This window comes from Ambystoma mexicanum, chromosome 6q (genome assembly GCF_040938575.1).
Source record: "Ambystoma mexicanum isolate Mex_15411 chromosome 6q, UKY_AmexF1_1, whole genome shotgun sequence".
Classification (NCBI taxonomy): Eukaryota; Metazoa; Chordata; class Amphibia; order Caudata; family Ambystomatidae; genus Ambystoma; species Ambystoma mexicanum.
Genome location: NC_090937.1, coordinates 577,530,612 through 577,818,969, shown reverse-complemented (window position 1 = coordinate 577,818,969; position 288,358 = coordinate 577,530,612). Strand labels below are relative to the sequence as shown.

Below are 288,358 nucleotides of genomic sequence, written 5' to 3'. Positions count from 1 at the left end.
TTCTGATGGAAGCCTTCGTGGCTGGATTAGCCTTAGGGGTGCCACCTCATCCACTGCTGTTTGCAGAGAGCGGGATAACACAGACAGGGCAGTTTCCGAGGCAACACAACTGTCAGCTATGACTAGAGAGACCAGACCCTGGAGATCAGCTGAACACCAACAGTGCTGCCATATTCTAGGAGGGGCAGCCTTTGGCTCAACTGAACTAATTTAAGAGAACAGGACACCAAATAGTGATCCGACCATAGTACGGGTTCAGCAGGATAAATGGTTACCAGTGCTTCCCTCGCCAGGACCAAATCAAGCGTGTTCCCCAATTTATGAGTGGGTCCTGCCACAATTTGTTGAAGGCCCAGATCGACCAGGCTGTCAATAAAAAGCCTTGTTACTCTGAGGGATATGGCAGGGGAGCTAGTGAATATTGCCAAGGCAGTGAATATGTCCAAGGGCTGGATCAGGGGAAGAGAGCGGTCTTCCCGCAGAGCATCATTTCTGATTTTCCTTGATTGAGGAGGAGGTGGTTGGCCTTCATCCAGTGATCGATGTCTGTGAGGAAAGATGCGAGGTCTGGGTGGGGGTGGAGACAGACTTGGAGATTTTAAAGATGATTTGGGTGTCATCTGCATAGTTGTAGCAGGTTAGATTATGTGAGCAAATAAGGGCTCATGCAAAGGCTGAAGATCAGAAGTGATAGGCAGACACCTTGTGGGATTCTGTTGGTAAAGATGTGAGGGGCCAAGGTGAAAGGAGGGAGGTGGGTGATTTGCTATCTGTTGGCGAGGAATGATAAAATCCACCTTAGTGCTGTGTCCCTTAATGGGAGTGAGTAGAATCTGTCAGTGAGGATGTTTTGTTGGATGGTGTTGAAGTATGTAAAGAGGTCGAGGAGCATAAGTGTGGCACAGCCTTCTGCATCTGTGGTGCTTTTGAGGTCATCCCAGATGGAGACTAGGGATGATTCGGTTCCACAGAGGGGTTTGAATCTGGATTAGGTGAAGTTGAGAAGGTGATTAGATTTAGCGAAGAGGCAAAGCTAGGAGTAGGCCCTTCCGTCAGTGTGTTTGGTTAAGAAGTGGGTGTTAGAAATGGGTTTGTAGTTGGCTGGAAGGAGGGGGTAAAGTGACGATTGTTTGAGGAGAGGTGTGATATGTGATATCTTGAATGCTGCTGGAATATGCCTGAGGTGAGAAAGGAGTTAAGGATGGATCTTCTGATGCTGCCTGCACAGGCTGTAGTAAAAATGTCTTTGAGGAGGACAGGTGGGCATGGGTCTCTGAGGGATGCGGACATATTGCTAATGGCAAGAAACTTAAGAATATTGGGTCTAGAGATGGGAGAGCAAGATGAGAAGATAGGGAGGCAGGAGGAGGGGTAGAGGGGTCATGCAGGGGTGTAGATGATCAGGGTGGGAGTGCTGCTAGTTTTGCCCAGATGGTGCGGCTTCTTTCTACCGACGTGTTGTAGAAACAGTCAGAAAGAGAATCACAGAGTGCTTTCTATATGTGAGAGGAGGGTTATGAATTCTGAGATGATCTTGTGGAGTACCTTGGTGCTGCTACATGAGTTAGAGAGTCTGTTCCCATAAAAGGTTGTTTTGGCCTTCTGGATTTCTGCCTTGCAGACATGGATCTGACAGGTGTCTTTGTTGTGGAGAGATGGGTCAGACCACCATCTTCATTCTAGGGTGGGGATGAGTGTTGTGAGGGATTTGAGAAAAGGGGTGAAACATCTAGGTGAGGGGCCTTGTCTTTGGGAGGTTTATTTGGAGGGTTGAGAGGTAGAAGTGCATTGGAGAGCCACAGGTTGAAATGGCTGATAGAGGGTAGACCTCCCTTGACTGACAGATTAGGAAGAGAGGAGAGCAAGGTTTCTGCCAAGCCCGGGGTTACTATTACCTTGTTCCACAGCAGGAAATGGGTGAATGGTCCAATGTTAGTCATGAGTGGAGGAGGCATAGGTGTCAGAAGCGAGAATGCAGTGGTTGATTGGTCCATCAATATGAGTGGTCATGGGGGAGCATGGAGATAAGGTTAGTGGAGCTGGAAATTGCATTAAGGCCATGTCCTGTCTTGTGTGTGACACCTGTTACCTGCTAAATCATGTTGAGGGCTTCTAGTGTGTCCAGGAGTGTTTGTGTCATGGGGTTGTGCGGGGCGTCAAACCATATGGTGAGCTCTCCTAGCATGGTGAGGAAAGGGTGGGAGACCAGGATGACCACTATGCAGTTGCTTAGAGTTTTAGCAAAGTGCCTGTCATACCCGGGAGGTCTGTAGATGAGTAAGAAGCCCTTCTTGGCCTGACATGTGTATTAAAGATGGGGCATAGATGCAGATTGTGGTCTATATTCACCCCAATAGCCATCCATAGATGGTGTGCACTGCACACACAGCATGCCATCTATGGTTACCACAAAGGTCCCCCAACTGCAATCGACAGTTAAACTGATGCATGTCTTCCATGCAATGTGCATTATGCTGTTGTTTGTTATCATCACACAGTCCCCCGAAATGCAACACGAATGCAGGAGTAAGTGCCAGGGCTCAGACATTTTCTAGGAAGTTACTGTTGGTGCATGGTGTTAGAGGTGTGATGGATTGCTGCTGCAGTCCACAATGCCAGCATATTGAGTGCTGTGGTCGCTACTCTAGCCAACAGGTGTGAGGTAGGTATTAAGAGGTCTGTTGGATGAAAGGGGCAATTTGCTTTACACTTAAAAGAAACCAGAGAGTCAATTTAATTCAGGTAGGGTGGTTTAGTAAGGCGTACAACCCGCGTGTAAAGTCATTTATGCTTTTCTGTACTGCTCTGGAAGATTTTACAAAGGTTTTGCAGGCAGAACAGCACATTTTATACAAAATGTGTAATGTGACAGCAGATACTCGTTACATTTACACTGTAAGATAAGCGGTTCCCCGCTGCCAAATATTCGTCATTTGCAATGTTGGGTGGAAATGTAAAAGGCAAAAAGCAGCACACAAGCATGTACGCCACCTTTTGCCCTACAATTTTGCACTCCACAGTACAAAGTGAGTAAACACTTACTGGCATGCTGGCATGCCAAGCAACATTTGCTTTTAATTGTGAGCGCCACTTGCCATGCCCGCATGACAAGCAGAGCTCAGAATTAAAATGAAACCCTCCCCAACATGCTTGCATTTCAGGGATGGTTACATTTCAATTGTGAACACTACTTACCATGCGTGCATGGTATGCATTGTTCAGAAATACAGGGAGGGTTTAATTGTAATTGTACATGATCTCTACTATTCTAGCATGGCAGGGAGCCTGTATAATGGATCCCTATGGGGTCCACCTGCTTTGAAAACATGGATTTACATGCCAGTGCACATGCTGGAGATCCCTGTGGTGTCCAACAGCTTTATGCACTAGCATAAAGCAGGCAGACCCCTTAGGGTACATTATAAAGGACGTTTGCCATGCCTGTATGTCAGAGAGTGTTTATTTTTCATTGTGAACCCTGCTTACCATGCGCGCATGGTAAGCAGTGTTCACAAATTAATATTATCCACTGTTCAACATCCAAGCGTGTCAGAGAGTGCTTAGTTTTAATTGTGAGGGTCGTTTTCCATGCGGGTATGGCATGTTTACTCCCTTTTAACCGTGGGGTGCAAATCTGAAGGGCAAAAGGTGGCGTATGCACCCTGTTTAGCAAATTACCCAAAATTTGGCAGCAGGCGCCTACTTACATTACAGTATAAACATAATGGGTCCCAGCCACCAAATTACACATTTCAGGAGTATGAGATCCCGTGTGCCAGTTGTTGCCATTTTATGGTCAGGTAGTACCCATCATTTTACTTGCATTACCATGTGTGGTCTCTAAGCAAGTGGGCAGATGGAGGCACCACTGTATCCCAAATGAGGCTTGTAACAATACTTGAAAAATTATGTTCTACCTGGTTAACATAAGTAAGGTTTAGCTCCACATGTGCAGCAAATCCTTTCATATGCCAAGGGCCACCTCAAATGTTCTAATAATATTATATGATTCCTTGTCTGGTGACCATATGTTGAGGTGTAACCCCCACATGTGCAGGTGCTGCCATCATATGTTAATAACAGTTTCAAAAGCCCTAATAATAGCATGCCATCAGTATTATAGTCAGCACATTTCAGCTTTAGCCAGGTCCTACCATCCTATGCCTCGGACTGATTTATTTTAAACATGAACCTTCTCGGACCCATTAGACAAAGTAACTTTTCTTTGTCTAATGGGCGCAGACAGATCTTTAAATAATAAACAAAAATTCCTAAAGCTGCTGGGGTAATGTCCTACCTAATGAGAGCTTAATTCAGCAGTTCTCCACACTCCCACATTACCAAATTGTAATTGCAATTGTAATTGTTTATTTGTAAAGCACCTATACACAATTGAAGTGCATCAAAGCGCTTCAAGGCAGGAAGGGAACAAGGGATTACAGTCATCATTCTTAGGCCTTGAAGATTCCGAATGACTAAACAACAATAACTAGCCTACTAGGGCAGAGGCATATCTACTAGTGTGGCAAGGAGGGAGGAGAGAAGGGGAGGAGAGGGAAAGGAAATATACAGTACAATAGAGACAGAAGGAGGATCTGACAGACAGACTTGTTAGGCCAAGTACATTCAAGGTTGTGCAAGTGTGCAGAGACAGGAAGTACGCTGGAGGGGGACAAGTGTGCCCAGTCCAACAGGGGCCAGGGTTTAGTGCAGAGTGGTTACCCCCCTCATGGGGCATGATGCAGTAGTGCTGAGCAAAGTGCAGAGGTACGGAGGCAAGTGCAGGACTGGTGGTGAAGCCTGGGACCTTTAAGGGTCTGATGGTGCACCAGGCGACCAGTCAGCGAACTGAACAGTTTGGGGAAAAGAAAGGAGGCAAAACAAGCGAGGAGAGAGGAGGTTAGCAGGGGAGAGCGAGAGAGAAAGAGGAAGAGAAAAGGAAGACCATGAGGAGTTTCCGGAACTTAAGGAGGTCTGGTTCAAGATGGAGAGAGGCAGAGATGCTGTTCCAGAGGGAGGTACCTACAGAGGATAAGGATCTACCCCTAAATCTTTGTTTGGAAAAACAGCTCACCTGCAGAGAGATGGAGGATGCCGAGCAGAGGGTTCTAGAAGGAGAGTATTTGGGAAGAGACCATTGTAGATAGTAAGGGCCCCAGCACCAGAAAGCCTTGTGAACTATGCAGAGGGACTTGAACTTGATCCTTGCCGCCACAGGGAGCCAGTTGAGTTAATGCAGCACTGGAGAGATGTGGCCCCTGGGCTTGAGGCCAAGGATAAGTCTTGCTGTCCTGTTCTGGATAAATTGAAGAGGTCGGAGAGAAGAAGTAGGAAGATTGAGAAAGAGACTGTTGCAGTAGTCCAGTCTGGAGAGGACCAGGGCTCTGGAGACAGTGAGCCTCTGGGGGAAGTGAGTAAAGGTAGATTACCTCTGAGGAGGAGCGGCTGGAAGTGAGATTTTTTGGGCATGTCAGAGATGTGAGAAGAGAAGGCTAGAGGTGATGGTGGTGGGTTCTGCTTTATTTGCCTCTCAGTTGACTTTTGGCCTTCCTCTATTGGCCCTTTTCCTGTACCTGGGTCACCTGTTAAAAACATAGATGTTAAACTTTCTGCTTCCCTTTCCATGTCTGCTCAGATTGGCACAGTCTGCCAGACGGGCCACTTCCAGTTGAAGATCCAAAGAAAGATTTTGCAATACATTCCTCAACATCTTCGTGCACCGGTCGTTGTGGCCTTAGTCTTGATATGCATTGACTACTGCATTTCTCTGTACCTGGCACAGCCTGCCTTTCTGATTCAACGCCTGCAGATTCTTCAGAATTCTGCGGTATGCCTGGCCATTGGTACCCCTTCCAGGGATCATATCTCCCCGATTCTTTCTGCTCTTCAATGGCTTCCAGTGGCCAAGCGTGTGCAATTTAAATCTTTGTGCTTGGTACACAGAGCTTTCCATGCTGTGGGGATGGAATATCTACAGCTCAAGTTCCGCCCCTATGCACCAGGCCATCTTCTTCGCTCTAGAGACCGATTCTGTATCTTTTTCCCTATATCGTTATGTCGGAATCGGTGGCCGGTCCTTTTCAGTGGTGACGGCCAAACTATGGAATGCCCTGTCTATTGCTCTGCAGTCATCTGGGGCTCACCTGCAGTTTTGCCGCTCCCTAAAAACCCTGCTTTTTTGATAGCTCCTGTCGGGCTGCGGCGGTTTGCTCTGTAAGCCCTTTTAGCATGAAGCTGCCTTCTGTTGAAAGTTGTACTGTATTCTTATGTACAAATGTAAAAAATGGATAACATAACATAACACAAGGCCGTTTTGTTTTTTATTCTCCCTGCCCACCCTCCCACCCCCTTGCCTTGTTTGCCTTGAAACACATTTTGCTGTAGAGGCACATTATAAATACCCAATACATAAATAAAATAAACATCCCTCCTGTGCCCTACACACCACTATTGCCACATCAGCCACCGCCCTATTGTTGTGGGTATGGCGCAGAGGAGGAGGTGCACACCCCCTACCCAAACCCGTAGTTCAGCCTGGCCACTTTGCACAGCCCCCCTCCACCACCCATGCCCAACATATGGGACATGGATGTGTGCCTCTGTGCTATGGAGGACCAGCATGGGGTGATGACAGAGCTGGCCCTGCAGCAGCTCAATGTGCTGCATCTTGTGCGGGAGTGTATACAGGCCAGCAGCTGTAGGAGCCCATGGGCACAGGGACGTACCTCCCCCATCCTGATCATGCTGCCCCAAAGGATCCACTAGGCATTCTCGGACATGGCTGAGCCTCTCTCACACAGCCTGCAGATCAACTTGGAACACTAGAGGGCCTGCCCTAAAATATAATCACCCCACAGAGCTTGCAGAAGGGCAGCCCAAGACACCATTCCCACTGTATTTCCACAACACCTGGGACATCTAAGGGTCCCATGACTCAGAGGCAGAAAAAATTACTCTTGTGGCGCTCTCATGTCTGACATTGTGATGTATTGGTGTTTGGGGTGTGTGGGGAGGCAGTGGGGGTGAGTGAGGAGGAGAAGAAGGTTTGTGGGGAGGCAGAGAGGGTGTTGTATTTAGGATATGATTTCAATACATAACCGTTTACACTTGAAGCACATTTCTTTGTTTTGGTGCAATTATGTATTATGTGTGCGTCATATACAGTAAGGTGCAAGAAAAGTGCAGAGTGAAAGGGGTACTCAAAAAAAGTTGTCTATGAGTTCTTGACGGGCCATGCGCCCATCCCTGGCCTCCATGCACACATGCATTGGCCCGACTGGTGCTGCATCATCACCATCATCTTCTGGTGGAGGAATGTCCAGATCTGGGGGCAGGAACATGTTGCATCTGATGCAGATATTATGCAACATTGCACCGGCCAGGATTACTTGCCTCACCTACTCTGGTGTACACGTGAGCACATCCCCAGACAGCAGTAGGCCTCTGAAACGTGACTTCAAGAGCCTGAAAGGGCTCTTCGATGGTCGCCCTGGTCCTCACATGAACCATGTTATATGCCATTCCCTCCTGCATCTGGGAATCCCTCAGAGTCGTCATCAGCCACCGAAGCAGCGGGTATCCTGAGTTACCTGCAAGGGGTAAGGACACAAGGTGAGCTTTATCCTGCATGTAGCTGAACTGTGTAAATTGGCCATATTTTACACTTAGCCTTTATGTGTAGGTTTGCCACATCATGCATCTGGTCAAATAGTATAGCTGAGCCTTATGCTCCCTGCTGCGCCCTGAGACAGGCACTGTGAACGGTTTCTCCAAAATGAAGCTGCCGACAGCACATCAAACATCTCTTGCTCTTCTCCCTCTCAATCCCACTAAAAATCCACCCGAACACTACTTCCATTGCAAACCCTCCAGAGCACCAAGAAACGACACAAGTGGCAATAGTGCACGGTACAAGACCCATTGACATTCACATGTGTGAGTAATGATGCTCAGCAGTGGTGTTGCCTGTGAAAGCGGAATCCCAATGGTCTGGTTGTGCATGCATGTCCCATATCTCACCAGGACATACATCTCATGGCCCTAGGAGGTGTAAGGATATTTGGCATGTTACAGCACAGAGTACAGCACTACTGCACAAGTAGCATTACAGCACTACTGCACAAGTAGCATTTTTTTTTTTGCAGCACCACCACAAGGGTGCGGTGCATTGCTATATGGGTTAGCAGATTAACAAGGAAAGACAGACTATTCAGTCAAAAAACGATTTTAACATATAAGATGCAAAGCTATTTTTACAGTTAAAAGCACACGTGTTCATTTAAAAATGCACACTATTTTTCACCTGAAATGCCTATATTGCTAGAGACACATTTGAAAATTAACAGCTAACATATTAACCATTAACCTGACTAATAAAACCTTATTTTAATATAACTCACTAATAAAATGTGTTCTCTACTGCAGAATTAGGCATACTTTGAAAACCAGTTAAATGAGTGTGCAGATTTTTTTTTCTTCTCTTCTCTGCCTGATTATCCGTGTTGTTGTGCACAGTAACGGCAGGAAGGAGGAAGTCAGATTTGCAACAATTGCAAATGTATAAGCGAAGCTATTGTTGAAGAATAGGAGGATGAGAGATGATGGATTTCATTGGAACACGTCATAAAGAGGGCTGAGAGGAAAGTTTTAGTGGGCAGTATCAGGGAAAAAGACAGGCAGACATCTTTCTGCACTACTGGGGAGAAGACCTGGCTGTGGGGGTGTCCTGCTGCAGTCGAGACTGGGGAAAGCTGAAAGAATTACCTTTCCACTGGCAGAGGCAGTCCTATCTGAAAAAGCTGAGAATTCCAGGCAATGACTCCGGCTTGAGAAGGCAAGCGTTCCTTTTTGTTGGAGTTAAGCCAAGAGAGCCACATTCACAGAGAGAAGACTCTGAACAGATAAGGTAATTACCTAACTGGGGGAGCTGTGTGTGTGCACGAAAGCATGCAGTCAGTGTAGAAAAATGAAAGTCCCGTGCGTGTCTTAATCAAGTGCTAATGTTGCAATTTAAGTTCTGTTCTCCGCCACTATAATTGCAGTGTGTCATTGAAAATGCTTTGATTGTTCCATTTTATTGCTGTAAAGAATGAGATCATGTCTAAATGCAATTTTTATAATACAGAAAATATTTGAAAACAGACGGGTGGTTTATTTTCTATTTACCATTACAATGCCAATGATGTGGGGAGATTTTTAAACAGTGCAATGGTCATTTTAAGACAGATGTGTGTATGTCAGAATCAGTATGAATAATTGTGAGTGACTGTAGTATAACTTGTTGGAGGTACATGAGCCAACGGGAAGAGAGACTCTCTGAACATAGCTCCCTACCGTATATAAGGTAGTGGAAATTACCACAAGACTACCACATATAGCTCTCTGTCGTAAATAAGTCAGTGAGTTTGCCCATGGTGGCGCACCAACACTATCACTGGAAATTGTGGTATCTCTAGAATGCAGGTCTGAGGTCTCTCTAGTGATCACACGAAAAATCTAAGCGAAGATAAGGGATTCTGGACATTGGGGCCACAAACAAAACAAGGGAATTATGCTCACCAAAATACCACCAACCACATATATCAAATATGCAGGTCTGGGTGCTGAAATAATGCATGTCCATTGTATTATTGTTGCACATGGCCAAATCTGAATACAAAGAGTGATTATTGCTAAGTTATTTTTCGGCGGTAATAAAATACCGTCAGGCCCCAAATCTCCACAAAATACCCTACATATTTATGGTGCGTTGCAGGCCGGGAAAGTGATCATAGAGTACCTACTGGGCGTGGCAAGCGTGTCTCACACTGCCATTTGCACATTAAAGGGAACCCATTTTATAATAGCAGTGTGCCACTAAAAACGAATTTCAGAATGTCACAAAGGGAAACCACATTCTCAGATCTAGTGCAATATTTAGAGGCAAAGTTATTTGCACATGGGAATTGGTCTTCGAACAGTACCTTAGAATGGAGTAACCGCATTCAGGGTGAGGTGCAGAAAGAAAAACTAGACAATATTTTTGCAGAAGGCAGCATAATTCAGGTCTGCCTTACAAGATTATTGAATGCAGCCGATAAAAGTGCAGAGAAAGACTGTTTAATACGGCTATGCGGCAAAATATGGTTTATTTTAAACAAGTCACTGCGAATGCAAGAGAATGATACTCAGCTAATTAACAGGTTAAAGACTGAATTAGATGGGGCAAGTAAAAATCAGGAAATGTTGAGAGCAGAATTGGATGTATGCCAAAAAGACATGCAATTAAAATGCAGAGACTTTGATACTCAGTTATCCAAAAGCAAGAAACAATTTGAAGATAGTGAGCAAGAATTGACACACTTAAAAGCCTTAGTGGATCACATTAGGCAGGATAAAGATGAGGTTGTTTCAGAAATGCAGATTTTACAAAAAGAACATTGCGAAAAAGAAGGTGATCTCCAGAGTGTAGAACAAGAAATGATTAAAATGATCCAAGAAAGAGACAAGAGAAGTAAAGAGTTCAATGAATGCCAAATGCAAATGTGCGATATGCAGGAGGCAATTAATAAAATGAGTGATGAAAATAATTATTTGCATGATGAAGCCAACAGACTCCTTAAAAAGTGTAAGGACTTAGAACAGCAAATGTGCATTCCCAGGTCCCAGGAGAGGCGGCAGGGTACCACATTCAATGGAGTGGAGGTGAATTCTAGCTCTGCCCAAAGAGCTAGTGCCCCAGTGACAGGGCCGGTGACTGAACTTGGTTGCAGCGCCCTTGGGGGATTTGATACTCCCATTGGGGGCAGCCACCAATCTCATACACCTGAAGACAGGATTGAATCACAAAATAGTGCAATTCCATGCATTGCAACAAGTAGCCCCATAAAAATAATGAAATCCATTAAAGCCCTGATCAAACCATTTAAAAAGGGAGGTGAATGCTGCATTGAGGATCACTTAGAAGCGGTGCATGACATTTTTAAAGCGCTCCAGATACCTAAGGAACAGTACAGACAATATTTTCATTTAACTTTAGATGCCCCGACGGCCAGCATCATAAGGGGATTAAATGAACAGCAGAATATGACATGGCTGGAGTTTGAAAAAGAAATTAGGCGTCATTTTTCTCCTTTTCAGTCATTGCAGGAGGCAAAGAAAGTCGCGTACACTATTACTGCTGGACCTAATACATCACCTCGCCAATTTTTACAAGACTTAAAAAGAGCATTCTCTCGCTTTGATGTATCTTTTGACTCAAATTCCAATGAGTTTAAAACCGCATACTTCTATGGGCTACAGAAAGACATCATATCCCAATTGGTCCGTGAATTTGACCGTGACAAGTCCCTTGAATGGATTGTACATCAAAGCACCAAGCTATATGAGGTACTCTATTGTCAGGGTAGAGAAAGTGATAAAATGAAAGATACTAGGCCTAAATCTAAAGAACCCTCAGCCACAGTAATGGAAATCAGGTCAGCCAAAATGTCCCTTGAGTCTGCTCAAAGCCAAGGTAAAAATAATGTGACACCTGAACAAAGGGGTAATCAACAAAGATCGCCATTTCCTATACCAATGTTCCAATCACATGATCCTAGTAATAGAGAGAGCTACATCAGCCCTAGATATTTAGGGGATAGACCCCGGGTAAGATACCGGTCTGATATGGCAGGTATGAACAATAACCAGAGACAAAATCAAGATCAAAGAAATGATGGTCCCTACCAGTCATTGGGGACACAGAGTAGGTTTGATCCCAACACCATGATATATGGTAATCAGGATAGGCCCCGATATGTGGATCGATTTACTGATAACGAAAATCAACATAGGGGCCAGTACCCACAATCTGAGAGACAGGACATGAGGCAAAACGTGAACTACAGTCCACGCCAGTACAATGATTCCCCAACAGGGGACTATAATCAAAGGATGGGTGCAACCCGCTCCCCTCCACAAATGAATCAAGAGTTCAGAAACCATCCCAACCGGTATCAATCACCTGAGAGGTATCAGAATAGATCCAATCAGGGGGAAAACAACCAATATCGACCTAGGCCACAGAAAGAGGATCCTAGAGAGGTGGAGAGGTTCCAATGCCTTGAGGCCCAAGTGAAAATGTTAGCTGAGCAAATAGGAAAGCTCTATACAGCGCAAAAACAACCTTCCAAAGAGGGGGCTGATGGCCATAGCAATGACCGGGGGGCTTCCGAAAAGTGACTAAGTACTCATGATAACTGCAGTGCCAAAATGACAGATTGCTCTGATATAACTTTGCATAACGACTCTGAGATGACTAATGGATTAAAAATGAAAGTACCAGTAAATGAAATTGTGATGGAAAGTGTAAATACTTCTAAAAAAGAGGTACGATTTAACTTAGAGCTAAATAAAACAGTAAAGATTTGCACAAATGAAAAAGAAACATTAGGAATTCCAAAAGAACAAAGGGACAGATTTAAGAAAAATGACTCATGCATGGGGAATACCAGTGAACAGGGAGTAAGTGGGGATGCCATAGCTCCTTCCCTGGGCAAGCAAAACAATGACCAAACACAGACAGAAAAAGGAAATACTCACAAGGAGGGTACAAGTCAATCACCTGAAAAATTCTTTGAGCCACATATTTTTGAAGAGGCTGAAAGGGCTGGTATTACACTAACTGATCACAAATGCACAGAATTAAAAAATGACAAATTGCTGAATGATGTTGTGACACATGTTCAGTTGGAAGGTTGTAATGTGGTCTCTGATGTTACCCAGATGGATGGGCGAACGGTGGCCACACTCCAAAAAACCTCTGAACATGGAGAAATGAATAAAATATCTCGCACAGAAATGGGTAAAAAGGAGGGAAAAATGTCTTTTCATTTACCAATGTGCTTAGCCAAAAGTGAAAAAGACCTGAGAAAGGTGAGCCCTGAAATCAGTAAGAATTCACATTTCTTATGTGTATTAGAGGAAGTTGAGGACAGATATTATGCACCCATCACTGTAGAAGAAAAATGCCACACCTTTGCTATGATTGACACTGGCGCACAGGCCACAATTATGTCCAAGGAGCTGGTAAAGAGTATCAATGAAGGGAGGCCTCCACAGAGTCAGATCACAGTGAAGGCAAATCAAGGCCCAGTGCATAACTTTAATGGGGAGGAGGTGCCCATCATAGGTGTAACTGAGGTTGACATAAAAATAGGAAAGCACAGAATGAAACAAGAGGTATTGATCACATCTATTTGTGAAATTCCATTTCTGATGGGGACAGATTGCCTGAAAAGATTGTCTCCACTCATAGATGGGGTGAATGGAGTGCTGTGGTCCTTAACCAAAAAACCATTGAGGCCTAAGAAACTAAAATCACAAAACAGCAATATAAAAGAATGTCACACCGTTGCCAAAACAAATGATGCTGTGGAGGTATATCTCCAGAATAGCTGCATACCTAGTGTCACTGTTATATTAATGTGTCAAGACAAAGATCAGAGCGACAATGAAAAACTACCTGTACAAATATACTTGGACCCAAGGAAAGATTGGCAGACTGCCATAGATGAGTACACATTACGTTTCTACTTAAAAGAGAATACATGCAAACAGAATATGGTTCCTAAAACAGATTCAGAAAAACACATTACCACTCTGGCAGAGATACACATGGAAGATGAGCAACCATGGGTTCACGTTGGTATAAATGATTATCTTAAAACAATAAAAGCCACCTTAGCGCTTGAACATGAAAGGAGTTTCATTAATGAGAAATTGTTGCAAAAAATTATGGAGAGGGAAGAAATCCCGAAATTTAGGATTAAAAACCAATATGTTTCTGGGTTGGACAGTCCAGATTTTGAAAACCGAATTACAGGCAGATGCATGCTTAAAATTAGTATTGGGCAGAAAAAAATTTACCATAATGTATGGATAGTGAATGGAGCACAAAATGAATTTTACATGGGCAATGACATCATGCACAGAATGTGTATGGTGTTAGATTTCCTTAATCAAAAAATATGGTCACGCCTAGGTGGGCCGGCGCCTGAATTTGAAGACAAAAGAAGGGCTTATCATTGTGCACAACTAGTTCCTTATGCAGTCGAATTACAAATGAGGAAAAATACTATTGTTCCTGCATTTACAAAACAGTTTGCAATAACACTGAAATGCAAAAATGGACAGCAGATGAAAGGCTATGATGCATTTGTATGCCTGAATGAATCCATAAAACAGCAAGGCCTGGATTATGAATACATTCTATTGGTAGACATTGGTGAGGGATCTGTAAAAATCATGGTAAATAATAAAGGTTGTCAGGACATTCATTTAGAGGAAAACTCCCCATTAGGAATGGCCATACAAAAATCACATTATACGGCAGATTTAAATAACATGGTGATTGGGAATATTCCTGAAAAATATGTAGATGCCAAGGGCGAGTTGCCAGAACACCTGGACTCTCAGCCCAAAGGAATATTTAAAATTCACTCTGTGTATCCTTATGATTCAAATGAGACAGTGTGCTGCCATCAAGAGGATTGCATAATATTTAATTTAAATGAAAATGAAACAGGAAATCAGCCCATTGAAGTGGAAGCTGATATGCCAAAATATTTGAAAGTGGCAGCTCTACAAAAAGACACAGCCACACAGTTAGAGGAAAGCGCTGAGATTCCTTTACCAGAAGAGTTTCCAGAATTTTCCAGAATGGTAGAAGAGCAGATCTCCTTAGCGGATGCATGTAACAGCGATGAGGATCGACGCAATCTGAGGGAAATATTTATGGAGTTTAAGGATGTATTTGCAAAAGATGCTTATGATTGTGGTTTAACTGATTTACATGTGGCCACACTACCAGAAGGTTGTAGCAGAAATCCAGTGTTTGTACGCCAGTATAGACTACCGCTGGCATGTTTAGAATCATTGGCAGAGATTATTAAAAATTTGGAATCACGGGGAATAATTAGGCCCATTCATAGCACATCCAATACGCCTATTTTAGGTGTGTTAAAGCCAAATGGTCAATGGCGGCTGTGTGCAGACTTAAGAGAGTTAAATAAAAGAGTACCAGTATCTAGATGGCCATTACCATTCATTGATCAGGGCCTAGCTCAGATACATGGTTCAAATGTATTTACCACGTTAGATCTCACATCTGGATATTGGTGTGTGCCATTGGCAGAGGAGATACAACACCTATTTTCCTTTACATTTGACAGGACTCAATATGCCTGGCTTAGAGCTCCGTTCGGGTACATCAATAGTGGGAGTGAATTTGGCATATTTTTGAGAAAGGCCATGCCGGATGCAGCGGAAAGAGGGACAATAGTTTATGTGGATGATGTCTTGATAAAAAATGAAAACCTTAAAAGCCATTTTGATGAAATAAGACATGTGCTTGGCCAATTGCAGAAAGCAGGCGCCAAAGTATCTTTGCAAAAAGCACAATGGTGCAAGAAAAAAGTGAACTTTCTAGGGCATGAAGTGACTGAACATGGGCTAAATCCACAAAGGAAGAAAATAGAGGCCATACAAAGATTAAAAGATCCTAAAAATGAGAAAGGAGTAAAAAGTTTATTAGGGATGACAGGCTATAACAGAAAGTTCATTGAGAATTATGCAGAAATCACTCAACCATTGACTAAACTGCTTAAACTAAATACTCCCTGGAGATGGGAAAGAGAGCAGTCTGATGCAGTGGCTAGATTGAAGGAATGTCTTGTAAAGGCACCATGTTTAGCATACCCCATAAAGGACAGGGATTTCTTTATAGAAATAGGCTTTTCTGAACATTGTATGTCAGCAGTGTTATCACAAAAACACGATTTGAATCACAAAACCATTGCATATGCAAGTAAGGCATTTTCCCAAGTTGAAATGAAATTTAATGAATGCGAAAAGGCCCTATTAACCACTGTGTGGGCGCTACAACATTTCCGCCCCATTGTTCAGGGAGAAAAGGTGATTATTGAAACAAATCATCAACCTTTGCAATTTTTAGAGAGTAAAAGAATTAGATCAGGCAATCTAGCGCAATCCAGAATCACTTCATGGACGCTGGCATTACAAGGTTTTCCCATCGAAGTAAGATATGGACAAAATAAAAAGAGCCCAATTGCTCAAGGGTTAGCTGACTTACATGACTGTGCAGCTGAACAAATAACAAATGAAATGGATGTGGAAGCTAGTTTACAGGAATTTGAACAATCACCACACAAAGCTTTTGATGAAAAAACATGCAAGGATTTGCCAACTGTATATGTGGATGGTTGTGCTTTTCACATTGAAAATGACAGTAATAAACAATTAGTGGCAGGAATAGGAAATGTCTGGTTGAAATGTGAAGGCGTTCCTAGTATAGGGATGAGGATTGGAGATAGGAGCAGTCAGGTGGCGGAATTGGCAGCCATCTATAAAGCAATTGCTACTGCAGTTGATAAAAAGTTCAGTGAAATTGTCCTGGTGACTGATTCTGACTATGCACGGAATAGCTTTGTGGAGTATTTGCCTGGTTGGAAAGCAAGAGGCATGGTTACATACAACAAAAAGCCACTTAAACATGGAAAAATGATACAAGCCATAGACAAATTGGTGTCAGAAAATAATTTAACAATATACTGGAGAAAAATTCGTGGGCATTTAAAAACACCAGGAGAGGATAAGGAGGGAAATGATAAGGCAGACCATCTGGCTAAGATTGGGGCTGTGATGGGAGAATTGCTACCTATTGATTATTTAATGGGTGAAATACAAATTGATGCAGTCACACGTTCTAAAGCACCAAAGGAGGTAGATCAACCGGTGGTGCAGTGGAGTCATGACACGCCAGACCAAGATTTGATTGAGGCACAAAAGAATGATCAAATTTTGGGAATCTATTATAATCATTTGATAGATCCTGAACAAAATCCTTTAACAGAAAATGATTGCATGGGAAAAGAAGAATTGAGGGTGTTATTAAAGAACAAAACACGAATTAGATTACAGGATGGACTCATGATTAGAGAGTCCATAACAGGGCAAATACAGTGGGTAGTACCCCTTTCATTCAGAGGACTAATGCTACACCATGCACACGATGCCATAACTGCAGGCCATAGAGGTTCACAAAAGACATTAGAAATACTAAAAGATTATGCTTACTGGCCACATATGTCCCAAGATGTGGAATTATATACTAGAGGATGTCTAGTATGCGCCCAATTTAAACCTGCTTCACCAATGCATAGAGCACCATTGATGAAAAGAGGCCTAACTCTCCCATGGTCAGATTTGCAAATAGACTATGTAGGTCCTTTAAAAAGGTCGAGCAGGGGACACCGTTATATTTTGAGTGTGGTATGTTTGATGTCAAAGTGGATTGAGTGCATTCCTGCACCAGATTGTAGTGCGCAAACAGCAGCCACATTGCTGGTGAACCATGTGTTCTCAAGGTTTGGGTTGCCACAAAGAATTGAGTCTGACAGAGGAAGTCATTTCACAAGTACTCTAATGAGTAAGGTATGGCAAATACTAGGTGTGAAAAGGAAACTACATATCGCATATCGGGCGGCGTCTTCAGGTACAGTTGAAAGGAGCAATAGGTCTGTTGTGGACATTTTAAAGAAATTTGTGGCAGAAGCAGGTTCCAGCTGGGATTTGCGTTTACCATTGGTTTTGATGGCAATCAGGTCGACTCCTGCCAAAGCATCAGGTGTTAGCCCCCATGAGGTCTTAACAGGTAGGAAAATGGTGTTACCACAACACCTACTATACAGAACACATGAGCAAACTCTAGTGAGTGCATCCACAGTTCATGAATATATTGATGAACTGAGGAGGCATTTGCAACATGCATTTGCTTTTGTGCAGAGAAATCTGGAAAGAGCTGCTGACAGTGCTAAGTCATATTATGACAAAAAGACATCAGTAAAGGAATACAATGTAGGGGATCAGGTGTACAAGTTTCATTTTGGAAAAAGTAAACAGAAAAATTCTAAATTTCTGGCAGCCTGGCAGGGGCCATTCCGAATTATAGATAAAGTCTCTCCTGTAGTGTATAAAATTTTGAAAAATGAAGGTGAAACAGCAATAGAGCAGTTTGTCCATGTAAATCAAATCAAACCATGCCATCCCAGACATGAGATCAGGCAGCTTGAGCATGTGGAAACGGATAGAGTCCCTTGAGAAAATAAATGGGTGTGATCAGGAGGCAGTGACAAAGAAGTTAAAAAAAAAAAAAAAAAAAGTTGATTGTAATGATGGCACATAAACACTGTAATATATGTGAAAATATATAATATAAATAAATAAATAAATAAATAAATAAATGCACATATAACGGAAGCTCGTGGTTGGTGTGCAGAGAGAAAGTGTATTAAATATTGAATGCTGTTTTATATGTGTTTGTTTTCTTTTAACTTGTGTTTAATTTCAGAAAAAAGAAAAAAAAAAACGAAGTATTTTTACCAAGCATGTTTTATTTTTGGCAAAAGGATGAAGTTAGTATTGTGCTATGTACTTAATCTGTTTATTTTCTATTTTGATTTAGACGATTAACATTATTTGATCGGAGGTTCCGGGATCAGAGGCCACGGGAGACGATGGAGTCCTGGAGTCCCCTGGATGAAGACCAAAAGATGCCTGCCTCCAGGTGGAGGTGAAGACAAAATAACCGGAATGCCAAAAGAGATGACTACTGTGGATTCAAGATTGCCAAGATGAAAGAGTACTCGAATGAACCGAATAACATCGCTGGCCGGGACATACCAAAAGAGACAAAGCAAAAGTTCCGGCATATGAAGTTCCACGTATTTATTATTTTAATTATTTATTTTAACTTGTTATATTACTTATTTGTTTTAGTTAGTTGTTTTATTTCATTGTTTTTAATTGACTTGGAAAATTTAAACTTAAAGTAATGCCACTTCCACTGAGAAGGCAAATGTGGAACATTTTATGAACTGATGGACTCAGATGAAATGTTAATTGCAAATTTTCATTGATGCACATGAATATTCATTTTGTTGGATTGCTATATTGTAAAAAAAAAAATAGAACAAGTTGTTTTTAGGAATTGGCTTGGATTATAGCCAAGTTCTAAAAACAAAAGGAGGGTATATGTAAGGATATTTGGCATGTTACAGCACAGAGTACAGCACTACTGCACAAGTAGCATTACAGCACTACTGCACAAGTAGCATTTTTTTTTTTGCAGCACCACCACAAGGGTGCGGTGCATTGCTATATGGGTTAGCAGATTAACAAGGAAAGACAGACTATTCAGTCAAAAAACGATTTTAACATATAAGATGCAAAGCTATTTTTACAGTTAAAAGCACACGTGTTCATTTAAAAATGCACACTATTTTTCACCTGAAATGCCTATATTGCTAGAGACACATTTGAAAATTAACAGCTAACATATTAACCATTAACCTGACTAATAAAACCTTATTTTAATATAACTCACTAATAAAATGTGTTCTCTACTGCAGAATTAGGCATACTTTGAAAACCAGTTAAATGAGTGTGCAGATTTTTTTTTCTTCTCTTCTCTGCCTGATTATCCGTGTTGTTGTGCACAGTAACGGCAGGAAGGAGGAAGTCAGATTTGCAACAATTGCAAATGTATAAGCGAAGCTATTGTTGAAGAATAGGAGGATGAGAGATGATGGATTTCATTGGAACACGTCATAAAGAGGGCTGAGAGGAAAGTTTTAGTGGGCAGTATCAGGGAAAAAGACAGGCAGACATCTTTCTGCACTACTGGGGAGAAGACCTGGCTGTGGGGGTGTCCTGCTGCAGTCGAGACTGGGGAAAGCTGAAAGAATTACCTTTCCACTGGCAGAGGCAGTCCTATCTGAAAAAGCTGAGAATTCCAGGCAATGACTCCGGCTTGAGAAGGCAAGCGTTCCTTTTTGTTGGAGTTAAGCCAAGAGAGCCACATTCACAGAGAGAAGACTCTGAACAGATAAGGTAATTACCTAACTGGGGGAGCTGTGTGTGTGCACGAAAGCATGCAGTCAGTGTAGAAAAATGAAAGTCCCGTGCGTGTCTTAATCAAGTGCTAATGTTGCAATTTAAGTTCTGTTCTCCGCCACTATAATTGCAGTGTGTCATTGAAAATGCTTTGATTGTTCCATTTTATTGCTGTAAAGAATGAGATCATGTCTAAATGCAATTTTTATAATACAGAAAATATTTGAAAACAGACGGGTGGTTTATTTTCTATTTACCATTACAATGCCAATGATGTGGGGAGATTTTTAAACAGTGCAATGGTCATTTTAAGACAGATGTGTGTATGTCAGAATCAGTATGAATAATTGTGAGTGACTGTAGTATAACTTGTTGGAGGTACATGAGCCAACGGGAAGAGAGACTCTCTGAACATAGCTCCCTACCGTATATAAGGTAGTGGAAATTACCACAAGACTACCACATATAGCTCTCTGTCGTAAATAAGTCAGTGAGTTTGCCCATGGTGGCGCACCAACACTATCACTGGAAATTGTGGTATCTCTAGAATGCAGGTCTGAGGTCTCTCTAGTGATCACACGAAAAATCTAAGCGAAGATAAGGGATTCTGGACATTGGGGCCACAAACAAAACAAGGGAATTATGCTCACCAAAATACCACCAACCACATATATCAAATATGCAGGTCTGGGTGCTGAAATAATGCATGTCCATTGTATTATTGTTGCACATGGCCAAATCTGAATACAAAGAGTGATTATTGCTAAGTTATTTTTCGGCGGTAATAAAATACCGTCAGGCCCCAAATCTCCACAAAATACCCTACAGAGGCCTAGTCTACTGATTCACTTGCATTGGAGGGGTGGCAGTGTTGCATCCTTGTACCTGTAGTGCATTGCATGTGGATGTCCTTTTGGGTTTGAAATGACCTGGTCAGTGACTGCTACATCTCCAGTCATATGTTACTCCTGTGTGATGTGGCCTGTTTATTGCGCTGTGGAGGGTGCTTGCCGGACATGCATTGATTACATGTTTACCTTCACTTGTCACCCATGCTGCAATGTAGGTGTAAATGCATATGTACTCTCCCAACATCCAGGTCCTTTGTTCTCCATGATGTGCCATTTAAACTGGCAGGGTCCTTTCTACAGACCAAGAGGTCGTGGGTTGATCCTGGGAACCAGGCACAACAGTGCGTGATGGTCAGGTCGGCGTCACAGGTCACCTGGACATTGAAGGAATGGGACTGCTTCTGGTTCCTGTAGACCTCCTCTGAGGCGTCGGGGGTCACCAGCTCTACATGCACGCAAACCAATGCATCCAACACATTGGGCATGCCGGTAATTGGATTGAAGCAGGCCTTGGTGGTGTTTATCTGTGCCTGGGTGTTTGGGAGGGAAAGGAGGGCAATGTGCTGACCCACATGGTGCTGGAGAGCCTCTGGTACCTGCATCAGCACTCTGGGGAAGGCAGACTGTGAAAAGCCATGCTGCTAGCTCACAAATGCTGGAATGTGCCAGTGTCGAGGAAGTGCAGGACCGACACCAGCTTCAACAGTGGTGGTATGGGTGTGCTGATGCCGACTCTGCTCCCAATTTCAGCCTGCATTAGGGTCAGAAAGTCATGAATGGTCTCCCTGTTTAGGTGGCACAGGGTGTGCATCGGGTTGTCTGTGTGGGCCCAGGGCGTGGCCATTGTGCAAGGGATCACAGCACGCCTCCACCTCTCCACCTACATCACCTGTGTCCCCATCCTCATCATCCTCCTCCTCCTCCTCCTCATTTTGTCCATGGCCTACTGTAGCCACTGTTGTGGCGCCAGCACCATCAGCTGCACATCAGCATGCAGTGCCTCCAGATCCATGGTGGCAACAATGAGTGCCAGCATGGTTGTGTTGGGAACTGTTCTTGGGATGGGTGAGGCCCTTTAGTACTCTGTGTGCATTGTGTGCACCTGGGTGGATTGTGTGCACCTGTGGCCTTATTTCCTTCGCCTCGGTCCATTTACCGGTAGCTCTTAGGTGGTGGAGGCTCTTGTTTGGATTTGCCTGTAATTACCGACAAATATCTGCCTTTATTACTGGCAAGTCCATGCTCATAATCTGCCGGTGGGAGCATTGTGCCAGTGTTTCTGAGTATTTTCATTGCCTGTGTTACTGGCGCCAGTAATTCCGCTAGAGGTGTTTTTGGCACGGGTAATTCCGTCGACTGAGTCCTGTGAAACCCATAGTTTTCTGAACCTGCAAATGTGCAGGTAAATGGTATTACCGGCAATTTTACAGGCTACCGGCAAACTTGTAATGAGCCTCCAATTCTTGGCACCTTAATTAGGGCCTAGTGTAAGAATTTAGAGACAGAAATTGCATAGGACCTGTATATATATGATATTATGTTTGAATTTGTAAGACTTCTAAGACGTTTTAGACTCTAAATTGTAAAAATGTAAAAGTTGCTTTCTTTTGTGTAATTTGATGTATTGAAACGATGAAATGTCTGATGTAATATTTATGTTTTTTCTATTTGTTGTTGATTATCTGTGATATTGAAAGGTTGATTTATCAACCAAACAATAAAAATGTTTTTTTAAAAAATAGGGTCTGTTAACTTTCTGCTATTTCTTCCTATTTGAAAAGATGCAATCATGTTGCAAGAAATCAAAAGTAATACTGGGCAATCTGCAGGAGGTTCACATCTCTATTTTATCAGGGAACCCCATTATGAAGAGCACTCTGTGCAAGGTTGCCACTGCTTTATCCCACACAAGCCATAATTCAAATTAACAAAATTAATAAAGTAGTCCTAAAGAGTAGCACACATTTCAATAAAACAGCGTTTTAAACGTTCGTGTATTAATGTCAAAGTGACTGTGGAGCAGGAATAGTAAAATGTCATTTTTTATCAAGGAGGAATGGAAAACAAAAAAAGATACAGAGAGTCTAATAAATAAAAGAAACGCTGGTTATGAAGGGGTTCAGAATATGGCCGCTGTTATTCATGGACAAATTACCGCCAGCTCGGAAGTGATTGCACAGGTGGGGGCAGATCACATCAGCTGCTAAGCCATGAGGCTTATTGGTGTTCCAAAGGCTACACAAATATTGGTTGGCAGGAGGTTGTGTTGATGGGGGAATACAATATGATGGTTGTTTGGAATGAATAGTGGTGCACCGACTCATATTTTGGTTGTTTACAAATATTAGGCCATTTTGAATGGAGGAGAAACGTAGATTGGAACACAGTGAAGGAGGGTGTGAAAAGCCAACCTACTACTCTTGATATCAAAATCAGCTTGGACTGAATCTTGCTGGGGAATTGGGAGTTATGGGCAGTGGGTATAATGGTGGTTAAGAAGATAATACTCTGGGTGTGGAAGAGTGATGCTCCATCTTTATTGGCTGAATGGATGAAAGAAATCAAACTCTTGTGCAGCCACGAACAGGTGATTCTTGCAAGTAGAAACGTCCCACAGAAGCACTGGAAGAGTCAGTCTAGATCTTTGGACATCACCTCTGGCACATCATTGAGGTCAGCCTTTGTGGGGAAGTATCAAGTGTCTGCTTCCCATGGTTGTGCAGTGTGTTGTCCCCCTATAAGAAAGGAGGGTAATGCTGATACTTATATCCAAATTATGACTTAACTTGAACCACACCATATGTTCTTTACTAGTTTATATTATGGACTGTCTGACTTAATTCTGTTTTGACTGTGGTGGCGAAGGTTGGGAAGGTCCCCATGACGGAAATGCATTGATAATTTGGAGAAAGCTTAGGAGTGCTTGATTCTTGATTGACATGATAATGGTGATAGGAAGGTGATAGGAAGGATATTGTCCTTTTTATGTTGGGTTTAAGAGATGCAGAGATCTTGGAGAGTTCGTTGGTTGTTGTGGGCTTAACGCTAGACCATGCATATACTGACCCAGGTGGATGTGTTGGGTTAGAGGTGGTAGCGTCCTCAATACCTGTTCTGATTTTTTAGATTTTATTAATGAAAATGTGTTCTTCGAGTCACAGTTTTCTCCTGATTGAGGAAGTGGGAGTTGTGCGAGGGGATTATATCAGTGTTTCTTGGCCTGAAGAGTACTATGCTTTTGTCAGCAGCCTCTGCTTTTGTTGTTGGGTATAATGAGGCTTTTGCTGTTTTAATGATGCTATGGTGGGTACTATAGTTCTTTGAGCAGAGCAATATTGGAATGAGATTTGCTTTTACAGTAGACCCTTTCTGCTTGATTTTGTGCATGTTTACTGTCAGAGAGTTCCCAGGAATGTCAAAGGCTAGCCGGTATGATCTTGAAATCATGTCTTTTTAATGGCACATGGAGTACTGCCAGGCTAGCCATGTTGTAATGAGAGTGGAAAACAGTTTAAATCTGTTTTTGGACATATCATAGCTGCGAAGAAGTAGAGGTTGGTCACAATTGTGTCTGTGGTGAAGTCATTGAAAGAGCAACGTGAAACTGTGGTGAGAGTGTGTTGACAGTGATTATTAGGAATTGAGTATGTGAGAATTATTGGGAGCGTGGCATGGTTCGACCAATCCATTTCAAAGAGGACATGGCCCTTGATGAGTAGGCATGGCTAAATCAAATGCGCTTGTCTTGAGCTGGGCCACATCTGTTTCATTTAATATTTAGTGTATTTTGATGTAGTGCATGAAGGTAGTAGCACTTGTGTGTGGTTAAATAAGGTGAGAAACTGGGGTGGAGCAGGGGTGAGTAGGACGTAGCAAGTGAGGGGCTACACAAATGAGAGTTTGGTGGTTTCACACAGAGAGCAATGCCGTGTCATCTTATGGGTGACTGTGAAACCACCCTATCCACTTGCTGCAGGCAATATCCTGATGCCATGCAGATATCAAGACCATGTGCCGGTGTATGGGTTAAATCAGGATTCTATAATAAAAATGGCACGAAGGCTGTAGGAGCTGTTAAGATCTGAGAAACCTTTGGCATACCAAACCACCCAATGGTTGCTTATGAATGTGAGATTGCAGGACTAGCAGTAAAATGGTGTGTGGGTGGCGGTCAGAGGGATATATGTGTAGTTGCGCAAGCAGGAGGCAAATTGACCTTATTGGTGGCTACACAATCTACCACTGCTGGCAAACATTGGAACTGAAAAGACTAGTACAAGAATGAGACACATGGTTGAATTGTGCATGTACACTGAACCTCAGGAGGTCAGACATCCATGACTTCAACTTTCCCAAAGGATTTGACCTAGTTTCCCTTGACCCTTAACTGAGGATGCACAGGCAAGTGATGCCCTGTGAATCTTGAAGAAACTGGGGAGTCACTGTGTCACCGGCTGTCGATGGATCTTGGTTTACAATTGATGGTAGGGAGTGGGTGGCGCATGTGGAAATAGTGAAGATCTGAAGGGGGTTGGGGGATAAACGCTGAGACAGCGAATGCCGGTGAGGAGATCAGGTGGGTGTGGGAATTGAAAAAGAGAATACGGAGCTCTGAACAAGTAGGCAGGCATCTCAAGACGTTTTTCCTTCCTGGTCACATGATGTCTGTGGGTGCCATGCTAGAAGTAGGGGCATAACGTAGGTGCTGCATGTGAGATTATGTGATACAACTGATGCTGGTAAGGAGGACAAGGGCTTGGGGGACAAGAAAATAAGAATCAGGAGGACTCCAGAGGTGGGCTGCCTTCAGTAAGAGGTTTTCCATACAGGTCATGCGTTGTCTGTGTATGCCATGTTAGAGGCTGGATAGGTCTTCCAGTGTCAAAGGTGAGTTTCAGCAGGGGGGAGGAAAGAATGTGAGACAACGTTTGCTTGTTGCGAGGTAAAGGTACAGGGAACTGAAAAACAGAAGGAGGAGAACTGGTGGGTGTAAGTTGGTCTCTTTAGTGGTTTTCCTTCCTTTCCATGTGATATTTGTAGATTTCACACTAGAGTCGGGGTTAGATTAAGGGAGCACCAATGAGATTCTGCATGGAGGGGCGAAGGTGAGACAGCTGATACCTGTATGGATGGCAAAGCGTTTGGTGCTGGATAATAGGAGAAAGCCGTTCAAGTTTTTAAGGTCCTCCTAGTGATGGATTACACTGTCCCCACCTTTCTTAGTAGCTTGTCAGTCCAGCAATGATGAATGTGTAGGCCTAATCGGCAACCATCAGTGTTTCATAAAACGCTCATCAACATCCCACCATGACCAGCAGATATAAGGACAATTTCACTCATCCCTGTGTTCAAGGATGAAGGAGGCTGATCCAAAGTTGGGAACAGGTTTGCCCATAAGCTTTCCCTGGCTCACGTAATGGAGGTCATGGCTGCACAGCCAAAGACAGCACTTAGAATGACAATGGGTTGGTTAGGATTCAGAATGACATATACCTTTCATTAAGAGATTGTCAACATGGGATGAGCGTTAACCTTCTGAGAAGGTAAGTATTATATTTGCAGGTTGTAAGGGCATACTTCAATTTTTGGGGGTTCTACTGTCTTATTTTCATATTTTCTCCTTTGGTTTTGGGGTTTTCTAATTTATTTTGGTTATCAGGGGTACTTCTGCTATAGCTTCCCAAATTCACACTGTAAGAGTATATGGTCCGGGGTTTCCCAGAAGGCTCTCAGGCCCAAGGTTGTGTCTAAAGCACCCCGTTTGCGCCCATGGGTTATTACATCACTCTACATTGGTTTTAGGGGGTAGGCAGGAGGCAACTCATATTTCGCTTTGGCATCACTGGATACCTATATGATAGCCGTTGGTGAACTAATGTTTTTTTCCATTCCTATTCTCAGCCATTTTGTTTTAGGTGCTTCCTTTGTTCAGGGAAACCATGGGGCAGGCCTAGGATGGCCATTGCAGACGTGTGGACTCTTTGTGAACCCAAGGTGGCACCCTCTATAGTGGTTTGAAATGGTTAATAGCACTTCATGGCCAAGTGTGGTGGGTTTTGTGTGGCCAATCTTTTTGGCTGGATGCCAAAAACCTTTTTTTTAAATCCCTTGAGGTGGATTGGTGAACTGACATAAGCCAGCCCCTCCAAGTGAAAGTGGATGTGGGGAAAACCCTGTTCCCACACTCAGTTCTGCTTGATTTTTGGAAGGTAAATAGGTTGGCTTACCTGCTGGACATATTTGCTGTCGTAAATGATTGTGGTGATTTTGAGACCAGGTATGGCCATACTGGTGGAACTGGTGTCTCTTGCCTGTTCTCCAATTTGTATTTTCAGGTGCTCGAAAGTCCTTCCAGGGTCTTCTGCAACCGAATTCTGGTTATCTTCATCTGCTTAGGCCAGGCTGTCCACCCTGGAACTGATATCTGGCCTGTTCTACCACAGTTTATTGCCATTTAGTGCCAGGGTCACCTGCTTTGGCCCCGGAAGCTGGCACCCTCTCGAAGGGTCTTGAGGCCCAACACCCAAACAGAACTGCTTCTCTGTGCTACCGTGGGTGGTGGATACCAACTTGTCCTGCTGCAGAGGCTGTTTGTGTTGGTATGGAATCCACATGTATCTGTTTAGCTGCCAATGTCTGTCCTGTGCAGGTGTTTCCATCCAATTGGAACCATCTCTGCCACTAATTCCACTTCTGGATGGTGGGCCCCACTACTGTGAAAGATGATTGTTCTTCTTTTAGGCCATCTTGGTTTTTTGCAGACTAACAGTTTTAGTCAACTGCAAAAGAAGATCCATACTTATTTGGTTTTTCTATCTTTTTGGATCTGACTTTCTAGAAGCAAACAATGTGAGTTCCTATTTCTGAGCCTTGGGTAAGTGGTTTATTCAAGATATTCACCCTCAGGGGTCCCCATAGTCCATGGAGGTCAGGTTCTACCAGTCCCCTCCAACTGCATTTCGCCAATGCTATATTCTGCTTGAACCCAGCATTACATTTCTACTTTAGAGTCTCCACTAGGTTCCCCTGGGGTTGGATGCATTCTACTTTGTATCTGTGGGGAGGAACTGGGACTTGATTGGCTTTTCAAAATAATCGCAGGTCAGTCTTTGTTTTGTTATTTCCAGAGGAACTTCTTATATATCACTGTCACTTTGAAGTACTTACCTGCACTGTTACCTTTTGCTTGGTTCTCCTTAGGGTCACTGGAGTTTATTACCGAGCACTAGATTTTAGAGTCTCCCCCTGATTTACAAGGGATTTTTAAATCAATGTAATTCATTCCAGCCTCATGATTTACAGTTTATCACTGTGTGTTTTTACTGTTTCCCTCATTGTAGTGTAATATGCCCTTATTAGCCTAGGAACTGTGCATCTACAATATATCCTGGACTTTGGTAGTCCTCCTGGCACGGTTGGACATTGTGTACCCCTACTATAGTACCTCTATGTGTTTTACCACTGTGCTGTGTGTCGATCCTTCCTCTCTGGCAAACTACCACCTGATCTCTATCACTTGTTTCCTGGGCAAACTCCTGAAAAGCTGGCCATCTCCCAGGCTACTCTCCACACTGAATCTGTTGGTTGTCTCCATGACCATCAGTCTGGCTTTAGAGCAGCCAGAAGCACAGAAACTGCTCTGCTGAACATCCTTGAAGACCTGCTCTCAAATCTCGACTCTAGCCTTCCTTCTGTCCTCATCCTCCTTGATCTATCCTCTACTTTTGACAGGTGAACCACTCCATCCTGATCAATCATCTCTGTGACAACCTGGCATCACAGATCAGGCCCCAGCCTGGTTGGCCTCCTTCTCTCCAATCAACCCTCCCCAGGTCCAAATGTGTCCTTTCTTTCCACCACCTCTCTCTCCACATGGGGTGTTCCCCAGGGCTCTAACCTCTCATCCTGGCTCTTCAATCTTTACTTGGCTCCTCTGGCCCATCTCATCTCTACCTTCTCTCTAACATTCAGTGTTATGCAGATGGCACTCCGTTTCTCCTTCAGGCTCCCCTCAGCCTCCTCTCCTCTCTCGCTCATTCCTGATTGTCTATCCGCAATTCAGGAATGGTGTGCCTCTAACAATCTCTTCCTGAATGTGAGTAAGACTGAGATCCTTCTCATTAGAACCCTGCTTCTGCTTTCCCTCTTTCACTCTAGCTACCCTCCTTGGGCCCGCTACATGTGCCTTCCAGTGAGGCAAAAAACCTTGGTCTCATCTTCAACGCAACCCTCTCCTTCTCTCCTCACATCACAGACGTTTCTAAGAAGTCCCCATTACCAGCTCGACCTCCTCACAAGTATTCTTCCTTTTCTCACTTTCCCCCAGAAAACTTATTGTCTCCAGAGCCCTGGTTCTCTCTGGGCTGGACTACTGCAACAGCCATTTTCTAAATCTGCGCCCGCAACTAATCAGAACAGGACTGCGATACGTGTCCTTGGCCTCAAACACGGGGATCGTATCTCTCCAGCCCTGAAACATCTCCACTGGCTCCCAGTGGCTGCAAGGATCAAGTTGAAGACCCTCCACATTGTCCAGAACGCTTCCTGGGGCCGAGGATCACACTACGTCCAACTCTCTCCTCCTAAGCACTTTCCTTCGCGAGCCCTCCGGTCATCCACCTCCAACTCTCTGAGGGCCAAACACTTCTCCAGGCTGAGAGTGGGGGTAAATCTCTCTCCCTCGGCTGGTGCCTCCCTCAGAACAGCCTCACACCACCTCAGGTTCCGAATACACTCAAGACCTTCCTTTTCGCCCTTTGTTTTTTGTTCTCTCTCTCTCTCTCTCTCTCTTCTCTCTCTCCCTCTCTCTCTCTCTCTCTCTCTCTCTCTCTCTCTCTCTCTCTCTCTCTCTCTCTCTCTCTCTCTCTCTCTCTCTCTCTCTCTCTCTCTCTCTCTCTTTCTCTCTCTCTCTCTCTCTCTCTCTCTCTCTCTCTCTCTCTCTCTCCTCTCCTCTCTCTCTCTCTCTCTCTCTCTCTCTCTCTCTCTCTCTCTCTCTCTCTCTCTCTCTCTCTCTCCTCTCTCTCTCTCTCTCTTTTTCCCCTCGATCTCCTCTCTCCCCGGCTAATGTTCCTGTCTGCTGCACTAACCTGTTACCTGTAGTAAAAGTGAATTTGTTTCAATATACACTGTGGTGTATAATTTTCCAGTGACTATTGGGAAAAATTGTACCATACTGCTAAACGTCTCCCTCCTGAGTACAGCCTAACTGCTCTGCTACGCTTATCATCTGGTCTTTCCTTTTTAGTGACACACCTACCATTATGTTAGATGGTTACACAGTCCTTACCAGAGGATTGTGTACAAAATATCTTCAGCACAAGTACAGGTAAGTACAATTTACTCAAATTATCTTTTTTATTTTTTCTAAGTCATGACCTGCCAGTTTGGGTCACGATTTTTGTCAGTGCGTATGAAGCGGCTCTGGTATGTAGGTTTGTATTCACAATAGTCAAACACCAGCTGCTGAACTTTGAAGTTGAAGAGTGAGGGTTCTGGCATCGAGTGGTATAGCAATTAGGACAACAATTGGCCCACTGTAAAAGCACAACACCAGAAGAAGGATACACTCTTTTAGCTGGGAGAGTGTGCAGATGTGCTTGTCATGGCGGTCGTTGTTAGGTAACAATGAGACTTGTAATCGTAAAATAGTTCTTTGTTGTGTAAAGACAGGCCTTAGCCACCATCTTTTATCATCATTCGGACTTTCTCGTGCTCTCTGCCCTTTCTGGCAGATCTGGAAAGGGATGAGCTAATAGACATTTTGGGGATCAAATGTCCTTTAGGGGCTTTCAACTGAGCTGCTCCAGCAGGTTAGCAAAGCGAGTGCTTATCCGTCAGATCCCTCTTGTCTATCAAGAGTTCCGAATCTACAGAAACCAAAGGAGCTTTACTGTTGGATAGAACTTGGCAAGTTCCCACAGCAAGGCTTCCTCACCATCTTGCTTGGATGGACATTTTTCTTGTATGTAGATGGTCCTCCCAAGTTCAGAGTAAATAATCGGGCAGCCTCCTACCTTCTATAAGAGTATTGGAAGTTCCATTAAAACTCATTTCCAGTCAGGAGGTGCATCCATACAAACATTTTGGTGATGACCCCTCACTGGTGATCAGCACAGTAATACTTTCACGATGTTCATGCTTTGCAAAATAAAGATATGGGTTCCACTCAGAAATCAGTGTCACTGTTCCATCATTTGCGCAGATCTGGTGTTCACGTCTCCGTCAGATGCCATGATCCCATATCTGTTTCCCTTCACCCCAAATATTACCTCTAACTTTCACGTGGAGTTCTAAAACAGGAGTACCCCCATATAGTTGTTTTAAAGATAATGCCTGAATGCCTGTCTACCAACAACCAATTATGAGTTACAACTAACTGTGAGAAGACTCACACAATGACAGGATGTCTTTCGGAATCCCCAACCCTGAAAGGACAAAATGTCACTCAGGTTCAAATCACACGTCATTTCCAGGGTGGGGCCATGGATTCACACTAAGTGTCAGTAAATCAGTCTAGCAAAAGCTTGTTGGCATGCAGGTGCAACGCCCTGAACATGAAGGGAAGTACAAGCTACAGAAAATCTATTTCTATGAGGTTTGGTCATTTTTAGTGTCAGTGTTTCGTCAATTGTCGCAGCATTTCAGGCCTCTTTCGCATTGTATTTAGTTTTGCCACATTTTGGAGAGCAGTAGGCTACTGATTATGTGTGTGGAACGATGGGCAGCAGAAGATATTGCTACTGGTTTCCATTGGCATAAGGGCCTCTTTCCACATTAGCCAGAGTCTTACCATATTGAACCGGGCCCGTCAGAGTTTGGAGAGTTTTGTCATTTAGGGCACTTGAAGATAGATAAGTACAATAGCTGTGAAGGATTTATTTTGATGTGAATAAAGCCTTCAGTGGAGACATTTCCAAAGCGTAAAACTAGATCATGGTTATACTGCCCCCTAGGACGTGTTGGGACAATTGGGTCTGCGAAAGAATGACTTGGTAGTACGAATAACAGGGTAATTCATAGAAATTAGCACAAAAGTGGCGCACACGACTGGCGCACAGCGTGCCCGTGCGAATGTCTGCGCCAGCCGCGTGCGCTAAAATCGATTTCCGCGCACAGCATATTCATGGATTTTCGCATCCAAAACCAGCCGTGGCGCAGCGTGGCGCAGCGACCCTGCAGCAGCGCCAGTTACGCCCCCAAGAACGCCCTCGTGCAAGGAAAAGCCTTCAAAAGCCCCAAATAATCGCAAAGGGCTGCGCTAACCCTGGATCAGTTCATAGGGCTGGCAAACAGCAAACGCCAAGCGGGGAACGTGTATTTCAGTGGTTCGCGGGAAGTTCCACACGCGATTGTCCTGTGTACGTGTGCATCAGGGGTGCGCGGGAAGTATCACACGCAAAACAGCAGGGTACGTGTATTTCAGGGGTGCGCGGGAAGTATCACACGCGATTTCAGCAGGGTACGTGTATTTCAGGGGTGCGCGGGAAGTATCACACGCGATTCCAGCAGGGTACGTGTATTACAGGGGTGCGCGTGAAGTTCCACACGCGATTTCAGCAGGGTACGTGTATTTCAGGGGTGCGCGGGAAGTATCACATGCGATTCCAGCAGGGTACGTGTATTACAGGGGTGCGCGTGAAGTTCCAGACACGATTTCAGCAGGGTACGTGTATTTCAGGGGTGCGCGGGAATTTCCACACGCGATTGGCTCCGTGCGAGCAGGGTACGTGTATTTCAGGGGTGCGCGGAAAGTTCCACACGCGATTGGCCCCGTGCGAGCAGGGTATGTGTATTCCGGGGGTGGGCGGGAAGTACCACACGCGATTTCAGCAGGGTACGCGTATTTCAGGGGTGCGCGGGAAGTATCACACGCAAAATCAGCAGGGTATGTGTATTTCAGGGGTGCGCGGGAAGTTCCACATGCGATTTCAGCAGGGTACGTGTATTTCAGGGGTGCGCGGGAAGTTCCACACGCGATTCCATCAGGGTATGTGTATTTCAGGGGTGCGCGGGAAGTTCCACACGCGATTGGCCCCGTACGAGCAGGGTACGTGTATTCCAGGGGTGCGCGGGAAGTTCCACACGTGATTTCAGCAGGGTATGTGTATTTCAGGGGTGCGCGGGAAGTTCCACACGTGATTTCAGCAGGGTACGTGTATTTCAGGGGTGCGCAGGAAGTTCCACACGCGATTGGCCCCGTGCGAGCAGGGTACGTGTATTCCAGGGGTGCGCGGGAAGTTCCACACACGATTTCAGCAGGGTAGGTGTATTTCAGGGGTGCGCGGGAAGTTCCACACGCGATTTCAGCAGGGTACGTGTATTTCAGGGGTGCGCGGGAAGTTCCACACGCGATTGGCCCCATGCGAGCAGGGTACGTGTATTTCAGGGTTGCGCGGGAAGTTCCACACGCAATTCAGCAGGGTACGTGTATTTCAGGGGTGAGTTCCACACGCGATTTCATCAGGGTACGTGTATTTCAGGGGTGCGCGGGAAGTTCCACACACGATTGGCCCCGTGCGAGCAGGGTACGTGTATTCCAGGGGTGCGCGGGAAGTTCCACACGCGATTTCAGCAGGGTACGTGTATTGCAGGGGTGCGCGGGAAGTTCCACACGCGATTCCATCAGGGTACGTGTATTTCAGGGGTGCGCGGGAAGTTTCACACGCGATTGGCGCTGTGCGAGCAGGGTACGTGTATTCCAGGGGTGCGCGGGAAGTTCCACACGCGATTTCAGCAGGGTACGTGTATTGCAGGGGTGCGCGGGAAGTTCCACACGCGATTTCAGCAGGGTACGTGTATTTCAGGGGTGCGCAGGAAGTTCCACACGCGATTTCAGCAGGGTACGTGTATTTCAGGGGTTCTGGGGAGTACTACACGTGAATTGGCCGTCTGGGTCCTCCCAGTTGTTCGCTCTACAACCTCCACGGCCCCTGCAGGCAGCCCACACCACAGGGGACTACCCTGCACCCCTGCTCATGTCCCACAGGCAGCCCATCCACCATGGGCATGCCCCCCAGCCAACCCACATGTCACCTTGCACTACTGATCAACAATGCATGTCTCCCAGCACCCCCAGCAGTCAGGGGCACCCTCCACCAGGCCCCCACTCATGTCCCCTATTACCCCCACCCCCCAGCAGTGCAGGGGCAGCCTCCACCAGGCCCCCACTCATATCTCCCACCACCCCACCCCCCAGAAGTACAGGGGCAGCCTCCCCCAGGCCCCCACTCATGTCCCCTATTACCTCCACCCCCCAGCAGTGCAGGGGCAGCCTCCACCAGGCCCCACTCATGTCTCCCACCACCCCCACCCCCCAGCAGTGCAGGAGCAGCCTCCACCAGACCCCCACCCATGTCTACCACCACCCCCACCCCCCAGCCACCAGGGGCAGCCTCCACCAGGCCCCCACTCATGTCCCCTATTACCACCACCCCCCAGCAGTGCAGGGGCAGCCTCCACCAGGCCCCCACTCATGTTTCCCACCACCCCCACCCCCCAGCAGTGCAGGGGCAGCCTCCACCAGGCCCCCACTCATGTCTACCACCACCCCCCAGCCACCAGGGGCAGCCTCCACCAGGCCCCCACTCATGTCTCCCACCACTCCCACCCCCCAGCAGTGCAGGGGCAGCCTCCACCAGGCCCCCACTCATGTCTACCACCACCCCCACCCCCAGCCACCAGGGGCAGCCTCCACCAGGCCCCCACTCATGTCCCCCTGCACCCCCACCCCCCAGCAGTGCAGGGGCAGCCTCCACCAGGCCCCCACCCATGTCTACCACCACCCCCACCCCCCAGCCACCAGGGGCAGCCTCCACCAGGCCCCCACTCATGTCTCCCACCACCCCCACCCCCCAGCAGTCAGGGGCACCCTCCACCAGGCCCCCACTCATGTCCAACTCATGTCTCCCACCACCCTCACCCCCAGCCACCAGGAGCAGCCTCCACCAGGCCCCCACTCATGTCTCCCACCACCCCCACCCCCCAGCCACCAGGGGCAGCCTCCACCAGGCCCCCACTCAGGGCTACCACCACCCCCTAGCCCCCAGCAGTCAGGGGCACCCTCCACCAGGCCCCCACTCATGTCCAACTCATGTCTCCCACCACCCTCACCCCCCAGCCACCAAGGGCAGACTCCACCAGGCCCCCATTCAGGGCTACCACCACCCCCTGCCCCCCAGCAGTCAGGGGCACCCTCCACCGGGACCCCACTCATGTCCAACTCATGTCTCCCACCACCCTCACCCCCCAGCCACCAGGGGCAGCCTCCACCAGGCCCCCACTCATGTCTCCCACCACCCCCACCCCCCAGCAGTGCAGGGGCAGCCTCCACCAGGCCCCCACTCATGTCTCGCACCACCCCCACCCCCCAGCAGTCAGGGGCACCCTCCACCAGGCCCCCACTCATGTCTCCCACCACCCCCTACCCCCCAGCAGTCAGGGGCACCCTCCACCAGGCCCCCACTCCTGTCTCCCTGCACCCCCTACCCCCCAGCAGTCAGGGGCACCCTCCACCAGGCTCCCACTCATGTCTCCCAGCACCCCCACCCCCCAGCCACCAGGGGCAGCCTCCACCAGGCCCCCACTCATGTCTCCCACCACCCCCACCCCCCAGCAGTCAGGGGCACCCTCCACCAGGCCCCCACTCCTGTCTCCCTGCACCCCCTACCCCCCAGCAGTCAGGGGCACCCTCCACCAGGCTCCCACTCCTGTCTCCCAGCACCCCCACCCCCCAGCCACCAGGGGCAGCCTCCACCAGGCCCCCACTCATGTCTCCCACCTCCCCCACCCCCCAGCAGTCAGGGGCACCCTCCACCAGGCCCCCACTCCTGTCTCCCTGCACCCCCTACCCCCCAGCAGTCAGGGGTACCCTCCACCAGGCTCCCACTCCTGTCTCCCAGCACCCCCACCCCCCAGCCACCAGGGGCAGCCTCCACCAGGCCCCCACTCATGTCCCCCTGCACCCCCACCCCACTGCAGTGCAGGGGCAGCCTCCACCAGGCCCCCACTCATGTCTACCACCACCCCCACCCCCCAGCCAGCAGGGGTAGCCTCCACAAGGCCCCCACTCATGTTCCCCTGCACCCCCACCCCCCAGCACTGTGGGGCACCTGCCAGCAGGCCCCCACTCATGTCCAACTCATGTTCCCCTGCACCCTCACCCCCCATCACTGTGGGGCACCTGCCAGCAGGCCCCCACTCATGTCCAACTCATGTTCCCCAGCAAACATGTCATCACAATCTAGATCACTGGTCCCTATGGTCAGCCTCCAAATGCAAAACACCCACCCGAGTATTGCATCCACCCACTCAGAAATGGCAATAACATGATAGAACTGCAATTGCAAGTTTGGAAACGAACACATGTCCCTCACATACACCCAATGGGTGTCAGTGAATCTCAAAACCCATATCATGATATGCATGAAACCAATGAGATGAAACTACACATTGAAGTTTGATCAGAAAATATGTATTAAAGAAAACATGAATTGAATCAAAAATAAACTAACAGAAATGGGAATGTAAAAAAAGTAAAAAGAAGCATGTCCATGAAAAAATGCAAAACCAAAAATCAGAATCCAAAGGAATGGTGTCCAAAGTCACAGTCCAGAAAAGAAAATCCAATGGGAAATTATAATTGAAAGCCATTGCTCCATGGGTAAATTGTAAAAAGAAAAGAAAATCCAACAGTGAACTATGTACAGGTGAACAAGCCAGGGTCCATGATCCCAACAAAAGAAATGAAACCTATCTAACAACACTACCTAATAAAAAATAACTATATACAAAAATGTGGCCCATTGTCCAAAAGGTCCAAAGAAAATGCAAAAACAAAGGAAACCTAACACTAACTACATCACTATTTATATGGGCAGCGGGCTAGTCCAACGGCTCACTGGATGTTGTCATGGGCCAGGGCATCATCGAACTCCTGTTCAATGGCTTGGAGGCGGGCATGTTCCCTGGCCCCGAGGTCTCGCAGGGATAAAGCAGTGTTCAGCTCCAACTCCCTGCGAAGACCCTCGAGGCACTCAGCCCGCCTCAGCGCCCTCCGCATGGAGTTCTCCACCCTGACCTTTGTGAGCCGTTCCTCCTCTGCCCGCTGCCGCTCCGCACCTATCTGCTGGCCCAACCGCTCCCACACGGAAGCCACTCCCATTCCAGGGTTCTCCTGCCCTCCGGCCGATGCCTGCACCCCTGATGTTGATGGCCCCGAGCCATGATGCCTCCCACGTCGAGCCTGCCGCTGCCTCCGACGCAACTGCCTGTGCCAGCACGACGGCATCCAGGCTGATGGTATCCACCGACGCCGTCGTGCACGTGCCCTGCCCGATGATGCCGTCACATCCTCCATCTGCTGGGGTCCAGTTGCTGGTGTGCCCACCCCTGCTGGACCTCCGACTCCCGACTGTGGCAGGGATGGGATCCCCACCGAGCCGGCTGCATTGGTCGGGGCAGGTCCACAGGGGGCCCTGGTGGCATCTGGGCTGGAAGACGGCATGGAGAACGACTGGTGCATAGTCTCCACAGAGGAGGAGAGGGTCGCCAGATTGGCCGACACATGTAGGAAACCCCCGACCATGGCCGTTCCCAACTGGGCCACGTCGGCACGGTGCTCTCCGTGATGACGTGCATGCTCCTCCCGGATTGCGCACGAATTGCACCTGTGCGCAACGCGACACCAATCAGGACCTTCTCCATACGGCCAGGGGTCCCCTCGTACGCAGGTGGAGGGGAGTCAGATGACATGGACATCCCCCTACCTGCGGACCGGCCTGGGATGGGGCATCTCTGCTGGTGCATGGTGGTGCAGTCACAGTGTCAGGGACAGTGACATGCACAGGCCCCTCCACGGTGACCTGTGCTGCCTCCTGCCCCTGGACTGCAACACTTGCACCAGCAGGGATGCCCCCACCAGGCGCCATGTGTTCCTCAGTAGCGGCCTCCTCTGTGGAAACCACCAACCTGGATGGCTCCACCCCGTCTTCCGCCGTTGCAAGCTCCTGTGGGGGCTCACCCACCCCTTCCGCTGTAGCCGTGGGGGCATTCCCGCCGCTTTGCTCCACAGAGCCGTCTCCGCCCTCTTCTTCACGTGGCGCTGTGTAGAGGGAGACATAGAACACAAGCATCAGGGTACTGTACAATGGTCCCCTAGACAGGAAGCAATAGCAGATGAGTGGCACTGTCGTAGATCACTTCCATCATGTCCCTCCACAACACATGGCTCAGTGCAGGTAAAACACATGCGGTAACAGGCATGGCGCATGCTATGGACATTAGCATACATGTCCAAGTGATTCTTGAAACATACACTGTTGTTTTGGAACTCACATGCATCATGTGCCATGCCTATCACATGCACACACTTCACCCTAGTTTCATCCATCTGGCCTCGTACACCACAGACACAGTGGATACAAGGATGACTAGGCTGCATCAGTGAACCTGAAGATTGCGACAGACATGTGTCATGCATCCCTGGCATTCACAAGTCACAGACACGCAGGTCAGACATGGACAGCATACATGTACATGGCATCAGCACCCATCCCTCACCCATATCCAGGAACAGACACTGCCATGCTTTCATGTGGCCATTCCGCATAGGGCAACCCATGTTGCATTTGAACACATGCACCAACCGTGTGGTTCACACATTACTGGTCTCACATGCATGACGTCCCTGCACACACACATGCATACATGGCCTATGTCACACATACAGGCAAGTATCAGACAACCAGCACACTGCGACATGCCCTGTCTCACACAGCAATGCTTGGCCACTTACCGCTCAACTCCAGACGGGTCTGCCTCTCAAGGATCTGGGCGTGCAGCGCTGGGCCTACGCGTTCCAGGACCCTCATCTGGATGGTACTCATGCGGCCCCGGCCCCCCTCCACGAGGCGCCGGGCCTTCAAGAGGGTCCTGGACCTGCAGTCATCCCAGCGCTTCTTGACATGTTGGTAGTCGCGGACTGCCACCCCCTCCACGTTGATGGCAGTCACGATGTCCGTCCAGATCCGAGTCCGTCCTTCCTTGTTGGCGCGCTTACTTCCGAAGAGGCCATCATACTGCCCCAGGACTTGCTCCACCAGGACACCAACTTCGGTGGCAGTGAAGCTGGTGCCCCTCTGCCTCTCTGGCCGGGGGTTGCCAGTGGTGCCAGATGTAGCAGTGCCCGACATGGCAACCCCAGAGGCAGAAGTGGGTGGGCAACTGGGTCCTGGGTCTGGGCTGTGGAGCGATGGTATCCCAGTCGGGAGTCTTCTGTTCCAGCAGGGGTGGACACAGCAAATGGACCCCTGCAGATGGCTGATGTGCAGGCACCAAATGGCAGGGTACCAAATGGCAGGGCACGTGGCAGCAGGCAGGCAGGCAGGCAGCAGCAGATGGCTCGTGGGAGGCTGCTCGGGGCTCTGGGGGGCAGTAATTCGGCCTTTTGGGCAGGAGCGTGGTCTTCCGTGTGCTTACGCGTGGCCAGCTTGATACGGAGTGATTTGGCACGTGAAAATCCTGCACGTCTGCGTGTAAATCGAGGAAAGGCCCTTAGCGTGTATGCACGTCAGCACGCATATGCGATTTCATTGGACCAAAGGCCCTTTGCGCGTAAGCGCGTCTGTGACGTGAGGCGCGCGGGTGTTTCCCTCATTACACGTGATGACAGAGCACACGTGGATTTCCACCAATCGCATGTGGAACTTCCTGCGCACCCCAGAAATACACGTACCCAGGCCAGTCGCGTGTACGCTCACTTCCCTCCGATTACACGCAATGACACTCGGACGTGCAGTTTTACCACGTGTGCTCGCATATGCGATTTCATTGGCCCAAAGGCCACCATGCGCAGGTGTGACGTCACGCGCATGGCCGTAGAGAATGGCGCGTGTAAAAATGAAGAGATACACGTCCGAGTGTCAAAGCGCGTAATTGGTGGAAATGGCCTCATTGCGTATGCGCGTCTGTGACGTGTGTATAAAAGGTAAGTGTAGAACGCCATTTCCTTGTACGTGCTTTTCGTGGAAGGTGAGTGGGTGAAATCTGTACTTCTTGTCGGTTCACACGCGATTTACTTCACGGCGTTTCCAGTTCGTACTCCCTGTTAACTCTGACAGCTTTTTCTCTTTTCCTCTTTTTCCTGGGCCTGTTTCCTCAAACAGCGTTCCCTACTACTGTTGTCCTGTCTCCTCAGACAGCGTACAATTCTTCTTTTGGCGGGGGTGTTGCCAACGTGCACACACGCATATTTTTCACGCTTTTGTTCCTGGCGGACGGTGAGTCGCGCACGTATTTAACATCTGTGCTTGCCAGGTGTGTCGCGTACCCCTTCAGAGGTCATTCTAGGCTGCGTGTGACACGCATACGTTCATTCTTGTGTTCCTGGGTGCCACAGCGTAGTGCAGGTTTATTTTTCCACGCACGTGGTCTAGGAGGGGTTGCGTGCACCTTACTTCGCTTTTTTGGGGTGCCTGTACATTGCGTGACCCGTCATCTTTCCCCAGGGGTGACATACAGCCTTGCTAGAGCACTAGGGTACGATTACCATCTGGTACCCAACCCCTTTGACCCCCAATTGCCCAGGACAATAGTTCACATCGACTCCCATACGCACAATAACATCAGTGCCATGGCTGGGAGGCGAACAAGCCGTAATGGTGGCAAAGGTGGCCGAGCCCCAAGTGGTGGCCGTGGTGGATCCGGTAGGGGACGTGACCGTGATTTGCAGGTTGCCCCTAGCCCCCCATGTGTGGAGGAGCAGTCAGGGACACCCATGCCCCCCCCTGGTTGAGGTTACCGTGGCTGACACCATCCATGCTCAGCCCTTGTTGGACCAGCCCACTGTGGAACCAGACCTGGCACAGGGTGACTCCATGGCTGACTTCCAGGTCAGCAGGTCTAGGCCACGTGCGCCGGTGAACGTTGGTGTCATCAGGCCATGTGGATCAGGGGCAGCTAGGTCATCTGCTGCCCCGCGTAGGCAGGCTGGGGAGGCTGCAGGGTCAGCTGCGGCTCCATCCACCCCACCTCTCACACACCCATCCAGGACAGTGTCGGTCCAAGTCCATCATGCTGACATTCCCCCTGACACCATCACACTTGAGATAATGCCTGCACCAACTCCCATGCTGAGTGTGCAATCCCACGCTCCTGCCCCTAGTGTCCAGAGCGGCGCAGGACACTCCGGATCCCCACCACCTTCCAAGCGGAAGAGGAAGAGTGCTCGTCCAGTAGAGGCTGATGCCCCAGACACGGCTACACAGTCCGGCCCGTCAAGGAAGCCCAGCTTCAATGAGGCCGAACTGAATGCACTTGTAGAGTATGTGTCCGCACATGACCGCAAAATGGTGATTGTTGCAGGATCCAAGACCACACCTGCACAACGTCAGGCACACTGGCAGACCATTGCGGACATCATAAGTGCCCTTGGAATCGTGAGGCGCACAGCTAATGAATGCTACAAGCGCTGGAATGACCTGAAGCGCAGGGCAAAGAATAAGCTGGCCTCAAGTCATGCCGCAACTCTAGTGACTGGAGGTGGGTCTCCAGCAGACGACATAGAACTCACTCCACATGAGCAGGTTTCTGGGACCTATGTCACGGAGGAACAGATCCAAGGCGTGGGAGAAGTGGCAGATTACGAGGCATTGTCCGGTGAGTGCACATGCATGTGTGTGTCATCCATGTGCATGTTGTGTGTGGGAGGGCTTCTGTTTGGGTGCCAGGGGAGGGTGTGTGTGCCTGAGTGGTTCGGCTCACCCATGTGCCTCTTCCTATACATTCTTGGCAACAGCATTTGGGTATAGCAGCATCCCTTCGGCCAACATTAGACATCCAGCCCAACACCACGCCAGTTGCCCTTGGAGTGCCATCTTGCCACAACACTGTTGCTTATTTGCCTCTGTTTATTCAGGCAGATTGTTTGCATACCACCACTTTTACTCGGGATTTCTCAGTCCTATTGTCACATGTCTGACATGGCTATGGTACAGTGGACTGGCTCAGTTTCGTGTACATGATTAGTTTGGACATGTCCCTGTGCTATAGGACCATTTTTGACTGGCAGCTGCAGGTTAAACATTTGGACCATTACAATGAAAATAATCAATTATATGAACAAACTGGACTGAATGAACAATTGGTGACCTCCTCTCCCTCTTCACTTCATGGCTAGGGTACATGCCATCTGTGTGATGGCATGTGTATTTGACCTGCCAATCACTGGCCAATGTGTGATGCCACTGCTAGGCAGCATGCAGCAAATGTGTTCATCTTCCATCTTGGTGTCATCAATGTGTGCCGTCTGCCTCCCCATCACACGCAGTGACGGTGCATGCATGGGAGTGTTTTAGTCATGTGGGACATGTGTCAATCAAGTACTGTTTCTGTAGCCTCTCAGCCCTAATTGTGTACCATAGTGCTAATGCCTGTTTCCATTTGTTTTCTTTTATGTCTTTGCAGGGGAAGACGCACTTGATACTGCTGGGGTTGTGGAGATGGTGCAGACCCAGGAGGGGTCTGAGGGCCGACCGACCACCAGTAAGGGATGTGGTGTGGTGGTGGGTGAGAACCCACAACTGCTGCAGGTCGTGCTCTCAGGGGGTGTCTCTGGCTGCACCTCCCCCGAGCTGTACTCAGGTGTTGATTCGGATGATGAGACCTACGTGCCGTCGCAGGTGAGTGTTCCGGGGAGGGATTCTGTTCTGTCCGACCCACCTGCACCAGGGTTAGAACCCTCAATGGGGATGTCAGTGTTGGCAGGTACGCCTTTGGTGGTTACGGATGCAGGGTCACACTCCGCGACATCTGATCCTGTTCCTGGGCCAGCAGATCAGAGGGGGAATGCAGTCCTGCAGCCTCAGGCAGTGCCGGCACAGCAAGGCGCAGTTCGCCTTGCCCCAGACAGGTGTGGTGCTCGCCGACATGGTGGCCGTACGCCACCTGGCAATACCGCATGGGAGCAATCCATTTACGGTATGGCAACCCAACAGGCAGCATCATCAGAGATGATGGCTCAGGCCATGGATAGGGTGGCCACTTCCATTGTCCCCCCCGAAAGGCTGATGGAGCGACTACAGCAGGCAACCGACTCCATCTGCCAGTCACACAAGGAGGACATGTTGGCCTCCGACAGGGACAGGCGGGCGGCACTGGCGACTCTGCAGGAAGCCATCTCCATAGAGTCCCAGGGCCACAGGGAAGCCCTGAGGCTGGAACTCCTTCACCTCAGGACGACTCTTGTTGAGCTTGAGGCTTCAACAAACCAAAGGACAGAACAGCAGCTGGAGCGTCTCACCCGTACGCTCTCAGCTGAGATGCAGGCAACTAGGGCGGAGGTCCGGGCATCCCGTGAGTTGTTGCATGGGGACCTCCGCACACTTATCCTCCAGAACGAGACCTACCACACCCGCATGCTTGCAGCCATGGAGGAACAGACTAGGGCTTTGCGTGGGCTGCCTCCCATAGTGCCACCACCTCCGGATGCAGCTGCAGAGGGTGAGGATAGCGACAGCAGTGATACTCCCACAATAGGGTAGCCGTGTAGGCCATGAGCCCATGGAGGTGTTTCTTTTTCGCAAGATCCACACTGGTGGGTTTTGGTGTGCACCCTGTCCTCAGACCTCCTGGGTGGCCTCCCCAACCCCCCCCCCCCCCGGGCCCATTAATGGCCATTTTTGATTTTTTTTTTTTTTTTGGGACAGTGTGTTGCCTTGTGTGGCTCCCGTGGGCATACGCTGCATTGTGGCTGGGCACATGCAGGCTTGTCATGGATTTGGTTCAGATGCTTGGGTTTTTGTCACACACACCCCTCCTGCTTCCCGTTTCCATGGGCTTGCAAAGGGTGTGCCCAAGTGACATTGATGTACATGGTGACATTGGACTCCCATGAGCTGTGTGGGCAGTCTGTAGTCAATACTGTGTATAAATTCATAGTGCATATTGTTGTTGTATTGTACACTGCGTGGTGTATTGATATGTGCCTCTGCATCCATCTCATCCTCCATATTTGCAGGTCCATTCCTCATGTCTTCACAATGCGGTCCACCTTGGAACTGGAGTACATGTTGTAAGCAATGCACCTACACTCTTGCGTGGCGCTAACACTGTATACTTGGAAGTGTTCGGAGGGCTGTCATCATCAGGTGGTGAGGCTAGCTAATTTTTAAGTCTGTAATGTCTTGTTTAAGGTAGGTTGGAGGTTGTGTAGGTGATTGGTATTCTTGGTAAATATTTGGTAATGTGGGTTGTAGGTCCTGCATTACTGTGAGCATTTCATGTGTGGACATGTTTCCATTAGGGACACTGTAGCTGCTGACACTTGGGGCATGTTGTGGGGATTAATTTCTTTCCTCTCACATTGCATGACATGCCATGGTGTGTTGTGTGGCCGTGCCGGCGAGGGGGTGGGTGACATGGCACTGTTTTCATGTAGTATTTTGCAAGTGGGTATTCATTTCTGCAGCACGGAAGTGTCTTTTCATGACACTGCATTGGTGGTGTTTGTGTAGGTAGGGATGCACACATTGTGACACTTCCACATGAACAATCTCAGGCTGCTATGGTTCTGACAGTTGACAGTCCCTTTGTTCGTCTTAATTGTCAGGTCGAGTCATCATTGCTTATCAGATGGTATGTGCCAGGCCTGTGTGCACTCCACTGGGGTGTGATTTCTATGTGAAGTAATTAGCCACCAGCTGCGTACGGGCTGCCTCACCCCGTGCCCTCTCCCCTCCCATGCGCAGCGGGCGTGCATGTGGTTGGGGATGTGGGGGCACCACCATGTCCACGGCCAGGCCCCGGCGTGTTGCAACATTGTGCAGGACACATGCTGCCACTATGATCCTGCACACTACTGGGGGCGCATATAACAGCTGCCCGCCAGAACGGTCAAGGGAGCGAAAGCGTGACTTGAGCACTCCGAATGTGCGCTCCACTATGCCCCGGGTTGCAATATGGGCTGTGTTGTATCTTACCTCTGGAGGCGTGATGGGGTTCCAAATTGGCGTCATCATGTGGGTGCTCAGAGGGTAGGCACTGTCCCCTGGTGAGGAGGTGATGGGTATCATTAGTGGGGTAGTGACATAACTCTGCATCTGACATGCATGCATGTGCAGTGGCATTCATACTCACCAAGCAGCCATGTATCGCCATGCCCCCCAGCTTCTAGGTCCCGGCTTAGGGTAGACATTCGGTAAATGAAGCTGTCGTGGCTGGACCCTGGATAGTTGGCATATACTGAGGTGATGATTCCCTTAGCATTACATATTACCTGCACGTTGATGGAATGCCAGTGCTTGCGGTTCCTATAGATGTGCTCAGATGCCCTGGGGGGACGTAGTGCCACATGGGTGCAGTCAATGGCACCTAGCACTTTTGGGAATTGTGCCACACCGTAGAAATCGAGGGTGGCAGCCTGCCTTTCTGCAGGTGTCCTGGGCAGGTATAGTTTTACAAAGGTAGCGGGCGCCCCTTTCTGCAGGTGTCCTGGGCAGGTATATGTGCCTACGGACTGATGGGCGTGCAGTGATGATGTTCAAGACCTGGTGTAGGCAGCGTGACTGCGTGGCCTGTGACACCCCACCCACTATGGCACTTGTCCGCTGAAATGATCCTGTGGCCAAGAAGTGCAGTACATTGAGGACCTTCTCCAGGGGGCTGAGTGCTTGGGAGCACAGGGTGGGTGATGTGAGGTCATCCTCCCACTCACTGACCAGGTCCAGTATTATGTGTGGGGGAAACCTGTACCTCCCATACACCTGGTCATCAGGCATACCAAAAAGGCTGGTTCTGGGAGTGAAAATTCGGGCCCTCACTATCCTCCTCCTCCTCCTTTGGTAACCCACGGCCACTGCTGCTAGGAATGGTATATTCATCCTGGCGTATGAGCTTGTTTGTTGTTTGCGCGCACTTTTATGCTGCGCGGGTCGACGTACGCCTGCTTCATGCTGGCGTACGTGTCTCAGGATTGGACCATTTATTTTTCAGCGCGTTGTAGGCGAATGTGTGAATCTTCCCGCCCACCACAGGAATACACGTAGCACGCTCTCACAGGCACAGCCGCGGGTAAATATTCCCGCCCACCCCTGGAATACATGTACCCCACTCTCACAGGCCCAATCGCATGTGGAAGTTCACGCGCACCCCGAAGTACACGTACCCAGGCCAATCGCGTGTGGAAGTTCACGCGCACCCCGAAGTACACGTACCCAGGCCAATCGCGTGTGGGACTTCCCGCGCACCCCGAAGTACACGTACCCAGGCTAATCGCGTGTGGAAGTTCACGCGCACCCCGAAGTACACGTACCCAGGCCAATCACATGTGGAACTTCCCGCGCACCCCGTAGTACACGTACCCAGGCAAATCACGTGTGGAAGTTCACGCGCACCCCGAAGTACACATACCCAGGCTAATCGCGTGTGGAACTTCCCGCGCACCCCGAGATACACATACCCAGGCCAATCGCGTGTGGAACTTCCCGAGCACCCTGAAGTACACGTACCCAGGCAAATCGCACGGCTGGGGGGCATGAGTGGGGGCCTGGTGGAGGCTGCCCCTGCACTGCTGGGGGGTGGGGGTAATAGGGGACATGAGTGGGGGCCTGGTGGAGGCTGCCCCTGCACTGCTGGGGGGTGGGGGTGGTGGGAGACATGAGTGGGGGCCTGGTGGAGGCTTCCCCTGGTGGCTGGGGGGTGAGGGTGGTGGGAGACATGAGTTGGACATGAGTGGGGGCCTGGTGGAGGGTGCCCCTGACTGCTGGGGGGTAGGGGGTGGTGGGAGACATGAGTGGGGGCCTGGTGGAGGCTGCCCCTGCACTGCTGGGGGGTGGAGGTGGTGGGAGACATGAGTGGGGGCCTGGTAGAGGCTGCCCCTGCACTGCTGGGAGGTGGGGGTGGTGGTAGACATGAGTGGGGGCCTGGTGGAGGCTGCCCCTGGTGGCTGGGGGGTGGGGGTGGTGGGAGACATAAGTGGGGGCCTGGTGGAGGCTGCCCCTGGTGGCTGGGGGGTGGGGGTGGTGGTAGACATGAGAGGGGGCCTGGTGGAGGCTGCCCCTGCACTGCTGGGGGGAGGGGGTGGTGGGAGACATGAGTAGGGGCCTGGTGGAGGCTGCCCCTGCACTGCTGGGGGTGGGGGTGGTGGGAGACATGAGTGGGGGCCTGGTGAAGGCTGCCCCTGGTGGCTGGGGGGTGGGGTGGTGGGAGACGTGAGTGGGGGCCTGGTGGAGGCTGCCCCTGCACTGCTGGGGGGTGGGGGTAATAGGGGACATGAGTGGGGGCCTGGTGGAGGCTGCCCCTGGTGGCTGGGGGGTGGGGGTAATAGGGGACATGAGTGGGGGCCTGGTGGAGGCTGCCCCTGGTGGCTGGGGGTGGTGGGGGACATGAGTGGGGGCCTGGTGGAGGCTGCCCCTGGTGGCTGGGGGGTGGGGGTGATGGGAGACATGAGTGGGGGCCTGGTGGAGGCTGCCCCTGCACTGCTGGGGGGTGGGGGTGGTGGGAGATATGAGTGGGGGCCAGGTGGAGGCTGCCCCTGGTGGCTGGGGGGTGGGGGTAATAGGGGACATGAGTGGGGGCCTGGTGGAGGCTGCCCCTGGTGGCTGGGGGTGGGGGTGGTGGTAGACATGAGTGGGGGCCTGGTGGAGGCTGCCCCTGCAGTGCTGGGGGGTGGGGGTGGTGGGAGACATGAGTGGGGGCCTGGTGGAGGCTGCCCCTGGTGGCTGGGGGGTGGGGGTGATGGTAGACATGGGTGGGGGCCTGGTGGAGACTGCCCCTGCACTGCTGGGGGGTGGGGATGCAGGGGGACATGAGTCGGGGCCTGGTGGAGGCTGGCCCTGGTGGCTGGGGGGTGGGGGTGGTGGTAGACATGAGTGGGGGCCTGGAGGAGGCTGCCCCTGGTGGCTGGGGGGTGGGGGTGGTGGTAGACATGGGTGGGGGCCGGGTGGAGGCTGCCCCTGGTGGCTGGAGGGTGGGGGCGGTGGTAGACATGGGTGGGGGCCTGGTGGAGGCTGCCCCTGCACTGCTGGGGGGTGGGGGTGGTGGGAGACATGAGTGGGGGCCTGGTGGAGGCTGCCCCTGGTGGCTGGGGGGTGGGGGTGGTGGTAGACATGAGTGGGGGCCTGGTGGAGGCTGCCTCTAACTGCTGGGGGGTAGGGGGTGGTGGGAGACATGAGTTGGACATGAGTGGGGGCCTGGTGGAGGGTGCCCCTGACTGCTGGGGGGTAGGGGTGGTGGGAGACATGAGTGGGGGCCTGGTGGAGGCTGCCCCTGGTGGCTGGGGGGTGGGGGTGGTGGGAGACATGAGTGGGGGTCTGGTGGAGGCTGCCCCTGCACTTCTGGGGGGTGGGGGGGGTGGGAGACATGAGTGGGGGCCTGGTGGAGGCTGCCCCTGGTGGCTGGGGGGTGGGGGTGGTGGTAGACATGAGGAGTGGGGGCCTGGTGGAGGCTGCCCCTGCACTGCTGGGGGGTGGGGGTGGTGGGAGACATGAGTGGGGGCCTGGTGGAGGCTGCCCCTGGTGGCTGGGGGGTGGGGGTGGTGGTAGACATGAGTGGGGGCCTGGTGGAGGCTGCCCCTGACTGCTGGGGGGTAGGGGGTGGTGGGAGACATGAGTTGGACATGAGTGGGGGCCTGGTGGAGGGTGCCCCTGACTGCTGGGGGGTAGGGGGTGGTGGGAGACATGAGTGGGGGCCTGGTGGAGGCTGCCCCTGCACTGCTGGGGGGTGGGGGTGGTGGGAGACATGAGTGGGGGCCTGGTGGAGGCTGCCCCTGGTGGCTGGGGGGGGTGGGGGTGGTGGTAGACATGAGTGGGGGCCTGGTGGAGGCTGCCCCTGACTGCTGGGGTGTAGGGGGTGGTGGGAGACATGAGTTGGACATGAGTGGGGGCCTGGTGGAGGGTGCCCCAGACTGCTGAGGGGTAGGGGGTGGTGGGAGACATGAGTGGGGGCCTGGTGGAGGCTGCCCCTGCACTGCTGGGGGTGGGGGTGGTGGGAGAGATGGGTGGGGGCCTGGTGGAGGCTGCCCCTGGTGGCTGGGGGTGGGGGTGGTGCTAGACATGGGTGGGGGCCTGGTGGAGGCTGCCCCTGGTGGCTGGGGGGTGGGGGTGGTGGGAGACATGAGTGGGGGCCTGGTGGAGGCTGCCCCTGCACTGCTGGGGGGTGGGGGTGGTGGGAGACATGAATGGGGGCCTGGTGGAGGCTGCCCCTGGTGGCTGGGGGGTGGTGGTAGACATGAGTGGGGGCCTGGTGGAGGCTGCCCCTGCACTGCTGGGGGGTGGGGGTGGTGGGAGACATGAGTGGGGGCCTGGTGGAGGCTGCCCTGGTGGCTGGGGGGTGGGGGTGGTGGGAGACATGAGTGGGGGCCTGGTGGAGGCTGCCCCTGCACTGCTGGGGGTGGGGGTTGTGGGAGACATGAGTGGGGGCCTGGTGGAGGCTGCCCCTGCAGTGCTGGGGGGTGGGGGTGGTGGGAGACATGAGTGGGGGCCTGGTGGAGGCTGCCCCTGGTGGCTGGGGGGTGGGGGTGGTGGTAGACATGAGTGGGGGCCTGGTGGAGGCTGCCCCTGACTGCTGGGGGGTAGGGGGTGGTGGGAGACATGAGTTGGACATGAGTGGGGGCCTGGTGGAGGGTGCCCCTGACTGCTGGGGGGTAGGGGTGGTGGGAGACATGAGTGGGGGCCTGGTGGAGGCTGCCCCTGGTGGCTGGGGGGTGGGGGTAGTGGGAGACATGAGTGGGGGCCTGGTGGAGGCTGCCCCTGGTGGCTGGGGGGTGGGGGTGGTGGTAGACATGAGTGGGGGCCTGGTGGAGGCTGCCCCTGCACTGCTGGGGGGTGGGGGTGGTGGGAGACATGAGTGGGGGCCTGGTGGAGGCTGCCCCTGGTGGCTGGGGGGTGGTGGTAGACATGAGTGGGGGCCTGGTGGAGGCTGCCCCTGACTGCTGGGGGGTAGGGGGTGGTGGGAGACATGAGTTGGACATGAGTGGGGGCCTGGTGGAGGGTGCCCCTGACTGCTGGGGGGTAGGGGGTGGTGGGAGACATGAGTGGGGGCCTGGTGGAGGCTGCCCCTGCACTGCTGGGGGGTGGGGTGGTGGGAGACATGAGTGGGGGCCTGGTGGAGGCTGCCCCTGGTGGCTGGGGGGTGGGGGTGGTGGTAGACATGAGTGAGGGCCTGGTGGAGGCTGCCCCTGACTGTTGGGGGGTAGGGGGTGGTGGGAGACATGAGTTGGACATGAGTGGGGGCCTGGTGGAGGGTGCCCCTGACTGCTGGGGGGTAGGGGGTGGTGGGAGACATGAGTGGGGGCCTGGTGGAGGCTGCCCCTGCACTGCTGGGGGTGGGGGTGGTGGGAGAGATGGGTGGGGGCCTGGTGGAGGCTGCCCCTGGTGGCTCGGGGGTGGGGGTGGTGCTAGACATGGGTGGGGGCCTGGTGGAGGCTGCCCCTGGTGGCTGGGGGGTGGGGGTGGTGGGAGACATGAATGGGGGCCTGGTGGAGGCTGCCCCTGCACTGCTGGGGGGTGGGGTTGGTGGGAGACATGAATGGGGGCCTGGTGGAGGCTGCCCCTGGTGGCTGGGGGGCGGTGGTAGACATGAGTGGGGGCCTGGTGGAGGCTGCCCCTGCACTGCTGGGGGGTGGGGGTGGTGGGAGACATGTGTGGGGGCCTGGTGGAGGCTGCCCCTGGTGGCTGGGGGGTGGTGGTGGTGGGAGACATGAGTGGGGGCCTGGTGGAGGCTGCCCCTGCACTGCTGGGGGGTGGGGGTTGTGGGAGACATGAGTGGGGGCCTGGTGGAGGCTGCCCCTGCAGTGCTGGGGTGTGGGGGTGGTGGGAGACATGAGTGGGGGCCTGGTGGAGGCTGCCCCTGGTGGCTGGGGGTGAGGGTGGTGGGAGACATGAGTTGGACATGAGTGGAGGCCTGGTGGAGGGTGCCCCTGACTGCTGCTGGGTAGTGGGTGGTGGGAGACATGAGTGGGGGCCTGGTGGAGGCTGCCCCTGCACTGCTGGGGGTTGGGAGTGGTGGGAGACATGAGTGGGGGCCTGGTGGAGGCTGCCCCTGGTGGCTGGGGGGTTGGGGTGGTGGTAGACATGAGTGGGGGCCTGGTAGAGGCTGCCCCTGGTGGCTGGGGGGTGAGGGTGGTGGGAGACATGAGTTGGACATGAGTGGGGGCCTGGTGGAGGGTGCCCCTGACTGCTGGGGGGTAAGGGGTGTTGGGAGACATGAGTGGGGGCCTGGTGGAGGCTGACCCTGCACTGCTGGGGGGTGGGGGTGGTGGGAGACATGAGTGGGGGCCTGGTGGAGGCTGCCCATACACTGCTGGGGGGTGGGGGTGGTGGGAGACATGAGTGGGGGCCTGGTGGAGGCTGCCCCTAGTGGCTGGGGGGTGGGGGTGGTGGTCGACATGAGTTGGACATGAGTGGGGGCCTGGTGGAGGCTGCCCCTGGTGGCTGGGGGGTGAGGGTGGTGGGGTACATGAGTTGGACATGAGTGGGGGCCTGGTGGAGGGTGCCCCTGACTGCTGGGGGTAGGGGGTGGTGGGAGACATGAGTGGGGGCCTGGTGGAGGCTGCCCCTGCACTGCTGGGGGGTGGGGGTGGTGGGAGACATGAGTGGGGCCTGGTGGAGGCTGCCCCTGCACTGCTGGGGGGTGGGGGTGGTGGGAGACATGAGTGGGGGCCTGGTGGAGGCTGCCCCTGGTGGCTGGGGGTTGGGGGTGGTGGTAGACATGAGTGGTGGCCTGGTGGAGGCTGGCCCTGCAGTGCTGGGGGGTGGGGGTGGTGGGAGACATGAGTGGGGGCCTGGTGGAGGCTGCCCCTGGTGGCTGGGGAGTGAGGGTGGTGGGAGACATGAGTTGGACATGAGTGGGGGCCTGGTGGAGGGTGCCCCTGACTGCTGGGGGTAGGGGGTGGTGGGAGACATGAGTGGGGGCCTGGTGGAGGCTGCCCCTGCACTGCTGAGGGGTGGGGGTGCAGGGGGACATGAGTGGGGGCCTGGTGGAGGCTGCCCCTGGTGGCTGGGGGGTGGGGTGGTGGTAGACATGAGTGGGGGCCTGGTGGAGGCTGCCCCTGCACTGCTGGGGGGTGGGGGTGGTGGGAGACATGAGGGGGGCCTGGTGGAGGCTGCCCCTGGTGCCTGGGGGATGGGGGTGGTGGGAGACATGAGTAGGGGCCTGGTGGAGGCTGCCCATGGTGGCTGGGGGGTGAGGGTGGTGGGAGACATGTGCTGGATATGAGTGGGGGCATGGTGGAGGGTGCCCCTGACTGCTGGGGGGTAGGGGGTGGTGGGAGACATTAGTGGGGGCCTGGTGGAGGCTGCCCCTGCACTGCTGGGGGGTGGGGGTAATAGGGGACATGAGTGGGGGCCTGGTGGAGGCTGCCCCTGCACTGCTCCGGTGTGGGGGTGGTGGGAGACATGAGTGGGGGCCTGGTGGAGGCTGTCCCTGCACTGCTGGGTGGTGGGGGTGGTGGGAGACATGAGTGGGGGCCTGGTGGAGGCTGCCCCTGCACTGCTGGGGGGTGGGGGTGGTGGGAGACATGAGTGGGGGCCTGGTGGAGGCTGCCCCTGGTGGCTGGGGGATGGGGGTAATAGGGGACATGAGTGGGGGCCTGGTGGAGGCTGCCCCTGCACTGCTGGGGGTGGGGTGGTGGGAGACATGAGTGGGGGCCTGGTGGAGGCTGCCCCTGCACTGCTAGGGGGTGGTGGTGGTGGTGGTAGACATGGGTGGGGGCCTGGTGGAGGCTGCCCCTGGTGGCTGGGGGTGGGGGTGGTGGTAGACATGGGTGGGGGCCTGGTGGAGGCTGCCCCTGGTGGCTGGGGGGTGGGGGTTGTGGTAGACATGAGTGGGGGCCTGGTAGAGGCTGCCCCTGCACTGCTGGGGGGTGGGGGTGGTGGGAGACATGAGTGGGGGCCTGGTGGAGGCTGCCCCTGGTGGCTGGGGGGTGGGGGTGGTGGTAGACATGAGTGGGGGCCTGGTGGAGGCTGCCCCTGCAGTGCTGGGGGGTGGGGGTGGTGGGAGACATGAGTGGGGGCCTGGTGGAGGCTGCCCCTGGTGGCTGGGGGGTGGGGGTGGTGGTAGACATGAGTGGGGGCCTGGTAGAGGCTGCCCCTGCACTGCTGGGGGGTGGGGGTAATAGGGGACATGAGTGGGGGCCTGGTGGAGGCTGCCCCTGGTGGCTGGGGGGTGGGGGTGGTGGTAGACATGAGTGGGGGCCTGGTAGAGGCTGCCCCTGCACTGCTGGGGGGTGGGGGTGGTGGGAGACATGAGTGGAGACCTGGTGGAGGCTGCCCCTGGTTACTGGGGGATGGGGGTGGTGGTAGACATGAGTGGGGGCCTGGTGGAGGCTGCCCCTGCAGTGCTGGGGGGTGGGGGTGGTGGGAGACATGAGTGGGGGCCTGGTGGAGGCTGCCCCTGGTGGCTGGGGGTGAGGGTGGTCGGAGACATGAGTTGGACATGAGTGGGGGCCTGGGTGAGGGTGCCACTGACTGCTGGGGGGTAGGGGCTGGTGGGAGACATGAATGGGGGCCTGGTGGAGGCTGGCCCTGCACTGCTGGGGGGTGGGGGTGGTGGGAGACATGAGTGGGGGCCTGGCGGAGGCTGTCCCTGGTGGCTGGGGGGTGGGGGTGGTGGTAGACATGAGTGGGGGCCTGGTGGAGGCTGCCCCTGGTGGCTGGGGGGTGAGGGTGGTGGGAGACATGAGTTGGACATGAGTGGGGGCCTGGTGGAGGGTGCCCCTTACTGCTGGGGGGTAGGGGGTGGTGGGAGACATGAGTGGGGGCCTGGTGGAGGCTGCCCCTGCACTGCTGGGGGTTGGGGGTGGTGGGAGACATGAGTGGGGGCCTGGTGGAGGCTGCCCCTGCACTGCTGGGGGGTGGGGGTGGTGGGAGACATGAGTGGGGGCCTGGTGGAGGCTGCCCCTGGTGGCTGGGGGGTGGGGGTGGTGGGAGACATGAGTTGTACATGAGTGGGGGCCTGGTGGAGGGTGCCCCTGACTGCTGGGGGGTAGGGGGTGGTGGGAGACATGAGTGGGGACCTGGTGGAGGCTGCCCCTGCACTGCTGGGGGGTGGGGGTGGTGGGAGACATGAGTGGGGGCCTGGTGGAGGCTGCCCCTGGTGGCTGGGGGGTGGGGGTGGTGGTAGACATGAGTGGGGGCCTGGTGGAGGCTGCCCCTGGTGGCTGGGGGTGGGGGTGGAGGTACACATGGGTGGGGGCCTGGTGGAGGCTGCCCCTGGTGGCTGGGGGGTGGGGGTTGTGGTAGACATGAGTGGGGGCCTGGTAGAGGCTGCCCCTGCACTGCTGGGGGGTGGGGGTGGTGGGAGACATGAGTGGGGGCCTGGTGGAGGCTGCCCGTGGTGGCTGGGGGGTGGGGGTGGTGGTAGACATGAGTGGGGGCCTGGTAGAGGCTGCCCCTGCACTGCTGGGGGGTGGGGGTAATAGGGGACATGAGTGGGGGCCTGGTGGAGGCTGCCCCTGGTGGCTGGGGGGTGGGGGTGGTGGTAGACATGAGTGGGGGCCTGGTAGAGGCTGCCCCTGCACTGCTGGGGGGTGGGGGTGGTGGGAGACATGAGGGGGGCCTGGTGGAGACTGCCCCTGGTGGCTGGGGGATGGGGGTGGTAGGAGACATGAGTGGGGGCCTGGTGGAGGCTGCCCCTGCAGTGCTGGGGGGTGGGGGTGGTGGGAGACATGAGTGGGGGCCTGGTGGAGGCTGCCCCTGGTGGCTGGGGGGTGAGTGTGGTGGGAGACATGTGTTGGATATGAGTGGGGGCCTGGTGGAGGGTGCCCCTGACTGCTGGGGGGTAGGGGGTGGTGGGAGACATTAGTGGGGGCCTGGTGGAGGCTGCCCCTGCACTGCTGGGGGGTGGGGGTAATAGGGGACATGAGTGGTGGCCTGGTGGAGGCTGGCCCTGCAGTGCTGGGGGGTGGGGGTGGTGGGAGACATGAGTGGGGGCCTGGTGGAGGCTGCCCCTGGTGGCTGGGGAGTGAGGGTGGTGGGAGACATGAGTTGGTCATGAGTGGGGGCCTGGTGGAGGGTGCCCCTGACTGCTGGGGGTAGGGGGTGGTGGGAGACATGAGTGGGGGCCTGGTGGAGGCTGCCCCTGCACTGCTGAGGGGTGGGGGTGCAGGGGGACATGAGTGGGTGCCTGGTGGAGGTTCCCCCTGGTGGCTGGGGGGTGGGGGTGGTGGTAGACATGAGTGGGAGCCTGGTGGAGGCTGCCCGTGCACTGCTGGGGGGTGGGGGTGGTAGGAGACATGAGTGGGGCCCTGGTGGAGGCTGCCCTTGGTGGCTGGGGGTGGGGGTGGTAGTAGACATGAGTGGGGGCCTGGTGGAGGCTGCCCCTGCACTGCTGGGGGGTGGGGGTGGTGGGAGACATGAGGGGGGCCTGGTGGAGGCTGCCCCTGGTGGCTGGGGGATGGGGGTGGTGGGAGACATGAGTGGGGGCCTGGTGGAGGCTGCCCATGGTGGCTGGGGGGTGAGGGTGGTGGGAGACATGTGCTGGATATGAGTGGCGGCATGGTGGAGGGTGCCCCTGACTGCTGGGGGGTAGGGGGTGGTGGGAGACATTAGTGGGGGCCTGGTGGAGGCTGCCCCTGCACTGCTGGGGGGTGGGGGTAATAGGGGACATGAGTGGGGGCCTGGTGGAGGCTGCCCATGCACTGCTCCGGTGTGGGGGTGGTGGGAGACATGAGTGGGGGCCTGGTGGAGGCTGTCCCTGCACTGCTGGGGGGTGGGGGTGGTGGGAGACATGAGTGGGGGCCTGGTGGAGGCTGCCCCTGCACTGCTGGGGGGTGGGGGTGGTGGGAGACATGAGTGGGGGCCTGGTGGAGGCTGCCCCTGGTGGCTGGGGGATGGGGGTAATAGGGGACATGAGTGGGGGCCTGGTGGAGGCTGCCCCTGCACTGCTGGGGGTGGGGTGGTGGGAGACATGAGTGGAGGCCTGGTGGAGGCTGCCCCTGCACTGCTAGGGGGTGGTGGTGGTGGTGGTAGACATGGGTGGGGGCCTGGTGGAGGCTGCCCCTGGTGGCTGGGGGTGGGGGTGGTGGTAGACATGGGTGGGGGCCTGGTGGAGGCTGCCCCTGGTGGCTGGGGGGTGGGGGTTGTGGTAGACATGAGTGGGGGCCTGGTAGAGGCTGCCCCTGCACTGCTGGGGGGTGGGGGTGGTGGGAGACATGAGTGGGGGCCTGGTGGAGGCTGCCCCTGGTGGCTGGGGGGTGGGGGTGGTGGTAGACATGAGTGGGGGCCTGGTGGAGGCTGCCCCTGCAGTGCTGGGGGGTGGGGGTGGTGGGAGACATGAGTGGGGGCCTGGTGGAGGCTGCCCCTGGTGGCTGGGGGGTGGGGGTGGTGGTAGACATGAGTGGGGGCCTGGTAGAGGCTGCCCCTGCACTGCTGGGGGGTGTGGGTAATAGGGGACATGAGTGGGGGCCTGGTGGAGGCTGCCCCTGGTGGCTGGGGGATGGGGGTGGTGGTAGACATGAGTGGGGGCCTGGTGGAGGCTGCCCCTGCAGTGCTGGGGGGTGGGGGTGGTGGGAGACATGAGTGGGGGCCTGGTGGAGGCTGCCCCTGGTGGCTGGGGGTGAGGGTGGTCGGAGACATGAGTTGGACATGAGTGGGGGCCTGGGTGAGGGTGCCACTGACTGCTGGGGGGTAGGGGCTGGTGGGAGACATGAGTGGGGGCCTGGTGGAGGCTGGCCCTGCACTGCTGGGGGGTGGGGGTGGTGGGAGACATGAGTGGGGGCCTGGCGGAGGCTGTCCCTGGTGGCTGGGGGCTGGGGGGTGGGGGTGGTGGTAGACATGAGTGGGGGCCTGGTGGAGGCTGCCCCTGGTGGCTGGGGGGTGAGGGTGGTGGGAGACATGAGTTGGACATGAGTGGGGGCCTGGTGGAGGGTGCCCCTGACTGCTGGGGGGTAGGGGGTGGTGGGAGACATGAGTGGGGGCCTGGTGGAGGCTGCCCCTGCACTGCTGGGGGGTGGGGTGGTGGGAGACATGAGTGGGGGCCTGGTGGAGGCTGCCCCTGCACTGCTGGGGGGTGGGGGTGGTGGGAGACATGAGTGGGGGCCTGGTGGAGGCTGCCCCTGGTGGCTGGGGGGTGGGGGTGGTGGGAGACATGAGTTGTACATGAGTGGGGGCCTGGTGGAGGGTGCCCCTGACGGCTGGGGGGTAGGGGGTGGTGGGAGACATGAGTGGGGACCTGGTGGAGGCTGCCCCTGCACTGCTGGGGGGTGGGGGTGGTGGGAGACATGAGTGGGGGCCTGGTGGAGGCTGCCCCTGGTGGCTGGGGGGTGGGGGTGGTGGTAGACATGAGTGGGGGCCTGGTGGAGGCTGCACCTGGTGGCTGGGGGTGGGGGTGGTGGTACACATGGGTGGGGGCCTGGTGGAGGCTGCCCCTGGTGGCTGGGGGGTGGGGGTTGTGGTAGACATGAGTGGGGGCCTGGTAGAGGCTGCCCCTGCACTGCTGGGGGGTGGGGGTGGTGGGAGACATGAGTGGGGGCCTGGTGGAGGCTGCCCCTGGTGGCTGGGGGGTGGGGGTGGTGGTAGACATGAGTGGGGGCCTGGTGGAAGCTGCCCCTGCAGTGCTGGGGGGTGGGGGTGGTGGGAGACATGAGTGGGGGCTTGGTGGAGGCTGCCCGTGGTGGCTGGGGGGTGGGGGTGGTGGTAGACATGAGTGGGGGCCTGGTAGAGGCTGCCCCTGCACTGCTGGGGGGTGGGGGTAATAGGGGACATGAGTGGGGGCCTGGTGGAGGCTGCCCCTGGTGGCTGGGGGGTGGGGGTGGTGGTAGACATGAGTGGGGGCCTGGTAGAGGCTGCCCCTGCACTGCTGGGGGGTGGGGGTGGTGGGAGACATGAGTGGGGGCCTGGTGGAGGCTGCCCCTGCAGTGCTGGGGGGTGGGGGTGGTGGGAGACATGAGTGGGGGCCTGGTGGAGGCTGCCCCTGGTGGCTGGGGGGTGAGTGTGGTGGGAGACATGTGTTGGATATGAGTGGGGGCCTGGTGGAGGGTGCCCCTGACTGCTGGGGGGTAGGGGGTGGTGGGAGACATTAGTGGGGGCCTGGTGGAGGCTGCCCCTGCACTGCTGGGGGGTGGGGGTAATAGGGGACATGAGTGGGGGCCTGGTGGAGGCTGCCCCTGCACTGCTGGGGTGTGGGGGTGGTGGGAGACATGAGTGGGGGCCTGGTGGAGGCTGTCCCTGCACTGCTGGGGGGTGGGGGTGGTGGGAGACATGAGTGGGGGCCTGGTGGAGGCTGCCCCTGCACTGCTGGGGGGTGGGGGTGGTGGGAGACATGAGTGGGGGCCTGGTGGAGGCTGCCCCTGGTGGCTGGGGGGTGGGGGTAATAGGGGACATGAGTGGGGGCCTGGTGGAGGCTGCCCCTGCACTGCTGGGGGGTGGGGTGGTGGGAGACATGAGTGGGGGCCTGGTGGAGGCTGCCCCTGCACTGCTAGGGGGTGGTGGTGGTGGTAGACATGGGTGGGGGCCTGGTGGAGGCTGCCCCTGGTGGCTGGGGGTGGGGGTGGTGGTAGACATGGGTGGGGGCCTGGTGGAGGCTGCCCCTGGTGGCTGGGGGGTGGGGGTTGTGGTAGACATGAGTGGGGGCCTGGTAGAGGCTGCCCCTGCAGTGCTGGGGCGTGGGGGTGGTGGGAGACATGAGTGGGGGCCTGGTGGAGGCTGCCCCTGGTGGCTGGGGGGTGGGGGTGGTGGTAGACATGAGTGGGGGCCTGGTGGAGGCTGCCCCTGGTGGCTGGGGGGTGGGGGTGGTGGGAGACATGAGTGGGGGCCTGGTGGAGGCTGCCCCTGGTGGCTGGGGGGTGGGGGTGGTGGTAGACATGAGTGGGGGCCTGGTAGAGGCTGCCCCTGCACTGCTGGGGGGTGGGGGTGATAGGGGACATGAGTGGGGGCCTGGTGGAGGCTGCCCCTGCTGGCTGGGGGGTGGGGGTGGTGGTAGACATGAGTGGGGGACTGGTAGAGGCTTCCCCTGCACTGCTGGGGAGTGGGGGTGGTGGGAGACATGAGTGGGGGCCTGGTGGAGGCTGCCCCTGGTGGCTGGGGGATGGGGGTGGTGGTAGACATGAGTGGGGGCCTGGTGGAGGCTGCCCGTGCACTGCTGGGGGGTGGGGGTGGTAGGAGACATGAGTGGGGCCCTGGTGGAGGCTGCCCTTGGTGGCTGGGGGTGGTGGTAGACATGAGTGGGGGCCTGGTGGAGGCTGCCCCTGCACTGCTGGGGGGTGCGGGTGGTGGGAGACATGAGGGGGGCCTGGTGGAGGCTGCCCCTGGTGGCTGGGGGATGGGGTTGGTAGGAGACATGAGTGGGGGCCTGGTGGAGGCTGCCCCTGCAGTGCTGGGGGGTGGGGGTGGTGGGAGACATGAGTGGGGGCCTGGTGGAGGCTGCCCCTGGTGGCTGGGGGGTGAGGGTGGTGGGAGACATGTGTTGGATATGAGTGGGGGCCTGGTGGAGGGTGCCCCTGACTGCTGGGGGGTAGGGGGTGGTGGGAGACATTAATGGGGGCCTGATGGAGGCTGCCCCTGCACTGCTGGGAGGTGGGGGTAATAGGGGACATGAGTGGGGGCCTGGTGGAGGCTGCCCCTGCACTGCTGGGGTGTGGGGGTGGTGGGAGACATGAGTGGGGGCCTGGTGGAGGCTGTCCCTGCACTGCTGGGGGGTGGGGGTGGTGGGAGACATGAGTGGGGGCCTGGTGGAGGCTGCCCCTGCACTGCTGGGGGGTGGGGGTGGGGGTAATAGGGGACATGAGTGGGGGCCTGGTGGAGGCTGCCCCTGCACTGCTGGGGGGTGGGGGTGGTGGGAGACATGAGTGGGGCCTGGTGGAGGCTGCCCCTGCACTGCTAGGGGGTGGTGGTGGTGGTAGACATGGGTGGGGGCCTGGTGGAGGCTGCCCCTGGTGGCTGGGGGTGGGGGTGGTGTTAGACATGGGTGGGGGCCTGGTGGAGGCTGCCCCTGGTGGCTGGGGGGTGGGGGTTATGGTAGACATGAGTGGGGGCCTGGTAGAGGCTGCCCCTGCACTGCTGGGGGGTGGGGGTGGTGGGAGACATGAGTGGGGGCCTAGTGGAGGCTGCCCCTGGTGGCTGGGGGTGGGGGTGGTGGTAGACATGAGTGGGGGCCTGGTAGAGGCTGCCCCTGCACTGCTGGGGGGTGGGGGTGGTGGGAGACATGAGGGTGGCCTGGTGGAGGCTGCCCCTGGTGGCTGGGGGATGGGGGTGGTAGGAGACATGAGTGGGGGCCTGGTGGAGGCTGCCCCTGCAGTGCTGGGGGGTGGGGGTGGTGGGAGACATGAGTGGGGGCCTGGTGGAGGCTGCCCCTGGTGGCTGGGGGGTGAGGGTGGTGGGAGAGATGTGTTGGATATGAGTGGGGGCCTGGTGGAGGGTGCCCCTGACTGCTGGGGGGTAGGGGGTGGTGGGAGACATTAGTGGGGGCCTGGTGGAGGCTGCCCCTGCACTGCTGGGGGGTGGGGGTAATAGGGGACATGAGTGGGGGCCTGGTGGAGGCTGCCCCTGCACTGCTGGGGTGTGGGGGTGGTGGGAGACATGAGTGGGGGCCTGGTGGAGGCTGTCCCTGCACTGCTGGGGGGTGGGGGTGGTGGGAGACATGAGTGGGGGCCTGGTGGAGGCTGCCCCTGCACTGCTGGGGGGTGGGGGTGGTGGGAGACATGAGTGGGGGCCTGGTGGAGGCTGCCCCTGGTGGCTGGGGAGTGGGGGTAATAGGGGACATGAGTGGGGGCCTGGTGGAGGCTGCCCCTGCACTGCTGGGGGGTGGGGTGGTGGGAGACATGAGTGGGGGCCTGGTGGAGGCTGCCCCTGCACTGCTAGGGGGTGGTGGTGGTGGTAGACATGGGTGGGGGCCTGGTGGAGGCTGCCCCTGGTGGCTGGGGGTGGGGGTGGTGGTAGACATGGGTGGGGGCCTGGTGGAGGCTGCCCCTGGTGGCTGGGGGGTGGGGGTTGTGGTAGACATGAGTGGGGGCCTGGTAGAGGCTGCCCCTGCAGTGCTGGGGCGTGGGGGTGGTGGGAAACATAAGTGGGGGCCTGGTGGAGGCTGCCCCTGGTGGCTGGGGGGTGGGGGTGGTGGTAGACATGAGTGGGGGCCTGGTGGAGGCTGCCCCTGCAGTGCTGGGGGGTGGGGTGGTGGGAGACATGAGTGGGGGCCTGGTGGAGGCTGCCCCTGGTGGCTGGGGGGTGGGGGTGGTGGTAGACATGAGTGGGGGCCTTGTAGAGGCTGCCCCTGCACTGCTGGGGGGTGGGGGTAATAGGGGACATGTGTGGGGGCCTGGTGGAGGCTGCCCCTGGTGGCTGGGGGGTGTGGGTGGTGGTAGACATGAGTGGGGGCCTGGTAGAGGCTGCCCCTGCACTGCTGGGGGGTGGGGGTGGTGGGAGACATGAGTGGGGGCCTGGTGGAGGCTGCCCCTGGTGGCTGGGGGATGGGGGTGGTGGTAGACATGAGTGGGGGCCTGGTGGAGGAGGCTGCCCCTGCAGTGCTGGGGGGTGGGGGTGGTGGGAGACATGAGTGGGGGCCTGGTGGAGGCTGCCCCTGGTGGCTGGGGGTGAGGGTGGTCGGAGACATGAGTTGGACATGAGTGGGGGCCTGGGTGAGGGTGCCCCTGACTGCTGGGGGGTAGGGGGTGGTGGGAGACATGAGTGGGGGCCTGGTGGAGGCTGCCCCTGCACTGCTGGGGGGTGGGGGTGGTGGGAGACATGAGTGGGGGCCTGGCGGAGGCTGCCCCTGGTGGCTGGGGGGTGGGGGTGGTGGTAGACATGAGTGGGGGCCTGGTGGAGGCTGCCCCTGGTGGCTGGGGGGTGAGGGTGGTGGGAGACATGAGTTGGACATGAGTGGGGGCCTGGTGGAGGGTGCCCCTGACTGCTGGGGGGTAGGGGGTGGTGGGAGACATGAGTGGGGGCCTGGTCGAGGCTGCCCCTGCACTGCTGGGGTGTGGGGGTGGTGGGAGACATGAGTGGGGGCCTGGTGGAGGCTGCCCCTGCACTGCTGGTGGGTGGGGGTGGTGGGAGACATGAGTGGGGGCCTGGTGGAGGCTGCCCCTGTTGGCTGGGGGGTGGGGGTGGTGGGAGACATGAGTTGTACATGACTGGGGGCCTGGTGGAGGGTTCCCCTGACTGCTGGGGGGTAGGGGGTATTGGGAGACATGAGTGGGGACCTGGTGGAGGCTGCCCCTGCACTGCTGGGGGGTGGGGGTGGTGGGAGACATGAGTGGGGGCCTGGTGGAGGCTGCCCTGGTGGCTGGGGGGTGGGGGTGGTTGTAGACATGAGTGGGGGCCTGGTGGAGGCTGCCCCTGGTGGCTGGGGGTGGGGGTGGTGGTACACATGTGTGGGGGCCTGGTGGAGGCTGCCCCTGGTGGCTGGGGGGTGGGGGTTGTGGTAGACATGAGTGGGGGCCTGGTAGAGGCTGCCCCTGCACTGCTGGGGGGTGGGGGTGGTGGGAGACATGAGTGGGGGACTGGTGGAGGCTGCCCCTGGTGGCTGGGGGGTGGGGGTCGTGGTAGACATGAGTGGGGGCCTGGTGGAGGCTGCCCCTGCACTGCTGGGGGGTGGGGGTGGTGGGAGACATGAGTGGGGGCCTGGTGGCAGGGGGGTGGGGGTGGTGGGAGACATGAGTGGGGGCCTGGTGGAGGCTGCCCCTGGTGGCTGGGGGGTGGGGGTGGTGGTAGACATGAGTGGGGGCCTGGTAGAGGCTGCCCCTGCACTGCTGGGGGGTGGGGGTAATAGGGGACATGAGTGGGGGCCTGGTGGAGGCTGCCCCTGCTGGCTGGGGGGTGGGGGTGGTGGTAGACATGAGTGGGGGCCTGGTAGAGGCTGCCCCTGCACTGCTGGGGGGTGGGGGTGGTGGGAGACATGAGTGGGGGCCTGGTGGAGGCTGCCCCTGGTGGCTGGGGGATGGGGGTGGTGGTAGACATGAGTGGGGGCCTGGTGGAGGCTGCCCGTGCACTGCTGGGGGGTGGGGGTGGTAGGAGACATGAGTGGGGCCCTGGTGGAGGCTGCCCTTGGTGGCTGGGGGTGGTGGTAGACATGAGTGGGGGCCTGGTGGAGGCTGCCCCTGCACTGCTGGGGGGTGCGGGTGGTGGGAGACATGAGGGGGGCCTGGTGGAGGCTGCCCCTGGTGGCTGGGGGTGGGGGGGGTGGGAGACATGAGTGGGAGCCTGGTGGAGGCTGCCCCTGGTGGCTGGGGGGTGAGGGTGGTGGGAGACATGTGTTGGATATGAGTGGGGGCCTGGTGGAGGGTGCCCCTGACTGCTGGGGGGTAGGGGGTGGTGGGAGACATTAGTGGGGGCCTGATGGAGGCTGCCCCTGCACTGCTGGCGGTTGGGGGTAATAGGGGACATGAGTGGGGGCCTGGTGGAGGCTGCCCCTGCACTGCTGGGGTGTGGGGGTGGTGGGAGACATGAGTGGGGGCCTGGTGGAGGCTGTCCCTGCACTGCTGGGGGGTGGGGGTGGTGGGAGACATGAGTGGGGGCCTGGTGGAGGCTGTCCCTGCACTGCTGGGGGGTGGGGGTGGGGGTAATAGGGGACATGAGTGGGGGCCTGGTGGAGGCTGCCCCTGCACTGCTGGGGGGTGGGGGTGGTGGGAGACATGAGTGGGGGCCTGGTGGAGGCTGCCCCTGCACTGCTAGGGGGTGGTGGTGGTGGTAGACATGGGTGGGGGCCTGGTGGAGGCTGCCCCTGGTGGCTGGGGGGTGGGGGTTGTGGTAGACATGAGTGGGGGCCTGGTAGAGGCTGCCCCTGCACTGCTGGGGGGTGGGGGTGGTGGGAGACATGAGTGGGGGCCTAGTGGAGGCTGCCCCTGGTGGCTGGGGGGTGGGGGTGGTGGTAGACATGAGTGGGGGCCTGGTGGAGGCTGCCCCTGCAGTGCTGGGGGGTGGGGGTGGTGGGAGACATGAGTGGGGGCCTGGTGGAGGCTGCCCCTGGTGGCTGGGGGGTGGGGGTGGTGGTAGACATGAGTGGGGGCCTGGTAGAGGCTGCCCCTGCACTGCTGGGGGGTGGGGGTAATAGGGGACATGAGTGGGGGCCTGGTGGAGGCTGCCCCTGGTGGCTGGGGGGTGGGGGTGGTGGTAGACATGAGTGGGGGCCTGGTAGAGGCTGCCCCTGCACTGCTGGGGGGTGGGGGTGGTGGGAGACATGAGTGGGGGCCTGGTGGAGGCTGCCCCTGGTGGCTGGGGGATGGGGGTGGTGGTAGACATGAGTGGGGGCCTGGTGGAGGCTGCCCCTGCAGTGCTGGGGTGTGGGAGTGGTGGGAGACATGAGTGGGGGCCTGGTGGAGGCTGCCCCTGGTGGCTGGGGGTGAGGGTGGTCGGAGACATGAGTTGGACATGAGTGGGGGCCTGGGTGAGGGTGCCCCTGACTGCTGGGGGGTAGGGGGTGGTGGGAGACATGAGTGGGGGCCTGGTGGAGGCTGCCCCTGCACTGCTGGGGGTGGGGGTGGTGGGGGACATGAATGGGGGCCTGGCGGAGGCTGCCCCTGGTGGCTGGGGGGTGGGGGTGGTGGTAGACATGAGTGGGGGCCTGGTGGAGGCTGCCCCTGGTGGCTGGGGGTTGTGGGTGGTGGGAGTCATGAGTTGGACATGAGTGGGGGCCTGGTGGAGGGTGCCCCTGACTGCTGGGGGGTAGGGGGTGGTGGGAGACATGAGTGGGGGCCTGGTGGAGGCTGCCCCTGCACTGCTGGGGGGTGGGGGTGGTGGGAGACATGAGTGGGGGCCTGGCGGAGGCTGCCCCTGGTGGCTGGGGGGTGGGGGTGGTGGTAGACATGAGTGGGGGCCTGGTGGAGGCTGCCCCTGGTGGCTCGGGGGTGAGGGTGTTGGGAGACATGAGTTGGACATGAGTGGGGGCCTGGTGGAGGGTGCCCCTGACTGCTGGGGGGTAGGGGGTGGTGGGAGACATGAGTGGGGGCCTGGTGGAGGCTGCCCCTGCACTGCTGGGGGGTAGGGGGTGGTGGGAGACATGAGTGGGGGCCTGGTGGAGGGTGCCCCTGACTGCTGGGGGGTAGGGGGTGGTGGGAGACATGAGTGGGGGCCTGGTGGAGGCTGCCCCTGCACTGCTGGGGGGTAGGGGGTGGTGGGAGACATGAGTGGGGACCTGGTGGAGGCTGCCCCTGCACTGCTGGGGGGTGGGGGTGGTGGGAGACATGAGTGGGGGCCTGGTGGAGGCTGCCCCTGCACTGCTGGGGGGTGGGGGTGGTGGGAGACATGAGTGGGGGCCTGGTGGAGGCTGCCCCTGGTGGCTGGGGGGTGGGGGTGGTGGGAGACATGAGTTGTACATGAGTGGGGGCCTGGTGGAGGGTGCCCCTGACTGCTGGGGGGTAGGGGGTGGTGGGAGACATGAGTGGGGACCTGGTGGAGGCTGCCCCTGCACTGCTGGGGGGTGGGGGTGGTGGGAGACATGAGTGGGGGCCTGGTGGAGGCTGCCCCTGCACTGCTGGGGGGTGGGGGTGGTGGGAGACATGAGTGGGGGCCTGGTGGAGGCTGCCCCTGGTGGCTGGGGGGTGGGGGTGGTGGGAGACATGAGTTGTACATGAGTGGGGGCCTGGTGGAGGGTGCCCCTGACTGCTGGGGGGTAGGGGGTGGTGGGAGACATGAGTGGGGACCTGGTGGAGGCTGCCCCTGCACTGCTGGGGGGTGGGGGTGGTGGGAGACATGAGTGGGGGCCTGGTGGAGGCTGCCCCTGGTGGCTGGGGGGTGGTGGTGGTGGGAGACATGAGTTGTACATGAGTGGGGGCCTGGTGGAGGGTGCCCCTGACTGCTGGGGGGTAGGGGGTGGTGGGAGACATGAGTGGGGACCTGGTGGAGGCTGCCCCTGCACTGCTGGGGGGTGGGGGTGGTGGGAGATATGAGTGGGGGCCTGGTGGAGGCTGCCCCTGGTGGCTGGGGGGTGGGTGTGGTGGTAGACATGAGTGGGGGCCTGGTGGAGGCTGCCCCTGCAGTGCTGGGGGGTGGGGGTGGTGGGAGACATGAGTGGGGGCCTGGTGGAGGCTGCCCCTGGTGGCTGGGGGGTGAGGGTGTTGGGAGACATGAGTTGGACATGAGTGGGGGCCTGGTGGAGGGTGCCCCTGACTGCTGGGGGGTAGGGGGTGTTGGGAGACATGAGTGGGGGCCTGGTGGAGACTGCCCCTGCACTGCTGGGGGTGGGGGTGCAAGGGGACATGAGTGGGGGCCTGGTGGAGGCTGCCCCTGCACTGCTGGGGGGTGTGGGTGGTGCGAGACATGAGTGGGGGCCTGGTGGAGGCTGCCCCTGGTGGCTGGGGGGTGGGGGTGGTGGTAGACATGGGTGGGGGCCTGGTGGAGGCTGCCCCTGCACTGCTGGGGGGTGGGGGTAATAGGGGACATGAATGGGGGCCTGGTGGAGGCTGCCATTGGTGGCTGGGGGGTGGGGGTGGTGGGAAACATGTGTTGGTGATCAGTAGTGCAAGGTGACATGTGGGTTGGCTGGTGGGCATGGCCATGGTGGATGGGTTGCCTGTGGGACATGAGCAGGGGTGCAGGGTAGTACCCTGTGGTGTGGGCTGTCTGCAGGGGCCGTGGAGGGTGTAGAGGGAACACCTGGGGGGACCCACATGGCCAAATCACGTGTAGCATTCCCCGGCACCACCAAAATACTCGTACCCTGCAGAAATCGCGTGTGAATCTTCCGCGCACATCGGAATACACGTACCCAGGGCAATCGCGTGTGGAACTTCCCGCGCACCCTGAAGTACACGTACCCATGCCAATCGTGTGTGGAACTTCCCGCGCACCCCCACCTACCCAGGCCAATCGTGTGTGGAGCTTCCCGCGCACCCCGTAGTACACGTACCCAGGCTAATCGTGTGTGGAACTTCCCGCGCACCCCGAAGTACACGTACCCAGGCTAATCGCGTGTGGAACTTCCCGCGCACCCAGGAACACGCGCACACGCTATTTTTCACACAGCGGGTGTCCGTGTTTGTCGGTGCCCCTTTGCACCTCATTTGTCCTAGGGGGCCACTGTATGGGCCATTCATCATGGCTGTATATGGGTGCTTTTTGTTAGCGCACATTTTGGCGCACATTTTTTTCAGTCGCAGGGGCGCTACCGCCTGCTTTCTTGTGGCGTACTTTTTTGGCCCTGTGCGCGTCTTTGACCGTGCGCTGGTTTGCCCTATTCGATTCCATGAATACGGGTTGTAGGCGAGCGTGTGGGTGTTCCGCGCACTTGCCTCCTGTACTTCCCCCGTGACGCCCATATTTTCACGCGTTGTTCCCCATTCCGAGTGTTACGCCCCGTGTTCCGCCTACTTTTGTGATGTGCGCCGCGCTATGTGCGATTTCGCAGTGGCGCACGCTGTTGGATGACCTGTGCGCCGGCGTGCGCGGCGCACATTTTTAGCGCACATCCGATGTTTTTCTCGCACACGGACTTCCATGAATCGCTGTGTGCTGGTTTTCCTGCGATTTTCGCACTTGCACTGTGATTTTTGCACTTTTCCTACGATTCGCACGTTTTGGCACCTCTGCGCGGGAATTTTCGGCGCACATTAATTCCATGAATCGACCCCTAAATATGTTAAATTAATTTCCATGGAATGTAGCCTCAGTTCTGTTTTTTATGAAGCCACCTGGTTCCCAAGAGATAGTTGGAAGGATGTGTGCCAGGAATAGCAACATGTTTAAAACTGGGAGTTGCAAGAAGTGTTGCAGGGTAAACTGCTACGAGGCCTGGGAACTGTCTAGAGCACCAAATTGGCTCAGATCATGGAAGAGTATATTATTTTGTCTAATTTGGCGACTTCACACTCACTACATGATTATGTCGTTTCGGTGGGGATGCACATCGAAGTTACATGAACTTGTTTTGACCAATAAAGGTAGGCCAGTCAATCAGGATGAAGTGTTTCCTGCTGATTGCACAATTAGGTCATTCGTAAGGGGATGCACTTAGAATGGTCGTGGGTAATTTACTAACCAATAGGGAGTACTAACACAGATTGTGTTTAGATTTCTATACAGGTGGGAGCAAATAGGGAACATGGAATTAACATGTACTTGATACTTGTAAGGTAGTCAAATTTTGTGTTTTATGTCTTTAAATACTGCAACTCAATGTGGGCGGGTCAAGAGCATTTTCAGTTTTCAGTTCTAAGGAGCTGACTGACCCTCCCGGACATAATTTGCATTTATTAAAGCTGTTTTCCTTAAAAAGCATGCACTCCATTATTGCTTCCTTTGAATTATTGTTTCAATCGGTTTTTGGGCCTACAGTAATAGCTAAAAGTACAGGGCCTCTCACCAGAGGTGCAGTTTGGGAGTTTTACCCTCCCACTTTCCTTCCTCGCCCCTTCCTGTTCAAGATAAGTATTTATGCTTCATGTGTTTGAAACCTTAAAGAATTTAAGGTTAGTGCGCACAAAAGCGTAGCGTGCAAAAAAACAGCAGAAGTGTCTGTTGAACTAGGAGAAGGCTTAATGTAATGTGGGTGCTGTTGAAGTAGTAAGCATTAAAGGAGACATCTATGGTTATCCTTAACTGAGTTCTGCTATGATTATTATTCTTGGTTATTGCCTGAAAGCTCTTATTCGGATACATGCGCATGGGAAGGCTCCCCGCTCTCTCTCGGGCCACAGTGTGGTTATGGCTGCTCTGTCTGAATTCGTAGAGGTTTCTCATTAATGCTGGTCTCTTGAAAATGATGAGACAGAGCAAGACCTTTCAATCAAACGTACCCTTCTCCGATGTTGATGCCATGTCTAGCATATTCATTAATGTGCAGGCCTTCCTGGAATCTGACGCCGTGATGTATTGGGAAGGAGCCAGGCTGTGTGTACAATGGAAGCTTTTTTTTCCTCTTCCCTAAGCAGTTTTTCCTCATAAATCATTCTGTATTGCAGCAAATGGCTCCATCCCCTGCTGCAGTGAATCTATTTCACAGGAGTCCTCGGACATAAATGATGTTTTTTTGTTGCGGTCCAGGAACGAGAAACACCTTAATGAATGGCTGAGCTTCCTCTATTCAAGAACCACCACCGCCCTCCGACTAGGCCCCCACCACTGCCTCACCGCCCCCACTCCTCGGCACAAAAGGCTGCCTAATTGTTTGACTTGCTTGGATGAAATAGAACAAAACGCTGCTATTACAACAGTTTAAGCTAAGCCTTTGGGTAGGAGCATGTTTGCTTCTTCTCTGCCAAGGGGCCATCACCCAAGGCACTTAATTAACAATTTGCTACCTTAAAACAGTCCACACAATACGCAGATAGGAGAGGGATTTTGAGCAGTATCCTGCTAAATGAAAAGCAATTACAAAGATCTTTAGCTGCAGTATGGGCGGGAAATGCAGGAGTTGCCGGAGGCATCAGACAGCATGTGCAAAGACTTGTGGTGAACGCACGCACCTTATTTCCATTCTAATTAATATTCACAAGGAAATGGACGGCGGGATTCGTAGAACATTGTCCCCAGTGGATTTATTTTGACCAATTTCAAATGGTTTATCACAAATCTTTTTTTAAATGGTGAAACATAACGAATTCTCTAAATAGAAATATTTGCAGCAGGTGTCTCAAGTCGAGATGATGAAGTGAAACCTAACCAGAACTCTTGAGCCCATTCCAAGATGGTGCCATGCATTATGTGGCACGCGTGCCCATCCCAAGATGGCGGCACAACGCCGGCATCATAATGTCATGATGCTCTGCGCCCAATGCCTTCTCCTTCTTTAGGAGCCGCGGCAAGTGCTGTGGCATGTCACAATGCTACGAGGTTGGTTTTTCCTCTTCTTCTGCTGCAGCTGCTTGAATCATGCTCTTCATGGACCCAATGCTCCTTCCTTTCTTCCTTGCTCCTCCTATCATCTCTGCTCTCCTGCGGTGCTGTGCTCTTTCATTCTCTTGCTTGCCTGTACCTAACTGCAAACGGCCTCTAGCTGCCTCCTATATGTTCTACTGCCAAGCTGCCCCTAGGGTTCTTCTGCTATGGGGCTTCTCCCTGCTTCGGAGATCCTGCTTTTAATATGTCACGCTTATGATCCGTAATATCCAGTTTTTTTGTTTTTTTTCTGTTGGCTTTTCCCCATGGACTAACCGTCACTAAGGTCACCTGACCTCTGTAGCCTCAGAGGCCAAGGTGGCTTCTGGGACGGGTGCGCTTATCTGCATGGCACTCTCACCAGAGGTAAGGAAAGCGACTTACCTACCGGCCCATTCTCCAGAGGTATTACATTGAACCTTCAGTTCAGGTTACAGTGGGGACAGTATTAAGAGCGCATACTTTATTTCTTTTCACTCATATTTCTGTGTCAGTTTAGGACTATAGTTAGAGTTTTTTGGTGTACAGTACACGAGTTTGCTTCTTGTTTTTTTCTGATTGTAGCCTTGCCATTACCCCATGTCTGCATTCTCACAGAGAAAGTGCCCCAAGTGAGGGAGACCAAGGACATCAGCAGAAGATTGTTGTTGACTTATGTGGAGAGGACAATTTAGTTGAAGGAAAAGATGGCTGCCGGCAGCAATGCTGGAAAGCAAGTTCTTGCTCTGCACTCAGCTCCTGGGGGTGGGGTGTGTGGGGGAACTAAACAGGAGAGAAGGTATACCCTTTGATGTTTGTTACAGGGAGATATTTCTTCGATTGAGCTGCTGTACTTATTAGCTAATGTTCTGCTGCCCTCCTGTGAACCCTACCCTCAGAAGAGAAGCTGCTGGGCCACGCAGCCGGGGGCACCATAGTGAAAGCGTATGGAGTGAAAATGTCTCTTTCATTTGCAGGAAAATAAAAAAGACAGATTTAGAAATACCGCTCTGAGAACACTCAGAGCTGTCTTTCTAAATCTTAACTGTCACGCCCCTGCCTCACACGAGCTCGTGCAGAGGCTGACAGGCAGGAGGGATGGAGGGAAGGGCAAGATGGTCATGAGGTGTTTGTATGCCTGTGTGCATGCTGTGTGTGTTTTAGTGGGGAGGGGCTGGGAAGAAAGTGAGTGTCCGCGTGTCTTTCAGTGTATTTGTGAGTTTGTTTGCTGGCGGATCGGGGAAGAGTGTTTCATGGGTAGGATTGAGGGGGCGGGTGAGCGAGTGCACGTGTGTGTTTGTGTCTGCGTTGTGCTGATGGAAAGGAGATTTGGGGGGTGAAACAGTCTCCCTGCCCCCCTTAAACTTGAGGAGAACCATCTCCAGTACCGGAAGCATCTCAAAACCTTTCTCTTTGCTTCTGCTTTTTCTCCTCCTCTCCCCTGCTGATTTCCTGGCTGAAACTGAAACTGCACTGGTTTACATGGCCACCCTCTGATCTCGGGCCCAGGCCCCCTCCCCCACCAGTCGCAACACTGCACTGCCTTCCTGGCAACCCCAGCACTTGGGGACTGTTTTCTGTATCCCTACAGTCCCACTATCTGCACTTGACACCTGATGCCTGCACTTACCCTCTACCCTTACACTTGCCACCTGCTGGCCATACATTACTATTGTTATTTATTCTATTATCCAATGTACTGCACTGTCCCTTCCCCTCCCCCGCACTTCCCCCATCCCACCTTCCCTTCCACTTGCGTGATCTGAATGACACCTGGCCTAGTAGGATCGTTGTCTGTGTTCCCCCTTGTTCACCCTCCCTTGCCTCGTCGCGCCTTGAAACACTTGTGTATAGGCGCGTTATAAATGCCTTATCATATCGTATCATATCATGATAGTGATTACTCTGTGTTTTAAAGTGCGTAATAATCACATGGAATCAGTGAAAGTCCGAGAGACAACAGGAGTTATCAGTGGCTGACAGAAGTGTAGTGTGTTTTGCAGAGTGCCGTTGCTGGGAGCCTGCTGTTTTATCTACGTGAAGTGTGCTCTCTTGTATTGCCCATGTAAAGTGAAAACTATATAAGATGCATTCTTTGTCAAGACTGGAGGTAAGCATTATGCTTCAACTTCTTTATTAACTACTCCACAGCAGTTTGAAAAAAGGTCCTTTACTACTCCTTTTTTCTTCTTTTTCCTTTCTTAAACTACAACTCCCACTGTCTCTGTAGTCCTTGTTAGTGTTCGCCCAGTCCATGTACCACTTCCTTCCTGTGTACTCCTCCTCTTCTTTGAGTGCTCCCAACTGCACTCTTGCCAAAAATGAACTTAACGGAATGTGTCAACTTCAACTTTGGCCCCACACGTGCCTCAAACTCGTCGCGGCCGACTGCGTTCTTTTCCGCGTCTGCTGCGTCCCTTGCTGGCAGCTCATTTATTCTTCTGGTCATCTCCTACAGAGCATACAAGACATGACATTAGGGTGCTGTCCATGTACTGCTAAACACTTAACACAGATGTTCATTTAAGGTTACACAGTACATACAAGAGGGCGGAAAATGAATGCTCGCCTCATGGTCTCTAATAGAATCCAGACTCCTGCGCAGTAAGCAGGGCTAATCTTCATTCTATGTGAAGACTGGGGGCGAGCATTATGCTTGTTCAAAGTTTCCCATCACAGTCTTTGCTAATCCTTCAAATGGCTTGAAATAAGATGTTTTAAAGGTAGTATCACTGGGCCAATCTGCTGCTTGCATAATATCTTGCAAAGTCACCCCTGCTGAAAACGCTTTCGATGCCATAGCTGCTCTCACACAGTGTGCCCCATATTTCTTTAAGTCGATGCCTGCTAGCTGCATCACTTCTCGCACCCAACTGGCTATAGTAGCTGTTGCTACTGCTTGGAAAGGCTTCCTGTGCGCTATAAGCAATTGTGTGGTGCAATTTGCCCTAAATTCTGCCGTCCTGTTCTCGTATTTGTTAATATACGTTGTTACGCACCATTTCTTATTATTTGGTAGGTAGGGGTAATGAACAGTTGTGGAATTCGAGTTCATCCTCTTGACTATTGTAAATGTAACTCCTTCTGGCCCACTTTCCTGTGCCCTTGTAACGCTCTAACATCTGCCACATGCTTGCACGATACTAAGCTCAATAGCATAGCTAATTTCCCTTATAACTGTTTCAAAGTCAGAATTGTATTTGTTGGTCAACTCACCAGCAATCATAGCACTACTTCACATCCCATAGCTGCAGGTATCTCGGCTCTGGTGGCACCTTGAATCGTGCTCCTTTAATGAGCCGAATTACTGCTGGATGTTCCCCTGCTGGTGCTCCATCAGGTGGCCTGCTGATATTGCCGATCTGTACACCCCTATGGTTCTGAAACCTTTACTGCCCTGCAAGAGGAATGCCAGGAAATTCAGAATTGCTACTACAGGTGCCGAAATGGGATGAACATTTCTCCCTCTGCAATAGTTGACCACTTGTTCCAAGCCGCGTCATAGCTCCTCCATGTGGATGGAGCCCATGATTCAGTGATGAGCTCAGCAGTTTGAACCGAAATACCTAGCAGTGCCCAGCGTCTCCTGATGTCCTGCACGCTAGTAGCGGGAGAGTCCCTCTGACTCTCAGAGGATGAATCTACCCAGCTGTGTCCGTGAGCAACTGTTCCCCATCTGGAAGAACTCACGGAAGGTCCTCCACAAACTCCATCAGGGTCAGGAGCCACACTTGTGATTTTCACATAGGAGCTATTACTACTATGAAAACTCCCTGCTTTTTACACCAGCAAAAAGCAGGCAGGTTGCACATGACATCATTGTAAAAGCTGCATTCCATCCATACATGGCAGGAGGCATTTACTCGTTATTCACTGCGGAGTGCAGAAGGGAGGCGTAAATATGCATCCGCTGTCACTTTCAGAGGGGACCTTTTTGAACATAACTGCAAACGTAAGCATGCTCTGACTATTTGCACTCCATTTTAAAATTAGCTCTATTGTGAGATACTGTCTTCTGTCATATGGATGACCAGCCCTTTTTGATGTATTTTTCTGAGACTTGACATACCTCTTCCTCCCACCATTACCTGATCTGCCTTGCGAGGATGGGGTATTGGCATAGAGCGGAAGTGGTTAGCTATGAACTTGTTAGATGTGCTGAAAATAGGCATGTGCTGAAACCTTGCCTTTTTTCCCTCTTTTTAGGAAAATCAAATCTAGGTGTTTTTGCATTGCTGTTTGTGCTGAAACTAGGCGGTTTCCCCTCTTTTTAGGAAAGTCATAACTAGGTGTTTTTGCAATGCGCTATCCCTTCATCCACACTGCTCCTGCGTTCCCCTGTGGTGTGTTGCCGGCTTGTCACCTTGTGTGTGCCCCCTTTTGCGTGAACCCTCCCCTTATGGTGCTTCCTGTGGTGCTCGGCTGTGGGCTGTGTGAAATGATCCACCTGGACAAGTAATGGATTCAAGATTACTTTATTGAAGATCGCATCTACAGCCCACCGGCTCTTCTCTAGTTCCCTCTTAACTGCTGAACAGTCCTGCATCATTTCCTTTACATTCTAGGTTCCATATTCCATGAACACTTCACATTCCACAAATTGCCCCATATTCCACATATTAAAGGATGCTGCACATCTCCCTTTTCCACAATATTGAAAACTATTTACAGAACAATAGGGAAAAGGGTTGGGTTCTAGATTGCAAACACTCCTGTGCTGAGCTCTGTGAATGGTTATCTTGAATTCTAATTAGTTTTGCAGGGTCACAGGTTGGAAAAGGTAAACCCAATACCTCTTATGTAGAGATTATATAGAAAAGTCCTGGTTACCTTGCAGTTAGAGTTTGCCAATATGACCCTTCTTTGTATAAAAGGGTTTTAAGCGTTTTGTAGTGGTTTTCACAAGTGTTATTTTATTGGAACATGGTCCAGACACATTGTCTGTGGAAGGTGGTCAGCCGACACGTGTTTCAACCCAGGAGGGTCTTTATCAAGGCAAAATGGTAAGGTTCATGGAACGATTTCCCGTGGGTTCATAATGGCCAGTTGCAGATGTGTCTTCCAAAATTGGTTATGTCATAGGCTGTTGCCTGTTTGTGGTCTCTTGTCCGTCTGGTCTATATATTTACAGAACAAAACTATTTACAAACCTACATAGTGTCACTAACTTAAATACTAATGCTGTATGAGCATATAATTTAGCAATTCTTACTAGCAACCAGTACATCAGTACATTTATATAACTAACATCAAAATGTATCAATACAAATTTGCATGAGGACAATTAGCATAACTGCAGGCAGTTGTATTCAGCAGTCTTTCAGATACAAGGGTCTTCCACACCTACATATGAAGTGAGTTCTAAGAGCACCCTGTCTTAACAGATCCTTCTAATTGTGAACACAACAATCCTGCCCTAGCACAGTTTTTTCTTTGTGGACATTCTGGACACTCAGCCCTCTCCTGATTTGCACAACCACGGGACTCCCAGCACACCTGCACACCCTGCTGACATTCCACACTCGCCCATCTGTCACCTTCACAGCACCATGCAGCCTCTTTATAACTTGCACCAGCTTAGACCACACCAAACCCCCTTCTACTCTGCTGTGTGGGATTTGTATTCAAACCCAATCCCCTTCTTTGACTGCGCATTTCATTGTGGCTTTTCTAACATCAATGCAAACTTTATTGCACATCTGCTTCTTTCCAATCTTCGCGTTTACCATATCTATGTCAATGCCCTTCAGGCATGCCCTACCTAACCACACCGGGCAAACCCTAGTATTGGGTGTACACCCCCTTAACGTTGCAAAAGGGGACACTTCAGTGGTGGTTTAGGGGTAAACCTATAAGCCACCACTGTATCTTCAGTGGCACTTCTCCAATCACTACCTTCAGAAATGGCAGGCCTGATGCTGTCCTTAATCAGTCTGTTAAATCTTTCAACCACACGATTGGCTTCTGGGTGATATATTGAGCTGACTTTATGCTCTATGCCATTCATTTTAAAAAATCCCCCTATTTTCTCGTAAACTAGTTGAATACCATTGTCTGTCATAATGGTAGAGGGATAGCCTTCCCTTCTAAACCCTTCATCCAGAAATGTAATGCTATCTCTGGCACACACATTCTGCACCCAGGCAATTTCTACCCAATGGGAAAGTAAATCCACCAACAGAATTCAATATTTAAATGTCCCCTGAGTTCTGACTGGTCCCACAATATCTAGATCTACTTGACGAAATGGACATCAAAGTCATTGGTTCCACTCGTGTGACACAACCTTTGGCAACATCCTCACACACAGCACAATCTCTGATGACCCTCTCAACTTGCAAATCCATACCCGGCCACCAATAGTCCTGCCATTTCAATTGCTTTGTCTTGGTCATTCCCTGAGGACATTCATGTGCCACTTCTACAATTTCTTCTCGTGCTCCAATGGGAGGAAACAATTTGTCTCCTCTCAAAACCATCCTATCTTTTATGAGAAGTTCATCAAAGATATGTTTGACAGCATCAGGTATTACCCCTCTTCTAATCTTGGTACTCTTCACTCCCCATTCAAGTCTTTCCTTGACAACAACTAGCACTGCATACGCTAGCATAGCTTCCCACCATTCACTCTCTGTCACTACCTCTTGGCTGACATGCAGAACTTGATCTTCGTTATCCTCCTCATCCTCTTCATCTTCAATCTCATTTGTCAATCTCAAGAGACAATCTGCTGCCTTGTATTTTATACCTGGCAGATACTCTATCTCCCAAATGTAATCTTGCAACCGATTTCTGAATTCTAGATGATATTTTGTCCAACCTCTTTGTGGTAAGAATCTCTTGCACAGCGATTCACAGATCTCAAATCAATGCAGAGTCTTAGCTTACCATTGAGTTTATGAACCACCACTAAAGGAGAAACCCATTCAGAAGATTCAGTTCTCTCTATTACCCCTCGCTTTTCATTCATTTCTAATTCTTGCTTTACAGCAGCCCTGACAGCCAAAGGTACAGATCTAATTTTTTGTACAACTGGAACATAATTGACTTCCATTCGAATATTGTGCATTAATCCCATCAAATTGCCCAACTCTTCTCGAAACACTTCATGTCGCAACAAATCATTCACACCTTCTATGGCATAAACTGCCCCTTCGGCATTGGGATCAAGTTTTGTCATCAGCCTTTTCTTGTCTGTCCAACTTAAAAATGTATCATTCCCTTTCTTTGTAACATAAACCTTACCCTTGGCTGATCTATCCTAACATTTCATAACTGCCCAGGACCATCCATCTATTTCAATTCTTTTGCCTCCTTATGCCATAGGTTTGATATCTACAACATTGAGAGATATAGTTACCTGTAACTTAGCTTCAAAGATAGACTTAGGAAGTAAAGTATATTTCCCTCCAGAATCAATTACCATCCCAATATTCACCCCTTCGATATCAATGATAGGCATGGGCTTTTCAGCATCATTATCTTGAATTATATCGCAAGACCGGAGGCAAGCATTATTTATGCTTTAACTTCTTTATTTACTGCTAACCACAGCTTTTTAAATCTTATATTTCTTTTTTTATGAAATCTTGTCTAAATCAAAGAAAAAAGAAACATCATAGCCTTAAACTCGGCTAAACTACCACCCCCATGAGGCTCTGCTGCTTGGTAATCCTCAGCCTCTCTCTCACTGTCCAATCCAGGAACCCTTACTCCTATAAGTCTCTGTCTCACTGGGTCCCTTCCTCTTCTTTTTTGTTGCAGCCACAGATAAGTGTTCTCATTATTGCAAGTGTATAACTTTATTGTTGAAATACGTGTGATACCATGAGATTTGTACCAAAATACGATTATTAAGCGCAGCGTACAACGCTTAGTTAAACAAACTGATTTAATTAGCAGAGAGCAGGGAATGTGTGTGTTTTAGTCAGACGACGTAACGTGCATTCTTGGCCACATTAGTTATCAGCGCAATCTCACTCGCATGGGGGCTCGGCCAGTCCGTCGCAGTAGAAGCAACGTATTTCCCTGAGGAAATTAGCCGGTTGCACGGCTTCGCAACAAGCTCTACTCCCCTCAGAAACAGAGGACGAGTATTCGCATGCGCATCAGCGCTTTTTCTTTATGAAGCAAGTAAAGTGCCCTCCCTCACTCCCAGACACGCAAATTAAGCTATTTTATTAGCGGTTCACTTCACGAAACGGAGGCAGTGTCACAGGTCTAATTTTCATTTAGAAAAAAAAAAAGACAGATCGAACAAGAGAGGGGCTACAACATACAAACCAATACCTGACCCTCTGTGAGGCAAGTGCCTACAACAGTTATCCATGGCCTACAACATGGAAAAAGAGGCTTGGAGTGAAGGGAGTGAGAGGGACCTAGAACAAGAAGAAGAGTACTTAGGGGAAGATATTGACCTCTCCTATATCTTCAAAAAGGTGCTAGGAGACTCCCTAGTAAAAGCTGTAGCACTAGGAGTCAAGCCTCTGCAAGACGGGTTGCTAATCCTGGAGGAAATGTTGGGCAAGAAAGCTGGCACGCTCAACGAACCTGGTGAGGGAACCTCCACACAAGAGCCTCTGACACAAGATGAGAAGGGGAGAAAAGTTGCCCGGAAGAGGAAACACTCTTCTTCTCCCCCGGGCACAGATACAGGGAAGATGAACAAGCCCCAGGAGGCGGCTGACACATTCAACAGGCTAAAAAGTGCCTGTCTAACAAAAGCAGCCATGCCCAGCCTCATACCCCATACCCCAGGGGCGAAAAATAGAGGGGATGCCACATCATCCGCAGAACAGTCAGATCAGGATCAGGAACCCGAGGATGATGATCAGAGCTTAAGTAAGGAAAGCGTGGCCTCACAGAGGAAGATTCCAAGCGAGCCCAAAGCCAGCAGTGTGGAGAGCCCTCAAGACGAAGAAGACATGTCAGGCATGTTTGAAACGGACACCATTAGACACCCCAGGTCCACAGACTGGACCCCTTCTCCGAGGGTAGCTGTGTACATGTCTCAGAAGATGAGAAAGCCTGTGGAAAAATATACCAGATTCAGGCTCAGAGCAGAATGTCCGAGACTGGAGCTAACAGGGAAAGTAGCTGATACACCCGAGCTCGATGCCAAAATGTTGACCTTCGTAACAAAGGCAGGAAAGGACGCCAGGAAGGGCATAGATCGGGCATGGAAAACATGCCAAGACAAGCTTTTAGACCTGCCGGGTCCCATCACGAAAATGATGGACTTAGCCGAGAGGGCTTAAGACACCAGGGAACCAGTAGACCCAGTTATACTAGCAGGATGGTCTCAAAGAGCAGTTTGTATGTTCGGCAACGTCAATTGTGCGACATCTTCAGAGCGACACCAATCCATGTTGTTAAAAATAGATAGTAAGCTAGGAGACCTAGCTTCTTACGAAGCCGGCAAAATTGCCCAAGGACTCCTTTTCAGAGATACCTTCTTTAAGGAGATGAATACATTTGTCGGGACATATACCGCTTTAGAAAAAGCACAAGCCTCTGTTAGGAAAGTGTTTCCAGGGAGGGTTTGTGCAGGGGCCGTCCGATTTAGAGGCCGATTGACCGGCCGCTTCAATAACAGGAGATCACAAGTCCCCAGAGCCCAGTATTGGGAGACCCACCAGCAAGACACCATTTTCCCCAACAGAGGACGGAGTTCTGGAGGACATTGAGGGCGGGGATATTATCGACACCGAAACAGTAAGAAGAAGAAGGTGAGAAGACGCGCAGTGACCTGTCCTCCAGTGGGGGGAAGGACGAAGTATTGTTGGCGCAAATGGTGCGATCTGTCTTCAGACGCATGGGTCCTTCAGACTGTACAAGGTTTCGCCCTAGAGTTTCTGGGGTCTCCAAAGCAGGGACGTCCCCCTCAGAGAATTCAAATGGCACAAGCAGAGGAAGCATTATTAGACGGAGATATTCAGGAACTAGCACAAAAGAATGTAATAGAAAAAGCAACGTCAAGCGAACCATCCTTTATGAGCAGCATGTTCCTAGTCGATCGCAAAAACAAAGTTCGTCCAGTAATAAATCTGAAAGAACTGAACAGCTGGTTGGTATACAGACATGTCAAGATGGAAGGAATCCATCTGCTAGGAGACCTGCTCAGAAAGGAGATTGGCTAGTGCGTCTAGATTTGAAAGACGCATATCTGACAGTACCGATAGCAGCACAATGCTGCTCATTCCATAAGATTAATTTGGAGAGACGAAGTATGGCAGTTCAGAAGCCTACCATTCGGCCTACCGTCAGCACCATGGGCATTCACCAAGCTCATGAGGCTCGTAGCAACAGCGCTCAGAGAGCAAGGTATTCGGATGATTGTCTACTTAGACGATATCCTCTTCATGGCTGAAGACAGAAGTCGACTAATGAAGCAGGTTCAATGGGCAATAGACCTCATTTCCAGTCTGGGTTTCCTAGCAAACAAAGACAAATCGGAGCTAACGCCAACCAAGTGACTAGAATTTTTAGGTTTCACTATAGATACGAGAAAAGCTACCTTAGAGTTGCCAGCTCCAAAGATAAGGTTGATTAATAAAGATCTGAGAGCAGCTCTCATGAAGCCGCTGATCTCTCTTCGGAATCTAGCTAGGATAGTGGGACTCTTAGCAGCGTCCATTCAAGCAATTTTTCCCGCCCCATTACACTATCGAGCTCTTCAGAGACTGAAGATCAAGTACTTAAGGAAGGGTTAGAAATACCATAGACTAGTCCCACTAGACGAGGAGAGCAAGACAGAGCCTACTTAGTGGCTCCACAATATGGAAGCCTGGAATGGCCGTGCCATTTTCAGAGACGTTCCAGAACTAGCCAGAGAGTCAGATGCCAGCAGGTTAGGCTGGGGAGCCCGATACGGCGAGACAGAAACAGGAGGAAAGTGGTCACAAGAAGAGCTAGAGTTGCACATCAATTGCTTAGAGCTGCGCACAGGGTCCTTCACAGTAAAAGCTTTTACCAAAGGCAAAGTACACTGCTGCATCCTCTTGAAGATGGACAATATATCTGCAGTGAGATATATAAACAAACTAAGGGGCACCAGATCCAAGATGCTAGCAGAGCTAGAGAAAGATTTCTGGCATGACTGCCTAGAGAGGATTATATCAGTTAAAGCAGAATATCTTCCAGGGGCCCTGAATTCAGTGGCGGACTGGAATTCCTGACACTTGTTAGATTACAGCGACTGGATGCTCCACAAGACGATCTTCGAGAAACTGGTGAGGAAATGGGGTCCCTTGCACATAGACCTGTTTGCCTCAAGGTTGAACACGCAGCTGACGAGATACTAGGCATTTCATGTACGTTACATCCCTCACAAAAATTAGCCCCATAAACTGAAATTACACTTTCTAGGTGGTGTTTTATAATAGATTCCAACTAAATCTGCCCGGTCTTTAAAAGTTGCTAAACCAAGGCTTATTCTTTTGGAATTCTTTGGTATTACGCCTGCATGAACATCTTATGCAGGCGTAAAACCAAGTGCTCACTCAAATGCAAAAGGAAAGCAAAGCACAGATGCAACCTATGATGTGCGGCCCTACCACAAAAATGAGCTGCAGTACAAAATGGAAGCGTAAAGGCACTTTTACACTTTCGTTTTTCACACCACTGATTTGAAAACAACTCACACAATTGAATGTCGAGTTGTGAGTTTTTAAAAAGTAAGGCTGTTGTATTTTGTTTTTAGCACCGAAATGTATTTGACATATTCAGGAAACTTTGATTTTTTGGCAAGGTTTACTACGAACAGAAAATATGAAATGAAATAAAACTTGCTTTTTGAAGATTTTACCCATCAAGCTGCATCTAATAAATGAGTAGAGATCAATTGCCCATGGAGATTGAGGAAGGGCGTAGGTACTTCAAGTTACTGAAATGCTAGGGCCTCCACCTCCATCTGTGCTGACTGCTGGTAAATGATGGTGATTTCCATTGGCAGATTACTCAGTGCAAAAATGCCTAACCAAACCAACAAAAGAGAGGGCACTCCTCTTAATGCCAAACATGTGAATACACATGTAATGCAGTTAGCATCTATACACCTAGAAGATCAGTCTTAGTCCTAATGGATTCTGCCCCAATCTCTGGTGCATTATTAAATTCCCTGTAAAGGTCACTTTCGGCACAAGTGCCTGATCCACATGAATCAAACAATATAACGCATGTGAAACCACTGGCGGACAACTGCAGAAACAGGGGACACAGAGGCGTTGCTAGTGGTGGGGATCTGGGGGGGCTATAGCCCCGGGTCTTTTGGTTGTAGCCCCGGATAGAAGCTTAGGAGCTACAATAAAAATCCTAGCTATCCCCAAGTCCCGACTGTCCCAACATTAGAGAAGCCCCAGATTTTTTACAGACCTAACGCTCACTGAACAACTGAGCACACCGCCACATTTAAGAAATGGCCAATGCCTACTAAAGCATTATAACAATGACTTTTGCCATGTTCTTGTCTCCTTTGAAGGCCTCAGGAGGTATTTACGGTGGTTTATGAGTAAAGAGGTGCTCCATAAGCGTCTGAGCTTTTCATTAGCATCACAAGGCAACAACTGAATTCTGTACACTTAACAAAGCCACGGGCTCCTTTGTGATGAAAAACTGGGACTTCACGATAGACATGCGGGGTGCTTCTTGTTTAATAATGTCACATCAATCAAAGGAAAGCAATATTGGATTGTTTAGACTTTTCTTGGGATTATTTCTTGAAATTGAATGTCAATTATAAAATCAAGCTTGAGGTACAACTGCAGAACAAAGAACCAGAAAAGGGCTTCAGAAGTTTGAAATTTAGTTCAGCTCCTTTCTCAGAGAACGTACCAGGAGACCTCAATCTGTAATATTCTGTTATCCCACACCCACCTAACTTCTCTTGACCATTCAGGCAAGATGGTCTCTAGCACAACCGAGGAAGGCCCGTCCTAGAAAGATCTTTACAAGGACTTCAGAAAAAAGTCTCTCGAAGGGTAAACCCCTGAGGTCACGGGAGTTGGACATTGTTGACTGAAGCACTCTGAATGGAAGATTTCCCTTTTCTCAGAAACTCCCACTTAGGCCTTGATTAGAGTTTGATGGTTTGGTAAAAAGAAAATCTGTAAATTAATGACCACCACATTTACCTCATCGGCAAGTGCAGAGTTTCCAAATGAAACTCAGTAAAACTCAGTACCTCAGTACCAAGTGAACTCAGTACCTTGTTTAGAGTTTGATGGCGTAGATAAAAAGGGGCAGTAGCTGGATGACTGCCACATTTGCCGCAATACCAAATTCAGAGTTTCAAAATGAAACTTGGCAAAAACCATGTGGTTTTGTAAAGTAATGGCAAAAATGTGTTCTGTATACAGTAATAAACACATCCGGTAATTAATGAGTGCAATAACATGAAATTCCCATGGAGTTCAATGGGACTCCAAAATATTGAATTACTGAAGAGACTACATTACTCAACATCCTGCAGACAATTCACCTTGCCACTCCCTTAACACATGTGGTAATGGCATTTAGGTTTGGCAGTATTTACAAAGGCAAGGGTGGTATTTTCTAAATGAGACCCTTAGATGTTTTCAAAAGACGTGTTGACAAGGAAAAACCACCAAAATCTAAATGAGGAGCTTCGATATTTTCAAAAGAAATCTGTTGTCAGAACACAAAGAACAACACTGCAGATATGGAGCAGATATGGAATACATCTATATCAGTGATAGGTAATACCAGTTCCATGCAGACATTTTAAAAGCCTAAGCCTAAAATGCTGGCTCTTGCACTCACACGTGAGATAGTCAGTGAATTGGCTAAAGAAGAGGCTAAATGGAGTCATATTTCTTTGCTTCTTGCAGACAAACACGTGGAAGCCCACGGTATTTTTAAGACTGTATAGGGAATTAAGTGTGTACACTGAAATACCAGTATAAAGAACACCTGCAAAGGGTAGCCACCACTGTTGCCTGACTCTTGTGAGGGATGTACAGCAGAAATTCATGTCTTAATCAGAAAGGTACCAATCCCAAACTGATTCAGCTAATTTTTTAACTGACGCTTTATTTGGCTAACAGATTGTTCCAACGGTGCAATGCTTTTAGATAAGTGTGTTCCAACAAACACTCACCAAATACGCATCTGGAAGCCATAACTTGCTTTATCCAATAAAACTCCCCACCCTTCCCAACAGGAACACACTCACACAGGAATTCCAATTAAATAACAGGATGGTGGGAAGTTCACTGGCTTCAGGGAGGAGGCAGCTAATATGCAAGTGTGAGGATATTAAGGACAGACACATACCCACTTTGCGCAGCGTTCTTAACATAAAAGGACCCGAGGATGACAACAAAAGGTCTGTTCCCAAATGTGCCACTCACACTGCGAGTTCACTATGCATCTAGCAATGCTGTTTATTTAACAAAATCTCCATTACTGCTTTTCTCAGTCTTCACCGAAAAACTTTGATAGCCCTGGACTAGAACGTGTTCCAAAAGTCCATAGGTCTTCCAGAAACTTCCAGAAGTCAAGTTTCGCGAAGGTAAAGTATATCACAGTTTCTTAAATAGTATAGCCAATCAACATCGAAGGATTTATTCCTTGTTCCGGCAACATTATAAGATAGTAAATTCAAAGAATTTGCTGGTGGTCCGGGAGTACTCTGTGTAACCGCTGGAGTGTCCAACAAGGCTAGAGGTTATTTTACATACACTCATATACCCTCTCCAATCCCTGTCTCAATAAAATTCCCTTAGAATGCTGTCTGTACTGCTCAAGAGTGTAATGCAGTTCTAGTTGTTATAGATGAATAAGAGAGGACAGAAGATCAATGAAGCTCAACAAAGGTGTTGCTGTCTCTCTGGCTCCAGAGACCGCAATACCCATTCCCACAGCGAGCTAAAGAAAATCATAATATACATCATAAAGATGATACAGCTTGGATTTGATATCAAGGAATAGCTCTGTCCCTTTGTTTGCTAGGGGATCCCTCCACTGGATTAGGTAAACTTGAAAGCGAGGATTACTGCAGCCAAAGTGTATGTTACATTCATCACAATACATCCAATCGGCCAACATCCGAATAGAAGTCACATATTTAAAAGATACAGCAGAGGACCTTAAATCGCCTGAATTGATTAAATCAGCACATATTTGTAGGAGTTGCTATTCTCATGAGTTCTCCTTTTAAATTTGCAAATCAGATTCCACTCCTTTTGAGGATCATCCTTGCAAGTGTAAGTTATTTCCCTTCTTTTCCCGAGCAAGTGAGTACCCAAGCTCTCTTGTTGATAACAATTATTATTAGGGTATTTATTGACAGTGGACCGAGCTTTGGGAAGCAATGGAGTGCTTTACAATCATAGGGGGAAGAACATGGTGGGGAAAGCAGGGTAACAGGGGATGGTGTCAGTCTGGTAGCAAGGGATCTGATTGAAGACTTCTGCCCCTGGTCACCATGAGTGTATAGCATTGCAGCAACTTTAACCATAGAGGATGTACCAGAGGGGTCAGCAGGAGGGGAAGCACTGCAGGATGGATTACAGTCAGAGTCTGGACTAGTTGTGGAAGGAGAGTAAATATCTGAAGGCACCCCAGGACCAAAGATTCCTAGGTACCTGCTTGGATTGTGCCACCACCCCGGAGAGATATTGGCCACTGGTCAGGGTTGAAGATGCAAGGGGCAGTGGGTTATCAATGATCCCCAGAGCTTGAGTAGACAATGTCTGTGCACAAGGATATTGTCCTTCACAACCTGCTTTGTTTCCTTAAGATCCGGTACCACTGCATCCAGACGTACAAACCACTCTAAAAAGTTAACCTTCCCTGAGGAATCCACCAAACTGCCAGTGTTTAAAAAGGCATTTGGGTCCTTACTACTTTGAATATTTGTAACATTAGAGGGGCAGCCATCAGTGGGCAGAGAGTCAAGCCCTTGCTCTCAGAGACCCGACACATCTTGAGGAGATGCTGGCTCTAAACTCCACCACTTCACAACTGGGATTTCGCAGTGACAAATCCCAAGAATTATTTTGTCGAGAAGTTGATCATGGGTTCCCAGAAGCCCACCCACCCCCCAAACTGCTCAGTAGTATCTAAAGTAATATAGTTGGAATATGTTGGAATGCCTCCAAGAAGTGGCTGGCAAATCCTATGCACCTGGTTGTGTCCTTTGCTGTACAGAGCATAGCCCTTGTGGCCCTGCCTGCCTGCACACACCAAATCTGATGTCAGTAGCATTCTATACTCATTAAATATCAGCCCAGGGTTTCAGAGTAGTCCCATAATTGGTGTCTATCATTTGAATGTTAAACATCAGAAGAAATCACGGGGCTTCAGGAAGATTACACCTATGAACCTTGACTTCTGAAAAGAAGAACCTTAGGCTCCACTGCCAAGCTTGACCAGTCAAAAGGTTTCAAATGATTCGACAGGCATGGGCTGAACTGGTTTTCACGTTTATCAGTATGGAGACATGATAGCTACTGACAAGTCTGATACGGCAAAGAGTAAAAGTAAACCTTCATCCTCCTGGGCTAGGATCTCATCTCAGACCATTGCCTGTGCTTCTTCACTACCTTACCAGGATAAAAATCTTCTCTGGCAGAGATCCAGAAAAGAGCACTCTTTTAAATATTGCTGAGATACCCACATATACATATTCTCAAAACTATTGTGAATCCTCAGATAAAAGGCACTGTCATTGTTTAGACAAAATCCCAGATTAGAGCCAAATGCAGCAGAAAAGGGTTGATATCTGTCTATGAACTTTCTTTGTGAACTGGGATAAAATCAAAAGTGTTTGCTGTTCTCTACCAACCGTAAGGTAGCGGCTAACTCTTTTTTGCTGGGAAAAAAAACGTTCATATACAAACTATAGGCCTTCCCAAAGCTGGCACCAGCAAAACCTGTGTACTTTCAGTGCTGGTCTTCCAGGGACGATTTATCCCACACACAGGAACCCGTTCCTCAGGCCTGCCGCTTACTCCCTCTTAGAGCTGTAGTATAGGACTGAATACTCAGGCTCCTGTAACCATCTTCATGCCTAGCCTTGTCCATGCCCACTGCTATTACAAGTCCAGTCAGTTTCACCATATGTCTGGGGCTAATTTAAAGTATTACACCAAGCACAAACTACAGTAATTGCAACAATCTCGTTTTGCTTTGTCCCATGAAGATGAGTCTGATGCGACCAGACAAGTTTAAGACCTAGAAACCTGCTTCGTTTTATTCAAATATACTGTTCCCTTGGCCTGGAGGAGAGCGAAGCCTCATGGCTCTGCAAGGCCATGCTAAGCCCCTTGCGTGCCGGGTCGGCATGGGCCGCTCACCTACGGGCTTACTTACCTGTCAGCTCCCTTAATAGTATACACAAAAGGGGTGCCTGATTAAAGTCCCTGGTCCTCCAGGCGTAATATAACAATAAATCTGATATTGGACCAACAGAACTGGGAATAGCTAATAACAACATTTATTTATTTATCAATATCAATAAATGTACCATTTATTGATTTCTAAGAACCTTTATTCTCATATTAAAATTTCATAAAATATAAAATCAAACATTTTATCACACATTCATACTGATTCACTCCTACCACTCTTTCAACTTCCTACTTTTTTATCACAACACATAAGTCTTATTGTCTCATGGCCACCTTCCTGGATGGCCTCCGGTTACTTGTTTACACAGTGATCAACAAAAGTCCTTTATCAAATTCTGTGATGGTACTGCCTGTGTGTTCTTAATCACACAGACTTATGTCTACACGTGTTTCGGTTGTCTTTTCGGGACATCCCCATTCATGGCCCCTTGGATCTTGCAACCTTCTTCAGGACATAAAATCGTGAGTTGCCTTATTCCCGTAAACATCAAGTAGGGTGAGTATCACCACCTAAAATACAATACAGAATATCAACATATTTAGCTAAAATATCAATTAATCAATCATCTATTCCAATTCATTAGCAAGCTATTCCCTCTTATTTAAATCACAGTAAATGTGTAGAAAAATGATTCTAATCAGTAATCATTGTATCAATATATATGAGTGATAGGCTTGATGACACCCATTTAATTGATAATCGGATAAATCCTATTCACATCTCAGCATGATGGCCACTATACTCTGTCCACATTAAAGATACAAATAAACCCAAACATTAACATGATTTTGTTCATGTACTTACTCAGATTAGTTATGTTGCTATATTCACAAATCAGTTGTATTCATGAATTAATGTAATTTCTACGGACTCATACAAGAGGGGTTCTTCGTATTTGGATCCGGCAATCGGATAGAAAAAGGCTCATATAGGGCAGGGAAAACAGAAGTGGAAATGTGTAAGCTTAGCGGTTCCCACAGGAATCATGGAGCTATTTATTGCTAGATGGTCAGAATTCTTATAACTGTTGAAGCGTATTGTGTACAGAGAATTAACAAATGGTACGTTTATTAATATTGATAAATAAATAAATGTTGTGATTAGCTATTCCCTGTTCTGTTGATCCAATATCAGATTTATTGTTATATTACGTTGGAGGACCAGGGACTTTGATCAGGCACCCCTTTTGTGTATAATATTGTAGTACAGCCCGTGGCTGTAGGGGCAATAAGCAACTGATTGACAGCGTCAATCTAAAAATGGAAGGAGTGAACCTTTTCTCCTTCACGGATGAGCACTATAAAAAAATGCTAGGTGCTCCAGCATTACTAGGTGCTGCAACACCAGCAGCTGCAACTAGTGGCGGGGTGGATGACCAAAAAATGAAGAAATTGACGAGGACAGACTTACATGGCCAATTTATGCTTGAATACCTCAAGGCGGGAATTATTCCCGATGGCTAACAGGTTAGGAACATCCCGCGGATATTTGTTGATAACCCCAAATTTCAGAAAAATTTCAGCGGGGTGGGCAACAGATGCTCGCGGGATTGGATCCTTCTGATTGTAGAAACCACTGAAGAAGAGGCTAAAAACTAGGGAGATGAATTGGCAGAACTGGAGAAATTGTTCCTAGACAATAAAAACAACAAAGATGCAAAAAACTGTTAGAAGATTTGGAGATAGAAATAAAGAAGTTTAAACAATTGAGTTTGGATCGCAAAATTATTAAATTACAGAAAGATGTATCCAATTACAGAGAAGAAAGAACCTACCTATATCTGAGAGAGGGGTTCTTCACTGATCTGGCAAAAGCCCAATCCAACAGAAGGAACAATCGATATGTATCCTTTTCCAATACCTCTGTATCCTCCAGTGGTTCAGATCCCTCCCTTAACAACCAAACGGGTCCCAATTTAGGGGGGAGAGCAGGTCCCTCCAACCAGCAGGGTTTTCCCAGAGGCAATCAAAGGGGGCGACCAAGACAGGGACCAGGAATGGGTACCAGGCAGTGGTACATGAACCAGTGAGCCAGGAACAAATCCCGTTCTTTAATCTATCTACAGAGACCTTAAGTGGGATAGAACTCAGCTTGCTGTCCAGAGGTCTCTCGTTTGTGCCTGCCACAAGAGCAGACAGTTTTGATACGGAAGTGGAATTACATAAATTCTTCCGTAACATACGACTAAAACACTATTTTGAGATTTTTCTGCCTAGCCAAAAGAAAGATAAGCAATCCTCCAATCAGGTGGAAAGTGTGCCCAACGTGACGGGATTGAAAACTAAGTCAACTTTCAATCCCCCCATGTATGCTTGTCCTCCAGAGATTGTTACCTTTGAGAATCGGGTAACAAAAGAAGTTTTGAAAGCCATCCAAACTAAGAATTATACCCCAGATAATTTGAGTGCCAATGAGAGAGAGGCTTTGAGAGTTTTATGTGACCGAAGAGATATCACAATTAAACCCGCTGACAAGGGGGGTGGGATTGTGATTATGTCAACAGAAGATTATGAAAAAGAATGTACCCGCTTACTAAGCGACGAGAATTCTTATCAAAAACTTTTCCTAGATCCAACTCCTAGACTAGAAGAAGAAATAAAAAGTCTGACAAACCATGCAGAAAGGGAAATGTGGATTAGTAGCCAAGAAGGTTGTTTCCTGAGAAAAAGTTACCCTAGAAAGGCAGCTTTTTACACTCTCCCCAAAATTCATAAAAGGATGATCAATCCACCGGGCAGACCCATAGTGGCGGCCATAGATTCTCTCCTGGAACCACTCTCGGTATACGTGGAATTCTTTCTTAAACCTTTTGTGGCAACCTTTTGTATCTGGCCTTCGGGTCGGGCCTGATACAGATACATTGATGACGTATTCATAATATGGAGGGGAACAAGTGAAACATTAAATCAATTTCAGCAATGGTTAAACACATGTGACAATAACATCAAATTCACGATGGAATGGCATGTAACTCAGGTAAGCTTTCTAGATCTACTCATTAAAAAATCAGACCAGCGGTTGGTGACCACTCTTTTCCGGAAAAACACTGATAAGAATACGTTGCTACAATATTCTAGTTTTCATCCGGCAGGCCTCCGTCAGAACTTATCCTACGGGCAGTTTCTAAGGATACGGCGAAACTGCACCGAAAAAACTGAATATAATAAACATGCAGAAGATCTAAAAGGGAGGTTACTGAATAGAGGATATCCAAAAAATCTAGTGAAGGATAACTTGAAAAGAGCACTGAATAGCAACAGAGATGAATGTCTGGTTCCTAAAGAGAAAAAGAAACAGGAGAGACTAGTCTGTGTCACAACGTTTAATCCAGTAAGTAATGAGATTAAAAGAATTGTGAATCGGAACTGGGATATAATCAAACAACCAGGAAGTCTGTCAAAGAAACCCATCTTCGCCTTCAAAAAGAATCAAAACCTGAGACAGCGTCTGGTACACACATATAGAGACTCGAGTGTAGAACAAACTGTATTGAATAAATGGGGTCTTCCCCCTGTTAGAGGCCACCATAAATGTGGAAATTGTGTGTCTTGCCCCTTATCAGAGACAAGAGAGGAGTTCAACCATGGGGCGATTAAATGGAAGATCAACACACATACGAATTGTCGCACTAAAAATTCGATTTACATTATTAGATGTCCTTGCAATCTCCTCTATGTGGGTAAAACCACAAGAGAGATTAGACAGCGCATAGGAGAACACCGCAGCTGCATTCGAAATAAGGTAGCGGAAAAACCTCTGGTTGACCACTTCAACCTCAAACAACATAAAGATACTGATCTAAGATGGTTCGTGTTACAAACTTTAAAAATTCAAAAAAGAGGAGGAGATATATCCACCCAGCTTCACAAAATGGAGCAACGTTGGATATACCATTTAGATACGGTAAGGAATGGCCTCAATCTTTCAGTTGAATGGGGAGCTCTTATCACACATACGTGATCACACACTAATGCGTGACCGGTTGCAATTCGGGTTTTTTCTTGTAATGTTAAATAGTCCCTTTTTAGTGTTTACACTCGTCAGTAGAGAGATAGTCCTCTTTCTTGCTCGATGCATGTACGAGCATATACACGCGCACGAGACACAAGGAATTAGCACCGGAAGACAGATGCGATACGGCATTGCAGACGGGCTCGTGAAGGAGAAGAGAAAAGGTAAGTAGAATGGCCTAACAGCAGCCTGGGTTGACATAAGGGAAATAGTAAAGAGATGGAGGGTGCTCTATACTGGAGAACTTTAAGGACTGGACTTTGGCAATTTAAAACTGAAACTGCAAGCATAAAGGAGGGCTCTTTTGAAAATTAGAGTTAGGGGGTTAAACAGTGAAGTGTTGAAAGGCTGTAATTGAAAGGTCAATTTCTAGTATTTCCCGTAATTTATTTAGCAGATCCTGTTGTAGGATCGTTATCAGAGTGACATCTGGTGGCTACAGATAGAAACAATTCTCTGTACACAATACGCTCCAACAGTTGTAAGTATTCTGACCATCTAGCAATAAATAGCTCCATGATTCCTGTGGGAACCGCTAAACTTACAGATTTCCACTCCTGTTTTCCCTGCCTTATAGGAGCCTTTTTCTATCCGATTGCCAGATCCAAATACGAAGAACCCCTCTTGTATGAGTCCGTAGTGAATTGGAATAGATGATTGATTAATTGATATTTTAGCTAGATATGTTGATATTCTGTATTGTATTTTAGGTGGTGATACTCACCCTACTTGATGTTTACGGGAATAAGGCAACTCACGATTTTCTGTCCTGAAGAAGGTTGCAAGATCCAAGGGGCCATGAATGGGGATGTCCCGAAAAGACAACCAAAACACGTGTAGACATAAGTCTGTGTGATTAAGAACACGCAGGCAGTACCATCACAGAATTTGATAGAGGACTTTTGTTGATCACTGTGTAAACAAGTAACCGGAGGCCATCCAGGAAGGTGGCCATGAGACAATAAGACTTATGTGTTGTGATAACAAAGTAGGAAGTTGAAAGAGTGGTAGGAGTGAATCAGTATGAATGCGTGATGCAGATATTTGTTTTTGATAAAATGTTTGATTTTCTATTTTATGAATTTTTCATATGAGAATAAAGGTTTTTAGAAATCAACAAACGGTACATTTATTGATATTGATAAATAAATAAATGTTGTGATTAGCTATTCCCTGTTCTGTTGGTCCAATATCAGATTTATAGCTCCCTTAATAGTTCACTGCTGCTGCGTTACATTGCAATTCTCAAATTCAATTTAATACGTACCGTGCGCCTACGCGCAAAATATATATAATCTTAATAACTAACATCAATACAAATACTACTGTATTTCTATGCAGTCATGTCCCTACATAACGTTATCACTGCTATCCCCCTCCTGCTACTCTATACCATAAAAACAAGGTCAACACAGAGAGATGATAAAATGCCACTTATCTTGCTGAAGAGCAGTAAAGAAGAGGAGGAGCCCAAGGACAGGATGTGTGTTATAACTGGGCAGTGTAGGAATGGACTACAGAGACTTTGGGATCTGTAGTTCCAGAAGGAAAAGTTGCTTATGGACACCTTTTTTTCAGATTGTTGTGTTTGTTGAAACTGCTGAGGAGTAGTAATAAACAGAAGTTGAAGCATAATGCTTGCCTCCAGTCTTGTCATAGAATTATAAGTGTAATCCCTAAATTAGCAACACACTCCCTAAATGTCAACTTCACAAATTATTTACCTTGGCATTCAATATGCCTGGGGCTGCCATGTGCCACGTTTTGATCGCTCACCCTAGGCATCACTTCATCTGAAATCCACATCAAGTGGCTCCTAATCTGAGACATAGTTCTGCTTTATACTCTTTGTGCCAGTTAGGCCAGTGGGTTTTCTCAAGGTATATCCTAAATTGCACTGGAGCTGGATGTCAGCAAAGTAGGGTGCGTTCGGGATTTTTCCCATTCAGTTAATATCTGTAGCCCAATACTGGCTCATTCTCAGTCTGTGGCGTTTTCCTCATGTTACCTGGCTCCCCACCATTGCCTTCTATTCTGCTTGTTGGTCACCTATAGCCCTGTTTAAACGGCTATTCTGTGTTTTAGTTATTTATGGTATTGTTGGTTCATCCCTATGCATGCAGTTCAGAAAATGTGTACAAATTGTAAAGTTTTATTCACTGATGTTCTCTATTTTTGACACCAATTGCCCTGTGATAACTTATATGGTTTATTTTGGTTGCCTATTGATAGAGTGAATTCTCATTTCTGTGCTAATTCCCTTCAACCTTAGAAACCCCCAGCTGTTATGCTGGACTTAGGACTTTTTAATTTTAACCCTGTAGTGAGTGAGACCCTTTTCTCACTCTCTCATGTGTTTTTACCTGATTTGGATTTTGTGTTTTCACTGTTGTTGGAGTCTGACAAACTACATAGGCATCTGCTTTTTGTATGGTGACACACAGCACCTTCAGTGCAGTGTCACAGATAAATCCCTTTAGAATTCTCATACGGTTTAAATACCTTTTCTTGTGTGAACTAAAGTTCCCAAGAATAGTAAAGTGATCTCGACTTTAGCTACATTTTCTCTTTGTAGGACCAGCACACACCATTTTATGTGGAGTGCTGGGGGGTTGCATAATAGCCCCTTATCCTACTCTCTCACGTAACATGTTTATATTACCCTCACTACATTAAATGGCTGGTGGCAGTGGTTTAATTTTTCCTACCATTGTGCTTGTCTACTGCAGGCTGAACCCTGAGCTGCAGTGCAGCACCAATGGGTGACCATTTTGTCAAAATAGCCCCTGTCTTCTTTTTTGCCATTTTCCCTTCATGAGGTCTTTCTTGGGATTTGCTCTGTGCGTTGAGACAGATTCAAGCCCTTTGCTTGTCTTACCTTTGGCGGACTTCAGTTCTGAAGCCTGCCTCTGGCTCCAGTGTGTCAGGAAGGACAGGATGTGAGGGAGGGTCCCGAAACTCCCCTGACCTTTGTCTCTAGGAATGCCTGAACACAACCAGTCCTGATTGGCTGGTTGGCTGTCCTTTTAGGACAGCCACCCTGCTGTGTGATTGACAGCCTAGGCTGTGCATGAATGGGAGAAACCTGCTTAAAAGGCGAGTGTTTTGGGACTTGCTGCATCCTACTGGACATTTCAATTGCTCGGTTTAGCCCTGCTGCTGTGCTGAAATTCCTTTTTTATTCCAACAGAGAAGCTCCGGAAGGGACCACTTCTCCCCTTGGGTTAGTGGGACCAAATAACCGTGAGACGGAATCGTCCCAGACTGGCTGTACTTCTTCGTTGCTGTAAGAACCGAATGCCAGGGGTCGAGTAATCCACAGTCGAGTGAAACGTCTGATGCGGTAATGAATCTGGCTAGAAGCTCCAGGAGTCTCCTAAGGACCCTGCAGAAACAGGATGACCAGATCCCAAGTGCCCTCACCAGAGTACAGGACCCAACGAGTGAAGGAAGCCCAACCAGTATCTGTGATCCACGATGGTGCTGTTTGCTAAGTGCTGAAACCGTGAAGTGCTGCTGATCCAAAAAGAGCCCGCAGCTGCTGACGACCTCCCAAGTATCACCGCAGGAGCCCTCCAGATGCCCTCCCTCTTGTCCCCACGACTGAGGCTCAGGAACAAGGGTCGGCCCGCTGTTGCAAGACAGAATCCAGCTGGAACACTCTTCTTCAAACCAGAGGTACTGTTTAGGCTTGGGGTACTTACCTCAGTGCCTTTTTAGCTGTGCTTTTCTCAGTTGGGAATTGCATTAGCTTACTTTTAGAGTTGAGTCCAACTCTTTTTCTGACGGGGTAACAGCTTGTGAACCTATAAGGGATTTTCTACAAACTCTCTAACTTTGTGCAAGATTGTTTCTGATCTAAGTAGTGCATCAGCTCCATAGACTGTGTTCCAATTGACTTTGGCTGTCCTGGCTCCCTATACTATACTAGTCCTTTGACTTTTATATTGTTTGTCCCTAATAGGCGGTAACTTGTTGTAGACTGTTACTGCTGGGAAAGGCTTGTCTAGATTTCATTGGAAGATTTAGTTGTCCCCACATTTACTGAGACCCTGTTAAACCGTTTCCTTCCCTAAACCTTTCCTTTCTGCAACCTCAGAATCTGCAAAGTATAACTAGTGTGATATATAAATGCCATTACTGTCCTTTTGATTGAAGTCACCTCAGGGTGTAGGAATTGTCTAAGAAGCATATCCTAAGATTAGCCACTTACTTGTTTTGATTCTGAAAAATAAAGTTAAAGTATATTTACATTGTTACATAAATTCCCTTTTTACAGAAAGCTTATTTAAAAATTGATGTTAATTAAATAAATAACTATTTATAACTAAAACCTGTGAGTGTAAGTGTGTGCTGCTGATCTCTGTAAAAGCGTTTCCTTAACGCCAACGTTCTGCTGCCTAATATTGTGCTCAAGTAGCATTGCGAGCTCTCTGCTCTTGCTACACTGGTGCCTGCTTCCTGGAGGAGGCGGGGCGCTGCAGCCTCACGTGACGTATCACGTGACATCCACCGGGCCTCAAAACCAACCCTAAACCAGCCGAGGGGTGTGTGCTACTGATCTCTGTAAAAGCGTTTCCTTAACGCCAACGTTCTGCTGCCTAATATTGTGCTCAAGTAGCATTGCGAGCTCTCTGCTCTTGCTACACTGGTGCCTGCTTCCTGGAGGAGGCGGGGCGCTGCAGCCTCACGTGACGTATCACGTGACATCCACCGGGCCTCAAAACCAGCCCTAAACCAGACGAGGGGTGTGTGCTACTGATCTCTGTAAAAGCGTTTCCTTAACGCCAACGTTCTGCTGCCTAATATTGTGCTCAAGTAGCATTGCGAGCTCTCTGCTCTTGCTACACTGGTGCCTGCTTCCTGGAGGAGGCGGGGCGCTGCAGCCTCACGTGACGTATCACGTGACATCCACCGGGCCTCAAAACCAGCCCTAAACCAGCCGAGGGGTGTGTGCTGCTGATCTCTGTAAAAGCGTTTCCTTAACGCCAACGTTCTGCTGCCTAATATTGTGCTCAAGTAGCATTGCGAGCTCTCTGCTCTTGCTACACTGGTGCCTGCTTCCTGGAGGAGGCGGGGTGCTGCAGCCTCACGTGACGTATCACGTGACATCCACCGGGCCTCAAAACCAGCCCTAAACCAGCCGAGGGGTGTGTGCTGCTGATCTCTGTAAAAGCGTTTCCTTAACGCCAACGTTCTGCTGCCTAATATTGTGCTCAAGTAGCATTGCGAGCTCTCTGCTCTTGCTACACTGGTGCCTGCTTCCTGGAGGAGGCGGGGCGCTGCAGCCTCACGTGACGTATCACGTGACATCCACCGGGCCTCAAAACCAGCCCTAAACCAGCCGAGGGGTGTGTGCTGCTGATCTCTGTAAAAGCGTTTCCTTAACGCCAACGTTCTGCTGCCTAATATTGTGCTCAAGTAGCATTGCGAGCTCTCTGCTCTTGCTACACTGGTGCCTGCTTCCTGGAGGAGGCGGGGCGCTGCAGCCTCACGTGACGTATCACGTGACATCCACCGGGCCTCAAAACCAGCCCTAAACCAGCCGAGGGGTGTGTGCTGCTGATCTCTGTAAAAGCGTTTCCTTAACGCCAACGTTCTGCTGCCTAATATTGTGCTCAAGTAGCATTGCGAGCTCTCTGCTCTTGCTACACTGGTGCCTGCTTCCTGGAGGAGGCGGGGCGCTGCAGCCTCACGTGACGTATCACGTGACATCCACCGGGCCTCAAAACCAACTTTAAACCACCCTTGCGGTGTAAAGCCCTGTGGAGTTAAGCCCTCTGGCTGTTATACGGCTGTTGTGCGTGTTGTGCCGATGCTGCCGAAGGAAGATTAATTTACAGGATCCTAAGTAAGCAAACCAGTTATTTCAGTGAAATATACATTGTTATCACCTGGCTGGGGGGGAGAGTCGGACTAAGGCCGCTCCTCAAGCTGTCGGGTGTTCCCATTCCGGGTGGTACTATCGGATTGACACTTAGATACTATATTTCTTGACATTTGAACTCTACTCTTCAATCATTCATTAACTTTTATTATTATATGACTTGTGACGATAATTTTAACCAATCAAACCAATTATTTTCTTTATGAAATTGTATAACTTTGGTTTTTATTCGCTCCCATTCTAATTGATGGTATTGGCTGCTCATCTTATAGTTCTATTATTTGCTGATCCCTGATATTAGTTTAATTCATTTCTGGGGCTGCGAAGGCTTCTTCTCCCCTGTTAATTTTAAGAAAAGGAGTGTACTATAACTACTGAATTGATTAGGTCCTAGGTATATTTATTATAGACTCACTTGTGATAGGATTGATTTACATTTTGGGTGATTCGCCTTCTTAGGAATTAATAGTTATTCCTTCTTATTTATATATATCCCCCCTAACACTCTACAAACATGGCCCAAAGTCCTTGCTCACACAATTTGAGATCTAAAAAGGGGAAGAAAAGTGTACCCACATCTAATATTAAATTAGGAACCCAGAAGCCTGGTAAAGGGAAAAAACTAAAAAAAGGGAAGTAAGAATGAGCCTATTTGTGAGACTAAAGGCGTATTAGAACAACCTAAGATACTCAGCTTTCTTACTGTAAAAGAAAAAGTAATGGCATCTGACAATGTACTCCCCCTCCCTTTCTCCTCTAATAGCTCGAGGATTGACAATGTATTACCTCCCCCTCTTCCCTCTAATAGCTCTATGATTGACAATAATTTGCTGTTGACATTAGTACATAAATTCAGGCGTCAATCTATGGGAACGGGAACAAATCTGGAAATTTCTGCAGTAGAAGATACTGACATGAATAATATTATCGGTACAAATCTGTCAGCTTCTCCAGATTTGGATAAATTTGCCCAGAGAGAAGTGGAATTTAATTCGAGCGATGAGTCTTATAATTCTATGGGTAACCTCTCTGAAATTTCTGTTAACAGTGATAGAAGTAGGGTAATTGAAAACTCACTTAAATCTGGTGAGAAATTGGATGCCCTAACTACCATGATGGATGTCCTCTTGACCATTTGCACTAAATTGCTTAAAGAACAGAGTGACACAAAATCATTGGTATTGCAGAATATTGATAATACCAGATCTCTTGGGATTATGATAGAAGAATACTGTGGAAATGATTTTAAAAAGGGGGAAAGGCATACCGTGGGGTCTAATGAGGTGTTAGGAGACTTGAGTGAGTTGGTTTTGGTGGTTGAAAAAGAAAATGAGAATACCACTGTACAGACTAATACTTCCCACTCGGAACAACTTAATTCAAGGGAAAACTTGGTTGATAAGACTAGTATTAGTGTGAGAGAGGTAGAAATAAGGGTAGCTCAAGGCTCTAGGAGGCGTACTAGGCGAAATAGAAAAAATAAAAAATCCACCCGTAAGAGGATGGTGATGGACAAGACTAAAACTACTAAGACTGTTAAAAAAAATTCCCTGGCTCTAGCAAATACCGCCCCTTTAGACTCTGAATGCGTAGAAGTGGGGAACCACTATGAAATTATCGAACATCAGCGGAAGTCGGACGAAGGGAAAAAAGTGGTAATTAAAAGTAAGGGACTAGAAAACTGGCTAAAGGGTAAGGATAATACAATAGAGGAAAGTGAATGTGAGGATATGGTATCTATAGAAAACAATTTTAAATATGTTGAAATTCCATATAATAACAATATTATGCCTCTCACAAAAAGGGAGAGGGAAATATATATCAAAGAGATGGAACGATTGGCCATGCATAGTAACCAAAAAATAAGTATGGCAAATTGTGTGGGAATAAATGAAGAACCCCAACTTATAGTGGGGAAAAGTATTAAAATCATAGAAAAATCCACTCTTGATGAAAGCCCATTTTTAAATCGGGCTTGGTTACTGAATAAACTGTCACATATTCCACAGTTACAAAATATTAATTCAAGGGATATTGAATCTATTATCCTGCCGTAATATGGAAGCTGGGAAAACTGGGTCATTGTCCAATTTAGATCTGCAGTTTTTGTTGACCTCATAAGGGAATACTCTAATGGAGTATGGGGCAATAACTATGAAATTGTGATATGCCACTCCGCAATTCATAATGATCGGAATGATAAAAACATGGATTTGGTGGGAGCTTCACCTACTACTATGGAATTAAGAAATAAAAATGTAGAAGTAAATTCTTTGGAGAGAAATACTACTATCCAGAATTGAGATGAGGTATATATTAATGAATTCAATCTCCTCTCTTGGAATAGTAGAGGCTTTAATTCCCTATTACACAAGGATGGTATCCAATTGTTGTTGGAGAGTGATGTTTTTGCTTTACAAGAAACTTGGGTAACTGGGGAAATTCTACTTGATGGATATAATATCTGGAGTAAAGCTGCTTCCAAAGGTGAAAAGGGCCGGCCGTATGGAGGGCTATGTATTGGGGTAAAAAAACATCTTTCATTTAAACCTTATGAGAAGCACGGGAACCTACCTAATGTTATGTGTGCAATCATAGATAGGGGAAGGCTATCAGGGAACCTCCTTCTCATTAACATCTACTCTCAACCAGGGGGGGATAATTTTCATGAGATTGGGGAGTTTCTAAACCATACTATTGAAAGCTGGACCCTGGATTCTCCTCAGTCCGAAATTTGTATAGTGGGCGATTTTAACGCCCACTGTGACTCTGCTGTAAGGGATATGAATAGGTGCAAAGAATTGTGGGCCGAAAAAGTAATTACCGCATCATTGGAAACACAGGAGGGCAACCTGGTTGATGGGCTTAATACCCAGTTTGTGCAGGGATGCCGGTGGATGAACCTTATGTCTAGTTGGGGGTTGGAATATTTGGAACCTAATATAGGGCCAGGTACTGGGGCAACCTGGACTAATGGGAAGGTAGGCTATAGGTTAGACTATATGTTTGTAAATAAAAAACGAAGCCAATCTACGATCTATTTTGAACACATAGATACCATTTTGAGTGACCATACACCCATCAGGGGTACATTTTTTAATGGCCCGAAAAAGCAAAGTTGGGATGTGGGCAATGTGATGGATATTCAATTTTCTGCAGGTGGAAACAGGATCACTTGGTCGGATAAAAATGTAATTATCTTTAATGAGCTGTTTGATCGCCTGCTCATTGATGGCCAGGATATTGTGCGTAACGGCCTCAATTTGATAACGAATTTGTTGGGAATAATACGGAGGACAAACAGCAACCTTATTGTGAAAAATAAAAAGGGAAAAAATCATTCCCACAAATTTGATCAAGTGATTTATGACAGGAAAAAAGAAATGATGGGTGAGATTCGTAAACTAAAGCAGACATGTGACTTAGATGACGAAGAGAGAAGTAAGAGAATCAGTAATATAAAGACACAATATAAAAACTGGCTAAAGGATTATAAGTATAGTACTAATAATGCTAATTGGAGGTGTTTATATAAGATATGTAAAACCCATGACTCAAAAAAAGTTTGGTACTTATATTGACAATTCTTGATGGAGGAAGATTGTAGGGAAAATTCTAATGTGAGCCAGGAGGCTTGGAAGCAGTATATTACTGATCTCTACTTCAAGATTAGTGATATGTCTGCTATCCCTACTGGTATAAATCCATACAGCTATAATACATTTCCCTTTGGTATTCTGGACATTATTAAAGTAATCTCTAAAATGAAAGCATCACGTGCCCCCGGCCCAGACGGGTTAGCTAATGCTGTCATAAAACAAAATCCCATGAAATGGGCAGTGACTCTGCTCCAGCTATTTACTGGTATATGGGAGACAGGCCGCATACCGGATAGCTGGAGGAAAGCTATAGTAGTCCCTATTTTTAAAAAAGGGGAGAGAAAATTGCCCGATAATTATAGATTGCTGGCCATGGCAGACAGTAGCTGTAAGATCTTCTGCTCACTGTTAGCTGACAGCTTAAATAACTGGATAGAGGAAAAGGGTCTTCTGTCTGCTCTCCAAACTGGCTTCCGCAAAGGATATAGCACCCTCGATAATATAATAATGTTGAAACACATTATAGCAGGGGCTAAGGATAAGGGGGAAAAACTATATGTGTGTTTCGTTGATTATTCGAAAGCCTTTGACAGTGTTAATAGGGGACTTTTGTGGAAGAAATTAAGAGAGAAAACGATCTGCCCCAAAATTTTGCATTTTTTGGAAGAAATGTATAAGGAAACTACAGTCTCCATATGTCTGGGCAAAGGACGGATGTTATCACCTGAGATCGCTACTAATACTGGACTGAAGCAGGGATGTGTTACATCGCCTATATTGTATAACTTGTATGTTTCAGATATGTGGGAAAGCTTTACCATCATAAATAACTTCCCACCAATAGTGGCGGGGAAACCCATATGTGGCCTTATGTATGCAGATGACACCGTCCTCTTGGATAAGACCCCGATAGGGCTGCAAAGAATGTTGAATGGCCTACTAGCTTACTCTGAAGCGAATAACCTTAGTATTAATATAAATAAAACTAAGGTAATGGTATTCGGAGCTACAAAGTTAGAAAAGAAAAAACTTTCCTCAAGATGGCAGATAAACTCTATTAAATTGGAGGTTGTTGAGGCCTATCCATATTTGGGGATGCCTATTCTGAGCAATCCCTGTATACATTTTTTCCAGGAGGCGGTTAATCTAAAAGTACTAAAGAAATGGAAAGTCATAAGGAAATATATGACCAGTAAAGGCGGCCACTCTATCGAAGGTTTACTTGAGATATACAAAAGCTGCATTATACCTGGTATTCTGTATGCGCTGGAAACAGTAGAAAGTAAATATCTGAGTAAACTACACTTACTTGAAGGGAAGATCTGGAGACCAGCCCTAGGACTCCCCAATTCAGTACCAATACAGGCTATAAGGTGCGAACTGGGGCTCATATCCCTCTTGACTTTGTGGAAAATCGAATGTTGTAAACTCTATTTTAGAATAATCTCAGGGGACGGGGATGAAGGAAGTCTGCTTAACCTTATAAGACAAAATAAAAGTGAAGGCAGATTTAAGAATTCCTATATGCTAAATCTTCAAAAAATAGTATTATCTTTTCTAGAAGCCCTTGGCTATAATGAATTCATGGGAAAAGATAACAGAATGTGTATTAAGAAAAGTCTTAAAGATAAAGCTTTTATTTGGGATCTGTGTGAAAATCAATCTTATCTTTATAATAAGTCCAGATACTCTGTTTATGCTCTCCAAGGCCTCAAACCTGCCATCCCAAGACAATATCTGCTAAACACGGGAAGTAGAGCTCTGAGAAGATTTATCTTGCAGCTACGTTTGAACATTTTCCCGTGTAATGATATTATCGGGGCAAGAACAAAAACTCCCCGTGCAGAAAGATTGTGTAGGCACTGTAATATAGAGGTGGAGACAGCAAGACATATTTTAACTTCATGCACCAAATTAAGGGAATGTTATTTTAAAGGGTATGCAAATTTTGTAGAGGATATGCGAAGGATTGAATCTGACCAATTTTGGTCAGTTATTTATGATGGAGAGATTAAGGTTTTTATTGGGGCAGCCTTTTATATTTGGAAGCGAGTAATGTAATGTATGCTTTTCTTATGTGTAATATGTAATTGTGTTTGGTTGATATAATATTTTTGTAGTGTATAAGGTTTTAATTAACCAAAAAACACTTTAATTAAATAAAAAAAAATAAAAAAAATAAAAAAGTAAGTGTTATTTGGCTACTTGAATTTACAGATTTCATTTGCACCGCTCTACAACTCACATTTACTCCTCTTGAGTTCAGTCACACTACCAACTTGTGTAGTACAGACCTATACCAGAAGATGGGTTATCTAATACCATGCAGATAAGTGTTGTGTAGTCTCACACAGTTTGACTGCAACAATTCTTACCTAACACCTATGGACCTGTGATAAACTGATATTCTGTAGTTTGGCGATCTATGGCCCTGTTTAACCTGGGCCATAGATCTTATCTAGGTTGCTATCACCACGTAATTTCTGCACTCGAACTGTACCTAATGATACTTTAATCTCCACCCTTACATCCCTCCTGACCACCTCACATGCTCCTTTGCCTCACCACACTCACTTATAGTTTTCTAGACCATGGGCCTCATTACGAGTCCAGCGGTAACCGTGCCTGAAATTCCGGCAGGTTGCCGCCGGTCTCGTATTACCATTCCGCCTCCGTGATTCCCGGAATTACCGGGGCATTATGACCCCGGTGACCCGGGAATTCCGGAGGCGGAATTCGGTAAATCCCCATTCCCATTGAGTCCAGTAGGACTCAATGGGGAAGTGGAAACACCGGCACCATCTCGTGATGGTGATCGTGTTTCCACCTCCCGCCTGCAGGACTCGAGATCGGGCGGTCCGGAATTAACAGTGGCGGCGGGTTTACCACCACTGTTATTTCCAGACCGCCCGACCCGTAATGAGGCCCCATATGTCTTATTCCACAATGCAGCCATCATTCATTCATGTGTACTTTATTTTGATAGCAATTACCATAAAAGTCAATACAGCAATACAAAACAGTACAGACACAGTAAAACATCCACTCATTGATAAAATTCAGGGCTAAACGTAAAGATTACACAGTAGAAATTGTGAAATATGGTAAAAGCAAAATGGAAGTGCAAAACAAATACATATGTGCAATCACTCTCAATAAGGAATAGACAATAGGAGGAATTAAGTTCCATAATTCAGGCAGTCGAAATCCTCTGCCACTTTGCCCTCTTTGTAACTATGTCTTACATTGGGTCACCCAAAAGTCAAATGGGTAGAAGACAGGCAAAAGGGGCCTCCCTAGTTCAACCAATGAATTTGCTTCTTCTCCAAGCCCTAAAAAAAAACAGCCTGTGGCAAAAGTTGCAGCAGGGTCCTTGGTTGATAAGCATAGAAACAGAGTATCTGCCACTGTATATATAACTCTAGCAATAAGGCAAGGTTTTAAGGATCTTCTCCTTAGGTCACAGTAATATGGACACAAGAACAGGCAGTGATACATATTTTCTATTGCGACCATACACAATGGACATACTGGAGTAATTGCATGGTTCCATTTGTTCCTTAAGGCAGCCAGGGGCAAAATGCCCATGAGACCCTTCATGAACAATGTTCGCATCTGCTTTGTTTGCATCTGGTCCATAAAATCTTCGCATCCCAAGGAAAACTTCAATTACCAATATCTAAAAAAACTGGACCCATGCCACAAGTTTGGTGCTAATTTCCTCTTCCCTTGCTGTTCTAAGGGCATTTGCAGCAGGGGTTTTATTGTCTCTGTTTATAGTACCTGGCGAAGTCCAGTACTCATTTATAGCAATGGCCTGCGGTTCCTTCTTCACAAACGAGAACCATGGTAAAGACTCACCCCCTTCATGCGAGAGCACATCGCCAAGTGGCACCCTATATATCACCAGGCAATCGCTACTCCAGACCTTGCCCTAGTAAAATAATGGTCTGGTCCTGCAAACGTTTGTGATTGGCCACAGGTCTAGCTCTAGACCAACAGGGAAATTCAATGCGCAAGTCAGTAGGCCCAGCGGGTCCCTTAGGAACTGATTCTCGGTTGTAGCCAGGGTGAGCTTGTTTGACCAGCCCCACAACTCTGCACCAGAGAGATCTGTGAAGGGTTTTCACTAGCTGCGCTCCCAACCATATAGGACCAAAAGACTAATAGAGTCTAAAGGTAAGTATAGAGACCAAGAAAAGGTGAGACCATATAATAATTACAGAGTCATTGATATTGTTTTTTTAGTCTAATTTGTAGCTAGATAAAAAAGTACATAGTATATTTCTATCAACATAAATAGCACATTTTCAACAAAACACGTCAGAAGCAAAGTATTTTGAATTTTCAACAAAAAATGCCAAGACGTGTTTCAACCCTAACCGGGCCGTCCTCAGGGCGTGTAAGTCTAAGGGTTAGTGAATCTCAACCAAAAAGGGTAATTTGCTCCCAGTCAGAGATAACATTGTTTCATTTCCACAAGTAGTGCATTGTACCCATCATGCACGAAAGAAAAATCATGTCTGATATTGCATTTATACAAAGAAAAAAGGAGAGAGAAGTAAATGTGACAAGAGGAAGAGGGGAAGGGGAGTGGGGAGAGAGAGGAAGTTGATTTTGAGACAAGAAGAAAAAACAAAAACAAAAAACATTAGTAGTCAGATATGCGTGATTGTCAAGCCATTATTATAGAATAGATGACACCTGGTGAACACAGGTTATGTCCCTCTGGTGGAAGCCAGATTTAGCAAAATGATTGCTTGAGGTTACCTGTCTAATGCTGTACAGCGAGATGTGGAAATATGTGTTTTCACACTTTGTCTGAGTTCTAGTCATATGCTGCAAACAAGATCTAAAAATAGAATTTTAGTCCTGTTGATACAGTGAATACCACCAATCTCAAAAAGTTACTGTAATTGCCACATTTACGGCATAAGGTAAAGAAAACCATTAGGCAAACTCCCTGCTTACCTACACATATGCGTTCCAACAAAATAATATGTTGATGTCGGAGGGTTAAAGGAAGTCTATGTTGGTAATCATTGACAGTACGGTTATAAGTTGCTGGTTGCAGAAAGCTGCGTGGTTTCCCTAAAATAGGCTGAAATAAAGGTGGGAAAGAAAAGTATCAGTACTTGTTCAGAGTAAAATATATGTGTTTAGGATGTAATATCGATATTGGCAATATCATATGTCATTGGTAGTCTAGACTCTGTTTAGAGTAGTTATATATCAGACGTAAGACTTGGAGTTTGTATGCATGAAGAATGGGGGGGAAAACACTGTGGGCTACTTGGATCCTGGCTTACCGTATGTGCCGCCTGAATGTGCGTCTAAAAAGATACTCTGCCGTTTGGCCGGTCGCGTTGGTCTGGAACCAGGAGATGTTGGCTGGAACAGCCTATAAGGAAGCTTGAGGCTAAAGTAATCTTTGGTCACGTGATGTATTCTATGTCACGTGTATACCGTTTCCTAGGTTACACTTGGAAGCAGAAAAAGGAAAGCGGCTGCTCCATTTGTTAGTCTTTCGTACTTGTGTGAATAACATTTTTTTTTTTTTTAAAAGGGCCGCTCAAGTGAAACCGGCCATTCTTTATTGCTGTGAAAACCAGACAAACTCTTTCGAACTGTATCCACTGAAGCTCCTCCGAGGGCTGGTAGAGGGTCACGTGTAGGTCTGTACGCACTGGTGTGACCGGAAGCCCCTCCTAGGGCTCGTGGAGGGTCACGTGGTAGGTCTGTACGCACTGTTTTTTTTTTTTTAAACTTCCTTTATTGGTTTTCAACAGATTAACAGACCACAAACATTTCAAGTACTATATATATGCCACATGTCCAAAACTTCCCCAACACCACCCCCCGCCTCCCTCCCCCACCTCCAAGATCCCGGTCGACACCCGTGTCCTATTCCAAACCAGTTTAGAGGCCAGGGCTGGCCGATCCTTCTGAGGGGTCGTCCACCACTATGGGGTGGAGTAATGGCACTGTCAGTGACACCCAGCAGTGTAGTTCCGCACTGGAGTCGAGCCTCTGTTCGTGGATTGCGGTTTCCCACGCTCCGGTCTCGGCAACTATCCACTTTGTGAGGTTGTCCCACCATTGCGCTTCGGACGGGCCTCTGGGGCTCTTCCAACCCATGGCTATGCGTCTTTTCGCCGTGATATAAATTAAGTCTCTAAGTCTGTTCAGGGGCTTGTTCTTGCGGTCCCTGCTGTATCTACCCAGGATGCAGGCCGCAGGGTCGTGCACCTCTAGTACAATATCTGCTTTTGCCACCCTTTCCCGTACTTGCGTCCAAAAGGTGCGTATCACTGGGCAACCCCAGAACATATGAGTCATTCCCGCCCTCGGCTCATTGCATTTAGGGCATAGCTGGGTAGCGGCGCCCTTGAAACTCGATATAGTTTCGGGAGTAAGGTAGGCCCTGTTAGTGATGTATAGTTGGATGAGTTGTAAGCGGGCGTTTCTGGAGATTTTCTTGTGGTAGAGGGTGACTCTTTCCCATTCCTTATCGTCGAATTCCAGGCCTAGTTCGTGTTCCCACTTTCCTCTGCTTCTGAGCTCATTCCCGGTCGTGCCTAACATTAAGGCTTCGTAGAGCCGCGAGGTTTCGTGGCCCCCTTCGGCTGTGTTTAACATTGTTTCTATGATCTCGTTGTCCGTAGCAAGGGTGGTCGCCGTAGGCCATCTATCCTTCAGAGCCTGGATCACTGCTCTATGGAGCAGGAATTGTCCTGCTGGTAGCTCCGTGGTCTCACTGAGGTCGGAGAATGTTAGGATTTCCTGGTCCTGAACCAGGTCTCCAAGGGTGGCCACCCCGCGGGGCTCCCATAGTGCACGCGTTTCCAGACGGCCCCATGGGAGATGGGCCATGAGTGCAGCTATGGGAATCTGTGGGGAATATGGATCTGGGGACCCCAATGTCCTGCAAGCCCTTCGCCAGAGCCGGGTTCCGAGCTCCGCCAGGTATGGGTACTGCCTTAGGGTTCCCTCCTTGACCCAAAGCAGGTCTCTGAGTAAGAGGCCGGTCAGGGCTGGTTGGAGAAGTCTGGTATCTGTAGTGATTTCATCGGCCATCCATCGCATCACGTGTCTTAGCTGGCATGCTAGGTAGTACAGTTCGAAGTTGGGGACTTTCAATCCTCCCCTTTCGTAGGGTCTTTGGAGCGTCTCCAGCGCCACCCTGTGCCTACGCCCCTGCCAGAGGAATTGCCTACATAACTTATTAATGTCACTGAAGAAGGAGGGGGGATGTTGAAGGGAACATTGGTGAAATTGTGTAGTAGGCGGGGAAGTGCAACCATCTTGAGGAGACCCGCTCTCCCAGCCATGGAAAGTGGAAGCTTCCCCCAGAAGTCCATGGATTTTGCTAGGGTGTCTTTAGCTCTAATCGTATTGAGGATGTGTTCCGTGTGAGGATTACGGTGTATAGTGATTCCCAGGTATCTAAAGGAGGTCACCTGCCATTGGAGATCTAAGGGGGGTAGTGATCTGAAGTCTTCTCTGTATAGTGCAGCTAACGGGTAGAGGCAGGACTTGTCTTTGTTGATCCGGATTCCTGTGTGTTTGTGGAAGCATTCTAGGGTTTCGAGAATGTAGGGCAAGAGGTTTTCGGGGTTATGTAAGTATAGCAGGGTATCGTCAGCGTACATGGAGACAAGGTGGGTTATCCCGTCAATCTCAATGCCCCCATCCCCGTATTCCTGTCTAAGGTATGCGGCCACAGGTTCGTTGGCGATGATGTATAGCATCGGGGAGAGTGGGCATCCCTGGCGGGTGCCCCTGTGGAGGGACCACGAATCAGAGTATGTCTTGTTGGTCCGCACCCTGGCAGAAGGATTGGTGTAAACCAATTTGGACCATTTCAGGAAAACTGGTCCAATTCCCATTTTTACCATGGTGGCGTAAAGCCACTCCCATCGCACTGAGTCGAAGGCTTTGGTGGCGTCTAGAGACGCAACCGCGTATTTCTGGGGCCTCAGTTCCGTACTGTATATAACGTGGTGCAACCTCCGCAGGTTCTCGGTTATGGAGCGCCCGGGCACATAGCCCGTTTGATCCTGATGGATTAAGTGTGGTATTACTCTGCGTAATCTGTTCGCTAGGAGGGAGGTTAGAATCTTGCTGTCGACGTTCAACATGGAAAGGGGCCTGTAGGAGCCGCAGTCCGTACCATCCTTGCCAGGTTTGAGGAGGGGGATAATAACGGCTTCCCTCATGGTGTCAGGGAGGGTGCCGTACTGTAGGGTATTTTGTGGAGATTTGGGGCCTGACGGTATTTTATTACCGCCGAAAAATAACTTAGCAATAATCACTCTTTGTATTCAGATTTGGCCATGTGCAACAATAATACAATGGACATGCATTATTTCAGCACCCAGACCTGCTTATTTGGTATACGTGGTTGGTGGTATTTTGGTGAGCATAATTCCCTTGTTTTATTTGTGGCCCCAATGTCCAGAATCCCTTATCTTCGCTTAGATTTTTCGTGTGATCACTAGAGAGACCTCAGACCTGCATTCTAGAGATACCACATTTTCCAGTGATAGTGTTGGTGCGCCACCATGGGCAAACTCACTGACTTATTTACGACAGAGAGCTATATGTGGTAGTCTTGTGGTAATTTCCACTACCTTATATACGGTAGGGAGCTATGTTCAGAGAGTCTCTCTTCCTGTTGGCTCATGTACCTCCAACAAGTTATACTACAGTCACTCACAATTATTCATACTGATTCTGACATACACACATCTGTCTTAAAATGACCATTGCACTGTTTAAAAATCTCCCCACATCATTGGCATTGTAATGGTAAATAGAAAATAAACCACCCGTCTGTTTTCAAATATTTTCTGTATTATAAAAGTTGCACTTAGACATGATCTCATTCTTTACAGAAATAAATAAAATGGTACAGTAAAAGCATTTTCTATGTCACACTGCAAAGAGCGTGGCGGAGAACAAAACTCAAATTGCAACATTGGTATTTGATTAAGACACGCACAGGAATCCTACACTGACTGCATAATTTCGTGCACACACCCGGCTCCCACGCTTAGGTAATTACCTTATCTGAGTGTTCTTCAGTTGTTCTCTTTGTGAATGTGGCTCTCTTGGATTAACTCCAGCAAAAAGGAACGCTTGCCTTCTCAAGCCGGGGTCATTGCCTGGAATTCTCAGCTTTTTCAGATAGGAATGCCTCAGCCAGTGGAAAGGTTTTTCTTTCAGCTCTCCCCAGTCTCGACTGCAGCAGGACACCGGAATTTGCATTCAGTCAGGACCCCACAGCCAGGTCTTCTCCCCAGTAGTGCAGAAAGATGTCTGCCTGTCTTTTTCCCTAATACTGCCCACTAAAACTTTCCTCTCAGCCCTCTTTATGACGTGTCCCAATGAAATCCATCATCTCTCATCCTCCTACTCTTCAACAATAGCTTCGCTTATACATTTGCAATTGTTGCAAATCTGACTTCCTCCTTCCTGCAGTTACTGTGCACAACAACACGGAGAATCAGGCAGAGAAGAGAATAGAAAAATCTGCACACTCATTTAAATGGTTTTCAGAGTATGCCTAATTCTGCAGTAGAGAACACATTTTATTAGTGGGTTATATTAAAATAAGGTTTTATTAGTCAGGTTAATGGTTAATAGGTTAGCTGTTAATTTTCAAATGTGTCTCTAGCAATATAGGCATTTCAGGTGAAAAATAGTGTGCATTTTTAAATGAACACGTGTGCTTTTAACTGTAAAAATAGATTTGCATCTTATATGTTAAAATCGTTTTTTACTGAATAGTCTGTCTTTCCTTGTTAATCTGCTAACCCATATAGCAATGCACCGCACCCTTGTGGTGGTGGTGCTGCAAAAAAATTTGCTACTTGTGCAGTATTGCTGTACTGTGTACTGTAACACGCCAAATATCCTTACATATACCCTCCTTTTGTTTTTAGAACTTGGCTATAATCCAAGCCAATTCCTAAAAACAACTTGTTCTATTTTTTTTTTTACAATATAGCAATCCAACAAAATGAATATTCATGTGCATCAATGAAAATTTGCAATCAACATTTCATCTGAGTCCATCAGTTCATAAAATGTTCCACATTTGCCTTCTCAGTGGAAGTGGCATTACTTTAAGTTTAAATTTTCCAAGTCAATAAAAAAACAATGAAATAAAACAACTAACTAAAACAAATAAGTAATATAACAAGTTAAAATAAATAATTAAAATAATAAATACGTGGAACTTCATATGCCGGAACTTTTGCTTTGTCTCTTTTGGTATGTCCCGACCAGCGATGTTATTCGATTCATTCGAGTACTCTTTCATCTTGGCAATCTTGAATCCACAGTAGTCATCTCTTTTGGCATTCCGGTTATTTTGTCTTCACCTCCACCTGGAGGCAGGCATCTTTTGGTCTTCATCCAGGGGACTCCAGGACTCCATCGTCTCCCGTGGCCTCTGATCCCGGAACCTCCGACCAAATAATGTTAATTGTCTAAATCAAAATAGAAAATAAACAGATTAAGTACATAGCACAATACTAACTTCATCCTTTTGCCAAAAATAAAACATGCTTGGTAAAAATACTTCGTTTTTTATTTTTTTTTTTCTGAAATTAAACTCAAGTTAAAAGAAAACAAACACATATAAAACAGCATTCAATATTTAATACACTTTCTCTCTGCACACCAACCACGAGCTTCCGTTATATGTGCATTTATTTATTTATTTATTTATTTATATTATATATTTTTACATATATTACAGTGTTTATGTGCCATCATAACAATCAACTTTTTTTTAACTTCTTTGTCACTGCCTCCTGATCACACCCATTTATTTTCTCAAGGGACTCTATCCGTTTCCACATGCTCAAGCTGCCTGATCTCATGTCTGGGATGGCATGGTTTGATTTGATTTACATGGACAAACTGCTCTATTGCTGTTTCACCTTCATTTTTCAAAATTTTATACACTACAGGAGAGACTTTATCTATAATTCGAAATGGCCCCTGCCAGGCTGCCAGAAATTTAGAATTTTTCTGTTTACTTTTTCCAAAATGAAACTTGTACACCTGATCCCCTACATTGTATTCCTTTACTGATGTCTTTTTGTCATAATATGACTTAGCACTGTCAGCAGCTCTTTCCAGATTTCTCTGCACAAAAGCAAATGCATGTTGCAAATGCCTCCTCAGTTCATCAATATATTCATGAACTGTGGATGCACTCACTAGAGTTTGCTCATGTGTTCTGTATAGTAGGTGTTGTGGTAACACCATTTTCCTACCTGTTAAGACCTCATGGGGGCTAACACCTGTTGCTTTGGCAGGAGTCGACCTGATTGCCATCAAAACCAATGGTAAACGCAAATCCCAGCTGGAACCTGCTTCTGCCACAAATTTCTTTAAAATATCCACAACAGACCTATTGCTTCTTTCAACTGTACCTGAAGACGCCGCCCGATATGCGATATGTAGTTTCCTTTTCACACCTAGTATTTGCCATACCTTACTCATTAGAGTACTTGTGAAATGACTTCCTCTGTCTGACTCAATTCTTTGTGGCAACCCAAACCTTGAGAACACATGGTTCACCAGCAATGTGGCTGCTGTTTGCGCACTACAATCTGGTGCGGGAATGCACTCAATCCACTTTGACATCAAACATACCACACTCAAAATATAGCGGTGTCCCCTGCTCGACCTTTTTAAAGGACCTACATAGTCTATTTGCAAATCTGACCATGGGAGAGTTAGGCCTCTTTTCATCAATGGTGCTCTATGCATTGGTGAAGCAGGTTTAAATTGGGCGCATACTAGACATCCTCTAGTATATAATTCCACATCTTGGGACATATGTGGCCAGTAAGCATAATCTTTTAGTATTTCTAATGTCTTTTGTGAACCCCTATGGCCTGCAGTTATGGCATCATGTGCATGGTGTAGCATTAGTCCTCTGAATGAAAGGGGTACTACCCACTGTATTTGCCCTGTTATGAACTCTCTAATCATGAGCCCATCCTGTAATCTAATTCGTGTTTTGTTCTTTAATAACACCCTCAACTCTTCTTTTCCCATACAATCATTTTCTGTTAAAGGATTTTGTTCAGGATCTATCAAATGATTATAATAGATTCCCAAAATTTGATCATTCTTTTGTGCCTCAATCAAATCTTGGTCTGGCGTGTCATGACTCCACAGCACCACCGGTTGATCTACCTCCTTTGGTGCTTTAGAACGTGTGACTGCATCAATTTGTATTTCACCCATTAAATAATCAATAGGTAGCAATTCTCCCATCACAGCCCCAATCTTAGCCAGATGGTCTGCCTTATCATTTCCCTCCTTATCCTCTCCTGGTGTTTTTAAATGCCCACGAATTTTTCTCCAGTATATTGTTAAATTATTTTCTGACACCAATTTGTCTATGGCTTGTATCATTTTTCCATGTTTAAGTGGCTTTTTGTTGTATGTAACCATGCCTCTTGCTTTCCAACCAGGCAAATACTCCACAAAGCTATTCCGTGCATAGTCAGAATCAGTCACCAGGACAATTTCACTGAACTTCTTATCAACTGCAGTAGCAATTGCTTTATAGATGGCTGCCAATTCCGCCACCTGACTGCTCCTATCTCCAATCCTCATCCCTATACTAGGAACGCCTTCACATTTCAACCAGACATTTCCTATTCCTGCCACTAATTGTTTATTACTGTCATTTTCAATGTGAAAAGCACAACCATCCACATATACAGTTGGCAAATCCTTGCATGTTTTTTCATCAAAAGCTTTGTGTGGTGATTGTTCAAATCCCTGTAAACTAGCTTCCACATCCATTTCATTTGTTATTTGTTCAGCTGCACAGTCATGTAAGTCAGCTAACCCTTGAGCAATTGGGCTCTTTTTATTTTGTCCATATCTTACTTCTACGGGAAAACCTTGTAATGCCAGCGTCCATGAAGTGATTCTGGATTGCGCTAGATTGCCTGATCTAATTCTTTTACTCTCTAAAAATTGCAAAGGTTGATGATTTGTTTCAATAATCACCTTTTCTCCCTGAACAATGGGGCGGAAATGTTGTAGCGCCCACACAGTGGTTAATAGGGCCTTTTCGCATTCATTAAATTTCATTTCAACTTGGGAAAATGCCTTACTTGCATATGCAATGGTTTTGTGATTCAAATCGTGTTTTTGTGATAACACTGCTGACATACAATGTTCAGAAAAGCCTATTTCTATAAAGAAATCCCTGTCCTTTATGGGGTATGCTAAACATGGTGCCTTTACAAGACATTCCTTCAACCTAGCCACTGCATTAGACTGCTCTCTTTCCCATCTCCAGGGAGTATTTAGTTTAAGCAGTTTAGTCAATGGTTGAGTGATTTCTGCATAATTCTCAATGAACTTTCTGTTATAGCCTGTCATCCCTAATAAACTTTTTACTCCTTTCACATTTTTAGGATCTTTTAATCTTTGTATGGCCTCTATTTTCTTCCTTTGTGGATTTAGCCCATGTTCAGTCACTTCATGCCCTAGAAAGTTCACTTTTTTCTTGCACCATTGTGCTTTTTGCAAAGATACTTTGGCGCCTGCTTTCTGCAATTGGCCAAGCACATGTCTTATTTCATCAAAATGGCTTTTAAGGTTTTCATTTTTTATCAAGACATCATCCACATAAACTATTGTTCCTCTTTCCGCTGCATCTGGCATGGCCTTTCTCAAAAATATGCCAAATTCACTCCCACTATTGATGTACCCGAACGGAGCTCTAAGCCAGGCATATTGAGTCCTGTCAAATGTAAAGGAAAATAGGTGTTGTATCTCCTCTGCCAATGGCACACACCAATATCCAGATGTGAGATCTAACGTGGTAAATACATTTGAACCATGTATCTGAGCTAGGCCCTGATCAATGAATGGTAGTGGCCATCTAGATACTGGTACTCTTTTATTTAACTCTCTTAAGTCTGCACACAGCCGCCATTGACCATTTGGCTTTAACACACCTAAAATAGGCGTATTGGATGTGCTATGAATGGGCCTAATTATTCCCCGTGATTCCAAATTTTTAATAATCTCTGCCAATGATTCTAAACATGCCAGCGGTAGTCTATACTGGCGTACAAACACTGGATTTCTGCTACAACCTTCTGGTAGTGTGGCCACATGTAAATCAGTTAAACCACAATCATAAGCATCTTTTGCAAATACCTCCTTAAACTCCATAAATATTTCCCTCAGATTGCGTCGATCCTCATCGCTGTCGCATGCATCCGCTAAGGAGATCTGCTCTTCTACCATTCTGGAAAATTCTGGAAACTCTTCTGGTAAAGGAATCTCAGCGCTTTCCTCTAACTGTGTGGCTGTGTCTTTTTGTAGAGCTGCCACTTTCAAATATTTTGGCATATCAGCTTCCACTTCAATGGGCTGATTTCCTGTTTCATTTTCATTTAAATTAAATATTATGCAATTCTCTTGATGGCAGCACACTGTCTCATTTGAATCATAAGGATACACAGAATGAATTTTAAATATTCCTTTGGGCTGAGAGTCCAGGTGTTCTGGCAACTCGCCCTTGGCATCTACATATTTTTCAGGAATATTCCCAATCACCATGTTATTTAAATCTGCCGTATAATGTGATTTTTGTATGGCCATTCCTAATGGGGAGTTTTCCTCTAAATGAATATCCTGACAACCTTTATTATTTACCATGATTTTTACAGATCCCTCACCAATGTCTACCAATGGAATGTATTCATAATCCAGGCCTTGCTGTTTTATGGATTCATTCAGGCATACAAATGCATCAGAGCCTTTCATCTGCTGCCCATTTTTGCATTTCAGTGTTATTGCAAACTGTTTTGTAAATGCAGGAATAATAGTATCTTTCCTTATTTGTAATTCGATGGCATAAGGAACCAGTTGTGCACAATGATAAGCCCTTCTTTTGTCTTCAAATTCAGGTGCCGGCCCACCTAGGCGTGACCATATTTTTTGATTAAGGAAATCTAACACCATACACATTCTGTGCATGATGTCATTGCCCATGTAAAATTCATTTTGTGCTCCACTCACTATCCATACATTATGGTAAATTGTTTTCTGCCCAATGCTAATTTTAAGCATGCATCTGCCTGTAATTCGGTTTTCAAAGTCTGGACTGTCCAACCCAGAAACATATTGATTTTTAATCCTAAATTTCGGGATTTCTTCCCTCTCCATAATTTTTTGCAACAATTTCTCATTAATGAAACTCCTTTCATGTTCAAGCGCTAAAGTGGCTTTTATTGTTTTAAGATAATCATTTATACCAACGTGAACCCATGGTTGCTCATCTTCTATGTGTATCTCTGCCAGAGTGGTAATGTGTTTCTCTGAATCTGTTTTAGGAACAATATTCTGTTTGCATGTATTCTCTTTTAAGTAAAAACGTAATGTGTGCTCATCTATAGCAGTCTGCCAATCTTTCCTTGGGTCCAAGTAGATTTGTACAGGTAGTTTTTCATTGTCGCTCTGATCTTTGTCTTGACACATTAATATAACAGTGACACTAGGTATGCAGCTATTCTGGAGATATACCTCCACAGCATCATTTGTTTTGGCAACGGTGTGACATTCTTTTATATTGCTGTTTTGTGATTTTAGTTTCTTAGGCCTCAATGGTTTTTTGGTTAAGGACCACAGCACTCCATTCACCCCATCTATGAGAGGAGACAATCTTTTCAGGCAATCTGTCCCCATCAGAAATGGAATTTCACAAATAGATGTGATCAATACCTCTTGTTTCATTCTGTGCTTTCCTATTTTTATGTCAACCTCAGTTACACCTATGATGGGCACCTCCTCCCCATTAAAGTTATGCACTGGGCCTTGATTTGCCTTCACTGTGATCTGACTCTGTGGAGGCCTCCCTTCATTGATACTCTTTACCAGCTCCTTGGACATAATTGTGGCCTGTGCGCCAGTGTCAATCATAGCGAAGGTGTGGCATTTTTCTTCTACAGTGATGGGTGCATAATATCTGTCCTCAACTTCCTCTAATACACATAAGAAATGTGAATTCTTACTGATTTCAGGGCTCACCTTTCTCAGGTCTTTTTCACTTTTGGCTAAGCACATTGGTAAATGAAAAGACATTTTTCCCTCCTTTTTACCCATTTCTGTGCGAGATATTTTATTCATTTCTCCATGTTCAGAGGTTTTTTGGAGTGTGGCCACCGTTCGCCCATCCATCTGGGTAACATCAGAGACCACATTACAACCTTCCAACTGAACATGTGTAACAACATCATTCAGCAATTTGTCATTTTTTAATTCTGTGCATTTGTGATCATTTAGTGTAATACCAGCCCTTTCAGCCTCTTCAAAAATATGTGGCTCAAAGAATTTTTCAGGTGTTAGATTTGTACCCTCCTTGTGAGTATTTCCTTTTTCTGTCTGTGTTTGGTCATTGTTTTGCTTGCCCATGGAAGGAGCTATGGCATCCCCACTTACTCCCTGTTCACTGGTATTCCCCATGCATGAGTCATTTTTCTTAAATCTGTCCCTTTGTTCTTTTGGAATTCCTAATGTTTCTTTTTCATTTGTGCAAATCTTTACTGTTTTATTTAGCTCTAAGTTAAACCGTACCTCTTTTTTAGAAGTATTTACACTTTCTATCACAATTTCATTTACTGGTACTTTCATTTTTAATCCATTAGTCACCTCAGAGTTGTCATGCAAAATTATATCAGAGCAATCTGTCATTTTGGCACTGCAGTTATCATGAGTACTTAGTCACTTTTCGGAAGCCCCCCGGTCATTGCTATGGCCATCAGCCCCCTCTTTGGAAGGTTGTTTTTGCGCTGTATAGAGCTTTCCTATTTGCTCAGCTAACATTTTCACTTGGGCCTCAAGGCACTGGAACCTTTCCATCTCTCTAGGATCCTCTTTCTGTGGCCTAGGTCGATATTGGTTGTTTTCCCCCTGATTGGATCTATTCTGATACCTCTCAGGTGATTGATACCGGTTGGGATGGTTTCTGAACTCTTGATTCATTTGTGGAGGGGAGCGGGTTGCACCCATCCTTTGATTATAGTCCCCTGGTGGGGAATCATTGTACTGGCGTGGACTGTAGTTCACGTTTTGCCTCATGTCCTGTCTCTCAGATTGTGGGTACTGGCCCCTATGTTGATTTCCATTATCAGTAAATCGATCCACATATCGGGGCCTATCCTGATTACCATATATCATGGTGTTGGGATCAAACCTACTCTGTGTCCCCAATGACTGGTAGGGACCATCGTTTCTTTGATCTTGATTTTGTCTCTGGTTATTGTTCATACCTGCCATATCAGACCGGTATCTTACCCGGGGTCTATCTCCTAAATATCTAGGGCTGATGTAGCTCTCTCTATTACTAGGATCATGTGATTGGAACATTGGTACAGGAAATGGCGATCTTTGTTGATTACCCCTTTGTTCAGGTGTCACATTATTTTTACCTTGGCTTTGAGCAGACTCAAGGGACATTTTGGCTGACCTGATTTCCATTACTGTGGCTGAGGGTTCTTTAGATTTAGGCCTAGTATCTTTCATTTTATCACTTTCTCTACCCTGACAATAGAGTACCTCATATAGCTTTGTGCTTTGATGTACAATCCATTCAAGGGACTTGTCACGGTCAAATTCACGGACCAATTGGGATATGATATCTTTCTGTAGCCCATAGAAGTATGCGGTTTTAAACTCATTGGAATTTGAGTCAAAAGATACATCAAAGCGAGAGAATGCTCTTTTTAGGTCTTGTAAAAATTGGCGAGGTGATGTATTAGGTCCAGCAGTAATAGTGTACGCGACTTTCTTTGCCTCCTGCAATGACTGAAAAGGAGAAAAATGACGCCTAATTTCTTTTTCAAACTCCAGCCATGTCATATTTTGCTGTTCATTTAATCCCCTTATGATGCTGGCCGTCGGGGCATCTAAAGTTAAATGAAAATATTGTCTGTACTGTTCCTTAGGTATCTGGAGCGCTTTAAAAATGTCATGTACCGCTTCTAAGTGATCCTCAATGCAGCATTCACCTCCCTTTTTAAATGGTTTGATCAGGGCTTTAATGGATTTCATTATTTTTATGGGGCTACTTGTTGCAATGCATGGAATTGCACTATTTTGTGATTCAATCCTGTTTTCAGGTGTATGAGATTGGTGGCTGCCCCCAATGGGAGTATCAAATCCCCCAAGGGCGCTGCAACCAAGTTCAGTCACCGGCCCAGTCACTGGGGCACTAGCTCTTTGGGCAGAGCTAGAATTCACCTCCACTCCATTGAATGTGGTACCCTGCCGCCTCTCCTGGGACCTGGGGATGCACATTTGCTGTTCTAAGTCCTTACACTTTTTAAGGAGTCTGTTGGCTTCATCATGCAAGTAATTATTTTCATAACTCATTTTATTAATTGCCTCCTGCATATCGCACATTTGCATTTGGCATTCATTGAACTCTTTATTTCTCTTGTCTCTTTCTTGGATCATTTTAATCATTTCTTGTTCTGCACTCTGGAGATCACCTTCTTTTTCGCAATGTTCTTTTTGTAAAATCTGCATTTCTGAAACAACCTCATCTTTATCCTGCCTAATGTGATCCACTAAGGCTTTTAAGTGTGTCAATTCTTGCTCACTATCTTCAAATTGTTTCTTGCTTTTGGATAACTGAGTATCAAAGTCTCTGCATTTTAATTGCATGTCTTTTTGGCATACATCCAATTCTGCTCTCAACATTTCCTGATTTTTACTTGCCCCGTCTAATTCAGTCTTTAACTTGTTAATTAGCTGAGTATCATTCTCTTGCATTCGCAGGGACTTGTTTAAAATAAACCATATTTTGCCGCATAGCCGTATTAAACAGTCTTTCTCTGCACTTTTATCGGCTGCATTCAATAATCTTGTAAGGCAGACCTGAATTATGCTGCCTTCTGCAAAAATATTGTCTAGTTTTTCTTTCTGCACCTCACCCTGAATGCGGTTACTCCAGTCTAACGTGCTATTCGAAGACCAATTCCCATGTGCAAATAACTTTGCCTCTAAATATTGCACTAGATCTGAGAATGTGGTTTCCCTTTGTGACATTCTGAAATTCGTTTTTAGTGGCACACTGCTATTATAAAATGGGTTCCCTTTAATGTGCAAATGGCAGTGTGAGACACACTTGCCACGCCCAGTAGGTACTCTATGATCACTTTCCCGGCCTGCAACGCACCATAAATATGTAGGGTATTTTGTGGAGATTTGGGGCCTGACGGTATTTTATTACCGCCGAAAAATAACTTAGCAATAATCACTCTTTGTATTCAGATTTGGCCATGTGCAACAATAATACAATGGACATGCATTATTTCAGCACCCAGACCTGCTTATTTGGTATACGTGGTTGGTGGTATTTTGGTGAGCATAATTCCCTTGTTTTATTTGTGGCCCCAATGTCCAGAATCCCTTATCTTCGCTTAGATTTTTCGTGTGATCACTAGAGAGACCTCAGACCTGCATTCTAGAGATACCACATTTTCCAGTGATAGTGTTGGTGCGCCACCATGGGCAAACTCACTGACTTATTTACGACAGAGAGCTATATGTGGTAGTCTTGTGGTAATTTCCACTACCTTATATACGGTAGGGAGCTATGTTCAGAGAGTCTCTCTTCCTGTTGGCTCATGTACCTCCAACAAGTTATACTACAGTCACTCACAATTATTCATACTGATTCTGACATACACACATCTGTCTTAAAATGACCATTGCACTGTTTAAAAATCTCCCCACATCATTGGCATTGTAATGGTAAATAGAAAATAAACCACCCGTCTGTTTTCAAATATTTTCTGTATTATAAAAGTTGCACTTAGACATGATCTCATTCTTTACAGAAATAAATAAAATGGTACAGTAAAAGCATTTTCTATGTCACACTGCAAAGAGCGTGGCGGAGAACAAAACTCAAATTGCAACATTGGTATTTGATTAAGACACGCACAGGAATCCTACACTGACTGCATAATTTCGTGCACACACCCGGCTCCCACGCTTAGGTAATTACCTTATCTGAGTGTTCTTCAGTTGTTCTCTTTGTGAATGTGGCTCTCTTGGATTAACTCCAGCAAAAAGGAACGCTTGCCTTCTCAAGCCGGGGTCATTGCCTGGAATTCTCAGCTTTTTCAGATAGGAATGCCTCAGCCAGTGGAAAGGTTTTTCTTTCAGCTCTCCCCAGTCTCGACTGCAGCAGGACACCGGAATTTGCATTCAGTCAGGACCCCACAGCCAGGTCTTCTCCCCAGTAGTGCAGAAAGATGTCTGCCTGTCTTTTTCCCTAATACTGCCCACTAAAACTTTCCTCTCAGCCCTCTTTATGACGTGTCCCAATGAAATCCATCATCTCTCATCCTCCTACTCTTCAACAATAGCTTCGCTTATACATTTGCAATTGTTGCAAATCTGACTTCCTCCTTCCTGCAGTTACTGTGCACAACAACACGGAGAATCAGGCAGAGAAGAGAATAGAAAAATCTGCACACTCATTTAAATGGTTTTCAGAGTATGCCTAATTCTGCAGTAGAGAACACATTTTATTAGTGGGTTATATTAAAATAAGGTTTTATTAGTCAGGTTAATGGTTAATAGGTTAGCTGTTAATTTTCAAATGTGTCTCTAGCAATATAGGCATTTCAGGTGAAAAATAGTGTGCATTTTTAAATGAACACGTGTGCTTTTAACTGTAAAAATAGATTTGCATCTTATATGTTAAAATCGTTTTTTACTGAATAGTCTGTCTTTCCTTGTTAATCTGCTAACCCATATAGCAATGCACCGCACCCTTGTGGTGGTGGTGCTGCAAATAAATTTGCTACTTGTGCAGTATTGCTGTACTGTGTACTGTAACACGCCAAATATCCTTACAGTACTCATAAGCTTCATTAAACACCTGGGCCAGCAGAGGGGCTAGAGTCTCCACATAAGTCTTGTAAAATTCTCCGGGGAGGCCATCAGTACCTGGGACTTTTCCAGATGGGAGGGATCTAATGATTACCTTCACTTCATCAGGGGTGATGGGTTCGTCTAGCGTCTCAGCCATCAGCGAGTCCAATTTAGGCAGCTCAATGATGTCCAAGACATCTTCAATATGGGCATCTACTACAGGCGGGGTCTCGGAGTACAGGTTGTGGTAGAAATCTGAAAAAACTGAGTTGATTTCTTTTTGGGTGTGTGCCGTGGTGCCATCCGGCTTAAGAATTTGGCAGATGGGTGCGCGGGGGGTTTCTCTTTTATACAGCCAGGCTAGGAGTTTCCCGGGTTTGTCACCCAGGGCGTGGGTTCTTTCAATGTGTTTAGTGTAGCTCAATTTACCCAGGGATTCCCAGTGAGTTAAGCAGGTTTGCTTTATGTCGGTTATTTTTTGTAGGAGTTCTGGGGTAGAGTCGGCTCTGTTTTCTAATTCGCCCAGCTCCCCCTCCAAGCGTTCCAGGGAGGATATGATGGACCTGCGGGCACCAGCTATGGACGCTATCATTTCCCCTCTCATGACCACCTTGTATGCCTCCCATGCAGTGCCTATGTATCTGACGCTATGCAAATTACGTTCCCAGTAATCCTCGGTACAGTCGCTTATGTGTTCTCGGAAAGTCGCGTCATGAAGGGCTTTGGCTCTAAGCCTCCAAGTAGGGACTGGGGGTCTAGGCGGGAATACTTCCCAGGTGGCCAGCAATGGGGAATGGTCAGACAGCACCCTGGGCAGGTAAAGGGCGTCGCCGAACATAGCTTGTTGTTCATGACTTATAAACAAATAATCCAGCCTAGTGTAGACCGCATGGGGTGGGGAGTAAAAGGAAAATACTCGTTGGTCAGGGTGCAGTTCTCTCCACAAGTCGCGGAGCAACAACTGGCGAGTCAGCTTGGACAAAATTTTGGCCGGGGGGGACGGGCGGGTATGTTTATTATCCGATCTATCTTTTAGAGGGTCTAGAGTGCAATTGTGATCACCTCCCCAGATCATAGCGCTGTCCCTGTAGGGGCTGAGCCTCGGGTACAGGGAATGGAAGAAAGCCGTAGCGTCGTGGTTGGGTGCGTAGGTGCTAACTAGGCATACCTCTCTGCCCTTGATGGTCCCGCACGCTAGTGCCATCCTGCCCTCATCGTCTGTTTTGGTGCATGTTAGTCTGAAGGGGATGGATGGGTCAACCCATATCAAGACTCCCCTAGCGTACGAGGAGTAGGAGGATCCTATCAGGGTCCCACGCCAAGTTTTAGCCAATGTCTTCAGTTTATCAGCAGATAGGTGTGTTTCTTGGAGCATTGCAATCCCGGCCTTGCATCTTTTCAAATATGCATGGATGCGACCTTGTTTCACATAGCTATTCATGCCTCTGACGTTCCACGTAATGATTTTTATCGTGTCAGCCATGGGTAATTGGAGGTATAGCGTCTAGTTGGGGGACTAGTAAGTGGCAAGGAGCGTGTAGTGAATTTCGGTGGTCTTGGTGCTTCTAGAAGGAGATACTTGACTATAAAGCCACTACATCCCGTCCCCCCTCTCGGCAGCATGGGGGTCGCCGAGCCTAGGGGCCGTGTTGACTTCAAGTTGTGTATGGTGAACGTCAGTGGTCTAGGTGTTTCCCTTTCCCGGCACCTAACATTCGTGCCAACTCCCGTTTTCCCTCCCCCCCATAACTTTAAACTCCCCAAACTGAAAGAAAGTCGAGCAAGGTTTCCCCCGTTGTGACTGTCCCGTTTCCGCTCCGTTAGACCGTGCATAGGTCGCCTGGTGCCCTACGGGCGGGTATGTGTATACCCAAAAGAGGAAACTTCCGGGGTGGGAGAGTGTTCGACTCTGGTGCCCCGCTGTGTAGAATCTGTTCAGCTGTGTAAAGCTGGCATTAGCATGGAGGGGCCCTGGAGGGTCCTCGGACCCGAACGCCGCCATCGTGGCGTGGTTCAGCGCGGTCGCCTTCCCCTCACCTCTATGTCAGGGATCTGTTCCCTGTCCATCCAGTCTCGGGCCTCAGATGGGGTGTCAAATAGATGGGCTTTGTTGTTGCGTATAACTTTCAATCTGGAGGGGTAAAGGAGCATGTAGCGCAGTCCGGCGGTCTTCAATCTGGCCTTGGTATGTATGAATTGGGCCCTCTTCAATTGGACCTGGAAGGTGTAGTCGGGGTAGATGGATATTTTGGCCAAGTCTTTGAGGATCTGGCCGCCCGACCGTGAGTAGGCCAGGATGGTCTCCCGGTCTTTGTAATTAAGAACCTTCGCTATTATAGGTCTGGGAGGGGCGCCAGGGGGAGGCCTTTTAGTGAGGGGTCGGTGGGCCCTTTCAATCGTGAAGCCTTGAGACAATTTCTCAGCGCCGATCTCCTGTAGTATTAAGTTCTCCACGTAATTCGTGGGGTCGGATCCCTCAATGCCCTCGGGCAGGCCCAGGAGGCGGATGTTATTCCGGCGTGCTCGCCCTTCTGCCTCCTCAGCCCTTTCCTCCAAGTTCTTCACTCTTTGCTGCAGCTCATCAACATCTTTGAGGAGCACCACTTTGGTTTCAGTATTTTCGCGCACCTGAGCCTCAAGTGTATCAGTCCTGTTGGTCAAGGAGCGGACGTCTTGGCGTAGGAGGCCCAGGTCTATGGCCACTGCGTCAATTTTGTGTTCCATAGTGGTCTGGAGCAGTTTAATGGCTGCAAGGATATGGGTGTTGCTAGGTTCAGTAGCCGATCCCGGGGGGGCCGGCTGTGCATCTATGATTGAGCCGTTAGAGGTTTCGGAGGCCAGGGGTCCCCCAGCCGTGAAGGTGTCCAAGGTGGTTTGGCGCTGTTTGGACCACCATCGACCACGCTTTCAGGACCCATTCAGCATCATATGCTACGCACGTCCAAATGATAAAAAAATTCCTTGAATTCACCCTTAAACACAACATACTACTCTCAAATCAAAGGCATTGCCATGGGGGAAAATATGCCCCTGCCTTAGCAAATCATTTTATGGGTTATTTTGAGAACCTGTATATCTTTCACAACAATCCCTTCTGTCAACACATCACAGTATGGAAAAAATATATTGACAATGTTTTTGCAATCTGGTCTGGTAACCAAGCCCAATTCAATTCTTTCCTGTAATTTCTTAATCAGAACACTTTTGGTATTAATTTCAAAAGCCATATCGATGCTAATACAATCATGTTTTTGGACCTTAAAATGTATATAACTGACAATACTATTCAAAAATGCACTTATCGCAAAGAAACTGCGATTAATTAGATCTTGCATGCAGATAGCAGTCACAGAAAAAGTGTCATAAACAACATTCCCCGTGGTGAATTTTTAAGAGCCAGGAGAAACTGCAGTGATGATTTCAACTTTCAATCAGAATGTTAGTCGATAGGAACCAGATTCAAAGAAAGAGGATATCCGGCTAAAAGTATCAACAAAGCTTTGAATGAGGTCAAAGAAGTGGAACGACTGTCTCTCCTGCCAGAAATCAAGGATCAAAAAATTAAAACCATTAAACCATTTCCAAATCAAGTTAACGTCATTACCAAATTTTCCAGTGACTCGAAATGTATCTATCAAATGTTGAACAAACACTGGAATCTTTTACTCTTAGATCCAGATCTGGTGGCGTATATTTCAGCTAAACCAAATATTGTTTTCACGAAAGCTCCAACTGTAAGAAATCTACTCAGCCCATCTTTCTTGAAATCTGGTTCCCTGTGACAGCCAACTTGGCTATCTGACACTATCAAGCCAAATGGGTTTCACAAATGTGGTAACTGTAACTTTTGCCAGTTTGCTCTTTCACCAACCAAAGTCTTTACTTGCCACGGTAATTTACAAGTTAACATCACCGATTTCATTAACTGTTGTTCAAAATACATTATCTAAGGCATAATCTGTATATGCAAGAAAGTGTATATTGGCAGCACAATCCGGCAGTTAAGAATCAGGATCAGAGAACACCTGGCCAACCTCAACAACTAAGATGCCACACTCCCCTTTGCACTACATTGGCAAACCCAACATCAGATGGAACACCACTGTGATATCAAATTTGATGGCCTCAAACACATTAAGCCACATGAAAGGGGCGGCAACAGAGAACTGACCCTGCGCCAAGAGGAAGCACGGATGATTTGCAAACTACGCTGCCTCCAAAGAGGTCTTAACCAAGAACATGAACTGAATGTCTTCTTGTAGGCTCATAACAAACTGCATCTTGCTTCAATTTGTTTACTTGTGTTAACCCACTGTTTTTCTTTGACTTTCTGGATACTATACTCACTTACATATATTACCAATAATATTATATTCTATCATTTGCACACTCGTTGAAAACTCCAGCTTGTTCTTGTATATCCGGTTAGCATGCACTGATATATTTCACTTGAGTGACCGAGTTACTAGAATATTTGAATGGTAGTCAGATGACATCTAGTGACGACACCACAAAAATCTATATTAAGTATTGGCGGCTTCAATTCTACATGTCTCTGGTATGCAGCAATTTATTTAGGACTGTCCATATTTATGCACTGTGACCCTGACTCATAATTAGCCATATATATAGCCTTAAGCATTACAATATACACGGGTTGCATTTCTGCAATCACAAAACTTGTCAACTTCGTCGTTGAATTCATTAGCCCACTTTTACAGCTCAGGTTTTCCAATATACACGGGCTGTAACTCTGTTAGTTCTGGCATTTCCTAAAGTTCAATACTTCTATAAATGGGTCTTTGCGCATGCACTAAAAATGTATTGACTAACTACCCATTCATATACACTGTCTCCTTTACATACCTACCCAGTGACAACACACCCTGTTGATTCCACCTACCCCATTAACTACGAGCACGCCGAAGTGGTCAAACCCTGTAAATGCACTGCAATGTTGGTTGCCTAGCGACCACAAGCCAGCTAGACTGAGTAACACATCCTACCATGATTGGCCCAATGGGCCGACGCCCACTAAATGAAGTTCACGCTACACGCATTAAACTGTTACATTGCAACGGATCACACATATTTTTTAAATGCGCAAAGAATTATTGGTTTTGGCGACCCCATGAGCACATGCACGTGTTGGACCTTATGTTATTCACACAAGTATGAAAGACTAACAAATGGAGCAGCCGCTTTCCTTTTTCTGCTTCCAAGTGTAACCTAGGAAACGGTATACACGTGACATAGAATACATCACGTGACCAAAGATTACTTTAGCCTCGAGCTTCCTTATAGGCTGTTCCAGCCAACACCTCCTGTTTCCAGATCAACGCGACAGGCCAAATGGCAGAGAATCTTTTTAGACGCGCATTCAGGCCACAGATACGGTAAGCCAGGATCCAAGTAGCCCACAGTGTTTCCCCCCCATTCTTCATGCATACAGACTCCAAGTCTTACGCCTGATATGTAACTTCTCTCAACACTGCATCCAGACTACCAATGACATATTATATTGCCAATTAGATATTACATCCGAAACAAGTATATTTTACTCTGAACACGCACTGATACTTTTCTTTCCCACCTTTATTTCAGACTATTTTGGGGAAACCACGCAGCTTTCTGCAACCATCAATTTATAACCATACTGTCCACGATCACCAACATAGACTTCCTTTAATCCTCCGACATCCACATATTATTTTGTTGGAACGCATATGTGTAGGTCAGCAGGGAGTTTGCCTAATGGTTTTCCTTACCTTATGCCATAAACGTGGCAATTACAATAACGTTTTGAGATTGGTGGTATTCACTGTATCAACAGGACTAAAATGGACCGTTTCTGTTTTTAGATCTTGTTTGCAGCATATGAATAGAGCTCAGGCAAAGTGTGAAAACATATATTTCCACATCGCTGTACAGCATTAGACAGGTAACCTTCAGCAATCATTTTGCTAAATCTGGCTTCCACCAGAGGGACATAACCTGTGTTCACCAGGTGCCATCTATTCTATAATAATGGCTTGACAATCACGCATATCTGACTACTAACGTTTTTTCTTTTTGTTTTTGCTTCTTGTCCCAAAATCAACTCCCTCTCTCCCCTCTCCCCTTCCTCTCTTCCTCTTGTCACATTTACCTCTCTTTCCTTTTTCTTTGTATAAATGCAATATCAAACATTATTTTTCTTTCGTGCATGATGGTTACAATGCACTACTTGTGGAAATGAAACAATGTTACCTCTGACTGGGAGCAAATTACCCTTTTTGGTTGAGATTCACTAACCCTTAGACTTACACGCCCTGAGGACGGCCCGGTTAGGGTTGAAACACGTCTTGGCGTTTTTTGTTGAAAATTCAAAATAATTTGTTCTGGTGTTTTTTGTTGAAAATTCAAAATACTTTGCTTCTAAATACTTACTTGAACCCACAATGGGTATAGTTGATGCCCTCATTTGATGTTTTCTCATGGTTTAAACTGCTTTTGAATCACAAGTTGTGAAACTTTTGTTGATAAGAATACACTATGTGCTATTTATGTTGATAGAAATATACTATGTACTTTTTCATCTAACTAAAAATTAGACTAAAAAACCAATATCAATGACTCCGTAATTATTAGATGGTCTCACCTTTTCTTGGTCTCTATGCTTACCTTTAGACTCTATCAGTCTTTTTGACCCTATATGGTTGGGAGCGCAGCTAGTGAAAACCCTTCACAGATCTTTTTGCTATTTCAACTTAAGTTTTTTTTTGAGAAATTACCCCTGTGGTTTTCAGCTACTGTTGCATACCATTCAGAATAGCAAATCTCTTCATCCAGCAGATTATTGCCAGTAATGCGCACAACCAACTACAGGATAATTTCTGCACATTTTCCAATCTGCACCAGAGAGCACTGCCTGCCTGGCCTGAGATTTTTATGCCTCTAGCGTTACTCCCACAGCCCTCCTCCGTGCTCCTTTGTGAAATTAGCTAGGGCGTCACTATACCTGGCAAGCACAAGTACAGCTTTACCCAATTGTTCAGACCATGTCCAATCGTCTTTGATTCTAATACCCAGATAGTCTTAAGCGTGAACTTGTTCGATCGGGACATCCTCCAGGGAGAGTTTCAGTTTGGCTTGTTTCATCATCTTACTCCCCTAGAGTGCCGTGGCCATAGTGTTGATGGAGAGACCATTCAGCACCAAAAGCACAAATTGCCACATGTAGCAACTTCCCAATGGCCTAGATCAAGTTAAAATTGCACAACACAAAACTAAAAATTCATTAGTACTGGTAATAATACAAAATGTTTACAAAATGAATAGTCAAATCAGGATAAAAATGCTAAATGCCAATGGCTGCCAATAGCTGCCAGCACCAATGTAACACCTCTAAGAATCTCCTTCGAGATCACATTCAAAATTCACACCAGTCCAGGGGATGCACGCTCGACTGCTAAAGGGCAGCCAGAGTCCATCTCGCCTGCAACTGGATATGGATATGTTAAATATAGTAAGTTATGTTGAATTGGCAGATAAAAGTTGTTCAAACCAATCAGGGTCAAGCCAGTGAATGAAGTGAGTAAAGAGAAATAGGCAGAATAGACAACGAGTTTATAGCCAAGGATAAACTAGCTCCTTGCCAAATACAAGCTGCAAAATTATCAGCAATCCCTATCTCACATAGAATACAATCTCCTCTGTGGGGGATACAGTTCAAAGTTCAAGATCAGTTCTTTGGGTTCAGAAGTTAAGTTACCTGCAACACCTGACAGCAGATGCCAGTGAAACCAACCGGGAGATTCAGCAAACTCCAGAAAACAGGGTCCAGTTTCATGGGATCAGTGCCCAGCTCATGGAAACCAACAGTCAACGAAAAGGCCGAAGCGGATAACACGCATCAGTATAATCACAAAACATTTAGTGATCACTGTATTGCACAGTCTTGTGCAGTCTTTGGGCACAGAAGCCTAGGACGTTGAATGCTTAAAAATACTCATAAGATCGGTCAGAGTTAGTTTCAATAGTATTTAGCACTGCAAGCCTTGCTAGCAGTAACAATGGGTATAGCGTGTGGCATATGGACTTTGGACAGCACATTTCTCTCCGCTTCTGGGATGTAGGTTTCAATAGAGTCCTTGGGGTATTGCTAGGTGTGGAAAAGATCAGGGGCTAAGCTAATGTCTATGGACTATGGACAGCACATTTCTCTCCGCTTCTGGGATGTAGGTTTCAATAGAGTCCTTGGGGTATTGCTAGGTCTGGAAAAGATCAGGGGCTAAGGTAATGTCAGGACTGGCAGGATTCGGGGCTAGCTAAAGCCTTTTGGTTGCAGTCCCAGACCTTCTATCCGGGGCTACAACCAAAAGGCCCGGGGCTGTAGCCCAATAAGCCACCCCCCCGCCCTAGCGAAGCCACCTGCAAAGCTCACAACAAGCTAATAAAGTGTAATCTACTGTAACCTCGCTCCTGCAGGTGCCAGGATCCTCTCACTCTGTTCCATTCCACTTATTTTTAAAAGACTAGCCAATTTTCAAAAAGTCTGTATAAAACGCAAGGTGTCCCGCCCACGCCGCCACAAACAACCACAAACAACCACAAACAGCGAGCTTGAACGATGTTCTTTATTCTTCACAGTAGAGACATAATAAATAATTTCCACTCACCCTTTTCCTGCTGATAGTATAGCGGTGGTGGCTTCTTACTGTGGTCACAATCGCCATCTAAACAGGCTGGTCCAAAGCAAGCTCAGATTCCCTGAAGCACCCACACGGCCAGAGCCAGGGTATGGAACACACCGATCAGGCACACCACTCTGTACACAGCAGCCACAATAGTCTGTTTTCCCTGAGAGCACACACAAGAGAGCGCCCATACAAAGTACAAATCCTTCTCTTCAGTTTCACACTCAGCTAAGCACGATCAAGGACCAGCTGTTTTCAATCCATTTGCGTGATGTTCAGTGTCAATTACAATTCCAACACACTGGCAATCCCTATGAGACGAGCAGACAGACACAGAAAAGCTTAGTCTTTGTTCTTTCTCTCAGCACTGGAGTGAATGTGTTTCTTTGCAGAGGTGGTCTTCGAGAGGCAATACAATAACTTTCCATGGGCTACCGTCGCTGCTGTTGCTGTGGTGTGTGAAGGGGAACTGAAGGGAGGTTTCCCCTTACACTGCCCCTACCCTGCAGCCACCCATCATTCCTCATACATCTACTATTTGCTCTCTACTAACTTTTCTCTCAATCCACAGGAACTCTCTCCCTCTCAAGCAACCCCCTCATTTCGTCTACCCCATTCACACCCTCTTCCCATTTTTCCCTACCCTTCGCCCCACTCACAGAATGCCTCTAGCCCAACATATTTGCTCTAATCTCATCTATACCTGTAGCATCCATGACAGCATCCCTTCCTTCCCCACCTGCTCCCACTACCTGTACATTTTTCTTTCTGTACTAACATCTTCTTCATAACTGATCACTTGATTCTCATGAAGCCCCTCCTGCAACTATGGACATTACTGAGACATGGGTCACTCAACACAACTCGGGGCTATAGCCCAATAATAAACTGTAATCTACTGCGGTTCATGTTGCTTTAGACATTGACTTTGCTACTTTCATACCCCTCACACACTTCAAAAAGAGGTAGTGGGGTCGGCACTTGGCTGTCTAACAATGTACCCTTCCAAGATCGAAGTAACATACCTTGTGACCACCAATGTCCCACTTTTGTGTCTCCTGTCTTATTGCCACCTGACTTACTAACTAAGGTCATCCACTGTGGCCGGATTAACCTGTTTAACATGAGGAAAACCTGCCCCCTTCTCACTTACAAGTCTATCTAAACTCTCATGCTGACCCTGGTACTCATCTCCCTTGACTACTGTTCCAGCCTCCCCCATTACTTTTCCTTCTAATGTTTCTCCCCACTGGACTAAGTACTTCGTTCCATGACCTGTACCCTCTACAAACACCCTCATTCTTCCCTAAATCCAAACACTGCCTCCATGCCTGCTGGTGTAGAGAATTGTTGTTCATTTTCTAACACCCCTAAGTATTAAACAAAACCGTAGGCCAAAACAACATATTAAACAAAATCCTCTTACTCAGACTTGTTTGTCCACTGGCAGGAGGAGTAATTGAAATAATTGCATTGCAAATAGCCAACTTCCTTGGTTGAAACATCTTGAATTAACTGTAAATGTGGCAAAAATGATGCAGTGACAGTACTTCGGGCATCCTATTGGCGCCTCACTGGTCTTAAAATATTACCAATTATAGTGTGTGTTTTTTCTTTACAATATCAAGCACTGGACCTCTACTCTGAAACTGTTTTGGATCCCCTTGTTTGGCAATAAAGATTTACTTAGTTCCCTAAGTCTCTGAAGGACTGTACATTTTTGGTAGGGTAGCATTGACCAACGGATATTTTACTTTCCAGTTGGAGTAATTGAATTGCAAATAGCCAACTTCCTTGGGTGAGAAATCTTGAATTAACTGTAAATGTGGCAAAAATGATGCAATGACTACACCTCAGTGATTATCCTCTTACTGTCTCAGTTTTCTCTATATATCACCAATTAGGATTTGTGGTTTTCCTTGACAATACCAAGCTCTGGACCACTATTCTGAAAATGTTTTGGAGTCCATTGTTTGTCAATACAGATCTACTTTGTTCCCTAAGTCTCTGAGGCAGTGTACATTGCTTGCAGGGTAACATTTACCAATGGATATTCTACTATCCTTTCGTAGTAATGAGTCTGTCATGCACTGCAAGTAAGTGCCTGAAAGTCTTTATGACCAGTTCTTGATAGATGACTTCCCCTTAATTTAGGTGGATATTAAGAGTTTGCCATCTTAGCGTGACTATTAGGGGAGCTAACAATAGCCCAGAATGTGTGGGTTTTCAGGCTTTATCAAGAACATTGTTCCGGAAGGAAGTTGGCATCATCCCTCTGGGTGACATAACTTTAACATTAGCAGAACTTTCTGAAAATAAACAGAATTGGAAAAACGGAAAGTATCATGAATGTGACAGAAAGTGATTTACCTCATTCAGTGCTGGTCACAGACATACTTCATCAAATATCACACTCCCCTCGCAAAAAATACTCAGAGATATGTCTGATCAATCCCAGTAATTAGCAAGGAGGGAAAGGCAAACGGTCACTTCAATGCTGTCATAAAGGATATGTCTTTGGGGGGAAAGGTGCAAAAGTGAGCTTTCCAGTCTTAAGAGTCCCAACATTTCGACCAAAGGGGCTGCGGCCTTCAGTACCACAATCAGTTCTTGGCAGTTCGACAGTATCAAACTGGGCTTCTTATCGTTGTGCATAGGGGTCACACCAGGTTCGTGCAGTGAATCACAGTGATCCAGACAGGAGCAGACGTTGAGTTGGATTCAAAGTGTTGCTCAATGCAGTTCAATGTGAGTTTCGAAGTGTGTGAGTCGATGAGGCCACCAGGGTCAATTTGACTTTCGCGCTTTGGGTTGATGACAAAGATGCTGGTGGCTTGAGGCACTGTTCGAGACATGGCAGTTCCAACATTTCTGCAGCAACAAGCTTCTTTTTCTAAGCCAGTTATCATGGCACAAGTATCCCCACAGCACCCTCAAGGATCTCCAGCACACACACATGAGGGCCACTCAGGGGCCACATGGAAGACTCTGGTGCAGAGTTGGAGGTGGGCTTGATGGGCCGAATCAGTTTCACCTCACCTTGTGGTGAGCGAACAGTGCAAATCCAGTTCTAGCAAAATCCTACGAGATTCCGAAATCTCACTGGATCTGGAACTCCTGGGTGTCATCTTGACAGGCAAGTCTTTATAAGTCATTCCCCCCTTTAAGCCTGTGATTAGTGTTAAAGAAGTAATGCTACACCATCCATGTGCTCTAGCTCCCAACAACCCTGCATCCATCTGGAGCAGCACGGCACCCAGGAGCTACCCAGCACCCGCCTGGACCTACCCAGCATCCATGATTATGCAGCACCCATCTGGATCCTTTCAGCACCCGGGAGCCCAGAACCTGGAATAAATAATAACGCTTAGCAGATAAACTTACCGTCTTGGACCCTGATTCTGCAGCAGCTCGTCCCATGAGCCTCATTTCTTCATTCTGCAAGAAAAGCAAGCAAAGATCACTACAGTGTCCAATACAATAGGAAAACAGACATGAACATTTGATCTGTAATCCTAAGAACAGCATACAGGAAGAAACATTTAAGTAAGAGCCCCCAGAAGCCAAAGCCAGCAGGACTGTGTTGTTGGATCAGGGAAGCAACTGAGCCAAGCCAGCTTACAGGCCATCTCCATTCCCACTCTGGTACTGACATAGACAGGAGGGAATACCGGGGGGAGGAGGGACTTGAGAACCAGATCACTCATGCCCCTTGTTTTGTCCCACAGGGAGCTACAAAGTGAACCAATCAATTGGAACAAAAGTGAGGAGAAGAGCAGCACAACCCCCTCCCTCCTGCGTGGATTCCTCTTGTGCCTTTTCATTTTCCCATTTGAAATCCATGTGGGAGTGGTGGGGGTATCCACAACGCCCCACAAGATCCACCCAGTTGTTTAAAGCAAGCCTGGTTACAATCCTTGTTAAGATGACAAGTGACTCATGCCTTTGGACCGGGAGGACCCAGGGACCAAACCCCTGCTCAGACAACAAGTAAGCACACACTGACATGGGTTTTCTCCCTCCGTCCCCACAGGCCATCAACACCATAACCAGGCAGTGCCAGAGTCATCGCCTCTCCTCTAAGGCATGGGCTCTGCAATACAGCAACCTCACCCACATCAGCCTCAAGCCCATCAGCACCCCCTCACCATCCACAAGACGTAGGTTAATGCTCGCCAGCGTCTGCTCAGCTATCACCCATGCAGCAGACACTTAACTCCATTCTCATCACTGAGACCTGGATGACACCCACCTCCACCCACATCCTAGATGTCTTGGTCCCCGATGGCTACAGCATCCAATACAGGAACGGACCGAACAAGACAGGCAGAGGCCTCGCAAACATCTACAAGACCTCATGGCTCTGTACCAGACTTGACATTGGTAACAATGGCTTGTTCAAAGTCCTCTCCTGCCACTTCCCGCTATACCCGATGAGACAGTCACCTTACATCACATCTATAGACTAACCAAACTCAACACTGCCTTCATCCGAAACTTCACAGACCTGGTCACAACCATGTCCCTCACGCACGCCAACAACATCTCCATGGGCGACTCTAACCTCCCAGGCAACAAGGCCACGAAACCGATGAAGGAAGTCCTCCTTGGTCTTCTCGACACCCTCAGCCTCACACTCACACAGCATAAAAAAAGATCCAACGCATGAGAAAGGTAACATCCTCGACCTAATCATCACTGCACTGCCTTCCGTCAACTACAGCTCTCCCTTCCCGCTTGGCTAGTCTGACCACCTGGCCATGCCGTTCAACATCCTGCACAACACCCCAGTAAAGCACTCCCAGCAGAAACACATTAGACAAACCTTCAGGTCCTTCAGGAACTTCCTGGTGCAAGCCCTCATGGAAGACTTTGCCAACCTCCACCTCACATGGACTGAACACTCCCAACCGAACTGTGACTCTCGATAGGAATCACTCAACACAACCATCTCAGCCTCCATTGACCGACACGTGCCTCTGAAACAACGCACCTGCAAAGCAAAACTTCCAGCACCTTTGTACATGCAAGAACTTAGCCTCATCAAAAGAGTCATCAGGAAACAAGAGAAAAGCTGGGGCTGCTCCGGGACCACATCTGACGTTGTCCTTCTCAAGGAACTCCAAGCCGCCTGCCTCAACTAATCACACAGCCAATGTCTCATACTATGGGAACACCATAGCAGAAGCTGACAACAAAAGCAGAGCCCTCCTCAAAGCAGTCAGGCACTGTGGCAACCCGCTACTGGATCCTGCCATACCACACTCCATTGAAAAATCCACCACCGTCAACACCTTCTTCATCCGCAAAATCAGCAAGATTTTCCAGCACACAGACACCAGCTCTGCATCCACAGACCCACTGCATGTCCCTCCTCATGAAATCTCCACACCCTGGACAACATTCAAGACACTCTCTACAGAGGACCTGGTAGAAACTCTGGCTGCCCTCAAAGCCACATCGTATATAGACGACATCTTTCCAGCATCCATCCTCAAGACCCTCTCCACATAAGCTCTCCTTCCTTACCTGAAGATCATCAACAGCTCCCTAATTTAAGGCACCTTCCCATCGACCCTAAAGGCAGGACAAGTCCTCCCTCTACTAAAGAAACCCACTGTGAATCCCGACAACCTAGGTAACTGTCGCCTCATCACCCATCTTCCCTTCCTAGGTACGATCATGGAGAAAGAGTCTGCTGCCCAACTGAAGCAACACATCTACAGCAACAATCTTCTCCAAACCTACCAATCCAGGTACAGTTGCAGATGGAGCACAGAGACGACAACCATACAGGTGGTCCATAAGGCCCTCAACATCCTTGACAATGGCCACCTCTGCCTCCAGGTTGTACTCGACCTTTCGGCCGCTTTGGACACAGTAAACCACCAGGCACTCACGGACACTGTATGTTGACTCATGGATATCAGCGACCATGTCCTACACTGGTTCAAGTCCTACCAGTAGTTTGTTCAGATGGACTCCTTTAGATCACCAATGCTACCCATCACCTTTGGTGTCCCACAGGATTCCATCTTCTCCCCATTGATCTTCAATCTATACATGGATCCCTGGGAGCCCTCCCAGCCACTCAAAACATCCACATCCACCAATATGCTGATGACACACAGCTATAGCTCAAGATCGACTCCATCAAGTACATCCACAGGTTCGAAACCTGCTTCTCGCTGATCCAGTCTTGGATGTCCAGTACATTTTGAAGCTCAACCCCTCCAAGACTGAATTCCTACTCCTCACCAACAACACCGAACACCCAGACATACAGACCTGGCTATCAACCATGAACCTTGAGGGATTCACAACCGAGCTCACCTCCTCCGCCAAGTCCATGAGGATCTACATTGACAAACACCTCTCCTTGAAGACACAAATAGCTAAGGAACCTCAGACAGCTTGGTATCAGCTCTCCCTTCTGCGGAAAGTCAAGCCCTTCCACCCTCTGGACAGCTTTAGATCCACTGCTCAAGCACTGGTCCTATCCCACCTGGATGGGCTCAAAGGCCTCCCATCATCCTCCCTTGTGCCCCTGAGAAGTGTCCTACATGCGGCCGCATGCCTCATCAAAAGTCTACACAGATACAACAACATCACCCCAGCCCTCAGCGACCTACACTAGCTCCCACTACACGCATGAATCACCTTCAAGTCTTGCTGCATCATCTATAAGGCAGTCGCCCTCAAGTCACCCAGCTATCTCGCAGAGAAACTCAGCAGCTCTGGTGGACAGCACACCACCAGAAGCCAGGACACATGCAGACTAGAAATCAGCCACTGCAAAAAAGGAAAGGACCACAAAACAAGCCTTATCTGCCTATGTCCTGAGACTATGTAACCTCCTCCCCATCAGCATCAGACTTGTCCCCTCCTCAACACCTAGGCCATCATGTAGCCCCCCCCCCCCGCATCACCTGACTTTCGAGACGCTGTCTGCCCCTCTACTCTCCATCACTCTGTACAGCTTTACCGCCCTCTTTGTCCATCTGTATCCTACCCCGGCTGTATATCTGTTCTGTTTTTACCTCTGAAAAGTGCTCTGTTATGCATCTGTACTGTTGTATACCGCTGCAAAGTGCTCTGTTGCTTCTCAAAGCTAGTTCCATGCTCAATATGTACAATAATAATAATAATAATAATAATAATAATAATGCCTTGTTGCATAGTACCCCAAGTGTTTTGCTGTCCATGAAATGTAGCAGGCAGGAAGCACAGAGAAGAACACAGAAAATAAATATTCAGGAATCCTTTCTCCCAATTGGTCTGCTCTACCTGTCTGCCTAGACACCCCTTCCTGCACACTGCCACCTCTAGCCCTGCACTCCAAAGACCCTTTGGGCTGCAACCCCCAATTGTGAGGCATATCTTTGTTATGGAATGGCCTTTTTGAAGCCAGGCTCCCAGGAACCTCCTGTTGTGAGTGACTTGACATGGCAGGGTGGAGTTATCCAACATCCCAGAATGTCAACAGAGGCAGGCATCCTGTCCTTTGTCCCATTTACTGGAATAGAGACAGACAGGTGCTTGGAATCCACATTGTCTCTCAGAGCTGATCTGAGGGCGCATAGTTGACACTGGTATGCTATAAATCAGGTGTGGTGTTTTAACAATTATGCCACCATACCAAAACCTAGCTGTTGCTTATATGTTCAGATTATCCTGCCACTAGGTTGCTAGCTTATTATTATTGTGTCGTTTTGGAACAGTGTTGCAGATGTAAATGCAACCTCTGCATTGCACTGATTTTTCTGTGACAGCAGCTATCAAAAATGGCACCTGTGACCTCTGAACCTGCTCTGTGCTTTGGGAGAGCAGGGGCTGCAGATCAGGATGTTGATGCAGAAGGTCGCAGGAGACACACAGACACACTTGTGTTGATAATTTTCGAACAGTTTAATCCCTAATGCACTTTAAAGGATTCAGAATAGTTACTATATTGTTTTTTCCACTTACTTCTATTTTCATCTGTAACTCTGTATTGTAAAATATTTCAAAGAATCTCACCATGCTTATACCATGTGTTATCATGATGTGAATGCTTTTATCACTTGACTGTCTTTCAATGTGCTTGGTGTTAAACACACCTTGAGCTCATACAAACCTAGCAAAAGGACTATGAGTGCCCACACAAGTCATAGTTATCTGTGTTGTTAATGGCTTGATAAGAGGTGTTTTGGGAGGTCAGGTAGAAAACATTGAGCCACAATCATCACTAATATTCCCTTTTTCCCAGTGTTTTTATCAGAATGTTTATCAATTGCTTCCTTATTACCTTCAAGTCATAATAAATTGTGAGCCTATAAGCAATAAACTATGTGAAAACAGATGATCTAAAACAGATTTAAGGTAGCAACATATTTTTGCCATCTTATGTCAGCTCTCCATTAGTTGGCAGTATGTTGTGAGGTGTAATGGAATGATGTCAGGAGTGAGGATAAAAGGGAATCCAGTGACTTAATGGGGAATCCAGGTTTGTCTGTTGAATGTAACATGCTGCAGAAACCGTGGCCTGTTGATTCAAAAGGCATATAAAATGATACCTAGTTCACAATTTGTATTGCGAACATAAACCAATGAGAGAAAGTGGAGAGTGCAAAGAGTGGAGAAGGAAGAGTGGAGGGTTGTTGGAGAAGAAGGAAGAGCATTTGGCAGAAGCATGGATGAGGGAAGGCAAACCACAGAAGGGGGGCAGGAGCTCCCAATCGAAAGAACAGATACACGATTCAGGACTAAGTGAAGGAGAAACCTATAGATATAAAGTAAGAGAAAAACATCGAAGGAGACAAAGAAGAGTACGCTTAAAAGGGACCAGGGCAAGGCTGACAGCATACAGACAGAAATCAAAGAGTGTGGAAGAAAGGTGAAAGCAGAAAGGGGCCTCGACCTCGAGAATGTAAAGGGCAGGAGAACAGGAGCAGATGAAGAACAGCACCCTAGGAGTTGTGAACATCAAAAATGATTTTCTTTATTTCAGACTATGACTTCCCCAAAAGGGTTTATTAGCTTGCATGCAAGACAAATGGACACATCCCAGCTGTTAACACATTCCCAACCAACAAACCAACCCTGCCTTCCAGACCCACTACTCTTATACTTTCTGGGGTGTCTGACCTTGAAACTTTTAGAGCTACTTTACCAGGCCTTCCAGCCCACTATTCTCACCTCCCGCCTAAAGCAGGCGTAAACGTGGCTCCTCACTCACACTTCCGGTCCCCTCCTCGTCAGTTCAGGGGCATTATCGTCGGCACCCACTATGAATTCCGTTATTGATGGCAGGTCTATTATGTTTCCGTTCTGAGATGGCGTGATCCATAGGCTTTAGTTCACCATCTTTGTACTAGTCATTAGGGCAGGCCCAAAGGTCTAAAGCCATCGGTTTGAGAACACATGCACAGTTCCGTTCATAATAGGCAAGTTAAAAAGAAAATAATAAACACTAGGCATCGGAGCATGGCATGAAGGCATGCAGGGGTTGTGAACATGTATTTACCTCTAACCTGCAAATAAAGACTTCCAGTTCCAACCCTTTATTTAATTGTTTTCCTGTCCTTCTGTTTGATGCATCATGTATTATTTATTTTATTTCATTGAATAGGGGCTGCATTCTTCCATAGTGCGACCAGAGAATGGCATTTCGGTGAGGCAGAAAACTAACCCAAGAGATAGTGGTGTAAGTGTACAGAGCAGTAGAAAAGACTCCTAGAAAATAGAAGGAGGAAGAGAAGAACCCAGACTGAAGGAGCCTTCTAGTGTTACATAAACCAGAAAGCAGCTTGGGGGGGGGGGGCGGTGCTCTGGTGCCTGCTTGTCCGCACACCCATGAGGATAAGCTCATAGATGCTTCAGGAGGGTCACATTAGGACTTGGATAGGAAGTAAAAACAGACAGTACCCTAGAGTGCAATAGTTTGAAAGAGTCTGGTGCCTGGCCCCATCATGATGACCAAAGACACCAGGCAGAGTTTGGCTAAGAAAATAGCTAATCCAGGATTACCCTCACATCTACACCAACGATGGCAATACTAGACAGATTCAGAGGAAAAACAGAAAGAAGTATGGCACACTAATCTCTGCTCCAAAGTCTTCCACCATGTCATGTAAAAAATGTATTTTGTTCACTCTGCTGTCCATATTCTCCCTCATGAATCATTCCATGTTCTTATTTTAACACATGGGAAAAGGAATCTCCATATCACTTTGCGTCCACAATCACATGCACGTTTTGCAGCAGATCAGCATGTTTGAATGTTCTCTTTATTGTTGCTAGATGGAAGTGGGCTTGCTTGATGCATGTTATTGTGATGAGAGTACAGAATAGGGTTGTCATATTATATATGGACGAGTGTAATTATGATTTTTGGCCTAATGTTGAGTGACTAGTAAGTGTGCATGTTAGACACATAAATATTAGGTGAACGTAAGCGGTATCGGGTACATGGGTGAATATCCATCCCTTTTAGTGATATTCTGAACGGTGTCAATATTTACTCCTGGCAACTGATGTTGGAGGCAGGTGTCACAGATGATAAGGACCCCCTTGCCCCAACCACCAGACGTGGCCATGATTGCAATGTAAATAAAAACCTCCTTCATCCTCTGGGCTATCGTAAGTCACCGAAAAGAAGACTGTAGGTCATCCAGGAACATGCAATAATATATCTTGCGAGAAGCAGGGATATTGCTGAATCATTCACACTAAAGGTTATTGTGCCTGACACACTGGATGTAGACCAGCGTTATCCTGTTATGCTGTAGTAGCTGCTGATCCAAACATTCCAGCCTTCCGACCAGCAATCGCAGCCACCTGTTTTACAGTTCAGGCCTATATGACAAAAGTCATCTACTCCTGCTTGTGGGAGGAGAAATGTGCTTGCTACACTCCCTACAAGGGATGAGGATTTCCTTAATCAGCTGGTGGATATGGAGCACAGCCTCTCATCCGTGGGGCAAGAATATCTGACAAGTCTTAGCGATTTGGTGAATGCATTGGGGCCTGATGTTGGCCCACACACATGCATATAGAAATGTTGGTCATGCAGTAAGAAATGCAGGCCGTGCATGTGGGAATGTTCACACATATGGAACGTATGGCTGATACCATGCAACAATATGCCTACCTGCTTTTTCCTCTGCCAACCTCTAGCCCTCCAACAAGCGCTTTTAAATGCATACAACCCCATCCCCCATTATGAAGTCCTGGGGCAGTGCTAGTGTATGAATTGTGTGACATCTTAGCATGCTATGTTGGCTTTGATGGAAATCATGTTGCATGTGTTGTCCTGCTGTCATTAACGCTGGCTCCAGTGCCTGTATTGAGGGTGATATTTTTGGTATTTCTGGCCTATTTTTGATAACTGTGTGATGGTGTTCACATGATCATGGGTTGTGGTCTCTGCCATGCACCTCATTATTGCTGATGCTCTTTACAGACATTGCTATCTGAGGCTACTGTGTCAGGCTTTGATGAAAACCTATTTATTTTAAATGTTAACATCTATTGGACAGCGAGAAGAAGCATCCAAGAGAGGTGAGGGTCTAAGGAGCACATGGTGTCCGCCACGTGCTTCCTGCCAGCCTTACATTAACTACTTGAAGCCACCAAAGCAACTTGCGGTGCTTGACAATGAGGAGGCCCCATACCATACCTAAACAGCAACACATGACCTCGTCTATCGAGGCTCTGTAACAGGGACTGCAACATGAGAAAAGTAGATCCAATGAATACACTGGTGGAAATCTGTGTGGCATTATATCTATGCTGGCCTGGGTTGGGATTATGGAGGAGTGTCAGGAGGAACAGATGCAGAGAGATTGGGCCTCATTACGAGTTGCCCGGTAAAACCGCCGGAATGAGCGGGTCTGTGCTCGTATAAACCCGTTAATAGCGGGTGATTATGAGTGTGCGAGCACGCGCATTACCCCATGCTGGTAGTGGCAAAGCCACCATGCCGGTAACGGGCCACCAACCCCCTATACCGGCATTGCGGGTACCGCCCATTCCGTAACCGCGTCATAACAACCACTAAACACCGGCACGGTATTACCGTGGTCGCAAAAAAGGACCCAGAAATTACGTCATCACACCGGAACGGGAAATGAGCCGGCGGCCATCTTTAAAAACACAATCCATTGCCATCCTCCATAACCACCACTACACTCGTGTTGTTGTGTGCCACAACTGAAGCAGGATGTCAAAGGCCACCAGTAAATCCTCCCAAAGGAAGAGGAAGTGTTTTTCTGATGCTGAACTGACTATGCTTGCTAACACCCTCGAACAGCATGCAGACACAATCAGGAGCACAGACCTCAAGCATGCAGCACAAACCAAAAAAAAACAGGTCTGGCAGGAGGTCGCTCAGAGGGTGTTGGCAGTGGGGAGCACCCCAAGGAGTGTACGTGACTGCCGGAAGCGCTGGGATGACCTCCGCCTCCGGGTCAGGAAGATCCTGGCGGAGAACAGGAGGGCCGCAATGGCGACAGGCGGTGGCCCACACTCCCCTGTGAAGCTCACCGTATGGGAGGAGACCACAAGTGCATTCATTGACCCGGAATCCATAGAGGAAATAGGAGACCAGGAGTTCGGCGCTGCAACTACCACAGAGGAAGGTGAGTGAACCATCACATCCACGTATACCAAAACATGATGTGGCATAAGTGATGTGGAAGTTAGACTAGGCAAGGCAATGCATGTTCCAAGGCTACATCAACACATCCATAGAATAATGAGTGCCACACCCTGCACGACACGCATGCTGAGTGAAAATCCCAATCCCAACAGAGGTGCAACATGACCCAACCATGCCCATGGGACCCACCACACAGACACCAAACCAATGCTATGCCACCAGCTATGCATTGATTTCCAACATGTCCCCTCAGTACACCAAATGCCACACACCAGAAAGGAAATGATGCCTGAATGTATGAACATATCACACTGCAATACATCATAGCTGCCAATTGACAACATCACTGATGACCTGCATCTCTTCTATCTCCCAGGCACCGATGAGGAAGGTGGAACACAGGACAGGGGTGCAAGTACATCCAGTGCACGCAAAGGGATCAGGGCCACCGCCACCCCCCCCGTCCAAGAAAATGCCTGCAGCAACACCCAGTGTGCCAAGCAAGGCATCAACCCTGCAGGGGGCACCTGCAGCGACAGAACAACAGCAGGCACCCACAACAGTGGGAGCCGTTCCGCCAGCCACCACGGATCTTGTGTCCACAGAGGTGGATGATGAGGCTGGAATCATGTCTGGAATACCCACCCCAAGCTCCATTGCCAGCCCCCACCCACCTGTGGAGTCTGAGAGCCTGGACGATCCGTGTCTCCATGACTCTGACCTTGGAGAATCAGACGTTGGGATCTTCCAGGAGGTCAGTGCCCAGGACGAGGAGCCCACGCAGGTGCCTTCCAACACCCTGCCAGCCACCACCCTGCCTGCCACCAGTACACCTGCGGCCGACACCTCCTTCGAGGCTCGCCTGGCAAGGGTAGAGGACCGCCAAGAGTCAATGCTGCAAATCATGCATCAACAGGTCAATGCTGGGAATGAGGCCATGAGGGCCATAGCCACGGCCATTGCAGCCAATACAGCTGCTGTGGAGGCATCTACGTGTGCATTCAGGGAGTGCATGGGGTCACTGACACAGGCCCTTCTTGCCAACATCCCGCAAATGCAGCGTCAACACCTTGGCCCAGCCATGGGACTGACAATAGACACCTCCACTACAACAACCCCTTCCACCTCAGTGCAATCGAGCCCTGTGCGGTTAACGCGCAGGAGCGCACGGCGCTCGGCCATGGCACCCCCAGACCCAAAAGTCTCAAAGAAATAACAGTATGGCCAATGACAATGTGAAGAACTATATTGGTGAAGGGAACACTGTTTGTTGCACACATGGGGACATTTGGGATCTGTGGGGTGGGTGAGGGAGTTTGTTGGGGTATTTTCTGGGGTTTGTGGGTTGGGTGAGGGAGTTTGTTAGGGTATTTTCTGGGGTTTGTGGGGTGGGTGAGGGAGTTTGTTGAGGGGGTCTGGGATGGGGGAGTGGGCACATTTTTGCAGTTTTAAATAATACACAAGTTGTGAGAAGAAAAATCCATGGCTGGACATTGTTATTTTTTCGTGTGCATCCATTTAATGTGTTACGGTGTTCAGTGCCCAACTCCCAACATTCCCTGTGTGCATGTTCATATTGGCCCAGTGTCTGACTGACACAAGTCTTTCATAGTCCCTGTGTTTCAGAAGTATACTTGGATTTGTGCTTGCCGTACAGCATGGCCATCCCGTGCATCACGTACTGGCAGTGGGGCTACTTCACCTCCGTCTCCGTCCTCATCATCCTCACCCGGCCCATGCATGTCAATGTTAGGTGACAATAGTACATTTCTCCGGACGCACATGTCGTGCAGCATGACACAGGCTATGGTGATCTTTGCCACCTTCTCAGGCCTATATAGGAGTGCCCCACCAGACCTGCTGAGGCAGCGGAACCGCCACTTCGACAGGCCGAAGGTCTGCTCAATGACAACACGGGTACGGATGTGCACACGATTGTACTCCTCCTCATGGCCATACTGCGGGTTAGGCACAGGGGTGTGTAGCCATTCAAATAGGTGTGTGTCACTCTGAACTCCTGTAATTTAGGGAGCACAGTCATGCCGCCAGCTATTTGGTGTGGCCATGCACATGTCCCTGTAAGCATGAAAAAATGTTATCTAGGTGCAATCTGTACTGTCATGAGGTGTGGTAGTCTGGTTGGCATTCAATAGATGATGCAGGGTGTAATCATGCATGCTGAGGCAGATATGCTGTGGTAGTGCAACAATGTTTTGACTCCAATTCATGCTGTTCATTATTTACTATGCATGGTCACACTGCCCACACTTGCTGTCCTGTTCATTCATGCATTGCTTGTCATAACCATGGTGGCCTGGTTATGCCTCTTACTTGTTCTCATTGATAAGCATTATTTGTGATATGTGGCCCAGTGAAGTGTCATGTACCGTTTGACTGGTTCAGGTCAGGAGTGTTTGGCTCTACATGCATTCTCCAATCACCGGCTATTCCGACCCAGGTGCAGTATTGCCCCCCCTCATGCATCCCCACACATCAGTACCCCAAAGCACTGCCATGGGATGGTTGTGCAACTCACCAAGCATCCAGGCACGTGGTCCGGCATGTCGCTCCATTTGATGGGGTACCGTGGATTTACCCAGTAACATGGCATCATGTGTTGATCCGGGAAATCGGGCGCAGCAATGGGTGATGATCTTCCTGGAGTCACATACCATTTGCACATTGATGGAGTGGTGTTGGTTGCGATTGCGGTACATGGCCTCTATGGCATGGGGGACTACCAATTCCACATGGGTGCAGTCGATGGCACCGACACCATTGGGCATGCCAGCCAGTGCATGGGAGCCTACTTTGGTTTCATCTATCTCCTGGGCAGTCCGTGGTAGGGATATGTGGGTGCTTGCGTGCTTCAGGAGGGCATCCAGCACTTGGTTCAGCATGCGTGAAAATAGTGGCTGTGAAATGCCATGCAGCTGGCCCACTGGGTGTTGGTAGGTGCCTGTGGCCAGGAAGTGTGGCACAGACACCACCTTTAGTAGTGGGGGGATGGCAGTGCATATTTGTATGTGGCTGGCAATGTCGTTCTGTATCATGTGCGCTATGGTGGTGATGGTGTCACGGTCCAACTGGTCCAACTGGTACAGGGTGTGGATCTGCTCAGGGGTAGGGTTGAATGGGCTGGGTCTGGTGCAAGGTATTGCTGGCTGCCTACGAGGCCTGGTGGCTGCGCTGGTGGTAATGGATGGGCCTGTCTCAACCTCCTTCTCTGCTGTTGTTGTTGTTGTTGTTGTTGTTGCGGTTGTTGCTGTAGTTGTATCAGTATAGGCAGGTACTCCTGCGCCATGTTTGCATATGCTAGTGGTGGCATTTTGGTGTAGGAGGAAGAGGTGTGATGTTTAGTTGTGCTCCTTTTGTACTGGGCAACTCTGCATTGCCTACACCGGGGGGAGGGGGGGTTGTGGTGTGTGGGTGTGCTCCGTTCATACTGGCACAGCCTCCTTTGATTCCACCTGTGGGGATTGTGTGCACCTGTGGCATCTGCCTTGTATCTTGCTTGCTGTTTGCGGGTGGTCTGAGATGCCTGTATGGCCGGCATCGTGCAGGCCATGATTACCGGCTTCGCGATGCCGGTATTTGCATGTATGCGTGGGTTGGTATTACCCCCTATTTCCGGCATGCCGGTATTTGCTCCCTGAAGGGGCGCGTGTACGCGCCTATGTCGCTATTAGCGGCACCGTTGTTTGGTATGCCGCTAATACCGGTTTGCGGGTCTGAATGCTACGGAACGGTAAATGATGCATACATACCGGAATCGTTTTTCCCTTACCGGCCTACCTCATAATGAGGGCCATTCTGTTATCACCTGCATGAACAGAGTGACAATTAATGAGTGTGATATGTGGAAAATTCACGGGGTAGCACTACGTTGATGATTTGCATACATATTTCTCATGATGCCACAATATAGTACCCTAAGCACACACAGAAACGGGCAACAGCTTGGAACTATTGTTCCATCTTTTACCTGTATAGGAACATATCTGGCATGGGCTGTATTGCTTCATGTTCCTGATGAAGCAGTACAGCTGACACAGATGTGTAACAATGTGTCTCTGAAATTCCATCTGTTATGGCAGTGGGGTGGTAAAAATCACACAATAATGAGGAAACACAGTGTTGGAATGATGATGACGTGTGGTGACAGTGCATGCGAGTGGGCTGTGGTTGATGTTAACTCACATTCCCAGCCCCCATGCATCTTTGAGAGTTAGCAACTCAATAAGGTGATACCAAGCAGAATGCCAGAAATGGTCGAGCACAGGTGGTTTTAAGAAACAAAGGATAAATTGGGAAAATATGTGGGTCACAAAAGTAAATGGTTTTGAAGAGATTGCAACTAAGTGTTGTGAGACGAACAATAGGATTAAACCTGGTCATCGATAAAAGACTAAAAGAGGCCAAGCAGGAAAATATGTATATGAAGCTTACAAATGGTGAATTGAAGTACAAAGCACGGGAGGATGTTATGTTAGTCGAACCTATGCCATGCACGTTCACCCAAAGGGCATATTGGCGCTAGGACTTGGACAGCAAGCTAAAATCACGGAAGCTAAAATAGCAATGTTTTCAACAAGCGCCGGAATTTCTGATGATTCTCGGTGTGCCAAAGGGATACTGGCAGATCCTTCCACAGTTTATCGGCAGTGACAGGGAAGGCCCAGCCTTGACCGTACAAAATCAGAATTTAAGGATGACACCCAGACAAGCATTACAGGAGTCGAATGGCCGCTCCGGGATGTAAGGCTAAAACTTGTCTTGAAGATAATCCGACCCCTGGTGATAGTACATCCAGTGGACCAAATAGAGAGATTTAAATGTAATTCTTTTGGCCACCGTGAGCCAGTGTAGAGATCGAATTACAGGGCTAATATGAGAAACATAGGAGTGTAGGTGGCAAGCCGTGTGGCAAGGTTCGACAGGAGCTGCAGCTCATGTAAAAGGCTGGGCCACAAACAGGGCATTATAGTAGTCTAGGCGACTTGTAACTAATGAGGCGACTACCGAAGAGCGCAGGTGAATAGGTAAGAATGGTAATACCTTGCCAAGCACCTTAAGCAAAAAATGACCTGTTTTACAGACTTAGCTCACGTGGGGAGACATTGAAAGTGAAGAAAGATAGACTCCAAGATTCTTAACTACTATCACCGGAATAGGAGAATCGCCCAAAGCAGATGGCCAAAAGGAGGGAGTCTAAAGTGCAGAATCAGGGGGGGAACCCACCACCAGAACCTCTGCCTTATCCCTGTGAAGATTGAGCCAGTTGTTATTCATCCAGCACCTGCCGGCCACCAGTCATTCACACAAATGTGATGACACCTCAGCCCTATCAAGAGCTAAACGGACCAGAATATGGGTGTTGTCATCATAGGAAAAACACCTAAAGGGTGAACATAGATGTTGAATAGCATCAACGACAAGTGAGAAGAAGAGACGGTAGGAAGAGAGAGTGATTGACCCCTGTCAGTCGGGAAGGACGTATACCAAGCCAGGACATGACCAGAGAGGCAGGAGAGCAGGATCGCGTGGTTGATAGTGTCAAAACACTGCAGAGAGATCTAACAGTATCAGGACACCCACTCCATAGCGATCAACCAACCTGGCCAAATCATCAACTACGGACACCAGGACACTCTCAGGTCCGCGTCCCAGCAGGAACCCTGACTGAAAGAGGTCAAGAAAAGAGGACGTTTCCAAGAAGGAAGAAAGAAGGCAGGACACCAAGGCTTCCAGTAATTTCATTAAAAAAGGCAGAAGAGAAATTGGTTGGAAATGAGCCAAGACACTGATGTCCAGTGACGTTTTTAAGAAGAGGGATAAAAATGGCTTGGCTAAGCTCCTAGGGATAGAACGCGACTGACAAGAGAGTAATTGCTTTAGTGAACCAAGTGTCTTGCGAGTAGGTTAGAGCAATGGGCGATGGAGAATCATATACTACCTATTTACCAAGCAGAGTTTAGAAAGGATTTCACGTAGGCTGACCTTGCATTTGTCCTTTCTACTATAACTGATAAATATGTGGGTTTTAGGGGTGGAATAGTATATGCAGGTTTTTTGGACCTAGCTTTTGATTCTCTTAATCACTCCCACTTGTGGAATAAATAATACAAAATGGGGGACCCGCTCCCTCTTCTGAATTACATTTTTTCTCTGTATTCCAATACTAGTGCTTTAGTGAATGGCCATCCTAGTTTTGGGGCTAGTGAGGAGTGTGTTATGAATAAGGGTGTTTGCCAGGGCTGCCCGATGACCCACTTACCCTTTATCATCTTTCTTTCAGATTTTATCCTGGACCCACTGCATCTGGGTCTGTCTCCAGCTCCTCTAAATGGAGTCTGTGACCCCCTTCCTTCCATATGCAGATAATGCCAGCTTATTACATTTAACACCAAAAGGATTAAGGACCAGTTTGAGCTATGTTATTTTGAGGAAAGCTGCTTGAGTTTAACATTAATGCAGTGGATTCATATTCCTATTTGGGTTTTTTTTGAGTAATTGTTTGTGGTATGCACATCTACAGTTGCTGGAAAAATGGTTACGAACTGTCTTGGTGGGTCTGATGAGATTTTATTATAAATATGGCAGCCTCCATCTAGATAAATGTATTCAGGTGTTGGAAGCAAAGGTGTATTCATCTGTTTTGTACTGCAGTGAAATTTGGGGCAACACGTCCAGTTTGGCCCTGGATCATATGTTGCACATCTATTTGAGGAAGCTGCTTGGTGTGGGCACAAGCACCCCAGGCTTAGCTCTTGCCTTTGAAGTTGGGGTTTTAAATATTGACGTGCGTGCCAAATTAAGATGTCTTGACTACTTTCGGAAAATACAACTAGGCTCCTCAGAGAATCCAATTATTATGAATAGCATGGGTGAATTAATAAAAGGTACTCTCTATGATGAGTACCACTGGCATAAGAAATGGTGTGTATTATGTAATAAGTGGGACACTGATTTTAAGCAGTTGAAGGGGCGGTGTATTGACCATGCAATAGTTGAAAAAGAAAGCAAGAGAGTTAGAATCTAACCTGGCTATAAATAGTATGACAAATCTGCAATCACTCAGCCATTTGACATTAGCACCGTGTCCGCATCAGGATTTTGGTATGGTGAGCGCCATTCGGTCACCCATTCACAGACGTATTCTTGCAATCGTGAGATTAAATGGTCTGGCTTTAAGGGGTCAGATGTCATGGCAGTTTAGATCTAAGCACTGCACTTGTGGTGCCATAGAGGATTCACAGAACTTTCTGTTTATCTGTACAAGAGTATTAGATCTAAGTGGCTTAAAAGACATTTTATTTGTAATGATATTAGAACTGTTCTGGAGGCAATGAATTTGGTTCTGTCTTGCACTGATTCATGTTTTGCGAATGATTTGTGCGAATATATTGTCGCCACTTTTAAGCGCTTGGAAAGGATATTTTAATTCAATTTTTATCATTATATATGGTTATAAATGTACATCATTTATCTTTTTGAGCAACTTCTGTTTTCAATAGGGTTTTATTTTTGTAATTTGTATTAAATTGTATTTCTCTTTGTAAATGGTGAAAACCGAAATAAAGTATTACCTACCTACCTTAGTGACCAAAGGAATCGTGCCAGGCATGATATTGTTAAGGACACAAAGAGGAACATAGTCCGACGGATCAGCGGACGTGAGTTAGGAGACTGCCCTAGAGACTGCCTCTATGGAAAACTCAGGAAAAAGAAACTAAGAGTGTTGGACTACCAGCACTGTTACACTGGAGCAGGGTTGATGGCATTCTCAGAGCTCACATGAATATGCTTGCATATATCCACAATTTCAGTGGAAAAGAAATCAGCTAGTGAATCACACAAGGATTGGGTAGGAATCATGGTGGGCATGAAACGTCCAGTTTAAGAGAAAGACTTGACCACTGCAAATAATTCCTTGGACTGGTTCAGATCTGTCTCTACCTTCTGAGTAAATAAAACCCTGTTTGGCAAGCCGATTAGCACCATGATAGTCCCTAGAAAGTCTGCAGAACACAGTCTTCTCAGCGGAACCATAAGGCAGGCCCCACTTACGCTCGGCCTGCTACAATTCCAAAAAGGCTCCCCTGATCTCCTTGAAGAATCATGGCTGGGGTGGACGTTTACACGGTTGAATAAGCTTCAGATGAGCAACCTGTTCAGCCGCGTCATATAGCGTATGAGATAGACAAGATAAGTACACTACGGAGGCATCCATGCTTTTGCCATCAATCAACAACAACATCTGGCTACGGTCCACGCCACTCCAGTTGCGTTGTAGGGTGGCAGCTTGGCGGGGATGACATAAAGGTACTATACTTTGCACTGAAAGTGGTATCAAACAGTGGTCTGCCCACAAAACTTGTCTAACAGATGAGACCAGAACGATAGTGTCTACTGAAAGAATAAGATCTAACATGCCACCTAACAAATGGGTAGGCTCATGTAGCAGTTGATACAGGCCAAGATCCATTAATGAATAAAAGAAATGGACCATCACTGGGGCTTGAGGAGCATTATACCTAATGTTTAAATGTCCAAGTATCACAAGATTGCAATACAGGAAATGATGAAGGTGTTGGAGCAAAACAGCACTAGTTTTGTTTGGTCTTTTGTGATAGAACTCTGTGATAATATTCCATGTATTACATGAATAAAGATTGATGGCATCCCATAAAGGGTATATAAAGATGCATTATATGAAGCTTTATCCAACAGATGGGTCTTTTGTGAAAGGGTTTTGTACTGTAAAAAGAAAATCAGATTTTCACTTGGTGTATAGTTATGCACGGAAATGCTTTTGAATAGTCTAAAAGGCCTTCCAGCAACTGCAAAGCACTGGGTCAAGATGGGGTACAAATTAGATGCTGAATACTTGGCCCACCTGTTGCTAGTGGTTTTTAGATCTGTGGTGTAGACTATAAGGGTTCTGGAAACATGGCACACAATTGAGACTGGTGATGCAGTTTCCTGCCAAGTAATCAGTCTGCTAGAAGTTCCTTATTAAAAAAAGCCAAACTTGTAATTGTATGTGTTGAAAAACAGGCTGAGAGCAGAAAGGTAATACCGATCTCCCAAGCGGGGTAATGCCACAAAGGGGCAGGATTGTATTGCTCCTTTCGAGGTCGCCCGGGAGACCAAAAATACCAGAGGGAAGTAGTACACCCGCATTGCGGGCTGCAGTGTATTCTTCAACTTTGTCAACATATGTAGACTCTCTGTGAACCTGAAGGCATAAAGTGCTTGTTCAATGATTTGGAGTATTCTTCAGCTGATCAATTCTTAAAACAGGACAATTGTTATGATATGATATGGCATTTGTAACGCGCCTATACACAAGTGTTTCAAGGCGCGACGAGGCAGGGGGGGAACAAGGGGAGACAGACAACGATCCTACTAGGCCAGGTGTCATTCAGATTGCGCAAGTGCAAGGGTAGAGGGGAAGGGAAAGTGCATGGGGGAAGGGAGAGGGGAAAATGCAGTACAGGGTTAATAGCATACAGGATAAATAACAAGGGCCAGCTAGTGGCAAGTGCGAGGTAAGTGCAGTCAAGTGCTGGGAAGGGGGGATGTAGGGATACAGATACAGTCCCACAGTGCAGGGGTTGCCAGAGAGGCAGTGCAGGGGAGAGTGGCTGGGCCAAGGACCGAGAACGGTGAGTGGCCCAGTTGCAGATTCAGTGCAGTTTCAGTAACTTTAGCAGGGGAGAGGGGGAGAGAAGGCGGAGGCAAAGAGGAAGATTTTGAGGTGCTTCCGGAACCGGAGATGGTTCTCCTCAAGTTTCAGGGAGGCAGGAAGGCTGTTCCAGAGGGAGGCCCCTGCAGCGGAGAGAGATCTGCCCCCAACTCGTTGTTTGGAGAAGCGGCTGACCCTGACGGAGTCAGCCGCACTTAAATTGGACTCTGGTCTGAGATCTAACGCTGAACTTTCTTTTGCAAGCCTTTCTGAGTCGTTCAATGTTCTTTTTTAATTAAAAATTGGTTGGATCCACAAGAGCACTTTAACATATGCTGATGATACAGTCGCACTCGGCCTGATACCGATTGGCTCCCAAAGGAAAATTACTATGTTTTACATGATAACTGTTTTCAGGTCAATCTCACGAAAGGTGCACTGAGCATTTCCAGTGGGGGGGGGGAGGGTTGTACAGTGGCGCAATGATGGGCACTCAAGTCCTCTTGCATACATTAGGACGGCAGCACATCCTGATCCTAATGTTTGACAGGCTCCGAGCAGTCACACGGTTGCTGGGAGTGCATTTCAAACAAGCGGCCCTTTGAAATTCCAGAAAAAAAGTATTTCCATCCTTGTTTGGGTGATTGAAATGTAAGTGTGACAGCCACGAAACCGTAGCTGTCACACGAAAAAATAAATGATAGCGTCAGAAATTAGCCAGTCATCATTTGCACTCAGCAGGTGCAGAGGGATGACCCTCGTTTGAGAGCGCACTATGTTTGTGAATTCTGGAGGCACTTTAAATGCCCAGAAATGTCCCCTCATATGCACAAATGTGTAACGGGGTAAAACAAAAGTGTCAGAATGAGTGCATCTTCGAGAATGGCCTGCTCATTTTTTGGTGCAAGGAATGAGATATGCTCATGCAATCTCATCACACATTTTTGCTTGAAAATCTCGCCCTTACATTATATTTTTATTTACAGTAATTTGAAATAATTCTTTACAGTAGTTTGCATGGAAAACTCAATATGCATCCAATGTGGCAAACGAGTTACCTTCATTTGAGTTATAAGTTATTCTGGGCATCTCTTTTATGTTCTTTGGTTTTGATTGTTCTCAATCGGCAGGAATCTGGAATGTTAATTATCCACCATGAATCCACCATTATCACTGACATAATATAGATGTCTTGCAGCTAAGAACTAAATCTATGTGGTACCATTAGTTGTTGTAATATGTTAACTAATGAATGTAACACTTTCATTAAAACGTTGGAGTGTTGGGATGCTTACCTTGATTCATGCAGCCCAAAAAGAGATGCCAAAGGAGTGTGTCTGCTCTCCAGTGGCTTGAAAAGCTTGCGCATGTGCGGTTGGCAACATTGTGGGCAGCATCTTGAGAGTATTATAGTTTGACTTTTAGAATGAATATAGAAAGAGACCAGAGCCTCTTTAGTCTTTTTCTAGGTAGTGCTCGTGTAAGCTACTTTTCTAAAGTTATGTTTTCAAAAACAAATGCCTATCTATAACTAGATACTAAGAATTGTAAATATGAGATGACCTCTACCATCATATTATTGTTAGATTTCTCCCATAACTATTTCATCAAAATTTTGCAATTTGTGTGTGCTTACCGTGATTAATTCTATTATCACAGAAAGAATTAATGAAGGAGCGTGTCCGCTTTCCAGCAGCTTGTTAGACAAGTGTGTTTAATGTTTGCGAAATAGCAGGTGCCATCTTAACACTTACTTACTATCACAAAGCACCAACGTGATATTTTCAAATAAAAACATTTTAAATAACAAAGGAATGAATATGTGTGGCTGTAGCAAATATATTTTCAATACATAAACATGAATATTAGTAAGATATGAGAGAGTGTTGTTCTTAATACTTTATATGTTATTGCAGGATACATGTATGTATGACTTGCAAATTATTACATGATGTTTAAGTTTTTAATATGTAATCAATGTTGAATTGTTTTGTTCCTATGTGTTAATCTCAACAAGGTAATGTTTCCTTTGAATTATAAAGTGTAAAATATTACAATAAATAGAGCATCGTGTAACATGAAAGAAAAATCTCATCACATAAAAGCATATACATTATCACCTTGATTTGAACTTTAGCTCTGTTGTTTTAAAGATGTTCTTAACCTTTTTTTATAGTTCATTTTCAATATTACCTCTTCTTTCTCCTGTAGTAACTCTTTCAAAACCAGCAAATGTTAGGTTCTTGATGTCTTTAACCTTATGGATTATAAGCAAGTGGGGTGATGGTGGATTTATCAAATCAACTGTCAGGATGGATCCCATGTGTTCAAAAATTATTATACGTATTTTTGGTTTGTTACAAAGACATTGTATGATGTACATTACCATAGTACATTTAAAGTTAATAAACTGATTAATGTTCACTGATTTGCCATACATATCTGTTATTACAGAATTAAAATTCTTGCCTTTTATGTCATATATTACTGATTTAACTAAGAATTACTCAGATGTTGTAATTCTATCTTTTTTAGATGCTGAGAAAGCACTTGAACGTGTTTCATGGAAATTCATGTTTCAAACTTTTATCTGGCATAGCATTGGTCAAGTTAAGTGTATTTCTTTTGTCAAAATCTTAAAATATTATCCTAACCCTAAGTGAATTTCGTGTAACCGCGCCACGATGCCTGAGGGTATTTGTGCGCATTATACATTCAAATAAATAAATAAATAAGGTATATCAAGTAAAAACAACCTTTCTAATAATATATCCCTATGTAGAAGTACTAGGAAAGGCTGCCCGCTAGCTCCATTTCTTTTTATTTTGGAATTAAAACCGCTGCTTCAAAATATCCATAATAATTCCAACATGCACAGTTTCGAAATGAATCACCTAGAACTAAATGTTTATGCCTATGCAGATCATATAATTCTATATCACACCTCTTGTATCAATTCAACATTTATTTAAAACTATTACATTATATTCCAGTGTTACAGGCTATACACCCAATGTTAACAAATCACAGATTCACCCTCTGTCAAATCTCTTCCCACAAACTGATGTTCATTGATTTGGAATGACATGGAATGCTAATCGTATGGAATATATGGGGCTGCTGATCGTCAAGGATGTTCATTCCATTATAAATCTCAACTTAAAAAACATTGTTGATAGACATTTGGATCTAATTGTTAAATGGTCAGCATTATACGTTTTACTATCAGTATCATGATGCTCAACTCTATCATTTTAAATCCCCTGTCCAAGCTATGTTTTATGTTTCTTAACTGTTTCTTTAAGACAAATGTCTCAATTCTATATAATTTCCTGTGGAATAATAAACCCCACAGATTGCTATAAATAAGCTTCAGCTACCTAAATCCAAAGGTGGTGTTGCCTTTCCAGAATCTTGTTTATTGAAATTAAATTGGTAATAAAACCCTGTATTGGCATTCTCAGGTTGATAAAGGTATTTACATATTCAACAACTATTTCACAATGGTATGCCCATTCCTTTTCCCTCTCTACAAAGAAGATATTTTCTTGAATATATTGACCGCAACTTCTATACTAAATTAATTACGGCCATTCATATAACTATACTGGTTCCTATGATGAAAAAAATCCCAGACAATCTCTCCAATACTCTAAAATCCACTTCAATATTTATAAATCTATGATCCAACTGAGAATACCCCTAGACAAATCTAAAGCTAAAGTGGCCTGGGAAGCAGATATTGATTTAGTGTGCCTTTTAGATCTTTGGAACAAGTTTGGAGTAGACTTTTTAGTATAAGCGTGGCTGCCAATAACACTCAATCCATGTTTGTTTTATGATTAACAGAACTATCTTCACTCTTGAACAAATTTCCTGATTTTCTCCTCTATCTGCAGACATATGTTGGTCTTGTAAAACCATGGTTAACTTTTAAACATATGATTTTTAAATGAAGCTTTGTCCATTTGTTTTTTGGGATGCATTTGGCTAATTTTACAAAAGAGTTTTAAAATGTTAACATTGCCTCTCACTACAGAGTATTTGTCTTAATTCCCCGAGCATAAGTGATCTTATGCACATCAAATCTCCATGTTTATTTAATGTATATCACTCTACAAATGATCACATCTGTAAGTGATTTCAATCCGGCACTTCACCTAAGTTAATGCCTAGCATGTAATGCACAACCAAAATCCTTATTTATTTTGTGTTTAAGGGTTCTTTTATTCTGAACGATGTACCACTCATATCACGCTCCTCTCTTGGAACCACCCCCCTCCCCTGGGCACACTGAACCAGGAATCAGACTGGTTTGCAAAGTTAAAATATTTATTTATGTATTCACAATATAATCACACTATGTTTAATGGGTATACAAAAATCACCAATGGGATGATGTCACACTAAGCAATCTCTTTAATCACAAGGAGTAATAGTGAGCAAAATAATTCAGCACAGAAATAATAATGTTGTGTGTGTTCAGATCAAATAGCAGTATGGTTACTATTTCCCCCTGCACTCCCCTCAACCCCCCCCCCAAGAGGCAATGTAAAGAGATAGGAGGAGAGAGAACAGGTTTCAGGAATGCAGGATTCAAACAAAATGTCAATCACAATTCCCCCCACGAGAGAGAAACAGAATTGATTGGCAAACTGTCAAAATCGTTTTAAAGTTATCTCGGAATGGATTGGGTAAAACACCAAATATGGGCTAAATTGCTGAAATTGTTTAAATTCTAATGGGAGCCGCTTTAGATAGTTATAGACAAACACTAGCAATGATTTGACACTAATAAGTAATGTGAAAACATAAAACCGAGGTCAGGTGCAATCAAAAGCTGTTTTACACGTTATAGAAATTTCCTAAAACAGAATTTGCAGCAAACTTTTCCTTGCGTGGGAATTGCAATTGCGGGAAACCTATAGGGATTTGAGATGCTGTTTCTATGGAAAGCTGTGGATGTGAGCTACAAGCAGAAGTTGGAATTTTGTTTCTAGCATGACAATTGAGAATGTTATGGACGTTCTAGAGGAGGTTGTTTGTCTGAGATAGGCGCAAGAAAGGAAAAACAGGGAAACACTTTTAAAAGACAAATGGGATTTCTTATACTAGGGGATGACTATGAAGAAGCAAATACCACACGGAAGCACAGCCACTGGATCAGGGCGACCGCCTTGCCGAGGAGCTTGCCATCTTCAGATACAATATATCAGCGCAAAGATATTTTTAACAATACTAGTACAGAAGTAAGATAGTAGGGATAAGGTAGAGTGTTCAGGCAATTCAAAAGTTTTCTAATAATGCACGTTCTGAAGACAAGATAGGATGGATTTGGATAGGGATAGACTATAGATGGTTCATATGCAAGTGACACAGTCCTATTCTATGGATACTCACTATATATGTTTGAACAGAACCGTCAGGAATTCTGGTCCGTCAAGATCAGGGATTCTGCTGGGCACACCGGACTGGGCAGCAAGGCTCTCTGATCTGCACGGCACAGCACGACTGGACTAGGTCTGCAATGGCACCCTGGTCACAGCACAGCACAGCACAACTGTATTGGGTCTTTTGATTCTGGTAATAATTCTTTCAGCAGGAAAGCAGTTACAGCACAGCTCGGTTGTTTCTTTTGTTCCCCTTAGGTTTCTGGGGACAATTCTGGTTTCTGGAATTTGAAGGCCTAGCTGAGAATGGAACAGCTATAGAATGGGCCTTTCTGCTTGCCAAGTTTCTGGAGTCTGGAGCAAGGAGTATGGATGATTCTGTTTCAGGGTGCTTCGCCAGGATCAGGATAGTGGGTGAATCTGTGTGTGTTCTAAGTCCTCAGCTGTCTCTTTTTGTGCATTTGATAAGGGCGTGTGTATGCTGGATTATCCTAAGCGCGCCCCCTTTCCAGGCTATTGGCTAGAGTCTCCTCTCTCCCTTGATTGGAGGAGAAAACAGGGTGTCACCATGATGATGTGGGTTTATGAGTCAGAGAATCCTCCCCCTGGCTTTTGAACATAAAATCTACTTTTTTTACAATACATATTTACAAGTGTGCAATCTTTCTAACAATAACATATATAAATTGCATATATTGTGGAGCAGATCCTCTTCCAAGCCCCGTCGCTGTAGGATCTTGGGTCTGCTTTTGACAGAAATTTGCCCTTTTTGTCTGGAACACCTGGTCCAAATTCAGAGCAAATTTGCACAAATGTGCGCATGATATATGGGCATAAGCGTGTGAAGTTTCATGCTTTTGACATAAATACATTTGCTGCGAAACCATAATTTCCCCAGTTACTTCCCAGTTCCTAGCACAGAGTTCTAGCACCTCTTAAAATGTGCAGCCAAAAATTCAATTCACAATTCTGGGGTTTACCCATTTTCACAATTTTCCACAGTAAATTATCAGTCTTTTAAAAAACTGTGCTTTTTGTCCTTGTGAATCAACAAATGGTTGCTTGTCCCCACCTCCTTCCTCTTCTTGAAGCTCAGGAGCAATCTCCTCCCAGTTTCTTCAGGCAGAGGCCATTTACGATCCTTCCTAATTAGCATCTCCTTGAGCAGGATGAAGTCCATTGTCCCCTTCCCACAGCAGCCCAAATTCTCCTCCCATCCCTTAATCATCACATGGGTGTGAGTTCCTGGTGGAGAGAGGGCCCTGGCCTTTGTGGGAAGAAGTTGTTATACTGGTGTGGCTTTGAGTCAGGCTTAAATTTAAATGTCATTTTGTTACATTATTTTCTTGGTTTAAAACAAACTTGTAATTTTCAAACAAGCAGCTAGAACACTTATTCCAGCTTCTAAACCATGAGATTTAAATAGTGACAACCTAGGTTACTCTCAATGACAGGTCACTTCAATTTCAGACATTCAGACATTATATTACAGTTGTACAAATTTAAATCCTTATGATGCATCCACTGAGAGCTGTCATACAGGCGGCCGCTGGTACTGTGCCCAGATTTTGACAGATTTCACAGGCAGGCACATTTTTGCAGTGAATGCTTTGATGACATATTCTGCTTATTATGACATTGTATGTTCATAATGATTTCTTGAATGAAGTGACTAGTAACACCCAGCAAGAATATTGGATGATTTATGATGTTTTGGACCGGCATTCTGCAGTTTCAGCAACCAAGAAAAAGGATTTGAAAACAAGATTCTGGATTCCTTTAAGCAAAACACTGCTTTTCATGCAGTCTCCATTTTTACTTGTTGGGTAGCCCAGTGACATGTTTCAGGAATGTGCTCTCTGTTCCACCACTGACAACATGCATGGTAGATTTGGCAGCCATCTTTTCGTGTTGCAAAGCGCAATTTCCATAGGGCTTTTGCGGCCATTTTGATCATTCTGGCACCATCAGTACACAGTGATGCCGCAGGGCAGAGCATCAGTGGGTTAATACATCCCACACAAAGCATTGGAAAGAATCACATTGCTTGCATATTATTGTGTGGGGGAACTTACAGTGTTCTACAAATAGAAATTAATCTTGTATTGCAATACTCAATAATCTGTTGCACACAATTCAAGAGATATGGGCACCCTTTATAGTTTTTCTTAACTGCAACCCTCCGGTTACTTGTGTACAGAATTTTGATCAGATCTCTAAGGTACCTAAACCACCATGAACTGTTTATAATCCATATTCATTAATTTCATGTCCCCCCTCCTCTTCTTCCTGTTGTGCCAATTGACTTGTCATCTTTGTTGTTTATTGAATTCACTACATGGTTATTATCATTTAACTTATTCATTAATGTTATATCATATTTCAATGTGTCCATCTAGTTACTTGTTTAATTTTAAAATAATTGATTGCTGCATACCTTTAGGTTAACTGATTGTACTTTTTGTTCTCTTTTTTTGCAAATGTCAATACAAATTAATAAACCTAATCTTTCATTATCAATTCTGTATCACATTCTGATCCTTCCTCTAGTGGCATCAACAGTGTAGTATGTTCTATATCTTTCTATATTACATTTGGAAACCTATGTCAGTGCGGGCATTTCTCTAAGTATTAGATCAAAATTCCTGTTTTATTTTTTGAATTTTAACTTTCTGCAACATTTATATAAATCAACATATATATCAAGTGGAATAGTTATTTATTAGGGGCAAAAAACAAACCCTTGTTTAGTAGATGTATCTCTTGTTCTGATATTGCTCCGGAAGATAACGTCATCATTTGTTTTTCATTGTTCTTTGTACTTTGCCTCCTCTCAGTTGTGATCATGTTTAGAAAAATGAGCATGTGTTTGCTATGTCTGGTTTGTTTTGCATGTCCCTTTGCTCTACTTCCTCGTGTTCTGAATTTTGGTTCTTCTGATGTTGTGTAGATGTCTCCAAAACCTTTTTGTGGCACATCTGATTGCTGGTCGCCCTTGTGTATCTTTTGATTTCTGCTAGGTGGTTTATCTTTGGTATTCTATTTGTAGTTTTGGTGGTGCTAGTAGATGATCTTTCTTCACCACTGTCAACACTTTCTACATCTAAGCTGTATGCTATTCTACTACCCCTGCTCTCTTTTTAGTCATTTTGTCATGAACAGATATTATCATAGTATACCTTTGAAAATTATTAGCTCTTATGTAATCTGTAGTCTTTTTCATCTCTAAAGGACTTTTTTATTGTTTCAATGTCTTCCTTTAAATTTGTAATTTCGTCTTCGATTGGGGCATACATATTTTCTGCATGTCTTATTTATAATTGTAACATATTGGTGGAAGATAGAATAAGGATTTCATCCCATAGGTCTGTTAACTCTGTTTTGGTGTCCCCAACAACTTTGGGATATGTATCCTAGAGTGCCCTGCGTATCATCTTAATTTTCTTTTATAGATAGTTTTTCGAATGTGTACAGCAGTTTTCTTGAAGTTTTTTTTTCTTTCATAGTCAGTCTTGGACTGCATGTTCAGTACTTCTACAAGACATGAACACAACTTTAATATCTTGGTTTCTTTTCTTTTTTAGAATAGGTAATTTTTCATGCGTTATGATGCTGCTCTTTCTCTTTAAGCTTGTGATAAACCAAAAAAGGAAAAGCAGGACGCTTGTATTTGAAATTAAGTGCTCAAAATGTGATACTTGTACTGTGCAGAGAAAGAGATTGGTGTTGCTTTAGTCCAATTCAGACAAAATCCAAGTTTTTATAACTTTTATTGGAGTAACTGTAAATATTATGCTGAGATGCTATTTCATTAGCTATCATAGTCCCAGAGACGTTTCATCAGATGATGGTCACACAATAAATGGGCAACAACAAAACAATCACACACAGAGCTGGACATCACTTTTACGTAGAAACGAAAAAGAGACATGGGATTCCCTATTCTGCTGGCTGCAGAAAGACGTATGCAAGGAATTCAGTCCTGCACAGCCCCTTTGACTAAAGGGCCATACAGTTAGAAAGAAACTGACACACACTCAAACACTGAGAAGCAGTTATCATCTATCAGAAATTGCTATTCAAGCAGAGCCATGTTGTTCACTAAATGTTTTGACTTTGATGTGTCACATACCCACCAACTTTAGCACAATGGGCCTCATTATAAGTTTGCCGGTCCAGTAACAACGGTACCGGTAAGCTTGCCGGTACCATTGCTACCGGACCAGCAAACTACGAGTCCTGCTCGCGGGTGAGTTTTCACCCGCCAGGTCTGACCTGCTGGGCAGACCGGCACCCGTGAGCAGACCATGTTGGATGCACCGGCACCATTCCTGAATGGTGTCGGGTGCATCCAGCCTCCCCATTCCCATTGAGCCCTGTTGGGCTCAATGGGAATGGGCAGCATTTTTTTCCAGTGCCCAGGAATGGGCAATTACCGGGTCCGCCGGGGCCATAATGCCCCGGTAATTGCCCATTCCCGGGCACTGGAAAACAAATTATTCCTTTAACGGTACGGCTACCACCGGTATCATAATGAGGCCCACTGAGTCTAATAAGTGGAACCCAGAATGCAAAAAAACTATTATACTATTGTACAGAAATTCCAAAATCTTAGATTCAAAGGCACACAGTTTGAGAGAGAAAGGATATACTATTTCACACTTTTCCTGCACAGTTTTACAGTTGTCTTAAGTTTCTAATGTTTCAACAAGCCTCACATTTTTCCAACTGCAATGTGAATTAAAATATTAATCGCAGCCACAGTCAAATATTTGGTTGCAGTGATTATAATGCCCAGCTGGACAAGAAAAGGCACTGTTTAACCATGCGTTAGTAGTACAACTTTCTGAGAGGTTAGTACTTGTTTTGCAGCCTCCATGATGTGCTACAATAATACAGTAGGTTGGCCAGAGTTACTTAGGCCTATATGTATCCATATGGATGAACTAATACAGAAATACTACCTAAGCTTTCAGGGTGCCATGTCCAAATATATCCTAGTTTTAGCTCATGTTTGACAGTGCCTGACTAATGGGCACCATTCATTTGCACTCAGATATCCAAACTTGGCATTTATGATGCTTGTGTTCTTACTCATTTGGGGGTTCTGAAACACTGTGTCCAACAGTCGTTTGTGAGAAGTGGTAATGGCAGGTCATCTTCTGGTACTGTCAATGTAGTTGTGTTGAAGGTCCCAAGCTCAAAGTAGGCCATAGTGTGTCATAGATCCTGTATCTATGTTCCGACTAGGATTTTTCAGGTTGACAATCTTCAAGTAATTACACAAACATACTTTCCTTAAGGACATGTCTTGCATTGAATGAGGTAAACCTCATTGGACGATTTGCATGTGTATGTCCCTTGTATCTGTAACATTTGGATATGTGGAGTTGTTACGATGATTTGGTGCAGATGTGTTGCCAGGTTTTGCATCTCATAACATTGCATGCAGACTGGTGTAAAAAGTAGGCAGATTCCTTAGTAATCCATAGCATTTACACCAGCAGGAAAATGTCCATTCTGGTGGACATGCTGTAGAATGTTTATGGCATGGAGGAAGGGGGAGGAGAAATCATAATTTATGACCAGTGCCCCCACTCTTCCACAGAGATGCTTGAAAATATGGTGTGCTGTAAAATGCATATGTAAACCTTTTACACATGCATTTTATGCATGCATTTCATGCTATGCATATCGAACATGACTCCCATTGTGCTGGTGATTACACCATTTGGTTTTGAAATATTAGGAAGAGCTATTAAGGGAGTTCTCTAACCATTATATTTGAGGAACAAGAAGTACATGTGTGTCTTCTGTATTCGGAGAGCTTGGCATCGGTTTCTATAATTGTAATTCCTGATGACAGTGGTTCAAATATGGAAAACAAGGCTATCAGAAAAAGTAAAGCTAAGTTAACCTTTGTTCTTTAGTGCCAGCTGATCAACCCTATTCAAGAATTTTGCAATGACTCCAAAGTATGTAAATAATCTGTAGATAATTGTATTATATGTTGTTTTATACAGTTTCAATGCAGATCCTTATAGTATGTCTGAATCATTCAATGATTTACACCTATCCCAACTACATTACTACATATCCATCAATATGTGATTTAAATCCTCTTCAAAAGGGGGGACGATATTATGAGTGAAGATCACCAGATCTTCACCAATTTCGTGATTGCAAATTACTGATGCCTCTCTTATTTCCAAGTGAGCCCTTTATGGGGGTGTTCCCCCATTTCCTCTCATTTTATCCCTCTCCTCTCCCCTCTGCTATAGTCTTCCCACAGATTTTTCTGCTCCCTGTTTGCTTGTTTTTTCGTTAATGTTAATGAATTGCATTTTTGGGAACATGTGTCCTAAAACTGCAATTGGTTAACATCTAATCAAGAAAATAACTGCATCCCAAAGGTGCACCTAAACAACATCACCTACTCACAGACAACCAATTAGAAAGGCAAATTATTGCCAGTCACTTTGAACAAAACAATGATCAAGTCACCATGTAAAGAAGGTTAAAGATCAAGAGCCTCATGTGGACAGAAAAACGACCTTAAGGAGCCCCTCCAGCTCATATTTTCTGATTATTCCCTCAATTACGTATTCTACATTCCAAGGCCAATATTTATCGCAGGGATGGGCTTGTCAACCTATTCTGCTCTAACCGAGGAGGAGGGTTATCAGAATAGCCATCATATATATTCAAATACTTTGCACCGAAAATTAATTTGTCTAAACTTTCCATTTACATTTTTACTGTGGACTATCCTTAAAGCATGATTAGAGCTGATTGTATGGCAGGTCACCAAGGCCAGCCCGTATCATTTTCTCTGACAATTAATGCATGCTTGGATAGTGGCTCAGTTTTGATTTTTAAAATCATCCTGCATCTGTGACATTTTTACTTGTTAAACTCTATGTTAGTAAAATGAAGGAAAAGAAGGAATAGTATGTTCCTGCAATAGGTGATATTTAATTCCAGGCACTATCCCTGTTCATTGTTGCAGAACTTCGTGTGAATTACATGCTTGCATATGATATCCATTCATGCGCTTTACTCGATTACTCATTATTACTGACATGCATGGCTAAAATCCTATGACTGGATTAAATTGTTATCATTTGTAAGAATTCCCAAATGACTTCTTTTATTGGACCAGTTGCATATCATACATATAGCTGTGTCTTATTTTTTTTTAATAGAGCAAGAAAAGGAACAGATCAGTTGTTTAAGCAGCAGTCCTCATTTATCATGATCACAGCAAAATGTGCTCGCACTGTCGGCCATGAATCCTCCGTGCACCTGGGCACATTCATCAATTTCTGCCTTGCCAACTTCACCTGCCGCAAACCACTCAGTGCGCGCTTATGCCATTAACCCTGCGGATCAGTGAGATTCTGGCAGCGTGGTGCTTCCATGCACATAACCCTTGAGAGGACTTGAGGCCTCAGGTAAAAGGGATTCACGTTGGCCAAGATTGTGAGCTGAGCTGCTGCATATTAAAGCATGGCGTATGTTTCCAAGAAGAGCAATGTGGACATATGCTCGTGATACGATCCATGGTAATTACGGAATAAACGTGTTGGCGGCCCCCCAAATGTCCACAAAAGCCTTTATGGGATGTGAACATCTCTTCCCATATAATTTAAGGCGCATAAGCTCATGAAGGGGCTCTGCACCTGTCAGAAAAGCAAAATGTGACAGTGCTCCCACCCACACACAGGCAGCACACACTAACTCGTTTGGCTATGCATAATTCCCCTGTTATTTTCTTTCCTTGGAAATGTTTTACTAGCCCTCAAGCAAGTCATTTCAGTTTGTAATATCAATGTTCAGAACTTTTTTACTCCTTCCATCGATAAAGCCTGCAGAAATGCCAAAAGCACTTTTCACTGAATGGTCTGAATTGATCCTTGCATTTTAACTACATCACAGTATATGTATACTAAAACATACATTAAAAACCTCATCTGAAAATGCATTTATGCCATAGACAATTCAATGATATAATGGAACAACTACACTTCAGACACACAAGCGTCATTCTGTTCATTCTTTCAACACAGTCCTGACATTCTGCGTACTATAAACATTCTGCATACTATAAACCATCACCCTACAAGCGCTCTGCATACAACATATGCTAACCCTGTGTCACTCCTCTGCCAAATATATCCTCTTATAGATATTTCCAATTTGATCATTTACAATTGTGATGACATGTTTCATAGAATGATGAATGTGCCATCTCTTGACTGGCACCCTACTCCAACCCCCTGCTTCACTTACCTGCGGCTGCTTTATCCCTCCCCCGCACCAGGCTTTATCTCTGTTCCGGCCGTCGCTTCCTCGCTGTGGCAATGGATATCATGGTGATCCATGGTGGCCATTGTGTTGTGTCGTTTTTTAATGTAGAGAAACAGCAACTGTGCCATTTCTCCACTGAAAAATAAAACATTATTAGCACCATGGAAAGAATTCCAGGTGCTAATAGCAATATACCCATCCGTGGGAGGGCATTATCTGTCACGCAATGTCCCAGGGCCAGAGTTACAGGCCCAATCGAAAGTAATGAAAAAGACCCATTCGAAGTATGTAGTTATCTTAGTAACTCTGCACTTTTCTGTTTATGTTTGACCATCAATTTATACTATCAGCACAGGAATTGTACAGGCAACGATGCATTAGATTCCCTTTCATGTGTCCCAGGGAACTCTATTCCCCTCCTGGACAGAGAGACTATGGGGCACGTTATGACTTTCATGGATTTTGTGCTGGGATTTCTGAATGCAGTATTGCTATGCCAGCATATGACATCCGGGTGTTGCTGCATTATTTTATGTTATATTATCTGATCTTGTACCACGTACTACTGCCACTTGCATGGTCTCTTGGTGCCCTGGCGGATCTGCAATGGAAGAGCGACTGGAGGGGGTTGTTTGTGGGATTCAGAGGGAAAAGAGCAAGAGAGCCTTGATGTGCTTTTGGCAGCTTCAATTCAGAGAGTCCAGCCACAATGCGTTGGTACGTTTTTGAGTTGTAGACACTATGTGGTATTGAGGTATGAATGTGCATGGGTGCTTTGTGTGTACTTGTTTTTGGTTTCTAGTTTGGTGTTGCAGAGTGTGTGCAGTTTGTGGTGTGGTAGAGTTAGGTTGTGTTTTGTTCAGTGTTTGAGGTCGGTATGCAGAATATTGTGTTTTCAGTATTGTTCGTGGACAGTTGCATCAAATTTGGTTAGGCTCAGAATCATAGCCACACTCAGGGTTGGCTAACATGGTCCCTGTTGTTTCTGTTCTTTCTGTCAGGAATGATTTTAGCCAGAGGAAGGCTGTGTTGCTGATCCCTATGTCTTCTAGTATTTCGATGAAAGTGTTGTGGTTGACCGTGTGGAAGGCTGAAGAGAGATCGAGTAGTATAAATGCTGACTTTGTGTTGGAGTCTGTGTTTGTCTTTAGATCAACCCATATAGATAGCAGTGCAGTCTCCGTTCCTTTCATGGGTCTGAAGCCTACTTGTGCATGATTAAGCAGGTGGTTGTTTTTGATGTATTACAAGATTTGTTCGTATACAGAGGTTTCTAGTAGCTTTGCCGGATATGGAATGTTTGAGATAGGTTGGTAGTTGGAAAGGTCTTCCACATTAACTGACGTATCTTCAAGGAGCGGTTTGATTTAGGCAATTTGAAGGCTTGTGGCACTTGTTGCTAGTGAGAGGTTGAAGAGGCTGAAGTAGTACTCAGCTTGTGTTCTCTGTGTTAGGATGGACTTGTAGATGTTTGGTGGGCAGGGATATGCTGGATAACCTACTCTGTTGCTTTTGTTCACCCGGCTGTTGAGTTTATCTCTTGAGAATTAGAGCCTGGTATGTGGTTCTGGTGCCGGTCGGTTGAGGTGAGTGTCTGCGTAGTTTGGCCTACTTTGTATGATTTGCTGGATGTTGTTGATTTTGTTCCTAAAGTGGTCGGCGAGGTCATCACACAGTTTATGGGTGGAGTCCAGCATGTTGTTGCACCCAGCTGGGTTTCTCATCTCATTTATGGTGTTCAGTAGTTCTTGAGAGTTGCCTGCTTTTGCGATCAATTCATTGTAGTATTTTCTTTTTTCTTTGAGTGTTTCTGCTTTGTACAGTCTAATCTGTTTTGAGTAACAGATACAGGCAAGCAAGATGAGGACAGAGACACCCGGCATCCACAACCTGGGGAGAAACAGCTCAGATTCACCAACTGGCAAAACTGGGCACTCAGGACAGAACACTCAGGGAACATTCCAAGAGACCACACATCGGGCAGGCATCCAAGGCCCAATTCACTCACACAGGATGTAACATATCAACCTCCTTTATTCTGAACACAGAGACAGGAATGATGAGAGAGGGAAGATATATTATAACTGTCACAACATGAAAAAATCAACACCATCCTACTTAATTTATAATAATAATAATATATTGTATTGTGGTTAGTTCATTTGAACTTTACACAAAAAGAAGAGCAAAAACATTTCCTAAGTGAGGATTAACTACAACACAATATAGGAGACAATATAATAGACCATCAAAGGAATGTATGGCAACAACAGCAACGATTAAGATAGGTTTAAATACAGCACAATATAATAGACAATATACTAGACAATCAATGACATGTACAGCAACAACATCAACAAACACAATTAATTAATTAATCCTCGTAGGCCATAAAATCATAACATTATTCACAGAATTAATTCTAAACTTTCTTAAATCAACCACACAATACTAGAGTTCTGTTGGTACAATGTATTTATTTATATTTACTTCTTTCTGAAATTCTCATAGGATGGTTTGTTACACAGATGGACAGGGAGCTTATTCCAGAGTGTAGGGGCATGGAATGGGAAGCTAGCCCCCACCCCCATTATGCAATTGAATCTGGGAGTGACAAGGCAGTATTTGTAGTTGTTGCATTTTTGTCTTGTTGTGTGTCTGGGGATTTTTGTTCCCAGGTAGGAAGGGGCGTTGTTGGAGAGATAGCGGTGTGTGATGGACAGGATCTTGAAGTTGATCCTATCCTGGACCAGAAGCGGAGCCCCTAGCTTCAGATGAGTGGTCCCTCTTTCCAATGTCAAGTGCAGCTCTCAGAACATTATTTTGGACCAATTGAAGTTTGCACAGATGCTTTGAGGATGTGCCAAAAAATAGTGAGTTGCAGTAGTTAGGTTTTGAGCAGATGAGTGCTCGAGCAACTTCCAGACATTTGTTTGGTGACAGGAAGGGTCTACAGGTGGTGATGCACTTGGTGGAGTAGCCTGAGGTAGAGACAATGTGGTTGGTTTGACATGTCATGTTGAGGGTGGAATCAAGATAGGCACCAAGGGTTTCAACGGTGTAGGCAACAGGGATGATGTGGCCTTCACTACTGAAGGATTTGTAGGTCTGGGGAAGTTTTGCTAATCTTGCCGGGGGGCCCACGAGGAGAAGCTCTGTCTTCTCATCATTGAGAGAGAGGCAGGGGGTGGATCGTTTCATAGAAGAGGTTGATTTTGAGTGTATCCTTGTGTAGTTCCCTCAAAGGGGTATGAGGAGCTGGGTGTCGTCTGCATAGTTAGTGTATGAGACTCCTAACAAGTCAAGGTGGTCAAATATGGGCTTGGTATATATGTTGTACAGTGTTGGGGAGACGCATGAGCAACATGTTGTGGCGGTAGGGCGCGTGCCAAGGCTTCTCCGGTAAACACTCTGGAGGATTTGTCAGCGAGGAACGATGTGACCCATTTAGCTGCATCATGCGAGAAGTGTGCTGCGGACCTGAGCTGGTCACATAATGTGTTGTGGTTGACAAGGTCAAATGCAGCAGATAGGTCCAAGAGCATGAGTAGGGAGATGTTGCCTTGATCGTTGGCATCATCAAGTTGATTTTTGAGGTCTAGTAATGCCATTTCTGCTCCATGTTTGGGTCAGAATATGGACTGTCGGGAGCCAAGGATGTGGTGGGATTACAGGAAGTCCTGGATTTGCAGGTAGGCGAGCCTGTCAATGATCTTTAGCAAGAAAGGGACAGTGGTGATGGGGAAGTAGTTGTGGGGATGGTTGCGTCAAGGGTGGGTTTCTTGAGGAGGGGGATACCCAAGATTCGTTGAGGGCCACAGGGACAGTGTAGGAGGCAAAGGAGGAGTTGTTGATGGTGGAAATTAGGGGGAGGAGGGGCTCTTCACAGTCATTCACGATGGAAGCTGGGCAGGAATCCCGGGTAGGTTCGAGACCTTTGATGATCTTTCAGGGGGTGTGGACATTGATGGGTTGAAATCGAAGGGAGGGAACTACTGGGGTTCTGTAGATGGTGAAGCAGTGGGTGTTGTGGTGTCAACCTTATTGACTGCAATCTTTTGATGTTAGAGAATTACTTTGTTGTTGAGGGTGTCTTGGATGACAATCCACCATGCCTTACCTTTGTGGATGATGGTACGGGAGAATGGAGGGGGTTTCCAGCTCCCAGGGGATGGTGAAGAGATTACGTGAACTGGAGGATGATTTGGTAATGCTTTCATTGTATGAGGATGCTTTTGCCTTGTGAATGGATTGTCTGTAGAGGTGGGAGAGGTTTGCAAAGAGAGATTTGTTAGTTGAGCTAGGATTCTTGCACCATGTGTTTTCTGCTGCTCTTTTCTTGGTTTGCATGGCTTTGAGGTCTGGTTTGACCACAGTTTGAGGTTTTGGGCCGTCTTTTGTTTTCTGTTTTTGAGGGGGGCCAGGTCGTCAAGGGTGTTGGTGAGCAGGTTGTTGTAGTGTTGCACCAGGAAGGTGGTGTTGTTGGAGTTGAGTAGGGGATGCCTGTGGAGAAAGATGATGTGGTTGTTAGTGAGGTTGCAGGTATTGCGGGCTAGTATGGTGGCAGGTTTTCAGGTGTTTTGGAGGGAGTATGGTTTTGGTGGGAGGGTATGGGGATGGAGAAGAATATGGTGTTGTCGTCGGACCATGGGCAGGGGCAGTTGGCTAGGATGGCGGCATTCATTTTGTGGTCCAGGATTCAGTCTAGCATGCAGCCTTTATCATCGGTGGGTTCAGAGATAAGTTGGGTGCAGCCAAGAGCTGTCATGGAGTTTGTCAGAGTGGTGGCTTCTGTGGGTCATTGTAGCCAGGGTTGAGGTCACCAAGGATGAGGAGCTGGGTGGTCGGTTTCAGGTTGTTGAGGGCTAACTGAGAGAGGACTGCCTCAAAGCTGGATGGCAGGACCAGGGGCCGGTGAGATGGACGGTGATGGAAGCATTGGCAGAGAATTTGATTTTGTCTGAGGTGCTTTCGCAGTTGGGCAGAGAGGTGGTCTTCAGGGGATGCAGAGTGATTGTGTCTTTATAAATCATGGCAACACTGCCTCCTATGTTCTGTGTTCTGTCACAGTGAAGTATGGTGTAGCCGCTGGGGATAGCTAGGGAGAGCACTGGGACAGAGGAGAGTGTAAGCAAGGTTTCAGTGAGAGCCAGGATGTCCAGGTTATTGTTAGTGATCAGGTCATGAATGTCATGTGCATGTTCCACCAGAGATCTAGTGTTAAGTAGGGCGCAGTGCAGTGGGGGAGCTCCAGTGAGAGAGGGAATGTTGAGCTGGGTGTGGTTGGTTGATGAGGTGTTGCTGTTGTGGAGGGGGGTGTAGCAGGGTGAAATGTGGGCTGGTGTGAGGTTCTGTATTTCAGGTGGAGGTTACACTCTGATATGGGGCAGGGGAGGGAGAGGTTGATGGGTCAAGTGATGCATGAGGTGAGGTGTGTGATCCAGGTGCACAATGGGTGGGTGGTACATCTGGTTTGGTTAGGCAGGATGCTGGCGGGTGACCAGTAGGTATCAAGGTTGTGCATGTGTAGGTATGGGGCTTATGGATGGTCGGCGGTGGAGTTTCCACCTACTGTGATGGGCAGGGATCGTATGTTTCTGGTGAGCCACGGATGACTGGTGGGGTTGGAAGTGATAGGACTGGTGTGGTCAAGTTTGGTAGGAGGTGCTTTGGATTCCCTTAATGAGATGTCAGTGGGGTGTGCGGGGGCAGGTGAGTGGTAGGGCATGGTGTGGCTTTGAGTGTGTAGTGGCTTGGCAGGGGTCGTGTTGGCCAAGTTACCAGTGTGGTGTGCAAGTACATTGGCTTGAGGTTAAGACCGTAAGGTGCCCGAGGTGAGGCTCATTGTTGTTGTCGTGGCAGAGGGCCAGGGAGCGAGCAATGCAAGGAAGGGGGATGGCTGGGGGTTAACAGTGTTTCTGTGGAAATTGTAGAGCGTGAGAGGGGGCAGGAAGTGGGTTGGGGGATAGGACTGGGCAGAGGTACCGAAATGTAATATAGAAGAGGTGGAACTCTTCTTACCTTGTTGGTGAGTTTCCATGGAGTAGATTGTATAGGCTGTGGGATCAGCATCCACAGAGTATGGACAGTGGGTGTTGTGGAAATATCAATGATGCAGCATGGGCACGTCCCTGTCACGGTCGCCAAGGTACCTCCACCCGCATGTCTCCGCTCCACCCATTGGACCTGTGTAAAGCCAATAAAGACAGGATCTAGACTCTGCACTCTTCCTCATTTTGGTTACTGGAATGCTGCGTGGCAGTTGCCATGGTCACGCTGGCCCTTATTCAAACTTGGAGGAGCAGCTCAGCGAGACAGCCACTTCAGCATCTACGCTTACATCATATCTAAGGAACGGCGTTGTCCCAGAGCATAAATACCGGAAGCAGATACTACGGTGCTGCTTCTGATCTTCGTATTTGGACCTTTGAAGCTTTGTGTTGTCTTGCCTCAATCACTACTCCCTGCTGTTCTTGGAACTTTGGAATTACTTGTTGCCGACCCAGCTTTTCGCACATGCACCTGGTATTCCTTCTGCTTACGCTCCTGCTCCAGTCTCTGCCTGCACTGTTACAGACCCCGGCAAGTTAACTGATATTTTGATCAATCTATGATTTTGTATTGTCTTGCCTGCACTTTTGCAGACCACAGCCTGATTATGGGTGTGCCTTACTGATTTCTGATTCTGACCTTGTTTTTGCCCGCATTGTTACTGACCTCAGCCCATTTCCTGATCTTCCCTTTCTTGGCTGAACCTGAGAACTGGGCCCAAACTTGTTGCCCCGAACCCCCATTGACTCCCCTTTCCCTCCTGGACTCAACCTTATTCTGTCCACTTATCTGGAGTGCATGGCACTAGGACTTGGACACTTTGCAGTGGAATTCAGTGCCACAACCCGACACTAGCACGGCCCGCTTTCCACCCGTGTTAGTCCCTGTACTAACATTCCTTCCCTCCTTGCATACGTTTCCTTGGAGTCCACCTCATCTCTCCATCCGGACAAGTATTCATTCTGGCTATTCCCTTGTTACATCCACAGTAAGGCCTGTTCCCTATTCTCATTCTGGGTAAGAAGGGGGAGGTTTAGGTACATCATTGTCCGATCTCTTAGAATTGGTTTATTTCCCTTAGCGGGGCCATACACTAGAAAGGGAGTTTCTGCATCTCACCTCTAAGGCTGGCGGATCTGGGCATTCAAGTTAGTTAGCACCTCATCTTCCTTGTTTTTGGCTGTTGATATCAGAACATGTTCTGATTCATTCCTTTTGTTGTTTCAGCCTTGTGTTCTTTGGGCATTTACTATGTACTCGCCATCCAAGAGTTCTTCCCATTTGTCCCTTACTATTTTATGGGCAGTGGGGTGTGTCATTGGAGAGGACTTAATTTGAGAGGGGGGAAGCAGAGCGGCTCCGAATCTGACGGGTCTTTGGAGTGAATATCCACTCCATATTGTTACCTTATTTGTGATAGTCCTGGCACAAACAGGTAAAGACAGGAGGCGTCCTTTCTTCTGGTCCATCATTCTGAGCCAGCACCGGCACAGCCTGCCAGCTGTGGATGCCTTCTGTGGGTTGGCTGAAGGCAGGCCAATCACGGTTTGGTGTGGGCAGGGCATCCTGCAAGGAGTGGGTCTGGTGGGGAGACCTGAAGATGACGGCGGCCATCTTTTCAAGGGCAGCAGGCCCGTTCTGCAGTCTGTAGATTCCACTTGGGGGTCCCTCGCATGATGTGGAGAGTGTGCACCCATTGCAAATGATAGCAGCCAGATGATGAATGTCTGGTACTCCTGCACAGACAGGAGGCATCCTTTCTTCTGGTCCTTTTTTCTGGTCCTTTGTTCAGACCAATTCAAGTGTGTTCCTCTAACTACTTTCCCATCTGTCAGGCCTAAATGGTCACAGAGGTAGACAATTTGTCAACCGTCGCCAGGGTTTTTTTAAATTTTACATTTCATTTTATTTTCCTTTAGAAGCAGCAGGCTTGGTAAAGTGTTATCACAGCCACGCACCCATAGTGTTACAAATCGCTGGGTTTAAAGATAGCTTGATACTCCCCACAGCTATTTCATCCTGAAGTAGTTACCTTGTCAGGCAACTGTGGTAGTAATAATAGTTTCTTCACCTGTAACCAGACCCGATATAAGCAATTTGTGATGACATGTTGTTCCGTTTAGGCAATAGTCCCAGAAGGATTCTGATACAATTGCCTCGTACCTCTGAAGAAGGCTCCCAAGATTAGACATATATATGGAGCCCATTTGCATACTCTGGGTCAACACATGCCTAGCGATTTCAGCTATATCCGGCAACCCGCAGATGCAACAAAACCGGTCCTCAGTGGCTAAGCCCATCCGTGGTCCGCGGACAGCCAGTGCTGGTAGTTGGTTTGTGCATAGCTGCAGTACAAATTGCCTTACTGCAGGGTCTGGGCACAGTAACAAATAAGGCTGGGTCCTCCTATAGCGATGCACCACGTGGGACACAGCCTCATATCCCTTTAATTTCGAAAGGTGGGCATAGTTATTACACCAGTCCCACTTGTTGAATTGCCTCTCAAAGGACCTTATTCAGGTGATATTGCCGAAGACCTAGAGTTACTTTATGTCGACGGTCGATGGGTGTCTTATTCTAATCAATAATCGATATTATTAGATAAGGTGTACCTTTGCTGAAGTCTGGGATCCAGTTAACATCGGCAAAAAGGGTTTTGTTCGGGGTCTTGTATTTGGAACCCCTGAATACAGCTTCTACACCATAGCTCTGGTCCAGGTCTGACAGTAGTTTACAGACAGTGCCAGATCTGGATTTTAAATACAGGCAGCCTGTGGCACGAAGCACCATTCCCCTCAGTGAGATTAGCCCTAATGCTAGGTGTATATATGCCATGGAACACGAGGGGCCCAAACCCAGGGCTGTGCGCCAAAAAGAGCCTGCTAGTTAATTCAGCCAAGTATAGTCCTGCATAGCAAGAGCGTCAAGGCTGTATAGCATTGCAGGTACAATGCACTGCCTATACAACATAATGATACTAGCTGTAGAGTATCCGGGGCAGCTTTTAGCAAACTTGCTGGCTTTAAGGATCAATTGCTTTGCTCTTCTGCTTTTGTTATTGATTATGTGACTATAATCAGCAGTAACATTTGTGTCTAACCCAAATAAGTGTAGGACCGAACATAATCAATGGTTCCAAGCGTGGTGTTCATCATTGTCTTGTTAACCTTTTTCCTGGAAACCAACATTATGCTAGTCTTCTCAAAATGTATGGTGCGACTATGTTGGTGAGCATAAACTGCAACTTTGTTTAGCATGTTCTTCATGCCGGTGTAATTCCAATCAAACAGGACCAGATCATCCACATATTGCATGGCCATCATAGGCTGATCACCTATATAAGAGGGGCAATTTGCTTTACCAAGCAGGTGGGAAAGGAGGACGGCTAGGTACAGGTTAATGTTTAACTCCCCTGTTTATGGCAATGTGTGCTTTAACCCTCCCTTCATTGTCCAACCTCACTCGTGCACTGTTATCACTTTGTAAGAGAATCAGAATGTGGATGAGTCAATCCAGACATCCCAGTTTCCTAAGCTTGGTCCAGAGTGTATCCCTGTTCACCTGGTCGAAGGCACTTGGGAAATCGCAAATGCAATATGCAGTGTGATATATGTCCTGCTAAGAGTGGTCTGTATCAGGTAATCCGGGCTCTGATCTTATGGGGGCTATCAGAACCAGGTCAGAAGCTTGTATTAGCTGGGTTAAGTATGTTGTTAGCGTACACCCAGTTCTGTAGCTCTCTTATTGCCAAGGCTGCAAAGAATTTACCTGTGACGTCCAACATGGACAGTAGTCTGTAGTTATTAACGTTTCATAGCTACCTTTTTTTGTGAACCGGTGTATGGACAGACTGCTGCCATGAAGACGGTAGCCGTCTTTCTCTACATACTCGTGAAAATAATATGAGCAGAACCTGTGACCATTTTTTTCAGGGTCCCTTTTTAGAACTACATTTGCCAGGCCATCTGGGCCTGACCAGTTCGATGTCTTGAGTTTTATAATGGTGGCTGCCAATATCTCCTGATTCATCGGCAGTGGCCAGGACACTTCAGAATGAGCAGACCCAGCAGGGACCTTACGATCAAAAAATGTAGAGGTAATATAGCTGTTCCATTCAGCTGCGGATACAGTATTTATGATCTTGTTTGACTTTAGACCCCGAGCTGTAGCCAGGATCTTCCATATTTTACCACTGTCTTGTGTTATCAACACCTAGACAAAGTGCTCCCATTCGGGCTTCAAAAATTGACAACTGGTGGTGTTTTACCAGGTACGGTATTCTCTTTTTATGGTTGTGATTGCACGTTGCACCAGAAGAGAAGGGCCATGCGGCTGTTCCTGCCCTATTTAAGTTCGAATTGCCCTTTGCTTTTTGCACTTACAGTCACAAATCTCCATATTGAAAGGTTTACTTGACCTGGTTTTGCTAGTTAATGTTGGCTTACTATGCAGGCCGCGGCAGTGTGTGCCAGTTGATGGAACCATTTTTCAATTTGTAGAGGAGGTCCCAAATAAAGCCTGCACTCCAGTCGGCCATTTTGAAGTACCAGGAACGTTCACACCACAATATGTGATCTATGATGGGCAGATAACTCAGTAGAGAGCCGCAGTAGGGCTCTGCCCAGTACCTATTAAGAGAGCGACACCTATTGAAGTACTGATACCAAGAAAACCATGGACAGTAAGGTATCCATTAAGGAAACCTTGCCAGCACATGAGACGAAATGAAGATTGCCTCAGAACAGTCCCGGAAGAAACCAAAAAGGTCTTAATGGAAGACGAATGGTGACGCCACAAGGACCCAGACTAACGTACAAATAGAAGAAATGACAACCCGAGAATGACACTCAGAGACGTAACGCCATGAATAAGGATATGGTGAACCTAAAAACGGAGAAAGATGTTGAAATACAAAGAAGCTTAAGTTGTAAACAGGATGAAGATATCCAGCTAACACCTGTACATATGCTTGGAACTGCAAGAAAGCTAAGAAAACAATGCGGCTTGCAATGCTAAGTCAGAGAATAGTGCAGCAAGCACCATTATACATAATCTACCTCAAAATGAAGCACAGTATTCTAAGTATTATTCCACTTTGCAAACGAAGCAGAATCAACCCAGGTTACTGAAGGCCGAATGAGCAGAGATACATATTTTAGCAAAACGAGAAGAGACGGCTGAATCGAAACCCGGCAGATGCAACTCGAGCCAGGAGAGCCAAGGTCATACTAACAGAAGGAACGAACAGTAGCTACATATAATTGAAACTTAAGAACAGAATATCCTGTCTCTGAAAGGTCAAGATAAGGAGGCGTAGGCAGGTGGTAAGCTGAATAAGAATCAAATGCACAAATTGAGAGAACCTAGAAAATTCACGGTGTGGGAAGCACGTGACCAGCCGAGCGAGGAGAAGCACGGGTTCACACCTACGCTTGGCATCCGCCCAGGCAGAGATATCAGAATTTTTCCAGACTTATCTACACCTGTCTTCTCGGTTTCCCGGCATCTCGGAAAGTCAGGCGCCGGTAAATTGTAGTTCTTCATTCGCATAGAATTCCATTGGACTCTATGGGAATGGGGAACACGGAAGCACTGGCCTCATTGTTAATAGTGCAGGTGCTTCAGTGACGGTCTGCCTACCTTGGCTGCTGTGTCCGGCAGGGACTGACCTGTCGGGCACAGCGGCTCCGGCAGGCAGACCTGTACTGGTCCGGAAACAACAGTGCCTGTAAGCTTACCGGCAATGTTGTTTCCGGACCGCCATACTTATAATGAAGCCCATTGTTTCTTTTTGAAGTAACTCTTCAAATAGTTTATTTTTGAAGTCATTGTGCCTTCATAAAGAAGTGATTTCTGTTAAGGACCGAATCATAATACAAATAGTTTCTTTATGAAGGCACAGTGACTTCAAAAATAAACTACTTTTGTAGTCATAGGGCTCCCTCACCCCATGACATAGAGGCCTCCAGTCTGGGGTCTGCCATGTAATGGGGTGAGAGGACCCCTCGGACTTCAAAAATAAAGTTTCTTTTTGAATTCACTCTGTCTTCATAAAGAAATTATTTCTGTTACATTAATACAGAGTGAATTAAAAAAGAAAATGTAAAAAAAAAAGAAAATTGGAAATTTTTTGTTTCATTTTTTTTTAGCAAAGTGGGGCCCTCTCCATGACATGTGCTAGCAGGGGCCCCCATTACGCCAGTGGAACTAGAGCCATGCATCTGTCACCATGGCAGGCCAATGGCCCCAGCCCTGTCAGAATGCAAAGGTGTACTATGAAGGGGGCAGAGGAGAATGTGACAGAAGTGCAACACGCCAGATGTTTTCGTGTCTGAAGAGGGTTGGAGGAGGGAGCTTCTGGAGGGAGGTGAGGAAGGATGGAAGAAACCAGGTAGAGGATGAGAGCCCCAAGAGGGAAGTAAGGGGAGTGGAAAGATGGAACGTGGTCCATTCATTTTAGTGAGGGGATTTTTGGGTTCTATGCTAGAACAACACTTTTATTTGGCCAAAAGTAAAAAGGTGCCTTTTATTAGCAGATTATTTACCACAAAAACCGGTGCAAGATGGTTGCTCAACTCCACTGCTCCCCCCACCCCTCCCTTCTATATACTAAACCCAAACCCATAATCTATCTATTTGTGGAAAACAAATGTGGTAAAAAAAATGGTGTAAAAGGTTTTTCGGCCATTTTACTTTTGGTGAAAACGTTAAGAACTGATATTATTTGCACAGGGAAAACACAAAAGAGATGCAGGAGGGTGGAAAGATGGCAAGTAACTTTTCCCATACATGTTACTGATGGTTCCTTCATGCATTCCCTCTCGTACCGTGCACTGCTGGATAACTGAAACTGTGGAGGAGGTGGGAAAGGAACCTCTAGAGGGCATATACAACATAACACTGTGGATTGGTAACTATGAAAGCAGGGGGCATTCGCCTTTCGGATTTATGGGACATCAAAGACAACTCTAGCTTAGCTCTTTGGACTATCAGATGTAACTCGGAATCCATGTGTGGAATATATCTCCTTTGTTCATATCTACCTACCTAAAAATCTACGTATTTCCGGTCGGGTGTTGGGAAGTCACATTAGTACACTAAATGTTGCACTGAATTTATTTGACTGATAGCAGGAAAATAAATCAATAGGAATATAGTTAACACGCCCCGGCGAGGGGCGGACATGGGCTTTAATGGCCTGCCAGCTCGAGCTTTGTTGGGCCCGAGCAAAGCAAGGGCCCTGGCTCAGGCTGCAGGCAGTTAAAGCCAATGGCCCTCATTACGAGCATGGCGGTAGCTGTGCCTGTATGGCAGGCATGGCTACCGTCGCGCTCGCTACCGGCAGGCACCGCCTCCCGCGATTGGTCAATAACCGGCCCATTACGAGATGAAGGGGTTGGTAATTGCACATTCGCGGGAGGTGGTAATGCCGGGCTCCCGATCCCCATTGTGCATGGTTGCAGAGTCTTTGGGTCTGAACTAGAGAAGGTTTACTTTTTTTGGCTGCTGCTGCTGACTGCATTCACTGGACTGCCTACAGTCCTCTTTCTACTGCAATCACCTAAGAACTTAAAATCCCCAGAACACCGCTGAGCGGCCGCGGAGTCGGTCGCAGAGTCTTTGGGTCTGCACTAGAGAAGGTTTACTTTTTTTGGCTGCTGCTGCTGACTGCATTCCCTGGACTGCCTACAGTCCTCTTTCTACTGCAATCACCTAAGAACTTAAAATCCCCAGAACACCGCGGAGCGGCCGCGGAGTCTGTCGCAGAGTCTTTGGGTCTTCGGGCTCTGCGGGCTCCGATCCGCCCGCCCGCCCGCTCTCCCAAGACACCGGGAGCAACTTCTTACTCATCCTTATCCATCTCTATTCATCCTTTGATTTGCGTGACTAGCAGAATTCGACCGTATCTCTACAGCTGCCAGCTACCAGCCATACCCACCCCCTCTGCATCGCCAAGAAGCGGCGACCACTCCACCCCCCCTACCCTCCACATCCACCTCATCCACCACAAGTCCCACAAAAGAGTTTGCGAGTACCCCGTCCCCTCCACTGAATCTCCAACACAGAATACTCAGGAGCACCGGCCCCCTATGGCACGACTGCTTAACAACTCCTGATCACGTACATCCCCGCACATCACCCCCATTACCCTCTCATCTACCCACTCCTGCACAGCGGGAAATTAAGAGAGAACTGACCCTTACCTTCGGATCTTGCACAGGCTGCCAGCTGACGACCCCCCGTCGCGGAGCCTCCCGTGACTGCTTTGACTCGTGAGGCGCTGCTCCAGCGCCGTCAGGCGGCGTTCACCAGTGCTCTTCAGCATACGGAGCCCAGCAGCATACAGAGCCCAGCGGCTCTACGTGGGTTCCTGCGCCAGCTTCCTTGCCCCCAAGGGGGCCCGCGGCCCCCCTCGTCGGCGTCTACAGACCAGACCACATATTTCCAGCGGTGAGACGCGGGCCTCCGATGGCATCTTCCTCGCTCTTTGGAGGAGCCTACAACTCACGGCGTCATCGCCTCCAGAACACCAGTGAGAGCTGCACGGTGCCGCCCACCTACGGATCCCGCGGAAGCTTCCTTGCCCCTGAGAGGGGCCAGCGGCTCCCCACGCCAGCGCCCTCGCATCGGAGCACACACGCCAGCAGAGAGCCGTGATCCTCGCAGAACGGCTCGTTCATTTCCTGGAGGTGCCCGCAACTCCCGACGTCATCATTGCCAGGACACTAACGAGACCTAGGATCTCTAGACCTGCACAGCACCCCCCTTCACCCTGCCAGCCAATTGCGGACCACGAGGCAACTGCATGTACAGCCTGTGGTCTCCCGTGGAGTCCTGAAAAGCCCAGAAGACGCTGAGCAGGTACACACCTCAGTCGTAGCACGAGCGACCAGTAGTCACACCACAGCGACATCAAAGAAGTGACACAGGAGTGGCATTGCAGCGCTGTTCACTGATACACCCCCACTGGACTCTCTCTACGAGACCAAAGGAACATTTTTCTTAATCCTGCTTTTTCCTCACCATCATACCTACAGGAATCCATACAACCTGTGAAGAAAATCACGTACAGAAAGACCTATACTTTCTAGCCATAGATCTTCCCATAGCACAAAACAAAGTTAGAAAGAAACCCAAAAGATATCGCTCCACAACGGAATCAAGAAGCACATCCTCTGTGCCCCTTCATCATTGGTTCAATGCATCTACTTCTGCAAACAGGCACAAATCAACAAAATATCCCCGGCTTGGGAGACCGAAAGGACTTGATCCTTGGATCCCAACAAAGAAGTTCTAACAACACACCCGACTCCTCTGGCAGACACTAGTGCCAGCAACATACAGGAGATCTGTGCCGGCTATCTACAGGAAACCGAAAGGTCACGTCCCTTGGATTCTGCCTCACACAACCATCTCAACAGAAAACTCAATATCAATAAGAGACTGAAAGGGCTTGTCCCTCAGATAAGGAAGACATATCAATCAACGTTCCAGTTATATTAGAGACTTGGTTTTACCACCCTTCAGGAGACCGAAAGGGCACGTCCCTTGGATCCTGAATACCATACCAACCACAACCTAACCTCAAGTACTGCTAAGAGACTGAAAGGGCCCGTCCCTTGGATCCTAACAGGAAATACACCAATCCACGAAGAATGTCAACAAATCGAATAACTAAACAACAAAACATTCAACGGCCAAAAACAAGACAAAGAACTAAACTTGTCACTGCTGGCTCCTCTGATCAAGACCTGTCACAACTAACCATGGAACAATCTTTCCAAAGAGCACCAAATCCCAAAGAAAACCCAAAAGTCTTACCAAAGAACTCTGAAGCCAAACGAGAAGTTCACCTTGTAACAGAGGACCGCTCCCAACATCGGCACCACTCTCCACGAAAACCCTCAATCTGAATTTGAGAAACAAATAGCTGAAGAACCAATACCTACTCAAATCAAAGCACACGTTCACAATCCCTGTGCTGCAAATCAACAAGAAGATTCATCACTTCCAATCATTTGCACTTCTCCGTCACCCCCCAGCAAGCAGGGAACTGATATTCTCGCCCAATCCACTGGAAACAATCGATCTGCAAAGATCAGTCCTCAGTATAACACAACACAAGACACAATATCAATACCTACACCCAGCAATCAAGAACCCAGAACAACGATATCTGACCACATTGTACCTCCAAACAACAACTTGAAGCACTCTAGCGACAATATCAAGAAAGCAAAAACAGAAGTTCAAACAACAAGTGATCAAAGAAACACTCTACCCCCTATACTTAGCCCCACAACACAAGAAACCACCAACAAATTGACAACAAAAGACCAAACTAACCATACTCCTGGCAAAGAAACCCCAACACACCAATCAAGCGAACTCAGAGATGATCTACATCCTCAAAAACCACCACGGATGTCATCTCAACAAACAAAGAAAGAAAAAGCAAGGCTAGCGAAACTTGCGTGGCTACACACTCACAACTCCATCAAACTGGCACAACCATCAGACGCTGCTGGCAACAAAACAAAAACCAAACCAGCAAGATTATCAATGGACATTACTGAAATTGAGTCAATAATGACAAGCATCGAAAAAAGAAAGGACATTTTCGGTAATCGACCAGAAATCCACCAACTCCACCTAACATCGACTCCGTGTATCACACACGATACCAAAACATTACCTGTGAAAACAGAACCTCAATCTGACTATACTGATAAACAAACTTTCCCAACACGCTTCAATTACGACTCAGACGACTCCTACTGCACGCCAGATCCTACAACTAAGAACGTAAAACCGACCACTTTACAAGACAAAAACACCAATACCACACCAAAAGACGAATACCCTGAAGAAAACAACAACCCAAAAATTCCGACCACGATGATAGATGTACAAAACATGCTTATAGCAATACTCTCTCAAGCGATGACTCCCTTCCTCAAATTACATGAAAGTCTGAAAGACAGCATCAAAGACCAAGCAACTCTCTTGGCTCTGATACACTCTAAACAAATCTACATGGAGAACTTTGTCTCGTCACTCGAATCCCGCTTGACTACTGAAGCGAAAGAATCACATCGTTGGCAACAAAGACTAGCTGAAATAGCGTGAGGCGATCGCCTAGAAAAAACAAAGCTGACAACAGAACTCCTACAGTTGCTTAAAGCACATCATCAACAGCAACCAGTCCCGCTGCCCTACTCAGTCGACATAACAATAAATACACCTATACAATCACTCTTTTCCTAAGCACCATTTTGGAACTGAAGAAAAGATTACCGTGAGATTCATTTTAAATCATTAGCTCTTACCACTTACAGATCACAATGAAAATGATGAAAAAGTTTACAACTAAACTAAATCATCAAAAAAAAAAAACAATTGTGCACCATAGGGCACAATGGGGGTCGGAAGCATGGTTGCACCGGCATCGTTGATAATGGTGCCGGTGCAATCACGAGTTTCCCTTGCGGGTGCCGCACAGCCCGCCAGGTGACACCTGGCGGGCTGTCAGGGACCCGCGAGGGAAACTCGGAATAAGGCCATACGGTATGGCGTCCATTCCTTACTGCCAGGGTTGTAATGAGGCCCAATGTCTGCCCCTCACCTCCTCCTGAGCCGTTAAAGCTATTTGCACACTGGGATTTAGCGGGGTACATATTGTTTTCTTTTGTTCTTGTCCGACGGTTAAGCAGCTCAGCGTGAGCACATCTCCCGTCAGAGAAAAAAAAATGGGTGTCTCCATTAAAATGGAAAAGGGACTATGGGCCTCATTACGAGGTCGGCAGTAAGGGGTTAACAGCAACGGTAAGGGTGCCGTTGCCATTAACCCCTTACTGCCGCATTACGAGGTCCCTTAGCGGGTCCAGGGAGCTAATAACGGGACTGTTATTAGTGGGCCCGTTATTAGCTCTATCCCCATTCCCATTGAGCCCTATGGGGGCTCGAATGGGAATGGGGAATGGTTCTCAGAATGGGGACTTAACGGGTCCTCCAAGGTTGGAATGACCCGGTACGTCCCTATTCCGAGAACCCGAACCCGGAATGCGGTAAGGTGGTAGCCATGGTGCTAATAGCACCATGGCTACCTCCTACCTCGTAATGAGGCCCACTGTCCCTTTTGGCATTGAAAAACATGTTCCAAAATGGCCATCGTCATAGGAAAAGGGATTTAGTTCATTTTCTATATTAATGGCGGCTGTGCAGGTGGTGGAAGCACAATCCATCCAAGAAAGACAGATTGTGATTGGTCAATCTGTCTTTCCCAGTTGTGAATATTTAAACAGAGAGAGAGATTTCGCAGAGAGGCTCACCAGGTCTGTGCATGCAGGAGCCTAAGAATGAGAGAAGACTTGGAGCAGCAATCACACTGAACTCAACACAGGATTCAAACATTTTTCGGGCAAGCAGGTTAGGGTTGCAGGAATTGATACAGACTTTATGGCCGATTTAGAAACAGTGCAAGAGTGGACCATGTGTCAGACAGGCCGGGATGTCATGTGTTGGGGAACATACAATATAGGGAGAGCTGTGGGACCTCAGCACCATTTTCTTGACAAGCTGGACAGAGTGAACATAAGAGCCAGCTTACGAACACCAGTTATATAAAAGCTTACAACCACCAGTTACATAAAAGCTCCTCTTACACTGGTCATTCACCAGGCAGGAAATTCATGACTGTATGAAGCAACAAAACGTAAGATATTTGGAACAGGAATTTATTATGAAGCAAGGAAAAATAAGTTATCTGTCACACTGGCGCAGATTGTGTTTGTGAAGACACATTTGAGAAAGGTATTTAGAGCACCATTTTTTAACAACGCAGGACTGTATATGATAACGTGGCTGTGTAACGGAAGACGAATTGGAAACGACAGGTAACACATCAATGTATTTAAAAACAAGACAAAAGGCGGTCATTTGGCAGGTATGCAGACCAGAGATGAGTCAAGGTTTGTGGAATCTCAATTTTTGGGGGAACTTAAATTTTAAATTGAACAACAAACAACCAAAATGACCTTTGGAAGGGGGGATACAATCAAAGTTGTCTTAGAAAATGCAATATAAGGGGGGAAGGACTTTCTTAAAAGCTGCTTTCAAGAAAGACACAGGATTTTGTTTTGCCCAATAAGAAATTCTTGGTTGCACAGGCAACAATACCTTTAGACAGGGAGGTGAAATGCCAGTTTAATATAAAGCAGTGAATGAAAGGGAGATTTTGTAGAAAGGGAAAGGGTTGTGTGAGGGAACACAGTACGACAGAGATCTGTTGAGCTCCATTTCATTTTAAAACAGCACACGAGTGACCGATTCTTAAGATAGACAAGCAAGATCTGAAAAAGAGGACTTACATTACATCAGTTTATTTAAACTAAAGTAAGATTTAATCATTTGTTTTGGGCAATGATTCACCTACTCGAATAAAAGTTAGTTAAAAGTAAAGAAAACACTTATGAAGATGTTCTCTCCATGTTAGTTTCCAACCGCACAAGATTTGGGACCTAACATAAATGAAATCTAGCTAAATGTATTCCCGCATCTGGCATGCAAGATAGGGCCTCATCAGGGGTTGGGTGGTATCCCAGCGCTAATTGTGCCGGGATACTACCCAACGCTATTACCGTTACTGAAACTCGGTCCGGCGCAATTTGTGCCAGATACTGAGTTGCCCGGTGGGGGGCGTAAGTCCCCATTCCCTCAGACCCAATGGGGATGGGTGGTGCAATTACCATCAGAGCTAATACCGCCAGCGCTAATAGTGCAGAAAATGCCCATACCGCTGGCACATTCACCTCCACCTCAGGCCATACGTGGGATTGGGTACAGTGGTAAAGTGATGGTAATAGCATTACTGCCGCTTTTCTACCTCTCCACCTAACTTGTGGTGAGGCCCAATGCTTTTCGGATACTTATGCGTTACCTCCTTACCCTACCCACACTTACCTATACATTCGGCGGTCTATCGGAAGCTCTAACATTCCTCTACCTATACTTCTCCCATTATTCATTTGTTGGCACTCAGAAGTGCCTTGGCAAGCATTGTGGAACCCTGCAACACCTCAGTAAATAAATAAAAATCAAGATATCTTGGCCTTGATTATATAATGTACTCCTCGTTTACCAAATGTTCCATGGCAGGAGAACACATGGAACTTATAGGAAGCTTACTATAGCTGTAGCCACCTCTGTTTGTGTTAAAATACTAGATTTGTCACGGATATTGGCAGGACTCTGTGTGGTGCTGTACAACCAGTGGTCGAAGTGGGCAGGAGCGATTCGGAGCAGTGCTCCTCTAATTAAAAAAAAAAGAAATGTTTTACTGCTCCTATACTTTTATTTTAAAAAGAAATCATTCCAGAATGGTTTCGTTTTAAAATGAAAGTGTTGGGAGAAGTTGCAACTTGCACTTCAGTGCACTGCACTAAACATTCGCTTAAACAGCAGGCATGTTTGTATGGGGGTTTGGATTGCGCATGGGGGCATGGCAGCTGGGTTCGTCGGGAGCCGGGCTGGTTAGCAGGGAACATGATTCCACAAGTTCTTTTTGTGTACCTAGACACTTTGTGCAATACGCAATGACAAGCAGTTTGCAGGACACACGCACCACTAGCAATATATAGACAAACTATGCATGTGTTGCAGTGGCAGGCACGTTTAAGATCATTGCTACTAAGACAGGCACTATACAGCACCTCTCAGGGCATCCTTAAAGTCCAGCACAAGATGTTTAGCACTGGTCTGCGTTAAGTGTTGCAATATAGTTATACAAGTGCTAAAACCCGATAAGGTGACTAAGGGAGCAACTGGCTGATCAGGATGGATTGCAGTAGAAAGCAGAATGACACAATATCGCAATGGCCCTTCGATCAATGAAAAGGATAAAGGTAAAGATTATGGGCCTCATTACACGGATGGCGGTAATGGTTAACGGTCACCGTTAATGGTAACGGTGACCATTAACCATTACCGCCTTACTACGAGGTCCCTTAGCGGGTTGGTGCTTTAACGCCTGCTTTTTGCAGGCATTAAAAACCAACCCGCTAAGGGACCTTGGTGCTAATTGCGGTGCCGTAATTAGCACCTTCCCCATTCCCATTATGCCCTATGGGGCAAAAATGGGAATGGGGAAGGGCAGTGGTGGAAGGGGGAATTACCGCCCTGCCAACCTTGGAATGGGGCGGTAATTCCCCTTTCCACCAAGGCGGTGCCGGTATTTTACCGGCATGGACCAAGGTGCTAATAGCACCTTGGTCCATGTGCTAATACCGCCATCCGTGTAATGAGGCCCTATGTCTCCTTTGAACAGAGATTACTGCTAGCCATTGTGTGGGAGTGAGGCGCCAGTAGGCCCCCATCCCTCCTTTCCATAGTACAAACTTGGACCATGTACCTCCAATGGTGGGGAGTGCCCCCGTTGCCCTTATGCAATGTCAGCATCGGTTGGCACTTGCGTAGATGGGGCCATCGCAGGACACAGGGCATTCATTTTTGTACCCCCTTGACGCCATCTAGGTAACTAGGCCTCACTGCGATAATACAAAAAGGCTTCTCTCCCCTTTGCAGCACCACGCACACAGCACACATGGCCCCCACCTTTTCTCTCACCATTTCTGGAAAACTCTGCAGCCCCATTCTCACGCTGAAGCCAGAGGTAATCGCATAAAAAGAACAAATGCAACATCTCACTCTGCCTCTGAGATCACTGCCCTGCGTGTGAACCGGCTTGAGCCAAGCACTGTAGCTCATCCATCTCCACAAATCTGTCCATGCCCCCTCGCCGTCGCCATTGGCAAATTACTGCCAGTATAACCCTGTGTCCCTGCAAGGTATTCTCTTGATGTACCAAATATGTGACCTCACCGTGATGCCCACCAAGCAGACTTCCAACTAACATTAGACCCCTGTCAAAGTATATTGTCTCCCACTTCTAACAAATGCCAACGTGCCTTAGATTCTTTATGAGTCCAGACCCTAGCTTCAATCAATGCTATCATGATGGTCAAAACCCTTTAACCTGATGCTCTATATAAGCCCCTGTTATTGACGATGTAAATACATGTAAGGCGTTTATAGGTTTAAATGATTTGTTCAAACGAATTGCAAAGTGATCATTATTTAGTGCATGCTTCACAAAGATGTATTATGTTAGTTTAGTTAGTGATCACCCCGCTTCACAGCAACCTGCCCTTCACCCCTCCTGGACACTGACAACCGGATCACGTGAAGTCCACCCTCCCGGAAAAGGAGCGACCAATCAAGATGGAACCGTGATGCCGTTGGTTTATGGCACTATACTGACTTTCCAATCCTGCACCAACTTGAAACCCTATGCTAATTGTGTCATCTATGACAAGTTTTTCCTTTATAATGTGATGTAATTGTGATATTTGTCGGAGCGCTCTCAGGCAGCAGAGTTCTTGGGATGCTAATTATATAAAGATCTTTTGAACTCTCGCAACCTGTTCTCTTAGCCTTATTCCCCGTCTGGGATGTGTCTCATTTATTCTTTTGCACGTAGTAAGACAGGCAGTGCGCCTACATTTTGGTGACCCCTGCGACGTGATTCGGGACAGGTGCCTCGAGGCTCGTACAGTGCGGCACGATCCATGATGCCCCCCAGCAAAACCATCGCCTCCGTGGCCGACCAGCCTGTGCCCACAACGAGAGGGGGTCAAGGGTTTCCCGGTTAACGAATACCCAATTGTAAAAGCTGCTCGCCGAGGTGGGCCACGGCTTGGTTGGGGTGCGGACCAGATTGTGGATGGACCGTGAATGGTGACTCTCGGACCACCTGACTGAACACGTGAGTACCGGCTGCGAAAGTTCCCAAGAGGTAAGGGAAGGGTTAAGGAAGAAGGGGAATAGGCGACAGTAGGCAAAAAGAAAGTTAGGGTCTGTGTGAATGATACTGATTTATCCTTTATATGGCCTTTAGGTTTTGTGGAGAAAAAGAAGTAAGAGAAGAGTGAGGAAACCTAGCCCAAACGGGGTAGAAGGTGGCGCCGCGTAGTATTGTCTTGGCCAGTGCAGTTAATGAGTGAAGATAAAGACAAAAATAGTAGGAGTCTCATATATGTAGTAGACTCGGAGTAGTAATTTTGAATATTCTTTTTCTGTATGAGCAGAATTCCTGGTGAGGTAGCGAGAGGGGAATAAGAGGTGAGGAGTGTATGAGAAAAATAGAAAAGGGGTAAAAGAAACTAAAGTAAGGGGAAAAGGGGAGTAAAAGCACGCAGGTAGTATATGTTAAATGTCATATGTCTTCATGTTATATCTTCTCACGTATTTCAAGGTGCTACATGTTGATTTGTTCGTAACTGTCTATGTGCATACAAGGTGAAAAAGATAATTATGGTTGATCAAGAGAATTGCAAATGCAATACATATGAAAATGTTTTTAAGTAATGGTGAATAACGGATATTGATAGTAAAATAATTTATGGTATCATTAAGCAGTGAAGGGGGAAAGGTTGTTAAAAAGGTGTTAGTAAAACAAGGTAAGAAGAAGGCTGCGTAAGAAATGAAGGTGAAAAAAGTGTTAACCAAGTGTCTGTGTGTCTACACACATGAAATTGTATAACTATGGGGAGACTAACACCATTAGCGCATATCTGCCAACATCTCCCGTTGTATAGTGAAAAGATACAGAAGTACCATGACCAATGGGTAACAGAGATAAAAGGAGACAGCGTAACCCCCATATGGCCAGAGGGAGGATCCTTTGATAAGAGGGTATTGGATCTAGTATCGACGCATTTGTTGGCAAGATATAAGGGAAAACAGTTGCAGGACAGGAGAGAAGTGTTAGATTTCTGACGGATGTTCGAGGAAATAACGCCCGCAGGTGAGGTAGGAACAGACAAAGAGGCCGAGGAAGAGAAAGCACCAGAAGAAGTAGGTGGGTCAGCGAGAGGAGAGTGTACGACAACCACAACTGAGAGTAATACCACTAAAATATACCCGTTGTTGACAAGGTCAGCGGTAGGATACAGCTAGCCCCGATATGTGCCACATGCCCTAGCCTGACCACCTCAGCGGAGGCAGCAGCCACTGCACCACCCCCGTATGACAGAGGGGGGCTGTAAGGCTCAACTAGTTCCCCACCATTAAACCTAGCACGGTTAACTGGGGATTTAGACAGACAGCTCGCACACGCACAGATGGAAATAACATGATTAACAACGTTTGAAATAGGGGCCAGATGTTGCCAGGGGGAGGGGAAGTGCCACCATTAGCAGCGGCAGATCTCACGCCCCCGCCAAGTGTCGCAGGAGAATCAGCGCCAGCAATGCCAGCACCATCACAATCAGCGCCATCACAATCGGTACCCATACCAAGAGGGCAAGAGTAAGAGTGGTAATCGGGAGAGTTCCTGTTCCATTTAAATGGTAAGCCAGTAAAAATAATACGCCCAACAACCCCAGATAGCCAGTGTGGGGAAAGACAAGAACGAGACAGGGAGAAAGAAGAGGAAGTAGAAGACGGGTGGAGTGATCTCGATGAATATGAAGAAGGGGTAGCAGCGGTGGGATCCCCACTGCCATTCCACTTTGATGATGAAGATGAAAGGTCACCACCAAGATGGCAGGGCAGGTTAAGACAGCGAGTAGGGAACATGCTGGTGAGTAAAACAAAGAAGGGGTTGGTAAGTAAGACAGGAAGAAAGCACAAACTACAAATGCCAATGATCCACAAAGGGGCAGGAAGGCCGCACTACATTCCGTGGGCCCAAATGGATAAGAACAATTTGCTGAAGCTTCTCCCCCCACTTTCAGGCGGGGCAGGGAAATGGATAGATGCATTCGAAAAGAACACGGCAGGAGCCCCATTAGCAATAGGGGACGTGAAAAGTTTGTTGGTGTCCGCTATTGGTGATCAAGCAGATGCTGTATGGGTGAAGGCGGGGTTCCCAGGAGTAACAATGAGTTGTGACCGCCATGATGGATCGCCATTTAACAACGTTAGAGCACAAGTATGGGATGCATTGCGGCGCAGGTTTCCAGACATTCCAGATTTACATTTAGTGATGCAGTGCCCAATGGGAGAGGAGAAGGAGCCTACGCAATTCATCCTCCGGGTGGAAGACCTGTGGAGAAGTGAAACGGGCACGGCGTGGGATCAATCCACCGCCCTGTTTTATTTCATAATCAAAAAGGGGCTTCCAAAGGAGGTACAGAAGGCCTTGGATAAAATAGCTGGGATAGAAGCCAAGGGCTGGCCTGAGATCCAAAACATAATTGTACACCATTGTAGGAGGATCAAAGAAAGAGAAAAGGAGATAGCTCAGAAAAGATTGGCAGATGAAACGAAATAAGTACAGAATAAGCTAGTGAAGGTCGCAGCACTGAACGCAACCACATGAACTAATAAAAGCAGCGAAGGGGATGACGGGGCAGGAAATGCACCAGTGAGAATGGCCACAGCATGGGCTGCAGGAGGACAAGAACAATGGGACGGAGAAGAACAATACGGAGGCCCCCAGTCGCAAGGAATACCAACAAGAGGATGAGGTGGGTACAAGGGGCCACGAGGGGCATGTGGAGGAATGGGAAACAGAGGTTTCGGCGGGCCGGGAATGAGAGGAGGACCACAAGGGTCATGTTGGAATTGTGGACGATGGGGGCACTATTCAAGAGATTGTAGAATGCGACCTATGGGGTACTTTCAAGGACAGCCCCCTATGGGAAATGAACAGCAATAAGGACACCCACACCCAGGAAGCCCCTACGGGTTACCTATGGGAGGGGGTGGGCAAGGTGATCAATATTATAGTGAGCCCCAAATGCAGCAAAGACAGCAACCCCCACAACAACAACCACAGCAGAGGGGAACACAACAGCCTATGGCCAGACAAAATACAGTAGGAAATGCAAACAACAACATCTTTGCGACATCAGCTAATGGTGCGCCTGCACCTTTTCGTGGCACAACAGTGGTAGGAGATAATGTTTTCTCGGTGCCAGGAACTGAGATGTATGCAGACTAGGACAGCCCACAGAGAACGCTTGTGTGTCCAGTCCTATCCACTACCCTATGTGAAGAAGAGGAACCACTAGTGTGAGCAGTGTTAGGAAACAAGCAGTTTATCTTTATGGTAGACTCAGGAGCAGAAAAATCATGTCTCATGGAGGGGGCGGTCTCCGCTCGCGGGAATAAATTTGGAAATGCAGGGGTTCTCTGGGGCTATTTTAAAAGTTCCTTACACAAAAGATCTTGATATAACAGTGGGGGGGGGAAACAGTGCGCGCACCCTTACTGTATCATGAAGACACGCCAATCAATTTGCTGGGAGGAGATTTGTTGAGTAAATTAAATATGACCATCTCCTTTACCGAGTGGGGAATAGTGTGTTCAACTCCAGGAGTGTGCTCCGTACGAGCAATGCTAATGATCAGTACTATGACAAATGAAGTTGCAGTAAGAGGGGTGCCCATTGACATGGACATGTTCATTTACGGCATCAGAGTTTTGCCCCGGGTGGTGCCACAAATAACAAGAAAAGGAATGGAGGGTGCCCGCAGATTTTATTTTCCGCCCAATTGTGAATACAGATGTACCAGAAACCATCTTGTCCATTGATTTAGAGGGGGTTCAGGTCTCAAGCAAACGTATTGCTGTAATATGACTGGACACACATGGATGCGAATGGAGAACAGTACTATGCATAGACCCAAACATAATGTTGCGTGATTTAACTGATGAAGAGCTTTTTCCTGATAATGAGAGTGATGGGGAGATAATAATGGAAATAAGCATACCATGCGGCATCATGATTCAATACAGGGAAATACACACCCACTCATGGCCAGCGTTAAGGTGTCGCCTACAATTTTTGAGGAAGATATGGAAAGGGTACTTCCAGAGGTCTGGACCACGGGTCCCCATGATGTAGGGTTATTGCATGATGTAACACCCATTAAGATAAAATTAAAGCCAGGTGCCATACCTCCAAGAGTTAAGCAGTATCCACTATCAAAAGAAGCAGAGGAAGGAATAAAAGAAACAATAAGTGCTCTGTTAAAACAGGGGATAATAGTACCATCCATCTCCCCATGTAATACAGCAATTTTTCCGATCAAAAAGCAAAAGCAATGACGTCGTTCAGAAAGAGTTCCCATTGGTCCCCAACCCGGCATCTATACTGTGCAGCATTCCCAAAGAAGCCACATGTTTCACCGTGGTGGATTTGAAAAATGCTTTCTTTTCTACACCACTCGATCCAAGCTCCTGTTACCTCACAGCTTTTACGCTAGGAGGAAACATGTACGAACATTGCAGACTACCACAGGGATATTGTGAAAGCCCAAGTATATTCAATTGGATCTTGCACAAAGATCTTGGAAATATTGATGTAGAGAGCACGATAATACAATACGTGGATGATCTACTCATCTGCAGCAAAACTGAAGAAAAGTGCAGAGAAGACTCTGTAACGTTGTTCAGTCTACTAGCTACAAAAGGACATAAGGTAGATAAAAGAAAATTGCAATACTGCCTAGCTGAGGTCCTATACCTAGGACAACTATTATCCAAAGATGGTAAAAGAATACTTCCCGACAGGGCAGCGGCCATATGCCACATGATAATACCAAAAACTGTGAAAAGATATGCAGACATTTCTCAGCATCTGCAATTATTGCCGTGCCTGGATACCTGATTATGCAGCCTATATGCACCCATTGCTACAGGCACCGAAAGAGTCCCAAAAGAATAATGTCCCAATAAAATGGACAAATGAAATGATGACACAGTACTTCAAGCTAAAAGACCTGATCGCACATGCACCAGTTCTCGCAAACCCAGATTATGACAGGGATTTTTTTTTTTTTTTTGTTTATTTGTTCTTGGTTTAAACAAACCTTTACAAAATCAATCTTACAAAATAACACTTTTTTTACAATGAAAAAGGAAGGAAAAAAAGAACAAAACACTGTTAAGAATTTGCAATCAAAATCATAATGAAAGCATCAGAAACCGAACCATATACACATTTAGAAAAGGTAAAAACATTTCTAACTTAAATCACATACTGTTTTTAAAAACGTAATTAATCGAATAATCAGAGTCGATGAGTAACCATTTCTCATTCTGTACCATATGAACTTCGGGTCATTACAAGTACCATTATCAAATAACTCCATAAAATACTCTGATCTTTGTTTACGCAAATAGGAACATTTCACCAAAATATGTTCTAAAGTCTCTTCCATTTCTGAAATGTTACAAAAGCGACACCATCTCTTTTCTTCCAAAGGATTCCTTAGGTTTAATATACTACGAGTGTGCATAACATTAAGTCTAAATCGCATGAAAGAGTTTCTATACCTTCTAGATGGATATTTGTTTAAGTAATTTTCCATAACCATATCAAGTTTCCAAAAAGAGTGCACCTGATTGTACAATTTAGAAGCATATACTTTTGATTTGGTAAGAGACCAATCCATCCCTTTTAAAATCCTTTTACATTTGTTAGGTTTGTTTATCACCGTGCATTTAGCTATACCACAGTCCTCAATCGTGGATTCGATGGATTTATTTAGGTCAAGCATAAAAGGACATGAAGTGTCAATGCCTGCTTCCAAATAAAAGTTTGTGGGGCCTAATAACCTACATTTTCTCCATAACATGCATCTTTTGGTTACAACAAGTGAATGTAGTGATTGTAAACCCAATTCATACCTTAGCACTTCAAAGGGTATACAGCTCGGCAGAAAGAATAATAGACCCCTCCATATTAGACTTTCCAGAGATTTCAAAAAGTCTGCAATACCTACGTGATAGAATTCCAAACCATTAGTGATCCGCGGGACCACCTTTCTTAAATAAAACTCTCTCATCGGTTTCAAAGAAAACCCCCCAAATTTTCTTTCTAGCATTCTCATCTGTCTTAGGGCCACCTCTGCTTTAGTCTTCAATTGATTTTTGAGTAAACTGACTGATTCTACGCCTGTAAAACAGTATCCAAGAAACTTAAATGCTTTCTGTATCTTAATTCGTTTACCCTCGCAAAACCAAGAGTAAGAATCTTGTTTCTTGTTTACTCGTCCCATTCGTATGATAGTCGTTTTATCAGGATTGATTTTCAAAAACAAATTACATATAAATTGTTCAAAAATGACAATCAGTCGCTGTAAGCCCACCTTGGTATTATCCATAAGAATGAAATCGTCGGCATAAGCCAACCAAGATATTTCCTTCCCATTCAATTTAGGCGAAATCAAACCTCCATTTGCAAAAGCAGATTGGGCTCCACTAACATACAGATTAAAGATTGTCGGTGCCAACATGCACCCTTGGCGTAATCCGTTATTGGTTACAAACTCCGTGGATAGATCTCCCCCAGCATTCATTCGTACCACTAGTCTTGTGTCCGTATACAACTCAATAACAATGTCTAATAAATGATTCGGCATTTTTAAGGATTGTAATTTGTGCCATAGCCTTTGTCTGTCCACAAGATCAAATGCCTGGCTAAGGTCCATAGATGCAACGTAAGTTTGGCCCTTTCCTTTAGTCCAGGTTTTACTTTGTAGACATTTCAAAATCAATCCACCACAGTCAGTACCACAATTTTTTCTAAAGCCAATTTGATTCATACTCAAGATATGGTTCTGATCCATCCATCTCTGAATATCAATAAGAACCAAAGAGGCAAATATTTTGGAGTCCGAATCTGCAATCGCTATTGGTCTATAGTTGGTGGGCAATAATCTTGAGCCTTTTTTAAATATCGGAATAACCAACCACAGAGACTCTCCAAGAAAGAGGGATAGTTTTCGACATACACACATCCTTAAATAGAATACATAATATTTTTGCCCACAATAGTGGGTTACATTTCAATACCTTATTACTTAAGTTATTGAGGCCCGGGGCCCCCGTGTTTTTAGATTTCATTATAAGACTCCTAATTATATCCACCTCGCATCTCATAGACCATTCAGAAGATCCCAATCTCAGAAATGCTTGACTTTGTTCATTGGATTTATATAGCTCTGCAAAATGACCCGCCCAAGTACTTTCAGGAATTGGGTTTACCGTTGTCATCGCCTGAGATGAATCCACATTGTTCATTAATTGCCAAAAGTTTGAGGATGTCACCCCCCTCATAGCATTCAAAATACTTTCTCCATCGCGTTGGGCAGTGATACCTTTATGGCTAATCAGCCAATTTTTATATGATTGTTTCAGACGTTTAATATCAATCCAGGCACTGGCATCAGTTCTACTCAATTTGCATAGTCTACGGATCTCCCTATTCAGCTCTCTTTTTCTTTCATAAACCTCTATATCCATAGAGTGTCTATGGAGTATGGGTTGAATTTTTTTATCATACTTCATTACACTTTTAATTTTGGTTCCAATAGTAGTATTAAATTCTGATACAGAAAACATTTGGAGACGTTGTTCCAGCTTAGTGTTATCGTATTCCGCAACCCTAATCGATATAAATTTATTGGTAGTGTTAAAAGACCATTTTATTCTATTGTTGGCAGTATTGACCAATAGTTCCTTATTGTAACTTCGTTTAGTTTTCTCATAAATTGTAAATTCAAAGTCCACTATCAGCATACAATGGTCACTCGTCGCTACATTTCTTACTTCTAATTTAGACATTGAATAACTCAGTTTGGCACTCAAAAAAATATAATCAATCGTGGACACACAACCTCTCGCATTCCAAGTATAATGATCATTGGGTACCTGCTTTAATCCCCACATTTCAGTATATTTTAGCCATAGGAAGCCTCTAAGTTTCTGATTGCCAAACAAACTAGATGCTATTTGGAGATACAAAAGTTCTCCTGTCAGTTTATCTACGCTACAATCGGCATTAAGGTCACCTGCTATAATAATCTGGCCGTCAAGGTTTATTAATGTCCACTGGTCAATTATAGTACCTAGGTCGATTAAATTAGTTTCGAGCTGTTGATCTCTTAATTCATTGGCATTCCAGTATACATTAATGACCAGTAAAGAGAAACAGTTCGACTTCTCACCAACAACATATTCCGTAATGAGAAATGAGTGACCTTGTTTCTGAGAATTTATCTTCGAGATACTTGAGGAAACTTTGGATGCCGTAAATATGCCACCCTTTGGTCTGCCTTTTGGTCCCTTTTTGGCACATAGGTTATCCACTACAAAGTCTGCCAAACCTACACGCGAAGTAAGCCAAGTTTCCTGTAACATTAAGAAATCAAAACCATGTAACTCTTTCATCAGTTGTTCATTATTGAAAAGATTGAAGTTGCCTCGCGAATTCCAGCAAAGCAGCTTCAAATTGTGTTTGCTAGCTATGCAGGTTTAACCAATTCTTTTAAGTTGGAGATTGCATCACGCAATGACAGTGCCAGCCATCTCCAATCTTGTTTTTCTAATACTTCATCATTACTTTGTTTCGGGGGGTATTTTACCTGTTCAAAACCTTCTTGCACTGAGGGTCTTCCTCTATCCAGGGCTTGCTCAGTGGTTGATAAGTCATTGAAGGGAAAAAGATCAAACCCCATGCGCTGCAGTGCTTCTGCCTCCTTCAAAATCATTGAACGAACTAAGGGGGATGGAATTACCAACCTTACAAAGTCTATTCTTTCATTATCTATAAAATCAACCAGATGAATATCAGCTGAAGTGATAAGTTTAAGTTCAGGTATCCCCGCAAATAGTGAAAGAATATTTGATCTATTCAATGGTAAATTTCTCTCATCTTTAAACAATGAGCATAGAATCAGTCCCGGCAGCGTTGGAAAAGCCAAAGGTCTAGACTCTTGAACCTGGTTTTGATCATAAGGAGGTTTTTCGTTGTACCATTTATCTTCCCCTCTTACATAAGAGCGATATTCACGTTCGTTCCTCTCTTCATATGACAAGACCTTTTCTCTATTCTCACATGTATGAGGTGCATCTTTATTCCGCAACCTTTTATTATCTTCCACAATATCCTGCATATTTTTTAGCAGTTCACCAATTAGATCTCGTTCATTAGCCTTATGATCTTTCGTTATGTCAGTCGAGGCTTCATTTGGTTTAAATTTATCCGATACAATCCTGGTTGGTTTTTCTGTTTGTGATACCAGTCCATCACTTTCAGTGTTTGGGATATCACTCATAACATTATTAGCATCGTTTTTTTCTTTTAACCTTTTGTTTTCACTCATCAAATCCTGCATGTTTCTGAGAATATCCTCCATATATAGCTGCATCTGTGTTGGGGATGGATTGGAATTGGGAAATCCTTCCTTATTACATTGAGGTGAGGATATTTCATCTAGTTTGTTACCAGAATTAACAAACATTTTGCTTTTAATTGACAAAGTGTTATCTTTCAGAGTATCTTTATGATATAAACCAGTATTTACCGAGTGAACAATTGGCCTTATTCTGGGCTTAGTTAACTCACCATGGTCACTGGATAGTTGTTTTTTATTAATTTGATCAGTACCAGAGTTATTTTCAGAGATCTTGTTAATTTCATCCGTCTCACGTATAGTTACACCCTTACCCTCAATGGTAGGTGATACTTTAAAGATCTTAAAAATGTCACTTAGCCCATTTTCCAGTCTCTTGTTCTCCACAAGTAAATCCATTGGTTTTTTCTTTTTCATCACTTCATATATGCCATCCATTCCTTCTTCATACTCACTCTGGGTCGCCTGATCTAAGCAGGTTCTCCCAGTTTCCAACATAATCGTATGCCTGTCACCCTTTTGTAAGGCCATATCGGCAGTTGCATCTTCTACCTCCTCATCAATCATATGCCTCATATCCAGATCTCTTAAGTATTTCCTTGAGGATTTGTTCTTGAGGTCAGCCTTTTTTGATTTATTATTATTTTTTTTGGCTTGTTTTTTAGCTGCCCTGGATAGCGTATTGCCCGTCTCGGGGTCTATAATTATGATCTTTGGGTCATTTTTGGGTATAGCTACAGCCTTCTTTGCCACAATATCTGAAAAAGTGGGGACTCTCTCGGTATTCATGGATATTATTTTTTTTTTCATCAATTCGGAGGAATCAGATGGGCTCGATATCTGTTCTTCATCTTCCGCATTACCCCAGCATTTCTTTTCGATTGCCCTCTTTGTCATAGACTCCTTTAATAGGGGCATTAACAAATCAGATAAATCTTTAGGTAATACCTTTATACTTTTCACTATTGGTGTAAAGGCATCTGATATAGATTTTGGAATCTTGTCAAAAGCTGATACTAATGTCGTCAGCAATTCATTATTTTTCCTCAGTTCAACCAGAATGGCTCTATTAAAGATTCCCAACATGGTCATGGTATCTTCCATATGTGGAAAATCGTTGACACCCCCAGAGTTTATGTCATATATGGGGTCCGGCAAGTTAACATCCGAAATAAAGATGGCGGGAGTGTCTAGATCAAGAATGCCCATCCCATCAGTGATTTTTTCTTTAAGTGTGTTACTACGCGTCTCTTCAGTTATATCGGCCCCTTGCTGTAATTAGCCACATATCCCTTCTATCTCATGATCAAACATTGGTTGGGAAGGGTCCAAATTTCCATCATTATTTCTGATTTCTGCTGAGCAGTCTTGCGCACATTGTAACAATTCTTCCTCATCTACACAAGGGGCAGGTAGGGGTAGGGCAGCCGCACGGGCTAAACTAGCCCTGCGAGTGCTGACGGCATTAAAGAAATCCGCTCTATGATCTTTACGAAGAGCGTTTAATTTAAATTTACCCATATCGCTATTATTGTTGGAAGAAAAGATGTCTTCTATCACAGTCTAATAAAGACTAGATATTAGTAGAAACTTTCCCCTGCACAACAGAGTATTCAACTCTCATTAGGAAACCTTCAAAAGCCTGGCACCACCTAAGATATAAATTTGAAAACTAAAACAAAGTCATTTAACAAAACAAAAAACACAAACCGCGAACAGCAAACAGCGCTTTACTGTGCTTCCCGGTGCGCGCGCGAGTGCGCTGCACCATGGGAATTTGTAGAAGTGAGAAAGTGCCCGAGGCACAGAATAGGCGGAGCCACCAGCGCACACTAGAAAAACAGAAAGAAATTGTAAATACAATGTACTGCCTAGTCCATATGGCAAAGTCCGTTTATAGTCCAGGAGAAAGAGAAAAAAAAAAAAAAAAGAAAACCAAGAGGAATGTTTCACACGCTCAATCACCTCCAGGCAGCGTGGTGCAACTGCTAAAGACGTCCTCCAGCCCGATACTTCGTGAATCCAGTAGGAGACTTCACGAGCACTGTGTAGACGATCCTGACTGGCCAGCAAACAGCGCTTTACTGTGCTTCCCGGTGACAGGGAATTTTACCTATTCTCACACTGCAATGGCACACTGATGACTGCAGTATTAACACAGAAAACGTCCCTAGGCCACAAGCCATTGGCCTACAACAGTGGAACGCTGGACGCGGTAATGTAAGGTCACTTCGCATGCGAACAAGCTCTTGCTGCAGCGGCCTTCGCCACTGAAAAGGGCGCCACAATTGTAATGGGCTGCTCAGTAACATTGTACGCAGAGCATTCACTCTTTACAATTTTAGAGCGATCCAAATCGACTTGATGTAATCTTCAGTATTTTCGATAACCCTTGTCAATACAATACGCCCAGTAGACAGCACAACACGAGTCACGCAGAATGCTTTATGGAATCAAGCCCATCCCATAGGACACAGCCCATGTGGGCAGTGTTCAATGTGCACTCAAACTGCTCGCAGTACCACCATCGACATTGGTTGGACCAATCCAGGGGCTCAAAAAATCTTTACCAATTGCAATACAAGAGGGGTAGTGTATATGAGTACATGCCATGTAACCTAAGATATATCGGAATGACAGCCCGTGAAGTAAAAAAGCACATGATTGAACATAGATCATGCATCAGAACCAAGAAAATAACAGCACCAATGGTCCCTCATTTTTTGGCAGAAGGCCACACAGCCGAGTCCCTCAAATGGACTATCCTTGAAAAAATCAATCGCCCAAAGAGGGGAGGTAACTATCATGCCATGTTATTCACACAAGAACAGAAGTGGATTTTTCGCCTGAATACATGTAACCGAGGCCTCAATGAAGCAATGCAGTGGCAGGAGCTCGCAGTACCACAGCACTGAACCACTTGGGATAGCATCCATTATACCAACAGAGGATCTTGTTGATGCCTACTGGATGTGAATTTAAGTGATAACATAGCATGTGCTTGGAGTTCTGTAGCACTATACCTTGTGATGAAATAATTTTTTATGCTAACTATATGTGCATTGAAACAACAAAATGGCACGAGTTTGCAGCACTGTGTCACCAAACCATTTGGTGCCGTACAAACTGCTCTGACTGTGGAACTTCTTCGATGCTGTAATTATGCGCATTTTTTGAAGCTAACTATATGTGCATTGAAACAACGAAATGGTACGAGCTAGCAGCTCTGTGACACCAAACCACCGGGTGCCGTACACATTGCTTTAAACTGTGGAACTTTTGTGATGTTGTATTTAAGTGCACTTATTTGAGAATGCTATAATTTGAATATTTTAAGTTGTCTCCAAATGTAGCAGCGCTAAAAGTAGCCATTTTCGATTGGACTTCCGGTTCTTAGCACATTCTAATGGGCATACCTAACATTACTGCAGGACACACGTATATCCACTTTTTTCAGATAAGTTACCGGTTCGATTCCACTATAGTGTCCTTGTCTACACAGATTTCAGATCCGCACAACTGTGGACCGATAAGCAGTGATTAAGACACCCACCAGTCCACTGGCGCCAGCACTATCCCCCGTCCCCCCCTTTCGCTCCCCTTCCCCACATCCCTGTGTACTCCCGACCCGAATCCCTCCACTCACACTAGCACGGGCTCCCCCCGGTTTGCCTGCCAACACTAGTCACGTATGACATCCGCCCCTCACCCCGGTCACGCCCCCAGAGGCCCCGCCGTTCCAACACACCCACGACAACATCCACTGCCATAGGTTGCAGTCGGCGATGACGCGCCTGTACACACACCCCCAAGCCCGGAGATCCTATTGGACCATGCCGGACGCTTAGTGACGCCCCCCCTAGCCGCATCATACACGGAAGCAGCCCATATTGCTTCTTGCTTCCCTTGCGTTCGGAAGCTGATGTATCTCTCCACAGCCTGCGCCGCCCTGCCGTGCACACTCGGTAAGTTTCTCCTTCTATCCCAACACCAGCAGAGTCAGCCCACCTGGACTGCTCGGCAGCCTTAATTCAACGTGCGTTTCTCCATTGGTTTGCAGAAACAACACCACGGCACTTCTCCGTGTTCCAGAGGCCCTTCCAAAGCTTCTGCAGCCCGCAGTTTTGCAACACATCAGGTAGGAGCCCTTCGCCTCACTGGCCCACCACTGGTCCGTTCCCAGTCCATCATGCGCAATTGCTCTAGGTTATCTTTCACCTCCACCCCTTGATCCTTGCAGTAAGCATGCCCCCCCTCACTTGGAGGAGTCTCTCTCCCCTTGTTCTCTGTCCCTTCCCATCACGTCCCTTACCCCGGCCATCACCAGCTGCACCACCAACCATCCCTTCCCGTCACGTCTCACACCCCGGTGTTTATTGGGCACATGGTCCTAGTGGTTTTTTATCAGAGCCAGAAACAAGTGGCTATGCTCCTTAAATCAAAGAGCACACACATCTAGCAAACTAGCCATTTAGACATGATTGTATATGTTCTGTAATGGTTTATAGTGCAACACTGCAAATAGAGGGTTCTCACTTTGTCTTTTGCAATGTTTCATTATGTTTCCTAATGCAGGATCCCGTGTAGCCTGTTCAGGCTGTGCATGCTGCCCTACTCCAGAGGATAGCTAGTGACTGCACCACCATATGAAGAAATCTATTGTCCTGAAGAAGATGGTTTTTAACTGTAGATAACCATCGAAACCGGTCGACCCAACCTGTTGTGGCCCCTCGACAACATCATATGATATCTTTGCAAGAAGGAGGGATATCTAGGCATTAAAGACCACGACCCAGCATCTAATAGGGTCTCTAGCACTCTGAGTGCGGACTAAGAGATTTTGTTTTCTTTGAATAAATTATTTGTGTGACTACTTCGATCACCCCTTTTTAGTCAACGTTTTTAACCGAGACAACCACCCACATGAAAAGGATTTCGAGACATTTGGGTCAATAAAGGAAGCAGATGTAGATCCCAATGCTCCTACACCATTCATGTCAGTCACAAGGCGTTTGAGTCACTACAACGAGAGAGAATGTTTTCCCCTCTCTAAGCAACCTATGACCTGATGGGTGGTTGTCCTTTGGCAGAACATTTTCCGATCTAGTGTCCCTCCTGGAGTTTTGAAATTTGATCATTTATTTAGGGCAATCCAGCTCATTCAAATCCTTGTTTCCCCATCTAACTGTCCTCAGGCATATTCATATGCCACTCTCCCCGATAAGAAAAGCATTGGATGCCCACCGGGCTGCCACAGTGCTAGGGGAAGAATTTAAAGAATATCTTACCCAGTTGACGCGCGCAGTGCGTAGTATAGCGTGACAAATTGCACCATCCCTTACTGAGAATGCTGCGACAGACACTGTAACTCCAGCCCCAGACAGCCCAAGTGGCCCATTATTGCCAGGAGATAATGAATACATAAGGAGGTTTGGTCGGCGGTGGAACTCGTTTCACGGACCCTATGAGGTTGTCTACAGCACACCCACTGTAGTCAAAGTGAAGGGACTGAAGTATTGGGTGCATCTCTCAGATGTGAGGAAGGTACGCGATACAAGACTCTCTCACTGAGAGCAAACGAGCACCACTGAAATGGTGAATAAAGATGAAACGTAATTACACGGAATGTAAAAGAAACAATGAATATGAATATGCTTGCATGACTCTCTCTCTCTCTCTCTCTCTCTCTCTCTCTCTCTCTCGTTCTCTCTCTCTTTCTCTCTCTCTCTCTCGTTCTTTCTCTCGATCTCTTGCTCCCATGTCGTGTACTCTCTATCAAAGTAAATGATAAGAAATATAAAATGTATATATGCAGAAATGATGTTAGTAGCTCAATACAAGTAAAATGCACAATCAGTACAAATAAGTTAGTATAAAAGATTTATAGCAATACGTGAGTGACTAATAAGAAGAATAACACAAACAGTAAGAAACTATGCAATATAAACAATGAATGTATGCTCGTAACTTAACCATTTTATATCTCCCCTCCTGGTAACACAATGGCCGAAAGGAGCTCGCTCCCAGAAAATGACTTAATGTTAGTTAGTGATAGGATTGCCAATAGAGCCAATAAGTATAGTACTGTTAAATGTACCTTAAAGTATACTGCAGTCTTGCTATCTGTGATGCTATTCTTCATGGCGTGGTACTATACGCTCGTATATCTTGTCCATGATATGAACAGAGGGGGGAGCGGGGCATAGCTAATACGAGAAGGGTCAGTACTCATTTGGAAGGGGGTAAAAACAATGTGGAAAGAAAACTATTCTGCTAATGATAATGATACTAATGTAACCTACACTATGATGCACAATAATGACACGACAACTGTCCCTCTCCTACCAAATGCTGCTATAAGCCTGTATGATAACAATGAAACAAATGAATATGATGGCGATTATTTTTGGTCAAATAAATTAACCGAAAAGAACATTAATGTACAGACAACCAGAGACCCTACCTCATTTTATGTTGCTGCTATTCCCGAACCACCAGGACCGCCAACTGAACACATAATAAATAATGCTAATGATACAGCATGGTCTGGGGTGTTCCCAATACATTATCGAAAAGTTAGAAGTTACCACAATGGGAAGGGGAAAAAGGGGGCTGGTTCGGAAAATATATGACGTCTATCATGGACTGGGATTAGATGAAATAGAAGACCCCCGCCACCCCGACCAGTCAAATAAATGGTACTCAGACATGAGCACCACAGCAAAGCAAGCCACAAATGAGAGCTGTTATGTTTGCTCTCTCATACTGCACGCATCAGGGAAGCCCAAAATACTGGTGCCACAAAAGGTGCCCTTGCCAGACACCCAGTGTTTAATTCATCTTGTATTCTGTAGGATTCAGAGCACCTTCCAGGCACACACAGTTACAATAGAGATGCTGCAGAACGAGAGGACATGCACAAGCAGACACCAAGAAGTGATTTGCATCAAAGAACCATTCTTCATCATAAAAGGAACAAGATTTGTAGAAAAGAAATGGCATGACGAAATGAACGAGTGCAAAGCTGAGGCACTCAGAGGACTGACTGAGGAGAACTTTCAATCGGTAAAACAAACATGTACCCCGGTCTGGTCTCAGCACATTGCCAAACTCACGTGGGTCACACCACAAGAAAAGCCGATCAAGACACAAAAAGAAATACCACATGAACTATGCTTCCACAGAGAAGGAAAAGTGCCCATGGGAGCCAACAGGCAATGCAACAAGACAATCATAATTCCAGATATGAAAAAAGGAACAGCGGCCCTCATGGACATGTATTGGATCTGTGGCAAACAAGCATACCTGCATCTCCCAGCGTCATGGAAGGGCACTTGCGCCCTAGCCACCCTACATTCATCTCTGATGTTAATCCCAGATAGTCACCTCCAAGGGGGAAAAGGAGAATCGGCTGGCATATCGGCAGCAGGAGAATCGGCTGGCATATCGGCAGCAGGGCAATCGGCTGACACATTGGCAGCGCCCCTACCAGAAGCAATAGATCCCCCAGCATATGAACTGTTGTTAGAAAACGACTTAAAAGACAAACTCTCTCGCAAGAGGAGATCATCCAATTACATCTCCTCTGAATCATCTGCTCTTCTTGCTGCAATCCCGCCGAAGTATAAACTCTTCAACTCTGCAGAGACATTCCTTGCTTCGCTCCTAACACCAGGTCTCTAGGCCCGAACTAACGCCAAGTGGTTACAGATAGTGCGCTGGGAGCTGATCCAACTCGCCAACGACACTGAAGAAGGGTTTAACATGATAAAAGTGGAGCTCCGTGCTTTACACCTAATGACAATGCAGAACCGGTACGTTGAAGATCTCCTCACTGCAATGGACGGCGGAGTTTGCCGAAAAATCGGGAGCGCATGTTGCACATTCGTGCCATCTGAAGATGCAGATAATGGAAAACTTTCCCATGTCATATCATCGGTACACAGCCTGGGAGAAAGAATGTCGAAAGAAGGGGGAGTAGAACCGACCACCTGATTTGACAACATGTTCAGCTGGATACCGCCCTGGTTCAACACAATGATGAAAATGTTCGTTCCTATCATCATCTTCATAATGCTATTTTTCTGTGTGTGCCAATTAGGTATCCGATGTTGTGCAAAATCTATGCCTAATTCAGCTATGATGATGGTAATGATGGGCCGACAGGCACGGTAACAACCATGATAGATGCCCAGATGCAAACTGGGGAACATAACCCACCAAAATATCGCATGACAGCAGTATACCACCAGAATGGGGGCAGGGTTGCCAATCTATATCATACCACCATAAAAGAACTCAGAGAACTGCAGTGGTATAATGAAATATGGGTGGACCTGGATGGGGATGAAGGGATATACATGACATGTACCCCTGATGAATATGCAAGGAAGGGGCACAGCCTGAAAAGCGTATGTAGAGCATGGATGCCCATAAAAGGTACACCAGCCCGAGATGAAGCAATAGCTGAAGCTGAGTATTATCGGAGGGAGAACAAAAATAATTGATAGTTCATTACTTTAGATGTAATGAAAGGGGGGAATGTGTGGGAGTGAGGGGCCAGGCCCCCAGTCCCTCCTTTCCTAGTACAAACTTGGACCATGTGCCTCCAATGGTGGGGAGTGCCCCCGTTGCCCTTATGCAATGTCAGCATCGGTTGGCACTTGCGTAGATGGGGCCGTCGCGCAGGACACAGGGCATTCATTTCTGTACCCCCTTGACGCCATCTTGGTAACTAGGCCTCACTGCGATAATACAAAAAGGCTTCTCTCCCCTTTGCAACGCCACGCACACAGCACACATGGCCCCCACCTTTTCACTGACCATTTCTGGAAAACTCTGCAGTCCCATTCTCACACTGAAGCTAGAGGTAATCGCAACAAAGAACAAATGCAACATCTCACTCTTCCTCTGAGATCACTGCCCTGCGTGTGAACCTGCTTGAGCCAAGAACTGTAGCTCATCCATCTCCACAAATCTGTCCATGCCACCTCGCCATTGGAAAATTACTGCCAGTATAACCATGTGTCCCTGCAAGGTATTCTCTTGATGTACCAAATATGTGACCTCGCCATGCTGCCCACCAAGCAGACCTCCGACTAACATTAGACCCCTGTCACAGTATATCCGGTCAAGTGGCACAGCGAGTAGAGCACTCGCTTTGACATCCGTGTAGAGCATGTTGACGCAGGTTAGAATCCAGGCAGTGCCAACTCAGCCCTTCATCCTTCCGAGGTCGATAAATGAGCACCACAGACTGTGGGTAATAATAAGCAGCGCTCAGATACCCGAGGGTTCGTAGCACTATATAAATGAGAAATTATTATTATTATTATATTTTCTCCCACTACAAACAAATGACAACATGCCTTAGATTCTTTATGAGTCCAGACCCTAGCTTCAATCAATGCTATCCTGATGGTCAAAACCCTTTAACTTGATGCTCTATATAAACCCCTGTTATTGGCGATGTAAATACATGTAAGGCGTTTATAGGTTTAAAATGATTTGTTCAAACAAATTGCAAAGTGATCATTATTTAGTGCATGCTTCACAAAGATGTATTATGTTAGTTTAGTTAGTGATCACCCCGCTTCACAGCAACCTGACCTTCACCCCTCCTGGACACTGACAACGGGATCACGTGAAGTCCACCCTTCCGGCAAAGGAGCGACCAATCTAGATGGAACCGTGACACTGTCGCTATATGGAACTATACTGACTGTCCAATCCTGCACCAACTTGACACCCTATGCTAATTGTGTCATCTCTGACAAGTTCTTCCTTTATAATGTGGTGTAATTGTGATATTTGTCGGAGCGCTCTCAGGCAGCAGAGTTCTTTGGATGCCAATTATATAAAGATCTTTTGAACTCTCGCAACCTGTTCTCTTAGCCTTATTCCCCGTCGGGGGTGTGTCTCATTTATTATTTTGCACGTAGTAAGACAGGGAGGGTGCCTACACCATATGATGAAGCATAGTTCCACCACACAGACAAAGAGCAGAGAGTGGTGGATACATGATACCCATACTAGGGACAACTCTAACTACAGTACCAGAAAACAAGTAGTTGCTAATGCTGCATTTTAGCGTAAACCCACCCAACCCAACAACTACCATACAAAGTAGGCCATTGACACCTTTGCATCATGATGGAAAAGAGTGTACTTATTCTATTCCTGTTCAACATAGAACAGGAAATTCAGCCAGCAAGCAAATGTAGCATGCAAATGTATTTACATGTATGATGGTTTAGATAGGTATATTGCCACCTGCTTTGCATTCATTGAAGGTTTGTGCAACAATAAGCCTGGCTCTAGCATGTAGACCTCATGTCTGATTGCCACATGAAGGGGTATCATGGTTTGGGTACATACCAGAGCTACATCAACTCAGTGGGATGCTTGTTATCACAATTTACTAGGTTGAGCAGTAGCTGGGCTCTTAACCCCTAAAGGTTTACAAAAATATGTGTTCAGGTGAGTTAGCATCAGGCATACCAGCAGCAACTCTCTAATGTGCAAGCCTTTTGACATCATTGTAAAAGTACCACATGAAGTAGGGATACGTATGTCCGTTTAAGACTCAATTGGTGTAAAACGGATTTGGGAACCACCGATTGCATTAGAAGAAGTTGCAGTTATCTTGACCGCACAAATCTGCCATATTTTTTAAATCAAGACATTATTTTGGTTTGTAAGGCATTAAGCCATTCTCAAGAGGTGATGACGGTCATCTGGACCATTGCTTAGGAAACCACTGCCTTTTATGCGCAGGTTAGTGTTTAAAGAAAGGCAACACGAGTCCCTGTGACAGGGCCACCACTAGTGCCATCACATGCATCAACAAATCACTTTGTCTATACAAGTTTAGACTGCAGACCGTACACAAGAATCAATATGTGGAAGATATTCAAGGTGGTGGTGCCTGAGTGTTGTAGTGTTGTTTTTGAGTCAGTTGCAACTGGGCGCTATGACAGCCAAGCATAGCATATATATAATTGTTGTTGTACTAGAGGGCGGACAAAAGGCACACCCTTCGCATATGTCCTATACCGTGCAATCAAAAGTCAGTAAACAAATATAAGACTGTCAGTTAGGTAATTGTCATAGGCCAAAAGATATCCTGATCTGTCCATTCGTGTAGCTATGCAGTGTGTGTGTGTCTGTCTGTCTGGGTGTGTTTTGCAACTTGTAATACCACCACCTTTATTGTTTTCCTACCCACTAAATACAGTGCGAAGACCTGTCAGCATTATGACTAGGAAGGGTAAGTTTAAATATTACTTGTTATTCATTCACGGGCTCTTTTTGTGATTAAACCGTTTTGAGCATTTAGCTGTAGATGAGGTGCTAATAGCTTTGGGGCACGCAGCTGCACTGTGCAATTATGTACAGGAGGGACGTGTGATTGTTTCATAGAGGTATATTTAGCACGTACTGAGCACCAGGCTTAGCAAACACGGCTTTTCTGACTTCATGTCCCCTCTTCTTATATCGGAAATGTGTGCAATGGATACTGCCAGTTGCTTGTATATGTGGCAGCGAGCAATAGCTTGGGGTCTTGCAGCTAGAGTATCACTTGCTGAACATGCATATATGGTGGGTGCACTTTTTTCAAGACACTAGAGAGTTTGGAAGAAAAGATGAAGCGAAGACTTGTCTTGCCAAGCTGTCTCTGTAGTCAGTACCACTTGTCCCCATATTGTGTTATGTTACTGGATCTTGCTATAGCAATTTACGTGAACTCTTGGTACTTCAGGTCTTGCCATGAAAGGGTGGTGTTACGGGTGGTTAGTGGGAGCTGAGGGAGCAGAGGAGAGTTTCTTTAGGATCATCAGTGCTAGGCAGGACGTCAGTTGGCATTGGTACGTGCCACACACAGGTATGTGTGTGTACGTTGTGGGCAATATACACTAAGCGTTTGTGTCTGGTGCTTTTTGGCGTTCAGCCAGGCAGAGCCTGCCACCTGCATGCGGTAGAGTGCCGGGGAATGGTAAAGTAATAAGAATAGAAGATGGAAGAATAGAACATAGAGTTGGGCGATGTAGTGAGTAGTTGGTTTGTAGTTGGTTTGTGTGATGAAGGCATGGGAAGACAAACGACAGGTGGATGGTGTTGTATAGAGATTTGTAGGTGTCAGTTAGGGTAACCCCTCTTGACGAATCCTCATGACATTTTGCAAATAAAGTATATGGCCCGTCAGATTGATCCTGCGTAGCTTGGTGAGGTTTCATCAAGGGGGCGGGGGGCAAAGTTATAAGGGGGGGTTATAATGTGTGGTTTTTCCCATAGACGCAATGGAAAAGAAATGTTGCTCACGTCTACAGCCCAAACCGCTGGACGGATTTTCACCAAATTTGGAGCTTGGTCCCAAAAGTATGCTTTTGTAAATTTGGTGTAAATCCGTCCAATATTTCTTTTTAAAACAACCCCAAATTAGGTAAAACTTTTTTTTGTGATATCTGGGTTCGGTCCACGGACCCACTTTCCTGTTCGGTCTCTATAGACGGGCCTCTGATTGGCCCAGAGTTTAACGTGATGTCTGTGGACATCAGACATGCCCGGTGATTGGATGGTGAAAAGCGCAAAGTGCGTCAGATTTCTGGAAACGCCTGACATGTTGGATTCATGGAAATCCGCCAGTGTCACCGAACATCTGAGTAAAAACGTATTAAAAAACACAAAATTGCACTTGTCAAACTTATCAAACAATCGCTGGGGAACTGAGGGGTGATGAGGATGGGATGAGATATGGCCTTAAAAATCCAAGAAAAATAGCGTTTTTATTCTCCAAGGTCTGCGAACAATCCAGGACAGTCCTGCTTTGTCCACAAACATATTAGATGTTTGGGGGCATCTATGCTTATTTATGCATTACAGGTTTGGTGAAAAGCAGTTTATGGATGGCCTATACCTTTGGCGCCACTCAATGAAACTGCATGAAATTTTGGAATGTCACTCTAGACCTGATTCTGAATGGTTTTGGAAAGTGTGGTGCTGTTTTGTCAAGAGGGAACACAATTAGAGGGTGCGTCGCAAAATATTGTAAAGGCTTATACATGTGGTGCCATTTGATGAACGTGCACAAAAGTCTGCAAAAAGATTTTAGATCTACATATAAATATTTTTGCAAAGTTTGGTGGGATTTTGTCAGGAGAGACCAAAATTAGAGGGGGGCCTCGACATTTTGTAAAGGCTTATAAATCTAGTGCCATTTGACAAATCCGCACAAATGTTTGCAAAAAAAGATTTTAGATTTATGTATAAATCTTTTTGCAAAATTTGGTGGAGTTTTATTAAGAGGGGGCTAAATTAGAGGGGGGGTCTAAACATTTTTAGATGGCTTATAACTTGGTTGCCGTTTGACGACTGTAGACAAATATTTTCAGAAAGATTACAGATCTAACCTTGAATGTTTGTGCAAAGTCTTAATGGAGTTTTATGACTATTGTATGTACGTACATTTAGACATTTTTGAAAAAATAAAATGTGGGCGGATTTCCAGCAAATTCGTGTAAGGAGCATTGGCAAGGACCTGAAAGCATGGTTTTGCAAATGTGTCCATCTTTTATTTTTTTAAAGTTTCATAATGTAGGTACAAACAATAGTGATATACCTTTAGTGACTGAGGTATAGCCTGTGGCCATGGGCAGTGGCCAGATTGTCCAGGTCATGGCATTAGATCATGACCTGGACAATCTGACTACTGGCCGCGACCATGAGAGATGACCAATTTGGATAAAGTGGCCATGTCCACCAGGAACCGGCTATGTGGTAATGTTTTTTGAAATTGGGATATATTTGAAAGGGAAAGAAATGTGTTGTGGTAATATGGTCATAGGGTTCTCTCTTTGCTTTCTGCAGGCCACCATGGAAAGGGAAGAGGGGCTCTGTATGGAGCCCTGCCTTCCCTTTCCATGGTGGCCATCTTGGAAAAGCATTTTCCTTCCTACAGCGGGATGTTTTGTCAAGAGGGGGCTAAATTAGAGGGGGTCTCCAAATTTGTAGATGGCTTATAACTTTGTTGCCATTTGAAGAATGAAGACAATGTTTTTCAGAAAGATTAGAGACCCAAACTTGAATGTTTGTGCAAAGTCTGAATGGAGATAAAGTGCCCGTGTCCACCAGGGACTGGATATGTGGTAAAGTTTTTTGAAATTGGGATAGATTTGAAAGGAAAAAAAAAATTGCTCATGGTAATATGATCATAGGGTTCTCTCTTTGCCTTCAGTAGGCCTCCATACAAAGGGAAAAGGGGCTCTGTACAGAGTCCCGCCTTCCCTTTCATAGTGGTCATCTTGGAAAAGTATTTTCTTTCCTACAGTGGGACGCCGCGCACGTCCCGTTGTAGGAAGAAAAATCATTTTTTTTAGCACCCCAAGTTATCGCTTTGGCAACCCGGGGTGGTAATGGCCTTCATCCCGCATTGCAGGGGCTGGAATGGTGATAACGGTCTGGAGCCCTCGTTATCCGCCCTCACTTCGCTTGGGCCGATAACTTGGGCTGGCAGGCCGTAATCCCCTGTTCCAGTGCCTGGAATGGGGGAGGAACGCCACATCATTCCCATTAGCATAACACAAATGCTAATGGAAGTGTTGACAAATCTTATTGAGTCTATGTACTTTATTGAGAAATATGAAGTACAAGGAGTCTATAAGATTATTTTTTTGTACTATTTTTTAACTGTGAAAGTTGGTTCCTAAAGGAACCTTTTTTTTGTTGTTTTTTGTTTTTTTTGCAGGGGAGGTTAGAACGTAAGGTGGGATGGGAAATGAGGGAAAGGCACCAAACACTAATATGAAGTGGCAGGTGGACTGGGGAAGATGTTGCGTGTGTGTTACATCTAAGGTAGGGGTCATTGTTTCTAATGCTCCTTGCTTACAGCTTCAAAAGAACTTAGGAATTTCTCATCCCTGCAGAATAGTGTGTTGCAGTGATTACAGAGGACTGTTGTCTTCGAAAGATATGGATCACAGCCTCTTTTATTGCTTGCAAGGTAGCTGGTGGGATTTTGTGTCCCACAGAAGTAGGCTGTGTGGTTACAGTATTGGTTGAGGAAAATGTAGTGGAGGAATACAGCCTACTTCTTGCTAAGAAAGGAACAGCCTTTCCAAGAGCATTGCAGTATTTCAATTGGATGCGGCGGCACATGGAGGTGATCCCGTTGGAGTACTGTCCAAGTAGTCCATAACTGAGTACAATGTTGCATTTCACTTTGGTAGCTTTAGCCCTTGGTGCATTCCCAACAGTGGTAAAGAAATGCAACACCCATGATTCTCCCTTGGTGTTAGAGGCAGGCACGTCCTCTACCTCATCTTCTTGGCCCTCTTCATTGTCATTGAAAGTACTGCGCTTTTTTTGTTGTGTAGGTCCTCCAGCTGGTGGTGGTGGTGGTGGCTCTTGGGGAGGAGGGATGGCAATAGATGCTTCCATTTATAATATAAATAGCAGATTTGCTAATATTCTTCCAATTATGTGCTCCGTACCAGATTGTCAATGGATAATGAGTAATAATAGGTGCAGGAGCTGTGCAAGGGGAAGACTTTGAGCTTCAATGTTCCTAGATCAGTAGAAAGTGCAGTTCCAAACTGTCCTCGAAGCATGGACCCGATCGCAAAGTGCGGACGCGTTCTCATGCATGTCATCATGCCGCGCGCACGTGTGCTGTTACGTGACACTGTCTGAAAAGTCTGCAATGACGTCAGACGTTCACAGATGTCGAAGGACACAAAAACATTAGAAAAAAATGCAAAAAGTGCATAGAAGTATTAACAATGATGCTAGAAGGTGGGAAATGCCAGAGTTTTAAGGTGAAACTTTGTAAATTGGACAGAAATGTTGCTATATTGTGGTAAGGATGATATTAGTAAGTTGTAGGAAATTAGCATGCACTGGTAAAAACCCTTGAAATTCACTGAAAAAACTTTGTTAAAGGGACATAAAGGTTAACTTGCACTAATAAGAATCTATGAAATTCAATGAAAAATCTCAGAAATTCACCAGTTATGGTACGCTAAGCAACAATAATTTGCGCCACCACCGTGCACTGCTAAGAATAACACCCAGAACATTAAAGATTACCTCACAAAGGACATCACAAAGGACATCACTGATGACATCACATATGAAATTAATGTTGATGAAAATTCTCTACAAGGGGTTGTGTTTATAATGTTGGTAACAAAATATCAGGGGTGATCGGGAGACCTATCATGAACTACTTGATCTATTAAAAATTGTAGTCATCTAAACAAAACAGTATATTGGAGTGTTGTTGTTAATGCAGTAACCTAATCGTACATAAACATAGGCAATGGCTGCAGCATGCACCATAGAAGTACAATATTTATAATCTTGGAATTTTGGATAGTAAAATAATGAATGCTACCTTATCAGAGTTTTGAGTAATGTTGAGTAATGTGTTGAGTAATGTTAAACATGTAATAGCTAGCTAACAATTCAAGACTTACTACACACTTGTGCTAGTACAAACAATGCATGTGAAGACCCGCAATGTACAAATCAGATGCACATACAGGGAAACTAAAGGAAGGAAGAAAGAAACAGCATCACCAGAAAAATGTTAATAACATTAAAGTTTATCTTCATGTATACAAATTAATTGTGTGTTTGAGACCTGCCTATTGCCCCATGTATGTGCACCATGAGCTGAGACCAAACCCTAAGGAAAGTACTGTAAGAACATACAACAAGGTAAACCATGTGTGGCAATCGAGAATGTGTATTGAAGGAAGGGGAATAAAGCCTCAAGAATAGAAAAAAGGTGCAAAAAATCATAGTCACTAATGACCATGAGGCAGAATATTCACTGGACCTAGAAACCAACAAGGACACTTGCACATTCAAGCAGGTTGAGACAAATGCAATTGAAACTTATATTGGAAACATTTTAATTAAAATTATGTAAAGCAATTACTCAGAAATTAAAACCTGTTGACAACAGATTAGATGCCACTACTCAAATACACACATACCATATGAGGACAATACCATTTGAAGTGAACTGAGTTGACAAGACTTGGAAATGCACATCAATTAATAAACATCAATATCAAAATGTATGTACAAATCTCCAATCAAGCAAAAGAATTAACTTATACCGGGTTAGAGAGTTCTATTCATTCCGTTTGGTTCAGGACTTTACAGGTTGAATTGTAATCCTAGTACGACCAAATAACACCAAAAAAATGTTCAAAAATACTTCTGGCGCTCCTCAACTGGACTTCATATTTAAAACACACTGTTATGGGGGCTATGGCCAGCAGCAACCAAGGTGAATGCTTAAGGGGAGGCCTCGAGTGATGTCCTTGCTCACACAACCACAATGCAATGTTGAAAGCCACAAGAGCACTTTTCCATTCACAAGAAAGCACTTTGTCCCATGAGGAGTAGCACATGCTGGCTTTGCACCACTGGAGGCTTCAACATGATACTTCCAGAGGCAGAATTCAAAATGTGGCCTCTGCCCAAGAGGCCAAATGTTTCAGCATCTTAAGCTCCCTAAATGCTGCCTGGGTCGTCTGTGTATCAGCGAGACAAACCCAAGCTGTTCAGTCATGGCCTGAGACCATCCAAAGTCTTCCCTGCATTGCAAAAGACTGGAGCTTGTGGATTGCCTTGATGAAGGGGGATCCAGATTGGAGAATGAGTTTATGGACCACAACTGATTACGTAGGTATGGAGAGACAATCCCTGTGGGCCTGAAGTGGGTGGCTGAGCAATTGGGCAGAGCTTGGGCTAATTTGTCCCCATTGGGTGGAGGCAGCAAGTGATAACCAAGTGACGGTATGGATACACTCAGTTGCCAGGGTTTGCAAAGCCATGGAGTTGCAGTGGGGCATCAATCTACATATGACACAGTAACTCCTTTGCAAATCAAGCCTTCTTTGTCAACTGTGTTCTCTACATAAACTTGCAACCTGTGAACAATTTGTTAAGGATTTCAATCAGGCGACACACACCTTGGTCGCGGCCTAGTATGCAGCGCACGACCGAAATGGTTATCTTTTTTATGTTGATTCAATATTGAGATGGTACACCACTCATCTCACATCCCCTTTTAAAATACCCCGCGTCAAAATGGACCATGAACTAGGCTGGTTGGTAAAATACAATATTTATTTATTTATTTAAAAATTCAAAAGAAATCATACACTTTTTAATATGGGGCTGCAATCACCGATGGGGTGATAATTACAATGAGAATGTGAACAATGCACTGGGTTTAACTTTCTAGTGGAACATATGTACAGCACAGCGGAATAGGAGCACTTTTTGATTCAGGAAAGATAGTGCCCCAGTTAGAATTTCCCCCTGCAATGCTCCCTCAACCCACAAATAATCAGTTCTGAGTGGATAAACAGAAGTAGAAGGCAATCAGGAATAAAAGGCAAGAATCGGAATACAATTCTGACCTTCCTTTCCAAAATAAGAGAGAAAACCAGATATTAAACCCCTTGCAATGTTATGAAATGCCACTCGGAAATGCACAAACAAATAATGAATGTGTTAAAAGCCTTGAAGCAAATATAATTCCTCACTAAAGCAACAATGCAAACACAATAAAAATCACAAAGAATGGATTACCAAGAGCCTACAGTTCGAAAATGAGTGGAAGGTTTAACACAGATTGCAGCAAAATGACACGTTGGAAACTTTGCACTATTGCAATTCCCGCCTGAAATTACCCAAATGGGTGAAATACACTGATTTGGAGTGTGTTCTTTTTGTTGTGGGATAGCTATAGATCACAGGTACAATATGGAAGTGAAATTAAGTCTCTAGCTGGTAAATTGATATAAAAGGTGCGCTTTGAATAAAATGGAGTGGTGAAAAAGGAAAGGAAATCAGTTGTGACAAGAACAGTTTTACTCTACACTAGAGTATTTAGGCTAGGCCACCAAAGAGGGACACAGTAAGCTCCAGGGTTGATTCGCGAGTTCAACCCTTTCACCCCAGAGCCCAACCCTGGCGGAACCAGTCCGATCACTCGAAATAGGACTAATGGTTTAGGATTTACACAAGACCAAATTACAAAAGAGATAACGCTAGCACTACAAATCAAGAGCAGGGTTCAAGTTATCAGTGTAAGGATAGTATGACTTAGATAGTGGGGTAAGGACAAAGGCAAGATATGCTATGTATTTTTATGGGTTGGCGAAATACTCACAGTCCACTTTTTAGTTTTGGATTTTGGACAGTCAACGGTTCTGGTCACTACACGGCAGTGTGCCAGGCAAACAGCAGGGCAGTACTGGTCACTGGAGGGCCCTGTACTGGCAATTTCTGGTCACTGGATACTAAAGATCAGCAGGATAGCAGGTTTGCAGTTAGTGGTATCAGGAGGCTTCCCAAAAACACCACAGCTTTCCCCTTTGGTTATTTGGGAATTTTAGTGGGTTTTTCAGATTTGAGGCCTTGCTGGAGCAGGATCAGCAATGCTTGGGTTTTGCAGTGGGCCCTGGTGGAGTAGGGTCAGCAATGCTTTGGCCTTGTAGTTGGGATCTGGAATCTGGATGGATGGAACAGGAACGCAGTGCAGGAACGTCAGGAAGAGTGTGTGTCTAGAGTCTTGACAGGGACTCTTATTTATTATGCATAGTGACATCATCAAATTATATGACTGGGGCAGGCTTAACTAAACACGCCTCTAACAATGGGATGGGACAAGGCTGATAGTCTCCGCCTCACTCTCAGCTGGCTGGATTTCAGGAAAATGATGTCAGATTCATGGTGTGAGTTTTACAATGTCCAAAAACCTCCCACAGTTACTTTTACTAAAATCTGATTTTGCCAAAAAACATACATTTCTACAATTGCAATCTCTTAACAAATTATATACACAGGTTACAGATTTTGTGCAGCACATTGCAGTCCAATCCTCCAGTCCGTGAGAACTTGTTTTGCGCTCTGCCACCTGGAATAACTGGTTTTTGAGAGCTTGCAAATTCAGCCCATGTGGCTTAAAATCTTTATTTTTATTTTGGGTCCTGAATTAAACAAACCTGTGGAATAAAATAGCCTATGCGTGTATTATCACCAACAACATAACTTCTTTACATTGCTAAATAAGTCATGCTTTCATTCAACAATTTCCTTCTTAAATGGCCCATTTTTTTCTTTAGTTTGCAAAGGCCCATTTTTGCATGTGTGGTGAAAAGCTAGCATTTCTTTCTTAAAATTCGGTTTGGCAGCTCCATCAGATTCCCATACTGTCTTTGCAGCCAAAGCCATTTTCTTGAAGCAGGAATTTTGTCTGAAGCACAGATATAGTGAATCTGACCTGGCTCAGAGAGTTAGAATTTCTTTGAACTGCTGAGCTTTGGAAAGAAATAAACGTGTGTTCCTGTGCGAGTAAAAAGTTAAGTTCCTTGTTGATTTCTCTCAGAGTTGGTTTGACAGGGCCTGTCATTCAGGAATTATGCATAGTTTTGCTGAGGCACAATGAAATATCCTGGGCGTGGCAGGGCCTTTTTAATCACAGTAGTTTAAGAGAGAACCAATGGAATTAGCGTCAAAGGAGCATTTTTAAAGGGTGAAAAAGTTTCATTTTGAAGGGGAATTTGAGGTTTTCAGCAAAGCAGTGCTGCCTTTTCACTTTATTCCATTTATATGTTTCAAAACACACTGGCACGCTCCTTCAGTGTACCGCCTTGTTCCATCCTGCCTGAAGTGGGCTTGGCAGGACAAGGCAGCCATCTTTTTGTTGCTGCAAAAATGCAGTTTTGAGGTCCTGGCGCGCACAGGAGCCAGTGCAGCCATATTGCTGTTTCTTGCCCAAATGCATCTTGGTGATGTGGGGAAATTCTGCTGAGTGGATCAATATATTCCACATATGCCCCCGACTCTTCTGAGATTTTGAGTCGAGGGAGAATCAGGCAAGTGTGATTTCTTCATGGGACAAAGCAGGATTGAGTCCTTCTTACATCAGAGAGCGGTGTGTCACGTTCCTCTCGCTGCCTCTGGTTGGAACGTGCACTGACAACCCCAGCTTTTTCTTGGATCTTCCTTTATGGTGTTGAACGACAACCCCAGATTTCCTTTGATTTCTCCTTTCCTGGCCTCCGAGGAGGTCCTCCTTGATAGTGAGTGAAGGTGCAACCAGTAAAAATCTATGAACGAGAACATAACCCGGTTACTACCATTTCCCACTTACTGCCCACCAATCAGGTTGACAGCACGACAATTGATAATGAATAAAAATACTATGTTACATAATTATACCAAAAACTCTATCTGTTCCCTTCTGGTTCATCTTTTACCTATTCTCATGTTTCAGATGTCTCCTCTATTTGATTTTCTCTGGGCTCCTCAATTTGTTGCAAAGTGTGCCTAGGGTGTCAACTCTTTAGCTGATTAATATGGACCCATTTATCTTCTGTCAATTCGCCTTTGGGGATGCAGACTCTATAGGCAGCAGATGAGATTTTATCTACAATTTTAAAAGGTCCTTGCGAGCTAGGCAAACATGTGCACTCTTTGGTCTGGTTCCTTAGGAAATTGTACAAGTAGACCCTGTCTCCTACTTGGTATTCATTTTTGGTTGTTTTTAGATCATACTGAGTCTTCATTCCCACTGCAGATCTTTCTAGATTCCGCTGAGCGTATGCAAAAGCATGTTGAAGGTGTTTTCTTAGATTCTCAACATAGTTGTGGAGGCGTTTACCAGTGTCTGCTCCTGTTTTCTATAGTGCAAATTTTGAGGTAACACCATCCTTCGCCCAGTCATCAGCTCAAATGGAGACTTCTTTGTTGCAGAAGAAAGTGTAGATCTGATGGCCATCAGGACAAGCGGTAATCGGATGTCCCAACTTGGTTCTGCCATAAACCTTTTTAGAATGCTCACAATGGTTTTTATTGTACCTCTTAACTCCACCACTAGAGGACTGCCGGTATGCAATATGAAGTTTCCTTTTTACCCCAAGTATCTCACACATCTTTGTCATCACTTCGCTGGCGCAAGAAGATGTGATTGATCATCAGGGCAGCTGCTGTTTCTGCCTTGCAATTTGGGGCCGGGAGACATTCCACCCATTTGGTAAACAAGCATGTTATGGTTAACATGTACTTGTTCCCCCTAGAGGAGCGAATCATGGGCACGATGAAATGAACTTGTAAATTTGACCAAGGCAGTGTCATCCCCCTCTTCTGGAGGGGAGCTCAGTGTGTGAGTGATGTTGGCTGAAGTTGTGCACACACAAGATACCCCTTCAGGTATTGGTCAAGGTCCTGACCCATGTGTGGCCAGTATGCAACCTCTCACAAGATTTCTAAAGTAGTGTGAAACCCCTGTTGACTGGCTGTGGCCTCATAATGGGTGTCACTTAGCATCAGGCTTCGGAATGAGGTAGAGACCACTCACTGGTCACACCCAGATATGGATCTCCTTACCAACAAATCATCTTGGAATCAGAACGTTTTTGGACATTTCATCAGCACTCTGAGGTGTTCTTTCCCAATGTAATCAGTATCCGTCAGGGGAAAGTTCCCAGGGTCCTCAAAGGGTTGATAACATTTACCAATAATCGAATCCCCTTTTTGTGCCTTGATTAAATCAGCATCTGTGGTCTCCTCACTCCATTGGGCAGTTGAGAGTTCATTGTGAGCATTTGTCTGGGACCTAGTGATAGCAGTGACCTGGATTTCCTCCAACAGGGACCCAATCTCAAGGAGATCTCCCTGGATGACTCTGGTTTTGGCCAACTGATCGCCTAGTTAATTTCCAGTTTTGTCTGCTCCCTCTATTCTGGACTGACCCTTGATCTTCTTCCAATAGATGTCATCCCACTAGAGGCAACCAGCTCATCAATATTTTGGATGAGCTTGCCATGTTTAAGCGGTTTATTATTAGCACATAGCATGCCTCTGGTTTTCCAATTAACCAGGTGCTCCACGAACTCGTTCCGGACATAATCTGAATAAGTGATTATGACCAGTTTGTGGAGTTGGTGTTGGACGGCAGTGAGGATGGCTTGATGAACTGCCATCAACTCCGCCACCTGACTACTACGGGGACCGATTTTGTACGCAGCAGAGGGTACCGGGGCATCATTCACCCAAGCATTCCCAACGCCGGCTACTAGTTCCTTTTCCCCGTTGCTGTCAACATGGTAGGAGCACCCGTCCACATAAACTGTGGGCATTCCCTCGAACTTGTCTTCTTCATAGACTTTGTGCGGGGAATTCAGGTACACCTCCATGTTGTCCTGGGTTTTAAGAATTTTGTCCTCGAGACAGTTTTCTCTGGCACAATCAAGCAAGTCAGCCAGACCTTGCGCGAGGGAACTCTTCTTGTTTTGGCCAAATCTGACCTCCACAGGAAAGCCTTGCATTGACAGAATATAGGAAGTAATTCTGGAATTACTCACATTTCCGGGTCAGATTCTGTCACGTTGGAGGTATTGCAAAGGCTGGTGTGGAGTCTCCACTATGATGTGTTCCCCCTGGATGAACGGGCAGTAATTTTTCAAAGCCCACACTGTGCCAGGAGTGCCTTCTCACAATTGTTGAATTTTTCCTACACAGAGGATAAAGTCTTGCTTGCATAGGAGATGACTTTATTGGCCTTGTCATGCTTTTGATATAATACTGCTGTCAAGCATGTATTTGAGAACCCTGTCTCCAAGAAGAACTCCTTGTTTTTGACAGTGTAAGCTAGACACAGTGCTTGTGAGAGGCTTCTTTTGAGTTGCTTTACTGCCTCAGCTTGTTCTGGACCCCACTCCCACTTGACCCCCCCTTCAACAGATGGATCAGGGGTCTTGAGATCTCTGCGTAATCCTGAATGAACTACCTACTGTAATTAGTCAGTCCAAGGAGGCTTCTTAGCTCAAGCAGAGTTGTGGGGTCGTTCAATTTTAGGAGTGCTCCCACTTTCTTCTCCTGGGGACAGAGACCCTAAGGAGTTATCTCATGCCCAGAGAAGTTGACACAGGTTCTGCACCACTGTGCCTTTTGGAAAGAGAGTTTTGCGCTGGCAACCCTCCACTGTGTCTCCACTATGTGGTCCTCCACAGTTGAGCTCTTTATCAAGACATCATCCACATAGGCCAGGTTACCCCTTTCACCCAAGTCGGGCATGGCCTTATGTAGGAAGATGTTGAATTTGTTGCCGGAGTTGATTTATCCGAAGGGAGTTTGGGTCCACGTGTACTGCTGCCCCCCAAAGGTAAAAGCCAGCTTGTATTGGTCCTCCCTACTGACAGGGATGGTCAAGTACCCATTAGTCAGCTCAATGGCAGTGTATAACTTTGACCCCTGGATCTGGGCCAACCCTTGGTGAATCTGGGGGAGAGGCCATCGGGACATATGGACCCATTTATTCAGCTCCTCAGGTCAGCACAGAGTCTCCATTGGACATTGGGTTTTAAAATCTCCAGCGCCGGATTATTAAAGGTGCTGTGGACTGGACGAATTATCCCATGGGACTCAAGATTTTTGATGATTTCTGTCAGGGAATTGTTGTTGTATGGATTTCGGTGCAGCCACAGTCATACGAGTCCAACAGAAAGAGATCTTGAAAATCTAAGAAAACCTGTTTCAACTTTTGCTTTTGCTCCTAAGTCTCACAGGCATCAGCTAGGTTGACTCGCTCTTCAACCATTTGCCTGAAGCCTGGAAAGACTTTCGGTTTTGCTATCTCTGCGGCCTCCTCCAGCTGAGTGGAGAGGTCCCTGGTTAGAGTATTGGTTAGAGTATTGACGTGGAAAGAGGGTTTTAGGTAGGCGAGGCTGTCATTGTGGACCCTGAAGATCACCTCATCCTGCCTGATGTCACAGGTCACCTCTTCCTGACCGTAAGGGCAGGAAGAGTACACCAGGAAATTCCCCCCTTGCGGGTGAAGATCCTGTCTGGTGGTAAGTCATTGTCACTATCACTGTCCAAACAGTCGATGGGGATTGGTCCTACCAGTTCATTACCTAGATCCATGAAAAAATGTCGGTCATTCACCTCCATTCCAATAATGGTGCCTGCGCCCAAGTGATACTCCTAAGGTCGCTGTTATCCATTAATATTGGAATGGCGTTGTGTTCTACCTTGACTAATGGTGTTGGATTTAACCCCAACCTCTGCTGTTGTAGATGGGCATTGAAGTGTACATATGCATCAGGATTTTGCAGTTTCTGTCCTCTTTTTGTTTTTTATTCAAGTGGGAATATAGTCGGGTCCGTCCTGGGATGGTGATAACTTCAACGGCATACGGCAGCAATTGGGCTGACCGAAATGCTTTTTCTGAATCATGAAAGTACATGGGATTACACCCTAGTCGGGACCAGGCTTTGTAATTTATTAGATCCAAATTAATGGCAAAATGATTGAGAATGTCACAGCCTAAATAGAATGCAGCAGGGACATCTCGCACGAACCAACAATTATATGCTATGCATTTGTTCCCTATAGATATTTTGAGCACACACCTGCTAGGCAGGAGATGTTTGGAATTGGGGGTTTCCAGGCCCATCTCCCACTTATCGATCAATTTTAATGTGGGAATGGCTGGATCTTCTGTGAGCTTTCGGAACATGTTTTCGCTGATGAAGCTCTTACCGTTGTTCACGCACACTCGGGCGAGAACAGATGCCTTCCCCTCATTTAACTGAATAGGGATGAATAACTGTTCTCTAATTTTCTGAATGTCAGCTGAATGTCAGCTAAACTTGAGCTGGTTTCTCATCACTTTTGACTATGGAATTGGGAATTTCAGATTGTGAATTAGTATAGAATTTTAGAGTATTCCACTGTGGAATGCTACTTGAGACTGGAAGGAAGGTTGATTTTCAGGAATGGAGAGGAGTTCCCATCACCAGTTTGTTGTCCTACAGCAATTACTGTGACGTCAGGTATTTTATTGTTCTGAAAATGAAACTCAATATGATCAGGTTTTTGTTCAACCATGTGGCACTCTGTTTCAGTTTTATTGGCCTGTTAGTCTGAGTCCAGAGGACCTTGTTCACACAGCCTATTAGGGGGAACAGCCTGCACAGGATGTCATTCCCTAGTAGACAGGTTGTGCCCTCTGGAGTCACGACTATGACAGGGTGTTTCACCTTATGCCGCCCAATTTTTCTTTCCAAATCCGCAGTCCCCTCGACAGGAATTTCATTCCCATTGAAGTTCTGGAGTTGTCCTCGAAGAGGGGTGAGAGGGATCTGGCATCTCTCCCCCTTCCTGAATTTAGCTGATCAAAGGCCCTTTTTGAAAGGGGATCCAGTGTCCACCAGATATGAAAATGAACACTTCCCTTGCACTTGGACCGGGACATAAAATCTACCCTTCTTCTCCTCAAGGGGGCAAAGATAATGTGCATTTTGGGCAAGTTGGATGGTCAATTTCCTTATTTTTGACTCCCACACAGGGGTATTTTGGACATAATTATGTGTGGGAGTTTGGGGATCTGAAAGAAAAATTTGACATTTGGATATTTGGGGAGTTTTGGGCTACCTTTTTCTGATTCTGGGCCACCCCTCCCCCCTTTTTGGAGGCAGTCACCAGAATCAGTTTGTGAGGTTTGGGATCCATCTGTTACTATTGGGTTTCCTGGATGCTCATTCTGGGGTTCAATGATGGGCGATTCTGACGCAGTTCCCAGATCCACCCAGTCTTCATTTAAATCTCTCAGGACCCATTTTTCTTTGGGAGGAATTCCCCCGTCCCTGAAGGAGAAGATCTTTTTCCCAGAATCTTCTAAGTATTCTTCCACTTCAAATTGGAGGACACTAACTTCCTCCACAAAAAGGGTCTTTTTGAGATCTTTATTTCTCCTACCCACCCTTTGTTCCTTGGGTTGCAGATTTTTGGGGGCAGGAGAATTTTGTTCTGGTTCCTGGGTGTCCAGGGGCTTTTCATGAGTAAGGAAGGAAGCTTCCACTAGGGCTTTACACCCCCCGTCTCCCTATGTCTCCTCCCCTGGAACCGGTGAGTTGTCAGGGTTCTCGCCCCGTCATTGTTCTGGGGTACCAGACCCTTGGTTCATGGGGTTCTGAGCTGCGTGTTTATCTAAGGGTTCTGTTGAGCCCTCAACTTGCAACCCAGATCCTGGGTAAGGTTTTGGACCAGGCGCTCCAGTTGGGACACTCTCCCGGATTCTGTGAGCTTGAGAGGGGCTTGCAGAATGCTGGGGCCTAGTTTCTCCACTCCTGTGGGGCACAGGAAAGTAGTTTTCTGACTCCTCCCTACTCCCAGAGTTGGCAGAGTATTCCCCCCACTGCCCTAATTGGGTAGAGGTCTTCAGGGTGCTCTTTTTGGGCCTCATTTCATTGTGTTTTTCATCAAATTGGACCAACTGGTCATTGGAAAGTAATATTTCTGTGGATCTAATTCCCTGACCCTCCCCTCATAGGAGACTTCCTTGTCAGAGACATCAGCCTTAATGTTTGGGTATCTATACTGGGACGCCCATCCATCAATTTATGGGGGGCGCTCACCTGTCAGTTCCATCATGCTAAACCTATTAAATTCTGCCGGCCCCATGGTTTCCGTCTTATGTGAACCGGTAGACATGAAGTTGGCAGTGTTCACAGTATTAAATGGGTTTGAGTCCCTTAGTACAGAGGTCCTTATGCTATGATCAGGGGTTGCCCTGTCCCTCTCTACCTGTTCTGGGTCCCTCCAGTTAGGATTAAATCTAGCACCCTCTTTCTCCAACCTTGCAATTTATCTATTTCTCAGCCCCCACTTCTTGAAAATAATCAAAGATCTTAGCATTTTGCTCAGCTATCAAGGCTTTACTGGCCTCTATGACCTGCTTTTGTGCTGCCACTTGTTTGTGGAGCCCATCCTTCTTTTCACAGAGGGCCTCATTGTCTCCCTGTGCTTCCTGTATGGTTTGGGAATAATGAGACAATTTTTGTTGCAGGAGACTCACCTCCTGAGTTTGTGCATCTTTGGTGTGGGTGTTCTCTTCCAGATCACCTTCTACCCGTATGGCGTGCTCCAGTAGATTCCCCTACTCTGTTTTGAGGTCATTTAGTTTCTGGAGGGCTAACTCACTTTCCTGGAACTCTATATTTAATTTGCTTACTTTCTGGCATAGGGCGCCTTTCTCCTGATTTAAGGTGCCTCTCTGTTCAGCCAGGACATCCCGTTGTTGCTTGGCAGTATTTAATTGTTGGCGCTCATGATCAAATTCTGCTTGAGAATGGAGGTCTCTCATAATTCATTTATTATTTTCCTCTTTCAATTTTTTCGACTTGGTCTTGCAACATGTTTATTTGTCCTGAGCAGGCCCTGTCACTCTAGTCTTAATGTGTCTAATTGGGCCTCTTGGTCTACATTATTTTGCTGTTGGAGAGCCAAATCTTCTTTTAATTGTATGATGTAGTTTACGGATTCTACCTTGTAGTGATATATATAGCGCTTTATAGTATTTGTAGCGCTTCACTGAATGTGATGGCATTTTGTTTCCAGCAATAGTGTGGCACACACATATAGCCAGTTTTATGTTGCCAGTATAACATGTGAGTATGTGGCTGGAGGCATGCAAGGTACAAGATGTATAATGCAGTAAAAAAAAACTCAATGTGAAGCTGCAAAGAGTAAAAGTGCACCAAATATTTTTTTTCTCTTCTCTGGAATACCTCATGCATAGGAGACTACATTATTTATATAACTGACTGATTTAATTAACAATTGCGAATCACTAATGTCAACTAACTAACTCCTTAACATTATAATGTAATCTCTGTGTGCAAAATGAGGTGAAAAGAAAATTTGTTTTTAAAAGTGCACTTGCATATTTTTTTGTCTCTCTCTTCTGTGTTCAGTTTGCAGAAAGCAGAGAGCCTGCATACCAGGAAATTATATTAGATACAGTTGCTCCCTGGGTAAAGAGTCTATTGTGTAAAAGTGAAGGCTGATGCTGCCTTTCAACCTGATTGGAGCAAAGTGTCTGCAGATTTATCACGTAGGCAAAGGGGGTAGGTGCAGAACTCTGCTGAGAGGAACAGTGTCAGAGAGAAGTTAGTTTGTGTTTGCTGGGCTCGGGAGACAGATGATCTTGGTGTCGCTGGCACTGGCTTGGAAGTTTCGCTGTGCATCTCAGATGCCAAGATTACAGAGGCAATTCATGCTGACTGGGCCTGTTTTTCTGAGGCGAGTGAAAGAAGGTTGTTTGGGGGAAGAGCTACAAATCCTTCTAGTAAGCACACACACAGTTGAAGTGAGGTTACTGTGTGCCTTTGGTTGACGAATGACCGATCTAAAAATATCATTTAGGGAGAGTAGCCAAAATAAATCCCCTGCATTTAAATCATCATGTTGTAATGTTACAAAGTGAATTTTGCTCTGTCTCTGTATTTTTTCTCTTCTTTTGTTACAGATAACGATGCATGTACATGGTAAGATTTTATTGTGAATTGTATTTATCTGCAATACAAATAATATATAAAAACAGATGGTGTATAGGGGAATGTAATTTTGACTCAGGGGAGATGTATTCTCTTTGGTAATACATTTGTCATTTGGCCCATGCAGATAGAATAATAAACAAGAAGAAGCAGTGATAAATAGGTGTGTGCGTGTGTGCTCTCTTTGCATGTTGTTGGAGAGCATCTAATATAATATAGATTGCTGGAGGTCTATGAGCCAGCAATGCCTATGGGCATAGATCACTGGTGTAGATAAACCTGTGATACCGGCCGCAGGCTGTAGGTGGCACTCTATGTAAAAGTATTGGGTGTCCCTGGATGTAGGTCCAGAACTCTCTATAGATCACTAGGAGTATTATAATAGCAAGGAAGGTTTTGTGTATGATGGGGTTATGATGTAGGGAAGGAAAATTATGCTCACCACTAAGTAACCTGTTACCACAAAATACCGCCAGTAGTACATATTACTAGATTCTCCAATATAATGAAACAAGGTATGGCCACTAGAATGATGTGAGGCCAAACCCAATCTAAACACAAGGATAGGTATTACCAAGGTACTGCTCATCTTTTGGCATCAAGAAAATACAGCCACACCCCAAATTTACACAAAATATCCTACATACGTGGTGCATTGGCTGGGAAAGTGGCTATAGAGCTCCTACTGGGCGTGGCATGTGTGTCTCACACTACCAACATGCATTAGAGGGAACCCATTTCATGATAGCAGTGTGACACTAAAAGTGAATTTTAGAATGTCTCAAATGGAGGCCACATTCCCAGAGCTAATGCAATATCTGGAGGCAAAGCTATATGCACATGGGACATGGTCATCAAATAATACCACAGAATGGCATGACCGCATCTATGGTGAAGTACGGAAAGAACCATTAGACCGCATTTTTGCAGAAGGCAGCATAATTCAGGTCTGCCTTTTGAGACTACTAAATGCAGCTGATAAACATGCAGAGAAAGATTGTCTGATACGGCTATGTGCCAAGACATGGTTTATCCTAAACAGATACTTGCAAATGCAAGAAAATGATTCCAAGCTGATTAGCAGGTTAAAAGCTGATCTGGATGGAGTAAGTGAAAAGAGGAAATGTTAAGAGCAAAATTGGAGGTATGTCAAAAAGACATGCAGTCAAAATATAGAGATCTTGACACTCAATTTTCTCAAAGCAAGAAGCAGTTTGAGGATAGTGAACAAGAATTGAAACACTTGAAAGCATTGGTAGACCATATTAGACAAGACAAAGATGAGGTTATTTTGAAAATGCAGGTTTTGAAAAAAAAACATTGTGAGAAAGAAAGTGATCACCAAAATGCTGAACAGGAAATGGTTAAAATGTTTCAAGAAAGAGACAAGAGAAACAAAGAATTCAATGAATGCCAAATGCAAATATGCGATATGCAGGAGGTAATTGATAAAATGAGTGATGAAAACAACAATTTGCATAAGGAGGCAGATAGGCTCCTTAAAAATAGCAAGGATTTGGAACAGCAAATATGCATTTCCAGGTCCCAGGATAGACGGCAGGGCACCACATTCAATGGGGTTGAGGTGACTCCTATTTCTACACAGAGAGCTAGTGCCCCAGCGATTGGGCTGGTGAATGTACTTGGTTGCAGTGCCCTTGGGGGATTTGACACACCCATTGGGGGCCGCCACCAATCCCATACACTGGAAACCAGGGTTAAATCACAAAGTAGTGCAATCCCATGCGTAGCAACGAGTAGCCCCATAAAAATAATGAAATCAATCAAGGCTCTGATTAAACCATTTAAAAAAGGAGGGGAGTGGTGTATAGAGGACCATTTAGAAGAGGTGCATGATATATTCAAAGCCTTCCAGATACCTAAGGAACAATACAGAAAATACTTTCACTTAACTCGCTCCCAAAGCCAGTATCATTAGAGGGTTAAATGAACAGCAGAACAGGACATGGGCAGAGAGTGAAAAAGAGATTAGACGTCATTTTTCTCCTTTCTAATCATTGCAAGAGGCAAAAAAGGTTGCATAGACAATTACGGCTGGGCCTAACACATCACCTCGCCAGTTTTTGCAAGACTTAAAAAGAGCTTTTTCTCACTTTGATGTATCTTTTGACCCTAATTCCAATGAGTTTAAAACTGCCTACTTCTATGGGCTACAGAAAGACATCATATTACAGTTAGTCCATCAATCTGACCGTGACAAGTCCCTTGAATGGATTGTACACCAAAGTACAAAACTATATGAAGTACTCTATTGTCCAGGTAGAGAAAATGATAAAATGAAAGACACTAGACCAAAATCTAAAGAACCCTCAGCAACAGTGATGGAGATCAGATCAGCCAAAATGTACCTTGAGCCTGCTCAAAGTCCAGGTAAAAATAATTTGGCACCTGAACAAAGGGGTAATCAACAGAGGTCATCACTTCCTGCACCAATGTTTCAATCACATGATCCTAGTAATACGAGAGCTACATTAGCCCCAGATACTTTGGAGACAGACCCCGGGCAGGATATCGGCCTGATATGTCAGGTATGAATAACAATCAGAGACAAAGTCAGGATCAAAGAAATAATAGTCCCTACCAGACATTGGGGACACAAAGCAGATTTGACCCTAACGCCATGATATTTGGTAATCAGGGTAAACCCTGATATTTGGATCGATTTACTGAAAATGGGAATCAGCATAGGGGACAGTACCCACAAAATGAGAGACAGGACATGAGGCAGAATATGAATTATGCTCCACGTCAATACAATCAATCACCACCACCAGGGGTCTACAATCAAAGGATGGGTGCACCTCGCTCCCCTCCACATATGAATCAAGAGTTCAGGAACAATCCCAATAGAAATCACTCTCCTGAGAGGTATCAGAATAGATTCAATCAGGGGGAAAACAACCAATATCGATCTAGGTGTCATGATGCCAACCCCGGGCATCCGGATCAAGCCCATCAGCCCCGGGAGCAGGCATCTAGATATTTAATAAAACCCCAGCAGCCCCGGCTGGGGGTTGTCTGGGTTCAGTTCTGGCGCCTTAGGCGCCAGGCTCATAATAGAAATCAGTCCGGGCGCCATAAGCGCCAGGCTCATAGACTTTACATACCTCATGAAGACCATGCTGCAAATGAAACCAAGCCAACGTTAGGCCTGGATGGAACTATTTTACTACAGGGACTATTTTTTTTACTCAGGTGTGGTTCTAGGGACTTCTTACCTGGAACTACTTTGGAAGCTATTTAAACCACGCCCGAACAGCAGCACATGCTTTGCGTTATTCTGCATCCAGCAGCGTAACGCTCACCGTGCCAGCAGTCAGCATCCAGTCCTCAGCCACGCCCGTCTCGAATCCAGAGCTCTTAGCAATAGAAGAAGAAGAAGGAAAGGTTAGAACACAGATATTATTTCAATCCTTACCTGAATTCCGGATCCATCACGTCTTCGAACTTGAAAAGGACATTATTCTACACGCGTCGCATAGCCAGCTTCAGCGCTGCGCCATACTCACCAGTCCTCACAGCATTTTTCAATCCGGCGCAGCCTCCATCATTTTCTTCGCCGAATTCCACCATCTAGGGGACAAAAGAAACATAAGGTGAGCCGAGAGAGCAAACAAATACAACCTCTCCACCATAGACTTACCTGATTAACAACCGGAGGCATTATTCTGTAACAAACCGCAACTTCTTATGCCGCACCTGTAAGGAGAGAGAAACAGCAATTTAAATACACGCATCTTTTACCGGACAGTGTTGGGTAATACAGACTCTTACCTGAACACCATCAGCTGCCACAAGACAATCTTCCCTTGGATCCAGCTGCAACACAAGAAAGGAATGTACAAGAGTGAACATCGGACATATTGAACTCTTGGAACTTTATACTTACGGGTTCTCGCCTGGAACCTCGGAGTCAATATTCATCCGGAACTCTTCCAACGCTTTCAAACCCGTGAAGTAACTGGTATCTACGCGCCCGTGCATTCCACGCAGGATGGAGAGCTCATCATTTAAAAACATAATGTGAGCTTACTGAAAGTGAATATCGGTGGTGATTAGTGGGGAGAACAGTGGGGTGCCATTACTAGAATCCACGGGTGGCTAAATCCCTTTCTCCACTTGCAGGAGAATACTTCTATGGGTCAAGCAGACGAGATTAGGCGGTCCAGTCCAGTCTGTCATCTCCGCACTACGCTTCACGTTGGAGGAGGTCACAGCTGTCCGGGTTCCGATCGACGCCCCTGTGGGAGCCAGGTGAGCGTAACAGAACGCGAAGCCTATCTACAAATCCCCACCCGGGCATTAGGGAAACCTCCGAAACAGACCAACTAGCCCAATTATTAGGGGAACTTAGGGCGGAAGTGCACTCTGCGCACCAAGAGACTAATGCTCTCAGGAGAGAACCGATTGTGTCAAAGGAACGCACAGATGACCTTGCTAGACAACTGCTGCAAAATCAAGCTGGGCAAACACCCCTACCTGGACTCGGGGGAAACCCAGCTCTTGTTTCATTGAGTAATCCTGTGCAAGTAATCCTACTAGGGGCCATTCCGTTAGCTTCACCCGAACGCTTTGCTGGGGACCCAAAAAGGTTTGCAGTGTTTATGAATCAATGCCGCTTGCACTTTTTATGCAGACCGGGAGCTTTTCCAAATGACCAAGCCAAAGTAGCCTTTGTACTATCATATCTTAGTGGCAGCGCAGCTGACTGGTCAATTCCATTAGCCAACCAGGATGACCCTCTTCTTCGGGATTTTCAGGGTTTCCAAAGAAGCATGGAAAGACTATTCGCCAGACATTCACAGGGACAAGCCCTGGATAACGAACTTTTATCCCTACGACAGGGTAATCAGGATCTGCTAACCTATATCGCAACCTTCAATAGGTTGGTGGTGGAAACCAGATGGCCTGAGGAGAAACGAATTACATTGTTTCATCGTGGGCTTCGGGGAGAACTCAAAGATGTTTTGGCTCAAGTTGTGAACTCACCTCAGGATTGCGCAGAATATATAGACTTAGTGGTTCAGTTAGACCACCGACTGCAGAATAGAAAGGCTGATCGAGCTAAGTTCGAGAGTCGGGTATGGGTTAAACCCAATGTTTCCCCCAAAGGAACAGATGCATCAGAACCTATGCAGATCGGGGGGGTTAAAGGATCCTTAACTCAAAAGGAAAGAGAAAATAGACGGCAGATGCAATTGTGTCTGTACTGTGGAACCGCAGGACATTTTCTACGGGATTGCCCTATAAAACCACCCAAGAAAGTAGTAGGAGTTGCTGACAAAAGTCAAATAGAGCCTGATTCGGGAAATGACCACGCCCGACAAGCGTAGAGGTCCGCTTGCCGAGCTTAAAGAAGGACACTCAGACCTCCCACCTAATTACACCAATGGTCCTAATTGATCCAAGGCAGCCATCAGGTATGCACGCAGTAAGGGCATACATTGATAGCGGGGCCGTAGGAAACCACATGGACCACGAATTGGCCTCAAGGATGAATCTACCCCTTTGAAAAAGACCGCTTCGGATGTCATCACTACAGTCGATGGAACTGAAATTGCCTCTGGGCCTGTAACTCATTCCACCACTGAGCTGACACTGTTTGGTCAAGATGGGCATTGAGAAATTATTGTGTTTGATTTAATCAAGGCCCCGCAATTCCAAATAATTCTGGGAATGCCATGGTTGGAAACACATAATCCTTGTATTGATTGGCGAGAGAAGAGAGTGACCTTCCCAGATTGTGCACACACCTGTTATCCAGAAAAAACCTTGAACAAAAGCCTGCCCACCGTCACTAATCCAGTTGTGCAATTACCTCAGGAATATCAACAATTTTAGGATGTTTTTCAAAAAGAACAGGCAAATACCTTACCACCTCACAGATCATACAATTGTCAAATCGACCTAGTACCCGGTGCACAACCTCCATGCAGTAGAATCTACGCCCTTATGGAACCCGAAAATCTTCACCTACGACAATATTTGGACCAATACCTTGCTAATGGCTTCATTCGTCCATCCAAATCTCCTGCATCCTCAGCTATATTCTTTGTGCCTAAAAAGGAAGTTGACCTTAGAACGTGCATAGACTACCGTGCTTTAAATCAGATTACAGTAAAAAACCAATACCCATTGCCTCTGATCCCCGAATTACTAGACCAAGTAAAGGATGCTTGTATCTACACTAAGTTGGACCTCCAAGGGGCATATCATCTAGTACGTGTAAAGAAAGGCGATGAATGGAAGACGGCCTTTCGCACCAAGTACAGGTTATTCGAATACCAGGTGATGCCCTTCGGGTTGTGCAATGCACCAGCAGCCTTCCAGTATTTTATGAACAATGTCCTTCTTGAACTCATTGACGTCTGTGTTGTCGTATACATAGACGATATTCTAGTGTACTACTCCTCAGAATCAGACCATGAAAGCACGTTTGTGCAGTCCTTGAGAAACTACGCCAGCACAAATTATACGCAAAGTTGGAGAAATGTGTTTTTCATTCAACAGAAGTTGAATTCCTGGGATTTATCCTGACTCCATAAGGAGTTCGAATGGACTCTCGAAAGGTGGACGCAATCCTCAAGTGGCTATCGCCCAGTTCAGTTAAAGGGTTACAAAGCATGCTTGGATTTGCTCATTTCTATCTCAGATTTATTCCTGAATTCTCAGATATTGTATCCCTCATCACAGCACTTTTGCGAAAAAACAAATGTTTTTTGTGGACTGAAGAGGCTGAAAGAGCCTTCCAAGAGCTAAAATCGAAATTCACGTCTGCACCTGTCTTAAAGCATCCACGCCCTGAGCTTCCATACATAGTTGAAACCGATGCATCCAGTTTAGCCATGGGAGCTGTCCTGTCCCAGAAGGATCCCGAAACCGGTCAACTTCATCCAGTAGCATTCTGGTCAAGAAATTTCTCAGCACCCAAATTAAACTATGAGGTTATTGATAAGGGGTTATTAGCCATCAAGTCCGCCTTCAAGGCTTGGCAGCATTATCTTCTCGGTGCCAGGTGTACCATCACTGTAATCACCGATCACAGGAATCTGCACTATTTGAAAACAGCTAAGGCCCAATCATCGCGTCAACTTCGGTGGGCATTATTCTTTGCCGAACTCGATTTCGTGATCACTTATCGACCAGGTTGTAAAAACGGCAAGGCAGATGCCTTATCCCGAATAGGGATGGGAGAAGTATATTCGAACCCAGAACCGGTGCCTATAATTTCAGAACAAAGAATTCTTGGCATAACTACTCTACAGACTCTAGAAGACATTCATTTAAAAATCCAACAACTTTTCGATCCAGCAACCCTGCAGGACTGGGTAAAGAAAGGCCAAGATTATTCAGTCATCAATGACCTACCTTATTATCAAGGACGTCTATTTCTACCACACAAGGAACTACAAGAACTAGTCATCTCCAATTATTATGACACCCTTATGTAAGGACACCCAGTTATCGCAAAAACTGAAGCTCAAATTAAAAGACAATTCTGGTGGCCCACCTGGCGAAAGGATGTAAAGTCATTTGTGATGTCTTGTGGTATCTGCGCCCAAAACAAAAGTCAGAAGAAAAAACCAGCTGTCCTTTTACAACCTTTGGATATTCCACCTACACCATGGCACAACTTGTCTTTATACTTCATTACAGATCTACCTCCGTGTAATGGATTTAACACCATTCTAGTTATTGTGGATCTTTTTTTCAAAATGGCCCACTTTATTCCTTCAAAAGGATTACCCTCCGCTTCGATTTTGGCCAAGGAATTTCTCGAAAACATTGTTCGAATCCATGGATTTCCTTCCGTATCGGACTCTGACCGAGGTAGTCAATTCTTTTCGCAATATTGGAAGAAATGCTGTCAATTGGCGCAAATCGACGTAAGGCTATCAACCAGTCACCACCCCCAAACTGATGGTCAGACGGATTGCCGCACCTGTAAGGAGCGAGAAACAGAAATTTAAATACACGCATCGAACACCATCAGCTGCCACAAAACAATCTTCACTTGGATCCAGCTGCAACACAAGAAAGGAATGTACAAGAGTGAACATCGGACATATTGAACTCTTGGAACTTTATACTTACGGGTTCTCGCCTGGAACCTCGGAGTCAATATTCATCTGGAACTCTTCCAACGCCTTCAAACCAGTGAAGTAACTGGTATCTACGCGCCACCGCATTCCACGCAGGATGGAGAGCTCATCATTTAAAAACATAAGGTAAGCTTACTGAAAGTGAATATCAGTGGTGATTAGTGGGGAGAACAGTGGGGTGCCATTACTAGAATCCACGGGTGGCTAAATCCCTTTCTGCACTTGCAGGAGAATACTTCTACGGGTCAAGCAGACGAGATTAGGCGGTCCAGTCCTGTCTGTCATCTCTGCACTACACTTCACGTTGGAGGAGGTTGAGCTGTCCGGGTCCGATCGACGCCACTGTGGGAGTCAGGTGAGCATAACACTAAGCCACAGAGAGAGGATTCTAGAGAAAGGGAAAGATTCCAGTGTATCAAAGCCCAAGTGAAAATGTTGGCTGAGCAAATAGGAAAGCTCTGTACAGCACAAAAACAGTCATCAAAAGAGGGGGCAGAAGGCCATAGCACAGACCGGGCGATTTCTGACAAGTGACTAGGTAGTAATGATATCTGCAATGTTAAGAAAACAGATTGCCCTGATGTGATTTTGCACAATGACTCTGCAATGTCTAAGATTTAAAAATGAAAGTACCAGCAAATTAACATGTGACAGAAAGTGCAAATACTTCTAAAAAAGAAGTTCTGTTTAACCTAGAGCTAAATCAAACATTGGAGATTTGTACAAATGAAAAAGGAGAAACCTGAAATTCCAAAAGAACAAAGAGACAGATTTCAGAAAAATAACTCATGCATGGGGAATACCAGTAAACAGGGAGTAAGTGGGGATGCTAGAACTCCTTTCCTGGGCAATCAAAACACTAACCAAACACAGGCAGAAAAATTAAATACTCAAAAAGAGGGTACAGCTCAATCACCCAAAGAGTTCTTTGAGCCACTGATTTTTGAAGAAGTTAACAGGACTGGTCCCATACCAAATAACCACAAATGCACAGAATTAGAAAATGTCAAATTACCAAGTAATGTTTTTACACATGTTCAGTTGGAGGATTGTAGTGTGACCTCTGATGATCCCTGGATGGATGGGCGAACAGTGGCCACAATCCAAAAAACCTCTGAACATGGGGAAATGAATAGAGTCTCTCACACAGAAATGGACAGAAAGGAGGTAAAACATGTCTTTCCATTTACCAATGTGCTTAGTCAAAAGTGAAAAAGGATGAGAAAAGGGAGTCCTGAAATCAGTAAGAATTCACAATTTTTATGTATATTAGAGGAAGCTGAAGACAGGAATTATGCTCCCATCACTGTAGAAGAGAAATGCAATACATTTGCGATGATTGACACCGGCGCACAGGCCACAATTATGTCCAAAGAATTGGTAAAAAGTATCAATGAAGGGAGATCTCCACAGAATCAGATCACAGTGAGGCAAAGTGAAGGTCCAGTGCATAATTTTAACGGGGAGGAGGTGCCTATTATAGGTGTTACCGAAGTTGACATAAAGATAGGAAAACACAGAATGAAACAGGAGGTATTGATCACATCTATTTGTGAAATTCCATTTCTGATGGGGACAGATTGCCTGAAAAGATTGTCTCCTCTCATAGATGGGGTGAATGGAGTACTGTGGTCCTTAACCAAAAACCATTGAGACCTAAGAAAATAAAATCACAAAACAGCAATACAAATGAATGCCACACCGTTGCCAAAATGAATGATGCAGTGGAGGTATACCTCCAGAATAGCTGTATACCTAGCGTTACTGTTATCTTGATGTGACAAGATAAAATGCAAGGTGGGAAGGAAAGACAATCTGTGCAGATTCATTTAGACCCTAGGAAAAAATGGCAAACTGAAATAGATGAGCACACATTGCGCTTCTATTTAAAAGAGAAGAAATGCAACCAGAATACTACTCCCAAAACAGACACAGAAAAACACATTACTACTCTTGTTGAAACACACATGGAAGATGAGCAACCATGGGTTCACATTGGTATAAATGACCATTCTAAAGTGATAAAAGCCACCTTAGCGCTTGAACAGGAAAGAAGCTTTATTAATGAGAAATTACTGCAGAAAATAATGGAGAGGGAGGAGATCCCAACATTTTGAATTAAAAAACAATATGTATCTGGTTTGGACAGTCCAGACTTTGAAAACCGAATTGCAGGCAGATGCATGCTAAAGATTAATATTGGGCAGAAGACAATTTATCATAATGTATGGAGAGTGAACGGAACACAAAATGACTTTTACATGGGCAATGATATCATGCACAGAATGTGTATGGTGTTATATTTCCAAAATCAAAAAATAGGGTCACGGCTAGGTGGGTCTGCACCTGAATTTGAAGACAAAAGAAAGGCTTATCATTGCGCACAACTGGTCCAATATGCAATTGAATTACAGGTGAGGAAGGATACTATTATTCCTGCATTCACCAAGCAGATTGCAATAACACAAAAGTGCAAACATGGCCTGGATTATGAATACATCCCATTGATAGATGTTGGTGAAGGGTCTGTAAAAATTATGGTGAATAATAAAGGGTGTCAGGATATTCATTTAGAGGAAAATTCATCCTTAGGTTTGTCCATACAAAAATCACAAAAATCACATTATACTGCAGATTTCAATAACATGGTAAATCCCAGGAGGTGTATTGCCAGAATATCTGGATTCTCAGCCCAAAGGGATCTTTCAAATTCAATCTGTGTACCCTTATGATTCAAATGAGACAGTGTGCTGTCACCAAGAGGATTATATAGTATTTGACTTAAATTAAAATGAAACAGAAAATCAGCACATTGAAGTGGAAGCTGATATGCCAACATATTTAAAAGTGGCAGCTTTATAGAGAGGCACAGCCACACGTTTGGAAGAAAGCACAGAGATTCCTCCACTGGAGGATTTCCCAGAATTCTCAAAAATGGTAGAGGAGCAGATTGTGTTAGCAGATGCATGCAATAGAGATGAAAATAAAAATTAATTTTGGAAAATATTTATTGAACTTAAAGATGTCTTTGGTAAAGATGCATATGATTGCAGCCTAACTAATTTACATGTTGCCACATTACCGGAAGGGTGTAGTAGAAATCCAGTATGTGTGCGCCAGTACCGGTTACCACTGGCATGTTTAAAGTCATTGGTGGAGATAATACAAAATTTGGAGTCTCGGGAATTATCGGGCCTATTCATAACACATCCAACACACCTATTTTGGGTGTGTTAAAGCCAAATGGTCAGTGGCGTCTGTGTGCAGAGAGAATTAAATAAAAGAGTGCCAGTATCGTGATGGCCACCGCCATTCATTGATGAAGGCCTGGCTCAGGTGCATGGCTCAAAGGTGTTTACTACATTAGATCTCACATCTGGATATTGGTGTGTACCACTGGCAGAGGATATTCAGAATTTGTTTTAATTTTCATTTGATAAGACGCAATATGCATGGGTTAGAACTCCATTCGGGTACGTCAATAGTGGGAGTGAATTTGGCATATTTTTGAGAAAGGTTATGCCTGAAGCAGCGGAAAGAGGAACTAGAGTTTATGTGGATGATGTCCTGATAAAAAATGAAAGCTTAAAAAGCCATTTTGATTACATTAGGCATATTCTTGGCCAATTGCAAAAGGCAGGTGCCAAAGTATCTTTACAGAAAGCACAATGGTGCAAGAAAAAGGTGAATTTTCTAGGCCATGAAGTGACTGAACATGGACTAAACCCACAAAAGAAGAAGGTAGAAGCCATACAGAAATTAAAAGACCCTAGATGTGTGAAAGGTTTAAAATGTTTATTAGGAATGACAGGATATAACAGGAAATGTATTGAAAATTATGCTGAAATTACTTAACCAATAACTAAACTACTGAAGCTGAATATACCCTGGAAATGGGAAAAAGAGCAATCTGAGGCAGTGGCTAAATTAAAGGAATGTCTTATAAAGGCGCCATGCTTAGCATACTCCATAAAGAACAGGGATTTCTTTATAGAAATAGGTTTTTATGAACATTGTATGTCAGCAGTGTTATCTCAAAAACATGATTTGAATCATAAAACCATTGCTTATGCAAGTAAGGCATTTTCTCAAGTTGAAATTAAATTCAGTGAATGTGAAAATACCTTTTTGACCACTGTGTGGGCGTCACAGCATTTCCGCCCCATTTTTCAGAAAGTTTGTTAGGAAAGCCAAGAGACTTGCCTCTATTTACAAGACCGAAGAAATGTATATAGAAGCTCGAGTGGTGAAAAAAACATATAAAGCGTGGTTAAGACACTACCAAGCAACTCTGTACCAACTGGACTCGGAAACAATGTTGAGAGCACTGTGTGGTAAGTCACTCACAGCTTTCTGGTCCCTGATTAAAAAATCAACGAATACTTCCAAAAACGAGCTGCAGAATAATGTGGAGGAGCAAAGGTGGATTGATCACTTTGTCAATCTATATAAGAAGCCACTGAATGAATGCCCCATGATCTCCACCTCGGGACACTCGAGCGGTCTCTGGGATATACCACATGATCTAGAAAACATCTTAGACAAAATTAAAAAGTTAAATAACTCCAGATCGGGGAGGGACCCAAAGGGATAACCAATTTGGACCTGAAACATCATCCAGGGGCTTGGGCTTCGTTCATAAGCAGGGTCTTTGAAAACTATAAGAAAGAAAGAACTATTCCGGCTTCTTGGAAAAGTACCCACATTGTTCCAATCTTTAAGAAAGGAGCTAGAGACGATCCCAGGTATTACAGGCCAATTGCTCTTTTAGACAGGATAGGTAAAATCTTTGGCTTATTGGCTCTGGACAAGCTGCAAGAGTGGATAAAAGTCAGCAAAACGGCAGATCTAATGCGAGCGGGCTTTGTAAAAGGCAATGGGACTTCGGCAAACATACTAGCACTGAGCATCTTGAAAGCGAAAAGCAAAGAGAATAAACCACCTGTTTTTTTTGTATCTGTTGACCTGGTCCAGGCATTTGACCAGGTCAGCAGGGAGTCTTTATGGAAGAAACTGAAGGCCAACAACTGTCCAGATGAACTCCTGGAGCCCATTCAAGCCCTTTATACGGAGACATCAATTTGAATTAGACTGAATAACGCAGGACTTCTGTCAACGGAAATAAAAATGGAAAGAGGTGTGAAGCAAGGGTGCCCCCTAGCACCAGCCTTATACAATGCATATATCAGCAACTACAAAGATACTGAAACCGGAGTCAGAATGTTTCAACCTTCCTTGGGCGTGGACAAATTGTCAAGGATCTAATATTCAGATAACATTATACTAATGGATATAACCATGATTGGTTTACAAAGGCAGCTAGTAAACCTGCAAAACTATCTGAGTCATCATAATTTAGAACTCAATAAAGAAAAAACAAAAATAATTTATTTTACGCGAAACAAAGTAAAAAGAAGGACAAAACAAAAATAAGGCTGGAAGGGAACCTATTAGAAAAGGTGGATGATTTTTGCTACTTGGGAGTAATCATGAGCAACAGTGCAACAGAAACCCCAATGCAGGATCATCTTTTTGGGAAAAATAACCTTGGCAGCCCAAGCTAAAATTGTCAACAAGAAATATGGTTGTTTCACCCTAAAACCCATCATTAACTTCTATAAGGAAAAGGTAGTCCCAAGTTTGAGTTACGGTGCTAAATCGATGCCAATGTTGCTGGAAGTTCTCTGGCCCAAACTGGAAGGGCTTTCTTGGCGCTGAGTCTTGCACTTGCCAAATTCAACCCCTATGGCAGCGATTCATAAAGAACTCAGCCTCACGTCACTCAAAACAATAGTGGCTCGAAACAGGCTCATGCTGCACAGGAAGATTATTCTTCCTAATCCTTCAAAGATTCTAAAGGAACTATGGCACGAATTAAACAAAGGCTCATGCCGATTAGGAGGGCAAAAAACAGGTCCCTCTTGGAGTCAAATGAAAGCTTGGAGGAGGAATTGATAAACAATCCCACTAAGGTATCAAAGCACCTACTCCAACTTTACTGGATCCAAACTTCGGACGAAACAACAATATTTAAATTGTCATCATTTTTGCCTTATAATCCGATCAAGGTAAACGAAGTTAGGAGCTACTTAGCAAAGTTCCCTGATTGTAAAATCCGACAGAGTTTTTTGAGGATTGGACTGAACCTGTTGCTCACTAACGAAATGTTATCAGCAAGACGTCGGTCGAGCACTAATCACTGTACATTTTGCAAAAACAAGGATGTTGTGGAGAACATAAAACATCTACTTCTAGAATGCCTGGGCACCAGTCCTGCTCGTGTCATGCATCTGGGCCCCTTATTTCAAGACCTACACCACTTTGACAGAGAAGAATGGTGGGCCAGGCTAATGAGTGGGGAGAAGGTCAGATGGATGGTGGCAACTGTCCATTTCTTTCAATCATTAGGCCTGGACAGGCCCTGGGAAACAGTCTGAGCATTGGGAACGGTGATAGGAACGGTCTCTGACCCACTATAATCAACCCTGGTACCCTTGGAAAAAGTGTGATGGGGAATGACTGTCTTAGAAAGAGCATAGGCAACTGAAAATGATATGCCACCAGGAAATCATTCTCCCGATGTGGTGAAACAATTACAAAATCAATGGACTGTTAAAGAAATGAAAAGTAAACATTTCGAAGGATTGCTGGATACAAATGGAAATTAACTCAGGAATAATTTTGTAAAAATTGTAAATTCAATTAAATCAAATAAATAAAAAATAAATATATTTTTCTATATTTGGACATGCACAACCTGCATAACAGAGATGCTAAACAGTGGAGATTTGAGAAAGCCAAAGATCCATGCAAAGAAATATTTAGGGCTACACTTCTTGACCACTGACAATGTCACTATGTGATATTCCAGTCCATTGATTTAACTCTTCTCTGCCCTTACAGAAGAGGACCAACCATATTCATACATTGTAACTTTGGCGCTGGAGGAGGGGGAGAATTTTCTAGCAACAAACCCATTTGACAAACCGCGTTTGGGTATTGTGCCGTGGCTGCATATTCAGTAAAATTGGGAAAACCTGGCCTTGTGGGGAATTTATTGCAAGTCTTTGCCACAGATAATTTCTTGTACCCATTTTCCAGACCTGTGAGGTTAGAGCTGTTAATGAGGCCATTGGTGTACGCTGGGGGGGGCTATAAAACTGAAGCAATTAAAAATGTTATCTCATACGTTTTAGGACCTAGCTGATGAGAGCAAAGGATGGGAGTGGCTGCCCCTCCAATTGGTGAATCAAGCATTGGGCTCATTATCAGTCTGCCGGTCTGTAATTAATGCACCGGTAATTCCGTTTACCAGCATGGTTCTGGATCGGCAAACTATAAGTTTGCCGGTGGGGTGGCCTGATTTACCTCCAACCAAGAGCTGAAGGTAAGTCAGACACCCCACTGGCAAAAAACAGCTAGTATTACAGCATCTGGTATTATCGGTGCTGGTAATACCGGCAATCTGCCCATGGAGTCCTATTAGACTCCATGGAATGGGGATAAACGCACCCTTACTAGCACCTGTAATCTGATGGCATTATTGGTAGATCAGGTGCCAGTAACAGTAATACCGTCTGTTGGTATCTCACCAGATTTACCAGCAGGATACCACCACAGTGAGGCCGAAGTGTTTTCTAACAAATTATATACCCTGTTTTTTTGTTTGTTTTTTTTTTAATCGTGATTCGGTTTTCAATAACCTTACTCATCAATACTATTACAAACATATAATCACACTTAAATATCTCAAAAAAATACAATACTTAATTTCTTATATACATGTAAAATAATCATCAATCTCATACATGATGCACAAATAAAACATATTATTCATATTGTTATTTCATTAATCTCATTATTTCATAGAACAAATAATCCCATAATGGAATTATTCTTTAAAATCTGTATAAAAATGGTTTATTCAACAATATGTAGATAGATTTTATAAAGTAAAATAGTGCAATTATCATGGGTTCATAGTCAGCTTTAAACAAAATTTGCCACAGTGTATCAGCACAGTCCGTAAATCGGCCCGAAATAAATCGGCTCAACTAACGCTGTCTGGGAAATTCTGTTAACGAACAGTCAAGTATTAATTATTTCCAGGTTTCTTTAGTGTATTTACCCAACCGACACACACTCAATCTTGTTTCTCTATTCCCTATCCGGGAACAAACAACACTCGGATTGGCCACATGGATTGTGGTTGGGTGAATGTGTCCAACCTCCAATTGCTCCCTCCTGCACTTTTCTACTTTTTTCCTTGGGGGGCTTTATCATTTCTTTTCGCCGCATTGTGGCTTGCTTTCTGTGTTTGCTTCCTACCTCCACCCTCCCACCCACCTCCTATCCCTCACCCTAGCCCTGATTGGGCATGCTGCCCTGATTGTGTGTAGCCATGCTGTTTGGTCACCAGCCGATGCTTGGATCAGCCATTGCCACTTTTATTGTGCTTGGGTGAGTGTTTCCAACCTCCATCTGCTCCTGAACACACTTTTATACTATTATTTCTTGTGGGGTTTCCCAACTCGCTCTCTGTGTTCCCACCCCTTGCGGCTAAGGACCCTGAGGCAAAGGGCAGCTCCCACATTTGCAGCGCCAGAGGATGTTAGCTGGTGTTGGCCGAGTGAGCATGCAGCGCAGCCGCCAACCAGCAGAGACTGACAAGGTAAGGAAGGTGCTGGCAGGGGGAACAACCATTACTGCTCCCCATTTAACTGTCCCTCCTCTCTTTTTCTTCTATTATCTAATTCTGCTGTCTTCTCCACTTGCCAATTGTATGTGTTCCTTATCTGGCATTGTTGATTGTCATAAATAGCCTGTGGGCTTTTTCCCTCTTTCTAGGAAAGTCAAATTTGTGTTTTCTTGCATTGCAGGTGTATTTAAAAACTAGGCCTTTTTCCCTCTTTCTAGGAAAGTCAAATCGGTCTGTTCTTACATTGCTGCTGTATTTAAATAAGTAGACTTTTTTCCTCTGTCTAGGAAAGTCGAATCTGTGTGTTCTTGCATTGCTACTGTATTTAAAAAACTAGGCATTTTCCCTCTTTCAAGGAAGGTCGAATCTGTGTGTTCTTGAATTACTGCTGTATTTAAATAAATAGGCTTTTTCCCTTTTTCTAGGAAGTCGAATTTGTACGTTCTTGCGTTGCTGCTCTATTTAAAAACTAGGCGTTTCCCCTCTTTCTAGGAATGCCGGATCTGTGTGTTCTTGCATTGCTGCTGTATTTGAAAACTAGGCTGTTTCCCTTTGCCCTCTATCTGGGGTTCTCCCTCTGTCCTGATAGCTCGCTTCTAGGTGTTGTGCTTCTGATATATAATGTTACTTAGGCCTTTCTCCCTTCGCTGACACTTGGCTCTATTTGTGTCAATGCTGTTGGTTGTAGTTGGTGTTGGGCTCTGCAGTTCCTTCCTCCTCTCCTCCCCTCCTTCCTCCTCTCTGTACTTTCCCTCTATGGTTCTCTCTATCTCCCCTATGTTCTCAAATTGCTATTCCGTCACCTATCATATCCCTCTGACAAAGTCTGGAAGGGGAAAGTTCAAGAAGGATCTCCTGGTCTCCAATCCAGGCCTACCCATCGCTGACACCTATGTCAACGCTTCTTCCAGGCAGACTCTCCCCGACATCCTCTTTGTCATTCCTTCGTCAGAGTTATGGATTCCCCTTATGGTCTCTGGGCTCTCCCCTTTCCCTTCCTCTTTCTTTAATGGTGGCACCCAGTGGGAGGTTCTCTTGGCATCCTTCTGATCCTGTGAGTTCATCATTCATTAATGTCTTCCAAAATGGCACTGTCATGGTCCAGGGCTCCCAGTCCAACCTCCTCCTTCTTGATAGATGTCTTCCGTCTCTCATCAACTTCTTCCCCTCTCATCCACTTAGCTGCCCTCAACTCTGGCTTTGCCATTAAACACTCCTCTGACATCTGTCACCTCCTTGAAGTCCTCGACCTAGATGTCCTCGCTCTCACTGAGACAAGTTCACTGCAAGCTCTGTCACAGGTTTTGGCACTCTCCTCACTGAGGACTACAAGATCCTCTCTAAGCCCAGGCCTAACCGGCCTGGTCGCCACGTTGCTCTGATATTCCTTGAGTGGGTCCCTGCTACTATCAAACCCACTCAGGCCAACTCCTCTTTTGAATGCCTTGTCTGCAGGCTTGTTGTCTCTCCTGACCTCTCTCTGACTATGGCCACCATTTACCTTCCCCCCTGGCCAGGTCACCCACTTCCTCTCTGAATGAGCTGACCTCACCTCTTCTCTCCTTGCCTCCTCCTCCAAGCTTCTCCTCCTCTGAGACTTCAATATTCACCTCAACTCCACTGTTACGGCCCTGGGCTCTTCCAAAACCTCTGTGACTCACCTTCCCTCTCCATTCTTCCCTCCAGTCTGACGCACTCAGCCAGACACACCTTGGATGCTCTCACCTATTCAGACATACCCATCTCCAACACACTCATTAGTCCTTTCTTCTGGTCTGCTCATGCTCTCCTTTCCTCTCACCTGGACTTCCTGGGTCCCTCAGCTAAGCCCCCACCGGCACTGCCAGCCTCCTTCTGCGTCATTTGACCTATGAAGCGAGTGTCAGTTTCTGCTTTCGCTGCCACATTCACTCTCCCTCTTACTCCTGCCACTGACTGTCATTCTGACACAGCCCTTACTAACCTTCAACTCTCCATCTCCAACACTCTGGACATCCTTGCCCCTGCCATGAGGATCCATATGAAACCTGCCTCCAAGTGCAATTATTGGTTTGACTCTGACTTGGCCGCTCTGAAACGCAAATGCAGAGGGACTTAGCAGAAGTTGCAGGCCTCAAGCACATCCCCTGACAAACTGGCCTGGCGCTTCCTTGAAAGGTAATAGACACTCTCCATCTGCTCCCAGAAGAGTGCCTGTATCGAAGCCCATATCTCTGCAGCTATGAACAACAAGCCTGACCTTTTCAAAATCTGCAAGGAACTTGCCTACCCTACTGCAGTCTCCACTTCTTCTCTGCCTTTCCTGGCACTCTGCTCTTCTCTGGCCTCTCACTTCATTTCTAAAACTCAGGAAATCTTGTCCTCACTCTCCTCCACTCCTCACTATTTACCCTCACCCACTTGCCAATACTTCATGTCCAGCAAACTAATGCCCTATCTCCATTACATTACACCCTTCCTGGGCAAACTCTTGGAGAAGATAGCCATCTCCCAGATTATCCACCACTCGGAATCTGTTGGTTGTCTCCTCAACACCAGTCAGACAGGCTCCAGAGCTGCCAGAGGCACGGACTGTTCCCCTGAACATCCGTGAAGACCTGCTCTCTAATCTCAACTCCAGCTCTGAGTCCGTTCTTATCCTTCTTGAACTTTCCTCTTCCTTTGATACAGTCAATCATGCCACCCTGATACATTGGCTCCATGATACCCTTGGCATCATGGCCCTGGCTCTGGACTGATGGACCTCCTTCCTCTTGGACCGAGCCTCCCAGGTTCAACTGGGCCCTTTTCTCACCACCATCTCACTCTCCACCTGCGGAGTCCCCCCTCTTGGCTGTTCAACATCTGCCTGCCTCCTCTAGCCCACTTCATCTCCACCTTCTCTCCTAACACCCAGTGTTATGCAGATGACACACAGCTCTCCATCAAGCTTCCCTCCTCGTCCTCTCTCATTCCTGACTGCCTGACTGCTGTTCAGGCATGGTGCTAACTATCTCTGCCTAAATGTCAGTAAGACAGAGATCCTTATCATCTGGACCCCTGCTCCCTCTTTCCCTCCTACACTTTGGCTGCCCCCCATGGGCCCCTCCCCTCACCCTCTTGTGAGGCAAAATGACTTGGTGTCATCTTTGACTCCTCTGTCTCCTTCTCTTCTCACATCACAGACCTTGCCAAGAAGGCCCAGTTTCATCTACACCTCCTCAGAGACATTCTCCCTTTCCTCACCTTCCCCCAAGAAACTCAATGTCCCCATAGCTCTGGTCCTCTCCAGGCTAGACTACTGCAATAGCCTCTTCCTTAATCTGCCTAACTCCTCCCTTTGCCTCCTTCAACTAATCCATAATAGGACTGCAAGATGTATCCTTGGCCTCAAGCCCAGGGTCCACAACTTTCTAACCCTAAAATCTCTCCACTGGCTCCCGGTTGCTGTGAGGATCAAGTTCAAGACCCTCTGCATCATCCACAAGGCTTTCTGGGGCCTGGGACCCCGCTACATCCAACCCTCTCTCCCTTAATACCTCCCTGATAGAGCCTTTCGGTCATATAGCTCTAACTCTCTGCAGATCAGATGCCTTTGCAAGCAGAGAGTGGGGGATAGATCTCTCTCCTCTGCAGGTGCCTCCCTCTGGAATGGCCTCCCTGCCCCTCTCAGACTTGAGTCGGATATCCTTAAGTTCCTGAAGCTTCTCAAGACCTCCCTTTTCTCTTCTTCCTTCCCCCTCCTCCTCCCCTGTTAATGTCCTTGTCTGCTTCTTGACTGGCTGCCTGGTTCCTTCGGAGTCTTCAGGGCACCAGGCCCCCCATTCCAGTTCACCTGCACTTGGTCTCCCCAGATCCCCCCTCAACCTGCAGTTGCCCTTCTGGCCCCTCTACCCGCACCAGTCTGACTGGGCCTGCATCCTTGCAGTCCTTCCATCCCCTTCCTTGCACTTAGCTCGTGGACCTTTCTTTACCTGCACTCTCTGCTTTCCCTAGCTCTGTCCACACTTCGCCCCCGAAATATCTCCCTTGCATTTCTCTTACTGCACTTGCACGTTTCGAATGTCACAAGGCCTAGTAGGATTGTCCATTTTTTCCCCACCCTCATGTTTTGTTGCGCCTCGAAACACATTGTACATAGGCGCATTATAAATACCCAATAAATACAAAATAAAACAATACCCAATAAATACAAAATAAATAAAACATAAATATGCCAGCAGAGTATCAATTCTATGTGATGCCTGTTTTTTAGTGCTTGTACATGTTATACTTTTGGATTTTATCATTCTGTAGGGACCAAATCCATCATTTTATTTTTCCTTTTACTGTAGGTTAGATATTCACCGTTCAAGTCTATTTCATCTAATACTGCTGTTCCTTCAGTAAACATGCTGGTAATAATAACAGAGATGCCTTCCATGTAGTTGCGTTTTAAATCTGCATCTAAGGATTTCGGTGGAGGATTTCAAATTGTATGGAGTACCATTAGCTTTTTATATATAATGATCAAATCCAGAGATTGGACACCTAGCTCCACTCTAATATAAGCAATGAGTACACAATTTGGGCGACGTAGTGTTTGCCTCCATGAAAATACCATCCAACGTATGCTTTGTGTAATCTTTTGTCAAATTCAAGATCTCCAACCCATACAACAACGTTGGAATAACGTTTCCTTTATTAAAACCTACAAAGGGTTGTCGTGAAAATGCACAATATTTTACGTAGATCATCCTCAGTTGGACTGCCAAAAGTATTGCCTTATTACATAATCTTTCCATGATACATTTGGGCTTCTCAGTTGGATATAAGGGAAACACCAGGTGCACAATATGGTCTAGTATGCACATTGATGTTCCGCGTAACCACTTGTATTGGGATGGCTTCTTTCCCTTTCTATCATCATGCAGGATTTCCCAGCAATTATTGTTATCCCGTTGTTATCTAAGTAACTCTCCAATGCAGTGATAGCTCAGGTCAACCTAACTGGTGTCTGGTCATAAACCATAATGTCATCCACGTACACTAAAGCACTTAGCTGCAGATCCACGATTTCTGGTGCAAAGATTCGAATGCCGGATAATTCATCGAACATGTCAGCCAAGTATACATTAAAGAGACATAGTGCAAGCACACAGCCCTGTCTCAGTCCAAGGCTTGTTGGTATCTCCCTGGTAACTTGGCCAGACATGTTGATCCTGATTTGCATGGTCAGGTCACTGTGAAGAGCGATTATAATGCTAAGCAGACCACCGGGTATACCCCAATTGTGGATCTTGCTCTACAGCTTTGAGCGGTCGATGTAGTCAGATTCTGACATGAGGTCGACACAGGTCATGTATAATGTATTTCCCGCGCATGCTTGCTGCTGCAGTTTTCTCAGTATTAGCCTGTTCAGAGTGCACCCGAGTCCAGATCTAAACCCTGCCTGATACTTGGGTATGGCCAGGCACGTCATTTTATGGGTCACCAAGTATCGCAGCTGTGACACATGAAGCCTCTCTTGCTACCCCTGTGGTCTCACTTGCTACATCTAAAAATAAAATCATTTTTAGAAAAAACTTTTTTTTTTAATGGAAGCTTCTCAGCTGTGGCCAGCGACATGTGGCTCTTTATTTCCGGAGTGGCTGGCTTTCTTGTTCAGGCCTCTTAAAAAAAACGTGGGTTCCAAGTGTAACACTTTGAGCAGTGACCCTAAGTAAGAAAAAATAGGAATAACACATAATTTGTCTTTCTGGAATTCTATATAATAATTACTAGACTCATTAATGGTTTCTTTCAGGCACAATTCAGGGGGTGAGTCAGTAATTTAGTATGCTCTTAAACACCTCAAATTAACAATGCAGAAAAAACTTCCAAAAAGCATTTAGAGTAGAATAAGCATCCATTTCAGAGTATGTGTTTTGCTTTTCGCTGGTTCCATTTATAGCATGTTTCTTTCTGCCGTTGTCTCGGTTATGATCATCACAAGACATTCCATCTCGGTGTCCTTGGTCACTTGACAAAATCCTTGTGCCTAAAAGCTTGTGTACAGTGTAGAAGTGTTTGACCATAGCACATAAAGTAGGCCTTGATTTTATTGTGCCAGAATGAATGGTTTGTTGAAATGTGTCTATCTTTCCTATCTCCCTGGCATGTTGTTCGGGATGTTTGTTTTCATGTATGAGGTAATGAGTGCCCAGAGTACAGGATGCTGTGTGAGTGCGCTGCCTTCCCTGCGCTAGTCTAAATTCTTTATTACACAGTTATTAACCCTCCCAATGGTGTGCATTTTGCCAACTCCTGAAGCCTGAAAAGTAGATCCACGCAGGCTTGACATGTGGCCAACTTTGCACCAGACCTGCAAATGAACTCGCCTGCTGTTAAATCTCAGTTACCAGTTTAATGGTAACCATTACAGAGTGTAATTTGCTTTCTGACTTTAAGAACATTCAGACATGTAATTGCTCATTTTACTATAGGCAGTAAGACAGCAATAGCCAGTAAAATAGCTCAGTGGGTTGAGTGTTTGCTGCTGCGATGTGTGTGTCATCTGCAGGTTTCAGATTTGAATCCTGGCAAGGCCAACTCAGCCTTTCATCCTTCGGAGGTCAATAAATGAATACCAACACAGGTTGGGTGTTATTGTATGTATATTTGTTCTATGTAAAGCGCTTAAGCATAAGTGCTATACAATAACACATGATTATCATTTGGCCTTGGAGGTCTGCTTGCATTCACAGTAATTTAATATTATGGGCCTATACACACGGATATCAAGGATACATATGGTGATCCATTCGTGTATGAACTGTATGTCGCATTACAGTGATATCGTAACCATAGTGTACTCCACTTCCTATTTTTTCAAGGGGTGAAAGGTCATGTTCCATCGCTTCCTGTGATGTCACTTTGGGTTAGGTTCAAATGACATCACTTCCTGTGATGTCATCAGAGGTCAAAGGGCGTGTGTTGTCACTTCCGCTACACCTGACATTTTGGTGAAATTACGTCCCTGGGTATGACATCAGTTTCTGCAATCCCTTTGTCAAGATCCTATAGCACTAAAGTTGCATAAATCTTGCTATTTGAATATAAAAAGGCAATTGGACTGTAACTCTCTGGATTGTCCCTCTGATCCTTTTGATATAGAGGGACAATGTAACTTTGTCTCCAAGTTCTGGGAAACTGCCATTTTTCCACAATTTCCCTGAATAAATCAGAGAGAACATAAAACCATAGTACCCGGTTCCCCTTGAGTGTCAACATACTCAGGCCTTCTGGCCCATGGCTTTCAAATTGTTAGCCTTGACAATAATATGCTCATTCTCGCTTGGCATAAAATATTGAATCCCACCTTTCTGCTTCAAAAGACAGTTGGTGGGTACTTATTTTGTGAGTACCATTACATTTTCTCTGGTAAAACACACACCAAGTAACCTCTGGTATTGTGTTTAATTGGATTTGGGCCTGTGGACTCTCCGCTCTATTTCATTACTGGTATTGATGGTTATCAAAGTGTGAACCCTTGTGGACCTATCCCTGTGATTTGTTTTGTATCCAGTAAAATTGTGTCAAATTTTTGTAGTGTCTTTTTAATCTCCTTTACCTTCGATACACTTAACATGGGATTTACCCCATCATTTCAACAAATTCCTTTATATTTTGCCTAAGCTTTCTTTTTTTGAACCACACCATAAAATCTAAAGAATGGCGTGTTCGTGTTTGTTGCTGGTTTACCCTTGGAAGATTTCTTATGACTCCTACATCTCACATATTATTTGAAATGTAATTTTTATAAATTTCAGGAGTCAGAATTAAACTGCCCGAGTTTAACAGTAATGCTAAATGTGAAATCATTTCTTACACACACGGACATCAATTTAGGCAAGTAGCAGTGTCTGTGACAGTCAACTGAGTCAGTGTATCAATTGAGCTTGATTGATACTAGGAAGATCAACTCCTAGCTCTAGTCATGAATAATCAGTAGAATCTTCACTGATAATCTTAAGGAAATGTGCCCTCCTGAAGAGACCTTGAGCTAGAACGAAGTAGGCGAGTGTACTGTGCCTGTCACCATGCCTCCATGTGGGAGAGTGGAGAATATTATCTTCTAATTTACCACTGGCTCTGTATAAATTCCTGTTGCAGTCTGTCCATTCATTCAGTAGTTCGGAAATTTGCATGAATAAGTGAATTTGCAATAGCCTAAGCAGATGCCACTAAACATTTATCATCAGTACTGGTAACCAAATCCACAAAGCACTGACTGCTAAAACAGCCTCACAATGCGTAAACCATTCCTTGACATTGGCAAAATATTTGTTGTTGATGCCAGAGAGAATGCCCCCACCACCGGCCGGCAGTTCTGTCCTTTGACATCCAAGAGTGTTGTATATCCATCTAAAACAAATGAAACAGTAAGCCATACTTCTTGCAAAAGAAATAAATGGTAATTGTCAGTAACACTATTCAAGCTATCTGTAACTGTCAAAACAAAATGACCAAAATTCCATGACAACAAAACCAAATTAGCAACCTCAAAGACACTGCATGGGTCGTACTAAGTTGGTATCACTTTTTGTAGGCAATGCCCCCAGTAACCAAGACCAATCTTCAACTCTGACTTTGTTTTGACAGAGGTGTTGGAAACAGGTCCAATTGAAATGACTCTCTTTCCATTCTGCTTCAAGGTGACCTAATGGGCCTTGCAGCCGCATAGTTAGTATCCCGTGCTGTACCCACACTAGACCCTACTTGCTCACTATGTTGTAGATGGCTTTTGGCGACCAAGGAAACCCATCAATCACCATCAGTCTGCTTAAGGATGAGATTATAAATCAATTGGGACTTCAAGTGTAAAATTGCAGAGTCCAGCTTTGTGTCACTCACAAATTCTACCAAGTCAAAATTGTGTGACTCAATTTATCTCAAAGCTGGTTCCATAGAAAAAAATCGATAGTATCATGGACCTATTTAATATCTGTGTAAAAAAGAAACGGCTATGATGCCCTCTTTTTTGGTAACGGGGGGCTTGACTCGTGAGGGTGTAGGCTTACTAGGCTCTAGAATCATGTCAATCCCCGCTTAGCGCTTTAAGGGAGAGGTAACTCTGACTTATTTCTTGTCCACCCTATTTAATATCTTGCACTCTGAATCATTAACATCCAAGTTGTATCATGTGAGTTTTTAAATGAATGTCTTAGTTGACAGTTGCAAGTATGGCCCTTCGAAAGAATAGAACAGTTCCTTGCCCTTGTACTAGATACAGAGGTCCTCAGAGCTCCATTTGAATTCTAAATCAAAGGGCCGCCCGATATGCCAGATGTCTCTGTAACGGCTGCTCCCACTGCCTGACTGACTAGGTCTGTTTGGCTGTCATCCTCCACACTGTGAGTAGTAGGATTCATTAGATCAGCTAATGATGTAGAAGGGGATTCATCTCCGGAATCTCTGTGCATTCTGCTGCAGATGTTTTTGTTGTGTTTTCTTTAGGTATGGTACAAGGCATGACGTCTTTTGGGGGAACTTTTTGTTTGTTCCCTCACCGAAGATTGCACAACAATTCTAGGAGCTATAGCAGGTTCGGTCTCATAATTCCTATTTTCCTTATTCTTTCTCTTCTTGTTGCATTTTGCTTTTTTAGCTTCCACAACCTTAGTAGCAGGCGTATGTTGCAGGGGGGTCAGATCTTCTTCTCCAGGTATTACCATTAGGTTGTTATGGATGTTGTTTAAAGATCTCTAACATTTCCTGGAATGTTTGCTTGAACGCCTTTAGCTTTCTGCTTCTTGCTTTTATGACCTTTCTTGAGTCCTGGAATCCTCTTGTACTGCAGAATGTTCAACCCTGGGCTCATTAATGATTGTAGCTGCTCTCTTCCACACAGAGTTCATCATTAGGTCGAGCAGTCACATTGTGTTGGCCGTTTGTTGGTTCCTCAGCAACTGTTAAATTGCTTATCTTAATAGACTGCACCACCTCGTTGTTTGACTGAACATGTGAAGCACCAGAGCTGCCTTGTGAAATGACTACTGCTTCCAAGCAAAGACATTTATGCTACAACCGGCAGGTTTCTGTGCCTGAAAATGTGCATCCCTTTTTTCCGAGACATAATCCACTGGTGAGGAAGATTCAGCAGGATGTACTCCACAATGTTCATCCCGTGCACTTGGTTGGGCACATATGACCTGTGTTTTGTAGTTTCCAGCCTTATGTTTTGTGAAGACTCACTATGGACTGACTGCAAGACTAGGCGCAAGTCTGACAGCGTTGTTAACTCTATAGAACGCCTGCCCGAATTTGTAATGCTATTGGGGTGTACATAGTCTGCACCCACTCAGTGTTGTCTACTCCAACACTGGTTGAGACATTAGCAGTTTTATCTCACTTGTCCTCTGTCGTCCCGACCTCATCAATAGATCCACAGAATTCAGGAAATGAATCTTCATCAAAAGTAACTTTAGATTTATGATTTCACTGTACCGGAAGGACAGAGGGTTTGTCACGTGTATTCGTTTGATCCGTTTGATTTGCATTTCCTGCCACCGCTGGCATTGATACTGGTGGACTTCTAGGATCTTGGGAATAGTTCATGTGAGATTTTAAAAGTGTAACGCTATCCTCTTCAGAGGCTGAGTTGTTAGGTTTACATGTGACTTTCACATAGCCCTCCCCAAATAAGGTGGGACCCACCCGTCCTCCGCCTGTCTTGAATTGGGGTTTCTGCCATCTGGCATGTGGCACGGAACAAACATTAAAATACATAAATAAATAAATAATCCCTTGTTGAGTGCTTCCACCCAGGTTGCTAACTCTATAGGTAATTCTGCAAATAGCTGATTGTTTGAATCCCGGTTGTCTGCACTGCCCACACTTCCAAACGCACCTTCAGCTACAATAATATCTTTAATAACAGGCAGTGGACAAGTCTCATGAATCTTCATGGACTCATACTCGAGTTCAAGCTCAATATTGGAATGGTACTTCCCTCTGCAAGCACCTTACTTGTACTCACTCCAGTGCCATCATTTTCAATTCCAGTTTCCAGTTCCATTGTTATGGTACTCTGTAGATGGTAACAACTTAAGCGCATTCGGCTATATGTTTGGCCAAGTCCTTGATGGAAAGATCGAGCACTGGACTAAAAGCAACTGTAAAAGGAATTCTACTCAACACCTCACCGAATTGAACTGTTAACAAACAGCTCAATCTCCAAACGGCTCACTCAGCGCCTCAATGCCTCAGCACCTCACACCTCTTCCTGCTCCAATTCGTGATATGGTAATGATGACAGAGGTTTGTAATATGTACCACCTCCCACAGCAGCGCCAACTTGGGCCCTGCTAAACTGTTAACCTGTGCAGTGATCAGAGGTCGCAGACTGTGCTAAAAGTCAACCTGTGCACCAAAGTTAGAGCAGCTTTTTTAATTTTTTGTCATTTTTTTGTAAACATTTGGTTTTAGTGCCTTTTGAGTACTTTCTAGCTATAATCGAATTTAGGTGTGCTTTCAACTGTGCATCCATCATTGTTGTACTGCTTTTGAGTGCTTTCTGGCAAAAATCGAACTCAGGTGTGCTTACCAATTTGTTAATGATCTGTGAATCTGGGCATTTCCAGCGTGCTTACTGATTTCTGCCTGCTTGGCCGCCTTGTGTGATTCTATAGTTGCATAGTGCTTCTGACCCTCTCCACTGCTAACCTCTGATTCCCCCCTCCCCTTCTTGCCTCTGCCCCATGGTGCTCTTCATCTGCCCTATCTTTCCTAACTTCAATCGGGCTTTAGAGCAGCCAGAGACATGGAAACTGCTCTCCTGAAGACCTGTGAAGATCTGCTCTCTAATCTTGATTCCTACTCTCCCTCTGTCCTCATACTCCTCGACCTTTCCTCTGCTTTTGACACAGTCAATCATACCACCCTAATCAATCAACTGTTTGAGAACCTGAGCTTCACAGATCAAGCCTTGGTGTGGCTGATCATTTTCCTCCTGGACCGACCCTCCCATGTCTAACTGGGGCCCTTTCTCTCCACCACCTTCACTTACCTAGAGCCGCGCTGACCAGGCTGCACTTACTCAGAGCCATCTGCCCTGTTCGCACTTCCCTTTCCCTCTCCTTTGCACTTCACCCTCTCCCATCCCCTTGCACTTCTAGTTGTCACACTTGCATGATCCGAATGACACAAGGCCTTGTAGGATCGTTTTTCCTATCTTCCCTCTGTCTTCCCTCCCTTCTGTTCTGGCACCTAAAAACACTTGTGTGCAGGCACGTTATAAATGCCAAAGCATAACATATCAACTGCTTTTCCATCTGCTATTCTCCCTCTCTTAAAAAGTCTGGAAAGAAGAAACTAAAAAAGGCACTCCTGAATTTGCAGACACCCACATCAATGCTTCCCCCAGACAAACTATCACTGAGACTCTCTTTGCTGTTCCTTCTTCTAAACTATGGACTCCCCATTTGGTCTCTGTACCCTCCCCTTTCTCCTCACCCATTTTTGGCGTTACCAGATGGGAAGTGCTCTTGGCTCAATTTGCATCTTCCAAATGCACCATATTGTCTATCATAATGGCAGTATCATGGCTCAGGGCTCACAGCCCAACCTCCTACTTCATGACAGGCGTCTTCCTTCTCTCTTTAACTTCCCTCCCTCTGCTTCCACCCCACCTCTCCCTTCACCCCCAGTGGTGGCACCCCACCCCTGTGCCCCCCGTCGCAAATCTTTTAAGGGGGGCAACCAACTTCACTTATCTACCCTCAATGCTCGCTCTGCTATCAAACACGCCACTGACATCTGTCAGCTCCTTGAAGACCTTGACATTGATGTCCTTGCTCTCAATGAGACATGGTTCAAGGCCAGCTCGTCACTGCTTTTGACACTTTTCTCCCTGAGGTCTACAAGATCCTGTCCAATCCCAGGCCCTCCCGGCCTGGTGGTGGAGTGGCTCTGATCTTCCCTGAGTGGGTTCCTGTCTCCATCATCCTCACTAAAACCTACTCATCCTTTGAGAGCCTAGTCTGTAGGCTTTCTGTCTCACCTACTTTCTCTCTTACTCTCGCTACCATCTACAGACCCCACAGGCCGTCCTCCCTCTTCCTCTCAGAATGGGCCAACCTCCTCCTCTCTTCTTGCCACTTCCCTCAAACTTATCTTCCTTGGGGACTTAAACATCCATCTCGACTCACCTAATGCAACCTCTGTGACACTCTGTCCCTCAATATCCTTCCTATTGGCCCAACCTACTCTTCCAGACACACTCTCTACTTGTGGCATCCCTCGGGGCTCTATCCTATTGCCATGGCTCTTCAACAGCTACCTGGCACCTCTGTCTACACTTTCTCCCCTCATTTCGACTGATAACGCAGATGACACACAGCTGTCTTTCAAACTGCCTTCCCCTACCTCTTCCTCCTCCTCCCTCATACCAAACTGCCTGACTGCTATTCAGGCATGGTGCTCTGCCAATGATCTCTGCCTTATGCCAGTAAGACAGAGATCCTTCTCATTGGAATGCCTGCTCCTTCCCCCACCCCCACTCTCTGGCCAGACTCCCTGGGAACTCTCCCCTCACCCACTTGTGAGGCAGAAAACCTTGGGATCATCTCTCTCTCTTTCGCTCCAAACATCATGGACCTTGCCAAGAAGTCACATTTTCAGTTGCATCTCTTCAATGGCATGCTACGTTTCCTTACCTTCCCCCAGAAGCTCAACATCTCCAGAGCCCTGGTTATCACTTGGCTATACTACTGCAATAGCCTCTTCCTCAAGCTGCCTCTTACCTCCCTTTGCCCTCTTCAACTAATACAGAATACAGCTGCAAGACTTATCATTGGCCTCAAGCCCAGGGATCGCATCTCTCCAGCTCCCGGTGACCCCAAGGATCAAATTCAAGACCCCCTGCATCATCCACAAGACTGTCTGGGGCCTGGGACCTCTTTACATCCAGCTTTCCCTCCCTAAATACCTCCCAGCCAGAGTCCTTCGGTCTTCTGGCTACAACTCTCTGCTGGTCAAACGTTTCTACAAGCAGAGATTGGGAGGTCGATCCCTTTCCTTGGCTGGCTGCTCCCTATATAAAGGCCTCCGACCCCCCTCAGGCTTGAGCCAGATCTTCTCAAGACTTTCCTTTTCTCCTCTTCCTTCCCTGTCCCCCTCCCGTGATAATCTCTCCATCTTCTGCTGCGACTGGGGCCTGGCCTTCAGCGTCATACAGGGGCCAGACCACCCCTACCAGTCCCCCCAGCATTTGCCCTAGCGCTCCCTTTCCCAGACTAGCCCAAGGTGGCCCTCCCTGTCCACAGCACTCATCCTCCCTTCCCCCCTCTTCCCCTGGCACTTGCCGCCTTGGCTCTCCCAGCACTTACTCACCCCCACCCTTGGGTTACCCCACTCCTGCACTTCATCCTCTAGCCCCTCCCCCTTGCACTTACCACCATGTTAGGCACTTGCACGGTGGGATTGTCACAAAGCCAATATAATCATTTGTGTTGTTCTACTTTTGAGATCCACATGTCCCCCACACCCCATCTTGTCTTGTGGACCTGGAAACACCTGTGTATAAGCGCCATACAAATGTCCAATAAATAAATAAATAAATAAATGATGGATTTGAACATGTTGATTTATAAACTATCATACCGGCACCTTCAATTAATAATAGAATAGAATTGTTGTAACTGATTTTTAACTAAGGTCATTATTCTGTTGTTCTTATCATTTTTGTAATGAATTGTGGTTATTCTCTTATATTGTGTTTTATGTGCTTTTATGGCAGTAGCCGAAATAAAGCTCTTTCTGGCTGTAATTTTGGAGCTGTCTTCCAAGTATCCTGCTGGTTCTTGTTGGGAACATTCACAGTCTTTCCCAAAACAAATCTCTTAGTGCAGATTTTCAAGAAAAGGTCCTTAATCCCCTTTACAGTCTTCTACTGGCATGGTCAACATAAAAGAGAGACTAGAAACTACCCAATCCCAGGGTAGGTCCTCGAGGTGTAACTAAGTGTCCTTTCAGTAAATTGGATTTTGCTTCTGGTCTCTCTCTTTTATATTTGTGGATGGTGCTGTGGTGTCGAAGAGATGGGCATTTGGTACAGTAGGGTGTAGTGTGCCTATTGGGTCGAGCCCTAGGGTTCCCTATCCAACTGCTTGATGCTCTGATCCCCTGGCTTATCATGCCCTCCTCAACCCACAGTCAATAAAAGCATACCTCTTTGTGCCAGGGGCTCATCCCCTTCAGATGAGACATTTGCCTCCAAAACAGAACCCCTTTTTTTGAGGATCTTCACTGCATAATTATGTCCATGCTACTTCATCACCTTGAAAGTCCTTATTCTTAATGTTATCTTTACACTGCCTTGTCAATTCCTTAACCTCTTTCCTCTTATCTCCTCTGACTACTAATGTTGTTCCACCTCCTCTTCCATCTTAACTCCAACTCCTTCCCCATGACCTTTCCCACAGCCCTCTAGTAACTGTTCAATCTTCTCTGGCAAATCTCCCATCTCCTTCTGGGCCTTCCAAACCTTCTTCATGACTTATCCAACCTCCTTACAAAGTTCTTTAATTTAATACCTTCCACCAAAACTCCAACCTCCCCCCTCCGATCTTGCTGAGCTTCCTTCAATAACTCTTACATCTCATCCAAATAAAGTCCAATAATTTCCTTCTGATGGTTCCCAACCTCCTCCAATACTTCTTTACTCTCTTTCAACAACCTTCCAAACATCCCCCTCTTGTGGGTCTTGCTCAATGTCATTCAATGACCCTCCATCATCAATCGTAAACTGTCCAATGCTTTCTGCCTGATGTTTGAGAACCACCCCCAATTATTGTTCAACTGTCTGGAAACACATTAAAACCTCCTCCTGATGGTTCTTGACCTTCTCCAATATATGTTCACTCTCCTGTAACAACTGTCCAACCTCCTACGTCTGATGTTTCCCAACTCCTTTCATAATTCTTCACACTCCTTAAACAACTTTCCAATCTCCTCTTTCTGATCTTACTCACTCTATTCCGATACATTCTCCCCTTCTAGCTTCCTGGCCTTCTTCCACCACACTCCAGTCTCCCCCTCCAATCTGTGCTCCTCTTACTCTGCCAGCTCACCACCTCCCTCCAAATGACATTGTTCTTCTGCTACAGCAACCCCCACTCTGGCCTGGACTGTGGGCCTTTATATAGTGTCTTGGCCCCACCCCTTCGGTGGATCTTTGGGGACAGCTTGCACTTGAATTCTCTGGGGAGGGCCTGGTTTTTATTGGCCATTCTCGGAGCCACACCCCTTGGGTGTGCCTAGTGGCATAGAGGCTTCAAGGAATGTGGCCATCATCTTGGAGTCCCCTGAACAGACCAGATTCATACTGTCTATTTGCACATTTAGATTTCCTGGCACTAAGTTGTATGAGGGAGGGAGTTTAAGGAGAAAACCACTGTGAACTCTGAACCTTCTCCATGGGGTGTTGGGGATTTAAAGAGAACCAGGCTAATTCCCTAATGGAAAGGGGCATGTACCTTAGATTCTCTAATCATACCTCTGAATGTGTTATGCAAGAGTATTGTATGTGTCTTGCAGATCCAGGTGGAGAGGTTGATAGACAGTGGGATTGTGGGAGATGCATTCTACTTTTGACAGTACCCTGCTAAATGAGTTTGAAGAGGGAGACGGGATCCTGGGACCACCACCCTCCCATCAATTTCATGACAGACGGAAGGCCAGAAAAGCTTGCAATCACCGATTCTATTTTGGACGAATCCCGAATGCACCAATGATCAACAAATACAGGTAAGCTCTCAGTCAGCTATACAGACCAAGTGCGGTACAAATCTATCCATGCGTGAGTGAAGAGCCGACGACCATGGTCAGAGACACAGATATGGACAGCCTGGACTAAGCACCAAGAAGCCATGGTGCTGACATCATTAGAGATACCACGACACAGCAGCGTTATACATGAAGTACACGTGCAGTCTGCACGGCACCACACAAACACACACTTGAATACATGAAGAACATGATGCACAGTTCTATTGTTAGAGGACAGATTGTGGAATATTTTTATCCACACCAATGCGCCACATTGCACCCCTTTGCCAATGGGGAAAGAAAACTGTCAAAAATGGAGGCAATAACCCCTGTGTGTACCGAATCTGCAGAATTGCGCATGGTCCATAACCACCAAAGAGCTTTACACCCTGCCACATACACAGACAAAAGTGGTGTAAAAGCAGGAATCACTGCTGTCATCTGTCACTTGGAACAACCTACAGAAGGGCTAAAATCTGAACACAGGTCTCTAATCAATGGCATCTTTCAAAGTGCTGTTTTGGCGCTAAATTCTGTCATCTTTCCAGTGCATTATTGAAAGGAAAATGGTGCTGAAACCACGGATTCTCCAGGCAGTCAGAGGAATCCAGGCATCACTGCCTGATAGCTGCCTAAAGAAATTGGCTGTTAAACACAGCTTAAATGTACTTTCTTTGTCCTGAAAAATTGCTAAATCCACTATTTCAAACATGTTTGTGAAGGGCTAATTCTTTTAAAATGTTTAAATCCTTTCATAAACTGTGTTTATATTTTATATGAGAAATGAAAAGCCTTTAATGTAAAGGGACCCAGCCTGTTACCAATCCACAATGTAATTCGGATCTGACAGCCTGGCCTGGGAAAACTGACATCTCTGCTTAACACTTCCTTGAGAAAAGGAAGGCTAATGGCTGTTAATGGTTCCCACACAATCCCAACAAGCCACACAGTGGGGCCACATTAGACATTCATCTGCTGGCTAACCAAAGAACAAAGGACAGGCTGATGCATTGTCCTCTGCAAGGAGGGACAGGATATGCAGGAGGTTTCTCAATGAGCTTCAACGGACTGAACAGCTGCTTCTTTCAATGGGCGAGGTTACCCTAGAGGACCTTGCTGTGAAATTCTTAATTTGATTAAAAATTGAAAACACTTTAACTGTATACCTGCAGAGGAAGAAATCTAAAACTTGGTAGACATTAAACAAATTTCAGCCTTGCGATTTGAGGACATTAAGGAAACTTGCACCATGTAAGGAATCAAAGTTATGAAAAATGTTTGATTGTGGCAAAACTTTTAATGTTACAAACTTACAATTGTAGGTACACAATCCACTGATAAGCCCACAGAGATGTATCAAATGAGAAATTATTAATCCAAAGTATTATGGGTAAATTTGATAGAAATCCATAGAATGACCAATACAGCTCTCACAAAGATGGGCAGTGAATGTAAATGTAGACAATTGAATATAAAGTGTGTGTGTCCAATTTTATGAGGGTACATAATGGTAGAAATGTACATTTGTGCAAAAGTATGTTGCGGGTAAAAATCCAGGTGGGAGTTCTTAAATCCTATCATAAGATGACAGTCCTGTTCAGGCTGCCAACCAAAACAAAGCACATGCCGGTAGCCACTTACAACCATGGGGGTGCGTTTTGAAGTTCTGCCCATGCCATGAAATTTGTAATGGATAAATATAGGAGTCTGACTATACATAGACACACACTGTTTCCAGAACACACTGCTTCTAGAACACACTGATTTCAGAACCCATCCAGATGTCCTTGCAGCACCTTATTCCAGAACTCTTCAATTTATAGCTGACTCCAGAATTCTTTGAAAGATCCAGCTTTCTTTGCAGAGCCCAGACTCTAGCATTACAAAGTTATAAAATCATTGCTAGCCTCACCCAATAGCAAACATCCCAAACTTGAAGGGATTTAATTCTGATTCAGCATGGCTTGCTACCACTAAGGCTTGCCTGCTGAAAACTTGCAGTCAGGCTATCTACCGTGTCCAGTAACCAGAAGGGGCCCTTCCAAATCCAGGCTGAAGTTCAGTCCAGTTGACCAGAACCGCCTTGCTGATCCAGTTCCGCCAGAGGTGCCTTGCTGCCAATAGACCAGATCCAATTTATTGAGCAGAGCTGACGGTCCAATTTAATAACTTCTTCTGTAAGTATTAACAGGAAGACATAGGAACAGTGTATTTGACCCGTTTTTCTTCAATATCGCATAGTAAAAGTTTGCCACGAATTTGCAAAATTCCCAAGTTTACACATGTCAATTCCCCATTCAAAGTGCTTTTTTCATTCCATCCTAATCTCAAGTGTGTATTGTTGTTTATATTATAGCTCATGTATTTTAGGACCTGATTAGTGTTGCTTTTCTTAGAATTTCTATCCATTTAAGCATTTTTGCACCCTTTTGCAGTATTTCACAAGCCATTTTCACCTGTCATTTCAAAGTGGCATTTGCCAAAATAAGGTTTTCTCTCTTGTGTGGGAGGGAGGATTGCCTATAACTCTAGACATTGGATTTCATTCCTGAAAACCTGCTGGTTACTCACATTGATGTAGGATTGCTCATTTGTATTTAAACAAAACTTTGCAGGGGTAACATTAACCTAAACGCTATCTGTGTGCAAAACAAACTGTTCTTTTTCCCTGTGTTTTCTATTTTGCCTCCTTATAAGTAAATTAAATTGTTTCACTTATTTCTAAATTGTATTGTCACCCTTTGTGTGATTGCTGCCCCATATCTATACCTATAGTAAACCTATGTGTGATTTGAATATTAAAATAAATAAATAAATAACTATTTACCTTTACACACTAGCCTGATTCCTGGTTCAGTGTGACCTGGGGGGTATTTTGAGAAGGGTGTGATATGAGTGGTATATCATTCAGAATATGGAACTTATAGACAAAAATAAATAAGGGTTTCATTTGCACCCTACATGCTAGGCGAGACTTGGGTGTGTGCCTGATTGAAATCCCTTACAGCTTGGGGGCTTGTGCCGTGATTCGGAATTGAAATACCACCCGTGACAGTCTAACACAGCATACTAGCCTGCAGGGTACAGACACCTTGTTGGGTTGGCATACTGTGCTACACTGTACAAGTACCCCTCAAAAGAAATACTCAAAAGAGTTGGGCCTGTTTGCAAAAGTAAATTAACCCTGAAATAAGCCATAAGGAAATTTATATTTCTGAGATGGCGACGCCAGTGGAAATTGATATTGCTAGGGAACACTTCCTGCACAAACTGTTTGTCAGGGGTGAGTGGCCAGGACTGGATGAATAGGTATGGCTGCAGGAAATAAAATAACAAGTCATTGCAATAGACCTGAATACATAGCAGGACAAGGGTCCATTACATCAAGCGCTTAGTGAACTGTACATGGCCCCAAAAATAAAAGAGGAGCAGTATAAAATTGCTAAAATAGTGGCCTACCTGTACCTCCATATAGAAGTAATACAGGAAAAGCATGCAGATAACATAGATCTGGAAAAGAGGCAAGGGGAAACACTTCAGAAAATCCAGACTAATCTGGACTTTGCAGAGTAAAAGCTCCAGAAGAGCCAAGAATCAGAAACAGAGGTTAGGCAGTATGTCACCAAACTAAAAGAAGATCTGGCTCTCTTACAGCAAGAGAATGCAGAACAAAATACCCAAGTACAGACACAGTAAAAAGAATGTCAGGAAAGGCTTGACTCTTTACAACAGAGTCAACAAAAGCTGGCACAACAATAACATTTTAATAGAGCTTGCGCAGAGCAGGTAGTCAAATTACAGAACTACATAGAATCTTTGAAAGAGGAAAACAATAATTTCATTATTAAACGACATCCACTCTCAAGAGGAATTTGATGATGACCGCCAGAAATCCCATGCATTTTAAAGAGAAAGGGATGCCCTGGCTGAACAGTGGGGCACTCTAAGTCAGGAAAGGGACGCCGTAGGCCAGGAAGTCAGCCAATTAAAAACTAAGTTAGAGGAAAGAAAGCTGGCTCTTCAGGAGTTTAGTGCAGTTAAAACTGAATATGAAAAGCTACAAGAGCACACCAGGCGGGTGGAGGATGCTCTGGCAAAGAACACTCAGACCAATAAGGACCAATCTCAGGAAGTGAGTCTCCTGCAACAAATATTGGCCCAGTATTCCCAAATCAAGCAGGAAGCACAGAGAGACAATGAGGCTCTCTGAGAAAATAATGACAAGCTCCAAAAACAGATAGCCGTGCAGGAGCAAATCATTGAGACCAGTAAGGCCTTAATAGAGGAGCACAAGGGTTAGATTTTAGCCTGGCACCAGGGAATAGGGGCTGAAAGAGATGAGGTAAGAAGGGACAGAGAAACCCCTGAGCATAACCTCAGGACCCCTGCCATCAGGGACATTAACCCCCCTTCGGTTCCATGGACTCTGCCACCCTCATGTCCACTGGCTCATATGAACCAAGGGCCTCAGGGATGTTAGACTTTAGCAGAATGGGAAATATGGGACTGACAGATCAGCACCTCCCAGAAATGGACGGGCAGGCATCCTTGTACTGACTCCCAAATGTTAGGGCTAGCCTCTCTGATCTGCAAGATTCCAGCGAGGGGAGAATCAGAAAATTAGATCCTCAAAAATACTGCTTACCAAGTGATCAGTCTGTCAAATTTAGTGGGCAACTCCATGAAATAAGACCCATAAAGAGCATCTTAAAGACCTCTTCCCAGCTAGGGCAGTGGGGGTGGTACTCAGCCAATCCTGGGAGCAAAGGAGAGTCAGAAGACTCTTCTGAGCGCCACAGGTCTCTAGAGACTAGGCCCCACATTCTGCAAGCCATTCCCAAGCTAGCAGAATCAGGGAGAGCCTAGAGAATCAGATAGCCACCTCCTGTAGCGGTGCCCCTGAGTCAGAGGATGAGTGGACAAGGGTGACCAAAACTAAAAAGGCCAACAAAATTAAGAGGGCCCTACTGAAAGATCCCCTGAAACAGATAAAGGCTATTAGGAGTGTCATAACTCCCTATTATAAAAATGCAAATATTCAGTTTGGGAGCACCTCGAGTTCTATGAGCAAATGATGGATACTTTCCATTTGAAAGATAGCCAGAGTTGCATTCAATATGTCAAATGGACATTTTCCCCTGAATACTCCAGCTTCTTTGTGGGGCTGGAGGATCAGAACCACTCAATATGGTCCACCTATAAGGCGGCCAACTTAAAGCATTTCTCCATACATAGGAACCCTGAAGAGGCCCGCAAGGCGGCCTACAATCTGAAATATGGGGAAGACCAGGCCCCACAAGAATTTGTACAAGAGTTAAAACATGCCTTTGCGCAGACCACCAGGAGGGTGCACACAGACAGTAGGGAGTTCATCAATACCTTCTTTCATGCACTCCCTAAATACATAATGACCCAGCTGGTGAGGGACTTTCATGAGAATAGATCACTAGACTGGGTCATTGAACAGGCTACTCGCATTTATGAAGTGCAGAAACAGGTAGAGAACAAAAATACAAATAAAAACCCCAAACCAGCCAACACCCCTGTTGCTGCTAAGGTGGCGGAGGTGAAGGTTGCCCCAATTTTAGATCTGGAGATGTTGGGGCCTAAAATTATTCCTGTGCAAAATCCTCCTAACCAAAGACGCTGAAGGCCCTAGGGCCAGTCTCAAACACTAGTCACTGAGGTAATCCCACAAATGGGACACCTAACTCCCCTGACTATATCAGCCTCTGTTACAAGGGCAACAGACCCATCCTGGGCTATGTGTGGACTCCCCCAGACCAAGAGGGGGGATCCAACAAGGTAGCTAGAAACCCAGGAACCTTCCCTCCTAACTTTCCCCAGGAGGGCAGTAATCCCCAAAATGCCGGGTTGAGCTTCTTTCCCCGGTACCCGTCAAACATCAACCCCCAAAACAATTCTTCTGTCTTTCCCCACTTTCCTGAGCCCAGACAACCCAATCTGGGAAAGGGGAGGCCAAGGGTGGAGGGGTACCAGAACTATCTCAACCCAGGGTATTATGGGAGAAGGGACAGTTACCCTTCCCGTGATCAACCTAGGATGGACCAGTGACCCCTGTACCAGACAGAGCGGGTGTCCCAACTGGAGCGCCAGGTCCAGAACTTGACACAGATTTTGGGTCACATGTTGAGGGCTCAGCAGAACCCTCAGATGAACATGGCGGCCTAGAACCCCTCAAATCAAGAGTCTGGTACTCCAGAGCAATGACGGGGAGAGAAACCTGACAATCCACCGGTTCCCAAGGAGGAGGCACAGGGGAAAGGGGGGTGTAAAGCCTTAGAGGAAGCTTCCTTCTCCACTTGTAAAAAACCCATGGAAACCCAGGAACCGGAACCAAAATCACCTGCCCCGGAAAGTCTGCAACCTAAGGAACAGAGGGAGGGTAGGAGAAATAAAGGGCCTAAGAAGACCCATTTTGTGGAGGAGGTTAGAATCTTTGAATTTGAAGGAGATGGGTCCTCAGAGGATTCTGGGAAAAGGATATTCTCCTTCAGGGATGGGGGAACTCCTCACAAAGAAAAGTGGGTCCCAAGAGATCCTAATCAAGACTGGGTAGATGTGGGGACTGAGTAAAAACTGCCCATCATTGAACCCCAGAATGATCAGCCAGAAAATCACCTTGCCCAAACCAATTTTGGTTACTGCCTCCAAAAAGGGGGGGGGGGGGGCAACCCAGAATCAGAACCAGGGGAGCTCAAAACCTCCCCATTATCCAACTCTCCTATTTATTTTGCAGATCCCCAAGCTCCCACACAGGATCAGGCCCAAACCCATTCTGGGGACTGCCTCCAAAAAGGGGGCAGTCCAGAACCAGAGAAAGAAGAGTGCCTAGCTCCCCAGAAGCCATTCTGAGGACTGTCTCTAAAAAGGGGGGGACAGCCCCGAATCAGAAAAGAAGGAGCACGAGACTCCTCGAATCACTCAGTGTGAAATTGCGTGCTTAGATGCCCAAACCACCCAACTTCATTCTGGGGACTGCCTCCTAGAAGGGGGGGCAACCCAGAACCAGCACTAGAGGAACCCCATACCTCACCAACTGCTTCTGGTGACTGCCTCCAAAAAGGGGGGGGGCAGAACCAGAACAAGGAGAGTCCAAAACTCTCCAAATAGCAGTATGTCAAAATTCTGTGCCAGAGTCCTCAACTCCAACACCGTCTCTTGACCCAACTACCCCGTTACCAGAGTCAGAAATAAGTCAATTTACCATCCAGTTTACCAAGAACACCCATTACCTTTGCCCTTTGGAGGATAAGGAAGCTAGATTCTAGGCCTCCATCCAAGTGCAAGGGCAATGTGCATTCCAGCACTGGTGGACACTGGATCCCAAGCAACGTTCCTGTCAAAGAGGATCTTTGAGCAGCTAAATTCGGGAAGGGGGGAGATACCAAATTCCTCTCATCCCTCTTCCTGGACAGCTCCAGAACATTGACGGGAAGGACATTCCTGTTGAAGAGTCTGCAGAGCTGGAAATTAAAATTGGGCGACACAAAATGAAGCATCCTGGTCCTAGTTGTAGTTCCAGAGGGAACCCCCTGCCTATTAGGGAATGACATCCTCTGCAGGCTGTTTCTCCTAATACATTGTGTGAATAAGGTACCCTGGACCCAGACTCACAGGCCAATTAAATTAAAACAAAGTGCCAACCATGTTAGTCTAAATGGCACATGCCACATGGTTGAACAAAAACCGGACCAAATCAGATTCTGTTTTCAAAACAATGATATACCCGACGTCACGGTCATAGCTGTGGTACAAGAAACTGGTGATAAGAACTCCTGTCCATTTCTGCAAATCAGCCTCCCTTCCAGTCTCAAGTTGCCTTCCACCTTGGAAGGAGATACATTGAAATTTTATACTAATGTACAATCGGAAAATCCTAAGTCCATAGCCAAAATTGATATCAAACCATCACAAAACTTAGCTGGCATTCTGAAAAAGGGTGAACTGTTCTTCCTCCCGATTCAGTTAAATGACGGAAAGGAGTCTGTCCTCGCCCGAGTTGGCTTGAATAGCGAAGAAAGCTTAATCAGCGAAGTATTATTAAAAAAACTCCCAAAAGACCAGACCCTACCAGCCCTAGAGTCAGTGCAGCAATGGGTATGGGGCCTGGAAACGCCCGCTCCAAACATCCTCTGCTTAGCAGTTGCATGATCAAAACTTCTAGCGATGACAAAAGCATAGTACATACTTGTTGGGTTGTGCGAGGTGTTCCTACCACCTTTTATATGAGCAGTGACCTCCTCAACCAACTGGAGATTAATTTGGACCCCAGTTATTGCCAAGCCCGGTCCCAACTGGAGAGTAAATCTCAGGGTCCTGGCAAACCTAAAGAAAGCCTTCCAGCCAGCACTAGTACTACGGTAGGAAATGGAAATTCAGAAATGGAGGAGAGGTGACCATCCCAGGCCTCACCTACAGAATCCACCTGTCAAGGCCAGTATTAAACATAGGCAGGGAATATTGTAAATTATATTGAATGCATGCATCTGCCCCACTACGCCCTCGGGGAGTAGTAATGGGGAAATTCCATAACCATGCTATGTTCTGTTTTCTAGCACTGGAACTAAAACTCAGCTAATCATCAAGGAGACCTCTTCGGGGACCAGAAAGGAAAAAGAACCAAGAGCCCGGAGTGTCGCTCCAAACTCCAAACCAGAACCAGCAAGGAGAGCGTGTCGCATCTATCGCTGATGGGAGAAGCAACCAGATTTTTCACTTGAACTGAAAGAAAAATAATCCCACTTGCCCAACTCCCCCATGACTGGACATCATGCTGGAGTTGGGGGGGATATATGTGGAATATCTTTATCCACACCACTGCGCCACACTGCACCTCTTTGCCAATGGGGAAAGAAAACTGTCAAAAATGGAGGCAATAACCCCTATGTGCACTGAATCGGGAGAATTGTGCATGGTCCATAACCACCAAAGAGCTGCACACCGTGCCACATACACAGAAAGAGTGGTGTAAAAGAAGGAATCACTGCTGTCATCTGTCACTTGGAACAACCTACAGAAAGGCTAAAATCCCAAAATCCCCTTAAAAGCAGCTCTCTAATCGATGCTATCTTTCAAAGTGCTGTGTTGGTGCTAAATTCTGTCATCTTTCCAGTGAATTATTGAAAGGAAAAGGGTGCTGAAACCAGGGATTCCCCAGGCAGGCAGAGGAATCGAGGCGTCCCTGCCTGACACCTGCCTAAAGAAATTGGCTGTTAGACCCAATTTAAATGTACTTTCTTTGTCCTAAAAAATTGCAAAATCCACTATTTCAAGCATGTTTGTGAAGGTCTAATTATTTTAAAATGTTTAAATGCTTTTATAAACTACTTATATTTTATATGGGAAATGAAAAGACTTTAATGTCAAGGGGCCCAGTCTGTGACCAATCCACAATGTAATTCTGATCTGACAGCCTGGCCTGGGAAAACTAACATCTCTGCTTAACACTTCCTTGAGAACCGGAAGGCTAATGGCTGTTAATGGTTCCTGCATAATCCCAACAAGCCACACAATGGGGCCACATTAGACATTTGTCTCTTGGCTAACCAAAGAACAAAGGACAGGCTGATGCATTGTCCTCTCCAATGAGAGACAGGATGTGTAGGAGGTTTCTCAGTGAGCTTCAAAGGACTGGGCAGCTGCTGCCTGAAAGGGGGAGGTTACCCAGGAGGACCTTGCTGTGAAATTCTTATTTTGATTAAAAATTGAAAAATCTTTAACTGAACAACCTACAGAGGGAGAAATCTGAAACTTGGTAGACATTAAACTAATTTCAGCCTTGCGATTTGAAGACATTAAGGAAACTCGCACCATGTAAGGACCCAAAGTCATGAAAAATGTTTGATTGTGGCAAAACTATTACTGTTACAAACTTACAATTGTAGGTACACAATCCACTGAAAAGTGCCCAGAGATGCATCAAATTATAAATGATAAATCCAAAGTGTTATGGGTAAATTTGATAAAAATCCATAGAATGACCAATACAGCTCTCACAAAGATGGGAAGTGAATGTAAATGTAGAAAATTGAATGTAAAGTATGTGTGTCCAATTTTCTGAGGGTACATAATGGTAGAAATGTACATTTGTGCAAAAGTATGTTTCGTGCAAAAATCCAGGTGGGAGTTCCTAAATCCTATCATAAGATGACAGCCCTGTTCAGGCTGCCAACCAAAACAACGCACATGCCGGTAGCCACCTACAACCATGTGGGTGTGTTTTGAAGTTCTGCCCATGCCATAAAATGTGTAATGGATAAATATAGCAGTTTGACTACACATCGACACACACTGCTTCCAGAACACACTGCTTCCAGAACAAATCCAGATGTCCGCGCAGCACCTTATTTCAGAACTCTTCAATTTATAGCTGACTTCAGAATTCTTTGAAAGATCCAGATTTCTTTGCAAAATCCAGACTCTATCATTGCAAAATTATTGCTAGCCTGACCCAATTGCAAACATCCCAAACTTGAAGGGATTTAATTCTGATTCAGCTTGGCTTGCTACCACTAAGGCTTGCCCGCTGAAAACCTACATCCAGGCTATCTACCATGTCCAGTAACCAGAAGGGGCCATTCCAAATCCAGGCTGAGGTGCAGTCCAGTTGACCAGAACCGCCTTGCTGATCCAATTCCGCTAGAGGTCCCTAGCTGCTGGTAGACCAGATCCAACTTATTGAGCATAGCTGACGGTCCAATTTAATAACTTCTTGTGTAAGTATTAACAGGAAGAACAGTGACCCATAGTATCTCTGCATTGTATCATCCCTATCTCAACCCATCCCATCTTTAATTCAGAACTCCAGTATTGTTAGAATCCTTCTAGCGCTGATTGTCTCACCTGTGTTCCAAAACCATAACTCCCTAGTGATTTTGAATAACTAAAGTAAATTCCAGGAAGAAGTAGAGTATCCACAACAGGACGGGGTATGCTGATCAACTGACTGTAAGATCCATCTGTGGCATTCCCTTTTTCATAGTCATAATATAGTGTAATCAAACCCATCTGTCATTTTGTAAAGCGCATTTCTGTTTTCATTTTCGCGCTTATTTTGCAAAAACACCTCTCACTAAAACCTCTATAACTCCTTCAGTTTTAAAGATAGAAACGGAATTTCAACTCTCACTGATACCTAACATCCTTAGCTATATTTTTTCATCAATATCGTATAGATAAAGTTTGCCGCAAATTTGCAAAATTCCCAAGTTTACACATGTCAATATCCCATTCAAAGTGATTTTTCCATTCAATCCTAATCTCAAGTGTGTATTGTTGTTTATATTATAGCTCATGTATGTTAGGACCTGATTAGTGTTGCTTTTCTTAGAATTTCTATCCATTTTAGCATTTTTTCACCCTTTTGCAGTATTTCACAAACCATGTTCACCTGTCATTTCAAAGTGTCATTTGCCAAAATTAGGTTTTCTCTCTTGTGTGGGAGGGTATATTGCCTATATCTCTATACATTGGATTTCATTCCTGAAGATCTGCTGGTTACTCACATTGGTGTAGGATTGCTCATTTGTATTTAAACAAACCTTTGCAGGGGGAACATTAACCTAAATGCTATCTGTGTGCAAAACAAACTGTTCTTTTTCCCTGTGTTTTCTATTTTGCCTCCTTATAAGTAAATTAAATTGCTTTACTTATTTCTGAATTGTATTGTCACCCTTTGGTTGATTGCTGCCCTATAGCTATATCTACAGTAAACCTATGTGTGATTTGAATATTAAAATAAATAAATAAATAAATAAATATTTACCTTTACACACTAGCCTGATTCCTGGTTCAGTGTGACCTGGGGGGTATTTTGAGAATGGTGTGATATGAGTTGTATATCATTCAGAATACTGAACTTAGAGAGAAAAATAAATAAGGGTTTCATTTGCACCCTACATGCTAGGCGAGACTTGGGTGTGTGCCTGATTGAAATCCCTTACAAGATAAATATACATGCTGTCATTGCTTTTATTATTTTGTCATTAGCCAAATGCAGTAACGCGGAAACCGCAAGGCACAAGTGATCCTGAGCAAGCTTACTCATGCTTAAAGCTGATAATCGTGTGGACATACAGGAGTATATACGGAACCTGATAAAACCATGTATAACTAACCTATAGGGAAAGTAATATAACATGGACAATGTAGATCCCACATTATAAGGTTTAGGAAAATTACAGCAGGCCTCAAAATTATTGAGTAGGAGACGAGCTGAGCCGATTCAGGCTGGACAGAGAGCAAGACGTGTGAGACAGGGCCCACAGCCAAGGTCAAGAGATACAAATACATTGCAATCCCCACATGAGAAAGGAATCAGCTGCAGGAAAACGGAATACATCCTCATAATTAGAAGCTAGACAGCTCGATTTTTTGGTCTCTAAACATGTGGTATAGCCAAATGGAACAATGGACAGTCTTCCAGGTGAGAAGAAGAAGCCAGTCCCAGACAACCAGCCGCAGATTGCTACAAGTGTTGCTACCGTTAGAAGAATATTCTCATAAGGCAAAGGTGGTGTACACAAGTTACAATACAGGCACATAATTGTTCACATTACCTTGAAAAGGTACACTGCGAGCTGAGAATTTGATCGAGTCCCAGGCCTGAGGGAATCAGCTCTAGCCAATCACAGTTTAGCACTCTAGGGGTGGGTAGCAACGGGCAAGAACCAATTGTAGGCACACTACACTGCAACAATGTAATAGTTTGTAAATTGGGGATGGGACAGGCCAGCCACCTGACATGCAAAAGCCAGTAGAATAACACATATAGGTGACCATATAGGTTTATATGCTCCTGACGGCCAATACCACACATTGATAGATATTTGGAGAGCAGCCCGAGTAATGATGGAGTAGTGACATAATTTTACACTAAAACTGGCATGTGAGCCAGGAGAAGCTGAGACGTACTGGAGTCGACCTGTGTTCTTGTATTGATCCCTGTTTGTTTTATGTAGTAAACTGCAGTCTGAACTTGCCGTTGACTGAGTCCTCCATACATACTGGGCGAGGGAGTTGGGCCCTCCAAGTCTGTGGACTTCCAGCATCGTTCTGGCATACCTGGGAGTTCGTCCCCAAAAAGCTGTAGCAGAGCTGATGGTTCGCTGCATCAGCCGGGCACAAGGTCGTCTCCCCTGCTGCAGAAACTGAGAGGCTGCAGGACCCTCGCATATTTCGAGAAGACCGGGACGCGTACCCATGGAAAGGCTGTCAGGAACCAGCTTGAAAATCCTCCATCCCAAAGTCAGCGAGGAGTCCAGGCAGACCAAGACGAGGCAGTGAGCCACTTCTGGGAGACACGAAAGCTGATCAGCACCAGCAGAACATGGAGTGTAAGTATTGACCTAGTCGAACAAGAACTCTGGGTGTGAGGGAGGGTATTGAATATTGTGGAATGTTATCTAGCATCGTCGAGAAGTGTCAAAAAAATGTCTAGCATTTTCAAAGTGAGTAGGGACAGAGGCGGCGGTAGATGTTCTTTTTCTATGTCTAGGGCACATTTGAGTTTAGAGGTAAACGGTTCTTGTGTGGTTGGGCGTTTTAGCTTGAGTCATAGATGACAGTATCCCTGTAAGGGTCAGCAAGGGAAGCTGGCTTAGATTGCAGAAGGTGAGTAGACTAGTTAAGTCTCCTGGATTGAGATGTTTTGTATGCTAGGTGACACAGCGGATACAGTTTGATCACAAGAGAACATTGGTATACTCTGCCTGGAAGCGGGAAGACACCTGTGGGGTTTTGTATGTTTTGGGAGTAACGGGCTATAACAGTGTGCGTGCCGTATTTGATTTCTTAGCACCATCTTGTTTAATAAATTGGTGATGTCACCCATAGTTTTGCACATAGGACACATGGAGCATGAGATGGTGAGTAGCTCGCATTTGAAACTTGGGATTAGCAAATGAGGTGAACATGTGGCGGTGCGCGGAAGGTGCATGCACATGATTGTGGGTATGCCTGAGGAGGCATTGATGGTGAGTCTGTAAAGGGGCAGTGTGCAGAGCACACCTGATAAGTTGTGGAGCAAGAGAGGCTTGTAGTAACCTGAAAAGTATTGTTATTACATTGTACCTTTTTCCCTAAAAAGCAGGTTGTCGAAACACTCCACTTGAGGTCTGGTAAAAGCAAGAAAATATAGCAGGGGAAGTGCAGGGGTGACACACCCCTACAGCACCTGTGTAAGACACTCCCACCCTACAAGGAAAAGATTTGTAAATATAGCATAGAATGGTCCAAAAGCACTGAGGGACAGTTAGCCAAACCATGGCAACCTTGCGGACATTTCTCCAAAGACGTGCAGCAATGACTACTGACACATACAGGGTGCTTATAAGGGGAAGAAGTTAGCAAGCCACATTGCCATATTCGAGTTGTGGCGCATTTTCCAGGAGGGCGAGGTGGATGCAGTGAGGCATCAGTGGATGCTGAGCCAGCAGGAAGTACCAGGGTCTGCAACCTCGCTTTCCGCTCCCCCGCATGTCCCTCTGAGTGCAGCATCAGATGGCACAGACAATGAGCAAGGGATGGACCCATTATAAGAAGTAAGAGCCTTACGGGAATTGAGAGCAGCAGAGGGGTATTCAAATCCATGACATACAAAGGTAGAGGGGCCGAGGGGCACAAGGCAGTCAGCTACTGAACGAGAGACGAGTGGCGAGGCACAGAAGGGCGTGAAGGAGGGGCTCAGGAGCATAGCCACAAACAAGTGGATAGGAGGACAGAGCCTCCTGAAGCTGGAAGGAAAACCGGACCGGCAGGCAGAGGGTGCAGCTAAGACAATGGAAGGTCTGAAGGGAAGCAGCGAAGCCTCTGACTGGGCTGAGATAATGGATGAGACAGATAGGAGGAAGAGGGAACGAGAGGAGGAACTAGAAAGAGAGGACGGGGAGAGGAGAAGAGAGGTTAGAAAGAGAAGATAGGGAACGAAGGAAGAAGAAGGAGAAGGGTCATATGCAGAGGAAAAGAGAAGAGAGGATCGAACGGGATCACAGAGAGAGGAAAAAAGTGGAACGGCAGCAGCAGGACAGAAGGACAAGGAAAATAGAAGAGCTCAAGAGGTGGAGGGAAGTAGCAGAGTCGGAAAAAAGTTGGTTGAGTGGGAACAGAGAAAGTTACAGGTGGAAAGACTGGCAAAGGAATGTGCACACAAGGAAGGGGACGAGTGAGCACTAAGGGTGGTGGTAAGGACAAAAGGGACAATGGACAGGGGAAATGACAGACTTGAGGAGGACCGACGAGCAGAACCAGATAGCACAAGCTCACAGGGCAGGAGCACAATGGAAAGAGATGCAGCAGGCCTAGGGGACTGGGGGGAGGAAGCAGATATGACTTGAGGGATATTGACCTCAGCCTGAAACCCAACACAGACTTGACAACTAGGAGACTGAGTTTTGCAGATGATTTTTGCAGCAACATGGGCTCATGGTCTGACAATGAATGGCATTATCGCTCCCAGTCCACGGGGACAAGGACAGACAAATGGGTGACGTGGAAGCACAGGATGCACACAGAAGTAGTAGGAAGGGGTAGCTCCGATGTACAGGCATGGCTCGTGGCTGACTTGTGAACTCTAAATGACACCACTACATGTGTGGACAGACTTAGAGACCTCCCAGGATGAAAGAAGAGGGAAACAGCCATTGTTTGTTCAAGTGGAAAATTAACGAGAGAGTATGAAAAAAGTGTCTAGATACCCACACTAGAATGGATAAAGGTGTACGCAGGCATCACAAATGAAGACAGGCAGGTCAGACTGACTAAGCATGCATGGGGACGAGGCGTTTACACAGATGCCCTTACTGGAGAGGGGAGGGGTGCAACCTCATTATATACCATGGAAACACGCTGACAAGGAGAACGGGAGGTGTAGACTGCCCTCATTAAGCGCGTGTGCTGGAAAGTAGATTTACAAAATAGAGAAGATGACAGCAGGAAATAGGTTAGCAGTGGGTGATGTAAAGGGACTACTAGTGGCAATCCTAGGGGATGCTTCTGATGACACATGGAAGATGGCAGGGTTCCCTGGGGTGACAACACAAAACACGGCACATAATGGTTCACCATTTGCTAACTGCAGAACTGCCGTATTGTGAGCATTAAGGACACAATACCCAGACACATCAAATATTGGGGCAATTATGTCCTGGAAAATTAGGGAAGAATTAGACCCTGTGCAGTATATTCAGGAGATTCAAGAGCTTTCGCACCTTGTAACTCGAGAACCGTGGGGTAAAACAGTAGCAATATTTTATCATATACTATGCCAGGGGCTGCCAGAGCCCATTCAGAAACACTTAAGGAAGTTGGTAGGCATGGAAGCAAAAGGGTGGCCAGAAAGCAGCTCACGATAGTTCACCATTTTAGGTTATGACAGAAAAAGCTCAAGAAAATGGAAGACAGGAAGATAGTTGTAGCGAAGCTAGTACAGAAAAAACGAACGAAGTATGCAATTGAAGGGGCATTACTACCAGCCAACCCAGCAGCGACAGAAGCAGCAGCAGCAACAACTGCAGCAGTTCATACTGGCCATGGGGGGAAGGTTCATGGAGCATGCAAACACACAGCAAAGGTTCCAAGGAAGAGGAGGCCAACCGAGAGGACGTGGGTTCGGACCACAGATGCATCACAATCAAGGGGGATTTCCAGGAGGGTTTCGGGGAAATAGGCAGCAGGTGAAGCAGAGCATAGGGGATTTTCCAGGGAGTTTTCAAGGGCAAGGGAGGAAGCCGCCACAATGGTTGATGTGTAGGCAAACAGGACACATTTTGAGAGTGTGTAGGAGCAGGGGGATGCAACAGAACGGGGGAGCACAGTGCCAGCAGCCATATCAAGGGGACCAGGACTACTATACACCCGACCAACAGCAGGAAGGACAGATACAGGGCACACACCAGCAGTTGCCACAAGCACATGTACAAGCACCACAGATGCAAGCTCCAGTACCACAGTACATGCAAGCACCACAGTGTTGCAGGAACACACAGCAATTGGCACAGATACAGAGCAATGACGCAGCAGCACACGTGTACTTCATCGCAACAATTTCCATAAGACAACTGGGAGGAGTTACCATGGTGAGGAACAACTCCTTTACAGGGAATGGGATGTCCTTTTATCCTCAATAGGACAGCCCACAGACGAACTTGATGTGTCCCATCCTGTCGATCACAACCAACCCTGCAGAGGAACCTCGCACAGGGGTGGCGATGCATGACAAAACATTTTCCTTTCTTGTAGACACAGGTCCTGCATTCAGAAAGGAACATTCAAATTGTCAGGCGATGCCATTAACACGCAAGGATTCTCTGGGGCTTGGGATGTGGTTCCTTTAATGGACGATATCTCACTTTCTGTAGGAGATCACAATCTATCTCTGCCTTTACTCTACTCTTGACAGACACTTGTAAACATACTGGGTTGAGACATTATGAGCAGTCTGAACATGACAATTTCATTCACAGACAAGGTGATAGTGTGCTCCACACCAGGAATACACATGCTCAATGTAAGAAAGATCGTTCAAGCTTATTGTGGACACAGGATACAGAGGGGGTGCCAGTGGTTGAGAAGATGTTCCAGTACGGGAATGACATTGCTATTGCATGGCTCCTGGGCAATGCAGGGAAAATGTGTCAGGTTCCAAATGAGTACCTATTCAGGCCTGAGATATCATTAGACGGGGAAGATGGAATAATAGTGCCCATAGAAATTGAGGCAGTGGTTGCGAGAGAGGACTGGATAGCGGTACATGGGATGGACGAGATAGAACCAGCATGGACAGAAGTGATCGCAGTGGCCGAAGGGTGCAGGTTGACCACTGTGACAGACAAAGAGCTACTCAGAGAAGAGAGGTTGGAGATAGAGATGGTGTTCAAGATGAGTGTGACTTACTGGTTGAGGATGCCCTACAGGGAGGTACCACAGAGGATGGCAATGGCACTGGAAGCGCCAATCCCATTCTGTGAGGAGGATCTGGTCAAGATGCCTAGCATCCTATGGACAACAAGTCCCTAAAATGCGGAGCTCTTAAAGAGCATAGAGGGAGTGAAGATAAAACTGAAACCAGGAGCAAATTTACCAAGAGTGAAACAGTATCCACTCACAAAAGAGACAGATGAAGGTATTTTTGAGACGATTGCAGCACTAATGGAGAGAGGCATTCTTGTACCATCAGAGTCCCCTTGTAACACAGCAGTGCACCCAGTGAGAAAGGCAAAAGGGGGGGTCATGGTGTTTTATCCAGGACTTAAGGCCTCTTAACAACATTTTAGGAGCAGAGTATGCTCTAGTAGTTGCACATCCAGCAACAATCCTATTCAGCGGAAGCTGCCCGCTTCACGGTCATTGACTTGAAGAATGCATTCTTCGAAGTATCCCTACTCCCAGAAAAGACTTGACTTCCTTTATGTGTAGAAACTGGAAGTGGAAACATACAAGACTTCCTCAAGGGTACTACGAGTCACCATCTATCATTAACAGAGTGACATAGGTGGACATGTGCAATATACAGATGGAGAGCACAGTGTTACAGACATTTTGATTTGCAGCAAGACAGACAAGCACTGTATGCAGGATTCAGTGCATATGTTGACAGTGTTAGCTGACAAAGGATACAAGGTAGACAAGGGCAAACTACAGTACAGTCAGAAGGAGGTACTGTACATTGGGCCGACAATCTCACAAAATGGCTGACAGGTTATCCCGAAAAAGGGCAGCGGCAATACGCAAGACATCTAAACCCACAACAGCGTGAGAGATGCAGCAGTTCTTAGGGTTGTGCAACTGCTGCAGAGCATGGGTCTTTGACTACAGTACATACACAAGGTCTCTACTGGGCACTCTGAAGGAAGCACAGAAGGAATACAAGCCACTGACATGGACCACAGTGATTACTGATGCTTTTGACATGCTGAAGGAGGAAATATGCACAACACCAGTGTTAGGGATCCCAGGCTAGAAAAAGGAATTGTTCCTATTCTCGCACACTGACAGTGTGGTGATGAAAGCAGTACTGACACAGAAGACAAGCATGGTACACAAGCCAATAGTGTACTACAGTGGGAAGCTCAACCCAGTAATGAGATGACCTTATCAGTGCGAACAAGCTTTTCCAGCTGGCGCATTTGCAGTAGAGAAATCAGCAGCACTCACCACGGGGTGCACTACCACCCTTTAGGTGGAGCATGCCCGTTTTGTGATACTGCAGTACCCCAAAGAGCACACTGATGACACAAAGAGCATCAGGATACAAAGAGATATTATCAAATGCATCTCTGAAGATAGTGAGGTGCAGATTGGTCAACCCCGCAATTTTCCTAGCAGATGCCTAGATGATTCTATGCCCATGACTGTGCAGAAAACATACAGGCATTCAGTGACACTCGCAAAGTACAGGAGGATGCACTTGAGGGGGGAGACGTGCTGTACATTGACGGGTCATCAACAATCGACCAGACAGATGGGGTCAGGCATGCAGGAACTGCAGTGATGAGGTTGAAAGAAGATGGAACAAGTGAGGTAGTAGCCAGTGCGTGATTACCCTAATACTAGCATTGGAACACAGCAGAGACAAGGAAGTGACAGTATACTCTGACTCCACTTATGTGACATCAACAGTACACTCAGGACTGGCACGGTGGACAAGGAGAGGCTTCAGAAGGGCAGATGTGACACCAGTACAACACACACTACAATTAGGCAGATTTATTGATGTCATTGAGTACACTGTGAGGGTAGCAATAGTGAAGTTCCAAGCACACACTAGAGCGGAAGATCCCATCTCAAGGGGAAACAAAGCAACAGATTTTGAAGCAAAATGCGCAGCATACTTCAGGTAGCTATTGGAAATGGAGACAGCTTCAAATGCTTGAGATTGTGCCAGGAACATGGTATTGAAGGAAGGGTACAATTCATTGCCAGAAACACAGATTATGGATGTGCAGAGAGCTGCGCACAGGCTAGAGAAGGAGTTATGAACTAAAAGGGGATGTACAGTATCGCCTACAGATGCCCTATGGCGGCAGAATAACACAGGGAAAGTGGCCATGCCACTAGCATTATTGAACACTGCACTTACACAATTGCACCACCCAACACACACGGGAAAAGAGGTCATTGCTGCCCGCATTGGAAAAACATGATTCTGTCCTAATTTGGCAGAACATGTGGCTGAATTCGTAAGTAATTGCTTGACTTGCAAGCAATATAAAGCAGGGCATATGTTGAGAGTTGTGAGAGGAACCATACCTTGACCAGTAGCCCCATTCCAGCATTTACATTTTGACTACATTGACATGAGCCAAGTGTGTCAGGGATACCGCTACATGATAGTGGCTGTGTGCCCATCTCTAGGAGGATTGAGGCAGGCCCCTGTTCACATGCCGATGCCCTCAGAGCAGCCACATTATTGTTCAGGGAAGTGTTCCCAAGATGGGGCATGTGTGAGGTGCTGTGGCCTGACAATGGCCCTCACTTTGCCAATGAGATGTTCCATCACATCACCATGTTGCTGGGCATTCAACACAAATGTGCCTGTGTGTACCACATGCAAGCAAACGGTTTGTGTGAATGCCTGAATGGCCTCCTGATGGAAGCCATAGCCAAAACACAGCAGAGCACAAAGAAAGGTTGGCTGCACTGCTTACCTCTCGCTTTGTTTGCATTGCACCATTTAACTCTTGACTGGCTCGCTGACTACAACTGAACCATACATATCTCCAATAATGATCCTTGCCCGTGGTCAGACCACAACACCATACCATTCACTATTAGCTCAAACACACCCACTAGCCCACCAATGCCTATGGCACATTTTACTCAAGCTCGCAACATGCACAACATTACGGCAGACAACATCCTCCCACTGATCCACTACCCACGCTGAAGAGTTAGCCGACCCAGCCTCTTTGGTATCTACCTATAATCATACTATGGAAACAGCCTTGGATGCCGTGGCCCCTTTGAGTAACTGCAAAGCTAAACCTAAAGCTCATCTTAACCAGTGTTTCACCCCTGAACTTAAAGAACTACGTAGCAAAAAGAGAAATGCAGAAAATAACGTGAGAAAAAAACCTGTCACCCATCAACAAACAATTCACCTCCCTAGCTTCTGACTTTAGAAAAGCCACCTATCAAGCCAAAAGTAATGCCTCTAACATGCGCATACAAAGTGCTAACTCCAGCTCAAAAGAGCTCTTCTCAGTCCTAAGAGAATTAGAAGCCCCTTCTCAGACACCTGACCTATGCATCAAAGACAAACCTTGGTGCAAAAATATACAAAAAGCTTTCATGGACAAAATTACGTCACTCCAGTTTAAAATTCAATATTAAAAACAGAATTTCAATACATCTCAGCAGCCCACAATTGAACCCACTCCATCCAAACCATTCCCTAAATTTGAGTTTTCCCCTATCACAATAGAGGAAACTGCCAAAATCATAAAAGGCCTCAAATCGACACCCTGCCAAGGTGACATCTGTCCTGCAACCTTAATCGAAGATTGTTGAGATAACCTGGCACCTTTCATCACCTCACTCATAAACAACTCATTTGCTTCCAACACAGTACCAGATATCCTCAAGGAAGCTTGGGTGATGCCTCTACTGAAAATAAACCACCCTAGACCTGAACATACCTACAAATTACCGGCCAATCACAAGGGTTCCATTCTTGCTAAAAATTCTTAATATGGTAGCCTATGTTCAGATTAAAAAATATTTAGAAACTCAATACCTGTTGGACCTCTGTCAGTCGGGCTTCCGCCCGGGTCACAGCATGGAAACTGTGCTATTAGACCTCAAAGTTCAAATGGACCAGATAAGAGATAGAGGTGACTTAGCCATCCTCCTCCTCTTAGACCTCTTGGCGGCTTTCGACCTTGTAAACCATGACATCCTATGCCGTCACCTAGCCAGTGATGCTTACTCCTCGAATAATGCAATAGCACGGATCAAATAATTCCTGATGAACCAATCAATGAGAGTCTACTCCTCATCGGCAGCAGCTAGCCCTACCTTAGTCACCTGTGGAGTGCCCCAGGGATCATGTGTATCACCTATCATGTACAACGCATTCACTAAACCCCCCTTCGATAAATTGGACAATTTGGGTGTCACATACACAAACAATGCTGACAACACTCAAATACTAATTCCGATCACGGGGACTACATCCCTGACACGAATGCCCTAAATGCAATTTACCACACGATCCAAGCCTGGATGGTCCAGAACGAGCTGTGCCTGAGTGATGATAAGAGCAAGATTCTAATCATGGGTAGTCAAGCTAAACTCAAAAATCTTTCACTGCTGTACCAATCTTTCAACATAGATGGAAACATCATATCAACCGCCAAAGAGGTTAAGACCCTAGGAGTCTACCTTGACTCCTCACTCACCCTTTCTCGGCAAGTCAATGCCATCACCTCGGCATCCTCCTACACAGCCAAACTCATCACAGCCTGTAGACCATATCTCACAGAAGAGAATCATATCACCATAGCAAGAGCACTAATCCTTTCTAGGATCGACTACTGCAATGCCATCTTTGCAGGCTCTTCGTCCAAAAACATCATGAAACGCCAAATCGTGCAGAACAATGCCATCAGAGCAGCTTCAAATATCCCCGAGTCAGAACACATTTCTACCTTCAGAAGAAACATTGGCTTCCAGTGAAGGGCTGGATTAAATTCAAAGTACTCACACTTGTACACAAATGCTTATCTAACACTGCCCCACGTTATCTTTCTAGCTTGATAACAAACAACCAGTCCACTAGACCCACCCGTGCTGCTTATCTTGGGCAACTGACCAAGCCCAGATACAAAAGAGGTTCCATGTGTTAAAATTGTTGCAAAAATGGCCGTCTACATAAAACATCGCGGCAAAAAGGCTGTGGTTTTGCCACCGCAATCCATGTAAAGCATGCGGGGGACACCCCTGCAACCCCCAGACCCATTATACCATTTAAGGGAACCGGGGGACACCCCCACAAACCCCCGCTCCACTTAAATGGTATAATGGGGTACACCTTTACCGGGTCAAACCATGGCATTTTTGCCACGATTTTTTGTGAAGGCAACATTTTTGCATCGATTTTATCACTGCATACCACAAAAGACAAAGAGCAGGCAGCTCAAGCTTCCCCGTCATGGCAGCTAACTACTGGAACACCTTGCCTTCAGCTATAAGGAAGGATTCGCCCTACTCTCATTCCGCAAGAAAACTGAAAACATGGCTCTTTAAACAGAACACCAAGTTACGCGACCCTCACCTGTAAGTAAGCTAGCACAACCTGCCTCTAATCATGTAAGCTGTCAGTATGTAACCATATTCCTAAATTGGCATATGCCCAAAGCTAGCACCACCTGTGCCTTGCATACCCTGTAATCAAATACTTAAGCTGTCAGAACCTGTAACCATTCTCTTAAGCCTGATTAAACTCTAAACATATTCATAAGTGCATGTGCCCAGATACATGAGGGTTAGGCACGCAATACAAATGTTATAATAAATAAATAAATAAATAAAGCCCCATGAGGTGGTGACAGGCCGGCACAAGCAACTCCTGCTGGCTCCTCCCACAAGAGCATTGAAAGACTGTGATATTGGATAAGTGTTAGGACAAGAGCTATATGTAGTATCTTACTCCCTAGCAAGATATGCCTGGATCAGAGATGACATGGAGCAGGAACCAGGCTGACCCAGGTAAGTACAAACAGAAGATGCTTTATTGTTGTTGGTTACATAGATGCAGATCATGAAAGGTAGGAGAGAAGGTCACAAGCATCTGTCCTGGTTCCCTGCCATATTCCAAGTCCCAACCGTCACTCTCAGGAACCCCCAAACCTCCAACACTCCAAGCTCCACCTCACCATTCTATGAGGCTCTGCATTCACTCAGACAGTCACACTAATCATCCAAGATACAACACGTCCCCCTCCTTAAAAAACAACCAGGGGTCTCAGTGCTGCCACCACCAAACACGTACCTTGCCACGTGGACAATAAAAACCAAACTACAATCAAAAACCCTCTTTCTGCCTACCTCCTTCTGCCAGGACTGCCTCCCCTGGCCTCAGGCCTGCCACACCTGAGCACTACCCATGCCTCCAAATGAGACAAAACACACCTTACAAAATAGTGTAGCCCCAATATTTTAAACATACACAATGGCCTAAACAATAGTCCTAACATGCCAACAACAAACACAACCAATGTATCCAGAAACAAAACATGCCTCATCCCTTCTCCTCAAAGAAACACATGAAAAAGGATGAAAAAATATATCAAAATGACTCACTATACAAAGACCACACAAATCACAGAAACGCAACCACAGAAAGAAAGGATGTGGTGCATAAAACAATCCACGGTAACAGCCATGCGACAAAACTGTCCATAACCGCCAGAAAGATGGAGTGTAGCAGTATGCATACATATGAAAATGCAAAAAATATATATATTTCCTAACAGCACAACCAAGAATGAAAAATGTCATGCTAATCCCAAAACTCAGTGAAAACATTTATTTTATTTAGATTGTTAAAAATCATTCACTATTACAACTTGCCAGTGTGTGGTTCACCTGGTCCTCTGATGACCACAACTTTAACCATTACACCACACTCAACAAAAACACTGGCCTAAAATCTGTGTGCCACTCCAAAACAATATGAAATAAAATCAACTGGCGTGCTCAACTACTATACATCCCCCTACCATGCACCGCCTGGCACCACAGACCAACTACTAGGAGTCTGAACCTTACTCCTAAAAGACACCAACATGTACGGTCACCCACAACGCACAAACCTGCAATATGGGCCCCTTGCCCAAAACTCACATGCACAACTGCATTCTAATAATCTCCAAACCACAAAACGGGCCCCTTGCCCTGGTGTCTACACAACTACCCTTCTCTAAGGGTTAACCTCAACAGAACACTCCTACTACAAGTGTCCAAACTCTACAAAAATATGAGGTTCCTACGAAGGTTTTCCAATATATAGGCAAACACACCCTGCCGGCATGTGGAAGCCACCCCACTAAACATGCATGCAACTCCAAACACATGAACAACTCCACTACAACGTGCTACCATTCACACGTACACAACTGCTACACTAACATGCTAACTCATGTGCGCACCCTATACATCACATATGCTCACAACTGCTACCCTTTGCGCTCACAAATGCAAACTCTAACTACTACTCATTGCGCTCTCAAACGCAAACTCCAATCTCACTGTCCACACAACACATACTCACTACACACAAATGCGCATTTGAAATTTACATTTTCTAAATAGGGATGTGTTGCACCACCAGCCATGGCGGTGATCAGTCACCATGCTGTGGGTGCAGGTAAAAATCACTATAAACATCAAAGTGATTTCTAATTAAACTCATCATTGAAGTTCTCCCCACATTAAAAACATCCCTACATAATGGCATAATCTCTACTACAGAACTCTGTGGACATCTCAATATTTTTAAGACTAAACTTCATAAGTATGCTCCTTGAAGAAAAAAAAAACATTTCATCATTACTCAAAATAAATCATGTGCAGTCACCATACAAATTTCTGTGCTTAAAAATGCATTTCCCACTTATCACAACAACACACGCTGCAAACAACTACTCATGTATACCAAAATGGATTCATCAATTAAATCACATGTCCCATGATATTCTTCATTAAATACAGTCCAAGACATTTAACATGGTGCACATAACCATTTCAAATTGCTGTGCACCTAACTTCATAATCAAGCAACCGCTTTGAATTCTGTATCCGAGATCAACAACTTCATAAACAGCGATGCTAAATTAACTTGCAATGGAAACGCCTCAAAGCAAAACACTACATTAACCTAATAACTACATTTTCCAGTTGCATAACTACTTCATTACTCCTGTGCCAACGTCTTCACAATGTTAAACACGTTTAACATTTTTTTTTCCATCGGCATAAAAATGCTTGTCAAACAGAACTGACTACATCCGTTCGTCTGCGTCTACAAATAATGACACTCTTGTAATAGTACCTTGCAGCTTCACAGTTTTCTAGACAGTCTGCTGCTGCCTTCATGCCTCAATGCGCCGCGCATGCGCTTCATACCTCGAATGTACTCAAACCATTAAATCAATGCTGTGTTGCCACATCCATAAATGTCCCTGAGCATCGCGAGCACAATAATTCCATAAACAGCTGCCGTTGCTTTCCCTTTGTCTCCGCTTACATAGTTCCGACTTCAAAACGGGCGCAATCTCTGATACTTCCGTGTACGTCATGACGCTCCACATCGATGATGAGGCCACTACTCTAATGCAGGCCTTCTGCATAACGCAACGCCTCACCGGAGCTCCGAACAATGGTGCAAGGCAGACTCCATGTGTTCCAGCTTAACGGCACAGCTGGAACGCAGGGGTTCTACTGGGCACCCGCCACCCAGGACCCCTTGGGACCCTCAATAACTGGCCAAATGTTTGCACCAAGTCATTTTTTTCTTTTCCAGTACCTTTACAGTATAGCATATCTCTACAGACTGCAAGTCCCATGATCCCTTGCTCATCAGGAGCGCAACGGCGCTCGGGTCCTCTGCAATAACGCCGGCTGATCTCTGGTGACAACTTCTTTGTGCCACTCGGCCCCCAATCTTTCACCAGGGCCCGATACTCCTCCTGCCCCAAGGATGGGCTTCAAGCTTCATCGTCAGTCTGATGACTCTGATGCCACAGATATCTATTATCTATTTCATTGTCACCAACTTCAGTCAGCTCCATTGCCAGCTAACCAAACCGCGCTTCTCCAAGCAGGCTTACTCTCCTTTACTTCTCCTCCACTCTCCCACCTTCCTCCAGGGTTCTCTTAGCTTAATCCTCGTCACCAAAATGTAGTATCTTACTCCCTAGCAAGATATGCCTGGATCAAAGATGATATGGAGCAGGAACCAGGCTGACCCAGGTAAGTACAAACAGAAGATGCTTTATTGTTCTTAGTTACATAGATGCAGATCATGAAAGGTAGGAGAGAAGGTCACAAGCATCTGTCCTGGTTCCCTGCCATACTCCAAGTCCCAACCATCACTCTCAGGAACC

The 288,358-nt window shown here is 46.2% G+C and overlaps 1 long non-coding RNA gene across 1 annotated transcript; it reads right to left on the bottom strand.

Annotated features, from left to right (window-relative positions):
• Positions 1 to 71,621: 71,621 nt before the first annotated feature.
• Positions 71,622 to 287,530, bottom strand: LOC138516153 (uncharacterized). The gene is made up of 3 exons (XR_011282240.1): positions 287,379 to 287,530; positions 133,375 to 133,428; positions 71,622 to 71,945 (listed from the first exon to the last, which is right to left on the bottom strand). It is a non-coding gene; the product is annotated as an uncharacterized lncRNA (long non-coding RNA).
• Positions 287,531 to 288,358: the final 828 nt, after the last annotated feature.